Source organism: Impatiens glandulifera, chromosome 8 (genome assembly GCF_907164915.1).
Source record: "Impatiens glandulifera chromosome 8, dImpGla2.1, whole genome shotgun sequence".
Classification (NCBI taxonomy): Eukaryota; Viridiplantae; Streptophyta; class Magnoliopsida; order Ericales; family Balsaminaceae; genus Impatiens; species Impatiens glandulifera.
In genome coordinates this window covers 1,264,974-1,553,331 of record NC_061869.1, presented here as the reverse complement: position 1 = coordinate 1,553,331, position 288,358 = coordinate 1,264,974, and the positions used below count along the sequence as shown (strand labels likewise).

At 30.8% G+C, this 288,358-nt stretch overlaps 33 protein-coding genes, 1 long non-coding RNA gene and 1 pseudogene across 40 annotated transcripts; 14 read left to right on the top strand and 21 right to left on the bottom strand.

Moving 5' to 3' along the window:
* The first annotated feature begins 3,040 nt into the window (after positions 1–3,040).
* On the top strand, positions 3,041–5,391 carry LOC124912098 (annotated as a pseudogene).
* Positions 5,392–20,476: 15,085 nt separating this feature from the next.
* On the top strand, positions 20,477–25,098 carry LOC124912067 (potassium channel AKT1-like). The gene is made up of 9 exons (XM_047452624.1): positions 20,477–20,773; positions 21,777–22,200; positions 22,282–22,599; positions 22,706–22,951; positions 23,035–23,133; positions 23,213–23,431; positions 23,517–23,711; positions 23,789–23,864; positions 24,066–25,098. The coding sequence occupies exons 1-9, from the start codon at positions 20,532–20,534 to the stop codon at positions 24,989–24,991; spliced, it is 2,745 nt and encodes a 914-aa protein (XP_047308580.1). The 5' UTR covers positions 20,477–20,531; the 3' UTR covers positions 24,992–25,098.
* A 1,698-nt stretch (positions 25,099–26,796) lies between these two features.
* On the top strand, positions 26,797–29,203 carry LOC124911652 (potassium channel AKT1-like). Its single transcript, XM_047452156.1, has 8 exons — positions 26,797–26,999; positions 27,273–27,638; positions 27,751–27,808; positions 27,888–28,205; positions 28,283–28,528; positions 28,610–28,708; positions 28,782–29,000; positions 29,087–29,203. Exons 1-8 carry the CDS (start codon positions 26,797–26,799, stop codon positions 29,201–29,203), a joined length of 1,626 nt encoding a protein of 541 aa, XP_047308112.1.
* Positions 29,204–30,331: 1,128 nt separating this feature from the next.
* Positions 30,332–31,274, top strand: LOC124912161 (probable histone H2A variant 3). The gene is made up of 2 exons (XM_047452723.1): positions 30,332–30,615; positions 30,789–31,274. The coding sequence occupies exons 1-2, from the start codon at positions 30,520–30,522 to the stop codon at positions 31,083–31,085; spliced, it is 393 nt and encodes a 130-aa protein (XP_047308679.1). The 5' UTR covers positions 30,332–30,519; the 3' UTR covers positions 31,086–31,274.
* Positions 31,275–34,181: 2,907 nt separating this feature from the next.
* LOC124912221 (GDP-fucose transporter 1-like) lies at positions 34,182–35,394 on the top strand. The gene has a single exon (XM_047452787.1). The coding sequence runs from the start codon at positions 34,295–34,297 to the stop codon at positions 35,336–35,338; it is 1,044 nt and encodes a 347-aa protein (XP_047308743.1). The 5' UTR covers positions 34,182–34,294; the 3' UTR covers positions 35,339–35,394.
* An 8,156-nt stretch (positions 35,395–43,550) lies between these two features.
* LOC124912436 (DELLA protein GAI-like) lies at positions 43,551–45,382 on the top strand. The gene has a single exon (XM_047453056.1). It carries the CDS (start codon positions 43,738–43,740, stop codon positions 45,223–45,225), a length of 1,488 nt encoding a protein of 495 aa, XP_047309012.1. The 5' UTR covers positions 43,551–43,737; the 3' UTR covers positions 45,226–45,382.
* A 5,164-nt stretch (positions 45,383–50,546) lies between these two features.
* On the bottom strand, positions 50,547–53,294 carry LOC124912437 (myb family transcription factor EFM-like). Its single transcript, XM_047453057.1, has 4 exons — positions 52,796–53,294; positions 52,216–52,719; positions 52,051–52,127; positions 50,547–51,236 (listed from the first exon to the last, which is right to left on the bottom strand). The coding sequence occupies exons 1-4, from the start codon at positions 52,986–52,988 to the stop codon at positions 50,769–50,771; spliced, it is 1,242 nt and encodes a 413-aa protein (XP_047309013.1). The 5' UTR covers positions 52,989–53,294; the 3' UTR covers positions 50,547–50,768.
* A 6,850-nt stretch (positions 53,295–60,144) lies between these two features.
* LOC124911948 (probable inactive receptor kinase At2g26730) lies at positions 60,145–62,676 on the bottom strand. The gene is made up of 2 exons (XM_047452492.1): positions 61,231–62,676; positions 60,145–60,991 (listed from the first exon to the last, which is right to left on the bottom strand). The coding sequence occupies exons 1-2, from the start codon at positions 62,528–62,530 to the stop codon at positions 60,375–60,377; spliced, it is 1,917 nt and encodes a 638-aa protein (XP_047308448.1). The 5' UTR covers positions 62,531–62,676; the 3' UTR covers positions 60,145–60,374.
* A 3,970-nt stretch (positions 62,677–66,646) lies between these two features.
* Positions 66,647–69,891, top strand: LOC124911741 (tudor domain-containing protein 3). 4 transcript variants are annotated; one of them, XM_047452251.1, is made up of 7 exons: positions 66,647–66,924; positions 67,310–67,474; positions 67,579–67,813; positions 68,078–68,263; positions 68,753–69,033; positions 69,130–69,314; positions 69,705–69,891. In XM_047452251.1, exons 1-6 carry the CDS (start codon positions 66,667–66,669, stop codon positions 69,295–69,297), a joined length of 1,293 nt encoding a protein of 430 aa, XP_047308207.1. In that variant the 5' UTR covers positions 66,647–66,666; the 3' UTR covers positions 69,298–69,314; positions 69,705–69,891. The 4 variants fall into 4 exon arrangements, with proteins under 4 accessions (XP_047308207.1, XP_047308206.1, XP_047308208.1 ...); XM_047452250.1 differs by lacking the exon at positions 69,705–69,891 and having other exon boundaries at positions 69,130–69,498; XM_047452252.1 differs by lacking the exon at positions 69,705–69,891 and having other exon boundaries at positions 68,753–69,021; positions 69,121–69,495.
* A 201-nt stretch (positions 69,892–70,092) lies between these two features.
* On the bottom strand, positions 70,093–70,567 carry LOC124911651 (auxin-induced protein 22B-like). The gene is made up of 2 exons (XM_047452155.1): positions 70,294–70,567; positions 70,093–70,214 (listed from the first exon to the last, which is right to left on the bottom strand). The coding sequence occupies exons 1-2, from the start codon at positions 70,565–70,567 to the stop codon at positions 70,093–70,095; spliced, it is 396 nt and encodes a 131-aa protein (XP_047308111.1).
* Positions 70,568–75,329: 4,762 nt separating this feature from the next.
* LOC124912273 (palmitoyl-acyl carrier protein thioesterase, chloroplastic-like) lies at positions 75,330–78,795 on the bottom strand. The gene is made up of 7 exons (XM_047452863.1): positions 78,567–78,795; positions 77,439–78,030; positions 77,220–77,353; positions 76,577–76,690; positions 76,317–76,485; positions 76,171–76,239; positions 75,330–75,828 (listed from the first exon to the last, which is right to left on the bottom strand). Exons 2-7 carry the CDS (start codon positions 77,943–77,945, stop codon positions 75,559–75,561), a joined length of 1,263 nt encoding a protein of 420 aa, XP_047308819.1. The 5' UTR covers positions 77,946–78,030; positions 78,567–78,795; the 3' UTR covers positions 75,330–75,558.
* Positions 78,796–86,987: 8,192 nt separating this feature from the next.
* On the bottom strand, positions 86,988–104,268 carry LOC124912205 (dnaJ homolog subfamily C GRV2-like). Its single transcript, XM_047452769.1, has 23 exons — positions 104,056–104,268; positions 103,279–103,904; positions 102,295–102,528; positions 102,054–102,141; positions 101,732–101,940; positions 101,486–101,587; positions 101,299–101,361; positions 98,902–101,121; positions 97,403–97,765; positions 95,388–95,528; positions 94,277–94,669; positions 93,705–94,199; positions 92,621–92,844; positions 92,183–92,527; positions 91,215–91,509; positions 90,312–90,758; positions 89,875–90,223; positions 89,195–89,538; positions 88,663–89,127; positions 88,260–88,384; positions 87,913–88,036; positions 87,540–87,608; positions 86,988–87,401 (listed from the first exon to the last, which is right to left on the bottom strand). Exons 2-23 carry the CDS (start codon positions 103,768–103,770, stop codon positions 87,198–87,200), a joined length of 7,791 nt encoding a protein of 2,596 aa, XP_047308725.1. The 5' UTR covers positions 103,771–103,904; positions 104,056–104,268; the 3' UTR covers positions 86,988–87,197.
* Positions 104,269–108,312: 4,044 nt separating this feature from the next.
* LOC124911650 (glucan endo-1,3-beta-glucosidase 8-like) lies at positions 108,313–110,228 on the bottom strand. Its single transcript, XM_047452154.1, has 3 exons — positions 109,984–110,228; positions 109,414–109,534; positions 108,313–109,323 (listed from the first exon to the last, which is right to left on the bottom strand). The coding sequence occupies exons 1-3, from the start codon at positions 110,226–110,228 to the stop codon at positions 108,313–108,315; spliced, it is 1,377 nt and encodes a 458-aa protein (XP_047308110.1).
* Positions 110,229–111,468: 1,240 nt separating this feature from the next.
* Positions 111,469–116,662, bottom strand: LOC124912377 (tRNA (guanine(37)-N1)-methyltransferase 2). 2 transcript variants are annotated; one of them, XM_047452989.1, is made up of 13 exons: positions 116,551–116,662; positions 116,210–116,341; positions 115,698–115,795; positions 115,239–115,343; positions 115,045–115,107; positions 114,812–114,885; positions 113,459–113,978; positions 113,292–113,387; positions 112,913–113,035; positions 112,525–112,631; positions 112,367–112,441; positions 112,219–112,293; positions 111,469–111,867 (listed from the first exon to the last, which is right to left on the bottom strand). In XM_047452989.1, exons 2-12 carry the CDS (start codon positions 116,302–116,304, stop codon positions 112,219–112,221), a joined length of 1,431 nt encoding a protein of 476 aa, XP_047308945.1. In that variant the 5' UTR covers positions 116,305–116,341; positions 116,551–116,662; the 3' UTR covers positions 111,469–111,867. The 2 variants fall into 2 exon arrangements, with proteins under 2 accessions (XP_047308945.1, XP_047308944.1); XM_047452988.1 differs by lacking the exon at positions 111,469–111,867 and having other exon boundaries at positions 111,929–112,293.
* Positions 116,663–125,537: 8,875 nt separating this feature from the next.
* LOC124911649 (strigolactone esterase D14-like) lies at positions 125,538–126,670 on the bottom strand. Its single transcript, XM_047452153.1, has 3 exons — positions 126,601–126,670; positions 126,242–126,563; positions 125,538–125,970 (listed from the first exon to the last, which is right to left on the bottom strand). Exons 1-3 carry the CDS (start codon positions 126,668–126,670, stop codon positions 125,538–125,540), a joined length of 825 nt encoding a protein of 274 aa, XP_047308109.1.
* Positions 126,671–128,931: 2,261 nt separating this feature from the next.
* LOC124911400 (VIN3-like protein 1) lies at positions 128,932–131,707 on the bottom strand. Its single transcript, XM_047451876.1, has 3 exons — positions 131,139–131,707; positions 130,670–130,983; positions 128,932–130,404 (listed from the first exon to the last, which is right to left on the bottom strand). The coding sequence occupies exons 1-3, from the start codon at positions 131,600–131,602 to the stop codon at positions 129,329–129,331; spliced, it is 1,854 nt and encodes a 617-aa protein (XP_047307832.1). The 5' UTR covers positions 131,603–131,707; the 3' UTR covers positions 128,932–129,328.
* Positions 131,708–134,340: 2,633 nt separating this feature from the next.
* Positions 134,341–138,610, bottom strand: LOC124911598 (probable serine incorporator). The gene is made up of 13 exons (XM_047452102.1): positions 138,525–138,610; positions 137,183–137,460; positions 137,001–137,074; positions 136,703–136,862; positions 136,605–136,629; positions 136,397–136,486; positions 136,161–136,332; positions 136,012–136,085; positions 135,862–135,931; positions 135,712–135,783; positions 135,504–135,640; positions 135,331–135,404; positions 134,341–134,523 (listed from the first exon to the last, which is right to left on the bottom strand). The coding sequence occupies exons 2-13, from the start codon at positions 137,373–137,375 to the stop codon at positions 134,462–134,464; spliced, it is 1,203 nt and encodes a 400-aa protein (XP_047308058.1). The 5' UTR covers positions 137,376–137,460; positions 138,525–138,610; the 3' UTR covers positions 134,341–134,461.
* A 12,181-nt stretch (positions 138,611–150,791) lies between these two features.
* LOC124911179 (leucine-rich repeat extensin-like protein 4) lies at positions 150,792–153,834 on the bottom strand. 2 transcript variants are annotated; one of them, XM_047451630.1, is made up of 2 exons: positions 152,350–153,834; positions 150,792–152,286 (listed from the first exon to the last, which is right to left on the bottom strand). In XM_047451630.1, exons 1-2 carry the CDS (start codon positions 153,647–153,649, stop codon positions 151,337–151,339), a joined length of 2,250 nt encoding a protein of 749 aa, XP_047307586.1. In that variant the 5' UTR covers positions 153,650–153,834; the 3' UTR covers positions 150,792–151,336. The 2 variants fall into 2 exon arrangements, with proteins under 2 accessions (XP_047307586.1, XP_047307585.1); XM_047451629.1 differs by having other exon boundaries at positions 150,792–153,834.
* An 8,008-nt stretch (positions 153,835–161,842) lies between these two features.
* LOC124911217 (DDB1- and CUL4-associated factor 13) lies at positions 161,843–165,849 on the bottom strand. The gene is made up of 17 exons (XM_047451675.1): positions 165,633–165,849; positions 165,460–165,549; positions 165,274–165,385; positions 165,151–165,178; positions 164,532–164,630; positions 164,389–164,458; positions 164,265–164,299; positions 164,091–164,165; positions 163,909–164,004; positions 163,727–163,790; positions 163,428–163,481; positions 162,954–163,039; positions 162,793–162,853; positions 162,650–162,714; positions 162,443–162,548; positions 162,274–162,362; positions 161,843–162,180 (listed from the first exon to the last, which is right to left on the bottom strand). Exons 1-17 carry the CDS (start codon positions 165,696–165,698, stop codon positions 162,018–162,020), a joined length of 1,359 nt encoding a protein of 452 aa, XP_047307631.1. The 5' UTR covers positions 165,699–165,849; the 3' UTR covers positions 161,843–162,017.
* Positions 165,850–167,047: 1,198 nt separating this feature from the next.
* Positions 167,048–170,548, bottom strand: LOC124911648 (probable sulfate transporter 3.5). The gene is made up of 11 exons (XM_047452152.1): positions 170,538–170,548; positions 169,978–170,309; positions 169,509–169,888; positions 168,863–168,928; positions 168,681–168,794; positions 168,453–168,569; positions 168,213–168,339; positions 167,855–168,141; positions 167,497–167,770; positions 167,336–167,412; positions 167,048–167,252 (listed from the first exon to the last, which is right to left on the bottom strand). The coding sequence occupies exons 1-11, from the start codon at positions 170,546–170,548 to the stop codon at positions 167,094–167,096; spliced, it is 1,944 nt and encodes a 647-aa protein (XP_047308108.1). The 3' UTR covers positions 167,048–167,093.
* Positions 170,549–175,652: 5,104 nt separating this feature from the next.
* Positions 175,653–176,944, bottom strand: LOC124911647 (glycine-rich cell wall structural protein-like). The gene is made up of 2 exons (XM_047452150.1): positions 176,441–176,944; positions 175,653–176,395 (listed from the first exon to the last, which is right to left on the bottom strand). The coding sequence occupies exons 1-2, from the start codon at positions 176,922–176,924 to the stop codon at positions 175,653–175,655; spliced, it is 1,227 nt and encodes a 408-aa protein (XP_047308106.1). The 5' UTR covers positions 176,925–176,944.
* Positions 176,945–178,866: 1,922 nt separating this feature from the next.
* LOC124911219 lies at positions 178,867–179,625 on the bottom strand. Its single transcript, XM_047451677.1, has one exon. It carries the CDS (start codon positions 179,607–179,609, stop codon positions 178,884–178,886), a length of 726 nt encoding a protein of 241 aa, XP_047307633.1. The 5' UTR covers positions 179,610–179,625; the 3' UTR covers positions 178,867–178,883.
* Positions 179,626–182,453: 2,828 nt separating this feature from the next.
* On the top strand, positions 182,454–185,716 carry LOC124911646 (kinesin-like protein KIN-13B). Its single transcript, XM_047452149.1, has 12 exons — positions 182,454–182,600; positions 182,704–182,880; positions 182,959–183,096; positions 183,179–183,286; positions 183,388–183,465; positions 183,537–183,618; positions 183,705–183,864; positions 183,939–184,244; positions 184,311–184,529; positions 184,755–185,103; positions 185,189–185,254; positions 185,321–185,716. The coding sequence occupies exons 1-12, from the start codon at positions 182,454–182,456 to the stop codon at positions 185,480–185,482; spliced, it is 1,992 nt and encodes a 663-aa protein (XP_047308105.1). The 3' UTR covers positions 185,483–185,716.
* Positions 185,717–188,878: 3,162 nt separating this feature from the next.
* Positions 188,879–189,789, top strand: LOC124911645 (heat stress transcription factor C-1-like). Its single transcript, XM_047452148.1, has 2 exons — positions 188,879–189,112; positions 189,193–189,789. Exons 1-2 carry the CDS (start codon positions 188,879–188,881, stop codon positions 189,787–189,789), a joined length of 831 nt encoding a protein of 276 aa, XP_047308104.1.
* Positions 189,790–201,767: 11,978 nt separating this feature from the next.
* LOC124911641 (indole-3-pyruvate monooxygenase YUCCA2-like) lies at positions 201,768–203,488 on the top strand. Its single transcript, XM_047452145.1, has 4 exons — positions 201,768–202,463; positions 202,711–202,959; positions 203,063–203,188; positions 203,291–203,488. The coding sequence occupies exons 1-4, from the start codon at positions 201,768–201,770 to the stop codon at positions 203,486–203,488; spliced, it is 1,269 nt and encodes a 422-aa protein (XP_047308101.1).
* A 14,190-nt stretch (positions 203,489–217,678) lies between these two features.
* LOC124911640 (transcription repressor OFP8) lies at positions 217,679–218,457 on the bottom strand. Its single transcript, XM_047452144.1, has one exon. It carries the CDS (start codon positions 218,454–218,456, stop codon positions 217,716–217,718), a length of 741 nt encoding a protein of 246 aa, XP_047308100.1. The 5' UTR covers position 218,457; the 3' UTR covers positions 217,679–217,715.
* A 2,156-nt stretch (positions 218,458–220,613) lies between these two features.
* LOC124911215 (polyol transporter 5-like) lies at positions 220,614–222,189 on the bottom strand. The gene is made up of 2 exons (XM_047451673.1): positions 222,063–222,189; positions 220,614–221,971 (listed from the first exon to the last, which is right to left on the bottom strand). The coding sequence occupies exons 1-2, from the start codon at positions 222,187–222,189 to the stop codon at positions 220,614–220,616; spliced, it is 1,485 nt and encodes a 494-aa protein (XP_047307629.1).
* Positions 222,190–227,729: 5,540 nt separating this feature from the next.
* LOC124911216 (ESX-1 secretion system protein EccA1-like) lies at positions 227,730–230,052 on the bottom strand. Its single transcript, XM_047451674.1, has 7 exons — positions 229,783–230,052; positions 229,354–229,464; positions 229,190–229,288; positions 228,988–229,098; positions 228,619–228,922; positions 228,388–228,527; positions 227,730–228,298 (listed from the first exon to the last, which is right to left on the bottom strand). Exons 1-7 carry the CDS (start codon positions 229,918–229,920, stop codon positions 227,750–227,752), a joined length of 1,452 nt encoding a protein of 483 aa, XP_047307630.1. The 5' UTR covers positions 229,921–230,052; the 3' UTR covers positions 227,730–227,749.
* Positions 230,053–230,483: 431 nt separating this feature from the next.
* LOC124911220 (glucosamine 6-phosphate N-acetyltransferase) lies at positions 230,484–231,090 on the top strand. Its single transcript, XM_047451678.1, has one exon. The coding sequence runs from the start codon at positions 230,537–230,539 to the stop codon at positions 231,011–231,013; it is 477 nt and encodes a 158-aa protein (XP_047307634.1). The 5' UTR covers positions 230,484–230,536; the 3' UTR covers positions 231,014–231,090.
* Positions 231,091–231,095: 5 nt separating this feature from the next.
* On the bottom strand, positions 231,096–235,364 carry LOC124911214 (uncharacterized protein At5g03900, chloroplastic-like). The gene is made up of 13 exons (XM_047451672.1): positions 234,817–235,364; positions 234,084–234,191; positions 233,891–233,991; positions 233,678–233,758; positions 233,409–233,478; positions 233,234–233,299; positions 233,068–233,148; positions 232,365–232,430; positions 232,137–232,279; positions 231,976–232,062; positions 231,801–231,864; positions 231,555–231,698; positions 231,096–231,480 (listed from the first exon to the last, which is right to left on the bottom strand). Exons 1-13 carry the CDS (start codon positions 235,204–235,206, stop codon positions 231,337–231,339), a joined length of 1,545 nt encoding a protein of 514 aa, XP_047307628.1. The 5' UTR covers positions 235,207–235,364; the 3' UTR covers positions 231,096–231,336.
* Positions 235,365–260,690: 25,326 nt separating this feature from the next.
* Positions 260,691–263,341, top strand: LOC124911212 (proline-rich receptor-like protein kinase PERK1). Its single transcript, XM_047451670.1, has 7 exons — positions 260,691–261,393; positions 261,477–261,974; positions 262,069–262,155; positions 262,231–262,378; positions 262,459–262,606; positions 262,701–262,862; positions 262,932–263,341. Exons 1-7 carry the CDS (start codon positions 260,817–260,819, stop codon positions 263,238–263,240), a joined length of 1,929 nt encoding a protein of 642 aa, XP_047307626.1. The 5' UTR covers positions 260,691–260,816; the 3' UTR covers positions 263,241–263,341.
* Positions 263,342–264,229: 888 nt separating this feature from the next.
* LOC124911211 (pentatricopeptide repeat-containing protein At3g02330, mitochondrial-like) lies at positions 264,230–267,375 on the bottom strand. 2 transcript variants are annotated; one of them, XM_047451669.1, is made up of 2 exons: positions 264,702–267,375; positions 264,230–264,248 (listed from the first exon to the last, which is right to left on the bottom strand). In XM_047451669.1, the coding sequence occupies exon 1, from the start codon at positions 267,276–267,278 to the stop codon at positions 264,714–264,716; it is 2,565 nt and encodes an 854-aa protein (XP_047307625.1). In that variant the 5' UTR covers positions 267,279–267,375; the 3' UTR covers positions 264,230–264,248; positions 264,702–264,713. The 2 variants fall into 2 exon arrangements, with proteins under 2 accessions (XP_047307625.1, XP_047307624.1); XM_047451668.1 differs by lacking the exon at positions 264,230–264,248 and adding an exon at positions 264,302–264,379.
* Positions 267,376–268,666: 1,291 nt separating this feature from the next.
* LOC124911221 lies at positions 268,667–269,413 on the bottom strand. Its single transcript, XR_007096596.1, has 2 exons — positions 269,161–269,413; positions 268,667–269,013 (listed from the first exon to the last, which is right to left on the bottom strand). It is a non-coding gene; the product is annotated as an uncharacterized LOC124911221 (long non-coding RNA).
* A 6,228-nt stretch (positions 269,414–275,641) lies between these two features.
* Positions 275,642–278,098, top strand: LOC124911213 (proline-rich receptor-like protein kinase PERK1). The gene is made up of 7 exons (XM_047451671.1): positions 275,642–276,199; positions 276,283–276,777; positions 276,858–276,944; positions 277,020–277,167; positions 277,249–277,396; positions 277,487–277,648; positions 277,744–278,098. The coding sequence occupies exons 1-7, from the start codon at positions 275,680–275,682 to the stop codon at positions 278,053–278,055; spliced, it is 1,872 nt and encodes a 623-aa protein (XP_047307627.1). The 5' UTR covers positions 275,642–275,679; the 3' UTR covers positions 278,056–278,098.
* Positions 278,099–278,120: 22 nt separating this feature from the next.
* LOC124911218 (pentatricopeptide repeat-containing protein At5g21222-like) lies at positions 278,121–280,708 on the top strand. Its single transcript, XM_047451676.1, has 3 exons — positions 278,121–278,138; positions 278,212–278,236; positions 279,766–280,708. The coding sequence occupies exons 2-3, from the start codon at positions 278,224–278,226 to the stop codon at positions 280,560–280,562; spliced, it is 810 nt and encodes a 269-aa protein (XP_047307632.1). The 5' UTR covers positions 278,121–278,138; positions 278,212–278,223; the 3' UTR covers positions 280,563–280,708.
* The last annotated feature ends 7,650 nt before the right edge of the window (positions 280,709–288,358 follow it).

The following is a 288,358-nucleotide window of genomic DNA, read 5'->3' as shown; positions in this document are numbered from 1 at the left end:
TTTCGTGCCGCTGCCAACCGTTCCGCTGCCAACCGTTCCGCTTCCAACCGTTCCACCTCCGTACGCCGTTTTGTTCTTCTTTCAACCCGCTGTTCTAGTCGGTGTTTTGCCCAATATTTGACATGTCGGTCCTCCATCCAGTCAGTGTAAATTTCTGAAAAAGCTTGAATAACTATTGAATGGCAAAAATGAGGGGTGATGTAAATAATATCATTTTGAAGCTTACAATTATTTTTAGTTGCAAGCACAGAATTCTCTTGGACAGTGAATTCCACCACACCAGCTAGAAACTTGAGGACGACCGAAATCGGCGCAATTATTTTTGGTTGCAAACACACCACAATTCAAGAATTTTACAATAATTTATTATTTGATTTGTTTGAAGCTTTCTTTCATGTGATTCAATTTTATGACTTCAAGCTTGAGATTTATTTTTCTTATACTTACATGTTTTCCAGCACCACATTTTGCATATGTGCGAAATGTCAAACTTGGTATAACATTTTATATTTTATTTCTCAGGTTTCTAAAGTGTCTAATAATTCTTAATATAATTTTTTTTTTCTTTCTTCCAAAATTTTAGGCCTTATAAGCCTACTTAAGTTTTATCTGTCCTCTTCATATTATATTATACATATAGTAGGAATTCATGGGTTATTCAATAAAATATTATTAGTCTACTTAAGTGTTGTTTTTAACTGTTTTCATAGTTTTCATGTGGTGTAATTCCATCTCCAACATCAATTCTATTACTCTCTCACAGCCAAACCTTGCCCTTCTTCTCGTTTTGGATTCTTTCCTTTAACAACTATTGGGAAATTGTATTACGTACGAATGTTGAAATGTATAATCTGCAACCCTGTCAACGTAACAGAGCTGAAAATGAAAAAAGGAAATGTTAAGTGTATACTAAAAAAGAGAAATATTTATGATTGGTGCATGAATCAATTACGCATCAGTTGATCAAAATCACTTTTGCAGCTCATTTCAAAACAAATAAATCATTTACGTCTCCAATGACTTAATAAACCAAGCTTACAGTTTCTTTTTATTCAAACTTCTAGATATACAGCAAGTGAGCTGGACAACCCGATGAATTGATTGTAGAACTGATTTTGGGTGTTAACTGAGTTTTCATTGATTGATCAACATTTGTTCTTCTGTTTTTGCTGATTTTGTGTTGATTGTTTGTAAGGCTGTCTGCAGTTTACCGTTAATAATCAAAACCTAATTGATTAATTCATAAATTAAATATTTTTTAATATATATTTGAATAAAGATGGAGATGGTCAAAAGCGATATGAAGAAGATGATCGAGGGACGAATTGGTGGAGTGACACATTTTAGGATAGCTTAGAGGGGTGATAAATATAATAAATATATTAATTGATATCTTCTGGTTAGGTATGTAACAGTGAGTCACAAAAAAAACATATACACTACACTATTCAAATATACACTACATTATTCAAACTTCTAGAATTAATTTAACTTTTCAAATTTTTAAACCTAATTTCTTTTGAACTATATAGTTTTAAATTTATAATATATTTTTTTTAAATCGAGTGTTCTTATCTTTATTAGATTTTGTATATTTATTTTATTTTAGTATTCGTGAAACGGTTTGATTAATATTTTCACTTATTAGCAATAGTTTAATACCTATAATATTTTTAGCTCAATAAAATAAAAATGTCTGAATTAGATGTGGTGGACGGGTGGACTTTATATAAACAAACAAATTTGGAGACTCTTAAAATCAGTTTGAAGCTACATTACTAAACAATATAACCAACCCAGAAAGTGACAAAACAAATCAATCGACATTTTCAATCAACATGCATCCATTTTTATGTCTTTTTTTTTTCTTTACTTACGAGTATATTACGATATTCTTTGGATAGTTTTCCCTATTCATATTATCAAAACTATATATATGGAGGATTAATTAAATGATTTGTATCCTTCTAAAAAACAAAATATATACTATTTTTTATATTTTGTTGACAAATTAGCATGCACGACCTAGATAAGACTATCTCCGACCCATAAACTTATTCTCAAACCCAAAATTTAAATGCAGTAAACATCCCATCAAACAGTAATTCATCTTCAACCCAATATTTTTTTTACACTACTTTTTTAATCTTATTAATATTATCTATATATTTATCAACTTTACATATTTAACTCCAATCTTTTCTCTTTCATTTAATAAAATTAAAATAAAATTAATTATATATCAATAATTCATAAACAACAAAACAATTCTAATATATTTAAATAAACAAACATATTATATTAAAACAAACCTTGTTAACATATTATAAGATAATTTATAAAATTAAAATTATAAAATATAAGTTAAAAATATAAAGTAAACTATAAAATATAAAATAAATTAGATTAAATTTCAAATATAATAAATTTAATGATTTAATTATATATGTAGAAAATAATTTAACTTTTTATATTAAAAAAATATATAAGTTTAAGGATTAATTTAAATGTAAAAAAATTAAAAGTTAAAAAAATATATATATATAACGCCATTTTTTGAAAATGGCCAAAATGTAGTATGAACAGCATATGGTTGGAGGAAAGTTTGAGTTTTTTTAGTACGGTTGGAGAAAAAAGGGCGCACCCCAAACCCATAAGATAGTCTAAGAACATAAAAATTATTGTGGGAGAAAATTGTGCTATTTAAAAAAGTGTATAAAAGTATTGGAGAATATTGGACACTTATATTAAAATTTATAAAGGTTTTCTCTTTTCTTATAAGGAAGGAACCATTTGAAATTAAAAAAGGAATGAATTGAAACTGAGTACAACAAAAGAATCAGTAATTTAAAGTATATATATATATATATATATATATATATATATATATATATATATATATATATAATAATGCTTAATAAAATTATTTGACTGTGGCATTCACGCGCTCTCTAGAGATGTCCACGTTGGCCGGGTTTTATATAATTCTCGCGGCGGGTATCTTCCAGCTCTGTTTCTATCCCACTATAAAATAAAAAAAATTATTCGTTTCTTCTTCTGAATTACTATATTTTCTTAGATGTGGCTAGGGTTTCGGTATGAAAGAAGTTGGCAGCCGATGATGATGTTAATCCCTTGTCTGACTACGTCTGCCTGAAAGACGCTCGTTTTCCATTAATCTCTTTCCCCTGATCTCTGAGTCCCCAAAGCAAGAGAACTGTGGAAGCAACTACATCGCAACCACCCCAACGCCGACGCAAAAGACCGCCTCCATCATCAATCTCAAATACCAGCCCACCAGTATCTCCGAAGACCGGATTCAGCCCGGATAAAAGATTGCTATAATTATATCTCCAAGGTGTAACCTTAATCTCATGCAGCATTTATAAATGTATGTTGAGGGTCAGGTGTTGGGAGTATCGCCAACTCCCTTCAATCGTCCGTGTTAATCACCAACACAATCAAACAAAGCTCGTCGCCTTGGATACAAGGTTAAACAGGTAGTTGAATCAACCTCTTATATGTCGATCTGCTGTCTTAAAATATTGTAGTTGTTTCAGAGACTGTATTTTCATTCAAGAATCTGCGTATACTTTTTTCCATTATCTGCATCTGCTCCCTGTTTCTGTCATTCTCTATCATTTAGATTAGTATTTGTTGATTGATTGAGCAGGGAAATGTTGTTGTTTGTGATAAATTCTTAAAATGTCAGAAATATTTGATTTTTTCAACATGTATTTGGAGATTCATATGAAATGGTACACTTTGTTATTTGATACTTATATTGTGTTATGTTTGATGAAAAATTATATGATTTGTTGCTTTGAAAATCTTTTTTATATATGGATGAAATTGGTTGTATGTAGGGGATATGCTGTTTAATACTTGTATTAGGTTATGTCTGATGAAAATTTATATGATCTGTTGCTTTGGAAATCCTTTTTATATATGGATGAAATTGGTTGTATGCAGGGATATGTGGTGTATTGTGTGCGTGTTAGACGTGGTGGAAGGAAGAGGTCAGTGCCAAAGGGTATCTTTTACGATAAACTCATAAACCAGGGTATTACCCAGCTTGAATTTCAACGTATAGCAAGCGATCAATTGTTGAAGAACGTGCTGGAAGGAAACATCCTGGTTTTAGAGTCCTAAACTCTTACTGGGTCAATGAGGGTTGTGTAGTCGTTTGTTGTTTCAACTTTTTGATTGATTAGATTGAATTGAAATTGAAATGCTATATGAAATACTAAATTTGTTTACTAATCCAGGATAATACTTACAAGTATTTTGAGGTCATAATTGTTATCCAAGCTCATGCTGCTATCCGCAATGATCTTAGAATCAACTGGATTTGTAATCCTGTACATAAGCATAGAGAGCTTAGAAGACTTACATCTGCTGGAAAGAAGAACAGAGGTCTAAGGGGTAGAGGACACTTGAACCATAAGGCACGACTATCTAGGAGAACTATCTGGAAGAGAAACAATAAACTTTCTCTCCATCAATACCGTTGATTGCTGCCTGTTTTTTTTATTAATTAAAGATTTAGAGGAGCATGTGTTGATATTTGATAGCCTCCCTCCTACTCCTGGTGACGGAGGCGGCAACAGAAATTGTTGACAAGAGAACCGGCAGAGGAGTAAGGAAAGACAATTAGGCAAGTGGAGGATGTTGATTGGCATTGGCCACCCCAAATTTAGTGTAGCAGATTTTGGATTTTTGTATGTTTGTCTAATATCATGTCTCTAGGAAGAAGAGCTGCTAGCTTTATGATGCAGATTCCATTTCTGAACTTTGAAGAAGTCGACTGAGATGGCGATGGAGGAGGCGGTAGAGGAGTAAGGAAGACAATTAGGTCAGTGGAAGGAAGTTGGTTGGTATTGGCCACCCCAAATTCAGTGTAGCAGATTTTGGATTCAATTATTATTTTTTCCATTAATTAAAGATTTTCAGATGCTGGAGGAGCAAGTGGTGATAGCCTCCCTTCTACTCCTTGAAGAAGTCGGTTGACATGGCGACACAAATTGTTGGCGGGAGAACTGCTAGAGTCCAGTGGAGGAAGTTGGTTGACATTGACCACCCTCAAATTCAGTGTAACAGATTTTGAATTTTGTTTGTTTGTCTGTTCTATTTCTAGGAAGAAGAGTTGCTAGCTTGATGAAGCAAATTCCATTTCGGAACGAAAGAGCCGACATCTAGATGATGTTGGAAGCTGAAGTCCATCTCGGAACGATACATGTTCAAACACCGCAACGACGATAATTATCTTGAATACATAGTAGTTTAGGTCGTTGTTGAAAATCATCTCAATTTACATGTTAGCTCAGGTCTTTCTTTGTTGTTGATGATGCAGATTTCTTTATGTTTACAAGTCTAGATAGATATGTTAGTGGATCTCTACTTTATTGTTATATAACCTAAGATTATGAAAGTAGAAAATTGTCCATTTTTCTAAAGGAGTGTTGTTGTGGCTAACCTATTCAAATATGAACAAAATTATATTTGAATCAATACCGAGATGAGAAATTATGTTTTCCAAATGAAGTGGTTATTACGATCTAATGTTGCTTAGACTAATGTTTGATTATTACCATTTCATTCTTGAAGTGAAAGTTGGGGAGGGTTGAAATATCGAGATAAGAAATTATGTTTTCCAAATGAAGCAGTTATTATGATTTAATGTTGTTTAGACTAATGTTTGATTATTACTATTTCGTTCTTGAGGTGAAAGTTGGGGAGGGTTGAAAAGAGATATTGTTCCGACGATGTTGAGTGGCATCTTGTATTGGCCATTTTGCAACTTCTTACCTTCAAATCTATATATATATAATGATGCTTAATTTTTAAAGTGTCCGGATTGTCGGGTCAAGAGCTGTGGTTAATTTGGATACTTGGGTCAGATTGTGGGTTTACCCGTTTTTAAATTTAAAATGGTTAAAAATAAAATTAAAAATGTTAGAGGTATGTTTCGAACTTGCAACCTAACAAAAACAAGTACAACTCTTTAACCAACTATGTTACAAAGACTTTATGTTTTAAATTCAACACCAAATTTGATAAACGCGAGACATTTTAATATTAATATAAGTTTAACTTTTTAACTAACTAATATATAATGATGTTGAGTAAATGAATACTTTGGTCGGATTGTGGGTTGACCCACCCATAAACTTAAAACGGTTAAAAATAAAATTAAAAATATTATCCTTAATTTTTTTCACGGATTTTATATTATTACTTGTGTAAGTGCATAGGCTAAATGCTAGTTATTATAAGTTCACTTGCATGTAATTTTAATAATGTACAATACAAAATTACTCATTTGTTGATATTGTTCCGACGATGTTGAGTGGCGTCTTGTATTGGCCATTTTGCGACTTCCTTACCTTCAAATTATTCCCAGTTCAATTGCATATAATTATTATAATGTACAATATAAAATTACTCATTTGTACAGGTAGCATATCAAGCCATTATTATTTGCAGAACTGTATATCCATCTAGAGGTGAGATAATGTAGGAATTTACTTCCTCTATAAAGAAATTGCAAAATTAAGAAGGTATAGGAAAAAAAAATTGTCTTATTCAAATGAATCGTTCGTCTGGTCAGTTGAAGAGAAAATTTTTGCACCCTCATCAGTCTGATGAGGAACACTGGATGGTCAGGATTTAGAAAATCAGGCCACTCAAAAAAACATTAAGTTTGTGTGTTTGATAAGGAGATCTTTACTATGACAATAAGCTTATAGCATTTTGGTGGTTACTACTAATTTAATGTCTATTTAAGTTTATATTCTTTTAACAATAAAGTTATTCAACATTTTAGATGATTTGTTTTTCTATAATTTATTTTATGAAAAATAATTGATATTATGTTTTTTTTTCTTTTCTTTCTCTTGTTGGTTAAATTTTTGTTTCCTTTGGAATGTCTACATTTTTTATGTTTTATAATGACCTCCATATTTGTTATACAAATTTTTTGACAGTTGTTTGTGTTACTAGTTCAATTAATTTTCTACCAAACAGAAATATTTTATAAAAAATTAATTTATTTTATTATAGATAAATAAACTTTTTTTTGTCATTTAATATTAATATTTTAAAATAATTATCTATTTATATAAATATATAATAAATCTATAAAATATAATAAATGGGTAATATATATTAAACTAATAAAACAAAAAATATATTTATTAATATTTTGATATGTTTTATATAATTAATAAATATTTGTTATTTTAATTTATAATGTTATTGTAGAGGTATATTTTGTATTTATAATATTAAATAAAAAGACTGAAATAATTTATTTTTTATAGAAAAAAATCTTAAAGACGAATTAAAGAAAATATGAAATTTAAAAATATAGTTAACCAAATAATTTAAATTTTAAAATGACGTAGAAATATATTTAAATTTTATTTATAATTATAAAAAAAAACAAAATGATATATTAAAAATAATTATAGAATTGATGCAAGATTTAAAGAGAGCAATATAATTATAATTTAATTTTTTATTTAATTGTTTATTTATATATATTTTAAAATTTTCTAATATTTATCAAATTATCTATTATAATAATATTTTTTTTATATTTATTTTTTTATTATTATATTTAAGTTATTCATTTTTCTATTTTTGATAAATATCTATTTTTATTGAATTTAATTATTAAATCATCAAAATCAATGAACTTAATGAATGGGTTATATAATGTTTTAGTATTATATTTTTTTAAGAGAAATGATTAGGTGAGGGAATTTGGTAAAGGATTGATTTGCCGTAATCTTATTCGGCTGAAAAAAATCAAATAATTTCTCTATTTTTTTCTCTTTCCTCCCACTTTTAAATTTTCCAATAAATGAAGGTGATGCCAAGTCATTTTATCACCAAATTCCGTCTCTCTATCACTCCTCATTTTTTAAATAAACATTATCAACCGTTCTAATAGATCAAAACTTAATTTTTAAAGATATTTATTAAAATTTATTATTTTTCTTATCTAATAAATATTTTTCATTTAAATGATTAGTCAACCTAGAACTCATATTTTATACCATATATTTCATTTTAAATTTTTTAGATTAACAAACATTAAACTCATCAAATAAATCAACAAACTTTAAATACTTCTTGCATTTAAAAGGATGGATTAATTAAAAACTAAAATCAATTCAAAAATTAAATTTAAATAATGTTATTTTATTTAAAATATTTATTCATAAATAATATTTTAATTATATTTTTACCGTGCAAATTGTCACAGCCCAATCTTCCTGGCCCAGGAAGAGGAGGCTTAAGGAGAATGTCACGGCCCAATCCTCCTGGCCCAAGAAGAGAAGGAGGCTTGAGCCCTCTTAAGCCCAACCCAAGGAAGATTCTAGACTAGAAGGAAGCTAGAAGGAAGGTCCTTGATTAACGCACCTAATTGAGAGCTAAAAAGAATTCCTTGATTAATGCATCACTAATTGACATATAAAAGGAATGTCCTTAATTAGGAATGTCCTTGATTGATAATTATAAAGAATCCCTAAATTAGTGCAAAATCAATGTAACAGCTAGAATTAGTCCTATAAATACCTATGAAGTATTACATTGTAAATCACAAAAATATTCGAGTAATATACTATTCTTTGTAAGAGTTACTTTATCTCTCTAAAATTCTTGTGTCAATTTTATTAAACGCCGAGTGTTGCGTCGAGTAAGGCTGACTAGTTACTCGTTATTGTGAAGATCGTAACTAGTGCCGCACGGATCGTTAGTGAAAAGACTGAGCCCGTGACAATTGGTATCAGAGCTGAAATGACGAGGAGATCGGAAGAAACTTCAAAGGTCGTGGACGAAGTAGAGAATCTTCCCCACGGGACTAGAGAAGATGGTAGGAACTCTCGCAAAGTTCAGGCGGGAGGAACCAAAGCTACCAAAGAAAGAGAAAGATCAAGAGATATTATCGTTGACATTATCGCCAGGTTGGAGTGGCGTACGGACAAGATAATGACGGGGACCTAGAGGAACGCATTGCCGAGCTTGAGAAGGAAAGAGACGAGCTCCGAGGAGGAATGCAAGGTACCCTGAATGAAGGCTTGTCCAAATGTCAAGATCAAGCTCAGATCGTGGAGTAGGCCCTCCTTGGTGAAATCATGACCTTGACTGAGAAACTCGAGGTAATGATTTCTAAGTTACAAACTACCGAAGAGAATGTAGCGTTACTCAAGAAGGCGGTTGCGCAAGAGTGCGGACGCGCGCCTGTAGGAGTCCCCAATCCGATAAGGATAGACATTCCAAGGCCTAAAGCGTATTTAGGCGAAAGGAATGCGAAAGAGATCGACAACTTCCTATGGAGTCTGGATCAGTATTTCAATGCACTCGGCCTAGTAGAAGAGGCGAGAAAGATAGATATTGCCATGACATACCTGGAAGACACCGCGATGCTGTGGTGGTGGTGGAGGCGAAGGAGTGGCGACATTGAAAAAGGTACGTGTTCTATCAATACCTGGGGTGAATTCAAGGAGGAACTCAAGAGACAGTTCTATCCTGAAAACGTTATTCGAGAAGCAAGGGCCAAGTTGCGGCGGCTCTCACAAAGAGGGAGTATCAAAGAGTATGTCAAGGAGTTCATCACTACTCTCCTTGAGATCCTTAACTACTTAGACGACGAAGTCTTGTTTGCCATCACTGATGGTCTACAAATGTGGGCGAAGTTGGAATTGGAACGACGTAGTGTCCAAGATCTAAGCTCCGCAATTGCCGTGGCTGAATCTCTTGTCGAGATGAGAAGGCAAGAGAAACCAAAGTCGACCTATGAGAGGAATGACAATGAGGAAAATGGTGGAGACCATCTCCATAACAATGAAGACCCAGTTAAGTTTATCAAATCCAATGGTAAAGGAGATCGAGACGAGAAACGTGGAGAGAAACCCCGGATAAAGTGTTTCTTTTGTGAAGGGCCGCACAAAGCAAGAGAGTGTCCAATGAAGAACAAACTATCAGCATTGATGGAGGAGCAAGAACGCCTTCACGATGAAGCTCGATTGAGGTCGTTAAACCTACTTAGTGTCGTTACAACAAAGTTTGATAAGTCAAAGTCCGCGAAGACATGACGACTATTTGTGGAAACTAGAGTAAGAAATCACATGGTTAAAGCTTTGTTGGATACGGGAGCCAACAACAATTTTCTAGAGGTAAAGGAGGCGAGAAGACTGGGGATTAAGTACACTAAAGAGAAAAGGTGGCTTAAAGCAGTCAACTCGGCACCAAGTGCGACTTATGGAGTTGCTCGTAATGTAAAGATCAACTTGGGGGAGTGGACCGGCCTTCTGAATTTCTCCATTATCGACATGGATGACTACAAAATGATTCTCGGCATAGAGTTCCTAGACAAGGTAAATGTCATCCTACTCCCTTCTGCCAATATGATGTACATTCTAGAGCAAGGTAATACTCGCGCAATACCTTTAACAAGAGAGGGCAAGAGAGAAACTAGACACCTATCTGCCATGCAACTCTCAAAAGGTGCGGAGGACACCTACCCATCATCTTTTATCACTGTGAAAGAATATGAGAAAACTGCATCTAAAGAGAAGATACATCCAGAAGTTACAACTGTCCTAGAGAAAGGTCATGATGTAATACCCTCTAGATTATCAGAGAAATCCCACCATAAGAGAGAGGTGGATCACAGAGAAGAGTTAGTCAAATGTACTAAACCATCGGCGACAGTTCTTTATCGCATTAAACCTCCCAAATTGGAGGAATTGAAGAGGCAACCAGAGGAGTTTCCATTCAAGAAAGAGAAGTGCGAAATAGCCAAGACCGCCAAAAGAATGAAGAAATGGGAGGAAAAGAATAGAAGACACTTGGAGTTCGAAGGAAACCGAGTGATAGTAAAACTTCTCCTCCATCAAGAGAGACAATTTTCCAAAATTCATAAGGGGCTTGTGAGGCAATACGAAGGCCCTTTCTTAGAGAAGAAATGGGTTAGAAAACCAGCACGTCGCTCAAAACTTTTATCTCATGTGGAGACATCATCCAAGCCCACAAGGAGGAAGCGACTAGGACGTCGCCAGATTAAGTGGGGGAGAATGTCACAGCCCAATCTTCCTGGCCCAGGAAGAGGAGGCTTAAGGAGAATGTCACGGCCCAATCCTCATGGCCCAAGAAGAGGAGGAGGCTTGAGCCCTCTTAAGCTCAACCCAAGGAAGATTCTAGACTGGAAGGAAGCTAAAAGGAAGGTCCTTGATTAACGCACCTAATTGAGAGTTAAAAGGAATTCCTTGATTAATGCAAAATTGACATATAAAAGGAATGTCCTTAATTAGGAATGTCCTTTATTGATAATTATAAAGAATCCTTAAATTAGTGCAAAATCAATGTAACAGCTAGATATAATCCTATAAATACCTGTGAAGTATTACATTGTAAATCACCAAGTATTCGAGTAATATACTATTCTTTGTAAGAGTTACTCTCTCTCTCTAGAATTCTTGTGTCAATTTTATTAAACGCCGAGTGTTGCGTCGAGTAAGGCTGACTAGTTACTCGTTCTTATGAAGATCGTAACTAGTGCCGCACGGATCGTCAGTGAAAAGACTGAGCCCGTGACAAAATGTACGGAAATTATGTTAGTTTAACTAGAACTAGTAATATATTATTGAACATAATTTATTATATTTTAGAAACTTCTACAGTTGTTTTGAAAGGAACTTAGACCCACTATTACTGTAACCTTAACATGGGCTTGAAGCTTTAGATTAGTAAAAGTGATCACGGGCCTCATTACATAAAACGAGGAACTCAGTCAGACTTAGCCCAATATACCATCTAGGCTATAGAATCATTGTCCTTTCTCTTTCTATCTCAAATACAAATCCTGTTTCAGATTTATATTTCCATAAATTAATTAATGGGTCTTTCGAATAAGAGATGGCCCTAAAGTAAGTCCAACAAACCGAGATTCATCATTCATCCATGAAAACCCAATTTATAATAAAATTTATTAATAAAGTCCAAATTTAAGGGATTCATGAGGCTAAATTGATTTATGTTTCAATTTTTATTATAACTTCACTAATTTACAAATAAGAAAACTAATTGATTTTACATTTTATTATTTTGATTACCTTTACAAAATTGTATTGGGCCAACTTGGACTCAAGTAATATATTTTGGGATGGATAAGTATGTGATTTGGCAAAGTAATGGCCCACGAACAAAGCCTTTGTTAGTTTTGATTGAAGTAGTATAATACAATAAATATATTAATATTTTGTGGGCTTTCACAATTCTACATTTTTATGGTTGAAAAAATAATAAATTCTTTTATTATGAACTTTGTGAGTTGTGACTTGTGACAATGACTAAATTTTATGTTTAATTTTATTCAAGTTGGATCACTAAACTATATTTACAACCTCACGGATGATTCAATTATTGTTGAAATATATATATTTTTTTTTAAATTATTATTTTTAAAGACTATCCTTAATATTTAAAAACCTTGAGAAGAATTTCCCCCTTAAATAAAGTTAATCCTTTTTCACCAAAAACATAATCCTAATGTTTGTAAATAGTCTTAACTACGTGTCCATTTTAAACATTTTTTCAATCTTAATTAAGGTAAGAATACAAGTCTAATTAAGTTTTGTTTCTAAATTTCGCTACTTTTAAATATTGTTTCTAAATATTGTTTTAAGTAAATTTTTACGATTTTAAGTCAAATTTAAATTTTACGAAATTACATTTATTAAACGATTTTATGTAAACTCTCGATATTCATCGGATATCAGTTTGAAGTAAAGTGTGGACGAATGACTTTAATTGGGGTCAAGTCACCCATTGGATATTCTACACGATCAAAATTAAAAGATATTTGGATTGGGTCCGTGAGAAATAAAATATAAGTAGACACTTTGAAAAAAGCCCACAAACAAAGCCTTTGTTAGTTTGATTGATGAAAGAGTACAACAACTATATAATATTATTTTATGGGCTTTTCACAAGCATAAGAGACATTAGCTTATGAGTTCCATATTTTTGTGGTTGAGAAAAAAATAATTTTTTTTATTATGAATATGAGCTTGTGACAACTACTAAATTTGATGTTTAATTTATCAAAGTTGTTCCCTTAACCATTTATGAACTTGCAACTGGATCTTGAATGTATTGTGTGTGGATAATGATGATCCAATTTCAAACAATTTTTTTTAATGATTTTTAAAGACTATTCTCCATATTTTAAAATCTTAGAAAATGTTTTTTCCTACTAACAACTAATTCTTTGGTTTGGATTACGAAACTAATATTATTTGTTCTTCTTAAATATCTATAAATTTGATATCGGTTGGGTAACATTTTTGTATTGTTATTTTTATTTATTTTTTATTATTAATTTAAAAACCTTAAAAGAGAGATGTTTTCCTACAATAAAGATTTTCACCAAAAACATATCATAAGATAGTCTAAACTAGCTATTGTTCATTTGAAACATTTTTTCAATCTTAATGAAGAGTAAACCTAAGTCTAATCAAGTTCTATTTTTAAATATGTTTCACTTTCGAATGAAATACTTCATACTATGAAAGTTATTGATTTTGTCGTCTATATAGGTTTAGACCTATTTAGATAAGATGTTAAAATGGTCCATAATTTTAGGGTTCAAAGTTGAACAGCTTTAGATGCTATACCTTGGACCACTTTATGGATAGTCTAGATGATCAAAATTTAAAGATATTTGGATTTTGGGACCTTGAGAAATGAAATCCAAGTTGACACTTTGAAAAAGACTTCATTTTGAAGCAAGAAAAATTAACACTTATTCTTACTCCTCCATTCTCACTTACATCTACAAAATAAAGATATTTTTTTATGGTTCTAAAATGACTTGTGATTCTCCATATCCAAAAATGATTATTGTCATATGTTAAATTATTTGAAAATTAAACACCTACTATGGAAAAGAACATTTCAGCTAAGACATATCTAGTGTTTCTAGATAGATAGAAGACAATATCAAAATATGGTGTGGATAAAATAATAAATAATTGAGATTTGAAATAGATGTTTTTGTTGTAGTTTGTGGCATACTTAATTTTTAAATCAATATTTTGTATTTCAATAATCTTAATTTCCTTGAGCTGTCCCTTAAAGATATAAAAAATAAATAAATTACAAGTTGAATTTCAATTTCATTATGCGCCACACACAGAGTAGATTAAAGATTGATCGGAAAAAAAATGTGGATATCTCACGTCTTCAGCCTCAATAAGGTTTTTAGTTCGAGCGAGACAACAAGTTCCGTTTGTCCAGTTAAATTTGTTAAATAGATTTGCAGATTATATATATTTAACCCGCGGGATTAATCGTACTTCGAAATAAAAACAGAACTCGAGTCCTTAAAAATAAACAAATAAATGGGGACCCGGTCGGACCGCCCGGTCTAATTCGACACCTCTGTCTGTCGTGGGCGGCTTCTGGTTAACCGTTGAAGTCAAAGTCAATAAATTTGTACCTCAACTAGAAGATTCATAATTAAAAACTTGTTATAAATACTGTACATGCATGCATTAATGTCTTCATTGAAATTACTATAAATGATAACCCATTTCATTATTGACTTTTATTTATTTTTTCCTTTTAAATAATTATTTTTCAAATTAATTAATTTTATTCTATGAAAATAATAAGTCTACCGGTAAGTACATGCAAGATGAACATGGATTGATTAATCAAAGTCATTGAAAACAAGGGTCTTAATTTGAAAAGAAAATTGTTATAGTCAAATATACACGTTTTTAATTATTTGAAATATTTTAATAACTAAATACATAATTAATTATATTTTTATGCTAACTATATATATATAGCTACTTTTCTTTTTAATTGAGTTTCTACTTAATATTAATTAGAGAATTCTAATCAAACTTTTATATTAATTAGAAAAGTATTTATCTTTTAAGATAAATGGATGATTTCTTTATAATAAATTTTACGAAAGTTATTTATAATTTATTAAGTTTGTATTTTAGTTTGAGTTTGGCATATAATAGAGAGTTATTTTGATTTTATTAACTCTAAATATATATTAATTGTTGATAAAGTTTCTTAGGGTAAGACAAAATTTTAGAAAAAATAGTGTGACACAAAACTCTTTATTTATTTTTCTCAAAGTAAAAATAAGTGACAGCTGAAATGGACGTAACTCTTTTGATTGAATCACTATAAAGTTCTTATTCTTTTTACGTTTTTATAAATTATTTCAAGTCGGTCGAATTTCGACACCAAAATTCTAACACGTTTCTTCATATAAATAATTGAAGAAAATTAAGTATGGAGAAATAATTAATTAAGTACTCAACCTCCCTCTATCCACCCTCTTTCATTGAAATGTCATTCTTTTACACTATAATAAATTAATATTGTGCATTTATCACAAAACAGTCCATGCATATTCAACATTAGTTATTTTAACCTTTTCAATAAACAAATAATAATAATTAGATTTGGTTTGATTTCGTGCATTATTACTCGCATCATTATACAATTATTATTATATTTGTAGGGTTTTCTCGTGATTAAGGTCCTAATTACATTAAAATAAATATAAATTATGTTTACATTAGAAATGTCTATGTTTTGATTGAGTTTGTACTTAAGAATTTTAATATGTTATATTAGTTATAACTTGTTGAATAGGTAAAATAATTTTAGTTATAAAGTTATTTTTATTTATGTTATTATATTAATAGTTTAACAACTATTTTGTAAGATGTATGAAAGTATTGTATCAGTTAATAAGATCAAGAGATGACCCGTAATATTAATTACGTTTTTTTCAATTATTGTCTTTTTGATTCTGAAAATTAGCACCTAATCACTCCAAGCACTCCAAGCTAGAGCCTAGAGAACATGTTCAATATAAACTAATTATATTACAATCAAACCCTGTGTTCTACTTCTAGCTTGTATTGATTAGTGATCTGTGATAGATTCCTTCACATTTTCAAATATAAATATATGCATGAATGCAGGCCGGACCTTGGTGAGGCAAATTAACTTACAAAGATATGAAACTTAAAACCTAATAAAAAGTATTTATAATATTTAGCCAACTAAAGCTAGATTATTTAGGTTAATATAATACAAAACAATTAATATCTTTAATTTAACAAGAAATTCTGGGCTGGCCTTGCATGCATGTGATGATGTTACAATATATATTTTTTTTTAATTAAAAACACGGGATTTTATTAAATAGTCACTTAGATCTATCGGTTGCAACTTGCAGTATTTGAAAAATAATTTCGTTGAGTTATAATAGTTTTAAATAGGTTATTTTTAATTAATTTCAAATATATAATTCATTATTTAATTAATAATTTATACCATGTTAAATTAACCTCTATAAATAAATATTATTTATTATTCATTTATGCATACTTTTAATATTTTTTACCCAAACAATTCTAATTAACCGAAATTTTATATAACCCACATAAAAAAATTATTTTAAAATAACCACTTTACTAGTCATGAAATAACCTCAAATTGAAGAAAAAAAGAAGTCATGTTTTGAATTTGGTACCGGAAAATCTTTGTGTTTGACTTAGGAACATTTTATTTATTTTTACATCCTCGTTACTATTATTATTATTATTATTATTTATAAGAATAAATATATAAACAAGAATTAATATATATAATTTGAGGTTTTCATATATATATATATATACATTATCAATGTGATGGTGCCTTGCAATTTCCGAATAAGAAAGAGAGTTGAAAGAAGTTGGCTACAGTTCTCCGGCAGGTCCTGTTTGGTTTACAAAAATAGAGAGAATCAAATTATATGCATTGCAAATACCAACAATTAATCCTTAAATTCTGGTTCGATATGGATTTTGAAAAAAAAAATCATACAAAATCAAACAATATTTCACTTCTTTTTTATTCATTACATCAATCAAATCATTAACCAAAATACTCTTTATTTTAAATTATTAATTTTTATTTTATTTATATATATCAATACATTTTAAGTCTCTTTAGTCTTTATCAAAAAATAATCATTATCTCCACTAAAATAGTCTAAATGACAATTAATTTTATTGAAATATTTGAGAAACCCAAATCCGAACAGGCCTAAGAGAAAAATACAAAAAAATAATTAATAAAACGAGAAGGCGATAGCCTTTGACCTTCAAGTGTAGGTTCTGCCCCACATAACATTGGCTTGTCGCCCTCCTATTTTCCAATCGCAATCAATCACATTTAATATTAAATTTATCATTTTTAACATTTCTTTTAAGTTATAACTTTTTCAAAAATATTTTCCAAAAAACTAAATCTACTTAAAAAATAATAATTTATATTTAAAGAGCATCGGATAGAAACGAGTCCTAAGTTAAAAAAATAAATAAGTATAAAGTTATATATATTTTTTTAAAGAAAGACAAAATGGTAAAAGGAGAATCCTAAGATATTCTCTTTGGACGAAGTGGCATACATCCACCTACAATTCCATATATACAATCCAATGTTTCCGATTGAAACAAGAAGTGATAATTCAGAAAAATACTTTTTTAATTAACATTTTATTTACTTTATTGAAAGTCTAAAATAATATTAAAAAAATAAAAATAAAATAACTATAATATTATTTAAAAAATTAATAGTCTTTTATTTAATTTTAACTAAAACACTTTAAATGTCGGCAACAGGTTCATGGAATCTGAATTTTTATTTATTTATCAGATTCATGGGATTGGGATACATCCAAACACGGTTATGTGCACATTTTAGTCAAAACACACTCATAGTTATATTTTGCAAATTATAATTGTTGTATTAAATTATTATTATTATTATTATTTATTTCACATTTTTATTAACTTTAAGATTAAGGTATAATATGTGATATGCAGTATTTTTACTAATTAAATTAATTTGGTAATTTGGAGTTTAATTCTAATAATTAAGTTTGATTTATTATTTAAAATTAAAATTAAATTAATTGAATTTAAACTAATATAATTTTATAATTCTCCATTGCATTATTTTTATTTTAAAACTGTAATTTTAATATTTTTTTTTTATATTTTTAATCAAAAATACCTTATTATTTTATTATTTATAATACGGCTATAAACTTATATTTTTTATTTAAAAATCAAAATATTTATATTTTATTTTTTTCTTATTTAGTAATTTAAAATTTTGAACTTTTATAAATATATATATATATATATATTTAATTTATGGAGATAACATTAAGAACCAAAATTTTGTTTCTTAAATTTAAAACTTAACTTATTATATATGAATTTTGTTTTTATTTAATATATATATATATATGAACTTATTTTTTTTTATTGATGAGAATAAAAATTTATAGAAACTCTGACATCATATATCTTAATATGTTAGGTTAAATAAATATTTTCATAATATATATCTATCTATATATATATATATATATATAATTTATTTTTTTTTTCAAATATAGAAATTTGAATTAAATTATAATTTTATAATTTTTTTAAATATAAAAATTTAATTGTAATTCATTCTAATTCTTGTATAATCCAAACATAGCATAATTACAATGTAATTATGTTATGCTAAATTAATTAAAAATAAGATGTGTTCTAAAATATCAAAGATCACAATATCAATTATTACTTAGAAATAAAGTATGTCAAACTTTCAAATATTGAGATTAGATTCCGTGTTTTTCTTATCAATGCTCGCTATTAAAATTAGATTATGTGTTTTTCTTATCAATGCTCGCTATTAAGATTTGATTTCGTTTTTTTCTTATCAATGCTTGTCTTGAAACTTGAAAGTATGTTGTATTTTGGTCCCAAATTGCAACCACTTATCTCTTTCTCGTTGTCTCTAGGTAATTCTGATTATAGTAAATGAAAATTATGGTTGTAAATTCATAATAACATTTTCATTAAAAAATAATATAAAACTAAATTAGTTAAAAACAAACATATTTTGTTCTAATGTATGTTTTTTTTAATTAATACATCATAATTTCACATTACTTTTTTTGTTAATCAAGATAAAACAACAATAATTTTTAATTAATTAGTCAAGATGGTCTATTTATGAGATAATGATATTTAACTCTTATAAGTCATATGGCTATTGGTTTTTGAATTTATATCAATTTATATATATATATAATTTTATTTTTACAACTTTAACTGAATAGTTAGTCACAGGTTTTAATGTGTAAAATTGTGTGTGTTAAAAAAATGATGGTTGTGTGATGATGTATAATAGATTATATATATTTATATAAAACAGATTTAATAGTAATTAATTATTTATACAACAAATGAAGATAATTGTGAAATCATAATAGTTATAACTAATTATATTTTATTTGTTACTAATATTAATTAGAGAAATAATTGACACATTATAAGAAAAAATTCAAATTACACATTTAACTTAGCTAAGTGTTTAAATGGGGGCACATTGATAAAATTATGTGCAATTTTTTACTTTTAGCTTCTTAAATGTTTTAAGTAAATTTTGAACCAATCTTATTTCAAAATATAAGTTTATTGAGATATGACTCTTTAGGTAAAATTTATTTATATTTGTTCTAATATAATAATAATTGAAGAATCACTAATATAATATAATATAATATAATATAATGTTTCACATTAAACAAATCGATGAACTACAACATATTTTCATTTAGTTTTTAATATATATTTAATATTCAATATTTAAATTAATTTGTTTGTTATAAAATAAAAGTAATATAATATTTTAAAATTATAATAATTTTGTTGAATAAGATTAATAATTTTAATTTATATATATTATTTATAATTGTTAAATTTATGATAATTTAAATCAAACATTTTTATTTTAAAATTATTAATTTATATAAAATTCTATTTATAATACATTTTATTTGGATTAATTAATAAAATATTTACTATATAAATACTTAAATAGAAAATAAATAATAATAATTTAATTATTTTTTTAGACCATTTTTAATAAAAACTTAATATCGTAAATAATAATTATGAACTTTTAATATAGTGGACCATTTTAAAAAATATTATTAAAATATATAATAAATTTTTGTAATATTTTCAACATATTCCAAAAAATTAAAAATTTTATTAAAAAAAAGGATTTTCATAATATTAAAAATAACTCATTAATAATTTTAATAATATATTATAAATTCTTATTATTAATTTTAATAATATATTAACCATTTTAATATATATATATATATATATATATATAATTGTTTTTGTTATATATATAAATATGGTATTACTTATTATTACAATTTAGTATTAAAAAAAGGAAAAAAAAATTAATCATAGAGGGAGAAAATGGAGTCAAATTAAGACAATGATGTAATAGGAGGTAGCGCGTGACACCTATTATATGTAATATAGACATGTCAAGTAGAACATTAACAAGAGAGAGAAAGTTATTAGAAACGGAAACAACCGTCAAGAATCAAGAGAGAGAAAAAAATAATGGACGGAGGAAGCTACGGCGGTGGTTCAAGAAGAGCAAGGGGTAGAGTCGGGAGAATGTTTAAGGTTCCGGTTTTATGTGGGTCCGAGCTCCAAACGGCGGCGGAGCAGATTTCTCGTGACGGTGGTAGCAGCCATTATTCCTCCTTTTCAACCGGTATTCTCCCTTCTCTCGGCGCTAGAAGCAGCCGAGCCGTTAAACTCAGTCAATACGTCATTTCACCTTATGACCGTCGATTAAGGTTCTATCTTTTTCCTTTCTCAGTACCTTCGTGTTAAAACCCGAAAAATTTAATATTAGTAGTAAGAGTCGTTTTAAAAGACAATATCACGAAATTCGGGTTTGGATTCGATATCAACTAAAAACCTATTTTAATTATAGCTGTATTTTTGTAATAGTTTTCCTAATTTTTTTTAAAAGGATTTGCGAAGAACAAGATAGTCATTAATTTTGGTAAAACAAAATAATTATTTTTATTTTTTCTACCAGTTAAATTGGTCCACTGTCATATAATTAATATGTCTTTAACGTTTTTTAATAATAAAAAAATATATATTAAAAAAAATAGCTCAATTTACAGTATTAAGTATTAATACCATGAATGCAAACAGTCTTTGGCTTCTCTGAAAACAGATCGGGTTCAGATTACCTAAATATGATATTTCCAAAAAAAACAAATTTTAATTAATGTTATTAGAATTGAATTAAATGACCTCAGCATATTTCTTTCTTAAATATATAAAAATTAATTTTATTTGATGCCTCACCACTTGTTGATCATATCGGAAACAATCTTCTTTTAAGATTTTATTTTATTTCCTAAAACAACTTTTTTACTATAAAAACTGGTTTTCTTTCTTATTTGGTAGTGATTTTAGTGAATGAATTATTAAAGATAATTATTAGAATATAAATTCTATAGTCAAAGATAATTATTAATTTTTTCAATTTTCTTAAACATAAACAATACGTTATTATTTTCTTAATCTTAATTAGGAAGTGATAATAGATTAGATTAGCACGTGTCATGTTCATATTGCTTGAGAAATTAGGACATTAAGTATACGTTTAGCACCCATATTTATTTATAAACTAAAACGTATTAATTGGACATATATACACGTGTTAGATCTCTTTGATTTTCAATTTAGTGGTCATTGCGTTTGAAATTAAGTAATTTCTTAATATAAAATGTTTTTAATCTAATTTATAATATTGATTTATTTTCTTGTCAATTTTGTTAGGGCATGGGAAACATTTCTAGTGATTCTAGTTGTGTATACGGCTTGGGTTTCGCCTTTTGAATTTGGATTTCTAGACAAACCACAAGGACCGCTATCGATTGCAGACAATGTTGTTAATGGATTTTTCGCTATCGACATTCTTCTCACGTTTTTCGTGGCCTATCTCGACAAGAGTACTTACTTACTTGTCGATGATCGTAGGCAGATTGCATGGAAATACGCAACTTCTTGGTTACTACTTGATATAATATCTACTATCCCTTCTGAGCTAGCCATGAAGATGTCTCCTCCTTCGCTTAAGACATACGGTTTGTTCAACATGCTTCGGTTATGGCGTCTTCGAAGAGTTAGCTCCTTGTTTTCGAGATTGGAGAAAGATAGAAATTTCAATTATTTTTTGGTTCGATGTGCAAAGCTTATTTGTGTAAGTATATATGTCTTGAAAAATTTCAAAGAAAAAGAAATAACTATTGTTTCTAATAATTATATTTGTGTCATTTCATAGGTAACACTTTTCGCAGTTCATTGTGCTGGATGTTTTTATTACCGTTTAGCTGCCCATCACAAGAATCCTCAAGATACTTGGATTGGAGCTTCCATGCATGATTTCTTAACACGTAGCCTATGGATTCGATATGTTACGTCGATTTACTGGTCAATCACGACGCTTACCACGGTTGGATATGGTGATTTGCATGCTGAGAATACGCGGGAGATGGTGTTCGACATATTTTATATGCTTTTTAACCTCGGTTTGACGGCTTACCTTATCGGAAACATGACCAACTTAGTTGTTCATAGCACGAGCAAGACGAGAGACTTTGTAAGTTACTTAGTTACTTATATATGTTTTCAGGGAGGCTAGCACTAATGCACTATCGACATTGTCATGACTCAAAAATTCAATATCATTTTGTGTTTTCAAACAGAGAGATACGATACAAGCGGCTTCGAATTTTGCTCGAAGGAACCACTTGCCGAGGCGGTTGGAAGATCAAATGGTGGCGCATTTGTCTCTTAAGTTTAGAACCGATTCGGAAGGGCTGCAACAGAAGGAGACGCTTGATTCGCTTCCGAAGGCTATTCGATCGAGCATTTCCAACTTCCTTTTCTACTCTCTTGTTGATAAGGTGTACCTTTTTCGCGGGGTGTCCAATGATCTGCTCTTTCAATTGGTAAGAACTCTTGATTTTGTCTAGTTTGTCCAATTTTCATTCTCTTTTAATTTAAAGTGCTAATGATTCGATAAAATTGAAAGGTGTCGGAGATGAAAGCCGAGTATTTTCCTCCTAAAGAAGACGTGATATTGGAGAATGAAGCTCCTACTGATTTTTATATACTAGTAAACGGGGCTTTGGTAAGTGTTAAATGAAATGAAATAAAAACCACTTTTATATATGGTTGTTATTGACACGAGTTTTTATTTTATCGATCAGGAATTCGTAGTCTTTAAAAACGGGGTAGAACAGGTCGTGGGCGAGGCTAAGACCGGCGATGCGTGCGGTGAGATAGGGGTGTTATGTTACAAGCCACAACTCTTTACTGTTAGGACTAAACGGTTGAGCCAACTTCTGAGAATGAACCGAACCACGTTTCTTAACATAATTCAGGCTAATGTTGGCGACGGGACAATAATAATGAACAATCTCCTTCAGGTTGGTTTTAGTTTTGTTTATGTATGCAAATTAATTATTTTTGGTGATGAAATAATGAATTCTTATTTTATTTTTGTTACGGTAGCATTTGAAAGAACAAAAAGATCCGATTATGGAGCGTGTTCTCATTGAAACAGAGAACATGCTCGCACGCGGAAGGTTGGATCTGCCTCTCACCTTATGTTTCGCCGCAGTAAGAGGTGATGACCAATTGTTACAGCAACTGCTTAGACGAGGGCTCGATCCGAATGAATCCGATAACAATGGCAGGACAGCTTTGGTATGTTTCTCTATCGATCTTTATTTGTTTCTCTATACACGATCGCTGAATTGACTCGGTTTTATTTATCGCGACAGCACATTGCAGCGTCAAACGGAAATGAAAACTGTGTTAATATTTTGCTGGATTTTGGTGCAGATCCTAACAGCATAGGTAATTATAACTCCAATAATGTATACTTTAATGTTTTCGATATTGAGAAGTTTGCTCAATATTTAAGTAAGTTACACATTATTATTGTATTTATGTTTCGGTTGACTTTCTATGTATAGATAGATTGCCCCATAATTTAGTTACATTCATTTAATTTGGATAATATTAACAATTCTAACGGGCTATTTTATTAATGTATAGACACGGAAGGAAACGTGCCGATCTGGGAAGCGATCGCGGCCGACCATTTAGAACTAGCTCAGATACTATCAGACATCGGTTCGAAAATATCGATGGGCGATGTTGGTCAATATGCATGCAATGCTGTCGAGCAAAACAATTTGCGGTTGTTACAAGAGATTGTCGGGTTTGGAGGTGACGTAACACTCCCCAGCAGAACCGGATCGACGGCTCTACATGTCGCGGTTTGTGAAGGGAATTTGGAGATAGTCAAATATCTTTTGAAACAAGGGGCACTGATCGACGTTGAAGACAAAGACGGGTGGAGTCCTAGAGATCTAGCTGATCAACAAGGGCACGAAGAGATCAAGATTCTTTTCGAGGCAACCGAGTCAACCAAAGAAGACAAAAACATCAAAACCAATGCGAGTTCAACCAGATTCAAACCGAGACATGAGACTAAGTTTCTTGGTAGATTCACTAGCGAGCCTTTAATCAGGTCTGTTGCATCCCTACCTGCAATGGATCAAGAACCGTGGGGGCAATCTCAATCGCGTCCAAGACGTAGAGGTAGTAACTTTTCAAATTCTTTGTTTGGGATCATGTCGCAAGCAAGTGGTGTGGATACTAATGGTTTGATGCCCGTTGCCGAGAGTAAACATGTGAAGAATAGTTTTAGCGACGGTAAAGAATATCGAGCTAGAGTGACTATTAGTTGTCCCGAGAAACAAGATAAAAATGGAAAGCTTACACTTGTTCCAAGTAGTTTTGAAGAACTTCTTGAGATTGGAAGAAAAAGATATGGATTTTATCCATCTAAGGTTGTAAACAAAGAAGGAGCTGAAATAGATGAGATTGAACTTCTTCGAGATGGCGATCACATAGTTTTTAGTAATGGAGATGTCGATCACATAGTTTTTAGTAATGGAGATGTCGCTGAAATGTAAAGAAAATGGTGTAATTTCTCACATTTATTTTGTTCAATTTCTTCATTTAACTTATAATATATTATTGGTTGAGAAAAGGATAATGTAACTTAATTTTGAAGGCCTCATGAGAATATTTCAAATATTTTCTCGAATTGTAGATTTTTATATACTCTTAGTCATGAGTTAACAATTGTAGATATTTATATACAAAAATTCATGAGTTAAGTCTTTGCCTATACCATTTAAAAAAGAATGATTAACAATAAATTGATTGGATTTTCTGCCAGGTAGGGATTGGCTTCGTAACTTTTGCTTGAGACCGTCATATAGCGCGATTTTTGCATAGCATATTTGCTTATGTTTAAGGAATACAAGTATTTTTATACATTGTCTCTAGTATATAAAACCTGAATGACTAAAATCTCTTTTAGAAAGAAAAGATCTAATCCACCGTTTACACTTCAACATAACCGGAATGAGAACTTCATCGTCACTTGAGTACCCAATAAGTTCAGTCGTATCGTAACTTTATAAAGTGACTGTTTTAATAGAACCAGGAAGGTTAGGTTTGCAAATAAAAATAACATCAAACACATCGCTCCTTTCAAACAAAGGAAGAGGGCATGACCAAGAATTCGGATCTCTTTTATAATGTCACCTTCACAATAATAAGCTGGCAGCCTATCCGCTTTCCTTTCGGTCAAAACCCGTAACTTTCTTTTCTTGTTCAATGAAAGTAATGATAGAAAGGTAGAATTTGCTATAATGATGTCGGAAATAATGTGACAGCACGTGATTGAATTTGAAAAATATATTTGTTCTCTTCTATAAGTTGAATCACGTGTTGTCACACCATTCTCGTTACCATTCATAATATTAAATTTTCGCTCTATATCATTATATATATATATATATATATATATATATATATATATATATATATATATATTTATATTATATAAGTTAAATCAATATTAAATTTCCACTCTATATCATTATATATATATATATATATATATATATATATATATATATATATATATATATTATATTATATTATATTATGAAACATGATTGATTGATATTCACTAATGATTATGTATATTGTTACATTATAAAACAGTAAATTTGGTTGCTTTTATCCCAATTGTTTTTTAGTACACTATTTGGCATGAAATAAAGAGTAAAATATTTAGTAACTTTTTATGAAAATCAGAGAATGTTTTATTGGATAAATTGATTGAGGCTGTTGAATAACTCATTAAATAATTTTGTGTTATTTTTATTATGATTTTTTCTTATTTTGTTTGTAAATGTTTTTGTTAAAAATAAAAAATAAAAAGGAGAGATTAAAAAAATATTTGATTTTGAAAAAATGAAAATTTGCGAGAATATAGCTATGAACTTCTGTGGAGAGAAAATTGTGTATATATATATATATATATAATATTTAATATATATAGTAACGATAGTATTATAACATTTTTTTTATATATTTAAAAGCAATTTATTTTTACAAAGATCTTAAGGAATCTTCAAAAATATTATTTAATATTCACTCAATATTCTCACAAAGATAGTTTCAGAATATTTTTGAATGAAACTAAAATAGTTTTATTTTTTGAAAATGGTAGATGTAATATAATAATATTTATGAAGAATAAAATAATAGCACCCTTGTTACACCTTACATTGACATTACATGATAAGGAAATCTTAATTATATATTAGAAAAAAATATAACGATTTGATTTTCTCTCGAGTAGAAAAGATACATCAATAACGGATTTCTTTTTCTCCTCAAGAAGAAAGGTAGAGATAGCATGGACGGAGGAATAAGAGAATTGTTTAAGGTTCCGGTTATGTGCGAGATGGATTTTCAGGAGTCTGATCAAATATCTAGAGACGACGGTAACAACGACCACGACTCATATTCCACTAGTATTCTTCCTTCACTCAGTGTTAGAAACAATCGAGGTTTCAAACTCAATAAATATGTCATTCCACCTTACCACCGCGTTTACAGGTTTTCTCTCTATACATTATTTGTGCGATAATATTTTGTTCTTTAGTCATAGTTAATTACTTATTGTTGAAAAAAACATATTGGATTAGATTAAAAAAAATGGTTTATTTAAAATAAAAAATAAAAATCATGTTTTTGTATAAATGAATTGTATTTTAAGGTGTTATGTGGTGAAGATGTGCACACCTTGTTAAATATTATTGTAAAACACATTTTTTTCTGTTCTTTCTAATCAATATTAAATATTTATATATTATGGACATTTTTAATTAGGACATGGGAGATGTTTCTCGTGATTCTAGTTGGGTACACGGCTTGGGTTTCTCCTTTCGAGTTTGGATTTCTAGACAAACCAGAAGGACCACTATCGGTTATAAACAACATTGTCAATGGATTTTTCGTCATTGATATTGTTCTCACCTTCTTTGTGGCCTACCTCGACAAGTGTACTTACATACTTGTCGATGATCAAAGGCAAATTGCTTGGAAATATGTCACTTCTTGGTTCACATTTGATATTATATCGATAATTCCTTCCGAGCTAGTCATGAAGATGTTTCCTCCATCCCTTAGGATGTACGGCTTATTCAACATACTTCGATTATGGCGTCTTCGTAGAGTTAGCGCATTTTTCTCTAGGTAATATATGTTATTTATTCTCTAATTGAGTATTGCCTTGGTCATGTTTTGCTCAAAGTTTTTCTTGCAATTAATACTACAATTGACGGCTTGGCTTGGTTTGGTTTCACAGATTGGAACAAGATATAAATTTCAATTACTTTTGGGTTAGATGTGCAAAGCTTATTTTTGTAAGTAAATATGTCTCCAAGTTTGGTTAAGTCATGACTCATTATTGTTTCTAATAATTATATTTGTGACATTTCATAGGTAACCCTTTTTGCGGTTCATTGTGCTGGTTGTTTTTATTATCGTCTAGCTGCTGATAATAATGATCCCCAAAATACTTGGATTGGAGCTTACATGCATGATTTCCATGAACGTAGTCTTAGCGTTAGATATGTTACGTCAATTTATTGGTCAATAACGACACTTACTACTGTCGGATACGGAGATTTGCATGCCGAGAACACTAAGGAAATGATCTTCATCATATTTTACATGCTTTTTAACCTAGGTCTATTGGCTTACATTGTCGGAAACATGACAAACTTAGTGGTTCATAGCACGAACAAGACTAAAGATTTTGTAAGTTATAACTTCTTAAATTGCAATATTAGTTTATAACTCTCGCTAATATTTGCATGCATTTTGATATCTAACAGAGAGATACGATACAAGCGGCTGTAAATTTTGCTAGAAGGAACCACTTGCCGAGGCGATTGGAAGATCAGATGGTGGCACATTTATCTCTTAAGTTTAGAACCGATTCGGAATGGCTGCAACAAAAGGAGACACTTGATTCACTTCCTAAGGCCATTCAATCGAGCATTTCGAACTTTCTTTTCTACTCTCTTGTAGATAAGGTGTACCTTTTTCGTGGTGTGTCTAATGATTTACTCTTTCAATTGGTAAGACCTTAGAATTTTGTCTCAATATATAATTTGCATTTTATTTTAATTAAAAGTGTTGTTTTTCACTAAATTTTAAAGGTGTCGGAGATGAAAGTCGAGTATTTCCCCCCTAAAGAAGATGTGATATTACGTAACGAAGCTCCCAATGATTTTTATATACTAGTTAATGGTGCTTTGGTAAGTATATAATAAATTAAATGAAACAAAACCTCATTTTCATGCATGTTTTTTAAACTTTTTTCTTTACTAGGAACTTGTCTTTTTTAAAAACGGGGTTGAACATGTTGTGGGCGAGGCTAAGATTGGTGACATGTGCGGTGAGATTGGTGTCTTATGTTACAAGCCACAACTCTTCACATGGAGGACGAAACGGTTAAGCCAACTTCTTAGAATGAATCGCACCATGTTTATCAAGATAATTCAAGTTAATGTTGGCGATTGGACAATAATAAGGAACAATCTTCTCGAGGTTAGATTATTTTTTCTCTTTAATGTTGATTAAATCGGTCATATAATTAGTTAACCTAATTAATGTTTTGGTTACTATATGTATAGCATTTGAAAGAAAATAAGGATCCAATCATGGAAAATGTTCTTATTGAAACGGAGAGGATGCTTGCACGTGGACAATTGGATTTGCCTATAATCGAAGAACCAAGATGCAGCTATTAGTAGTCTCAAATTTTCTCAATTTATAGCTAGCCGCATTGTATAATCTTTTATATATCCAATGATGGAGCTGGAATAGAAAAGCTAAAACAATCATTTAGAATCGTGCAATTTATAACATTTGATTTTGTTAATTCTTCGTCATTGTATAAGTTATATATATTAGTTATGACATTTTGCTAAACATCTTGAATAACTTAACTTGGGACTTTTATTTGTAAGAAATATATAAACTTATTTTTTTTGAAAAGAATAGTAACTTGTCTAGTTTAAAACATTCGAAAATTTAAAGAATCGAAATTCGTAGCACTGTCACATTAATTTTAACTTAAGGTATCTTGAACTATTTTTGTATTGTGTGACAAAAAAAATATAATTTTTCTTTATTTATATTTTCTAACTAGATTGAAACGGGTGTTGTAATTTCTTAGTAGGGTTTGTTTTTTTGTTTTGTTTTTAAACGTAGAGTTAGGCCTTGTTTGATTATGGGTTTTTTTAAAAACTAAGAGAGAAAAATTGAATAATGAGTGATGATTTTGAGGAAGTAATGATTATTTTGGGTAAAAAGACTTAAAAGGGTATGATATATGTAAATAAAATATAAAATAATAATTTAAATTAAAAGGTATTTTAGTATTTTGAATAATGAAATAAGTGATGTAATTACTGAGAATGATTGATTAAAAAATTAATTTGATTTGAGTTTTTAAAATAACCTTAGTTTAGAATTGTATGTAATAGAAAGAGGAGAACCTCAATTTACAAAATAATAATTTCTCACCATAATTATAAGATCGTTAAAAGATTTTATTTTCTTATTAACAACAAATAAAGAAATTACGATTAGAGATTTATTTATAATTTTATACTAAAAATATGTATTATTCTTATATATTGAATAAATATACTAAAATAAATTTTATGTCAATCAAATCACAATTATATTACTAATTGTAATTTTTTTTTTTTATATATGGCAATGTAAAGATAAGGAAATCCTATCTATAATAGATCTTAATTGATTAATATTTTCTCAAGGGTGGGCTCAGGACAAGGCCTTTAGTTTTCAGCCCAAATATATGTAAGTCCAATTCAGGCCCAAATATAATAGTAAAAGAATGATCGATTTCCGTGCTTTCGTTCTCATCGAGTTAGATTTCCTCTGAAAGTTCTTAGGTTTTCTCTGCCGCTGCGATCGTATCTTCTTTCCTTGTGTGGAAATCCAAATCAAAATCAAAATCAAAATCTAACGCTTCGATTCGCTTGATATTTGGATTTCCATCCTTAAGAAGCTTCAATCAAATCATTCGAACCGGAAAATGTCCGGAAAAGGCGCCAAAGGTCTGATTACGGGGAAAACAAATGACAAGGACAAGAAGAAGTCCATCTCCCGCTCCTCTCGTGCTGGTCTCCAGGTTCTTCATCTCTTTATCCTTCACCGATCGATACTAATTTCATTGTTTCATCATAATCGGTGATTTTGATTTACAGATCTGAGTTCTTAACAAACGATTCATTGCCTGCATGATTTTGATTTTGATTTTCAGTATGTATGTCTGTATGTATGTATTATGAACTATGCGTGCAGTTTCCAGTTGGTAGAGTGCATCGGTTGTTGAAATCAAGGACATCATCAAGTGGAAGAGTTGGAGCAACAGCAGCTGTTTACACAGCAGCGATATTGGAATACCTAACAGCAGAAGTACTTGAATTAGCTGGAAATGCAAGTAAAGATCTGAAAGTGAAACGTATCTCGCCAAGACATTTGCAGCTTGCAATTCGTGGAGATGAAGAACTTGATACTCTTATCAAAGGAACTATAGCTGGTGGAGGTGTGATTCCTCACATTCACAAATCTCTCATCAACAAATCATCCAAAGAGTGATTGATTGATCGATTGATTGATTCTGATCGAAACTTCCACACTCCTGTAACTAAATAGGTACTTACTTACTTACTTACTATCAACATTATCTACTTTCTTTATATCTTGCAATAGATTTCTACTTTGGATTTGATGAGATAGATGAAGCTGTTACTATTTCTCTTAATAGTTCAATGATTCCTTTGCTTTTGTTAATGAAAATGAAGATCATAATCATGAGTAGCTTTCAATCACCATCTTGAATTGTATGATCATTTGCACACCTTTTGTTTTGTGTGTTCTTCCTGCAAATTTCTCGATTTGTTTAGTCATTCAAACAAAATTATCAATGTGCATGGGAATGACAACAAAGTGCCCTAGATGGATGGACATAATGGGATATTAAGGATCGATTAGGTTATTATATGTTTTGCCAAATTGCTAGAATTGAAGATGATGGCAATTGATGATGTTCATCCTAAGCCTTGCTATTAGTAATGGAATTGAAGAAAACCTTATTTTTGAATGTGTGAACACAATTAGTACTTGAAGTATGTTTTGAGCATGATTAAAGAACATAAACTAATTTGAATAAGAGACCGACTGATATGTCATTATTAGGGAGACAAATGAGTCGATTCGATTAAGTATTTATTAACTCGATTTGAGTTCGAACGAGTATATAAATTTGAGCTCGATTTGACTATTTATCAACTCGAAAAACTTGAAATAAAATTAAATTTTCAAATATTTGTTTAGAAAAAGTATTATTTTAGATTTTAAGTTTTAATATTAAAATAAATAAAATATATATTTATTTATTATCATGCTCGAAAAAAGTTATTGAACAAATATTATATGAATTCCACCCAAATATTAAACTAGTCACACAAACTTGATCAAATTAAATCGAGCTTTTTACCGAGTATCTCAAAAGAATAATAATACAACACAAATGAATTAATTTAATGAAAAAATGGATCCATCTAGAATATTTTTATAGATTTTGGTTTTACTAAAAATATTATGAACAAAGTTAAATAAAAAAAATCAACCATATAAGTAAGATTAATTTTTTAAAAAAAAAAATGAAATAACAAATTAAGTATATAATCTGAAAAACACACTTTTAACTATTTAAATAGGCGTTGAATCTTGGAACTTAAGAGGTTAATATTGCGGTTAGGCTAGAAGAATATTAAATAAATGTTGGATATTTTATTGAACATAAAAAGAAGCTAAGGATGTTATGTTTTAAAAAATTATAATTTTATTTTGAGGACAGGGAAATTTTATTACTGAAATTTATAGAAAAAAGTGAATTAAAAGCAGAAAACCAATTAAAAAATGTGAATATTCGTAAAATATAAAACAAGAAAATCGAGAATTGAATAAATTTTTTTTATTACTTTTAAAAACTGCATAAATTTCAGAGGTATACATTTTCTAAAAATTTCAATATTTTTTTTTGTTAAACTAGTAGGAAATTGTCTAAGAAAGATTCTAGACATTCCACAACTTGTTAGCATATTTTTAGGGTAATTGTTTAAATTCATTGAATGTTGCAATAGCCTCTTAAAAAATCAAAAATTATTTTACAAATTATAAAGCTTAACCATTTTATAAGAGTGATCTCTTAGAGAAGAAAAACAAAACCAATCAAGACCACTAGTGTTTCTTAACCTAACTTTCATTGGAAGCATCTTATAAGCTTTTCCATGAATAATGCTCAAGTTTTGTTTTGAATAATAATAATAACTTTTGACTTTTTCTTCTTTGTATTGAAAGTTATTCAATACAAGTTTATCATGTTAACTAAAATTGAAACTCACACTTCATCTTCATGTTCTACTTAATATAGTGTTGTGCAATCTTAACATTCTTTTATCACATCTCAATATGTTTTATTTATAACTCTTTTAAAGAATTTTCTAAGGTTTCATTACCACTACAAAAACAATTTAAATGAAAATCATTAGTGTGGACTTGCACTTATTTATTTCAATAATAAATTAATTATATTTGGGTTCAAATTTGGATTATTTTTATTAAACTAGACATTATGTCATTTAAGATTTCAACTTTCATAATTTTCCTAATTTTAAATTCTTTTACAAACAAATGAAGGATTCTTATTCTAATATAGTATTTTATATTTTTAATTAGTTTACCACAAATATATATAATAAAAAAATAACAATTGTCTTTTTTTGAATTTTTCCAATTATTCTCATTCAAAAAAATGCTATTTAAATCATATAATACATGCAAATTAGTATATCGTACATAAATCGTTATGAATTATTTATTAAATAATTTTAAAATATATTCTATTTAAATCTACTAAAAAAAATCATTCGTTAGATTACAAATTAAAATGTGTATATTTCTTTATTTCAAAACAATATGCCCAATACATATCTAAATATTATTTTATATAAAAATGACAAAACAAAAATAATACATTAAAATAAAATTACAGAAGTCTTGTCCATTTAGAAAAAACTATTAATTGCTAAAATTTCGATAACTTGATAACTAATAAAGAATCAAAATAAGAACTTTTTTATTTTCTCATTCTTATTTTTTTTTTAATTAAAGAGAGTTAGCAAGATACCTACGGTCATACTCACCGCTTCAACTCAAAGCAAAATAAAATCGAATCTGTAACATTTTTGTCTATTAAGTCGACTAAATATTAAATTCGTGACATTTTTGTCTCTTAACTAAAATAACTAACAAATAATCAAAACAAGAATAAAACAATCAAAATAAGAACTTCTTTATTTTTTCATTCTTATTTTTTTTTTTAATTAAAGAGAAGTAGGAAGACATTCATGGCCATGACCCACCGCTTCAACTCAAAACCGATAAAATTAAACACGTGACATTTTTGTCTATTAAACCGACTTTTACCATTTGTGACCTTTTGTCTAATAAAAAGAATTCACTACTATTAAATTTTATAAATCCGGTCTGTATGCCGACGCCGGTCTAAATAGGACGTAGTCATCACGTTAGAGAGTTTTGGACCACCTCCATAACCGGTCCTCGAGATCTCTAATAAATCAAAGAACCGCCCATATCAATTCCATTAACGTACTGCTTAAGCTTAGCCATTATCAATCTTCTTCATTCTATTTAAAACCCATCATCAACCCCTCTTCTTTACTAGGGTTTTCATTATCAAAATCCTTCTTTCTCTTCTTCATCAGATCAAGAACATATTAATGTCGATTTCCATCGATTCATCAAAACAAAATTATGCTACAACCAGCCTGGTTATTGGCTACGCACTCTGTTCAAGCTTACTCGCCGTCATAAACAAGTTCGCCATTACCAAATTCAACTATCCATCCTTATTAACCGCCTTACAATACCTAACCTCAGCATTATCTGTCTGGGTTTTAGGTAAATTAGGGTTCTTGAATCACGACAAATTCAAATTCGAAACAGCAAAGAAATTCCTACCACCCGCAATAGTCTTCTTTCTCGCCATTTTCACAAACACAAATCTTCTCCGACATGCAAATGTCGATACATTCATTGTTTTCCGATCATTAACTCCCTTATTAGTTGCCATAGCCGACACTTTTTTCAGAAACCAACCATGTCCATCTAGGTTAACATTTCTCTCACTTTTCATCATTTTAAGCGGCGCAATTGGATACGTCGCTACAGATTCATCTTTCAATCTGACTGCTTATTCATGGGCATTTGCTTATTTAATCACGATCACAACTGAAATGGTGTATATCAAACATATGGTGACAAATCTAGGTTTGAATACATGGGGGTTTGTTTTTTATAACAATTTACTCTCTTTAATGATGTCGCCTTTCTTTTGGTTCTTCACCGGAGAATACGCCGACGTTATGGTTGCGTTTGGATCGTCGGATTGGTTCGATTTGAGTTCGTTTATTGCGGTTTCTTTGTCTTGTGTGTTTGGTTTTCTTATAAGTTTTTTTGGGTTTGCGGCTAGGAGAGCTATATCGGCGACGGCGTTTACGGTCACCGGAGTTGTGAATAAGTTTTTGACGGTGGTGATTAATGTGTTGATTTGGGATAAACATGCAACTCCATATGGGTTGGTTTGTTTGCTTTTAACTATATTTGGAGGTATTTTTTATCAACAGTCGGTTACAGGAGCAGCGGCGCCTGCGCCGGCGACGGCGAAGATTGAGATGGATGAATGTGAACTGTTAGGGGAGGAGAGGAGTAAAAATGGTGATGATGATGATGAAGAGAATGGTAAAAAAATGATTTTTACTTAATTGGAATTGAATGGTCATAGATATAATTTATGAATTAAAGATGATTGATCTTGAAGAGAAAGTTAAAAAAATAAATTTTACTGTGTATTGTATACTTATGATATAAATTACAGATGATTGATCATGAAAAGGGAAGAGTAAATTTTATTTTTTTTAAATAATTGATGATGATGAAATAATTTTTACTGTCCATGTGATTGAGATTATGATTTCATATGTTTTTAAAATTTCGCTAATAAAGATGGAATTTTTAAGGATAATATTTGTATGAAAAAATATTGTATTATAATGAGTGGTTGATATATATATTACAAGAATATTGAATCATTAACTTTAACTTGTTTATTTTTGTATTGTCGATAGTGTATATAGAGTTATTTTTGTGAAGTATTACTGAGATGAATTAAATGATATTCTAGATTTCGGAATGTTTTGATTGATGTGGTTAATATGATAGCCTACACAACTGAGTTATCATCCCAAATTAATTTTATTGTAATATCTGGTTTTAGAGAAATCGTCAAATTTTCAATGATCGCAACAATACGATACGTATCATTCATAATGCTATAATTATTATTGACGTATTATGAGATATGTTCTGAAAAGCTGATAAAATCAGTTAGAGAGTTAATTGTTTTTCTCGAGAACCTACGAGAACTCAATAATTTATAGAATAATGTTATTTTTTTTTAATGTTATGATTTGTTGTTATTAAATGATTCTTATCATTTTTAATATATAAACTATTTAAAAATAAATTTAAAAAATTACTGTGCGTCGAAATACCCATGATTACTTACTGTGATTGATTGATTTATAATTAAAATATGTTTGATCATTAATCTTACCCAACCTTTAATCAATCCAAATAGTTTTTATGTTCATAAAATAACTCAAATGTTCAATTTAGGAAAAAATAAATAAGTAAAAGTTATTGTTTTATTTCAGTGTCCAATTAATTAATCTGCCAAACCTATTTCATATTCAAACTCTATTTTATCTTGATTGATTTAATGTGATGTTATTGTGCCAAACCTATTTTCATATCCAAATCCTATTTCATCTTCATTTATAGGAATTTGTTTTTATGAAATTGGTTTAAAAATTCTGAATTTTAAATACTCTGATTTATTGAGAAGTTATAATTAATTCTAATTCATTTAAAATGTGATACATCATTCAGTACATATTTTTACATTTTTTTTTCGTTACTCTATTTTAATATATATGTTTTTTTAATAGTAATATTAGATTATTATAATAATGTTTTATACATAATTTTGGTAAAATAGTTTTTAGTTTAAATAAAATAAGATATGTTGCGGCCCATAACATGGAAATGGGCTTAGAGTTCCAAACATTCAGGTTTTTGGAATTATATATATAAATTAATGTTTAATCGTTTTAAATTAGAATTGAACCGTAATTTGTTTATTAAAATCACTTCAATAACATGTAGCTATGTATGATATTTTGGCTGTAAAGTCTGGTTTGATTTCACCATTCATATTTCACATCATTACTGACAAATCTAAATTATTCTATTATTCTTATACAAAAAAAATCATAATTTAAAATATTATAAAAAATAATCTTATATCAATAGAAAAAAAAATAACAAAATTTTGACATACCTATGTGACAGAATACTTAGGTTACAAAAAAAAATAAAATAATAAATAGTGTGTCCCATGCCTAACTATTTAGTCCTCGATTAATATAATATTGGTCATTTGGGCTGGTATTTGATGGTCCCAGCCATTTAATATTGTTTTTTTTTTTTCGTTTTTTATATTTTTTTTATTTATTTTTAAAATAAATAATAATAATAAAACATGGGAATTCTGTTTATAAAATCAAGCAAGACACCAAAACGTACACTCCCTTCCGTTGAAGATTGAATCAATCTAGGTGATTATTTTTAATATCATTTTGTTACATGTTTTATTTAATATTTATTTTAGTTTACAATAATCAATACTCATATTCAATCCCCAATAGTAATTATATTAATTTTCAAACCTGTTAATTGCACATGTGATTGAGATTATCAATAATCAATAATCAATGTGAGATAATCCCAAGTTGCTTAATTTTAATAAGATAATTATTTATCTCAAATGATTAATTTGTGCTAATATATAGATAAATGTAAAATGAACAATAATTAAACTAAATATTTTCTGTTAGTAGTTATTGATAATTACTTATTAATTAATATTTATGCTTAAAATAATTCCATTCATTTTCATTATACAACAATTATTTAAAAAAATATATATTGCATTAATTGTCCATCTCTTCATGTATATTAAAAGTCAATGAGAATTGAAGGTTTCTGTTACTCATCACGGTTGATATATATATATATATATATAATGATACTTAATTTTTAAATTGTCCGGATTACCGGGTCGAGAGCTGTGGTTAATTTGGATATATGTGAGAGTAAATGGATACTTGGGTCGGATTGTGGGTTGATCCGCCCATAAACTTAAAACGGTTAAAAATAAAATTAAAAATGTTATAGATATGGTTCGAACTTGCAACCTAACAAAACAAGTACAAACTTTTAACTAACTAGGCTAATAACAATTTATATTTTAAATTCAACCCAAAATTTGATAAACGCGTGACATTTTAACAATATAAGTTCAATTTTTTAACTAACTAATATATATATAATGATGCTTAATTTTTAAAGTGTCCGGATTGTCGGGTCGAGAGCTGTGGTTAATTTGGATATATGTGAGAGTAAATGGATACTTGGGTCGGATTGTGGGTTGACCCGTCCATAAAATTTTTACCGTAATATTTTTTTCACGATTTTTTATATTATTACTCGTGCAAATGCACGGGATACATGCTAGTATATTTTATTTATTTATTTTAAACATTGTATTTTCTTTTTTTTTTTAAGTAATTTTGCAGTTGTAATTAAATCTCACCCAAAATTATTAATTTAAAGCTTATATATATTTTGGTAGAACAATGTGTTGTTTGGTATGTTATTATCTTTAATTTAAAAAACATAATAAAATTAACTTTTTTGATAGAAAAACAAAATGTGAAAATTAAAGTTCGATTATCATTATTTTGATTGTAATTAACCAGATTAATTATTAGGTTTTTATGTAGAGAGACATGAGAAAACAATGTTAAGTTGTTAACCACCTCCTTTATGTTTAAATATTTGACTTTTTGTGTTTTAAAAAAAAAATTGTAAAAAAAAATTCAAATTATTCAGGTCAAATCAATCTTGTCACATGATTTTTTAGAATAGTTTAAGGCTGCAATAATTGAGAAAATGTATTTAGTTGTGTGAGCTTAATTAATCAATTTTCTTAATTTCTTTCTCTAATGAATTATTGGTGGCAGGACATTTTCAATCAAAATAATCTTATTTTTGTCACTATCATGCATTTATTATAAAATAATTTATTTGTGATGTATTGACACAGTTTATTACTCAACTTAATTAATATTATTTTTTTATTTGTCAATTTTAGTCACTTATTGGACTTTAATTACTTTTACTTGTTAATATTTAGATAAAAAAAATACTATTTAAATTATTATTATAAAGTACTTTAATTATATACTAGATGATATCATTACACTGTAAATTATTTAATTGCTGATTTCAAGAAAGCATAAGATATTAGTTAATCCTAAATAGTTATTTTTAGAGTACAAAATTTCAACTTAAATTTTTTTTTTTAATTATTAAATATTTCATTTTTGCAGACATAAATTGAGATGGGAGTGTGGAACTGGGGGAGTAACTTTCTAAAATTAAAATTAAAAAATTATCTTATGGATAGAGTATTACTTACTCCATATATATATATATATATATATATATATATATATATATATATATATATATATATATATATATATATATATATATATAATTTTATTTAATTATTTATAATTAAACATGTAACTGGCATAATTGACTCCCGTAGTTGACTACTGTGAATAATGTACGAATTGATGGTTAATAATATATAATTGCTAATCATATATGAATTAATTAATATTAATAAATTAATGATTGCATGCAGGTTAATTAATTTAAAATTAGTTAATGAAAATCTCTCTTCTTATAGGTGATAAAACACACTTATCCTATTCACTATGACACGTGTTATTCATTATAATTTATAATATATATTTTTTTTAAATGAAAACAAATAGCCTTGGAACTTATTATTTTGTCATGTATTCCATTAGTTTACAGTACTACTTACTAGTCATTCACATAATTTAGAATTTTACATGGGGCTTAGTGTCCAATATACCTAAATTATTTAGTATTATTAAATCAATTAATAATTGTTTATGGGGTTACAAAATAAAGTCTATTAGATCTTATCACAAAAAATAGTGAAAATAATTAATTATAGGGTCACCTTTGACTATTAATTTAGGCATGTAATAAAAAATTTGAAATATGTAAATTTCAAACTTAAGTGTAAACACTATAAATTATGGTGAAATGATTTATGATTTATGATCACAAGGAAAAAGATTTAGACATGGGTTAGGAATTTTTAATACGAAAACAAAATTGTGGTTCAAAATTTAAAATTATTATTCTAGTTTAAGTTTTAAAATATTAAATTTAAAATTATATATAACAATTATATAAAATAATTTCATAATCGATATAAAAAATATTAATATAATAAGTGTTCAGAAAAAAATATAAAATTTTAGACATTTTTAGTAATAAATATATATGATCTATCTTGATCATTTGGGACACTTCTTTTAATTTTAATTTTTTTTTATCTAAGGTCTTAAGGAAAAAGTGAAAAACCTAAATCAAACAAGCTCCAAGGAGAAGAACTATTTAGGAATGGGACCTTAAATAATTTAATTTGAGGACTTGTTTGATATTGGTTCAAACTATTACATAATTTAATTTATCCATTATAATATTAAAATATTTTTATAAATTTGAAATATAGAATGATGGTCTAGAATCATGTTCTAGTATGGTATGAATTAAAATAAATCTTTATGGCCTACAACCTAAAATTAAAAATTAGGCTGTATTTGAGATAGAATGTGTAAAATATAATAAAATTAACATTCTGTTTATAATATATAAATGGAGAGAATTTCCGATTCAATTATTAAGTTTGGATAAATTATATAAATATAATTATTTTTTGAAAAGTTAAAAAAAATTGTTAGGGTCAACATGTGTATTATGGACCCACTACATTTTTCATATAATTGAATAAATTCTAAATTTTAAATAATGAAACTAAAACTTAAAAGATTCCATTCAAATTATAATTATATTTTCAGTTCTTTATTTTAGTCAACAAAAATATTTAAATTTAACCATCACATCCCAATTTTAATTGCGCATGAACCAAACACACATAGCATTCACACATAACATTTCTAAAGTGGAGCTATTTAAATTCAGAAAATTATTATTACATGAACAAAAAATTATTTAGAAAATATTAATATATAATATTTTTTTCAAATAAATAAAATATAATTTAATTATAATTCAAATATTAATAATTCAAACCTATTATTATACTACACATATAGGTTAGTTAGTTTTGTATCATATAATTATTTAGCATGACTAGGAGCATATCTAAGTTATGGTTGATGTGAACTCAAACACACTCCAAAATAACGTGAATTTAACTGTTTAATTAATAATTTTGCAAAACAATTTCATGTCCACACCAAGTTTTTTTCAAAATTTTGCATCCTTAATTAATGGATTCATTCTAGTGAGTTTATTCTTGTATGAACCACTCTAATCACTTTTCCTTCTCGAATAAAATAAATTAAATTAAAAACATAACCCTACCTATAAAAAAAAATTATAGCTACAAAAGAGGTTAAGATTATTAATGTCAAGAATAGATTGCAATCAATGACTAATTTCATCCCTCTTATTTTGAAATATTTTCCATTAACCTATTAATGATGTAGACAGCAATTAGTTAATTACTTAATTAGCCCTAAATAAAATACTTCATTCATTTGATTTTGATTGGTGTGGACATTAATTTTAAAGAGAGATATATCCTTTCACTTTCCAAGTCCATTTTAGACACTTTACTCAATATGAGTCAAATTCTTTAAATTTATAAATTAGTTATTTATAATACCATAATATATACACAAGTTTTTTTCTCTTACTTTTTAAAATATTTTACACTATTTGATTAATTTGTTCTTTTTTCTATTAGTAATTGTGATTATTATAAGTTTCCTTTCAAATTGTTGTTATTTAAACTTAAAATTTAAAATCGTTTCCAATGGTTGAAAGTTATTTATTATTAATTAATTATTTCAACTTTGTGTTAGTTGTCCATATAAAAACTCAAAAATGAATAAATAATTATCATTCTCCATTATTGGTATGTATTTGGGTCAAGCAACAACGGTTATTTTAATTTAAATTATAACTTTATAAATAATACCTTTTAAGTAACATTTACAAATTATTCTAATCGAAGCAACAATAGTTATTTTGATTTACAAGTTATCTAAGTTGTTATTTTGGATTTATTTTTTAATATTGAAAATTAAAATAACTCTTTCCATTTATGTTATTTGCATCCATCACAAATAATGTATTGAAATTATATCTACAAAAGATCCCATATAATTAAATAAATAAAAGATTATTTTATTGCAACTTTGCTTTTATATGATTTTGAATACCATAACTTAATTATTTGTTAATATGTGGTTAGTATAACTCTCATTTCGTTTTAAGTAAAATAGAGCGCGTCATATTTTGTCACTCGAGCAACCTTAGTTTAACCTTAACTTATTTATTTTAAAATCATAAACAAAATATTCCAATAAAATAGCTAGTGTTAATAGTGGTTTCTAAGATATTATTCGATTCTAATTTAAAACGCCTTAAAATTAGGCGAAAGTTGTGATTTTTTTAAAATGAGTCCATGTATATTAAAAAAATTGTTTAAACACACAACAACAAAAAACATGACAGGAAAAGAAAGAAAAAAGGTACTCGATAAGATATCGAGTTTGTAAATCTTTGAGAAAACGATTAACTCCTCGACAGATTCTACTAACTTTCTTTAACGAATCTCAGAAAGCGTCGTAATAATAACATTATGAATTATACGAATCGAACGACTATGATTATTGAATGTTCGACAATTTCTCTCCAACCAGATAGTGCACCAAAAAATATTTGAGATGATAACATAAATATGTAGGTTTGTCATATCAGTCGTATCAATTCAAACTTCTTAGCAACTACCTAAAGACTCGGGCTGGCATCACCCAATAAATCCTAGTAATACTATACAAAAGACTTAAAATATTAGACACCCATTGACAATTCAAAAATAAGTAAGGTACCGATTCAACTCTTCGTGATACGTACAACTAGGCATAATACAACTTTTTTCATTCATGCATCATCCGTTAAATTCCACCGTGAATAACGCTCAATTCTAAAAACGAGATCTTAGATGAAATTTTTGACATTCAAAGGCTTTTCAAACAAAGTTATATGGAATTATCTTAACGAACAATTTGAAATAATGCTCCACATAAAAATTATTCATATCTTGTCAACGTATAACGTCTGGTTCACAATTTTGTTTTTATTATTCTATCGCAAATTAGCTTTTACTTATATTATTATATGCCTTAAAATGTATCAACCTTTATTTATTATTTTAAATATATAAACAAAATACTTCATTAAAATAGTTCAAGAAAAAAATTAACTAGAAATCAAAAGTCACAAATAAAAATAACAACTTCCCCCATGATGTTTTTTTTTTTTTTCATTTGACTAATAGTTAACCAAAGATGATACTACGAGAATAGTATTTGTGTTTCATTCTCCTATCTCACCAACACAATTAAATATATATATATATATATATATTTTATAAGATTTTTTATAATATATATAATATAAAAATATATATATTTTAAAAAAAAATTATAGTAGGATTCCCACCATCAAACGGGTGCCAGTATAGTATTAAAAAACTTTCTAATAGAATATGATAGGAAATAGTAAACACATTCCTGACTCACTATTCAATTTCCTATTTAACGCTTTGAATGAAAAATTGAAATTCATTATAACGGGTATCACCCTAACTTCTTAATTATATTATAAAATAAAATATAACATTTAAAAAATCTAACACAATAAATTCATTAATTCCATGCCCTCGTTTCTCTCTCTAAAACTTCTTCATCTATATCCGCACGGCCGGCGCCCATTGCTTGTCTCCTTTAACCATCCCATACCTAAAAACTCAGATCCTTTGTCTCATTTTTTACCAGAATGATCATCACTCAAACCCACCACCGATTCTTTCCCATCAACTAATCAGATAATATATATGGGTCCATACGATTCTTACAGCAGCAGCAGCAGCAGTGGAAGTTCATCATCCGTCGCCGGAAAAATACCAGATCAGATCGACGGTCATCTAGAACGAGCAGGTTACAAGGTCCGATCATCAGACCTCCATCAAGTGGCTCACCGCATTGAACGACTCGAGACAGCCATGGTCTCTAATCTAGCAAACAATCCATCTCATCTCGGATCCTGGGTCGATTCCATCTTATCCGAACCCGACCCACCTATTCATTTCCCCCATCTTGGACCTGCACCGGATGCAAATCCATGGGCGGCGGCGGCGGCGGCGCATCATCCAGTTGTTATAGACGACGTCGAGGAAGATTCCGGCATCCGGTTAGTTCACTTGTTAATGAGCTGTGCAGAAACAATCCAACGTGGAGAATTCTCATTGGCCGCAACTATAATCGACGAGATGCAAGGGTTGTTGACACGTGTCAATACCTCATTCGGGATCGGAAAAGTCGCCGGATACTTCGTCGACGCTCTGAGCCGCCGTATCTTCTCGCCGCCTCAATCCGCCGGCGTCATTTCCGGCTCGAATTTCGATAACGAAATACTATATCGTAATTTCTACGAAGCTTCACCGTACTTGAAATTCGCGCATTTCACGGCGAATCAAGCTATACTGGAAGCATTCGACGGTCACGATTGCGTCCACGTCGTTGATTTTAATCTCATGGAGGGTTTACAATGGCCGGCCCTAATTCAGGCTTTAGCATTACGGCCAGGCGGGTCTCCAATCCTACGGCTGACAGGCGTTGGCCCCCCTTCCCCAGACGGTCGTGATTCTCTTAGAGAAATCGGTCTAAGATTAGCCGAGTTAGCCCGGTCGGTTAATGTCCGGTTTGCATTCAGAGGGGTGGCGGCTTTACGGCTCGAAGATGTCAAGCCGTGGATGTTGCAAGTGAATCCAAACGAAGTCTTAGCTGTCAACTCAATTATGCAATTACACACTCTTTTAGCAGCCGACCCGACCCGACCATCCCGAATGGACTCAGTCCTCGAATGGATAAAAAACTTGAACCCGAAAATAGTAACGGTTGTTGAACCGGAAGTGGACCATAACCAACCCGAGTTCTTGGAGCGGTTTATGGAAGCTTTGTATTACTACTCAACAATTTTTGATTCATTAGAGGTTTGTTCAAATCAACCCGACAAGGCTTTAGCCGAAATGTACATTCAGAAACAGATTTGTAACGTTGTGTGTTGTGAAGGGTCGGGTCGAATAGAGAGGCACGAGACCCTGGCCAAGTGGAGGGCACGATTCACTCGGGCAGGGTTTCGACCTGTTAATATCGGGTTCAATGCCTTTAAACAAGCGAGTATGCTTCTCACATTGTTCTCCGCCGAAGGGTATAATGTTGAAGAGAATGACGGGTGTTTAACCCTTGGTTGGCATAACCGGCCTCTCATTGCGGCTTCGGCTTGGTATGCATCACCCGGGTCGGATCCAATTTATCAATAAGGTGTTTGTACAAGAATATGGATCAATTGTCGGGTCTATGGAGTTCTTCTTTGTTAGAGTTTTGTTTCACTCTTTAATTTAAAACAAAATTGCTGTGTCGATAAAATTATATTATTTTGCAACTATCTTGAACTTTAATTATTATAATATTCATTTAGACCATTTTTTTTTTGTTATAACTACTTCAACTAATATATAAACTGGTTTTTAGAGTTTAGTTTAATAAAACTAAAACAAGTTTTTCTGTTTAATATTATAAGAAGATATCAAATATTTATTTCAAAATAAATAGATACAATAGAATGAGATATGAATATATAAAAATATAAGAACTTTCAAGAATGTCTCACACAATCTCAGAACCTTACAGGCACTTGTCTTTTATGAATATTTTTATTAATTATTTGTTTCTAGAATTAATTATTTGAATAAAATATTTTTATGTGCCGGGGACCTGTTTTGAATAATTCTTTAGATTCATGAATGAATGCAGAGAATATTAAATACAATTTGAAGTATATTAAATAAGGAATATCTCATAGATTTTCTTCCTTTTGATTATTGTTTGTTTGAATTTTGAAAACTATATACTCATTTCGATTTTAACTTATATATAACTATTTTTATTTGAACTCTCAAAATTATTTTTTTTATTTTTTTTTTTATTTTCATTTGAATATACAAGTAGTTCCAAGGTTTTATATTTGTTTTCCTTTAAATATACTATTTTTTCTTAATTAAACAGTCAAATTGATAAATTAGCAATATGTATAAATATTATCTATATATACTTTCTCCAATGAAAAAAAAGTATTATTAATTTTAAATATTTTTGTTTAGATTTGATAATAAAGCCATAAAATCTAATATATGGTATGCCGTATTTTAACTAACCAGTATATTCTAATGAAAAATATAAAATACTTTAGGTTGGTTATAGTACAAAATTTTGACATAATGAAAACTTAGAGAAGTTGCATTTCCTAGTTTTAATCTTTAGAAAAATAAATTCACAAAAAGTTAGAAAAGTTATTTCATTGGACTATAACTTAACTAGTATAAGAAGTTCTTTCCTATTTTGGGATATGGATAGGAAAATTAAGACTATTGTAATAGTTCATATGAAATATAGTGTTTCTATTTTCATTTTATAGTCTTGAGTTTTGTTTTATTCGGTTCGACATTCTATTTAAAAGAATCGGTTTTCGTCTCGAATTTTTATAATCCTAATAATATTTCTAGTCGTTGGTGGGTTCTTTGTTCCTCAAACCATTTGACTATATTGGTGATCATTTCTTGAGACCGTGTCCATACCATTTTCAATAGCTATGACGAAATAATCGAATATAAAGTTATTTTGTATTTTCTTCATAAATAGTTACTGAATTTGATTTTCATATAGAATACCTTTTATATATCCTCTCTTGATTGGTATAATTTTTTCATTAATTCGACTATATATGTGCATGATTCATTACACTCGGTATTATATTTTTCGGCGTTATTTATCAACTCTAAACTAAAAATAATTTTAATTTAAGCTCAAAATATTTGATAAAGATTTCTTCAACACCATTTGATCTATTTAAACCCTCTTCGTTTCAGAAACTTAAATAAATTCATATTTGGAGGAACTCTCAACCAATTGAATAATAATTTGATTTTTTATTAAATTATTTATATAATTTGATATATAAATCATCACTTATTTATTTTGTAGATTTTATTTTTTATTAATTACTTGTTAATTTTTTATATATAATTTTATTTGAATTTAATGAGAGTTAACTTTATACAAAAAAAAAAAAAAAAAAAAAAACTAACAAAATTGAAAACCTATAATTGAAGTAACTAAACCCATTGTGATTTGCAGCATTCATGACAAATTTATAAAAAAACAAATAATAAGCTTTAATCTTCTCAAAATATATAGGAAAATGAATATAAATTCTCGAAATGAATAAAAAATATTCATGTAAATCTTGTAACATGATAAAGGTCCAATCTTTATTATCATAAATAGGAAAATATATATATAGACTTCTGTGTCTCGGATTCTCTTATCATATGTATAGTAATAATACTGTCAATTAGTAATAAATAATAAAGATTCTTTACCACAAAATATAAATCCTTTTCCCCAAACTATCATGGGACATTTTTTCAATATTAAATCTTAACCTGCTCATTTTTTATATAAATTTCCAACCATGACCAAATATTATTTATCTTCTCTTAATATTATTTATTTATAAAAAAAATAAAATTTATTATAAATTAATATTTTTTACTTAAAAAAAACATATAATTTTCTTCAAAATCAATATCACCCAACATTCATGGACAAATCTATGTAAGGATAGAGATTTTTATTTTTTTTTATGGTTAAAATGTGACATCTACTTCCTATTTTTTTTAAAAAAAATTTCAATAAAATTCTTTATTTTGTTTATTTAATTATTAGAAAAAGGGTAAAACTTACATTTATTTATTCGTTTTATCCAAAAAAAAATTCTTAATATTTATATAAGCCCATCCTATATTTTTTTATGCCCACTCCACCACCGAATCCTGAGTTCATCCTGTCAACATTATTCCAATAATTAGAAGAGTCATATCTTGAATTCAAAAATTTTCTTAATGAGAATCGAACTCTACGAATGTCTAAGAACTCTAAACATTGAAATGAGTGTTGATCGATGTTTTTCTTCTTCTTCATTACAGGGAAATTGATGCTGACTTGAACTAGCAGGAAAATTAGGGACCCCATGCCCATAATGGTGATCAGACAGAAAAATAGGTCACATGAGAGGATTTCCAGCCCCATTTCCTGCAACTTTAACTGTCAATCTTTCATTTTCCATAGCTGTTGGGCCTCAAAATACAGGTCAGTAATTATAAATAAAATATAAAATAAAGTGTCTATTTCTTCATTTAATGATATAATTGATGTCAATTATCAAAACCCACAATCCCCCTTTTCAACATTATTGATCAATTATATACCATTCTTGTCCCAACTCTCCCATGAAAAATCATTGGTTTCTTAAAAACTGATTAATTAGTGATTTTGAAAAGATTGTTTAAATTCTCTTTTCAATCTATCAAGGGTTTTTTTGAATTGGGATTTATAAAAATAAAAATAAAAATTTATTTTTAAGGTTTTGAGTTGGGATTGTTAGTTGTTGAGGAGGCGGTGACAGTGGAGGAATAACATCACGTGTCATAAACCAATGACAAACTCTGGCCCACGTGCTTTAATTAATTCACGAGCAGGACAGTGTTTTCTCTATTTTGGGTCCACATTTAATGGGCCCAGACGTAGACGGCCCACTATCTCTTTCCTCTATCATGCAGACTTTTTATTTTTATTTATTTATTTTTATTTTTTAAGCCTTTTTACTAGACTACTACAATTCATGTCTCTTAAGATGAAGCTACTAATTATTGATTTTGTAAAGCAAAATTCTTAGTTTTTCTAATAATTATTATGTATTTTTTTACAATCAAATACAATTCAAATTATATTTATGTTTTAGATTCTTTATTTTAGAAAGTTATCAACACATTCATAGCTTTTATTTTGATTTAGAGAATTCTAATTTAAATTAGAGAAATGATTGGCCAAATTTGGGAGAGAAAATTTTAAAGGGAATGACGTGGCGCAATCTGATTGGCCGAAAAAATAATAAAATTTCTCTCTTCTCTCTTATCCCTTTATTATTTTTCCAACCAATGACATAGTCACATATCATTCTCTCTCCCCGTCACTTCTTTTTTAAAAAATATTAAGAAAAAGTTAATTTAAAAAAAGAACCATTGTATAATTATTATGTTTTAACTTTTAAGAGCTTTTTGTCTTATTTGTCGGTTGAAAGAAAATTGAGTATTTTGAGAACATCTATGATTTAATACAATAAATTATTGGGCCTTTAATTATTTACCTATAGGATCAAACGGGCCAAAACCCATTAAATAAAATATTGAAATTTTGAGTGTCGAGAATTCAGGCCTGGATTCATCATCATTCTTTAAAGTATTTAAAAAATCAACATGAAAAATTAGTTAGGCATTTATATATATATATATATATATATATATATATATATATATATATATATATATATATATATATATATATATATATATATATATATATATATATATATATATATATATATATATATATATTATTTTCCTACAAGCATCCAACAAGATAAAATGCTCGATTAAAATTTCTATAATTTTTTTTAACAAAATTATTTAATTGATTATAGGTCAAATATATATTAGAGATGTTGAGTTATTTGGGATTATTTACTTAAATAAAAATATTGATGAAATTTAATTTTTTATATTTTAATTGATTCAAAATCCATGATAATACAAAACAGTCAAGGTTGTTCGGATTAAGGTTTAACAAATATTATTGATGATTATTTTAAGAAAGCACATATATTTTTTGAGTTAAGAGACTTATATTATATTAATAGATAATGATTATATAAAAATAATAATTTAAAATAAAAAATATTTTAGTATTTTTAATTAATAAATTAAATTATTTAATAAATATAAGAGAGTTAAATGAAGTTTGATTAAGTTAAATTATTTAAATAACTCATACAAACAAATATGTGGTTAGTTGCTCTACACAAAACAAAGAGAAATTGAATATCTGCTTTTGGTCGACCTAGACGATGTTTATCTGTTCGGTTTTCAAGTTTTTCAAAAAAAAAATTAGTTAATTCGAAAATTGAACTGAATTCAAATAAATTATAATAAATTGAAATGATTTCGAATTTGATTTTCGGTTCGATTTTTAAATATATTATATTATAAGTTATATATAATTATTTAATTATATAATTAAAATATATAATAAAAAATGAATTCAGTTTTCAGTTTATTTTTTAGACAAAACTTTAACTCAAAAATCAAATAAAAATCATATTTAAATTCAAATTTATTTAAAATTCGATTCGTAAACAGAAAATAAAATTCGAATTCAGTTAGATATTGAGTTAAAAGTTCAGACCAAATATTTAATACCCCAAAGTATTATATGAAAAATTACATTAAAAAAAATACCAAACCAAACCATCGGAAAACGTAGCCAAAATAATAAGAACAGTTTAATGTTGTTTTCTTTTCTATTTTTTTTTTTTATAAGAAAAAAATTCACCTATTTTATATATCAAAATATTTTTACTTTTAATTTTTTTTAAAACAATAAAAAAAATTTAATAAAAAATTATAAAAGTACAATTTATTCCTTCTAAACTTTGTCTCTTTGTTAGAATAAAAGGAAAAGTAGTTTCTTCTTAGAAATTCGTGAAAAGATTTATTATTAGTAAATAATTATCTTCATAGGTTTTGGTGAAAAGACAAAGCAAGCCGATGGAAGAGGGTAAATCTGCCATTACACTATACGATAAAAAAAAAGAAAAAATAACCACATTTACCTTTTACCCCTCTGCCCTAACCAATAAATTTTTTTACTTTTACCAAAATCCTACAATCTTCTTAACCCTAATCAAACCCTAAAACTTCAACCTAATTTCACCGGTCCTCTCTTCACCCTCTCCTCTCATCGCCGCCACTCCTTTCCTCTCTCCGCCGTCATCTCCACCGCTGCTGCTCTCCGACTTACCGTCTTCAATACTCTCCGATCTGACGTCAGAATTCGGCGAGTTGTTTGTCGACGAAGCCTTGTAAATGGGAATCTGATGATGATGAAGCAACTGCTGGTGGTGGTTCTGGTGGTGGGATATTGCACCAACCGCCGGCGGCGGCATAGCGGCGGTTGAGTAAAATTCTTGCCCCACCGGAGGCCCACAATAGTGTGCTGATGGATGTGAACCGTATAGTGCATGGGGAGAGGCTCCGTGGGCGGCGGCGGCGGCGTACTCCGGTGGAACCCAGATACCTCCGAGCACCACTAGCTGTGTTGGTTGACCACTTGTTGTCTGTGGACTATGGCTTGGTCGCCTTGTGTGAAGTCTGTACTTCTGCATGTATATGTATATATATATATAAGTGTTTAATAAAATAATTATATCATTATATTATTGAGCTGGTTTTTATGTAGGATTTTGATTTTTTTTTAAAAATTACTGTATTTTTTATAAATTTTATTTTTATCACATCATTATTATTTTAATCATCAAACTATTAATTTTTATCGAGTAATATTGTCTTAAATATATTATAGTAATTTAACAAATTAAAAACTCAAATAACCTATTTTATAAAAAATATATTTTTAACAAAACCAAAAAAAACCTTGAAGAGTTAGAAAAAAACTGTTTTTTTTTTTAAATATATATTATTTAATAATAAAAATATTTAAATAAGGGATAATTTTATATTTGGTGTAATAAATATAATATATATAATCCATATGGAAAAGGTCTCAAATAAACCATATGGAACAAACCCTAATTATGTTTAAATAGTTTTAATTGTCTTAAATTATGAAAACTCTTGTATATATTAATTCTGATTTAGATTATCTCATCTTTATTTAACTATGTAGTTTCATAAAAAAAAAAATTTGTAAACCCCACCAACATACTTTCTAGTCAATGTTTCATAACACCATGATCAAGATCTAATCATTTTCAAATAATCCTTTAACATTAGAATTACAGAAATCCCATGCAAAACATGTGTTGATGAAAGCAGTCAATGTTTGTTTCAAAATCCCGTACAATTCAGAAAGAATATACAGACAGACAGGACATTGTAGAAATCATTCACTGTTTTCTGTTCTTGTTTTTTTGTGTGTGAATGAGTGTGTGAGAGAGAAGATATATACCATACCTGGAGATGGCTTTTTACTTCGTCATTGGTCAACCCGTCAACCTTCATCAATTCTCTGATCTGTTTCGGTGTAGCCACTGTTATCATTATATTATCATTAATTATTATTAATAATGATCAATTCTTAATCAAAAATCATTTTCAAATAATTTATTTATATATTACCTTGAGAACCACCCAACATTTGAAGAGCATTAACAAACCGGCGATGCAAATCCGGCGACCAACATCTCCTTGCTTTCCTATTAGTCTGATTGTTTGTAGACCCACCGCCGGAAACATTATTTCCACCGCCGGAAATAGCCCATTTCTGATCCTCCTCCATTTCTACAGAGGCAAGTGCCAGCTCCGGCAACGGCGGCGCCGCCGGTAAATTCGAACTCATCTCCTTAGAAAACGGAAGAAACCCACCTCCCCTGTCTCCCCCCTTCCTCTGTTTCGGACTAACGTTAAATCCAACATCATTCAAATCTTCCTTAAGAGTTGTTTGTTTAACATTTCCATTCCATAACTGAGCTGAAGTCATCCAGTTCTTCTTATCCAAGCTTAATTCAGACGAAGATTTATTAATATTATTATTCTTAATGGGTATGAATTCTTCAAGTACTGCAGGTTTTTGAACATGGGTAGCCTTGTAACTCTGTAATTGTTGCTTTGATGCTTCCATTGCTAATAAATAATTTGAATTAGGTTTAGAAAATATTGATAAACAAACACTAATAATAAACAAAAGGGATTGACCTACCATTAGTTAGGAGTTGCATGCAGAGTGGAAGTTCGCGTTTGAAAGCATCGATCTTTTGACGTTCTTCTTCGAGACGAGTAAGGAAATCTTCGATATTCTGACCGGTTTGATCTTCTCCGAATGATTTCAATAACATGGAGTAAGTGTAGGGTTTGAATTCTAGGGTTAGCTCTGATGAAGGTGATCCCATCATGTTTTTTTATTTGTGTTGAGAGAAGTAAGTAGCTAAGTAGCCAATAATATATGTTGTTTGTGAATGCAAAGGAGGATCAAATTCAAAGGGGGGGATGGTTTGCTTTTTAGGAAGGAGAATAAAGTAGATGATTCTAGGGAGAGAGAAAAAAAAAGGATTAAAGGAGATAAAGGAGAGGGGTGGATGTTTGCAAAGAAGGGGAAAGAACAAAGGTAAAAAGTTAAAAACCAAAAAAATGTGACCTAGTTAATAAAGATTATTCTTCATCTTCATCTTAACCCAAACAAATTAAATATTAACCATAGTTAAAGATGATTCTTCTTCATCATGCGCACACTTTTTTCATTTTAGCTTTTTGTTTTATTTCTTTATACAAAAGTCGATTAGAGTTAATTAGCTAAGACAAAAAACGGTAAATATTTGTTCATGACGAGTAAGAATTCAATGACAATGTATAGGGAGTCGGGATGGATCCATGAAATAGAGTTAAGGGTGAATTTGAAAAAAAAAAAGAATTTAATTACTTGAAAAAGTAAAGGAAAACTAAATTCATATTTCAAATTAGAGAATTAAGGTAAAAGTAATGGTGGGTTTAATCACATTTAAGCCTTTATGTAAATCCACCATGTTGACAGTGTGGAGAAAAAGGGTTAAAAAAAGATTGAAAGTTGTATTTGTTTCCTTGATTTAGGGCATAGTTATAATTACTAGCTAATAGAACTCAACCAACATTATGTTATTAATTTTAAGTTCAATAAAATAAATATTGCTATTTATTTCAATAGACATGGGACCCTTATTAGGATAAACAAGCTAAGAAGAATAGAATTAGATGCATTAATATATTATAATGGGATATTTGAAGTACACACAATCCTATTTTTTTTTGTAGCACCTATCAATATTGAAAAAATTCAAACCTACCATTTTCATGTGTTTCCACTTGTTTTCAGAGATACATATAATATAATTATAAGTCTTAATTAAATAAAGTAGCAGGGTGTTTTACTTTTTTTGTATAATTAACCGAGTTTAAATATAATAACAAATACATAATGTTGCAAATACAACTATACATTTATTTAAAGGAAATAAAAAACCAATAAGTTATAACCATATAACATCGGTTAGCTACACATAAACTTATTGATAATACCTACAAAAAGGCCTATATATTTATTTGAAAATGAAAATGAGCAATATATAAATTAATAGATGCCCGAAAAGCTTGAGTAGCATATACTATATACTATGCAATAATACTTTATTTATTTAATTATTCTTAAAAGAAAACTATTCATTCAATAATTAAGAGAAGATATTCTTATTTTTGTTCAATATTATGCTACGATCAATGTTCGGCTAGCATCGATTCATTTAGTGAAAATTCTTAAGGGAAGAACTTTATCATTTAATTAATTATCTAATGGTTTACTAGCACAAAGGTTGATACATGGTAATCAACAAGGTTAATCGATCCTAGCAAAAAAAAAAAACTGAAAAGCATATGTTTATACTAATCATATAATTAAATATATAGGTTAATATGAGAGATTTGGTTTTAGTCAATTCATGATTAACATATAATTAATTTTCCTCGGATGCCCCTAAACAAAGATGACAATTATAATTTATTTCAGGATTTTCAATCTAAATTATCCTGTTAGAGATTTGTTCAGATTTAACCGGTGATTTATTGAGAATGAGGGAGATGATATTCATATATTTATGTCTGATTATGTTCCGAACTCTAATAATAAACCAAATTAAATATTTAAAACCATCAATTTATGTATTCTTCATATTTATAAGGGTTTTAATTTTAATTTATAATAATATAAAGTTTTAATATATTATAATATATAATAAAAAAAATTATATAATTTTATCACAAATTTTTTTAGTAATCTTTTAAAAATATGGTATAACGGTAGCTCGCAAAAATTTTCGAAACTGAACGGGCGGATACAATAGAAAAATAATATTTTGAAGTAGAATGACTCAGGATGATAAACTTACCCTGCAGTCGAATTTGTCGAATTCGCTATATTTAAAATAGATGATATTTTAATAATTTGGTTAATAATTTGAGTGATTTGATGGAAAAAATAGAGTAAAATGATGTATGATTTTTGAGAAAGTAATTTAAAATATATGATATTTTAGTAATTTGAGTGATTTAATGAAAGAAGTAAAGTGAGATGATATTTAATACTAGAGGCGATAAAACAAACTTTTAAAAAAGACAAAAGTACTTCAATTTGAGATTTCAAACAATATTTTCCCTAAAAAAAAAATCACAAATAATCCAATTATAATATAAAAAGGTTTTAATTATTTTCTCACACAACACTAGCTTGGTCACTTTCTTTGAGGAGGGTTAGTCATAGTCTTCTTCTACAAGACTCCAACCCCCATCTTTTTTCTTTTCTTTTCTTTTACAGATTCTCTTCATAGAATATTTTCTGCACCTGAAGTCTGCAGACTGTCTTTTCTTTCTTTTTAAAAAAATAATAATAATTTTAAAAAAGATTAAAAATAAAAAAAAAAGATTCCATGGTGGCGACACGAGTGACCCATATTATTCCTCCATATCGTCCTTGTGAATATCCCTTTTGTCTCCGCTTGCAATATTTCTCCAATCTCAATAATGAATCTCATCCCTTCGTTACCCGATGACCGAAGGAGGGAACGGGAGAAAACCACTCAAATTCGAAGACGGAAATATGCAAAACTTAAACTCGAGACCTAACTATATTAATATTAAAAATAAATTTATTTTTGTAAAACTTAAACAAACATTACATTAGAATAAATATGTAACATTTATTTTATCTTAGATACTTCACTACAAATTATTATTTTAATAATAAAAAGATATTTATCTCTTTTTTTAACTCTTTGTATTTTTTTATTTCCTTCTAATAACTTATATTTTTCAACATTAGTATTGATTTCATTTGTGTTTTTCAAATTATTTATATTTAATAAAAATATGTTAAAAATTTTAATCGAGTAATGGGTACATGTCAGGAATCGGGTACCTGTCGAATCGGAAATAGTTATAAAAATAGAGAAAAACGACGGGTCATAAAATAAAATTTGTGTTCGGACGGGTGCCATCCTATCCCAAGGATTTGATATTTTCCTATATATGACCAGATATTTTATCAATTAATAATTTTTAATTATATACACACACAAATAATTGTTTTAGAAATTAGTCCACTTTAATGTATAACTAATTATCTAGATAAAAAAAAATAAAGATAAAGACAATATACCCATTTTACAAGCAGGTTTAATAAAGTGACAAGTTGACATGGATACATAAATAAATAAATAAATAAAACTGAAAAGAGTATCACTTTGAGGAAACAACAGCTATGTAGCTGGCATTTAGCTAAGAATATTAATTTATAAAGTAAGTGAATATTTGGGTTATTAATTAATTAATAAATTAATTAATTATATGCTTTTGAGAAAGAAAGGCTAAAACATCCATGAATAAATAATAGGTTATACATACAGAGAATAATTTGTAAAGTTGCTGCTAACATGGGATAAGCAATACAAGATTCTATTCCATCTCCACTTCATTATCAATTTGGATAATTTGAAATTAAATTAATAATTAAATCTAGAAGAATTCAAACTCATCTAGATAAGCTATGCACAAATTATTTTCATGTTTTTTTTTTGTTTTTTTTTTAATTTATGTTTGTGTAATTGTGCTTAAACATCGATTGGAGTTGTTTATATGGTGTTTTGTTTGAATTTTTTTAATCAAATTGTATCATTTTATATTTTATAAGAGGAGAAATTAATGGGATAAATAGTATTATTATTATTGTGGAAAGTGAATGATGGGTACATCTACGGGCTGTAAGGCTTCTTTTTAAGTTTGAGAATCATCAATTAATTAATTTTTATGTTTTGCTTTTGAACAAATAATTCCCTAATTCACTAACAATGGATGATTCCTTTATTAATATTTTGATTGATTGCTTACTTTAGGGTTTGAATTGTTGAGTGCTTATCCCTATTCAAAAGCCTCTTTTTGTTTTGTTGGAGATTTTTCATATTGTTCTCTTCCTTAATAGACCGATCAAGAGTTATCGTAATTTAAATACATATATTCTGAAATAATTGTTGTATATTCTTCATCTTTATTTCTTTTTTCTTTGAGATGACCTAATCCGGCCATTTACATACCAAATCCAACTTGATTTGTTCATGCATATAGAATATAAAAACAATGGTGTAGCTTGAACATATATATAGTCACCTCAAACGATTAAATATTAGTCGTTTAAGGATAATTAGAGGGTTTAAATCTTCATCATTAACAAATAAACAGATTTGATTGTGCGAGTTTAAATTCACTGTGAATTTAAGTATTTGGTAACAAATAATCAAGTGGTTAATTATGATTCTTTATATATCATGCACAATTCTTTTATAATAAGGTATGATTAATTAAGAGGATGTAGTAATATTTCCATTATTTTTCATCTCATATTTTAAGTCTTACTCTTTATCATTTTTTTTAAAACTTGATGTTATACGCATGATGTGACAACTAGTATAGATTATTTTTTCTTTTCTAATTTTGTTTGAGTTTCTTTCGGTGTTTTCATAAACTAACTCAATTAGATGAAATGGCCATTAGAGAAATAATACTATATATCAAATGGGTTTTTAATCTATTATGTAATTCTCCATATAATTCAAAATCATGGCCATTAATTACATGTAATTTGTGCTATAAATTAGAAAAGGCATGACAAACTTGGTTGGAGATCCAATGGTAGTAGGGAGAGACAACATAATCATTCTTTCTTTCATGTGTCACAACTTATATAGATCATTGAATTGAAGAAAAAAGAAAATATCATGTCATAGATAGTGCAACAATACAATTAAAGATATTTTGACCATGAAGAATATAGTATCATCAGCTAGCTAGCTAGCATGCAAGCAAGAGGAGGATGAGAAATTAATTAAGTGGGGATGGAATTAGGATCACTTTTGGTGATCTTCCTGCCTTTGCCCTTATAGTGTTGGTGAAGAGTGGAATATGCTTTCATAAAGAAAAGCTTTAAGAAAGTGGAAAGAAATATATATGCTGAGGTAGCTGCATTAACTAGCTAGTTGTGAAAGTTAGGTTTTAGAAGTGTCAACTAAAAGCTTAGAATCAAAAATAAAAATCATCGGTCTACAAGTCATATGCGTACGTGGAAAATATTCTACACAAATCGATACGCATATTTTAATCTCATTATTATGATCTTTCAGGTGCAAAGAGTTTTTTTTTTTAAAAAGGTAAGGACCTCAAGTTCAATTTTCAAAATTCGAATGCAGTTTTCTGAATGTTAAATACCATTGAATGAGTTACTTTTGACACTTGACCGAAAATCGTACTAGATTCTTTGATATGATTTTCAAAAATGAAATACTTTGGGTCGAATTTGAAAAATATTAATATGTGGATATTTAACAAGTATTTTGTTACATAATTTAATTTAATTTTTTAAGCACTTTTTCTTTTATCCCTATAATATTTGGAAAATTGCAATGCATTTGGTTATAATTATTCTTTTTGTAGACGCATTCTTGTTTGTATTTACTATGGGGGTAATTAATAAATAAATAAATAAATAAACTCTAAATATATATAATTATAAATAAGTTGAGAGGTTTATATGATTCTTGTAAAGATATAAGGTCTCATTTGATCATTGACTATAATAGTCTATATTATCTTCAGCCCAAATTTAAAAGGCCTAAGAATTACAAAGTATATCTAGCATTCTTGTGAGATTGTTAGCAGCCCAAATGTAAAAAGGCCTAAGGCCCACCATAACATTCCTAAAATTAAATACTTCATAAATACACGGTTAAAAGCCCAAAATAAATAATAATATTACAATTTTTGGAATATAGTACAAACATGCAAGAATCCTAAGTAGGAACTCAAAATCATAATAATCCAAAAGTTCCCAACAATAAAAAATAAATTAAAAATCCCAATGTTTAATTTGCAAAAGAACCCCATGAGCCATGACCCATTATACAAAACAAATGAATCAGGTAACAAGTAATATATAACATCATTTTAAAATTTATGATTCTTTAAACGTGATTTTTTGTTTTCTTATAAACCATTTCTGTCACGCGCAATATCTTATTCGATTAAATAATTTATTTTATTAATTATTAGACCACTGATATAAAATATTTATTACTTTAAAAAAGTAAGATATATATAAATATTTTATAGATAATAAAAAAGTTACATGAAAGCTTATCTATTCCTAATTAATTATTACAATTTTAAACTTGAAAGCAAAGAAAGGCAGGCAGGCCATACCAATTAACTTAAACTTTACTCCTTACCTTGTTAATATATAGGTTTTCTGTCTTAATTTTTCCACTTACATCAGCTTTTAGCTTTTGATTATTTTTAAATGTCTAATTTTGTTTTTAAAATTGAAGGTACTTTAATATTTTAATTAATAAAATGAGTGATGTAATTGTTGAGAAAAGAAATGAGTGATGTAATTGTTGAGAAGTGATTGATTAAAAAGATAATTTTGGATGATTTTTAAAAAATTCAAAGAAAAGAAAGTCATAGAATATTGAAGTAAAAAGAAAGTTAAATATATGAAAATTTATAATTTAGTGGTCAACCTTAGAAATTAATATTCTCATAATAATGTTATCATTTTTTCATATTTGGATCATTAAAAAAATTTAAAAATTGTTAATATAATAGATATTTCATAGTATATATATAAAAACTTAAAAGATATGGTTTAAGCATTTTTAATTTGTGATAAAATATACCTTGTTAAGTCAAATTTGTTTTCCTTTTTTAGTTTTCTAACTCATATTTTGCATTTATTAATAATATTATATATACAAAAAGAAAATAAAAGTAAACATTAAAAACTAAATACATACAATTCTAACAACATTTTAAAAATGTAAATAATTCATTAAATAAAGTTAACCATTTTATTCTTAAATTTAACCAATATTTTTTTAACCAATTTAAAATGTACTTTCATTGCATAAACTTAACTTAATTCTAAACATGTCCACTAACTTAAGCTTGTTTATAATTTTCTTATTTAAAAAAAAATAAATATACATACCTTTACAATAATAACTAAAAATCAATCCAAATCCAATAGTCAAATTACAACATCCCCAACCCCCTATTTAATAATATTTATAATAATAGAAACCACCAACCCAGGAATAAATAAACAATTACATCCAAACACTCCCTAAAAGAATATCTCCCAATTTTTTCTCACATTAAAAAAATATCTAAAAGAAGAATTATTTTCCCTTGTCCTATTACATGGTCCCCAATTCTCACGGCGGCTCATCGGAAGATTGCCGTATTCCGTCGTCGGTTTCCCCGACCACCGCCCTATTCATCGGCATCTCCTCAATCATACGAACAACATCCTCCATTGTCGGTCTTTCATCCGGCACATGCGAAACACATGTCATCGCAATCTGCAACAACTGAACCATCTCTTCTTCAATATTCTGATATCTCATCAATTCAACATCAAACACTTCCGCCGTCCATTCTTCCCTCACAACCGATTGAACCCATCGAGGAAGATCAACACCTTCATCCCCAAACGAAGCTTGATTAGGAGATTTCCCTGTCAAAAGCTCTAACAATAACACTCCAAAACTATAAACATCCGATTTAAAACTCGCTTTCCTTGTCTCCACCATCTCCGGCGCTCGATACCCAGCCACTCTGTTCGGCGGCGTACCTGTTCCGAATAGTGAGTTGAGCCCGAAATCTGAAACGGCGGCGGTATGATCTTCCCGGAGGAGAATGTTTGAAGCTTTTATGTTTCCATGGACAACTTTTCCTGATATGTGTAGATTGGCTAATCCTCTACCAGCCCCAATTGCTATCTTTACTCTCTTTTCCCAATCCAACGGCGTCCGGCCGGATCCTCTGCTACCTGTAAATTTTCAATTGGAAAAATGATTAAAGATTGGTAAAGGCGATGCCTTTTTTCTTTATGATGGGGACAGACCAAGCATGTCACTAAGTGAATCATGGTGTTCCGCACATGGCTGCGAACTAACTTATTTATTAATAATATTTAATTCAATTATGAACCCGCCCGGCGGTGTAGTTTTGCCGACGGTTATGTTTTTTTTTAAGGTAAATAAAGAATTAGAGAATGAGAAAAGGTACCGTGAAGAAGAGAAGATAAGCTGCCGGCGGGCATGTAATCATAGACGAGTAATTTTTCATCTCTTGAATAATAATAAGCACGGATTGATACAACATTATCGTGTCTAATATTTCCGATGATATCCATTTGTGTTTCGAAATCTTTCTTAGAAACAACAACATCTTTAAGCCTTTTCACGACAACTGTCGTGCCTTCTTCTAGAACTGCTTTATACGCTGTTCCGACAGTGCCTTTTCCAAGAACTTCCGCCGACGCACGAAGTAGATCTTCTAAATCGAAGTTGTAATTCCCTCCGTTAAAGAACACTAGTTTCGTTTTCTCTCCTCCTTCAACTGAATCAGTTGTAACATACGATGGACCTGCTTGATCAGGATTTGAAGTTGTACCCGTCGTCGCACCGACTGATCTGACAGCCGTCGATGGCTTCGTTTTCTCACCGACCCGACGCTTTTTCCGGCGTATACAAATGATACAGAGTAGTAGAAGTAGGAAGAAAAGAAACCCAGCTCCAATTGATATACCCACAATAGCTCCAGTCGATAGCTTCTTCGATTTCTTTGATATGGGTTTCTCCGGCGAGGATGGTGTCGGGGATGGGGAGGGGAAGAACGGGCCACAGGAAACCAACGGACCGCCGCAAAGCCCGATGTTTCCGGCGAATGCAGATGCTGGGAATCTAGAAAGGGTTTCGGGAATCGATCCATTTATTTGGTTATTCGAGATATTGAATTCTGTAAGACTTGATATGTTAATGGTTGGTAAGTTACCGGAAAAGCCATTGTTTTCCAGGAAAAGACCAGTCAGGCTAGTGAGATTATTGATAGAGAAAGGTATTGACCCATTAAAGTTATTACTAGAGAGATCTAATCGATTCAAGCCAGATAATTCAGGAATAGTAACCGGAAATTCGCCGGATAATTGATTACCCTGAAGGTATAAACTTCGGAGAAGCTTTAAATTAGAGAAATCAGATGGAATCTGACCAGAAAGACGATTAAGACGGAGACTAAGAACTCTTAATTGAGAAAGTTTTCCAATTGTATTAGGAGGAATTGAACCTACAAGACCAGCCGCCGGAAGTCGGAGGTTGAAAACCGACGATTGATCGGCGTTGCAGCTGACGCCAACCCAATTGCAGACGGATTGATTGGAGTTCCATTGAATACGATTCGAGTGAGGAACATGAGAAATGAAATCGAGTAAGGCTTGTTTGTCCTGAATCGGTTCGGAGTCAACAAGATGATGAAATAGAAGAAGGAAGAAACAGAGTAGAATACCTGGAAATTGAAATTGCGCCATGGATACAAAAAGAAAAGAGAGGATGCCAAGAATTGGCTTTATCTATAAGGCTGCCATTTTTGTGCTCTGTCTTTGCAGAGTTTTGGAGAGAGAATTTGGGTTCAGTCTAGAGAGAGAGAATTTGTAGAGAAAATCACGAGAGCACAAAAAGTGTGATTAAAAAGATGACAAAGAAAATAATTTTAAAGTTTTGTTTGACAAATAATTTTTATTATTTTGTTACATATTCACAATAATTTATTTATTTTATTTTCTTATATTTTTATTACTGAATCAATAATGTAGTCTAATAGTAAGAATTGGTTTAAGAGACTAAAATATCACGAATTTGATTTCAGAAATGCTTTAAATTGAAACGGGAAATCATGATTCTGATATTTTATGTTAGTTCTCCTTAATTACAAAATAAATTTTTAATTTTTTTCATTATTTAAAATAATATTTAAATTAACAAAGTGTTTTGATCATTTAAAAAGAAAAGGAAAATTACATGAATTAAATTGTGTAATCTAATAAGATTGTTTGAATAGTCTAAATTAAACTTCTCCATTTGAAGGAATAAAGTAGGAAGATAATAAAATTTATTATATTATATTGTTTTAGAGATAATAGATATTAGACTCTTTTCTACCATTTTTTTTATTTTTTTTCTTTTCTTGTAAGACTGAGACAAAGAGTTGGAATGGGTTTTAAAAAAAAATTAAGCTTAAAATAATAAAGAAAAAATTATGAATAAAATGATAAGGGATAAATGTAATTTTTTTTAATTGGATAAAAAATAATGTATTAAATTAAAAAAAATAAGAAATTAAAAATAATGTAAAGTTAAATCCGCACACGCTTAAGACTAATACTAATTATAAGAAATTTGTAAATTTTGGTATATATATTTTTATATTAGTCTACCTGTCATATAAGTCAAGACAGCTCATACATAGATTAATTTGTCTAAAAAGAATATTTTGTTTAGTCAAGACAAATTAGTATGGTTACTGAATTTAATAAAATATATTAGGCATGATTATTGCTTAAAATATTCATTATTTTCCTAATAAATGTTTTAATAATTAATTATTTGTTTTATAAGTGCAATTTAATATATACTAGTTACACATCATATGTTCAGATTATGATTAAATTTATTCCCATTGATCATATGCTTAATTTGAAACTAAATTTGATTTGAATGATATTAATATATAATTTTCTTAAAAGTTGAGATCATTGTCCAATTATAACTTAGTTAACCATATTTGTACATTTATACACATAAGTCATAACAATTAAAATCTTACAAGGAATTAATCGATTTTTAAATTTATTTATATTTGACTACTTTCGATAATTTTAAATACTTTTTATTCTCGTTCTTACTTGGTTCATCAGTTTTTGTTAAGAGTTTAATACTTTTTTTTTTATATATAAAGATGATTTTAAAATATGTGTATACAATATTTAACTAGATTTAGAATACTTTATAATGGATTATGTATAATTTATGCATAAACAAATCTAACCAATATTACATAAAATTTATCTTATGGACAATTTTTTTTTTATTAAAAATCTAACAATAATAATCATAGAGAAAAATAGTATGGTATCCCGATAAATTTATTGTAATTTTGATTTCACCTTAAAATCTCAACATAATTTCATTTTCCCCTCCTCAACTTATTTTGATTGATGATAAAAAATAGAGTTATTTAATAATTAATTTTAGACTAAAACAAATTAAATCTGTTGGAACTTTATACTAATAGTTATTTTATTTTTTAAATAAAAATGTATAGATATGAATTCCTACCTTATATAATATGAGTTCTTTTACAAAATGTATTCAAAATATGAATTTAATGAAAAAGAGATTTATTTTATTTTAGTTCAACTATCATTGTCTCAATTATAAAGTTTTAACCTAACCTATAATGTATTAGTTAGAATAACTTCCATAATAATTTAAAATTATTGAGTTAGATAAGATAAAGAAATATTATCTTAATTTTTTTAGACAAATAATTGTTTGTTGACACCATTTTTATCAAAATTCCTGTATCTTGTCTCTACAAAGTTAAGTTTGATTTGACATATACTTACTAATAAGTTGCTTAAATAAATTTTCTAAATAAATTATGATGTGTCAATCAAATTAAACATACATGAACATTTGGTGAATAAGTTGAATAATTTTTTAAAAAAAATAGCTGATAGTATGAAACTATTAAGATAAGCTAAATAAATATTATCAAAAGATATGTGAAAGTTCAACTAAGAAGATATGAGCAAATAAGGAAATCAAACTAGTCCTGAGTTTACATCAAGATATAGACTTTTCATTTTTTTCAATAGATATTTATTTATTGTTTTAAATAAAAATGATTTTTTTTTAATTCTTTAAATGCAATAAAAATTCCAACTAACAAAGTGCAGAAAAGTATTGTAGTCAATTTATATGATTTTTTTTTTCTTTTTTCTCTCTTCTGGAATTAAATGCTAGAGATTGCATAGACAAAGATGATCACTTACATGTAGGCTAAAGTCAACATACAATTTGACTTTGCGTTTAATTCTGTCACCTCAATTTCAGTTGTATTTTGTCGAGTTCTAAAAAATGATAATATTTTAATTTAAAAAAAAAACTTTTGCATTCTTAAATGAAATTAACCTTAATTTCATGGTTCCGTACCATTTTGACTTAAAATTTAAATATCAAACTATCTACTAATATTAGTCTATGAGATATCTTAACTCTATCCATCCAACCTGATAAATGGTTCTACTACTTTACGACTCTTAATAAAATATTTTTTTATCTGAATTTTATTTTTGAGGATTTTTGAGGTAACTAACATGATCTTCCATAATTATCATGAGTGACAACTCAAGTCGGGTTCAAGTTTGGATTGAGGGTTCGAATTAACAGTCCGTTGAGTTAAAAGATATTAACCTGAATTTGATTTTATTCGTATGGAGTTGATCCAACCCAACATTTGATCTGATTGATCATCTTATTCAACTAGAATATGACCCGATTTAACTTGATATCGTATCTCTATTTCAGACTTGACATAATCATAAAGGACAATGATGTTAAATCACAAATTCGTTTGTAGAAAATCTTAAAAAAATATGTAAGTGAGTAGAAAATTATAAATGGATTGACAGGTATATTTTGGATAATTTTAAGTCGACCAAATTTTGACACGGGTCAACTTGATTTCGGTCCAAACCCAAAAATACATTTATACTAAGACGGTTAAAATCTCGAGTTAACTCTTAAAGTTTTACCATTTCACACAATGTTAACGAGTCTCATTTTAAATAACTCTTAAATAGGTAAACTCTCACGATTTTAAATTTACGATAATAAGATTTTACGAGTTTATACATATTTTTGATTTTACAATTTTATATTATGTTTAAAAAAATAAATTTATCTTTAAAAATAAAAAAATAAAGTTATTATTTATTCAAATAAATATATTAATATAATTATTTTTTTAAGTATAATTATTTTTTTAGTTTTTTTATTTATTATTATTTTTAGTTAATTTTATATTTAAATATATACAATTTTAAAATTGACTAAGTATAAAATACTTAATTATATATATAAATAATAATATAACTATTATTTTTTTAAATTAAACTTGTACGATTTTAAGTAAACTCTAAATTTTATGAGTTTATAACTAATCAAATTTCATGTAAATTCTCAATTTTAACGGCCTTAATTTATACCAAAGATTTTCTAATCTGCTAGTGATTAATAAAATACCTTTAGCATCATCATAAAACATAATTATCAAGTTTGTGTTTTTATTATGATTTTATATAGATATTCCAAAATAAAAAGTTATTTATCAATTAATACGAAAAATCTTGTAACCACTTGTGCTCGTTTGAATAAGTTTATTCGTAGTGAATAAGTTTTACCAAAATTGAAAAAATAGGTTAGAACGATTAAACATATCAAACACGCAAAAGAATAATAAGTATAAAAAAATTTCAAATAAGCCTATCCAATATTTGGGCCCGTTCATAGTCCAATCATTAAGCCCATAATATATAAGTTGTCTCAAAGTTTCAATATTTATTATCTCTCTCCCTGGATTTGAAAAGGCAAGAAAACTACAATGGAGAACTTGTTTTCTTCATCTTCATCAGAAGCTCTGATAGAAACCCTAATTCAAAGAGGCTGGAGCTTCATAGATCTCGAACATGTCAGGGCTCTAATCATTATTCAGTCAGCTTTACAAGAAGATCCATGCACCGTCGATTTGATTGAATCGCACCTCGTAAACATGGACTTTCGATCCATCGGTGGAAAATCGCTTCCAGAACCTCCGGTTCTTCGAAAATCTTCTCATATTCAAGGTCCCAAAGTCCTTCAGGCAAGAACTCCCTTTCTTATCGAAATTTTGTAATCGATTAACAGTTATCATCATCAGCAGATATTATAGTAGTTAAGGATGATGCTCATAAGGAAATGTTTCAATATTAGATGAGATTATAGGTTATACAGTAGCAGATTATACAGAAGAGGTTGTACTTTACATATTATCAAATGAACGAAAGTTGTGCTTTGTAATAGATGATTTTGATAAACATTGGTAGAACTGATAAATGCCTCAGAGAGATTTAATCATTTGAAATTGGTTGAGTTGAGATTTGAATTATAATCAGATTTGAAAAGAAATTGGAATGATCTGTTATGTTGTTTATCTTCATCAATTGGTTACTCTCGCTAGCGTTAACTCTTTCCTGCTTTGTGCGTAGGTCTCTTCATTGAAAGATATTTCGCGGAACAGTGTGACTGATAGTGCAGGAAATGTACATGATCATCGTTTGTTGCGATTAAGTTTAACTGACGGGCATTCTCAGATGACTGCTATAGAATACTCTCACATACCTTCACTTGATGATGTTGTACCTGGTACCAAGGTCTTTATCTCTGTTTTTGTTTTCCCACTTTGTTTGGTAGTTTGTTTTAATGGATTTGGATTTCGTCATACACAATTGTTTTTGTTTATGATCATGGTTTGCAGGTTCGTTTGGAAAATAAAGCTCCAGTTAACAATGGAATTGTGTGTTTGAGTCCGAAATTGATAACTGTATTAGGAGGTGTTGTTCAGTCACTTTACGAGGAATGGCAGATGAATAAAAAGTACTCTGAGATTTCACGCTCTTTTTTGAGGGCGTCAAAGATTGGTGAAACTGATGGTCCTCCACCATTTGAGAAGCTGCAAACTAGGCCACCCCAGCAGCATAGTAGACAAGACAGTTAGTCCTCTATATCTTTTCGTTTCAATTTTTTCTCTTTTCTTTTCCATGTCTGATTTCTTTAATTTCTCAAAGGCTGTTCTTTTACACAAGGTTGGTGATTAGTAATCAACAAATGCATTCATTTAATTAAAACAAAGACTTGTACACTTTCATAAGAGCCCATTATGGAATCTTTGTTTCTTCTTAAAAAATCTTCAGCTGCCCCACATCAAATTGTAATTGTCTGTTTATACTGAGTTTGTGATATATGTTGAATGGCAGAATATCCTTTATCAACTTCAAGACCCTATCAGAAAACATCTGCCCCAGAAAAATGGGCAAAACCCGATTCTAGGCATATACCTCCTGCAATTCATAGCACCGAGCATATTGATGATGGAAAATCAGCTTTCAATGCTGGCAGACTTGAAGAAAAGCCAAGCAGCTCAGACACTAGACAAAAAGAAGGTAAGTTGCAATGTTATATCTTTTTCTTTGGGAAAATGACGAACCATTTTATTAATAATCCAAAAAATGAGTTTATACATCTTGCACTCGAATGATTCTTCTGTTGCTTTTTTATTTTCTTGCTTTGTTTCTCCATCCCCTTTGTAACACTTGAACGTATCTTGCATTCTTTTCAATAAAAATGAGACCTTTTAAAAAAAAAACTTGAACTTGAATGAAGAGCAAAATAGGCTTTGCCCTCCAACTCAACAAAAACTACAGAAAAATTCAACTACAATTGAAACAAAAGCTTGAACACCACAACTTGAAACAAACACTAAACAACACAAAGCATTTATCTTCTCACATGATCAATATTCTAATGACTTGCTCACTATCAATGCTCCACTATTTGCAAATGAGCCAATTCTGAAAATGATATTTTTTTTTTATTCTCTGTAGAAAATGTACATGTAAAGATAATCTATCTATCTATATGTTATATTGCAGTGGTTGAATCTATTCCTGTTCAAAACCAAGCTGCTGCACAAAAGCTACTACAGAAAATGAATCAGTCGAGCCATGAGAATCGCAATTATAGAGGCCGGAGACGTGGAGGGAGAGAAAGACACGATGACTTGCCAGTTTTTACTTTAGATGAATGGGAACGAAAAAAAGATGTAGGGCAAACTTCAAGAAGAGAAGACTTTCCTAGTGCCAGTATAGATGAAGATTTTGCAAGGCAGCTTCAAATGCAATATGATTTGGAAGATAGTCATGTTAGTATTCCTGTGATTTATTATTTTTTTAAGAAAGGTTAACTTTTTATATTACTTGAAGCAGGAAATAACCATATCACTGATGAGTCAATTGTTCAGAATTTTCAGGAACAACGGGGTCCTCCTATCGTCAACTCTCAGGCAGACAATATAAAATTGATGATGTTTAACTATGACAGAAACGATAGAGCCTATGAAGGAGAAGGGTTTAGAGGTCGAGGAAGGGGCCGAGGAAGAGGAGGAAGGGGAAGAGGAGGAAGGGGGCGAGGAAGATGAAGATTGAATTTTGCTAGGTAAAACATTTTCTATATTGCAGTTATTTAGCAGAATGTCAAATTTTAATTGGATTACTTCCGAAAGCTGTAAGAAAGGTTGAGATATGATTATACACGTGTTCTTTACAAGCGAACTTTGTAGGTGAAAAAGTGGATTATTGAAGTTATTTAGGTAAATGACTGATAGATTCTTTGGTGTTTAATATTTAAAATGTTATAAGAAAGAAAGGAAGAGTAATTTAGTATTTTGGTCAATAATTTCCCGAATCTTCTTTCTCTTTATGTTGGGATAAGTGGTTTATTTGTATCATCAAACAAAGACCATTGTTTTGACTGCTTGTTTGTTCTTAACCAACCTGTTATTGTGTTAGTGCTATAATATTATTTAGTAGTGTTTTCTATGAACAGGACCTTTCGATGCTTACGAGATTGAATTATTTTCTCAACAGTTGGACAACATAGTTTGGCGGTTTCGCCCAACATACATATACCTCGATTTCTTTACTTTGGAACTTGTAATGTTGGCTTGTATTTGTTCATTTTTGTACTATTGAGTAACTATTGTTTTAGTGAAAAAACATTGGTTAATTAAGGAAAATGATTTAGAATAAATAAATACTCTTATATACATTGATTTTTTACACTTCTCCACTAGATGAAGAACTAACTCTTGACAAGGCGAATACGTTTGCATGATTCCTTGAACATCCTGCATTATTTTTTTTTTGTATAGAATATTATTTATATATGTTAAAAAATGATTTAATTATTAAGAAACAAATTAGGAAATGAAATCTTACTCCCAAGGAACATCACCAAGTAACATCCAATCACCATCTTTGTCTTCATATGTGGGTATGTACTCTATACCCTTCACCACAACCCTACTTATCATCATCATAATCGCTTCTTCACCGCCTAAAAATGAGAGATTTAGGTGACGAGAATAATATGATAAGAAAGTTGACAGAAATAATGGGATATCCGAGAAACTTACGAGGTGGGATGTCGAACATTTCCAATAATGTCCTCAATAACTCTTGATAAGTAGAGAAAGATTCCAAATCCACCTTTCTCAAAAACGGAGCTCCGTCCACTGCCACCTTCACCAATGTACAGTATTGATCTCCTTCTTCTTCGCCGCCCTTCTTTCTAATTCTTCGCCCCCTCACCGGCGGCCACCCATTACTACTACTAACCGGAGGAGGGTCTCCCGGAAAACGCAATGTGAGTTCTGTGTCGGCGAGATTAATCCAGTCGTGCGAATCCATATGTTTTGAAATGAATTGAATAGATATATTGAAGAGATGGTAACCTAGCTAAGTTATGCCCTCATATATAAATAGCTAGAAAGATGAGATGAGAAGAAGGGACACGTGGGGGGAGAGGGTTTCGATGATTTGAAGATATTTATATATAAATCTTGTTCCCCGGTCGGTCGGTTCTTAGAACCCCAACATAATATTTATATAAACCCTAGTTTTCGTGTACGTGGTTGGTCAGAGAATACCATGCATGAATCTACATTTTATATAAAAAAATTGTAACGTTTCATCAAATTCCACACACATGTACATATATATAATATATATATATATATAATATAATTATATAGATATATGAATACATGCAGCTGCCCCTCGTACTGATCGATCTCACTCCATTATCAGTTCATGAACCTAATAAAGCTCGCAACCATTATTGTTGTTCTATTATAATATTAATAATAATAATAATAAACCAGACACAAGAAACAAAATATAGTTGATTGTTTTTGTCACAAGTTAATCAAACCAACTTCAAATATAAAACTAGAACCTTATAATTAAACACCAAAATTCAAAATACACTAAACAGATACTACACATTCGATTTTAAGGGGATATAATATATGATACACGTTTATCTAGTAACGGCTCACTAGGTACGTAATTTTTTTTTGAAAGACAATGTAGCCTCAAATAAATAAAAGCCACGAAAGGGCAGATGAGTTACATGAGTTCAAAGGAAATTAGAGTAAAAACAAACTGAATGAAGTACAAAAAAAAAAAAAAAGATAAAAGAAAAATTGAGAATTAAAGTGCAATGAAATCAGTGGTTATTGTGACTTTCTCGTAAACGATGTTCCAGTTTTTACAGATTAACCAATTCTTCTCGCCTGTGAAAATACGCCTCCACATTCGGATGAGAAAGTTGTCGTCGGTGATAATATTGTTTCAGACTGTATCTGTATTATTGCGGACTCCTGAGAAGGCTCTAGCGTTTCTCTTCATCTTAATGTGATAAACAATGTTGGCGAAAAAACACTCAAAGGTATTGGAGCTGAAGTCGTTGCCCTTGGTCCATTCGTTTGGGAAGCTGAGGAGGCTCATTGATTCGGAGAATCTACGCCAAAGTAAGGAGACAAAAGGGAAGTTCCCAAGGAGGTGTTCAATGAACTCCTCATTTCCCAAGCAAAGGAGACAATTAGGATTCGGGATGCTCATGTACTTCTTGATCCGATCACTGGGATTCGGGATGCTCATGTACTTCTTGATCCGATCACTGGTATTGAGTTTCTCACGAAAGGCGAGCCATAAAATGAATTGGTGTTTGGGGATTTCTTTGGTAGACCACACTAAGTGGGACCATGGACAACGTCCCCATAACCACGAACACAATCCCAAGCAGACCCCGAGTCGAACCTACCATTGTTCTCGACACTCCAAACACGAGAATCCTCGTGATTATTCAGATGATAGTATGAAAGTGTGTTAAGGATTCTCGCACCTTCTGGAATAGTTCTCAGAAGGCTGTTCCAATCGCCGCTTTTGACTTGTTGAACTGTGGTCAATTGACATTCTCACATAATTTGAGTGATGAAGAATAATTGACATTCTCACATGATTTGAGTGATGAAGAAGACACTGTAAATTTTATGTTATATTAAATAAGTATAATAGTTTTGTATTATTATTAACATAAAAAAAATACTTAATTTAGTTATGTTAACACATATTGTAGCCTATGATTTAAATCTTGTTATTGTATTTATTTATTTATTTTGAGTGCTGGTAGAAGAGTGTTCCTAGACGGCAGTCGAACTGGTCTTATTAGGTATGTAATGATCGAGTTTATCCATATTAAACTTTAGGGTCGGACCCATTAAGGAGAATGGACCAACTGCCAAGGATCAATGACGACAAGAAAAGAAAAATGTATAAAGTTTGATTGAACATTAATTGATTGAATAAAAAGTTGTCTAACAAAACATGTGCAATCTCATGTGGTTGTTGTAATTTGTAAGCCTCCATGTGCAATTAAGTAATACTTGTTTATAATAATTATCTAAAACCTCTTAATAATCTTTTACTTTATATATGAATTAAACACTAATTCAGCGCTTAATTCAATATATATATATATACAGTCTTCTAATTTGTTCATTCGATATATCAGTAGACTAATTCGATCTTCTCTCAATGAACTCGATGAAGACCTAATTAATTTAATTACTTCAATGAAATCAGACAATATCTCGACATAAGTTTCGATATTTGTTTGATTGAAATCGATGTCTTATATAATTATTAATTTGAATGGGGTCAGCTGATAGAATAAGGAAACAAATTAAAGAACAGTCCTACAAGAATTGACAATCATGGAACTTGACTGATCATTATAAAGTATTCTTGCAAACATATTATTAATCTAGAGGAATCCAAAAGAACATAAATGTCTGGAAAAAAGGGTTTCATTTTCAACAATTATGTTGTCAAAGATGCATTGAACTAACTCTTAACATCTTTTTTCGTGCTTCCTTTTCTTCTTCATCTTCTCCTTCTCTCAATAATAAATTAATTAATATCTTTTGATTCTAATGAAAAGGTTACTATTGAGATTTTATTATAGTTATATAATTTGGAGGATTCATTTTTATTAAAAATATAATAAAACCCATGAATTGTATGTGTAACAGGTCAAACTCTTAGACTTACAAAAGTAGATAAATGACTATGAAATTATGAACCTAAAAATAGTTGGTCACAACCTAGTATAATTGAGCAACTTTCATTAGGGATACAACACAAATAAATTAAAATAACAATTATCGATTAATTTTAGGATGCTAACATATGAAAGATTTGAAAATACATATATCTCATAATTTGAGATCACAATTACAAACAAAATTTAGTAAAACAATTAATGAAAATCCATTGAAAACTTCTTATTCGGATTCGAACTTATATCCAAATAAAGAAGTGTTTCTCGTTCTTATTGAGTAAGAAGGCAAGAAAGAAGGCTCGTGTAGGGCTCTTTTTACTCCACTAGTCATGATTGGCGGATGAAATTCATCTTGAAAGACTAGAATGCACTAGAGTCTTTATAAAAACACTATCATGACCCAATATATCACGTAACATATTTCCGGCACTTATGCAAGCGTCGGTAAAATGTACCGACATATATAAATGTTTTATTGTTGTATAAATGCGTTAAAAAACATTTAACCTAAACAAGATTTATTGGCGGTATAGTCACGAAACACTTTATCGACCTTTACGATACTTTCTTCGGATCTCTTCCTTGATCGTAGTGATCCACAGGTTTAGGATCTGAGCTGTTATCAGAAAGAGTTCGTTCGATCTGCCCCATACCCACAAAATATTACTGACACTTATTTTATGTGTCAGTACTCAGTATACGTTACCGACGTATATATAAGTCACTAACACCTTACTGCATCAATTTATATGTCGGTAAAAGAGAAACTTGTAAATATATGCCGACATATTAATTTGTGCCGGTAATGTGTAACATGCGCCAGTAAGAAAATTGTCGGCCACACATATTTGTACCGATAAGAAGTAAATATGCGACAGTAAAGTATATTTATGCTGTGACTGAAATTTATCCCCACACATAAATTTACACCGATAAAAAATAACAATGTGCCAGAAATATCTACAAGCCTCGGGATTTCTTAGAATTGAAAAACCAGAGTATCATTTGTGAGAGACCAAACATTCATAATCCTTTCTCGAATGTTGTTTCAGCCTTTTCCAAGCATCTCGAGATCATCTCTCAAAAGGCATCCCAGGTCGTGCCATGCTTCAATATACCTTCACAAAACATGGATCCAGTCATGTGACCACATGAAATGCAAACACCCTACAAAATGAAGTGAAATGTGTATCTTCTATTGTTGGTGAAGATAAATCAACAAGGCCTATATCAATTGAAAGATAGTGAATAGGTCCATATCTATGACAACTTGTTCAATCGACCAGTACAGATGGAATTGAAGTTCCAGCCATAAACTCGATGGGGGTATTATGGGCATGTTTAGACGACGAGGGATTGTTGCTTGTGCTAGGTTCCTCAATCTCCCACCCGTTACTGATTTTTGAAGAAGGATTTGTTGAAGTATCCCAACCATTGTAACTATTACTAGAAGATGATGCATTGGAGTTATTGGTATGAGCTGATCCCACTTCTATTACCTGCAAATTTTCAGACCATTCCTCCAATATTACTATGCGATCATGGTCACTTCCAACATTTCCATGTATAGCGGTTTTCATTTACATCTTGGAGCACAAAGCCAACCTTCTATTTGGTCAAGAATGATCTGCCCCACCACTTAGGCTAATATTGTTTCTAGGTTGTGTCTCTTTTGGTTTCTATGAGAAATATTGCATAGAATTTTCCTTCTACATCTTGCACTATATCATTTAGATCAAATATCAAATAAATATTTGTGAAGAATATGAAACCCTTTAGCCATCTATTTGTTTGTAAATGAATTCACCTATTGATACTAATGTTCTGTATTAAGTATTAGAGGATGCTTTGTGCTGTGCCATAAATTTATACTGCTTTTAAATAATAATAAATAATTTAATGAAATTGATTATGAATAAAACAATTATAAAAACCAGCAAGTGTTGAAGATTGGATTTTAATAAATTTTAATATTTACATGATATTACTAAAAATAATGATAAATCATCATAAAGAATAATTTAGTCAAGAAATAGATATAAAGAATTGAAAACAGCTAACATTTTTAATAAATAATAAAAACTAGCACTCTTACAATTATAAGAGTAATATTGATGATATGATATATATACTCAAGACCGATAAACTCCAGAACTTTTTTTTTCTTTTCCGAGAGATAAACTCCAGAACATTTTTTTTTCTTTTTTCCGAGAGATAAACTCCAGAAGGAATTTTACACGAGCAATTCACGAAATAGAAAGAGTAGTGGTCGTCATTAGACAGCAGGTCCATTTGGGAGATGATTGATGATTTTGGTGAATTTAGGCCTCCACTCAGTTCGTGCCTTGAGAATCTCTGCACCATTATCCTCGAGACGAAGAGCATGTTTGCACTCGATAAAGCCAGAATCCAGTAAACCTCCCACACCGATGCCCTTAACCACATCGGTTAGGGACTGCAAGACACTGTCCCTTCCACATTCCCTCCTGTACTCAATTGTCACCCCATACAGCTCATGGCTCTCCAGAATGGCAGCCGGAGCACCCTGCAGTTTAAATAAACACATGCTAAAGACACTTTTGTATTCAACTCGTCAAATTTATGAGGTAACCTTTTGCTTTTGAAAATGAGATGCAAATATTTGAAAAGATGTGATTGTATAATTGATGGTGGATTATTTGAATGATTTTTTCTTTTGCTGAAAGATTTGATTGATAATGAGATATCAAATAACCCATTATAAATCAAATTATCAATCAATTTTATTATATATCAATATCCTTTTGAGTTTTTTCACCAAATATATAATCTAACTTTTCATAATTTCAATCAAAACAAACCATGCCTTATAAACTGTTTCCAAAAAAGGGAGAACAAAATAGATTACCTCAAGAATCCAACCAATGTACTTGACATTGTTAACGTGCTGATTGACATCTAGATCACTCCATTTAGGCTGATAAAATGCAAAAAAAAAAATAGAGTACATGATAAAGGAAATATAGGAAGGAAACGAAAGGATGAGTGACTTACAGTTAAACCTGATAGAACATAATCTACAGAGGTTTCATCAAGCTTAGGTAGTTTTCTGTTGTCGTCTATAACAGGAGGAGAATCAACAAAATAAGGCTTGATTTCGTCTCTCACTTCATCTGGAAGTTTGGACAGTCTACGAGTCTCTTTATTCATCATAACCCATGAACTAAAAAACAAAAATTCTTCAGATAAAAATCATTACTTTGAAGAAATTGAGGCAATTCAATGAAATATTAAGTAAGAGACTATTTTCCAACCTGGAAGCTCTTGTTAAAATCTCTCCTGTATTGAAATTGCGAATAAGCCAATCTCGCCGCATGCCATTTTTACCACATTGAGCCACCCATGTGTCTACTTCCACAACATCACCCCTGCGCAGAAAAAAAAAATTATGATTCAAACGAAGGCTACATAGTGGGGATTAGGCAATTAACAGACTTGTGTTTGGCACTGATTCTATCTTTTCATAATTTTATAACTCATGACAGTAGTGGTAATGAAAAGTTTTTTTAGTCTTTTTTATAATAAAATAAGATTGATCATTTGTGACATAGTATTTATCATATAACTACTTTCAATAATAATAAGAAAATTTACTTTTTTAAACCCACAAAGGTGACCTGTAAAACAAAAAATTAATGACATTTGCCTTGTTTGATATGGGGTTATATGAATAACCAAGTGGTTATTTGCGAATAACATTGTAGGTTATAGAAAATCAAGTTCTTTTGGTAAATCTACATTAGGGGTATGTTGTGATTTTTTAGTGGATTGTTGATTGGATTGGATGATGGGTTCTCTAGGCGCAATAATCTCAAGTAAATTTGGCCAGGCGGAAACTACATTTAAGACCCAATTAACATTCAATTAGAACCAGAACAACAAGATTTACAAACTTACCAAGTAGGGTATTGATCTACCAAAACCTGCATTTTCGTAACCACCCAAATTAAGTTCCTTTTGCACATCTCTGGAGTTGAACCAAACCCATCACCAAGAAGTCCAGCAGTCTTCACATGGTTAAGGGCTGTTTCCTGCATAAAGAACCATTTTCTGATTATAAAACTTTTCAATGTTTCTTTGGTTCTGACATGCATTGTAAGTTTTAACTCTTTATACCTGCAAATGATTCATTAGTGTCTCTATAGAAGCTGTTCGATCAGCCCCTATTTCATATGATCTGATAGAGAAATTTTGACGGAACACAAGACCATCCTGAACAATTCTTCCCAAGCCAAACGGATCAATAAGCATATCAGAACGTCTTGGCTTCCAGTCAAGCATCATCCACTGCTTCTCAGCAGCCAAGAAGATCGTTGTAATGGCAGCTAGAAGCATGCTCCAGTCTGGCAATTGATTGATGAATGTTCTTGGATGTGACGATAGAGTTTCATCCTCACACTTGAGCCCTTCCAAAACACCAACTTTACTACCATTTACCTTGTGAGGAATTTGGGCATTCGCCTTAACCTGCAACCCAGACTTGGTAATAGATTTCGATTTGATTCCATTAACAGTTACATTTGTAGGAACTCCTCCAATTTTGCCCGAAGTTTTGGCACCACCAGAATCTGGTGGAGAAGAAGCAACAGCGAAAAACGCAGAAGTTGCAGCAGTAGCAACCATAGTGAAAATTGAATTCAATTCAGCTGATGAAAAAGTGGTGAAAACACCAATATAATATCTTGAGTCTCTTCAAATTGTGTTAACCCTGCATGGCATTTAAAAATGGATCAGATGAAATTACTCAAGAAAGTTAAAGCAACTGAAAGAATTGATTATTTGCATCCTACCAAGTAAATGAAAAACTGTAAGAAACCCAAAAAGCTTTCATCTTTCTTGTAAAATTGGATTCACCAGAGATATGAACATTGAGTTTCAAATGAAGAAACATAATTACATTCAGATATCTTCAAATAAACATGGATGAAATGAGTTAGAACCAAAGAAAACCCACAAAATCATTACCGAACCAAAAAGATAACAGAAACCCAAAGAAATCTGAAATCACTTAAGCAAGATGCAAAGAAAAATGGAAAAAATAACGTGGAGTGTAAATTCGGCATGCAATTAAAACCCAGGTCAGATCTGACTCATTTGAACAGTAAGCAACAAAAGGAAAATAAATGTCTGGTCATATTACAAGTATACAGACATATCACCGAAATTATCAATCTCCATATTCAAATCAGATCAACATAAGCAAACTCCAAGTATGCAAAATTAAGATATCGATGTTCTTCGTACCTTATTTCCAAGCTCCGAATACTGTTTAAACACAAAATAAGCAAAATTTCTGCAAAGTCTCCATTTTTATCAGCGATTTCACCGTCTTCTTAGCTGTAATCAGTTGTTCTAAGATTCGTGATCCTTCTGCAGCCGGACTATTCTTCAATATTGTGGTTTTTGCGGGGCGAAAGAGTTTCGGGTCAAGTAATTATCCGGATTGTGGTATTAGAGAAAGAAGGAATTTGGATTTTGGCCTCCAACTAGCGCCCTCTTCTCTTGTATTATATATCGACTTGCATAACTTTTTTTTGTTCCGATATTGCCCCTCGTCTTTCTCTTATTTACGATTATATATTAGGGTTACTATTCAATACCACCATCTAAATCTATTATAGAATAATATATAAAAAAATTAATATAAAATTTATTCAAATAATTAACCTAACTAGATTAACCGTCAGATAATTTTTTTTTAACCTGAATTTTAAGTTTGTGTTTAATAAATGAACTGAGTTATAAGTAATATCTTATTTAAATTTCAATAAATGAATACAGTTATAAGTAATGTCTTATTTAAATTTCAATAAATGAATACAATATTAGATCAAATTTTGTATTTAATTTGATTTTTTTGTTTAAATTAATAAACAAATAAAAAAATATCAAAACGAACTGTTTTTCAAGATAGATCGTGTAGTGTCGGTTGTTTGTTCAGTTTTAAGCATGATATATGGTCGTGTTAACCTACTAAATAATTTAAATTTTAATATTTTCAAATAAGCTTATATATAAATGATACTTGATAAATAAAATAAAGTTAAAAATGTTTAATACAAACTTTTTTTATATATCTTTTTATAATTTAATATTATTTAATATTTATTAAAAATAAAAAAAAAATTGATTAAGCAAACCGACAAACATGATATTAAAAAAAATACTCAATAAGTTATGGAGATTGTTTTATTCTGGTAAACAAATAATGTGTAGATTTCTATTGTTTATAAATAACAAAAACATTTGTGTGTATTAGAGCAATTTTTCAAATATATATATATATATATTATTTGATTAAAATGTTTGATAGTTCTTTAATATTTTTAAAATGTTATGAAGCAAATAAAAAGTAAATAAATTAATAAATAATTGATATGATTTAATAAAGATGTATGATTTACAATGAATATAACCCACACCAAACAGTGTATAAAAATGAGTGTTTTTTCAAATACAAATTCACATATAATAAAATAAACAGTATTAGAATCCACTGGTTTTTAAATACTGCTTCACGTAACAAAAGAAAACTGTGTATTCAAATCTATTGGCGTTTTTTAAATACAACTTTATACTGTTCTACTGTTGTATTCCTGCATGCATGCACTGTCAATTATTTTGGGTGTATTTTAAAAGTTACAGACAGATGTCATCCAAAATTATTTGAAAAAATTATTTTTGCGTAGAAGAGCTGACCAATTCGAAACAAAAAGAAAAAGAAACATAGTTCCAATGAGGGAATCCAATGACTATGCTCATTTGAATGACCGAATCTCTTTGATTTATAAAAAAAAAATACTATTTTCATTATTATTCAAACGGTGAATGATTTGATATTGGGGTTAAAGTAATTTTTAATTTTTTGAGACTTTATTCCAAAGGAACTATATCTCTTCAACATAATTTTTTAAAAAACTATTTTATTATATTTGTAAAAAAAAAATATAATTAACTTTCTTTTAAATTTTTTATAACTATTCTCACCTATTTTACATTTTAAAACTATTTAAAGACGGTTTAAAACGTGTATATCTCGGGAAAAAAATCAATTTAAAAAACAATTAAGTTCAATTTTATAGACCATAAAATTATGTTCATATATTCTTGAATTTTTCTCTCATCGCTCAAATCAATTTAGACATTTGAAGACCTTGAAAAATTATTCAATTTTAAAAAATTCATTCAAAACTTTTATAAATGAGCATTTCATTTAATGTGACCAAGTAATTAAAAAACAAAAAAATAATTTGTTATCATAAAAAGACAATTATATTCATTTGAAAAATACGTTAAAATTGTCAATTTTCCTATGACAAAATTGATACCCATTTAATAAAAAAAATTATTCAAGTTTGAACTTCAAATAAATAAAAAATTATATATATATATTATAAATAGATAAATAAAAGTAGCCAGAAACCTAGAAGAGGAGGAATGTTGTCAAAATCCATTTTTTAGATATATATATTTTTTAAACTATTTTTAATTAACTATATTTTTTTTTATATTACCATTTAAATAGATGATATTCACCTTAATATTTGATCATCATTAAACTTTTTAAATAACTAATACTTAATATATTGTTTATTCTGAAGATTTTTTCAAACATAATATATCTAATAATTAATTTATTAACAACTTATTTATATTAATAATATATATTATATTATATATATACATATACAGTTTGCATGTATATAAAAAGTTTCAAAGAAAAACTTGATTTTTTTAGTTTAAAATGATGAAATTAATTAATTTTTTTTTTATATATATATATATATATATATATATATATATATATATATATATATATATATATATATATTCAGATTTAAAACAATAAATTTTATTTAATTAGTTGAGAAACTCATAAATTAAGTTAAATATTTTGATATAAAAAACAAAATAATATCTGAAGATGATGCCATAATGCGCAGTAGTCAACAGTATTATTGGATTTACTTCTAATGACTTCAACTTTACGTAACTAATTACATTTATTTAATTCGGTTTTGCCTCAATTCTTCTTATTTCATGACCTTATCATCTAAATAATTTAACTATTGAAATGATATTAGTATACTAATTAATATTTTTATTATATTTAAATAAATTTATATTCAATAATATAGTTATATTACTGAGTAATGATAGAACAAAAATTTAGTGCACGAATTAATATTGAAATATGATAGGGAGAAATTTCAATTTTTCACTAATATGCTCTCAAGTGACAACATTATTTTCGACATAATTTATGACATTAAATTTTTATTCTTTATCATTACTCGATATTATTATCATAGTGGGATTGAGATGAGATTATTTGAGAGAGAAATGAAAATGTTGAATTAATAATTTTGATATTAAAAATGTTAATATGTTTTAGAATTTATACAATTCACATCAAACATGCCCATTATAATTGTTTATATGAGAAAATATTAAGGAATCAATAGTTTTATTGGATTTACTTCTATTGACTTCATCTTTATGTTTCATGTAACTAATTACATTTATTTATTTAATTCAATCGGTTTGCCTTCTTCTTATTTCATGGCCTTATAAACTAAATAATTTAACTATTAAAATGATATTAGTATACTAATTAATATTTTTATTATACTTAAATAAATTTATATTCAACAACACAAATATATTATAAACAGATATATTATAAAGTAATGATAAAGCGAAAATTTGGTGCATGATTAATGTCGGAAATGACGTGACAACACATGAATGAACTTAAAATCTAATAAGGAGAAATTTCAAGTCCACTAATATGGACCCACTGACCACATTATTTTCAACATAATTCATGACACTAAATTTTCACTCTTTATTCTTACTCTATATTATTATCATAATCTGATGTGTGATCGAGATGAGATTATTTAAGAGAAAAATTAAAATGCTGAATTAATAATTTTCATATTAAAAATGTTAATATGTTTTAGAATTTATAAAATCCACATCAAACAAGCCCAATTTATAATTGTTTATATGAGAAAATATTAAAGAATCAATTATTTTATAAAGTTATTGGGCATGCTCCACGTGGATAATAGCCAGGTGGCTTTTATTGATTTTTTTTCTCATTCGTCAAACATTATTTTCAATATGGACCAAATATGTGGGCAATATTTATGGCCCACAACATTAATTTTGGCAACTATTATTTCTTTCTTTAGCCACTATTTATGAAAATTCTATTTTTAGATCTATTAATTCAAAGCTTAATAATGTTTATTTGTAATCTCAATATCACCTATAATTTTCTCTTTTCATAAACAAAAGATGGTATGTTGAGAAATCCTATATACCTTATAGCTAACATATTCGAACTTCAAAATATCTTAAATCAAAAATTAAGTGATATAAAGTTATCTAGTTATATGGGAAAATAAATTAAAATTTCTTAAAAATATAATGAATATACTTATGTTTGATATATGCCCATAATTTTTTTTTTATAAAAAATAAATAAAAATAATGGTTAATTATCCATATACATAAATGCTCTAAGGAGCTTTCAACTTCCTCGTCTAGCCGTTTTATCATTAATTTAAGCCTAATTCAAATTAATATGGAAAAACATATAAATAAACTCTTTAACTTTTCCCCCCTTAATTTTCATATTCACTTTATAATTTACCTTTTCTTTATTTAGGCACTTAACTTTCCAAAATCCAAACAACCATCATTTATGTGATTCATTATGCATAATTATTTTATTTTTTGTTTCAATTTTATTAAATATTTTTAATTAATATTAAAAGGAAACAAGGCAAATAATTTGCTTATGTCTATACATTTCTTGAAATGAAAATGAGACCCCACATATTAATTAATCCACTAAATTAAGTTGATATTATATGGAAACTGCTTAATGGATGGCTGGCTGCATTATTATTTTGTTTTAAATACTCAATAAATTTTCTATTTAAAATTTATCAATGATTTAAGAGCTAGTCAAGCATAGCATAAGAGACTTAAAGTTTTTGAATCTAATTTAATTTTCCAATTTGAGTTTATGAGAGGATGTAGTTTAGGGTTTTGATGGCTCACACCCTGAAAAAAACAAAATAATAATAATTATTAACCTCTTAATTTTCTATTTGTTTTTAATTTAATTTATTCTTTTTATCGATAATTTTCCAAATATTTTATTTAAGTTTACCATTTTTTTTCAAACCCACTCAAACTCTATTTTTCATTCTCATTTTATTAATCAATTTCACTTTATTTTAGAACTCTTCCAATTGTTCCAAAATAACATCCATATCCTAATATTTGTTTATCACATTTTATACGTTTTTAATTAAAACCGAATTTACATTTAATATCTTGGACTAAAAGTAAATACATTTGAACTACTAATTATTGTGTTGAAATCAATATTCTTTTCATAAATGGCTATAGATAAGCCAAGATAAAAAAGAAAAAAAAAAAAGTGGTTGAAGTTTTGTAATGGGAATTTAATTAAAAGCCATCATAAGTTGAATATATTATTATATATAGGAGGTAGGAGTTAGGAGTTAGGACCGCATGAATGCATGATGATCATGATCCATGTTTGTTTCATTGTGAAGTGATGGTGATCGATTAAATTCAAACTTCTCAACGGAACCTAACCCTAATAAATTGAGTGGTTGAATGTCAAGATTATGGGTTTACATACACTCTTAGTACCCATAATGACAACTAATATCTAATCATGGCTTTAAGCCAAACTTTAAACAAGCTTTAACAAAAATGAAAATGTTTTGTTGTTGATAAAAATTGTTTGTGTTCTTATATATACTAATTCAGTATAATCTAATGATTTATGAAAATTCATGTCAAACATTAACTTATTTGAAAATGTTCATTTTAAAAATTATTTTGTAGCGGAAAAATAAAATATTTAAATATGTCAATTAAATTAGTAAAAATGTGGGGGGAAATTATCGATATTTTCGGTATATTAAAAATATCGCAACGCAAAATATTGAAAATTCGATTTTTTGAGTATATAAGGTAGGGTACCGATATCGAAATTATCGGTACGGTACCAATATTTTTGGTTTAGACTCCAAACCCTATTTTTGTTCGTTTTTCCGATTTCGTCGTCTTTATCTAGCCATTATATTTTTTAACTTTTCATAAACAAAACAAACTTACTAGAATTGTTCTAGTCAGCGTTAATTGCAAAAAGTAAGTTATTTCTATATTTTTACTGTTTTTACTATAGATTTAGTTGTTAGAATCTTGTTAAATTATAGTAGAGGTTACTGATGATGTTGGCGATAGTTAGATTAATATGTATTTGAAGGTTATGTTCTTGTAAAAACACAATAACTATATTTTATCAAAAGAATTTATTTTTCAGCGTCTATGAACGTGATGTTCAACGCATTTTTAAATTAAAAAACTTAGTTTTAAAAAAAAAATCATGTTCAGAGTCTATGAATGTTATGTTCAGCGCCTATAAACGTATATTCAGCGTCTTTTTCATTTAAAAAAATTTAGTTCTTTTTCTAAAGAATTTGATGTTCAGCGCTTATGAACATCAAGTTCATCGCCGTTTTTCAGTTAACATAAATTTTTTCAAAAGAATTTAATGTTTAGCGCATATTAACGTCATGTTCAACGCATTTTTCAATTAAAATACACAATTTTTTTTAAAGAATTTAATGTTTCAGCGCCTATAAAACATGTTCAATGCCTTTTCCAGTTAAAAAAACTTAATTTTTTTTTCAAAATAATTTTACATTCAGCGCCTTTCTGGTTTGAAAAATATTCAAGTTTTTTTGAAATTGAAATGTTAAAACAACTTGAGATTTTAAAACATGATCAATTATTCAAATACATATTAATCTAACTATCATCAACATCAGCAATATCACTTCATATTGTGTATTTTGATGTTAATTAACTTCACTTTCCAAACATGAAATTGTTTAAAAAAAAATTACCATTTTTTAAAATGAAAAGAAAATAAAAGAACATGGCCTTGTTCTTGTTTTTACAAGGACATATTCTCCAGCTAAAACATGGCCTTGTTCTGTACCTTTCGAGTTCAACGGACGATTTGTTCAATGATTCATCTTATCTGACGTTGACTCGGTTAATCCTGAACATTAAAATCGAAAAAGTTAGGCATTATCTATACAAAATAAAATGTTTTTGTATAATTAAAGCTGAAAAACCTTCCATTACGACAGAAAATTTTGTAGTGTTTGAGTTCACGCAATAAATAGATCTAGGGTTTTTGGTTTGACGATTTTCGTCGGAGAGAGTTGAGAAAGAGATGAAATGACGTAAACGTGCAAGAAATGAATTTAGATTTTTTTTTTATTTTTTTATCTTTTATTTTTTTCTCTCCCCTACGCATGTGACAAGACACGAAGAATGATGCTTTCGATACACTTCGTTGCCCGTATTATTTTTATAAAAAATTAATTATGTCAAAATTTAATAAAAATATTAAAACCTAATATTTAGACCTAATATCTCTAAAACCTTTGCACTATGTCTATGTTACCAGATTTTTCTAGAAGAATTCTTAACCTATCATCAATGATTTTTTGTTTAGAATTATAATTAAAAATTCATTAGTTAAACATAAATAATATAGGATAAAATTCTTTACAACATTATATATTAATAGGACCAAATAAACTACAAATTAATCATATTTATACCTTAAATATAAAATTATATTTAATAGCACATATTATAAGATAATAATAGTTCCATTAAAATATTTCATATTTAACTTATAATTTTTTTCGAATAAATTTTTTATATAAAATTATTATTATTTCCCTTTTTCTTTTACTTTTAAGGTTTTATATTTTAATTAATTTTATTATTAATATATAATATTAAAATTATTAATAATAATATTTTCTTTAAAATAACCACTTGATATTATTTTTAAATAATTAAAATAATATTTTTAATAAATAAATTAAAATTATTATTATTATTTTAATTATAAATAAATAAATAATATAATTATAACATTATATATATAATATAAATATAATTAAGAGAAAGAAAAATAAAGAATCTCATTATTTTTTTTTAAAGAGGAATGGAGAATTATTGAATAATCAAACTATTCTTGTGAAATGGCATCCACTAACCAAGAACCAACAACCCTAATTAATGTTTTTTCCATTCCAAGGTAGAAAACCCTCCAACAAAGCACCCTTAAGATTTTATTTTTTCCATTCCAAGGTAAAAAATCATTCAACCAACCACCTTTAGGTCAGACAATCATAATAAATTCATTTCATTATCCAAATATAGCATATTTATTCTTTTTCGTTTTTTCAAACAAATTTAGAACTCTCAAAGTATCTATTATGTAACTTTCATAATCTTATATATATATGATTTTTCATATATATTTTCAATAATGTATGGATAAAAATATACCCACCCTAGTAAAAACTATGGTACATATTAACAATGTGACATTTTTTACATCATAATCTTCATCTCTTTTTTAACCAATAAGTAAATATCAGATGAGTCAGTTACTTGTATAAAAAAAACTCAGTAAAAAAAGGATTAAATCTCTTGAAAAATCATGAGGGCACAAATAGGTTTGATATGAAATGAAATTACATATACATGACAGAAAGATGAAGATCATCACAATGGAGCAAAAGCACATGCGGCGGCAAAAGAAATAAATAAAATGAAGGGAGAAAATACTCACTGTACAACATCGATCTCTATACAGATGTATCATATATATATATATATATAGATATCGGTTTTCTGATCTCGTTAGTTAGTATGATCCAACAACACTTTCTTTTGTGCATTCAAGCGTGGTCAAATAAGCGTTAATATTCTTGTCTATTATTGTCACAGATCCGACTTTCCATTAAAATCATATCCAATCGCTGCTGGTGGTGACCTCGATACATTAGGTGCTGATGGTGGAGCTGTAAGGGCATAGGTAAGCCTGGATGATGAACTCTCTATTAAACCCGCAACTCCAGCAGCTGATAATTGTGCATTTGAAGGAAGGAAAAGGTCGTGCTTTTGGTCTTTGTAAGCACCCCATACCTGCACATTTTTCCATATGAGATTGCGTTTGGAAATGAAACTTAATTAGTCAAACACAAATTAATAAATTTATTGGCGGTTTCCACATCCAACAAACAGAGAGGGTTTCCAAATGGGATATCTGGTTTTTGAACTTACATCAGAAGCGTTTAATATTTCTCGCACTTTAGCACAGTGGGCTCCTTCTGTTGCAAAAGCATGCAAAACCTGTAGAAGCATTGATAGACCCTATATGTTAAGTAATAGTGTCCAACAAACCATATTTATTTCTATTAATCCAGGAAATGTCAAGAACCATAACAGATTTTTTTTCTTTCTTTTAATCATTAAAAGGCAAACACAGAAAAACAAATGGGGATTGAAATGAGTATAAATCAGATTATTTAGTTGTTCAGCGTCTCATTAAAAACTCTCTAAATCTTTTTCATCATAAATACAAGGAATTTTTCTTTTTTGCAAAAAAGTAAAAGAGATATATATAGCATTCACGATGGAATAAATGTTAACCAACCTCAATAGCTAGCACCCGGCCAATGGATGCTTCAGATTCACTCCACTTCATCTGTGAGCAAAGTCCACTTCTTCCTCCAGCCCTCCAATCAAGAAGAGCAAGAAGCACCTCAACAAGACCAGCTCTGCATCAATCCGATCAACCCATTTAATAAATTCCATTTTCAATAGCAAAATGTGCAGAATTATGAAGATTCCTCACATGAAAAGCATCAAATTGTGTAAGAATTGCAGTAAACTAACCCACGTTACAATCAATAGAAACTATATTACTACTACTCAGAACCTTATTAGCATGATCAAGCCAAGAATATGAGGTGTTAAATGTTTTGAATAATTTAAACTCACTTAAGTCCTTGTGCGACAAGGGCATCCCTAGCTCGGTTTCCAGCAACTACAACACGCTTTAGTGTCTCCAGAGCCAGTATGCTTCCACCAGGCCAGCCAATAGCTTTCATTAGAAGAGGAACAACCTGCAAACAAGAGGAAGACGAGTAAAAACAGAGTAAAGGGACAATTTTTTTTTAAAACAATATATAATTTTTACGCCGGCTAGGCCTCCTTGACACTTCAAAATTCCATTTTTTGATCAAGAACCAAGAATAGTTACATATTTACCATACAAGAAGACAATAAAGCGTGTCAAATCAGCAAACCAAGATAATATTAATATCTAATACCAATATTTATAAAAAGCATTCAAATTATTCTGGAATAACTCTGTTTCTTAAAAAAAAAACACTACACATACCTGAGGTGTTCCTACACTAGTAGTGGCCATAGCTTCAGCGCATGTTGTACTTGCTGCAAGTTGATGCAGGACACGTAAGCAACTCAGACGAACACGTTCTTGAGGAGTTGGTGAGCTTGGCTGAGTAGGATTATCGTCAGTTTGACACATTTCATCTGCATAATGTCCATTATTCATCTCTTCTGTGGACATTGTTTCCCGCTTTCCTTCATAGGCTACTGCAGACACAAGCTTTGGCACATACCCAAGGTACCCAACATGATCTGCAAGAGTTGGATGTACCCGCAATAGTGACACCAGTGCAGCCGAAAGAAGTAGGGGCAGCTCAGGATCAACTGCCTGGTCATAATGCGTGGCAGCAATTGAAGAAAGGTACTGATCTAACAGGCCTTCCAGAAACTTTTTTGGATTTCTAAGAGGAAATTTCGGATCTTTCAAGAAAAGTCTGACGTAAATTCCACCCACCTAAATTGAAGAAACTAGATAAGAAACTAGTTTCAAATGCATTCACATAAGAAGATTTGATTCATACCTGAGGTTCATCTCTCATTTCCTGCTGGCCAGATGCTTGTTCTGGTACATCCCAATCAACCACACGACCTTTCATCTGCTCACGGTATAGGTCTGACGCCATCGTAGCAATTTGTGCAGACAAAGAAGCTGCCATTGCTGGTGTCCACACAAGCTCCGGAGTCTCTGTAGTTTGATCAAGTGCAATTACAACAGCTTCACCAGGCCCATCCCTAATAATAGAAACCAGACCATCCGGCAAAAACCTTGCAAGCGTTATTGCCACTCTGGGTCCATGCATTGGTTGTCCAACAAGTTTCCCCATCAAAGATGCAGCTGCAGCTCTTTGTTGTAGAGGGATTTCTTCTGCAAGAAGTTCATTTACATATTCAGCATTGTTTGAATAGCATCTAAACCAGAAGAAAATAAAAATAGTGTGGAATTTTTTGAATGGAGAGAGAAAGAGATGTTTTTGATGTATTGTTCTCACAATAGGTTATACCTATTTATACAAGTGTAGGAGCTGATTTCTTTAATTAGAATACATCAGAATCCCTAAAATATCACAATTAATATAATTCTAATTTCCTCAATTAAGGTAAATCAGAATCCTTAGAATATCTCAACTATTTTATTCTAATATATATAAAAATAACTAAGAGAATAAAATATATCTAGTTTGACTATTTCCACAGTATATACCTTGCATGGGAAGGAGAAGTTCAAGAATGTACACCACTCCACCATGCTTGGCTGCCGCCCATGCTAGTTCTGGTGTGCTTGCTAAGGCGTAGAGAATATGAAGTGCCCCTTCACGGCAGTCAGGGGAAGAGTGGAGCATTTGTAACAAAAGCAAAAGACCAGATCCATCAGAAACCATGGCTTCCAAACAAGGAGCATGTGCAGTCAACAGAGAGAACACTGTCAAAGTAAGCTGAGGAATGTTGCACTTTGTTGTAGTAGCAGTTACTGACAAGCATTGAAAGAGAGGTAATAACTTTTCTCTAATAGAGAATACAGATGCCAACGGTGGATTGCTAGTCAGCAAGTTCTGCAGAAACAAAACAGGAATGTTAGGAAAGTAATGCTTCAAAATTTTCTACAGGAAACAGTTGACCAGAATTCAATAGCTTCTGAACCTGAAGTGATGTCAATCCAAATTCCAGTTTCTTAATCAGTTTTGGATCCTCCTTGTTCATTACTCTATCATCAAATTGTTCCAGAGAATCATCAGAAACATGCTGCCCATTACTTGCGATATCAGTGTCAGTGGACTGAAGTTGAGATGTATCGGAGGATGATCCATCCATCTGAACATCTGAAGTGGTAGTCAAGTGGTTGTGGACCAAACATGAAATAAAATCAACAAGAGCAAAGCAGAAAGCTTCTGGCTCGCTAATTTCTGAATCTGGTTGATCATTGTAGACCCTCAAATAAACATTACCAACAAACAGTTCTTTTGATAATGCTTCGTATGCAAAAGATTCTGCATCTTTTAGATCATATGAACCATCTGGGCCTTGGCTTCCTTGCTGCTGGTCCACAAATTTTAATAAATCTGCTCGCGTTGAAGAGTTCCATATAATCTGCAAAAACAGACGAGCTTGCTTGAAAACATATAATTAAATAGAAAACTTGACTGAGGAAACTTGGACAGCTCAACAAAATATTACTTAGAGAAGATCTACCAAGAATAATTTATTTTTTCATTCAATATTGGTAAAAAAAAATTAGGTAGCCATACAATTAAAAATAATCAGAAAGATTAAAACTAGAAGGCACCTATATCATATGTTAGTAAAGTACAGAGTTTCTCTTAAAAGAAATGATGTAGAGAGCAAAAGGAGAAATAGACTAGAATAGCCACAATGAAACGATATAACCTAACATCCAAATAGTAACTCATCTCTGACATTTCTAGGCATTAAATATCATTTAACTCTGCTGATGATATTTAGGGCATAGTAATCCATCTATGGTCCAGAAAGGACATTTATCTATCCCAGAAGAAGGCAAAAAGAAATAATAAAATTAATATCTACCTCTGGTGTCTCCAGATTTGAATTCAATTTTGCGAGGAGTTCTTTTGGCATAGGATCTTTCAGCATGCTGGCAAGTTTAGGGGTCAGCAAATTTCTCAGAACATCAGCAGCAGACTGATTATAGGGTGTTAGATTCTCCTCTGTGGCCAAACCACTAAGCTTTGACAATGCTTGAGATGCCAGAACAGCATGCAGATTCTTGGCAACTTGAACACTAGCACCCACACTGTGTGTCTTCTTTACGTCAGATTCCTCAGCAGTAGAATCAAATTGAAACAATAACGGCACAAGGTACCTGAAACATGACCAAATATTCAATTAATGCCAGAAATCAAGAAACTGAGGATAATGTCATGATGAAGCATAGTATCCCTGATTTCTATCTCCTATATGCATACTCCATTTGACAAAATTATTAGGTCTTAGATCATTCGTGCAGATGGGGAAACACACTCCATCATACAATCAGTAGCAATAATATGCCATAAAACGACATGCCTGCCTTGCTCAAATTGATGAGAGTTCTAAACAAATAAATAATGGGTGGAGAATGGAAGAGAATAAGTCATACCCAATGACCCAAAGGATTTATATTTGTTGCTGCCAGTGTGAAAAGATAAATTATTATGTCTGTGAAAGGGAATAATCAGTTCAGGCAACATGTTTTGACAGATGAAGCTTATCTATTGGTTAAATTTATTTTGCATTCATGCTGCTCTAGCTGGAACGAAGTGTTTCAAACAAAACACACGCCATCCTAATGATCATTTGTATTGAATAGGAGGACAAGTGATATGGTTATATGGAGCTACCCAAAATAAACATGAAAAGGACAGAAAAGACTTACAATTAGATTTTTTTTAAAGAAAAGACTTACAATTATAATTGGCACATAAATGATATCTAAACTTAGAGCCTCACTATGACAGTATAAATAGTAGGTTTAGAAGAAAATGCATTGAACCAACCATAGAACACCAGCCTTTAGTAAGGCTGTCTGTAGCTCTGAGGAGATAGAAACTTTTGCAATAGTCTCAAGTGCGGCATCAACAGCGGGAGCTACAAGCTCAAGTTCAGTGCAGTGTACAATATCCTCCACCAGTCCAGAAAATCTGAGTATTTCATTTCTGGCACTTTCAAACTGACTCAGAACAGAAAATGTTCGCATCACATTTGTGACAATAATAGCTGACGGTTCGGTAGGAGGAGTCATTGGCTGAACCACACACATGCATCGGGAAAGAAGAATAGCAAGCAGCTGTATTCCACCATCTCTTACAAACTCTTCGCCATTTAGTGAAGAACATGCACACCTGAACATCCATGGTTATAAAAACTGAACAAAGAAAAATTTGACAAGATAAGAAATTAACAATTAAAACAGGAGAGGCAGCAAAGGAACTTACGTCAACCAAAGCAGCTCGGAAGCAGCAACTAGAAGAGGTGCCCTATCAGTTGAAAGGAAAATATTATCATCTTTGTCCACAGTGACTGCATTCAATAGCATTGGATACCCAGCATATTTAAATGGCTCCAATACATCTCCATATCGCCTGTACAAGATGCATTGTCCCTTCAGTAGAAGAAGTAATCTCCAAGGCTGAGGACCTTGTAACCCCTGCATGGTAGCCTATACCAACCAACAAGAATAAGATTAACAAACATTAGCAAACTGCACAAGCAACCCTGTATAACGGCCTTGGGACAATCAGTGAACATGGTATTTAGGAATACTTGAATTGAATTTTTAACTACTGTATTAGTCACATGTCAATAAAAAATGTAAGTGGTCCAATTGTTCTCTATAACTACAGTTCAGACAGAAGAAGGATTGCAAGAAGATGAAACAAAGTAACAACAATCTGCATAATATACCTTTTCCACTAAGCAATGTCCAAACTGTCCTCAATAACCATATTTTATTCCTAGATCTTTATGTCTTTAACTATTTACATACAACTCAACCATCAAAAAAGCAAAAATAAAGGTTTAAAAGTATGCCTTTAAAAGCAAAATATCACCAGCCTAGCCTACACACAACTCAACCATCTTTATTAGCATGTCTAGAGTATGTGATCCATGCATTAAAAAAGTTGCATGATGAATAGTCATAATTATAATTAGCACACTATATCACGCACAAAACAAAAACCTGAGCAGAAAGAATAGTGAGATAGACCTATATGCAGACTCTTTTCAGAAAACCAAGGATCCCCAGTGAGTCAGTTTAGGTTATTGTTTTTTAGTTATTGAGGATGCTGACAAGAACAGTGTGTCATTCATGATTAAGAAACCTTTAAACAAATGTCCTTAAAGATTGGGAAAACAAACCCACAGTTTTGTTGGAATAATAGTCAGCTCCACCGGTAAAGAAAATATGATATTAACCAAAGGCACATATTTTTTTTTTCTATTTTGCACAATGTTCATGGCCAAGAAAATAAGCTCACTGAGTTCTTTAAAAAAGTTAGCAAGCAATTTGCAATTTACCTGCAGACGTTCATAAGCTTTCTGCACTGCAAGAAACTTCTCTCTTCCTTGGGGGTTTTTATCAGGATGGTATTTCATTGCAAGTTTCCTATATTGCCTTTTAAGTTTTTCTTCATCTATATTCTCAATCTGCTTTGATATGCCAGGAGTCTCCTCAGACAGTTCTACAGCATGTGTAGCCTTAAAGTCATCTTTGGACACATCATCTAAGGATATTTCCAAGATTTTGCAGGCTTCTTCCTCAGATAGATCCATAGGTCTTCGTGTCAATTCTTCACGCCACATTACCAACAAAGACTGTAGCAGCTCAACATGTTCCACTATAGGCCAATTTGGAAATCGAATTTCATCACATAAGTTTCGAAGGTAATAACGGTGACACCACATTTCATCCCTCAACTCAGGATATGTTACTGGTGGCATTGGAGCATAATCATACAGACAATGACAATGTTGGGATAGTTTCTGAGGGAAGTCCCCAAGGTGTTGCAAAACCTGAAATGAGACTATATGTTAGAACTAAATTTCAGATTCAGAGTTAGATATGACACTAATGAATACACCCCCTTCACCTGGCGAATCAAATTTTCTGCCCTCATTTTGTAAGTCCATATGATTTCTGGAGTATCAGAATCAGCAACCATAGCTGCAGCAAAGGCAGCTGGACCACTTCGATCCAATACATAAAGCAGAGACTCGGGAAGAAGACCTCCCAACACACTACGTTTGGCCAATGGCAAAGAAGAAGAAACTGCGGCTTCTTCGCCACCATGAAATGCTTGATGGACATGTGTAACAGAGAACAATTGTGCAATCGAGAGGAGATTTGATCCAGGGTATGCCAATGCGAAATAAAATGCTCCTGTACCATACAGCTTTATCATTGCCTTAGGATTTCTTGTGACAACGGACTTCAATAATGCTGCAGCATTCTCTACAATAGTTGGTTCTCCGGTAAGCATGGCCTGATTCCATAAATTAAGAAATGAGAGAAATAATTCATTTGAGTATCAGATACATAATTCTTATAGTTATAGCCAGGAGATCATACATATTTGTAATGTTCTAAAAATAAAGGTAGTGGACACATATATCCTCATTCCAAAAACAAATTAACTACACAAGAAGATGATGCATTAAAAGAAGTAATTTGCACAAATCCACATTCACATAAAAAGATATAAATCACTCTTGTCCTTAAAGTAGTACAAAATATCCTCACAAAATTTGTAGCACATCTAAATGGGGTTTCATAGAATTGATGTTCACAAAACAAAAATCTTCTAAATAAATTCACCCTTCAAATGATAGATATCTTCACAAAACGCAAGAACAAAAATCATCCACCCTTCCATGCAGATACATTTCTGTACATACTAAGAAGAAACTCATAAAATTGTGACCCTTGTCAAGATCAAATTCTATAACACACAAAAACAACCTCCATACAGGGTAAACATGTAGAAACCACTACTCCCTAAAAAAATGCTTGACTTTCTAAGACAGATTAAGAAATTCTAGTCACCTCTTCATAAAAACCTTTATCTTCAGCAGTTACCTAAAATCTTGTGGTTCAAATATAGCATCTATATGTGATATTCACTCAACCCTGTCTGTGTATCTAAACAATCTCAGCACATAGAACTGAAACCAACAAACATGAAACTAAAACTCAAGGTTTACCTGTGCAATGTGTGGAAGACAGCGAGGACTTGACAGGATCCTTTTTACTCTTGGTGTTGGTGTAACTAGTTCTCCAGCATCATCTAAATCTGAATGTGCTGATACCATGCTGTGTAATATAGACAATGCTGCATCCCCAACCTACAAAGTAAGCAAATCTTAGGGAGCAACTGGAACAGACCAAGCAATATGTTTAAAAGTTCACTTCACATAAATGGATAACAATCGAGCAACAAGGACGCCTCCTACAAATCTTCTAAAGTGAGCTGCATAAACTTGTGTGTCAGATCATGGTCATGTGAGGTACCATAATGCCCAGACCTACACGCTAATGGTGCATGTGAGAATGTAGGCGTTGGGAATATTAGATATTAGAATATCAATTTAATATGATATGATCGAGAGTAATTATATTTGATCAGGATATTATTACCCAGTATTAGAGGTAATGTATCCTATAAATGGATGAACTCTATTATAAGTTAAATAACAAGTTCTCAATAATACAATCTGTCATTTTTCTAGACTATATACAGCTTAAACAAAAGAAAACAAAACAAAACAATCCAAGCCCATAAAGTAACCCGAAAAGATAATAATCTTCGGCATACAAAGAACTACACAACCCCTATATTTTTTTTTATTTAGGAAGATAGTATGATCCCCACAGTCATGACCCCTACTTCAACTTAAGACATTCTAAGTGGGAATCGAACCCATAACCTTTGGTCTCTTAGGCATCAACTCTTGCCACTTGAGCTCTATCCTAGTGGGTTAACTACATAACTCTTATATGTATCCCATGTAAGATGATCAGTCTCCCACTTTTAGATAATCGGCCTCAACGAAATCTATCAATAAGCCAGTCTTAGACCAAGTGATACACATATCTGCTATATCCTACCATCTGCTATATCCTACCATCTGCTATCTATTGGGTAACACCTACATGTCAACTCATTTTGCATGTAACAGGTAAGAAAAGTCCCATCAGATTACTAAAAATGTGTACATACATAACTCATGCAAATGCATGGGAAAAGCTTTCTACCCCTAATCTCACCCCAAACAAAAAGAACACCTCGCTGTCTCTTGATGGATGGTCCTAGACAAGTATTTAAGAGAATTTTTAGGAGAGTTTCACATTAATTAAACAATACTAATCCTTTTATTTAATATGAAATTAATAGTCCCATGACACTAATTATCTAAATATTTCTAAAATCACTTATATTCTAATTCTTCAAATTCAGCTAACCCCACAGGCATGACTTTCACTTCAATTAAGGCGTTCTAAGTGAGAATCGAACCGTGACCTTTGGTCTCTTAGAAAGCACCCTTGTCACTTGAGCACTAAGAAAACTAATGAAACCAAATCCACTATGCAGTACCCTGTTCTAATAATGCCTAGAATAATAAGAGAACTATTTCCACAAAACTAGTGAATATATACATGAAAAATGATTACAGCATTCAAATTCAGCATTTATTTATATGTAAGGAATATCTATAAAAACATTCAGAAAAAGAATTTTGGAAACAACTTCAACATGCCATAAAAGCAATTATTTGCTTCAAACAACAAATTACTTTGTTTTCAGTAAACTAGATTAACTATTAAATTGAGTTGACACTTCTAAACAACACACACTGCAATTATAGATTGTGAAATCTATTGATTCGGGTTGTTATATTTCCATATGCCAACATCATTATTTCTATAATCAACAAACAAAATCATTGTTCCTCATCCTTTTCTTTGTACCATTCCACCTGGCATGCAACACTATATTCATCAAAGCACCAAATCATGGCTTTTTAGGGGGGAAAACAGATCATGGAATTTTAAACCAACTAGGTATGTTGTAGAATGCCAACAAACTTCTGAGCATCCATGTTGACACATCTTTCATGGCAAGGAGGTCATACTTTGCTCAATAAAGGTATACTTGGGTTTAAGGGATGTAAGCAATAATCACATGAACTTAGTGTACATTAAAGCTAACTAACAGCACCTGAGTAGGAGTGAGGACAGGAACCCTAAGAGCCAGTGCCCACCGAAGTTCGCGTATATCTCTTAACCTCTTCCAGTCAGACATCCCAGAAGCCCAACACCTTGTTGTCCAATCAATAACCTGCTTTGACCAGGATCTCCTTATAGCATCCTTTTCCACTGGTCCAACTTGTGTGCCTTCCTTGTCTATAAACATCCATTCCTTGAGGGGCTCCATGAAAGCAGTTGCCGCTAACAAATTAGTTTGCAATGGAATAGCAGTTCTTTCTGAAGTTTCATGAGCGGATGTCAGAAGATCAACAGCCAGGACACATCCTCCAACTAAGACTGAAGCCTCTACATTTGTCAAAACTTTCATTAAAACCTGCATAAATATTAAATAGTTCAGAAAATTGCTGATAGATTTATAGCAATGATGCACAGCAGGTCAAGTGCTTTAATATACAATGATAACAAACATGTCAGATACTTCTATGGGATGCAAAGATAAGTTATTATAGGCTTCCAGAAATATTATGAGCAGCTCAGTGATGAACTGATAGGCTGGCAGCTTGATCAGTTCCAATTATGAATTCCCAAGAACTTACCAAACTAACCTGACAATTTCCAAACACCAGCTAAGTAACCTACTCAACATGAAAAGAGAATACCTCATGTTGCTAAGCCTGGTATGTACTGAAACACCTACAATTACTCTTCACATTTCTTTTGTTTCTCTCTACCAATCATATCTCTCCTATAACTAGCATAGAAAATTCCATAGAAACAGCAAATTTTACTTATCATGCAAACCATATTTGAAGAAAAATATTAAAAGGACTGAGAGAAGCTAACGTTGCTAACTTTGAGTAACAAGGTATCAAGCAAGAGTAATTCAAACTGTATTTTCTTTGGTAAAGTATAAATAAAAAATGATTCCATCATGCAGAAGAAAGAGATGCAACTGAAAAATTCAACTGTTTTCACAATTTTGGTAAAAAGAGAAGTTGTTGTAAAAATATAATTAGCTAAAACAATGTTTTTCTTCTATATTTGTGAAAATGTACAAACAAAAACATCAAATGGAAACAGTTAGCAAATGACCCGTTAGCCTTGAAAGAAGATTCAACACTAAGAACGTCATTGGAGATACATGATGAAGAACCTTTATTAATACAACTTCAACTTTTCGAAAAATAAAATAAATAAAATACTCCCTTTTGTCATTCTTTTTTTCCCCTTTGTGAATCAGAACAAGATAATACTCGGTAAGAAAAACAAAACAAACAAAATATCAGATTCATATACATAATTTTCAAGTGAAGATGGATTAGTACACTCTAAGACATGAGAATATTCTACTGATCTAACTTTTCCAATTCAAGGCATGCATTCCTTGATGAGATTACTGGACACGAGTACGACAAGTTGATAAACATAAATTGTGCAACAAGCAAAAGGAAACCAAATTTTGACCAAGAAAAGAGGAACATGAAGGACATGAGATCTAAGTTCAAATACCTTCAATAGTAGAAGAAGTCGGTGCCTTAAAGCCCTATCATCTGTCCTATCCAACAGGACAGCAATATGTGCAGTGCCCTCAAAAGGGCCAATTGTTTTGTAGTGCTGCTCATAAACTATAGCCATTGCCCTCGCACAGAGCTCCCTAACTGAAGATCCTCCTCCTCCACCGAAACCATCTAATCTTCCCATATCACACCAATCATCAGATGCACCCATTTCATCAGGAACTGCACCATCTACAGTCAGTCCAGTGTCTGCATCACATAGGAAGCGATGATACAAGGCTCTAAAGAAAGCAACGGGATCACGAAGTGGAAAATCCTGAACCCTCCCACTGCTGCCACTCTCAAGAAGCAAACGCAGATAATATTGGCCAACACAAACTTCCTTGGATAGGCTGGAATAGTTAACAAGGAATTCTGAGTAATTCCAAGATATAGAAGGTGCACAATCTTCCCCTGCCACAGACTTTATAGTTGATCTACCAGGAACAATATCTTCTGTTCTCTCCTTCTCAACATCTAAGTTATGAACCTCAGCCTGCAATGCCTGCCTCAATTCCTGCCTGGTCCGCTCATTCCAGATCAAGTCTGCACGATTATGATCCAGGCTAAATGCTCGCCAAAATTCAGGCCAATTACAAAGAAGTCTACCAGAACCCACAGGTGTGCTCTCTATAACAACCTGTGCAGGACCAGGTATCCCTGTGTTTAATACGCCAGACATATTTTGATCAACAGAATCTACAGGATTTAGAGCATTTGTTTCACTTAACTCCTGTAAACTTGTTGAGGGAGCATTCACGAAGTTACCAGTTTGTGGAGCTCCTGAATCTGTCAAACCATCATCTGTATTAGCAATTTGAGATATAGCACCTGGAACCACTACTGAACTTGGATCAGTTGCAGGCGTCTGCTGCCCATCTGGCCATCTTAAGGCCCCAGCATTGCTCTGCCTTGCCAAGTCAGCTTCAACAGTCTTAACTGATGATGTCAGATGTGCTGCACGACCCTTCCTCTGCTGAAGTAATCGCCTTTGTCGACTACTCAATGAAGATCCTTCTTGATCTAATGCATTTTGTGTACCATCAAGTGGAACCCCATCAAAACGGGTATGTAGATAAGCAACCAGGCCTGGAGGAAGCACTCTGGAGAGCAAATCGAGAGCAGGTTGATAAGAATCTGCCCACAGCGCCACAAGTTGACGGCTGATATCACAGCGTTCGCCAGAAGGAAGGAAAAAAGCATGCAACAAATGACGGAGCAAAGCACCATCACGCAAAGCAGCATCACGCATGAATTCTGCAGCAATTGCATCTTCTTCTGCAATTGTGCGCATAATCACAGCAACTGTCTCTCTTACAGTCCCAGCAGGATGTCCAAATAATGCAAATAAGCGACGACGTAAACCAGCTACTTGTCGCAACAACTCAACAAATACCGTATATTGAGTAGTATCCCCATGTGGTTCACAAATCATTGCCTCTAGAACTTCAACAATAGACATTGATAATAGCTGTGAAACAGACATAGGCCTTAATCTGTTGACAAGGATAATAACATTGCTATTACTAGCAAATAAAACAGATTTAGTGTGCATAACTGTAGCATGCCATTCTCCTTTGGTGTCAGTTACTAAATTCATATTTCCAGGCCCACCCCCGATAAGTACAGCAATAAGCCCTGCAGCTTCAGCAGCTACTCCTTCAGAACCATTTCTAAGCAATCCCATTATCCTCCCAACAGCAGCAGGAAAAGACATGACATGTGAGGCAGCACTTCTAGATGCAAGCAATCTACGCAAACATGCGATGAAACCTATAACAGTTGCAGCTGCCTTAGGTGAATGAGGAGGCAAAGGAGGGGAATCTGGAGGGAGGTTTGGAGCAGCAGGAAGCATTGTGATCAAGGCCATCAAGGTCACTTCTGGCACTTCTATGTTAGGAAGCACACCACCATAGCTAATACATGCATTAAATTCCCTAATTCTACGCCAAAACTTAGCCCTTGATCCGGGAATAGAGCCTCCTTCACTGACAGCATCCTTAGCAGCAGCAGCCAGGTGTTTTAAATGCATGGTCATGCTTTCGATGTCAGCAACATTACGTTGTTGTCCAATAGTAAGTTGCCCAAGTTGTAAGTGGACTCTCCCACAAGGTGGATCAATTCTATGTCCAGGCATTGTTAGCCTTGGTAGTACAGGTACTGGGCATTGACCCTGCATAAATCATTTCATTATTCTAAGCCCAAAAAAAGAATCTTTAGGATTATCTAGCCAGCAAAGATGAGGTTGTGAGGTAAATAACACCTATAATCCTCATGACAATATGTGTTCATTGTCAACCCAGAAGGTGAAAACTCAGTCATTTATCCAAGAATAATCACATATACCTACCTCTGATTGTAATGCGTCCCGAACTGCAGCAAGCAAGCTATCCCTCGATGTGCTAGAATATACCTGAAAAGCAGACTAGATATTATGACCAAATCTTATTGCTTTTATGTCTAAGTTACCAGATAAAGAATGTGAAAATCAATATTTATTTTAATCGACCAAAATTATGAGAATAAGAACTACTCACATGAATAGGGCAACCGTCATTAAATTCAACAGCAAACATTTGAGGCTCTTCTGCAAATCGCACGAGAGCACTCACGGAAGATAATGGACGGACAATAACCACCTGGATGACATAAAAATCAAGAAGATGTAACACTGTAAATGTTGTAGCTGATATAAAGACAGGAAACTTAAGATGTAATGTTTGGTTCTCCAGTTTTTTTTCCATCCACTACCAAAGGCCTTAACTAATGACAACAGTTGTTACCTCATAATTATCATGTCGTCTTTCAACAAGTGAAACCTTAGTGAGAATGAGCTGACGTGATACTGAATCGCCCTGTTCCCCAAGTCCTCCTTTTGGCCCGATTCCCAAACTAGATCCAGGAACATTTAAAGTTCCGTGAGCAGCAGATCTCAGCTTTGTAACTGACCACCCCCCAGAAGGAGTTTCTTCTGCTCGAATAGCTTCCTTGGCTTCGATTTTTATGTGGAGACAATTAATAAATATAAGAAATTGTAAACATGAATACCAAAGAATGAAATTAAGTGGATAGAAAAAATCAAATTGCATTAGGATAGTTAGTTACCCCTCATCTTAAGATACTCAGAGGGTGTGAGAGTTTGAGAATTGTCCACAGCCAGAGATAATCCAACAACAGACTTGGCAGTTTTTGTCTATCAAAATTCAAAAGGTTGTCATAATTTCACAATTCAAACATGAAAAGTTCTATGAATGAAAGGACATCCATACAAAATAGCGTGCACAAGCAGAAGTAGGCAAAAGTAGTTCAACAATTATGAGCAGACTAATCATAGAGAATTCCTTACCAAATGTGAAATAATAGCAGTATTTAAAGTCCCCGAGGTAGCTTGGAAAGCTTTTGATTTTCTTCCATATAATGGGCACAAAACAAAACCTCCAGGCTCATTGTTCTTCTTTCCATAAGCATCTGAAAGTAGTATAATTGCTGGAGAACTCATATCTCTAAAATCCAAGCACCAGCGAAGATCTCCAGATCTCACGTCAATAATTTCAACCCCAACATAAGTGATCTTCAATTTCTGTGAAAACAATCAATCAACAAACTGCTAACACCAAATGTGCTGTAGCATGGAAAAGAAAGATTGAGTAGGAAAGATACTATATATATATATATATATATCAACCAAAACCAGTACAAGATTATTATCATGGAAATATATCCATCAAGTGCTACTAAGCTAAAGAATGTGCCTGGAATCGCTAAGCTTCAACCCATGATTTTCTAACTGCTGAATGGATACATGAAGGCAAAAATTCTGAACTCCTTAACAATAGAAAGGAATCTGGAAATTGCACACCTAATAAGCAGGGTTGAGATATGAAGACAAATAAAGTTTCCACCAGAAAATAAAAGCTGATGGATGTGTACCAAGTAGTATGTCACCTGCTGTACAAGCGCATCTAACACATAAACTTCCAAGTACTATAAAATATCTAACTCACACTCTAAAGTTATCTTCAATATTCATGTCAGTGCTTCCTCATAAGGTAGAAATTAGACGACTATGCATGGTAAATCAATCTCTTTTCCTATTCTCATCAGTTGTAACTTTTTTATTATTATTAAATTTGTCATTCTTAGTCATGTAGGACTTTGTATTGATTAAAATTACATACCTTTCCAACCCATATTTATCCTTACTTAAAACAAATATCAAAGCTTGTCAATTTACCATCCTAAATGATAATTGAGTTTATATTGACCATATGTCATGAGATAATTCTCTAAGTAAAGATTTTCATTCAAATATCAAGATGAGAATACTTACAAAAGGAATCCATTCTGAAGTCCTCCTCCGTAGATGAAGTACAGGAAACTCAGCAACAGTACTGATCCTATTCCATCTTATCCTATGAAGCTCAGTCAAAATACTAGCCTTATACTTGGATGAAAACTTCATTCCCTTAAACTTCCCACGACCATCAGTCCTTACACTGATATTAAATTCCTGTGAATTATCATCCCTTCCTAAAATCGGAATCGCTCCTTCGAAATCGTTTCCGACATCATAAGAATTCGTGACAGAAAGCGTGGAAGGATCCAAAGTAATAATTGAATTATTCGATATACATAAAATTCTCTTATACCGTCCTCTCCACGAATGCTTAATAACCAGATACCTTGCCAAATACTCCTGCTCTTCGAGAGAATGTGGAGACGGAGCAGCAGCAGCAGATGAAGAAGAAGAGGAAGTAGTAGTTGAAGCCTCAGGGGGAGGGGGAGGATTATCGGATGCAGGATGACGGTTAACGTATTCCATTTGAGGTAGATAAGCAAGAGTATGCGATCGTGGCGGACTAGGGCGTAGAAAGAACCATAGTCCCGCACCGGCCGCCGCCGAGGGGGTCTCCCTGGACTGATTCGCCCCCAGTTCTTCCGGTTTTCTCGCTAAACCTACAGTAACAAAGACTGATCACACTAAACCCTACCTAATAATAGAAACACAATCAATCTTTCATAGAGTAAAAGTCAATTGATCGAATCCACAACAGAATACAAACTCAGAAGGAAAACAATAAAATGCGGATAATCCAAGAGGTCTAACCTTAGTGTATATGTGTAGTCGTGATATGCATCTGTTTGCTGTGAAATTGGAAGATGATCGTCGTCGTCGTCGTAAAAGTAGGAATTGAATCAAGGCAAAGTTGAAGAAGGTTATAGATAGAGATTGATGACGTGATATGGATGAAGAAGATCACAGCTATGAAGGGGGGCTCGGTCTCGGTCAGTACATTTTGTTCATGGCCGGGCTTAGCTTACCTTAGCTTAGCTGTTTTCTTTACCCGCGAAAGTGACAATAAAACTCACCTTATTTGCTAAACTTTACTAATTTCTGAAATAATTTAATTCATTGTTGTCCTCGAACTACTACTATTTGTTCACTTTTTACCCTGTACTTTAATAAAAACAGCGTCTAACTTTCTGGAAAATAAAATTATAGTAACAACGCATACTTTGATGGCAAAATCGAGCTTTATTACTTTGAGAAATGTGTGTTATATATCTTGTATATAATCTAATTATTAATATTTATTTAATGTATAAGAAGAAAAGCTAAATAAATGTCATTTAGTGGGGAAACCAAGGGGGTTTCCTTGAAATTTGTCATATTATCTAGAAAATAATTTTTACAATTGATATTTTGTCCCTAAATTTTCTTCTTATTTTAATTTTGACCAAGAAACATAATTTTGTCATTTTTCTTTTATAAATAAAATGCCGTGAGATAGGGGCAAATAAATTGGGAACTTAAGTAAAACATGAATTTAATGGGAAATTTGATGAAATGGCCCTACTAATAGCCTTAATTTCAGAAAAGGTTCGCGCCTGATAATGTTTGCAAAATAGGCCTTTTTATCTTGCGAAAAGTCTGTAATACCCCTCGAGTGTCTGATTTACCGCTCAATTACGAGAAATGTCATTCACGCATTTTCATCTAAAATGCGTGAGTTGATTAACGCGTTTTAGATAAAAATGCGTGAATGACATTTCTCGTAATTGGTTTATTTCTCGCATTTTATCTATTTCGCGTATTTGGTCTATTTCTCGCATATTGTCTATTTCTCGCATATGGTTTAATTCAATGATTTATTTGTAGGGTGGGCTAGTGAAGGATAAGAAGGTGCAGAAGAACCCAAAAACAAGACTCAAAGCAAGACCTATTGTACTTAAAGAACTCATCAATTAATTATTATAAACAACAACGAGATTCTTTGGTGGTTCAAAGATTTTGTCAAACACCTGGTGTGCAGGAGGACATACCCATATAAAAACACCACTAGCCCATATAAAAACAAAGATACGGTCCCCGCTCACTTTTTGCTGAAATTCACGTTCGTAATCCTTAAAATGATGATTCATTATTACCTTATGCCTCACATGTCTCTCTCCATTTTACTTTTATTTAACGGTACTCTGTTATTTCAAATATTACTGAAACACGGTGATTACTTCATATAAAATTGAACTACTGTAATTATGATCTAATAAAAAGTCAACACTTTCAATTTGGAATATCCAACTTCTAATTGTTACCCACAATAAACAAAGAATTTCAATTCATCTAATTAAATTTTGTTAATAAGTTTTTAACAATGTCTATCCAACAGATAACAGAGAGAAGAAAGAACACTAAACAAATATCAAACTATACAAAAGTATTACCTAGGATGAATGAAATAAAAAAGAAACATATTGTATTTTATCTAGTTACTAATTATCAAACTGTCCATCCGAGTTAAATTGCCCTAAGTTTCCACTTGGTAATCTTAAGTTCCTTCACGAGCTCTGCTTATGCTGTTTCTCTCCCCCCCCCCCCCCCCCCCCCCCCCCTTCACAAGGCTAAATAAACAGTAGACAAAAATGAGCAAAATAACACAAAAGTCAAAACCCTTCTTTCTCGAAGATGGTCTGTTTTGGCTTTGTGGTTTTAGTTGTCAACCGCTTCAATTAGGGTAATTTCATAGTCATTAGGTGCCTCAAATCCATGGAAATTGATAATTGTGGCAGCCACATTTGCAAGTTCTCCAGTTGGAACATCCTTCCTGTACCTCACACCAGCCGTCAAACCTGGCCCTTCAATTGCAATAGGCACTTGTACAAATACAACCAAACCCATGAATTATTTCTCGGTTTTTCACCTTTATATAGTAATAATAATAATGCAAATTTGTTCTTACGGGTTCAAGAGTGTGAGAGGTCAAAATTTGAACATTTCCATTTTTATCAAGATCTGGCTCTCCCTTCTTGTTCCTCTTTACCATATCTTTTGCGTTTCCATGATCTGCAGTAACCACATATATTCCTCCCACTTGCTCAATTGCATCAAATATAATCTGTCAACATCCAAATACACAAAAACTGAATTCAATCAACAACAACAGCTGAATTCAAAAGTATCTGAATCTATATATCCCATAAATGATTGGTGGATTCCTAGGCATTACTTGATCTTGTTTATTTAAGAATAATTTCAAACAACTCATTACTAATCTTGTCCTTTAAATCATCATTAGACAAAATACTCTCTAAAAGAAATTTAGTAATAGAATCCAGATACAAACTTGTTGTCAATAAAATGATCAAGATTTAAGAATAGAAGTTAGACCTTGACAGCTTTATCAGCAGGTTTGCAAGCAACAATGGTGGCATCAATATCACCAGTGTGTCCCACCATGTCACCATTAGGAATGTTGACACGAAACTAGAACAAAAAAGAAGGCCACCACATTTGTCAAAAATAAAAGTTTAACTTATGCTTCCATAGATCAATGAAGTACAAACCCATGTGTTGTTGATTGTCATCATCTTTACATAGATAAAATTTTAAGATTTCCTTAAAACCCTAGATCCTGCATCCAACATAATATCACTTGGATAATATTCAAAACCCTAGAATACATAAGAATGCATTGAGACGAGAATGTCTTACCTTAGCGGAGCAACGAGATCGAAGGGATAGGGTTTGAGAGAGAGTCGGAACCCTAAAAATTTGAGATTTAAAATGATGGTCAAGATTAGGCGTTTTATATAGTATGAAATACACATATTACATAATGTATTACATAATGCGCGTATATGTAATATGCGTCTTTCAACGTATTACATATTATGCGTAAGTGTAATTCGCGTAAGTATAATTCGCGTGAGTGTAATTCGCGTAAGTGTAATTCGCGTAAGTGTAATTCGAGTAAGTGCAGTCACAAGGGCAAGACAAACATTTCGCAGGACGAAAATACCCATTTTGCAAACATTATCAGACGCATGCCTTTTTTGGAATTAAAGCTATTAGTAGGGTCATTTCATCAAATTTCCCTTTCTTACGTAGTTTTCCACTTTTGTATGAAAAAAAAACCATATTAAAAAAATAATATTAATAAATTTGAAAACAAATGATAACGTTCAAAAACGAAAATTACCATGTTATGGACAAAAATATTAAAATAAACTTGATTTATAGTCTACGTTCCAGTTAAATGTCTCGAACGTAACCATATCGAGATAAATATTTATCGAATATTATTATTTTCCTGAATGGTCATTTTTCCTAACATGGTCATTTTTTAATTAATTATTAATATTTTTATACATGAATTTTTTTCTCTCATTCATGTGACAGATCACTTCAAATTTGTGATCTTTCTTTCGTTATATTTTAGTTGTCAAAATCATTTCTCTATAAAAAAAAATGAATTTTTAATTAAATCTATTTAAAGTTATATTTATAAAGTAATAACTAAATAATACAAAATAATATTTACATCATCAAAATAAACAATTAAATTAATGATTTAAATATCAAATTATTATATAATTTTAAAAAAATTAAAATTATCAATGGAAAACAATTAACCATGCAATTTGATAATGATTACTCCAATTTAGTTGAGTTTATTAACAAAGATGGTTGAAATAGAGCAAATAAAAAATGAACAGTGTCAAAAGAGTAAATTTTCAGAACGGCAGCTAAAATAATAATTAATTGATAGTGTCATGTGAAATTAGAATGAATCATCTACCTATTTAATAGAAATAATAAGAAATTCATGAGGAATTAATTGTCACAAGTTCTCCATATAAAATATGGATAGATTAATTCTTTATTTAAAAATAATTTAGAAGAAAATGAATCGAAAAAATTCCAACACCAAATTAAATATCAAATATAAAATAACCTTGAATGCTAAAAAAAACATTGAATAAATGAATTTTCAACTTCTCATGAATTTATTTTTTCTATAAATATTTTAGTTTTTGTTAACCAAATGGAAAATAATGCAATATATATATATATATATATATATTAAGACACAAGAAGCAAAAAGACTAAAGAGAGCTCAACAATAAGAACAAGAACACCAAGCAGAGTCTTATGCACCACCACCATCGGCATACCGCCGTCCCGCGGCGGCTTAATCATGACCGGAAACCTACAAGTATTAACAGAAGGATCATGATGAGTAACGACACCCAATCCAGAGAAATCACAGTTCCAAATATTCTGATCATTCATCTGATAATACATATTAAAAGCATACGAAGCATTCCCCTGCGCAGTAAGATTATTGCAAGAAGATCCATAACCTAAACTCGTACAATCAGACATACTACAAGCATAATCAACACTTTCCGCCAACAACCCTTCATACAAACGAACCGCACGCGGATTCAATACGCACCATCTTCGACCCAAATAACCCACGTCTCGAACAGACACCAAAGGTTTCTGATCGAGTAAAGATTCGTACTTTGCTTTTCCATCGAATTCGAAAATCCCCCAATGTCTCTCGAAGCAACCAGGAGCGATACTCTTTGCGTTTTCATCTATTAAACTAAATAGATAGAAATCGATCACGCCTTTTCTCGCTGGAGTTCCGTTTCCGCTAAGTGCGTGACGAACAAACCCTTGATTGAATCTCTTTGCGTTTTCTGTATTCGCGTTCTTATCTCCGTCTGTCGGCCATCCGACTTCACCCACTATGATTTTCATATCGGGATAGCCTGCTTTCGTTAACGACCAAACTAATGTATCGAAGTTGGCGTCGAACACGTTTGTGTAGAGCTTATCCCCGTCTCTCATGGGTATGTTTGAGGCTACGTCGAAGAAGGCGTAATCTAATGGGAAGTATGAATTTCCGTAGAGACTGAGAAATGGGTATATGTTGATTGTGAATGGGGCGTTGTTTGAGTATAGATATTGTATGATTTGAACTGTGAGGTCCTTTGTATCTAGCCGGAAATCGCCTGCTGATGGAACTTGGTTTGATTCAGGGGAGAAGTAGACGTCGGCATTGAAAGGGACAGTTGCCTTTACCTGTATTGAAGATAGAGATATATATACAAGTTGTCAAGTTTTAATCAACAATTAAGTGATTAACAGTGGAAAGTGTGTTCTTTCTTCTACCTTTGAAGACAGGCCAGCGTGATTGAGAGCTTCTTGAATGTTCTTCAGGGCTGGAAGTGTGAGCAATTGGTAAGTTCCATTGTAGGTCTTTAGAAATGGCTCGTTTCCTACAGCAACATATCTGCAGGCGGGCATGAAGCATGATGAAAGAATGATAAGAAAGAATGTAGCTTTCTTTGTTTTAGGATATGTCAGTGACGTAGTACATTAACATTATGCAAGCAAGCAGAAAGATTGGGACTGTGAATTGAGTTAAAAAATGAAAGAGACGTGCTAACAGATAATTGGGAAGTGAAATCACATGATCGAAAAAGGAAGATAAGAACCCACAAGGAGGAAAAAAGTTGAGATCTTGAATATACAAGTGGAAAATGATTCAAGATCCTAGTTGGAGACGTGTAAAGTGTGATATTGAATGTATAAAAAAAAGAATCTCATCTGTCATCATCGTGTAAAAGAGATTGCATGAATTGGGTGGCTTCTTTCTCGGATTCAACTTAACACGTTTTTAGTGAGAATTCAAATTGAAACATTTGATGAAGAATATGCATGTCAAGAACAGAGGATTACTTGATATTGACACCGCCGGAATAGCAAAAACGGGTGACATTGGCTTTAACCCAAGCAGAAGCGAAATGATGATCCAAACTAACTTGCTGCAACATATAATTGGGAAGGGCTAGCATTACTTCAATTTCAGATCCAATTAATGCCTGCAAAATCTTCTCGTTAGGTTCAAAAAGCTTCACCTTTGTAAACCCATTCTCCTTCAACATCTTCACCACCATTTCTGGACGAAGAGAATGCGTCGCCATTGTTCCCCAGTTCACTCCCATGCTTTCTACTTCAGTCAAAATTGTAACCAAGAACAATAACATAATCAAGGAGTACTGTGCAAATTCCATCATCATATATTGAAAGAGAAGAAGAAGAAGAAGAAGAAAAGGGGATTAAGTCTTTGTTATGATATGGGTTTTATAGAATATGGTGGAATGACGATTGCAGAATGATATCTCTGTCTGTCACTCAAGCACTCACAAATAATTTTAAATGACTGGTTTTATTGTTAAAGAGAAAAAATTTAATAGTTTATTGGAGGGAGAAAAAGAGGTGATGAATTGGAGAAAAATGGTAGATTCCTTTCTTTAGACAGTTCTTAGTTTTGCTATTTATCCTCTGAAATTTATGTCAAGCTCCAAATTTATAGGAGATGTCACTTTTCCTCTTTAATTTTCTGATGAATTCCAAGAGCTTGATAGATCTTTTGATTATTTGAGGGATTTTGTTGTTTTTGTAAAATATGTATTTAAATTATAATTTTTTATTATATATTAATACATTTTAAGTTTTTTTATCAAAAATATACCGACGCCTAGATGACATTCTCATATTTTTTTACATAATTCTGGATATAATTTCATATTTTTTATCACCACATAATACCATGTTGCTATCAGAAGCGTAACCCTTGTTTCTTTTAGAGAAATTCCTAATTGTTTCAGAACAACTAGAAAGAGATTTTTTAACCATAAAGAATTCGGTTTAGATGTAGGATATTTATCCTGAAGTTTTCGCAATTCATCACCAAAGATTTGACATTTTCGAACTCTATCTGTAACCCACTAAAGGTCCGGAAAACAAAGAGAAGATGTGTACAAACGAAATATCTAGCAACAAGAAGTAAAAGAATTAAATAATAATTTTTTCCATTCTACTAATGACTAATCCATAATAATTCGTAAATCTAGATCGGCTAATTGTTCACGAATAACATCCGCTCCAGTAGAGATCTCTTGTATTAAAGTCCAAGCTTCTCATTACAAGTAGTCATTCGAGCATAACCTCAAAATCATCAATAAGTTAAATAACCCGAATCCGAATAAGGCATAAAGGAACAAACTTTCTTACAGATTTAGATTAAATTTTGTTTAATGTTAAATCTCATCTTGCATTAATTTTAATAAAAATTTAGAGATAAAGTGAGTGATTCTACTATACACACATGTGCTGATACAAAATAAGACAAAAAAAAAGATGAACATAAATATTAGTGTAAGATTAACATAATCCTCCTAAAAAGATTTGACTAGAAAGAAGATTGACTTGATGGGGATGAGTATCTCTCTGTCTATGAAAGCAAACTTTACAGCCTGAGCTGGCGTGTATCATCCCCAATTCAATCTTTCCCTTCTTTCTTGCTGATCTTCTTTTTACCCCCAAAAACAACACCCTTTTCCCAAAGTTAAAACCTTTTCTTTAAAGTTTCTAATCCCATACAAAATTCAATTATAAATTATAGCAGCAGCAGCTCCTCAAAGGATCTTTCTTGTTTATTGTGCCATTCTCAATAAGATGGATAAAATATGTCTACTCTTTCTCTTTTACATAATAATGCCTTTTGCCCCCTCATTCTTATCCTTTTGCTACCTCCTGTCTCTTGCTAATAGCAAAAACCTAACATTTAAACCAAAACCCAAATAATAAACATAATAATATCACTGAAAAATGATTTCTTTCTCACCAAAAATATAATTTCAATAACAAACAGGGGAGGGGAAAAAGTAAAGTAGTAGCACCAACATACAAATAGAAAAATCAGGTGACAGTCAGTCGAGTTTATCTATTGAATAATTAAAATAAATGAAAGTATTAATAAGCACTTGATGACTAAGTAAGTAAGTGGCTTTTCCTCTTTATTTCCTTCTTTTCCTTAATAATAGCTTTCTTGCCAAGTAAAGATGGGAAAAACAAGGGCCACCCAAAGTCGGCTTATATATAAATAGGAGGGGAACACTATTTGCTGACCTATTGTGTGCTTTTGGAAATTTCTTCGTTCAAGCATGTCTCGTCTGGCAATCTAAAGCTTAAACAATACATTGCCTGCATGATAGAGAAATGTTATAGAAAATATTGTGAGAAAATAAGAACATTTCATTATTAATCATATATATACCTTGTTCGGAGCAACATCTCTGACTTTATGGAACACTGGTTCTTTTATGCTAGCACCTAAGGTAGACTCGGCCTCCTACAAAAAATAAGTTGATAAAAAAACTTGTATCTAGTTTACAACGCACCTTGTTGGTTGGACAAGTTTTTATTGGAACTTACAGAAAACATAAACTCTTTGGTTTCATTGGACCGCATAAAGCAATAGCAGTGAATCAAGGGTAAAGGACCCTTCCAGTGTTTCCTTTGGATAAGGCCCCTAAATGCATCTGCAAGAGCATTTCCATCCCATTCATATATTCATCGCTTTACCAAATAAAAAATAAAAATTCATGATAAAATCACAAACATGTAAAGCAACAGAAGAAGTGTATTATTGAAAAATAAGCATTTCATTTTCTAGTAGGAATTTAGCAACCAACTTCAAATGTTACAAAGCGAAAAGAAGAAAAGATGCTTTAGTTATCGTCTGAAAGAATTAACAGATTATTATTTGGGTAATAGAAACTTTGTATATCCGTTTTGAGGGGATTTATGTTCGGACACTTACCAAGAAACTGTAGAGCAGAAGCGGGTAAATTCATCACAATATGGTCAACATGCTCCCATGGCTTAGTACTTGGTATCTGCAAGCTTTTTATTCTTTTGCTTTTCCTATGTTCCGGCTTACTATCTGTACAAACACCCCATGTCAAAAGTTATAAAAAAATTACAAATTTGTGCAAAATGTTTCATTTTGTTTTGCTGTTCTTGGTTTGTGTGAAAACGACACTTGTATTCACTTTCTTTGCAAAACTTGTTTGTAAAGACACTTTTTGGACTTCATTTTAATAATTAAAATGGCACTAAACCGTTTTTAAAAATAAAATTAATACTTTCTATCCATGCAGTACAAGTTAGCAATGGTGATCTGGTGGGGTCCACCTCACCTTCTTGAACAGAGCACCTCTTAACCGCAGTGACACTTGCAACAGGATCTGAGCATGTTCTTTCTGCTGCCTCCATCTCGCGAGCTCCAAGTTTACCTAGACCCCATAGATACTAAGTTTAGAAGAAAAGGATATAAATACCATATATCTTTGTAGGCTAAAAATACCTTCAGGATTTATAGAATCCACTTCAACAGTAGCCTGCTTGATGCACGTCTCCCCTGTGCTAGGGTGAGAACAAGACTCAAGAATGCTATCATGAGCAGAAGCTGATGACATCAATTCGCGAACAAATTTCCTCGCATCCAAGTTGTAGGTGCGGACCAGTTCTCCGACTTTGTTTAAATTAGAGTTAATCTTCAAATAATGCACACTATCTGGATTCAAATCATTCGCATAAACCAGACATCCTTTCTGTGCTGCTGGGATGGCAAATGGGCCAATACCAGAAAACATATCGCAAATTGTGTCTCCTGATTGGAACTGAGAGACGAGCCTTATGTGTTCATGTTCCAATCTTGAGTTCCAATAAACCGAGCGGTAATCCAGTTTAAATATTGCACCATATTGCTTAACTTCTGTAACCATGTCATCATCTCCAGCCAGAACTTCAAACTTTGGCACACGGAACTCATTGGTTATACTTCCAACTTTATTAACAATGGTTCTGATCCTTGGGTGATTTTTCTGATTAAAAACGTACAAAGAGAACCCAATATAAGTATAAAAAGTTGTAGGAAATATATATATAGGAAAAAGCTGGTTTCCATATTTGAATAAATAAGGTAAGCCGGACTTGATGCAATTCTGACCAGCTGTCAATCAAATCTTTTTGCCCAATGATAAAGAAGGAAAAACTAGAAAAATTAACATGCAATTTTTTTTGCTAAATGGGGAAAAATACTCCCTTCTGTTTCCAAGAATGCGTGACATGAATGCAATACAAAAAGACAGCCATCTACTTACATTAAACTTTTAAAGTATTAAACATGAGAATATTCATGCAAGAGAGTTCTGATACGTGTTAGGGTAAAATTGGTTTATTAGTGGGCCTTTGCTAGTGGATCTTTGTTAGCAGGTTTTGGATTAATATTGCTTAGTTTATTTAGTAATACTATATGTAGTTAAGCTAGGGCTAGGGGTCATGTAAGAGGTATGCTTGAATACTAATGTAATGTCTCTATCTCTCTCCTAGCCCTAGGGCATTCAAGTTCTCATTGTAATGCAGTATATTTTATCTCCTTTATTCTTGACCTAATATCTCATTACTTACCTATTATACCTAAGCCTAGTACTTCACTTTGTATCAACTTCATTCTGAAAAAAAGGTAAAAGCATATAAAGGAGATCCTCAACATTATATTTAAAAATATATGGCTTGGAGGTGACAGAACATAATCGTCTTCAAAATTCTAGGTTGCTTTCCCTCAAGTAATACTGAAGAAGTAAATATAGAAGTTGTTTCATTTAATGAATGCTTAGTAAGAAAGAACATAAAAGGCCAAAGAAAATGAACATACATCGTATATGACCTTTGCAATAACATTTTTATAAGGAAGTGTATCATCTGTGAGATTCAGATGGGCAATGTGACCTGCAAAAAAATAGTTAATATAATTAGACTTTTCCAAATAAATGTGAATGGCCTTGCCATGGGTGAAATATTTGAAAGTCTTCGAAAGGAAATTGAAGGAAAGAAATAAGTGATGACAGAAAGCAGAATAGAAAGAAAAAGAACAATAAGAATACTTAACTACAGTCTCAAAAGATGAAGGTACCTCAACTCCGGGAGGTAGAATCTGCTTCAGCACATGATCTAGAAGCAAGGTTCATATTCATAAATCATCATAAAACAGAGAAAATTAAATCTCAAAATTGAAAGGACTTTCTACAGCCATAGGCCACGATAGGTCCAAATAATTGCGATTTTTTAAACAGAATCTTTACCTGCGCCCCAGTAAGAATATCCTAATGTCAGAGAATAGGGAACCACTTCAACCTCAAAAAGCAACTTCAGTTCATCTATTTTTTCACTTGGAATATCTGATAAATCTGTTTACAGTAAAAAAAGATTGAATAAGCAATTGTGTGTCATTAGCTGGCACATCCCTAGAAACAGGCATGTTCTACATAAACAAAACAAACAAATAATTGTGACAAGATACATCATAGCATAAATGTAGGATTTAATCATTTATAACAGCAAACAGAATACTCTGACAAGATACCAAAAAGGTATTGGTCATAATCCAAATATACATCACAATTATTGCAATATTCTTCCACCGATTTTATCTATTGAGCCTATGTTAGATGATATAAGGTGTATAAATTCCCACAATGATACGTTAGACACATTAAGAATTTTCATTTGTGACTGTAAACACCAAAGTTCAATATAGTTACCAGAATGTTGAACCTTCTCAGATAGTACAAGGTAACGGGTCTTTTCACTTGTTGGGTCTTCATTTATTGGCTTTACGCGGGGCTTGTCCAATAAATAACTGCAGAAAAAGCAAAAAATAGTAATTTTCAGAAAAGTAAAAAAAATGTTTAGGCTCCTTCCTAAGAATGCATTCTATTGTCATACTTCATGGATAAAGTATCAGATTTTGAATATATAAGTCATAACTGAAAGCCAATCGATTATAACACCAGGGAGTGATAACTGTGATAATAGTGATATGACAAATTCCCAGCAGCATGTAGTAAGTAACATGTGAAGTTAGACTGATTCAACAGCTTTGACTACAAATAGGATATAATCATAGAAAGAAATTAGCTTCAGAATATGAAATGTGATACCATCCTCCTGCTGGTTTAAGAATTTAGGGTTTGGGTTAAATATGTTCAATTGAAGTGAATCCAAGATAAACCAACTACTAACTAAACAAATTAAATAAAAAATCGGATTATACCCATTCAAGATGCGGCTGACAACCTTGCAAAGCTCACGAGGGACCCGAAGTGCCCACAATTTCAGATGCGTTTCAAATTTGCTCTCGTCCAACATGTTAATTCTATTATACAGATATCCCCAATGGAAAGCTCTACAACCAGAAAAAGAGTAGGTTAGTGAAATGATAATGAAGGAATAATATCAGCGTAATGTATAAATATGAATTCAATTGCAGAAAATCCATTCACTTAATAGAATTTCAAAATTAAAATCAAGAGTTTACTATACCTCTCAATTAAACTGAAGTAAAGAGAGAGAGAGAGAGAGAGAGAGAGAGAGAGATCTAGGGTTTAACTAAACCTGGATCTCCGGCGACTGTGGCTGGTTAGGGCGAACGACGGCGAGGGGTTATGGTGAAGAAGAAAGGGTTCCAAGAGAAGGGTTTATGATTTTTATTTTTTTTATTTTTTTCAGTTTTTTTTTAGGCTGGAATAATAACGATTGTAGCCTCGGAGTTAGGTCACTATTGTAATTTTGGGCTCTAACTTTCAAATTAAGGCTGGAATAACGATTGAGGACTCGGAGTTAGGTCACTATTGTAATTTTGGTCTCTAACTTTCAAAATCACTATTTAGGCTCCAATTTACAAAATTTAACCTAGTGGACTTGTTTTTAATAATATTGGGCTATAACCAAATCCTTTATTTTCCTTTTATGGAGGAATTATTAAATTGGGATTTGGATAATTCAAATTTTAGACCCCTTTTTAAATAATAATTCTAGTTCAATATTATAAATGTTATAAAAAAAATGAAGTTTTGTCTTTAACTGTTTCAAATAATGTTAATTTACAAAATTTCATCCAAGTGAGAATTTTGGCTATCGATTATCTAAAATTCGATAGTTAAACTAGTGACATGTATTTTTATTTATTAATTTATTTATAAATACCGCGTAAATAATAAGTTAACCGCATTTGAAACCGTTAAGATAAAACAAAGCATAATTTAATAATGAAGATAATCAAATTTTAAGGTTCAAACACGATTAATTTATTATCTATGTAGTATTTATAAATAAAATGTTTATGTCACTAATTTAACTACCGAATTTCATAAAAATTAGAGTTTTAACTATCAATTCTCTAAAAATCGAAAGTTTAAACTCAACGTTCGCTGAAATTTGATAGTTAAAATAGTGACATTTATTTATTTATTTATTTGTAAATACCGCGTAGATAATAAGTTAATCGTGTTTGAAATCGTTTTTTTTTTTTTTTTTTTTTGTATAATTTTAATAATAAAAAATTCAAATTTTATAGAAAATATTTGAAATCTTAATTTTTGGAATAAGGAGATCTAATTTGAGAATTTGGTTGTTAATCAAATATTGACAAAATGGTGCAATATCCAAATATTCAAACTTTGTGTTTTTTACAATAAATAACACTAAAAATTACCCATTTCCCTAACGGGAAGCTTTCTATCAACTTAGTTAACCTGAAATCAAATTTCATCACCCTTAATAGATGTATCATGGTCATATTCAAACTTTAATTTTTTTTATTATATGTTATCATCATTTTGAATTTTTAGCTTCCCTATTAAATTTTGTCTTCAATTTATTTTTCTTAAAAAGTGATGTAAGTTGAGTTTATTTAAAATGGAGACTTGAACTCAATTTAATTATAAATGGGGTGGATTTCTTTATTAAATAATTTTATATACATTTTTCAATCTAGTTGACTATGATTCCAAATCACCTACTTTCATGTATACCACACTATATAACAAAAAAGATTGTACATGTTGTGAAAAATAAATTAAAATGATATTTATAAGTTTATAACTATAGAAGAAAGAAACAAATTAATAGTTGTTGAACCGTTGTTTTCAAATGGAAAATATATAATATTTTAATAAACCCTAACAAATCAAATAATCATTGGGATTGATTACATAAGAAAAAAAACTTATTAAAATGCATTTATATTATTGTATTTGTGCCTACCCCGTCTGAACGAAAGAAAGAAGCCGTATGGAGAAAAAGACGAAATAAATAAGAAGGGTATGACGATTTTAGGATTAGTTTGATTTAACTTAATTTTTCTACTATATATTATTCAGTTTATTCGCAGTTGTTTTAATCGCTATATATATAAATGGTCTGAAAACCTTGAATTACCGGAATCAAATTAATATTTATTGAAAATAAGATGTTTATTTAACATTATGTACTCATTTGATTGTTTACTTTTTTTTTGTGTTTGTAAGTGTTTTCTGTAAAAATCAAGAGTTAATTTGATTCAACTTCTTCGTTCAATATTTTTATTATATTTTGTTACATTTAATTGTTTTAGTTTATATTTTATATTTATTTTAGAATTCAGTTGATTGATTAAACATTTGTGTTTGTTTATTTGTAATATATATGTTAAAATTACAGTATCATTTTAAAATTATAAAACACATTTATTTTATTCAATAAATTACAAATGTAGCAACCTAAAAGTGAAAGTTCATATAAAAAATGGTTAAGGATGATTATTATGATATGAATTGTTATAAATTCCTCATAGATTGATCAATAAAAAAATTTAAAAAAAAATATATATATATATATATATGTATATATATAAATCATCTTTTAACACATAAAACGAGATGATCGGATAAATGAGTGAAACGGAAAAGTACATTATGATTTATTTACACTTCCATTTTTTTATATTTGTTATTTGAGAATTTTTTGAGATTTTGTTCAAAAAATATTGTTTTGCATTAAAAAGTAGGTTATTTGTGTTTTAATTTGTTAAATTATTATAATTTTATTTTTTATTTAATTTTTATTTTTTAAAAATAAATTAAAATTATTTTTGTACTTTAAATGATAAAAAAAGTGGTTTGATTGTTAGAATAATATCAAAATAGAATTAATATTTTTTATAAATAATTGGGTAAAATCCAAAAATAAAATCTAAAAATACACATCAAAAACTTCTAAAATTAATGAATGAAACTACCCTTTAAAATGTAAAATCTGTGTATAGATTAGATAACAAAAACTTGAAGAAGTAAACTGATTTTATGAAGTAATTAGAACAATCTTTAGAAATCCATCAATCAAAATTCATCAATTTCATGACAATGAAGTAAAATAAATTTCTAATAAAAGTTCCATTTTAAATTCCATTGTATATAGATAATCAAAGCTCTGCAAATTTTAATATTTACATTTCGAAACTTCTCAAAGTTCTTCATCAATCTCTCCACATACAAAACTCTAAAGACTAAATTACCAATTACTAGCAACTGGTACTATTTCTGAAAACTATTCTAATTTCTTTCTATGTTATCCATGAAATGAATCCCTTCATCATCATCTTCATCATCAGATCACCATAAAGCTTCAATCTTTCTTCAATCAATCGGATATATCATGATCATGCCAACACATAAGCATTGAAACACATCGGCTAATGATGTATAACCTGGCTCTCTGTTGCCGATAGTAATAAGAACACTTCTTCAAGAACCCAGCTTTAGATGATCTCCGGCTCGATTTTGCTTCCCTCCTTACATGGGTTGTCTCCATTTTCATGGCCGAGGATTTCTCACTGTTGCGGCGGCGGCAGCGACGACGGCGACGGCGGCTGTGTGATGAGAGAGAGAGAGGAGAGAGAGAAATAAGAGTGAGGAAATGGATGCGAAATTGGTTCGGTTAATAAGGGGGAAAGAAGGCGGCGGACAGCAGCTTTGTTGAGAGTGGGGACACGGCGGACCCGCGGCTAGGAATTTTGTCACGTCATACACATTATTATTATTATTACTTCATTTTATGGTTTTCTAAATCTTATCCCTTTTTATTATTTTATTTATTACACTATTTGTTAAAATCTATATATGACTGTTATTTGTAATTATCAATTACATTTCTACCATTTTAATAATTTCATGTAATTAATATATATATCATAGGATAAGGTCAACTATGAACCTACATCCATAGTAATCTGAGTTTAGTGATCTTGAAAAATTGAGTAGGCATACAAAAACGAAAAAATTATTGATAAAATCAGTAAATAAAGATAATATTTATAAGAATTATATGAGCAAATAATGAATTAAATTAAAAAAAATTAAAAAGGTAATATCACATTTTTATCGTAAAAAGTTAATTAATTGTCCCTGACCACATGAACACCCAAATCAGAAAAATAAAAAAATAATAATACTAACAAGGTTTGATTCTGAATCCGATTCAGAACACATGCATATGTTGTTAACCTATAGTTTAACATACATTAGTTTGATTATAAATAATAGAAGAGGAGTGTAATTATCAATAAAATGTCGAAAAAACTTAAATAAGACGGAATTTTCAAGTTGCTACATGAAATCGAAGATAGAGAATGTTATACCTTAAGAGGTGAATCCCATAATGTATGAGAATCCTTGAATCTATTCAAGTCTCATAATTTAATGATAGTAGGGATTGTCATTCTTGGACAGTTGAATATGATGGAATGTTTGTTTCAAGTTTGATTTGGGATACTATTTGGAACAATAGAAACATTGTTGGATGGTCTCATATTTTTTGGTTTCCAAAGATCATTCTTAGGCACCAATTCATTCTGTGGTTGGCCTTTCTTCCTACTCGTGATAGGCTTAAGTGTTTTATGAACATTCCAAATTCAAAGTGCGTTTTATTATGTGATGACAATGAATAAAGTTTGAGTCATTTACTTGGGTGCTGCCCTTTTTCTTTGGATTTGTGAGGGTAAGTTTGCTAAGTCAATGGCTTTCCTCAACTTTCCTAAGGAGTGGATGGATATGAAGGAAGTTGCTATTATAAAAGCGAAGGATAATCAATTCTATACAAATGTTTTCAAATGTTGTTTTGTGTCTATTATTTACCATGTTTGGGCAGAACGAAACTCAATGACGTATTCTAGGGTGAGATGTGATGATAAAATTTGGAAAAACATTATTTTTTATTGCAATTTTATCATCTGTACCTAGAAGCGAGTACCCAAGAATGAGCAAAATTGGACTTTATGTCAAAATTAGAGCATCGATTATAATGAAGTCACTCATCTTTGCGATTTCAATGCGAGATGAAAACTCATGGTTACTTGGTAATTTGGTTGTTTGATTTTTGATTGTTGTATTCATGTTCATTTATTCCGTGTACGGGATTTCTATTTTTGTCAATTTCGTTTGTTAAGGTTAATGTTTGTTTTGCCTTAATACTACACTTATGTAAGTTTTTTCTTGAGATTTTTTTTATAAAACGACGTTAGTTACGTCGTTTTCCAAAAAAAAAAAATAATAAAATAATTATTTTAACTTAAAAAATATATATTTTTTTAGGGCACCCTGGTCCGTGTGCTCAAAGTTTTGTTAAATAGATTTAAAAAAAAAATGATGTTTTGATTGATATTAGTTTTATTATTATTATTATTATTATTATTTTAAAATTAAAAACTGATAAAAATGAAGTTATTTGAGTTTTTTATAAGATGAATTATTAAATATATATATTTAAAATTTTAATTTAATAAAATAAATTTAAAATATTTTGATAAATTAAATTATATTGATAATAGTTTAACAATTTTGTATTTTGTTTTTAAGAAAACAACTTGTTTTATTAATAATTTTGTAGGTTAGATTTCTAGAATATTTCAACACTATGACGCTGTAGAAGGTTTATATAATAAACTATTATTGTTGCCAAAAATATATCCACACTTAAAATAGGTTTCTAGGTTATTATTAAATTTTAAAACAAATTTATTAAATCACTTAATTTATAATTAAATTATTTTTATTAAATTTAAGTTTAAAATATGAAAGAACATTTTGATAATTTATCATACAAAAATCTTTATTAAATAAGATATAAAAACACATAAAAACAAAAGATCAAACAAGGTTTTAAAGTCCCTATGCAAAGTGGCACGAGGGAAATAATTTTAATTTAGTATCATCCGATTTAGTCAATGAACTTCCCAAAATGTCACAATTCCAACAAAATAGTATTCATAGCTTGATAGTGAAATTTGGAGGAAAAAATTAATTTTCTATTGATAAAGATATTCTAGTAACAATTATTCAATGAATAATGTGATGAAATTCCATATTAAGGTTCTCCTCATCAAGACACAAAGATGAATTTGATTAAAAAACTATCATGTTTTATTTTGTTTATAAAACAGATTACAACTTATTTATATATATATATATATAAATAAATAATTTGGACAACGAAATTATATCCAAATAAAAATTCATATGGGTAGAAAAGAGGAAAAAAAAATTATTCTGAAAAATGGCAGAAAGAAGAGATAAAAAAAAAATTCAAGAAAAATGAGCATGTTTAAGAAATTTTTGTCCCAGGGATTTTTTTTTTTTTTTTTTTTTTGAGATTTTTTTTTTACAAATATAACCCCTAATTTTTTAATTTACATAGAAATTGATACCAGTACAAATATTAAATTCAATTAATGAAACAAAAAATATTTTAAGTATCAATATTTAAAGTGATAACTTTATAAACTAATTTCTAAGGCGGATCTATATTAGGCTCCAGCTGGCTAAAGCCATTAAAATAAATAAATAATAATATAACTCCCTATTTTTTAAATATTTTTACATAATTCACTATTTTTTTTTTGTAATTCATACAAAAATGGATAATTTATTCATTCGTTTTATTTATAATATTTTTGTTACCATTTTAAATTTATCCTAATTTTTTTTCAAGTTTACCTAACTCGAATTAATGAATTACACCTACTAATTTTTACAATTTTTGTATTTTTTTATATTTGGCTATTAATTAGTCTTGAACAAAAAATGTGAAGATTAATTTACTTCTTAGATCTTGAAGTAGAAGGTTTCATTTTGCTTCTTATAAAACTTTAGGGACCACTTTTGGTCATTTTTTTCGTTTTAATACAGCTCTTAGTGGGCCAATTCAGAAAACTGTAAAAATAAAGGCCCATTCTATGAAGCTTCGTCAGTTTAGTAAGAAACGTGCGAGGAAGCCCAACCTGGACTAGTGGGCCCTATTGGTCACTGTAAAGTCAAAGTAGAGCTTGTTTGTTTGATGTTGATTTACTCAAAACACATCTATCATGTTTTATTTTATTTTATTTTTGAAAATAAATAACTTTTTAAATATATATATTAAAATAATTTAACCAATTAAAACTTAATTACTGAACTAATATTTTTTTAGATAATTCATTTATATTAAAAATGATAAAAAAAAATTTAAACACTACAACATAACCTGACATAAAAAAAACGATTAACTCCACGGTTTCGACCTTCTGGAATGATCTAAAAAAAACGTCATAATAATAGTCTAACAAATGATACGCATCGATCTACTATCATTAAAAATAAAACGATTTATGATAACTAAATTATATATGTTTATCAGCAACTACCTAAAATTCGGATATTACCTTAAAAAAATCTCGATAATATTTCACAAAAAACTCAAAATTACTAGTCATTTCAAATAATCAATCATTTTATCAAACCATTTAAAAAAAACGATAATCAAACAAGCTTGAAATGTTTATTGGCTTTATATGTGATGAGAAATTGGACTTTTTGTCTATTTGACCGCCACGTTTTCACTTAAATTTATTTTAATAAATGAATACTTTATAGAAATATATACTTTTATTTTTTTCTCATATATTATATTATAAAAATAGGAATAAAATATTAGAAATGACACGTGATAATTTTTGTTCTTCACTGGCCGGCCCAGCCGACTGAAGAAAACCGACAGCAGATCCATACTGAAAGTGGGTCCAATCTTATCTCTTAAATGATAAGAAAATTCGTGTTCATGACTCACACATAAATTATTAATTATTATTATATTACTCCACTCAATAATATGTTATTAAATATATTTATTATATAAAAAATATTATATTGGAGATTATTTTAATACCATATTACATGGAAGATATTATGGAATTGTAGTTCGAGTAACTTAAGCTTTTTTTTATTTGAGTGTATTTAGCTAGGATTTTTATTTTTTTCGAAATGAGTTTCAGTTCACCCCGAACCTCTCTATATAGATTCCACCTGAGTATATTTAACTTTGGTATAAGTTCATATAAAAAGTTATATTATTAAGAAAAAATTTAAAATAAATAAAAATTATTTTAATTAATAAATTAATTTATAAAGAAATGAATGAATTAATAATAAATTATTTAACTAACAAATATAATTAAGTTCAAAATTTCTAAATATTAAATAATATAATAAGTTCTTCGTTGTATCCAAGTCTTTTCATTCTCACAAAAGAAAAAGTTCAAATTTTTAAGGAATAAAATTAAATGACTTTTGGATTTTTTAAATTAATTTTAAATCTTAATTATTTAAAAAATAATGATAGTAAATAATTTTAAGTTAATAATTTTTTTTTGTTTGTTTTTAAAAAAATTTAAAATATTATTAAGATATAATAATAAAATAAAAATAAATAAATAAATGGTATTTTATATTTAATGAATTTAATAATGTGATATATGAGTTAAATATTGTTTAATGAGGGTGAGTCATTTAATTCGAAGATAATTTGATATAATTTTTTAAATTTCAGTCTACTTTTATTATTTTTTATAAGAAAATTTTATCAAATAGTTCTATTTTAAGAATCATTTCGTTCATTTTATTAATTAAAATATTAAATATGTTTTATTAATGTTATTTTATCAAATAGTTTTTTATAAACTCCACTCAAAAACCAAGATCAAGCATGATATTGGAGTATCTTCTTTTTAACTTTATAAATTTATACACCAATTTTTTATATATTTTTTTGCAGTGGAAATCAAATATAAACTTATTTTTTTAGCATTTTAGATAATATTATTAACATTTAAATTACCTTATTAGGTTATGTATGTTTGTACTGATTAGATTTATATTATAATATTTTCATTTAATAATTTTTAATCATAAATATAAACATAAAAATTATAATAAAGGAAATTAATCCTTAATGGGCTTTTCGTACTATCAAAGGAAATGTCCTAAAAACAAAAGAACAGACAAACCATAATGTTTCATGCAGGCCTTGGCCTTGCAACAATTTTTATCAGGCTTTTATTTTATTATGATTCATAATTAAAGTTTATAAAGAAGAGATTATTATTCATTGTAGGTTTATTTTTTATGGTAAACAAGCAAACATGATCCTAATTATTTTCATGCCATAATTTAACACACAATAAAAGCACTAAATAAGACCTAATTAATTCAACTATATATTATTAGGTCTACACACATATGCTCTAAAATAAAATATTAAGATGTCACAAGAGCTCTTTCTATGACCTCGACAAATTGAACGTGTGCAGTAAGGTGCGGAAAATGGCCATTGGTGTGAATCATCTCGACCGTCGATTTAGCCTTGATCTTCTTCTGCATGTAGTCGACAACCGACATGGGGACAACAATATCATTTAGCGTTTGGACTATTAGACATGGTGTAGTGACATTATCGAGAATGTGAGTGTAATCGCCATAGAAAACAAGTTTAGCTGTCGATAGAGCAACCTCGGGACTCATTCTTTTGAGTGATTTCTCAAAGTTTTGTATGGAGAGAGGGTCATTTTGGTCAATTACTAGTGGAGGAAAGTTTGATGCCCATGTTTGGAAGTTTGTTTCTATGGTTGAGATTAATTGGTCCACGTCAGATCTCTTGAATCCAAATTCATAATCCTCACTATTAATATACCTTCAAAATAGTTCAAATTCATTTAAAATAATCAATTAATGAAAATTAAACGAACTAGACTCAATGTTTTTCTTCATGCCATCTTATAATTAATTGTTGCAAATCAAATTGGTCTCTTAGATAAATATTTATTTATTTATTTTTGCTTATAGCATAGTGATTTAAATTCATGTTATTTATTTTTTCTAAAGAATAAACTACATTATTAATAACATATAAAAAGACGAATATATATGTTTTTTCAAAAATAAATAATTATGAGTATATATACCTAGGTGAAGCTGAAACGAGCACGAGTTTCTTGAAGAGTTGAGGCCGTTTAATGGAAGCAATGCATCCGATCATGGCGGACATAGAGTGTCCAGCCAAAGTGGCCGATTTAACATCCAACTCTTCAAGAAGTACAATAAGGTCATCGGCGAAGGCATCATAAGAGGAGTACTTGATCGGGTCAAAAAGGGTAATTTCGTCTTTAACAGAACCGGAGAAGCCCCAATCGAATAGAACCACTCGATGGTGTATAGACAATAAAGGCAGCACCTTGTCCCATGCAGACTGGTCTGTCCCGAAACCGTGAGCCAAGACCACGGTTTGTTTCTATACTGTCTGGCCCGACGGCTCCTGAGATATTGGAGCTCGGGCCGATTATTCTGGCGTTCAAGACCGATGAAATAAGAACTTGGTTTGCGAGCACCACCATTTTAATATGTGTATGTTGATATTTGCTTTAATGTGTTTCTAGGGGGAGGGAAATAAGTACTAATTTATAGGCATTCAAGAGTGGTTGATTAGTTTTTATTTTAATGTTAGGGATAATTATTATGATCAAGGGTTGATTAGAAATTTAATTATAGGCAGGTAGCATTTCATTGTATAATTTTGTTAATAAAATTAACTATGAGTATATTAATTAATTAACTTTATAGTCTTCTTAACAATGAAGAGCTAGCCTAATTTATTATCACAAAATAAGGTACACAAATAATTATATTTATTATTATTTGTTATTTAATGATATCTACTCTTTTAAAACAAACTAATCTTTTTGACAATCCTACAAAAGTATGTTTATATTGTCTCTATTTGTATTTATTATTTTGCTGTGCTCTCTAATATTTAAGGCGTGGCATATTTTCTTAATGGTTATATATTTTTATTATAATATATTTATTTACATAAATACACTCTTATTTAAACACATAAATTATTAAAAGGAGAAAAAAAACATATATATGCTTTTGATTTTGGAAATTTAAATAAGTTAAAAAGTCAAAAAAATATGCTATTAGAAAAGAAGACTAAAATTATTTAAAATAGAGGTAATATAAATAATTTAATGCATGTGTCTTAGAAAAATGTACAAGTGGATATTAAATAAGGCAATTGATGGACCTGGTCATCACATCAGTTTATTTTATTTTATTTTATTTTTAAAGCTGAAAATTATTATATACATAAGATAAAAAACAATGATCATATAATCATGTACTCAAATAATTAACTTTTTTTTTTCATAATTTTTCATTTATTAAATTATAAACTAAAATTAAATTATATATATATAATAAATTACATACTAATATACCTTTATGTAACGAAAAACTTGATTAGCAAAGTAATAAAATTGTAAATAAAAGTTTTATAAATATAATACATTTTGAAATATTCTAGCAACAAACCTCACGAATCTTGGTGGGCCCAGAGAAAGAGACGTAAAAGTAGGCTTTTGTCGTGTTGTGCTGACAATCAAAAAGAAAAGTCCATTGACTAACCTTTTTTATATTTAACCATGGCCCATAACTTTATTTTTAATTATTTACATTTATATTTATTTAATCATGAATTATTTTTTTTTAGATTAAAAATTTATTTTCTCCCTATAGATATATATAAAAATTATGAAAATGTAAGATTAACTAAAAACAATAGTTAAAATACACCTAGATTGAAAAATTTGACGAAATGATCCAAAAAAGGCCATTAAATGCGTCGGTGATATAAATTTAATTGAGCAAATGATAATTTTAAAATATTCTAACGAAATTATCCCGCCGCGTAACACGAAAGTCAGGATTATCTCGCGAAGGAAAAATCTGTGAAAAATCTAAAATAATTGTACCCTTTGCGTGACAATCGTGCCTTACGCGACGGGGTAATTTCACAGGCTTTCCCGTCGCGTGACAATCCTACACTTCGCGTTATGCGACAGGGTAATTTCGTCATAATATTTTGAAGTACTCATTTACGCAATTAAATTTATGTGCTTAGAACATTTGATTTCTATAGTTTATAAGCTCAACGGTTTTTTAACTCATTTCAAATTCTCTATTCCCATTTATTTTCTTATACTCTCTCAAAGGAGGGCAAAAAATAGTAATTATTATTTTTTAATGACTGTTTTGCCCTCTTATAAAGAGGGGAGAATAAACATGAGTTGAATATTTGGTACTATTCTTTTAAAAAAAATTCTAGTTAAATATCCTCCTATTAGGAGTCCTATTTATAATGATCTTATTACTCAATTAAACCATACAAATATATTAATAAAATTTAAATATAAAAAATATTATACAATTTAACAAATTGTACAACAAATGAATGTTACAAAAATTTTAAGATAATAAATAGAATCAAATGCCCTCATGTGTATAACACTATATATATTAAATTGAATACTATATAAGAAAAAATGTACTCAAATGATTAATAAAATAATTGAATCAAACTAACCATTATTTTATTAGGGCAGTTAAGCCACCAACCACATTTATTAAATGCAAATAGATTAATCCAATCTATTTCAATCCAAATCATATAATATATTTTAAATAACTCATTAAGCAAGTCAAAAATATGAATTGTTTTCTCATTTTCAACCAAAATAAAAAAATGTATATATTCTTTTTATCTAGCCTAGTGGATGATTTCACAAACAAATAGAATGATGGTAAGAACAAGAGCTGAAAATAAATAATGTGATATTTTCTTCATTTTCTAAGTTAACAGAAATGAATTAAAACAGAAAGAAACTGGTAATCATAATTCCACTTGAATATCTTAGGATAATAGGTTTTGGATTCGCTTCCAAATCAGATCGAATAGAAAGAAAAGAAAAAAAAAAAAAGCAATTCTCGAGTCTCGAGTCTGGCTGAATAAACTTACTTCCATGGATTAAGATCAGAAGTGGAGTGGCTGGATGCGAATCGCGCCACTCGTATCTTCTCCACGAGGAAGAGAATACTCTTTTTCGCAATTGAACTTAATGCCTGCAGACAGATGATTAAGAAATGCCTGTACAAAATAAAGAACAGGCAAAAAAAAGAAAAGAATCAGCAGCAATTCTGAGCTAACCAATTAATCAATGCCAAAGTTTGCTACAGAAGCCGTTCCTCGGCCTCTTGTTCGACACAATATCCGTAAACGAATCAACCAGTTGTGCAGCTAAGCTGTTAGGATCGTCGATCAGTGTTTGAATGAATGTGTTAACAACCCTACGCCCCTGCTCAGTTGATCTCAAACTAAACCATGTTAATAATTTCAGCCTAAATTCCTGCTTTATATGACCTTCACATTCTAGCCATCTAATAATCTTGACACAGTATTCGAAATTCTCGTCCAAAGATCCCAACTCGTTCTTGATACTAAACGGAGATCCATGTATAAGTGTGCTATCGGAATCATGTATGTCCTCGTTCGTCCTTTTCCCACAAACTTCAGATCGAGAATTAACAGCAGGGACTTCCCTGTTTGGGATGTGAGTCCAATTATCTTCATCCCTAGACGATTCAAACGGAGGAGCAGCCTCTTCGTTCAGATCAGGAACAGAAGCCACGTTTAAATCAAGCCTGCGCGAAACCGAAGGAGACTGATCTTTCAATGTTTCAGGCAGCTTATTATTATTATTATTACTATTGCAAATTCCACAACATTCTTCTGGTTCAAAACTAGGAAGCCCGTCAAAGCAAACTTGTTCTTGTGCCCAAGCCCTGTTTAGGATCTTCCCGAGGTCACGGACCTTGAATCCAGTTGATTCTTTCTGGGTATCAGAATCTGTTTCCATTTTGCAGCTACTATCCTTCTTGTTCGGTTCAGAATCAGAATTAGGGTTAGGGTTCTTAAGAATTATCTCAACGCTCTTGGTAAAATACTTTGCCTCCGAATGGCCCAAGTCGCCTACATCCGTATATGAAATAATGCGGAAGGAATACTCAGTGCACGGTTGCAGATTCGATATTAAGATTTTTCTCTGAGATCTAGGGAAAATGGAAATGGGCTCTTCTGCATGAATCTCGTCCCTGCTCTTGCAATACCAAAGCTTGTATCCTTTGATTTCTTCTTCGCTTGTTCCATTACAAAGTTCTAACAAAACAATCACAACCGAGGTCGATGTTACCTCTTCAAAGAGAAATTTGCAAGCTGCTGGAAGTGAACCCTCTGCAGGAAAACAACAAGAGCAATTTGAAGTCATTTAAATTGTTTTTTTTTTCTCACAAGTATAGTATTTTCTTTTTTGCCTAATAGACCAAATTATCAGATTTGATTCACACTAAGAACAGCATTGTTGGAAAGGTCCATACACCATTTCAATCAAGTGTTCTTAGTTCAATAGCTTTATCACTTGAGCCACCCTAAATGGAAAGTCGGAACAGTATTTTGTAATTGAGCTAAAATAGTTGCAAGTTAAGAATTAGTGACTAACCTCTGCAGCTGGGTTTAATTTCAGATAAGTTGGAGTTAAACCATTCTTCCGCTTTCTCAAGAGCCAGAGAGCAAAGTTTCTGCACTTCAGCACCAACGGAAAGCCTGCTAACAATACCTCGTGCCATTTTGGACGAAACTCCATCAACTGGACCGACCTCTGTCTCTAATTTGGCCTTGGCATCATTAACAATTTCATGCATCTCTTTAAACTTAGATGTCCCAACCAGAAGCCTGTAACTCAATAATATCCTGTAACAGAGGATATCAACCCGACGAGCATCTTTCGCTACATTCAGCTGCTTCTTCCAACATCTGCATAAAATGTTGAGAAAATTGATATCTTTACATAAGTTCAAGACTTTTACCAGTTCAGCTACATTACGTGGGTGTATTGAATATCACTCTTAATCAAGACAGATGTATAACAATGTAAAGATATCAATTGAATATAAAAAAACTTCACTTACCCAATTATCCCCGAAACTTTACCGCATGAAGCACAACAATAACTGCCATCGAGTTGCATCAGTTGTCCGAGATTAACCACCCCAACCTTTTTGCACTGGAATGCACACTCAATGTGACAAGACAAACCGCAAGAATCTTTCTTATCATATTCTGACGAGCATTCCAACCAAAGACTAGGATCCTTGTTATCATCAAATAAATGACAGATACAGCAAGAACACCTCTTGCAAAATGTGTCTTCTATGGATAAAGTAGCTCTACAGGCAGAGTTTTTACAGACCCATGAATTTTGATGTCCAGTGTCTGGAGACAGCTCATTAGGGATTGGGATTGGAATTCGAACAGGGTTTCCTCCCTTCCTTTGATGTTTCCTAGAAAGATGTTCCTTCGGGCTTGAAGACAACTTCTTTGGCTCTGTACTTTTTGTATTCTTCTTGCTTGTTTTTTGGGACAGTTCTGTCATTTCGTTCAAATGAAAAAGAAAGCTTCCTACTCTTGACCTGATTTTAAAAGCTATGCGATAAGCTATCGTTTTCCAGAAGTTCCATCAGCAGATACTGCATTGAACAAGTACAGAACCAAAGTTGAGTTTACGAATTAATGAAATCAAAGAAAAGAAAAGAATATACAACATGTTGAATCAGAACAGATATGGGTAAGACCATGTTACAGACAGTTTCAGTATTTAAATTGGCAATGTCAGGATAAAAATTTAATTAATACCTAACTGTACACTCCAAACCAAAATCAGTTTAAAAATTCAATTTGAAACTCTTGTTCTTCCCAACCAGAGAATACAAATTAGTAGGAAATGATCAAATTCAGCTTGCTGGTGACTGATAACCACAATAGACCTTCATTTTCACTCAATGTGAGCAACAAGCAACAGCATAATACCAAATTAAAAGGCAATACACAAGAATAGTTCTTTAACACATTCTGTCTTTGTGGCACTAATACCTCCAAAACCCACATTATCCAGACATGATCTTGTTTCATTAACATTACAAATAAGACACCTCTGAAGACATCTGATATATTCTAAAAGCAAAACTTCCACAAAGGGTTCACTAAAATGCATGAAAAGTGAAAAGCCATAATGATGATAAATCTTAAAGATTAAAGATTTAGTCCAGTAAAGATTTACCCAAATGAAATGAAAGAACAAAAACACATTTCTATATCTCTACATAGATCCACATTGCAAGATAATAAAAGAACACATTTTCAGCAACTATATATCCTCAACTAAAGATAACCCAAATGAAAGAAGACATTTTTATATTCATACAAACGCTGCATCAACATGGATCCACACACAACTGGACAAACAAAGAAAAATACCCAAATAATGGAAACAGAAACGATGTCGCACAGAATTGAAACCTACAGATCTGGGCATCCAAGGCTTCGTTAAAAGTAGATAGATCGAGAAATATACAAGTATGTTTACCTGGGGAAGAAATCTAGGGTTTTGATAAGAGAGAAGAGGAGGAGGAGGGGGGGAAGTGGGGTTTGATTATGGAGCGTAAAACAAGAATCCCATCGTCATCATCATCATCCCCTCATCCTCATCCGGAGCAAAGACACTTGCGTCGTTGTTAGTTGTGGTTGTTGTTGTTGGGGTTAATACTTAATAAGGGCCAATTCCTATATAAATTATTTCTTCAACTACTCTCTCACTGGATTCTTATCAATGCCTTCTTTCTATCTCTGTTTATTCAAGAAATAGAGAGAGAAAGAGAATCCCAGCACGCGGCCATTTAAGAACGTGAGATGTATCGGTTCAGACTTATTCGTTTTGGGTTATTTGAAATTTTGCTTTTAAATTTACTTAATAATAATAATAACATTTTTATATTTTAATAATATAATTGATAAAAGTAAAAATACTTTTATTACTTATTGATATTGTATAAAAAAATTATATCTTTAAAATTAATTAAAAAATATATATTTGATAAGTAAAAAAATCAATAATAAGGTTTTACATTTTAAGCTTTATTAAATTAAATAAAAAAAAATTTATATAAACATATTTCTTTGACTAATCATATTATATTAATAAAAATAATTATAATATTAAAATATGTTTTACTTTTTTTCTTTAAATTATTTTATCATTAAATATTTGTATTTTTTTATTCAAATATTTTTAAATAATTCATTTTTTTTATATTTTAAATAATAAAATTTTATGCTAACTAATAACTATTGATTATTCTAATAAATCACTTTTTAATAATTTGAATAAATATTTTAAAGTAATAAAATTATTTAAATAAATTAATAAAAAATAACTTTGTGAATAATATTTTTTTTAAATATTAATTTATATTAAAAATGAAAGCATAACTATAAAACATAACATAAAAAATAAAAAATTATTCTAATAAATTTAAAAAAAAATGAATCTCAAAGATAATACATTAAAAAATAATTATGATTGTAATCCAAAATAAAATAAATTATTAATTAATAAAAATAAGATTATAAATATAGAATAATTATCGCAAATCAAATAACAGAGTACATCACAGGAGGGAAACACTTCAACATTTTTATTGGTACGTGTACTACACCGCCTATGAGAGCGTCTAACATTCTTTAACATTATTCATTTTTTATTTTATTTTTGGTATTAAATGTCCCCACTTATCTTTTACGCATCTGCTTCATTTCATTTATTTTTAATTCATCCAATTTCATTTTCAATTATTTATTTGTTTATGAATTTACTTAAGGTCAAAACTAAAAACTAACTTAAAAAGGAACAGTATAATTAAAGAATCCATGTAACTAATGGAAAAGCAACCTCCATATTAAAATAATTAAAACAATTAATAAAAAAAAAGGAATCTCTTTGGTCCCCACATATGTCAGTAAGCAGCAATTACGAGACTTTTCCACCATTAATCATCCGACTATACTCTATTGGTTCTTATTTTTTACTTCTTTTAAATAGTAATCAGCAAAAACATAAATCAATAATAATTAAGTTGAAAGGAGGTATTTATTTGAAAAAACTTCTATTCATTTTTAAACAAAAGGTTTTAGAAAAAGGAATTGAATTTGTTTACTTAATGAATAATATGCATGATTACATTAGATATGTTTAAATAAGAGAACTAAAAATAATATAGAATAAAGAATGATTCGAAGAGAAGGTGTATAACCAATATATATATAGAAAAGGTTTGAGATTCTCAATCTTTGATTTTAACCTTTGCTTTTTTATTCAGTTAAACGGAGGAGGAGGGCATCCATATAATAAAAAGGTTTTGTTTTTCTTCTTTTGTCTGTCTGAATCCTTGTTTTGCTATTATACTGATAATTCACCAGTTTGTCTGCTCTTCCATATAACTGGAGCCACTAGCATCCATACTGCATAAGACAAGTAATAATATATATCATTTTAATCCATACTCGTATATAATTATATTCATTAATTAGAGCTTAAACTAATTAAAATTCTTTCAATCAATTCATTAAATAAAATATTATTTATTTTAAATTATTCTTTTGTGTCCTCTTCACACGGAAGGACAAAATCGTAAAAAATATTTTCTTCAAAATATTACGGTTTTGCCCTTCCCATAAGTTGAACATGGAAAATCCGTAACAAATGATCTTATTAATAATTATAAAGTGTCATGCTAGTTTTCTTTAATTAAAATAAATAATTTTATTTAATGAAAGATGTTAGTATGACCCGAAATCTTTTATAAATTACTCTCGTGACTACATGGCACAATTTGATTTACTTAAAAAAAAAAAAATATCTAATTTTATGTCATTCCTTTTCTTTTCCCAATTTCTCTCATAAAATTTTATTAATACCTTTAATTTTATTTTATCAAAATTCTCACTTCCTTAAAAAACAAACAATTATTCAAATTTTTTGAAAAACTCAAATCCAAATAAGGCTAAGGACGTGTTTAATGGATCAAGTTTTAATCCCAAAACACAATAATCACATTATTTATACCAAAATTATTCATTACTTTTTTTAATATAAATTAATTATTAAATAAAAATCTAAAGAAATAAAGAATAATTTGGTCAAAAATAAATAAAAACCAATTTTCTCATATTTTTAATAAATTGGGTATTTTTTTTTAAAAAACCTAAACAAAACCTAAAAAACCACTTTCTCAAATAAACTTTAAGGTTTAGTAAATGGATACTTACAATAGAGGCAGACGGCTAACCATTCATTCACTATTCTGACCCAAGTACTGGTCCAACCAATATCAATTGTAAATCTGCAAATTAAAAGGCCGGTCAGGCGGTCACCAGTTATTACCTAATTTTTATTATTCACCAAATTTCAATAAATTAAATAAATAAACAAACAAACCTACTTTTGCATGGTATGGACGTGAGTGTTCCAACCAATCAATAGCATTGCAAAGTACATAGCTCCAGTTGCAAATACAAGATGAAAGAATCCAAATCCATATGGAACATCATCTTCTGATTCCGTCTCCTTCTTCTTGAACTGCATGCCCAAAATTCTTCTTCTTATATCATAAATACATACCCAATTATGTTTTAATTAAGATATCAAACCTGAAAACATTTTGAATCAATGCCGGTTGAAAATGTCGCTATCACCATCGCAAGCACCCCAACAACAAAGCTCTGTAATTAACATATTATAATTAGTGTATCAAAGATGAAAATGAAGAGAATTATTTTTGGAAAGTATATATATATTACTATGACAGTCAGCCAATCACTTTTATTTGCATCTTCTGTCTTTTGCATGCATTTTCCTTCTGGAGGTTCACTGAGAACACCAAATATAAAATTTATGTCAAAAAAAACATATTTTTTTTTATAATGATGTAATCAGATATATATACATGCCTTCTGATAGCAGACCAACATAGGAAGACGACATAAAGACCCATAAACCCTGGAGTTAAGAAACCAGCATTGACCTGTTTGAGGCAAATTCTTACTAGAAGTTTCATAATATGGAGAAAATAGAGAATTTAAAGAAGATAAATTCTTACTTTTTCATGGAGAGAAACACTGGTCATTAGTTGGAGAAGTACCAATGTCCAGGTAATGAAGAATATGTTAAGAAGACAAGACGCGTCAGGTGCATACCATATATACATCATTATGATCCCCAATATGCATACAACATATGCAGTAGTTGCTAATAACATCATCTGGATATGGCTGTAATACATATTTTAATTAATTAGTTATCAGATATTGAAATTGCATCTTTTAAAAGGCATACCATTTCTCGGCATATTTGTCTGATTGACAACATTCGTTGAGCCATGTAATGAAGCTGATTATGCTAATGAGTTGAATTAGTAAAAATACCCTGTAGAATATGGATGAGAGGTAACTTATAACATTGTTAAACTGCAATAAAATTGAATATTATTTTCAAAGCATCAACAAAGAGGAAATAAATAAAGGAAGAGATGAGTAATACGTACCCCGCACCAAAATGTGAGATCTCCCCTGAAAACAGAGTAGAAAATGTTTGATCAAAATCGATACAAATACAGATTTCTCATGATTAAAAGATACTAACCATAGATTTGGACAACGTAGGAAGGAACAAGAAAAGGCAGCACTGTGAGTACAATCATAAGGAGCATTTTGGCGAACCACCATCCCGAATGCCAAGATTCTCTTGCATCATGCAACTTTGAGGTCCCCACTGTAGAAATGAACATTACGAAATAGAATAGCTGAAGATATGTCAAGGGTCAAACTTGTGATCGAATTGTAGTCAATCAAACATACTAACTATGAAAAGTTTATAGTCAAGATTTCTAGCTACAGCAATTTAAGAATTATACTTCATCTCGAGCTCAGTTTAAGGATACAAAACATCCTAGGCTCACTCGTAGAACTCCTTCAGTACCCATACAATCTTCTCCACCTTTGCAATCTTTTAGTTCTGGAATAGATATAACAAACTTATGTTATACATCTATCAGTCGAAAAAGACTTTTGTCCATGTCCCAGACAGCTTTAAAAGTTTAGAGTACTATTAACCACAACTTACTCTTAAATTCGATCAAAGCAAAACGGCCATAATCCCGAACTGCCCATGCCAACAAAGTTGCAAGGAGAAACAATAAACCATAGACGTATCTGGCCATCCATGGATTGGAGCCACATCTAAACTGACCGAACCAAGAGTCCTTATTGAGCTTGGAATACCGTTCCATCCTGCTGTTTGACGTGCCTTCCTCCATCTTTAACTTCCACTAATGTAACTGACACGCAGCAATAATCATGAAGCAGGGTCTACTGGATTCAGCTCCAGTAACTACTCTCCAACTGCAATGGAATGAATCTTACTAAATAGATGCAACTCATTGAACTTTTCCAAGCATGAAGCTTAAGCTTTTTTATTGAGGGTTTAAACAAGCATGACTCAAGCATGCATGACTCAAGAATGTACTGAATATTGGCTGTTGTAAGAAAATTATTGAACCTGTAAGGCTAGTACCAATTGCAGAGTAAAATATGACTCTAGTCTAGTGATAGACAACAAAAATATGTAAAATAAAAATTAATGTTTGAGCTACTAAGTAGGGTCTTTGACTGAAGGCACATGGATTACATTGATCATATTGTACTAGGTTGTTACACCTTTATTGAATATAACCTGAAACGGTGCATTCCTATACTTATTGCACTGGGTCTATATTCTATAACCTAAATGCAATAAAACTAATTAACTGTCTAGAGTATCTAGTCTTGTATTTGTAGAAATAAGTAGTTTACCAATAGTTTGGTGTAGATTTTGACAAGTAATTTAAAAAATTCTAAAAAGTTAAAGCATCTATAGATAATGATCAAAAAAAGGAAACTTAAAATATCTATATAAAATATTTACATTATTATTTTTATAATTTAAATTTTAAATATTATTATTTTATCTCCACCCCAAGTAAAACCTCATAGTTGGTTTATTTGGTTAGCCATTACTTTTGGAAAATAGGATTATCCATAGCATTCATTCAGAAGGGCAGAAATGTTTAAACATGAAGTTTTTCAAAAAACCCATAGATCCCTTATATCACAATTTAAGCGTAAACACAAACAATAAGGCCATAAGTGATCTATGGTTATGAAAAAAGTTTCCAAAAGTAATGGGTTTTTAAATTGCTATTACAATTTAACTCAATAAGAAGATCAATGAGTTAATTTCTAGGTCATATTACACTTTACTGAGATGATGTTAGTACTGCTGCTACAATAATTTTCTTGATAATTTGCTACAGAAACGATGTACTGAAAATTTATGAGTGTAGTCCCATTTTGTGATCAAATAGTACAAATCATAGCAATTATGAGCAAAAATGGAAAAACAGAATGAAAACGTAATTAGTACTGACCTATTCTGAAGACGTATGACATCAACTATGTACTTCCACGATGGCGAATAGTTGAATCTCTGTCGTTTCGTTTGCAACTTTATATTATTGACGATACCAGAATTTGACATTCAAATACAATAAAAGAACTCGAATGCTTGATCACGTTGGAATTCTCTAGTACGTATTCTTTCCGTTTATTTTCAGATAGATCGATGTAAGAGTTTTTGAATTCACACATACATCACAGTTCTTCACTGTATGTGGCTTTTGTTCGTAGATCATTTTTGGAAGCTACTTTAGATTCAGAATCTCTCACAATTTTAGGAGGTTTAATTTCAAGAGACAGATCTGACATTCCTAAGCTGAAGATAAACTGTTTCTTTTGTCAATTGTCAAGATCACTATATATGCTGCTAAATCTTGACATATTATGTAGAGATTGAGCTAACGATCTAAAATATGCAGCAGCGTGAATATATAAACTATGTGTATGTATGGATGAGAAAGAGAGATAGATAGGATGATTCATCAGTGTAGTCGTTGCTAGATTTCAACTTAGAATCACTATGCAATTCAAAATTCTGATCCTATCAAATGAGTACTTGAATTGAACTATAACCGCAAAGCTAGATGATCGAAACAACACGGAAACTAAACTAAACTAAACTAAACTAAACAGAGTTCTGATCAGATTCATTTCAATCACAGTGAATTCCGTATGTAAAGTAATGAAACAAGTAAGCAATACCTGAGATCGAAAATCTGATGAAGCGCGGCTAGATCTGATACAGAGTTTGCGTACAATCAAAGAATCCGACGGTTTCTATCCCTTCCTCTCCAAAAAAGCAACTGACCTGGTGATGAAAATGACAAACAAGAGACGGATTGAATGATTTTCTCAGCTTTTCTTCATCATCTATCTTGCTGATTGATCATATTTCTTTATCATTGTTCTTTGATCTGTTATATAATAGAGGTTTGAATATACGCATGCCTTCAAAGATCGTACCATGCGTTCATCTGGTTAGTTATAGAGAGAGAAAGAGATTGCTTTTTTATCTTTGTTGCGTGCCTTCTTTTTTCCCGCCGAAGCCTTTTTAGACTTTATGTTTCCGCATTATACCTTATAATTTAAATTTAGTAAAAATATTTTAATTATTAAAATAAATCATTTCAATATTAAAATTATAAATAATGTGAAAAAAAAAAATTGTCTATAGTTGAAGTGTTTTTATTATAATTAATTATCATAATTTTTCGAACTAAATTAGCTTTATTATAAAATATTATTTGTTTCACTATAATTAATCTATTTTAAAATCCAAATCCAAATTTTAGTTTGATTCTTTAAAAGTATTATCTCACACTAAATGGACTGGACCACACAAAAATAATTAATCTTGTGTGTTTAGTTAAGAAAAGTATTTACTTTTTACCAACAATATAAATACGTAATTCCGTATACTCTTTCCCTTAGTAAATCTCTAAGAAATCAAAACCAAAACAATTTATAATTAGTGGTTTGATATAGGGTAATTTATTAAAAAGAAGTATATTTGAGTATTTTAATTAATAAATTGAACGATTTTTTAGAATGAGTAATATAATATTTTTTGGTTCAATTATTTAAATAACATAACCAATTAAATCTAACACAATTTTATCGAGCATTCGTTTATAAATTACGCATAGAAAAACGTGATCTTAATCAAATATTCAATATTAATCAAACTCTAATATTATATATAAAGTAAAAGACCGTACTTTACTAATATTATATACCCGGCTTAAAGTGGTAACTTTACAAAGAGAATAAATTATTCCAATAATTTAAATGCCATTTTATCCAGAATATGTATAGATCGTATTTTATATTCTTAGATAATGGTATGATGGAATATATATATATATATGGAAGTCTTGTTTTTATCTGTAAAATACTTTTAATAAATATTTTTGGGTCACGGCTTTTTTTAGGTTTGTTCCAATTTTATTTAGTCTAATGGTAAGTTATATATGATTTCTTATGTTTATTTGGGTAAAAAACAATAACAATAAATTGGTAAAATTTATGGTAGTGAATCCAAGTTTTATATTTTTTTTGTTGTACAAACAATATAATTAATGTTTTTGTTTTTGGGTTTTAATGACACTTTATTTTCTTGTACCATATAATATATAAAATGTGATATTGTGTTCAAGAGTATTATGTTTGGCGTGCACATGACACTAATGATAAAAGGCATGCATGCTTTTATATATATGTTAATAATTCATTATTACAATAGCATGGTATAAGTTAATTATTATAAATTTTAATTAATGTCATAACGAATAGAATCCTTTGGCAAATCTAGAATAATAAAATGACAAAAGTATCATATAATATTTTTAATATAAGAAATTATTGTGACCCTTCCACACACACACATTTTAAATGAATTTTGGCTTCTTAAACACCAACTTTTATTAATATCAAATTAATAATAACTAATCAATATTAATAATAATATTTACAATTTTGAACTTATTTAGAGTAGCAAAATTTTTATGGAAGAAATAAACTTTTGATGGCATACAAATTTGTTTAGTTCATTAATGTTACACCGTTTTAAAAAAAATGACCAAAACATTTTCTTTTAAAACAAATCATAATTTAAGTATATTGGTATCAATTTTAATGATCAATTTTGTTTTTAAATAAGTATTTTAATACAAATGAACCCACATTTTGTGTATGTGAATGCTAACTCTCCCCGATCAAAGATGAGTGATGTCTTGAAATTGTCGTCTATCTTTTCGTGTAGACAATTGTAATAGTTTTATTCAATATAATTTTTTTGTGCTTCAACACATTTTCTTTTTGTTGAACCATTTAAACATAATAGAATTTGAAGCTCAAATTGCATTTTTATTGTTAATCCACCTTTCCTAATATAATCTGGACAAATTCAAAGGAGTCTATAGTTTATTTTAATTCTTCTTATAAGCACAAATAAGTTAAAATTATGTAACAAGTTGTTACAATAGTTTTAGTTAATATGTTATAGTATATAAATAAAATTAACCTATATTAACGTTTAACGAAGAAATCATATAATCTGAAACAATTTATAAAGAAGTATAAATTATAGCGATTAAACATCTAGAATACAATCAAACCTTAACTATTGGAATTTTTAACTGATTCTATAAATTCTATTAATGAATGAAAATAAGAACATGGGTAATAAAAGTTAATGAGTTCGAATATTCACAATGATTAACGCGTTAACGGGTTGCGATCTTAAACTCTAACTTTTTATTGATTAGGGAATTTGTTTTAAAATTGAAAAGAAACAAAAAAAAGAGAAAAAAGGAAAGATTGGTTTTGAATGGTTGCTTTGAAGTTTATATAACCAGTTGGTGTGTGTTTTTTTGTGTGAAGATATCTATTTGCTCTTTTAAGACACTATAGACATGTTGTCTTTTTGCATCTTTTTTACCCTTTTTTTTATCTCTAAGATAGAAAGTAAAAAAAGTGAAATAAGATGATGACGATTGAGAATTCTTTATTATTGTTTTAAATAAAGCTAAACCGACTAGATATTTGACAGAAATTAATGGCAATAGTATAAAGTCAAATCAAATCAATCCCCACAATTTAGGTGTGGCTTGTGACCATAAAATTGAAAAAAAAAAAAAATGGTTCCATAAGCAGTCTAGTGGTCCTCATCCTATTCTATTCTGGGCTTTCATTATACAAAAAAAGAAAATAAATAAAAAGAGCATTTGTGCACCAATTACCTACCCATCAAAGAATATGTACTCTTTTGATTTAATACCATTCTCATAAATCCCACTATAATGAGTTGACATTGCTACTTGTAGAAATTGATATATATATATATATGCCAATAATTTTTCTAATTTAATTTTATGTGTATATATATATAATATTCCAAGCATAATATTGTCTATATGTTTCAATTTTTTATTTAGTTTTAATTGTAATGTAAACCAACTCAATCTATCACTAATCACTTCTTTGTTTATATGTATTTGATCTTTGATTTTCTTTTCATAGCAAATCAAATTGTTTCATTAATCATGATTGCACACCAAAATCGAAGAGGATCATCGTTCTTTGTTATGTGAAAATATATTTAATTTTGACTTTTTGCTGTATTTGTTTTTGTTAGGTATTTAGATAATTTACTTATTTTATTTTTATATTTCATGATTTATGGCATATTTATGGAATAATTTGATATCTCTGAACCTTATTTTTACTTTATTATTTGACCCCGAACTTGTCGAATATCTCTATTATTATCATCATCTCCAATTTGTTGGGAACCCGATCCCCGACAGGTATTCTATTAGCCGATTAAATATATATAAAATTGTAAAGGTTGAAAAAAAAAAGAAATATAACTTTATTAAATTTTAAATAACTTTAAAACTATAATAATATCATAAAAATTGACATGTGATTTTAATAGAACGGTTCTTTAAAAAGAGTTTTAACCTTTTCAAACAAAAAGTTGAAAAAAATATAGTGATTTTTTTTTAAAGGAAATTAGTCATTAGAGAATCTAGAACAACTCCTACTATAACGACCTCATTTCATGACTCTAATATCCGCGAAATAATATTCTCTTAGTTTTTTTTACTCGATGATTTTGGGATCATTTGAGTTTTAGGTTAAGTTTGATTGAAAAAAAAGTAGAGTAATTTAAGGGAATAAGTGGTAATTTCCAAAAACAACATCAATTCAAAATGGGTATATGTGGTAGGTTGTATAATGTAATTCCAAATTAAGCTTAGAGAATAAAATATAATGATTAAAGCCAAATTTGGTGGGATTAAGAGTATTCCACTCAAAGCCCAAAGTCATAATCATCAATATCAATAAGGTTGTGAAGTTTCTCTAAATTATTTTCTTCTAATTTTATACGGTTTCAATCTTTCCTTTAATTGCTTTGTTTACTTTTCCAAAAGATATATTGTCACTATTATCACTTTTATCAAATAATTTGTGTATTTTATATGCTCTCTTTAAATAAAATATTTTAATTTATAAAGAAATGATTCATAAGAGCAATATATCAAGTTGTATTCCCAACAAAAAAAAAAACGTTTTAAATTAGTATAAAGATATAATATTTTTAAAAAAAATATGTGCTTTGAATATTACATTTCTAACAAGCCAATTAATTTCAAAGACGTGTCCATTAGTCATGACTCATTCATGAGTCACGACTCAGGAGTCAGGTTATATGGGCTTTATCACAATTGGGCCGAGAGGATTTCACAACATCAATTCAGACATAATTTCTGGTTTTGTTCTTGGCCCAACTATCATAACTGGGCCTGTAAAATGTGAAAAGCAAGAATTCTCACTTAATTGGGCATGTATCTAAATTGCAATTCTGTTTTTATTTAATTAATAAATATAGCTAGGTAAAATAATGATTTTATTTATTGATTATTGAATTCAAGTAGTGGGATCATACCATTTAATTTGAAACATGCATTTTTTTTCTTTCTTTTTTTACAAAACCAATGTAAAAAAATGGATTGTAGTATTAAAAGATTGAAAAAATATTAATATATATTTTTAAATATAAATTAAAAAATATTTAATATTTTGATTAATAATTTAAAATGAGAAAATAAGTAAAATTTGGTGAATTATTTAATCATTATTCTAAAGAAGATCAAAAATTATTTTATTTATTTATTTACTTTTTAATATTATTTTGATATATTTTTGTTAAAACAATGAGTTTCGATTCTTTTTTAAAGCTTACGAGTACTAACCCGCAAACACTCAAGCGAACGAAATTTATACACAGTGAGACCAAAGCCGGTCCCGTGTTTTGGGCTGCCCCAGCCCCGTTAAAAAAAAAGTTCGATATTTTTTGTTGCCCTAGGTCGAGTTAACAAATTTAATAAAAAAATGGTTTTTGGTGAGGTTTAAACTCATAACAGAAAAAAAAAGGTTTAAATTTTTTTATTCAAAACTACTATACTACAATATATTATGTTCAAAATTACAATATATTTAATTAAAACCTTATAATTTTTAATAAATGGGTTGCCCCGGGGAGTGGGCTGCCCTAGCCCGAGGGTTTGCCGGACTTACCCCAGGACCGGCCCTCAATGAGACTTGGAATATCCAGATTTTAAAATAACCATTACAATTGTGACTACATTTTTTGATATTTTTTTTTATCATTTGAACTATCCTATAAATTTATTTTTAATCTCATTTTATAAGTAAGAAAACAATAAATTTAATTATGATTTGGTCTCACCAAGACACAATTTTATCAACCATTTCTTCCCCTAATATCAATAATGACAACTACTTTGGAATTCAATTCAAGGGATTAGGTTTGTGACTAATTCCCAATATTTGGTTACTTATTATTTTCATAGTTGAATAAACTATATGATTTTAGTGTGCTTCTAACTAAAATGATTCCACTTAATTATTTGAAAAAATATATATATTCATTGAAGTCTAACCACATTTATTTTATTTTTACTTCCCATCTAACAACCGTTGTCTTTTATATTTCGTCAACGGTATTTATTTCCCTATAAATTCAATCCAACAAACAAAAAATTGAGCTTCTCATATTAATAAAATAATTAACAATAATAACAATATAATCATGTGCAAAGTATCATAATAATTTATTTTTTGACATCATATAAAAGAATAACCCATTACCAATTACAATATCTACATCATTTAACACAATTCTTTTTAAATTTAAATTGGATATATTAATTATCTCAATGATTGATTGGTAGATACATATATATTTATTTATATATTTATGAAATACGAACATCCCATGTGAGTAGTATGTAGGTTAGGGACCCATGCATTGACTAGACCAAATTAAGATTTTTATTTTTTCTAAAATTAATTAATTATTAAATTGGAAAACTATAACTACTATACGAACTACCACTATTCTAATTAACTTTCTAACTACCTAATTATTATTCTTTATTTTATTAAATAATTGTATCATTCAACTTACTTAATGATAGGTGGTAGTATGTCATCTCACAAGATTTTTATTTCATTATTAAGTAAGTTTTCATTAATAATATATATATGTAGATATTTGTTTAAAATATATTATTTTTTTAATCAAACTAACATATATATCCAATTAAATTTGTAGCATGTTGTTTTATTGAGGGCATAATGGTCATTGATCACTAACTATATAGTTCTCGTGATTCATTTCATATTCAAGAAACAGTGCAATGTTTTTTTTGGATAAAAATAATTTTCATTTATACATATTCATCATACAAATGCAAGACAGTAAAAACAATATTTAATAAAAATTATAATATAATTTAACACGAATTAACTAAATAATGTAAAAAAATTAATAAAAGAAGAGAACATTAATTTATGTTTTATTCTTTTCATTTTGTTTTTAGTTTTTAAAGATTTGTTTTATAAAAATATTAAAATTTGTGACCCAAATCAGCATCACTATCTACTTTTAAGACATAAAGTAAACAAAATATTTTGATTGAATTTTAAATCATTACTTTGTTCTTAGACAATTTAATATTTGTTTATCTTTTTTTTTCTTCTAAAGGTCATTTCATTGGTTTTTCTTCTTCTTAATAATGGAAATAAAATAATTACCTAATAAAATAAAAAAATTGAAAATGTTTTGGATTTTACCTAATAATTAACATAAGATATTTGTTCGTACGATTTTACTATTTACTATCAATGGAACGTATGCATGTCTACAAGCAAGCAAAATGATATGACTAATGTTACCCCAATAGATATTTTTCTAATTATTATTTTAATTGTTTTACGGTTTAGTTTGATTAGAGCTTAAATGCCCTCATCTTAGCTTTGGATTAAGGGTTAGCTTAGGATTAGTTGAATAAAAATACTTAAAAACATTAATATATAATGAAAACTTTACACACTTAATTCGTTGTCCCCTTTTTATCATCTCTTCTAGCCTAAGCAATAAGAGGGGCTATCAACCCTAAGTTCTTGGGTTCGAGCCCGTTAGGTGACAAGTTCTGCATCTGGTTAATGGTTAAGTGCATTTGCGGGCTACATACTTAATCCGTTGTCTCATTTTTTTTATAATGAATTTTTTTTTTCGTAAAAGAGAAATAGAAAAATAAAATAATTTGATTGTAGAAAAAAATAATTAAAGATAAGTATCATTTCTAATACTATATTATTATTATGACACTTTCTGAAATTAGTTTAAGAAAGTACAAAGTTAATAGTTAGGATTTACGAGTTCGATAATTTATTAGTACCGTTTTTTTCTTATTTTTTGTTTATTTATATATTTTTTATGTCATTTTTTTTTATTGTGATTAAACGATTTTTTAAAAAAAATATATATATATATATATATATATTTTTAATAAAAAATTAATAATTAATTAAATAACATAACTAAACAAATTCTCCTAGTTAAAGCTTAATGAAACTATCTCAAATTAGGGTTCTTCTAAAATATACCCAATACATCCATCGGGATAATCCAAATGAATGTCATTTTGAATTTCGATAAGTATTTTTTTTTAAAAAGGTTCATGTATATTAATATTTCGAAAAATATTTCGAAAAATAGTAACAATAAAACCTTACAATTGTAAAACTTTGACAAAATTCATTCAACATTCAACCACACTACACGATACATGATCTATTAACTAATACATTTTTAATAAAAGGCTCATGATTAATTCACACCTAACAAATACACAATATGATGATCTATTAATTAATTAGAGTGAATACGTACAATTTTTTTAAACCTAACCTTGCTAGGTGTGGGGACTAATGTTGAGGGTCTGCCAAACAGGACCATAATGACAAGAAGCATCTTAATTTGTAGGGAAAGTCTTTGATATTTTTGTGCATTGTGGGTTTATGGCTAAAGAGAATGACCTTTTACTTGCAAAGATCACAAAAAAAAAATATGGGTCCATTTTACATTAATGTTTAAGGTTCCACATGCATGCATAATTGTATTTGTGGGAAGGCCAACAATAATTTGAGTTGTTCTTCTTATTCTATTATTAGTACTAGTGAATCTTGGAATGCCCGAGTTTGTTCGCGGTTCGCTATCCCGATAATTATGAATGAATATTTGTTGTAAGATTTTGAACATATAATATCTAGTGAATTATTCTCTATTAATTGTCCGTTATTTTAAATTTTCAATCATTCATTTACATGTTTCAAAGACCATGACTACTAATAAAAATGAACACAATGACAACAAAAGTAAATTACTCATTACAAAACTCATCGGTTTCGTATGAACTCATCTACGTTTGAAAATCGAATCGTGTTTGTGGTGGTTACTTGACATTGATACGTCTCTTTCGATGATCTTGGATATCCCTTTCATTATTTCATAATTAATTTTCAATTTATATAAATTTAAAAAAAGTTGGCATTATGTCTCATTCGAAAGACTGCAATAAAACTAGCTAGCTAGCCCCGTGTCACTGAATCTAATATTTTTATTTAGATTCATATGTGATATTAAATTGATTAATTTAATCTAAGATAAAATATTATTAATTAATAAAAATAAGTAAAATCTAATTCATCTTTTTCACTAGCCGTTGGCATCATGATCTCCACTACTCTCTCATATAGTTTATATTGCCGCCTGCAACATTAATATAATACATAAATTTATTTATTTATTTATTTTATTTTTTTGAGAAATAAGTAAAAATTGAGTGGACGGCCATAATGGGGGATGAATGAGAATATATATATATATATTTAAAGGGATGTTTGAATTAGTAATCATGGAATAATGGAATATTATTATTGTCGTGAATTGATTTTTAGTTGTTGGATTTTTGTTAATATATATATTTAATTAGGTAATTTAAAAGAAGGATAAGTTTGTTTATATGTTTATTGTCAAAGCATAACTCAATTGTTACACTAAAAACAAATTATATTAATATATATATATATATATATATATATATATGGGCTGTCTTAATCTAGAAATCTTATAATCTAAACCCAAAACCTTAATTTCAAGCAATGATCATGATAAAATAACCACTTTGTTCAATTATTATTAATATATTATTTATGAAAGAATATATAATAGAAAATTATTAAAAATATCATAATCACATCCGTCGGTAGCTATATATGCTGTTATAATCATTTAAACTTAATTACTTTCATAAATATAAGAAACATTAGTTTGTCGTTTTATTTTGTAACAAAAATAAATATATATATATAAAACACTATAAAATAAATAATTAGTTAAAGATAATTCATAATTATTTGTAACAAAAGTAAATCTTGGAACCTATCAATTTTTTTTTTAACTTTGATATAATAAAATTTATATATTATGGCTGGCTAACGGTAAGACCGGATATATACAGTTTTTTAGGGTACCCTTCCACTAGCACCCAAAACAAGAAAAATAAATACAGTTTTTTAGGGCTCCTTTGATTTTGATGTAATGAATTTTATTTAAAAAATTTTATAATTTTATCTTAAATTTTTCATCCATCATTTTAACTATCTAATCATGCATTTTTAATATATATATATATTTAAATATTAAAATTATTCTTTATTTAATTATATAAAATTAATTTATCTTTAAAAACTAAATGATAGCTTTTACATTTAACTATAAAAAGACTGATTTTTTAAAAATTTAATAAAACATAATATTTTTTTAAAAAAAAAACTAAGAAAACTCCCATAACAACTAACATCAAGCCCTGTTTCTTAACATTATATAACCAGCTAAATTATTATTTTTTAAAATAATAAAAAAATTAAAATTCCACTTAGAGCATCATAAAATTCAGAGCAAGGTCTCAAAATTATTTAAAATTCATTGTTTTTTCAAGTAGACAAAGTTAACTTACAAATTCAGTTTTTTTTTTTTTTAAATAAATAAAATATTTTATATTATATATATTGAAATTAGTATTTTATAAATTTAATTATTTATATTTTAATATATCTATTTAAATTATTATTATTTTTATAAATTTAATTATTTATATTTAAGTTAATATTTTAAAAATTAAGTCATGTCACAATTTGATAACCTTTTCTGAAATGTAACGGTTTCATAAGTAACAAATCATATTGGACGTTTTCAATAATACACAATTGAGAGAAATTTGGTAATCTCATTCTTAATAAAAAAATTAAGAAATAAGCAAAATTAACGAGTTCAAAGTTAACCATAACCCACCAAATACTATAGGTGTAGTCAAGAAGAACATACAAGAAGTAGTCAATGATGTTAATAATTAAAAAAGAGATTTGTAATAATTTTTTAGTATAATTAAATTATTCTTATGTTAAGATGTTTTAAATTTGTTAGTATTTATTATTTATTTATAATTATTTAAATAAATAATTTAAATGAAAAATATAAATAATTAAATTAATAAAAAAAATCAAGGAGTATGGCATTGATGCAGGCAGGCATAAGGCATTATAAGAAGAATTTGATAAGAATAAAAAGTGGGCCAAAACAATATTCAAAGCTGACAGCCTGCCTATTTATTCAAAGGAAAAAAGGTAAAGACTGATTTTATTTTATTTTGTTTGAAAGTGAAACTCCACATTCCAATGGAAAAAAGACGGTAATTGCGCCATGGAAAATACCCAGAACTCAAAAATTCAATGCCATTTTTTTAAAGAAGAAATTGATTGAGTGACTTTTTTGAAAAAGAAGAAGAAGTTTAAATGTATGATGATAATGGGTCCTTCCATGGCCATACCATAATTTTAAGGACCACCCGAATATTTATACAACTTGTTCATCATGCCATACCATGCCATGCATCAATCATCCATCATCATCTTCATCTTCCTTCCTTCTTAAGTCCCCATCAATAAAATGTCTGTTTCTCTTTTAATAATCAGCCAAATTATAATGATTCGTACCTAGCTTGCTAGAGTAATAATTCAATGATTTATCAAATGTTAATTTATATGGATAAGATAAGAAATAACCAATCTCTCCTCCCTTTCATTGTCATATGTAAGTAATATGGAAGAAACACTTAATTAGAACAAACATTAACTCTAACTCTTTTCATATCCACTTATAATATCATAAACCTAGATCCCCTATCAAAAGTAGAAATCTTTGCAAGTGAAAGAAATAGTAATAATAATAATAATAATAATAATAATAGTAATAATAATGTTTATGATTAACAATCTATTGCAAAACCAAAATGAAAAAAATGAAGAAAAAAAAGTATGATAGTAATAACAAGAAGAAACCCACAAACCAGAAGCCCCAACACTTTTTATGGTCTTTTCTCTATACATCATGCATAAAACAATAATAATAATAATAATAATAGTAATAATAAACTTCCTACTAAAATCTCTCATTTCTTTTTAAAAAAGACCAATTTATTTTCACAACTAAGAGTTTTTAACCATAACAAATTCAAATAAATATTCAGACTTGAGACTTCCTCCTTCCTTTTCCTTTGCTGGCTTGTTGATGCTTCTTCATATTATAACTTGGATGATGAACCTCTAATAAAAAACAATACCTTTTGTTTTTTTTATGCACTAATGTTCTCAAAAATCTTCATTCAATTTGGTAACTGAGATTACCATAAGGGGGGAAGAAGAATTTATGCAAACAGACAATAGAAACAGGGGATGATGATGATGATTATGATCTTGATTCAATGGGGATTTGACTTTGTACTTGGTTTTGTTTTTGATCATGATGATTGTAAGGAAGAAAGGTTAGAGGAATTTCTCAAAAAAAGAATCAATAGAAAGGTGGTGGGGGAGGTGAAGCATATGAAACACTGTAGATAGGTGGTAATGGACCCTCGTATACTGGTGATGGAGGTGGAGGAGATGATTGATGAACCGGTGGTGGTGATAAGTATTGAATTGTGGGTGGAGGTGATAGTAGTGGTGGGGGCGGTGGTGGAGAGTAGTCTATACATAATGGAGGATGTGGTGGCGGTGGCGGTGGGGGTGGGGGTGGAGGTGGTGGTGGTGGTTCTATACAAGGAGGTGGTGATGGTGGAGGAGGTGAAAAGATTGGGGGTGGAGGTGATGAGTATACGGGTGGAGGAGGTGAAAAGATAGGGGGTGGGGGTGATGAGTATACGGGTGGAGGAGGAGGAGGAGATTGGTGTGGAGGCGGCGGCGAATAAATGGGTGGAGGAGGCGGTGAATAAATAGGCTGTGGTGGTGGTGGAGATGAGTAAACATAGACAGGCGGTGGAGGAGATTGATATTGTGGTGGGGGAGGTGAGTGAGGTGGCGGTGGTGGGGGAGAGTTATGGTGGACGGGAGGTGGAGGAGGTGGTGATGATGGCGGAGGTAGAGGAGGTGGGCGAACGCAATAAGGAGGGTTTGGTGATGGTGGTGGTGGAGATGGCGGAGGTGGTGGCGGTGAGTAAACTGGTGGTGGTGGTGAGTAAACTGGTGGCGGTGGAGATGGTGGAGGAGGTGGGGGTGAGTAAATTGGTGGCGGCGGTGGTGGTGGTGATGGAGGAGGTGGAGGCGGTGAGTAAACTGGTGGTGGCGGTGATGGGGGAGGAGGTGGTGGTGAGTAAACTGGTGGTGGCGGTGATGGTGGAGGTGGAGGCGGTGAGTATACTGGCGGTGGAGGAGACGGCGGAGGAGGTGGTGGAGAGTATACTGGCGGTGGAGGAGACGGCGGCGGAGGAGGGGGCGAGTAAACTGGTGGTGGCGGTGAGTAAACTGGCGGTGGAGGAGAGGGCGGTGGAGGTGGTGGCGAGTAAACTGGTGGAGGCGGTAAGTTAACTGGCGGTGGAGGAGACGGCGGTGGAGGTGGTGGCGAGTAAACTGGTGGTGGAGGAGACGGTGGAGGAGGTGGCGGCAATATAGGAACAAAAGGCTTACATTTAAAAGCACTACAATGAATAGGCCGAGATGAAAACGTCTTACACTGAGCAATAGACCTCTGAGCAGGACGATCCACTAAGCAATTCTTACTATCCTCCGATTCAGCTAATCCCAAACACGCCGGAGGCTCGCCGGAGAAGAAGTTATAAGAAAATGTAAAATTCAAAAGCCTCGGAAGCTTACATATACTTTCCGGTATGCTTCCAGACAGCATATTATGCGCTACGTTCAACTGCTCCAAACTCATCATACCTCCAATCGAATCCGGCAATGGTCCCATCAGCTCATTGAAACTTACATCCAAAACTGTCAACTCTTTCAACAATCCAATCTCCGGCGGCATGCAAGACCGTAATCCATTATTCATAAGAATAATCTCATTCAACGTATCCGCCATTTTCCCCAAACTTGCAGGAACACAACCATGGAACTTATTATTAGCCAAAACAATGACGGAAACAGGAGAATTACCGAAATTATCCGGCAATTCAAACTGGAATCTGTTATGGTTAATGAAAATAGCATCCAAATCCTTATCAAACAGCTCTGAAGGTACTTTTCCTTCAAACTCGTTAAATCGTAGATCTAGAAATTTAAGACTCGGCAACTTGAGAACGACGCGTGGAAACTTTCCAGCGAAGCGGTTGTTACTGATATCAAGTTCAAAGAGTAATTTCAGATGCTCGAATTTATGAGGTAGAGTACCGCAGAAGCGGTTAGAGTTGATATGAAACAATGCAAGGTCCGTAAGTAGGCCAAGTTCTTCCGGTATGTAACCGGCGATATCACCGTGGTTGAGATCGATACCAGCGACTGTACGGATAGATGAATTATCCGGCGCATTAGCGCAGAATATACCGGTATAGTTACAGACATCAGATCCGATCCAATCTGCGGTTAGATTGAGTGGATCTGAGAGTATCGCTTGTTTCCAAGCTTGAAGAGCAATGTATGCATCTTTTAAGCGAGGATTTTCGAAAATGAGTGAAGGATCGACACTTACATTCTCGCCTCTGTCGCCGAACTCGTCGCGATAGTAGAGAAGCTGTCGCTGACGAATGAAATGAGCATCGGCGTCGGTAAGTCTTCCATTGGTGAAAGTCAAGTCGTCGTCGGCATGAACGGAGAGGAATAATAAGACGGAGATGGAAAGAAGAAGAAGAAGAAGATGACTGGTAATGGATGTCCTTTGCTTCATTACAAATTAGACATCTGATGATTATCCAAATGTGTTCTTCTTCTTCTTCAACCTTCTTGTGTTCTATATATCTTCTTATATAGTTTCTGTATATGAAGATTTAGGGTTTAGATTGAGAATGTGAATGTAATTTGTAGAGAGAGAAAGTTGAGAATATAGAAAGAGGAAATGAGAAAGAAGAAGAAGGAAGGATATTAAGAAGAAGAAGAAAAGGGGGGAGAGAGAAAAGGCCAGCTATTACACAGCTAAAGCCCACTAGATTTTCTCTCTCCTATTTCTTAAAGTCAAGCTTTTTACTCTCTCTCTTTCTTTCTAATATTCACGCTCCAAAATAATTAAATAAATAAAATCACACTATTATAATAGTTTTCAAATAATTTATTATCTATTAGTTAGTTTGAGGCCTCTTAGAATTACTTATATGGAATTAGGTTAGGTGAATGGTCTTAACATTAGGGTTTAACTTGTTGGATTCATTTTATGTGTTATACACTAAAACTGCATAACTTGATTATTTAAATTAATTTTAAAATACACTCTAGAAAGAGTCGACTTAAGAGAAAACTCAGTGGTTGAATTCTTATCGGAAACTATTTGAATGAAAACAGGAACATAATTATTGGTGTCATATTAGTTCTCCATAATTAAAAAAAATAAATTTTATAATATTTTAAATAGTCAATTTCGAAGAAATTTAAATTGTGATTTATTTAAAAAAATATATATAAATAAAAAGAGTGAAAAAATATAAATTGAAAATAAAAAATTATAAATAAATGTTAGAAAGCTGAGAATAATCAAATTTTATTATAACTAGATTAGAAGAGGGGATAATATATATTATTTTTCGGCTCACCCGAGTCCGACGATATAAATGTTTTTTAAATAATACAAATATATCTAAAATTTGTTTTAAAAACAAATATTAAAAGTTATATTTTTTTAAAAATTTGATTGAAGATAGATATTTTGGTGTGTCAAAATAGTTCAAAACAGTTCGATGAATGGTTTCATATAATGTTGTTTATTTCAGTTTGGTCAATTAGAATTAAATGTTTCAATTATGTTAATTTTAGATGATTTGATAGATTATAATTACAATCTTATGAAATTATTATTATTTTTTAATTAATATGGTATCACACGTGACATAGTAACACTATTCTATAGTGATATTTATTCAAAGATAACTTTTGCCCATTTACATAATCCATGGGGTGGATATAGCAAATCTTTGTTGACTTTCTAGATTATATTTTCAATTTTACAATTCACATTTCAATTTTAAGCATAACCTAAATTTGTATTCATATATTAGATTTTCTTTTACTCAAAATTTGAATTATATTATTATATAAACATATTACAATAATGTTTCTATTAAACATAAATTAAAATAAAAAGTTATGTCAAATATAATATGAGAAAACAACTTTTAAAATAAAAAGTTATGTCAAATATAATATGAGAAAACAACTTTTATGTCAATTTACATAATTCATTCTATAGATTCACATACTCTACATTGAAACTTTTGGGATTGTAATTTCATCTATGTGTTATCTCCATATCTTTATTTGCCTAATTATTTTTTTATAGATATTACAATTTATAATTTTATTTTTTTTAATATTAATCCACTAAGTTATAAAATTGTTCTATTTTGTTTAATACTTTAATATTTGGTTTATTACTTTAGGGTAAAAGTTAGAAGTTAAATTTTTTAAATGTTTATAATTTTGTAACATTTTTTTGCAAAAATAATAAGACAAGTAATTTTCATGACAATTAATTTCATTTATAAAAATAAATTTATTCTTCTACTTGAATAACTTATATAAATAATTTATCACTTAACAAGATTATTTAAAAATAACTCTTATAAATTATAAAAAATAAGTCAAAGTTAGAATAAGTCCCAAGATAAATTTGGAAAATAAATATGATATATTTTTCACTTAGACAAATAAAAGAAAATGATAGCTTAAGTTTGAAAATATTATATATTTAGGTGTATCTCCAAAAGCATGTACGCGTTTGTGAAATATAAAATTAATATATTTTTTTAAAGGTGTACCAAACGCTTAAAGCTTAAGTGTTAGAAAAAGAGGCTGCAATATAAAAATAATAAGAATCATTGGTTACAATATGCACCAATTTAATAATTCTATTATTTAATTTATTTGTAATTATTTGTGAGGAGTTGCTAATCTAACTGCCCCGATTGTGAGAGTGGGATATGAAAAAGTAAACTTGTTTGTAATTTTTATAATATATATATATATATATATATATATATATATATATATATATATATATATATATATATATATATATATATATATATATATATATATATAATTGATAATTTCTTACTTTGATGGATTTTAATTTTTGACTTTTATATATATATATATATATATATATATAATACTTAATTTTGTTGGACACAACTCTCCTCTTTAATAATAAATAGATTATTTAAAAAAAATGAGATTAATTTATATATAAATACCCACCTATGACATATGTCAAAATATTATGGATTCGATTATTATTGAAAATGATTTAAATAAAAACGGAGGAGCATAGTGGTAGGTATTATGTTAGTTTTTCTTAATTTAAACAAAAATTATATATATATATTTAATTTTTTTAAATCACTTATCTTCTCACTATATATCATATTACGCAATTCAATTAAAAAATAATATTAAAAATATCAACCTAATTACATAAATATAACATCATAATCAACTAAATTGATATTACTTTATATTTAAAAAGCTAACATACAATCCGATAAAAGTGTAACCTTGCATTTATATAAATTTTTTTTATTAATTTATTATAATATATATATATATATATATATATTTAAATTATGGTTCATTGCATCAAAACATATTTGGTTGTTAATTTTTTTAGTTAATCGGTTCACAAACTTGAAAAGTTTAAATTTAAAATTAAAAATAAATTTTAATTTTAATTTATATTTATCATATAAATATTATTATCATTTTAAATGATGTTAAATATAATTTTCACATTATTTGTGCTATTAAATATAAATTAATAATTAAATGTAGAGAATTGACTCATAATATTTATTTTTTTATATAGGTATAATTTTTTCAAACTCTCTTGACTAATATATTATTATAGACCTTAACAATGTTGAAAAATATTAGTTTTATTATTAATATGTTTATTAGTTTAACTATTTATACAACTTTATATATTAATATACATAAATATAATATAATGTATAAGATTATTTTATATTTGTCAATCGCTCGAAATATATATATATATATATATATATAAATATAAATTATAATCTAAAAACTAATATAAAAAATTGATTGAAGTAATGGTGTATTGTTATTAAGTTATGATTTAAAAAAAATCTATATTTTTATTATTTAATGTCTTTTCCCCAAGTGTTTGACAGGATGATTCTCAAGTATAATTATGTAATGGCAACATTCCACTAATTTGCAAATAAATAAGAATAAGAATAATTGAACTAAAAGTAAAAGTATACATAAATTATAATAATTTGGTTGGTGAGAACAATTATTTTTAATACAAAATAGTGATATTTATTTTTATAATTAAATATTTAAATGAGATAATAGTTATTATTAAGGTAGTCATTATGAAATTTTTATGTAGTAATAATGAAGGTTGACTCCTTCTATACTATTTACATTGAGATTGAGAATGATAGAGTTTTTACTTCTTGTTATTGGATCAATATTTCAAATTTAATATTTAAAAATTGTTCTATTAAAAGTAATTATTTGACTATTATATTTTCTCAAAAAATAATAATATGAAATGCTCACTATAATACAAGAATATAATAATATAAGACTAAAAGTAGTTACAAATAACTTAAAATGTACTACATTGTCACTTTAAATATTTCCTAAATAATTATATTTTTCCAAATTGTAAAGTTTTAATTAAATTAATTTTGATATTTTAAAAGTATAGAGATGACGCGGATATTGAGAATTTGAGACACGCGTGGACCCCCCTTATGTTTTGATGCTTAGTCCTTAAGCTTTGTTTGGGTTTGTTAAATTGTTCTATTTTCAAAGAGAAAAAATAAGTCATCATAATACTTTTACTTTTCTTTTTATATCTATTTATATAATTTATTCTTTCATATTTAAGATAAATATGTCATAATAACAATGACTACAAAAAGTCAAATTATATTTTAGAATCCAATAGTGAATTCTTCAACTTTGTGTGATTCTTGTAATGTTTACTTTATAATATTTCATTATATTATATAAAGTTCATTTTATTGATAATAAATATATATATACAAGAGAAAAAAATAATAAATAAAATTCAAAACTGGGTTGTCAAAATATTTAATATTTTTGTAAAAAAAAGAAATCCAAACATGGTCTAGACCATTGTAATCTAGATGGTCCCACACGTGTCATGTCCTACACGGTTAGATCGTCGGCGCCCCTGCCCGCTGCTGCGTCCCTTATTTTTTATTTCATTTTTTTTAAGTACAAAAAACAATTTTTTTCTTCTAAAAATATCTCTTATTTTTTTACCCAATGAAATATCAACCTTTTTCTTTATGTATGTATAGATTTATTATGTAATTGTAATTGTGCTTTTATTTTATAATAAAAAAATATTTAAGAGAAAAAGGCTTGATGATCACAAATTTATTGTTTTTATTATTTTTTAAAACTATTTTTAGTGACCAAAGTCTATATTTAACCTATAAAGTTTTCAATTAAAGTAGAGAATTTAAAGGCTTTATTTAGGGGTTCAATAAGTAGGTTCTGATTTTTTATCTCCTATTAACCGATTAGTATTAGTTTTACTGGTTTTAATTCTACTGGTTTCGGCGGTTAATTAAGTTTAATCGAAAACCGATAATTCAACTTTTTAAATTAAGTATTAAATTTATTAATTTTTTTTTTCAAAATCTTTTACTATTATTATGCTATTATCTGTCTTTTTTTTAAATGTTATAACAATAATATAATATATTATATTATTGTAACAATATGATTTCTAAATTAATTTTTAAACTATTATTTATATAAATTAGAATATTTAAAAAAAAACAATAATACTATAAAAATTATGATTTAAAATTTTAAAATAACTAATATATATTATTAAATATTATTTATATTATATATAATATTTAGAAACTAACTAATATAAATTATAAAATACAAATATATATAATTAAATTATTACATGTTAAACCGGTAAAAAAATAATTTAACCGTAAAGTATAAACTGAAATCATTTAACTAGTAAAAAACGGTTAACCAAAATGATTCGAATCAATTTTTACACCGCCCTAACTTTGCTGAATTAATGTCCGTCTCAAAAAATAATAATACATTTTAAATGAAATGATGGATAGGTCATGATCTAATTATTTTTTGTTTATTTATTTTAAAGTTTAGAACCATAATTATGAAATTTTTTATAATCATAATGTGAAATAATTATATAAATGAAAATGCTGGAGAGAGATGCAAAATGCATAAGTTTATGGGATAGATAAAAAAATAAAATTGACATTGCATAATTCATGATGGGTTTCTAAAAATGTAGAATTTAAAACTAGAAGTTATCATGATGGTTTCTAAAAATAGTCTTAGTTGATTTGGCTAGAAGATATATGTAGTTTATATATGTTGAATGATGATCATACATCCACTTTTAGGGTAAAAATGAAGCATGCTTCAATGGGATATGCAATTGCTCATGAATGATCTAATAGTACCAATTAATATGGGTATTATTTGTTTTACAAAACAAAATTAAATTTTTAATTAATTATTTATTTCATTATCTAAAATATTAAAATACTATCTTTTTTAAATTATTAATTTTTATATTATTTATATTAATACTTTTTAAATTTTTTTACCAAAAAAAAAATTATCACTTTCTCAAAATTATAAACAATAATTATTTTTTTTTCTCCATTTTTTTTATTTTTAAATTCCAATCCAAATAAGGCCTTTGAAAAAATATTTTTATTTAATTGGATCATCACAAATTATAATCTAAAGTATAGATGTGACTGATCAAACAACAGCCTTATTATAAAAATGTAAACTTTAAAATTCAAAACTTCTTAGAAATGAAAAAGAATACCCACGGATTTCTTGCTTTTCTTTTTTCGATTGTTCTTTAATTAATTTGTTAAAGAAGATATAGGCTCGGCTAGCGGCTCGGACACGGCTTTCTTGTTCTCTTTCTTATATTGAAGATTCAAGAGAGCCCTATGAATTAATGGCATTTTATTTAAAGATTAAGGGCAGACCAATAAGGGAACGTTTGTAGGTCCGTCTTACCGTTGGAAAGTCAGACACCGACAACACTATTACAGTTTTAGGTCTTGTTCAGTTAAACATTATTTCAAATAATAATTTACATATTATGGAATTTAACCTATCACATCAATTCTCTATAGCTATTCTTTTAATATTTTAAATAAAGGTCTCCAATATGAATAAAAAAGTAAAGCAAAGTAGAAAAAAACACACATGAAAGTGAAACCATATAGTAGGTAGGCCTTTAACTAGAAAATATCATAGTCAATGTTCATACGTATAAATTATTCAAAAATAAATTAATAGTTACATTAGTGTATTATTAATTTCTGTTTTCCATTACTATTTATCTCTCTTATTCTAGATGAGAAGGGGTCAAAATTGTATTTATGTATACATGCATGAATTTGCATAATAGAGGTGGTTTGATATTGAATTATTTTAAAGATTATTATTTTATAATTATGATAAAATTATATATATATATATATTTTTGAAATTATAAAATGAGATAACGGATTAAATATGTAGCCCGTAAAAAAAAAAAAAAAAGATTAAGTATGTAACACAAACACACTTAACCATTTAACCAGGCGCAGAACTTTGTCGCCTGACGGACTCGAATATAGAAATATAGGGTTAATATTAATTCACTTTTTATTGAGAGGTTAGATTATTTAATTAACTTAAACGATGAATTAAGAAATTTAGCTTATAATTTACGCATGTTCCAGGCTGGTTGAGATTGAAAGGTGGCTATGGAGAGAAGTTGAAGCACATTCACAAAATACCAAGAAAAGGGTCTAAGGTTATGTCAAACTGATAGTTATTTTTTTGGAATTTGTCACTATTTTTGAAATTATATTATTAGACTTTAAATATGTCTTTTTCCTTATCCTGGATGTATATATTAGGTACATGCAATAAACAGCTGGAAAATAAAATAATGTGTATTTTATATATATTATAGTCTATATACAAAGAGAGTTAGTTGTTCATTCACAATATCCATAGATTACTTTTAGGAAGATAAACCATGCATGGTTTAAAATACTCGGCTATAATTTAATAAAATAAATAATATAAACAGAATAAACAATTACGATCATTTTTCCAACATATGTCAGTTTTTTTTTTTTTGATTATTTATCAAATATATTTTTTTTTGTTATTTTTATGGTTACTGAATTATTAGACACTATCTTGTTGAGTTGTCAGGCTGACTGTATTCCACATAATCCACAAAGCCTTTGAAGTCATTATTGATTTTGATTTTTTATAATTTTTTTTTTTTTTTTTTTTTTTGTATGATACCCGCACTTCAAGCTTAATCAATTAAGATTAATCGCACTTTAAAGAAAAAAGAAACGTTAACCACTTAAACTTAAATTACCGCAGAACAACTTAAGACCTCAATTTTGTAAACTATTTGATTTAAGCTCTCAATTTTAACATATTTTAATTATATAGCCTAATTTTAATAGTCTAATTTTAAGAAATAAAGTATGAGAAATAAAAAAAATTGAGGAACATGTAAAAATCTATATCCACGTGAGAACAATTGGGAAGCTTGTAAAATTCTATATCCACATTTTTTGAACGCGTTGACAGCAAACATCTTTAATACAATTATTATATATTTTCTTCATACATTTGTTTTAAAACTAAATCTAACCAATCCATAATATACACGCAGAGATATAAAATAAGGATAATATGCCAACTACCCAGCTATAATAATTAATTAAGAATCGATTAATATTATTGCTAATCATCAAATACCAAATAATAATTATCTACCTCTTATAATGATTAGTACTAATCTTATATGTAATCAAATGATTAAGCATGACAGGGATCAATGTTCTTAATCATTAGCATATAATTGAAAATACAAATATTTATATTCTCTTTTTTAATCAATAGAACCAATCATTAATCTCAAATATATCAAAATCAGGTTTTGCCATTTAACCAAAAACAAAACATACACATCCTCCTTTTTCATTTTATTTTTAATACAACTACTCGAGCTCTTTAACGATTCTTCTTTTACGTAAAGGCTTGTTAACAACCGTACCTGGGGCACTGTGAGCTCTTCTTCTATCGTCTTTTTTCCTTTGTGCATCACTCATCATTCTTCTTAGAGCAGATGCCTTGTATATTGGTTTTGGCAAGTGTCTATGCCTGTAGTAGAAAGTAATAGTAGTGTAAATACATACAATCGGAAACCCTTGTTTTTACTTCTCTTTATTAGCGAATAAAGAACAGTAACATTACCTGACAATACGCTTAACCTCTGGAAGGTGCTTGTATCGGCTCTTCACAGCTTCCATGTATTCATGCTTCCTGCGTTCTCTTGGAAGAAGCTGTTGCAACAAAAATTAATAATCAAGATAATTTTTTTATCAATTCCAATACAGAAAAGTAAAATCAGATTCTTTCTTACCACTCCCAATTGCTCGGATGCTTTAGCTTTCCAAAGACGGATGTTAGTATCGTCACTCCCCGACAGAACATAACTTCCATCACAGGTAAACTTCACACAAAACACTCTGTAATAGAAGAAGAAGAAGAAGACAGAAAGATTTTCAAGTCAAATTCTATGACAATCGAGGTTGTGAGTTATGAAAAAATAATATAATAAATCGCGAACCTTTGCATTCGCTTGGTATGGTAGACTTCTTTGCTATGACCAGCATTATAGTTGAATAGCCTTATCTGCAAACCAACAAGAATCAATCGTCAAAGGGAGGGGACTCGCAATAATTTATCAAATAGTCGTAGTAGAGTACTTACAGTTCTATCGTAAGATCCAGTAATGAATTCACGACCAGTAGGAGAGTAATCAATGTCCATCCTGTTAATGTGAAGAGAAAAATAAAACATTAAATCCAATAAAAAAAGAAAAAGCAGCCCTTGCTCAAGCATAAAAATTAAGATCTTCAATCCAATCTTACACTGCAGAAACATGATCTTTGTGCACGCACTTAGCTTCATTCAACTTTCTAGCATCGTAACTGTAACAACTGCAGTCTTCATTTGCCTTTAATACCAACCAAACAAGGATGTATTATTATTACTATTAAGATAAACAAAAGTTTACATAGTAAGCCATGTGATGAATACTAATAATACATTAAGTCACAGATTGACCCATGTTAATTAGCAAGCTATGGAAATAGTTATATGTTGGACCAGTTTAATTCTTAGCTTAGTAAATATCACAATTTCACATGAGTGTGAAAAGACAAGTTCTTTAATTATACAAAGAATAATGTCTTCAAAGATAATATATATTCACAATCCAACTATAATCTCATAAACCAACAGGAAATAGTCTTAATTTAATCGTAAGTTAGATCAGTACCAAAATTCCCAAAAAATACAAATAGTAACAAGTTCAAATAAATCTTTCTAAATACTGCACTTACAGCTGTGAAGTTCATAGGCTCCATTGGGTTCCATGCAATAGAATTTGTTTTAGTCTGCAACAGAAATATTCAAGTCATATTTATCTGAGATAAGGACAAGAAGCTTAAGAGTCTAGAAAATACACATGACTATAAGTAATGTAGATACAAAGAATGCGGGAATTAGGCGTATCTCTAACCATAGAGAAATCATCTCTCCAGAAATAAATAATAAAATATGTTAAGAGCAACAAAGAACTGTGCTTTGTGATTTAAAAAAATAAATAAATAGCTATTGGAAAACAACTTTTGAGAATTACCTGCATGATGAGCTTCCTAGCTGGTGATGACATCCGCAAGTCATATAACACAATGCTACGGTCACTGACGCGAAAGAAAAGAAAAATTATGAAGCAACAATTCTATTTGACCAACATAAACTTTAAGACTATCTAAGGTTCAATCAATACACATTTTAAACCATTCATCTAAAAATACCTACCTTCCTGATGTTGCCAAAACATTTGGTTCTCCAGGGTTAAATCGAACAGATATAACTGTGTCTTTACCCCACTCAAAACTGTTTACTGGCTGAGACCTGTTTACAAGAAATAACAGGCAATTCAAACTTCACATCGTTCAAATGCTCGATGAAAGGAAAAAAAGAAGAAGAGAGATTAATACCTATTGGGGTCCCAAATGTCTAGTTGAGCACCAGCAGTGGCGAAGAGTGAGCCTTCACATTGGTAATCAACAGCCCTAACAAATCACCCCAAATCAACAACTTGTTCAGAAAATACTAAAATAATATAAACCATCTTTGAAACAAGGCATTCATTATTTATGATATAAACATACCAGAATGCATGCTTCCACACATAAACGGCTTGAGGCTGAGTAAAAAATATACACCTCTTAAATAACAAAGAAGTTGCTATTTCATTTCAGTAAAGCATATAATAACACGGTCTGAAAACACTACCTCAGCAGAATCACTAGACAAATTATCTGAAACCGCATCAGTAGAAACAGGAACATCCCAGAGTCTGACACTGAAGAGAGGAACAAATTTAAAACACAATACGTGGGACAAAACAAAGCACATTGTTTAAGATCTACCCTTACGTTGCGTCAGTTCCACATGAAACAAGAAGACGGCCATCTGTTGACACTGTCAAGCCACGTACAGCACCTCGATGACCAGGAAACTGACAAACTGTCCGCCTTTGTTTCATGATCAAACAGAAGTAAAGATTACTCTACATGCATCAGTAGGTTTCTTAATCACTTCTAATCAATAAACAAGAACCCTAGCCGTTCAATCCACCTTCTTGGACAACAAAGCAAATTGTATATTTGCAAATTATTTATATAATAGAGATCATATATTTATAAGACACCCTAAAGTAATGTTATCCTATTCAAATACATAACATTATACCTAATAGTATCAAAATAATACTACATATGATGTCAATCTAATCTCATAAGCAAGCCATGGGTTTAAGAGGTATAACTGGACAACCTTATGAAGCATGAGATAGCATTTAATGAAGCACATTCATAAATCCAGTTATTATGATCATAAATATGAAGTGGCAAGGAATATGAAGATTAATTGACTACAAATTAGTAGAAAGACCAAATGTCTCTAACTATGATGGATTTTCTAGTGAAATAGTGGAATATGCCTACGGTTAACAGTAAATCATCAGAAGAAACACAGGAATGCATAAAGAAATACCTGGATGCTATATCCCAAAGGCGGATATCTGCAACAAGACAGATTAATATTAAGGAAATCATCTTATTTATCATCCAACGATCAATTCAAACAAAAAGACCACTAAGGAAACAAAAGAAGTACCTCCATCCATGGAACCAGAAAAAATTCCTTTTAAATGATTTGGATTCTTCGCCATACATGAAATAGCATCTATATGTCCATCCATTGCTCCAATAAAAGGTCTCGCAAATATCTAAAGAAACAGATAGCAGTTCTACTGTGTGAATATCATCTCGAAAACAGAGTGACTTCAACCTACAAGAATACCTTGTCAAGTTTAGCTGCATTAAGAGCGCGAACATATTCAGTTGCCTTCTCCTGAGTTCGCAAGTTTGGATCGAAATTCCGGAAAACTCTCTAATGCAATTCAAAGCCGAGAGTGAGATACGAAGAATCGAAAATGTAGATATCTTATTCCATTCAACGACTAGAACACTTACCTGGAGATCCTGACTTCTTTCACGAGTGAAATCGTCGGAAGAACGTGAAATTACTTTGATCTTCATCTGCGTCGATGCAGGATTCGCTAGTTTATTTGATGAAAAAGTGATTTCTGTTGATTAGTAACTTTGTTTGAAGAGAGATCTCCGGCGATTCGACGAGCTATGGTGTTTTATTGATGGAGAAAAGGAAACTATAATTCTGAGAAAGGGTTTTGCGGCTGGTAGAAGGACGGTTTTAGGCTAGGGTTTTAAAAAAATAAATAAATAAAATAAATAAAAGAAAGACCGTTGCTTGTATAGTTTAAGAAATTATTCCTGAATAAAATAAAAATATTATATTATATATTTATATACAGCGCCGGACCAGGCTGAGCCCAGATCAGCCCATAGGATAACAGGCACGGCCCAATAATCAAACTATATTTTTTTTTCTTTTTGGTGTTTTTTCTTACACAAAAATATATATAATTTAGGGCAGCCAATCAATATCAATAAATATATATATATTTTTTTTTTCAAAATGACAAACTGAAATTTTGGTCAATTTAAATTTTAAATATTTTTTTTCTAACATCATAATTTTAGAGTTGTTGGGTAACAAAGTTATACAAAAATAAGATTTTATCTTATTCAAAAAATTGTTAACTTATTATTTAAATGACATTTATAAATAAATAAAATATAATATCACTAATTTAATTATCCAAATTCAAATTGAGAGTTTGACTAATAAATTTAAATAATTTATATTTAAAACCCTATTTTCTTGAAATTTGGTAGTTAAATTAATTATATAACTATTTAGCCTATTTTATTTATAAATATCAAGTAAATAATAAATTATTAATGTTTCAAGACGTTCAAACAAAACCTCGTACTTTTATAGTTTAAACAATAAGAAACTCTCAATTTTAAGATTAAAAAAAATCAAAATTTCAAATAACGCCAATAAAAAAAAAATCTTCTTTTTGACAATTGAACAAATATTTTTTATAGAATTTACATAAAAACACCTTTTTTATATATAAGTTTGAAACCTTGCAAGATAAAGTAATTCTTATAACCCCTGAATCACAATTTATTTAGTTTGTTTTGCAAATTTTGTTTTGACCAAGAAGGAATGGAGATAAAACATGGCCCATCTACTAATATTGATTTTTTTAACCCAATGTTTTATGATTTTGTCTAAATTATTAATTATGTATTAATCTATTAAAATGACTATTATATTATTTAAGTGATAAAAGTGTCTAATTTAATTTTACTAAAAATATATTTAATTTAAGTAGGAGTATTAATAAAAATAAAACATAATGACAACAAATATGAAACTAGCTTTGTTAACCAATTTTCAATAAACTATGTTAAGAGCCCCATACATTTTTATGCCTCAATCAATCAAATACAACATTATTAGCTTATTTCAAATCTTTTCATTACAATTTATTGTCATCAATCTCATACATCATTGAGTTCTTTTACACTCCTCAAAGCAAATTTATATGACTCAACCGCATCTTCAACAGACAAAAATACATTTTCTCTTCCAAATTCTTGAATGAAGTTGGCCACAATCAATTTCTCAAGAACCTCAAGCCTAGGGTTCACCAAGCCCAGCTGAAAAATAAGAAAAATAAATAAATAAAATATATTAATAGTACCAAAATGCAATCCTCTTTTTATAAATCAAATCCACCCACCTTAATCCCTTTTGCTTTCAAAGTATTGTTGATTTCTACCATGGTCTCAACTCCAGTTATATCAATAGATGTCACTCCTGTCAAATATAATTATTTTTTTATTTCAATAGGAATTAAAAAACATTTCATATAAACAAACAAATTGAAATTTAATTAATCACCTCCCAAATCCAGCAATATATGCTCAAGATGGCCTTCATGAGTGTTACTAATAGCTTGCTCATCTCTAATCCATCTCAATATCCTTTCCCTTATGTAACCGCAATTGGCAAAGTAAATAGGCGAACCGATTTGAAGGATTAGGAATCCCGGGATTCCTTTTGCCTCTGGATATTGTTCCACGTCTCGATACAATGTTGAGTTCGGAACATTTCCGAGTTTACATGCGGCTGGTCGAGCCACGTATAAAAGTGACCTAACTATAGCAAGTCCCACCTAAAATTTATATCAAACATAGTTATATATTGCACAATAAAACTCATTTATTTAGTATTTTTAAATTTAATAACAATTCATTACCGAAAGCATTAGACCGATGTCCATAGTAATAAAGGAAACACCGAAAAAGCCAACCATACAAATTAGGAAATCGAATTTGTCCGTCTTAAAGAGATGATACGCCTTGTCATATTCAATGAGACCTAGCATAGCCGAGATAATGATGGCCGATAGAGCCACTAAAGGCGTGTAACCGAAGAGAGGAGCCAATACTAGAAGTGTCAACAACATGCAAACCGACATTACTACGTTTGACATTGCAGTTTTACACCCCGCATTGAAATTCACAGCAGTCTTCGAAAACGGGCCTGAAAATTTCAATTGATTAAAAATAACTCGATTACTACGACGACACGAGAAATGAAATGACGAAATTAACCTGTGGTTAAGTAACATGAAGTAAGGGATCCAACAATGTTCATAAAACCAAAAGCAACCATCTCTTTATTTCCATCAACTTGTTCATTCTTCATTATGGCAAAACTTCTACCAATGGATATCCCTTCCTGTAAATTAACGATAACGACACTAAGTTTATTTGTATTGTGTTATGCTCAAACGATATTTATCATTTTTAATATACGTGAACAATTAAAAAAAAAAAGTTAGATTAGCTTACGGCTAGAGACACCATTGCCGTGATCATTCCAGCTTTTATTGGAGCTGAAATATATTTGGAGTCGAAATTCAAACGTTTAAAAGAGGGAGGGTTTATTCCTCTTTGTAAATGACCTACCTACAACAATATATTATTATAAATTAATTGTTGTAAATTAGGTTACCTAATTAAATGTGTGAATTAATAATTGGATCAAAGGGTAAGATGTTAAATATATAAGCAATTAACCGTTTGAATGCCATGTTTCTCAGCATGAGCAAAATACGCGAAAAGACAGCCAATAACGACGACAACCATCGGCGCCACAGCCGACACCCAAAACAACTTCGGTCTCTTTAGTTTCTGCATACAAAAACCATCGAATTATACATATACTGAGAGAAAACAGATAAAAAAATAGAAGAACTAACCACATATTTCGTAAATTGGAGAAAAGCAAGGAAAATTATTCCCACAACGGCACTCTCCCATCGCCACTGTATATATAGTTCAAACATTCATTCAAGTGTTACCTTTTATTTCATATAATCACAATTTACCAAGTATAAATTACAATTGTCACTTATATTAGATAATGATCCTTATAAAATATTAGCTTGCCACTTTGTTATAGAATTTAATATAAAAATTTGTTCAGATATATAAGTTTAAAGTTATATATAGATAACTCATTAAAATAACCATTACTCAATATTATTTAAATAAATTAAAATTTATTTTAAATAAGTTGTAACCCAACAAATTCTTATAGGTAATTTATCATAAAATAAAAAAATCAAAATCACATCCAAAGAGGTCCACCTATCAAGGTTGGATATTAAAATGATTTTGTAATTCTTTTTAACACTTTTGTAAAATAAATAATAATTTTCATAAATTTATTGATTATTTTACTTTTAAGATGTGCCTAACAAATAGATCATTCAATTCATTAAATTTACTTTAAATTATTATTTTTTTATTTATACTTCCAAATCCAAGAAAGCCCAAATATGTTTCTTAAAAAAAACAAATGAATAAAATTTGACCTACAGAAATGAAAGGAATTATTATTACCTCATCTCGGTGATTGATAAGTGAACGAAGAACCGAAACAACATCAGTTTGAGTAGTGAAATGTGTGACTCCAAACACGCCCTTAAGCTGTTGAAGGATGATAATAGTAGCCGTTCCTCCCATGAATCCAATAATGGTAGAATGAGACAAGAAATCCACCAAAATCCCCAACCTTAAAAAACCCATGGCGGTCTGAAACAAACCGGCAATGAAAGTAGCCGTGAAGACCAAATTAAGGTACATAGTTGGATCATCAATTGGCGACACTTTCTCTCCAATAATCGAAGATATCAACAACGAACAAGCCGCCACCGTTCCCACCGCCAAGTATTTTGAACTTCCAAATATTGCATATACCAAAGGAGGTATAAAGCTCGAATCTTTATCATCAAATTAAACAGACGAAGATCGTTAAATTAATACAAATACTAATTAAATTAATAATGAATTGATTGATTTGATTGATTACATAGGCCGTTGATAGGGGGAATGTTGGCGAGTTTGGCATAGCTGATTCCTTGTGGAATGGCGAGGCTAGCAATGGTGATTCCGGCGAGAAGATCGTATTTGAATAAGTTGAAGTTGTAATTTGGAAACCAATCGAAGATGGGTATGAAATATTTCAATGCTTTTTTGGATTTGATTCCTGAAGAAGATGAAGATGTTTTGAATTGGTGGAATGGATCGTCTGGGAATAGGGTTTCTTTTAGATGGTGTTTTAGTATTGTTGTGAAGCTTCTTGGTTGGGGGAATTTCACTTCATTTTTCATTTTTATGGGTAAGTTTAAATTTATGAGTGTTCTTGGTGATTATATATAGACAGAAGGTGACCGAGGCTGGTTATGAATGATGACACAATTGATGACATTCAATGATCAATGTACAGTCAAATTAGCTTTCTTCAAATAAGGACTATTTTTCTATTTTAAGATGAAAGTAAAACTTGATTTCTCTTTTTCTTTTCTTTATAAGGAAATTTACAAATTATTATTATTTTTTTTAAAGATTTTATTCCAAAACTTAACTGACCTTTCCTCCATCGTTTAAACGTCTACTCTATATTTAATGTAAAAGTCGTGATAGGGACAACGAAGTTACAAAATTGAGAACGAAAATAAGATCATGAATTCTGTCATTTGGGCATTTTGCAATTTTTCGAATTAACACATCAGTCACTTTTAATAAAGATGGATTCTCGGAAAGTAAGTCTTGAAGATAGGACTTTAACTCTTTAAGAAAATACCCATTTGTTCATCTAAAAGATAATAAGACATTATTTGATATGCACTTGCGGAAGCATCTTTTGTAAAAAGAGAAATATAAATAAATTCTTCAAAAATATTTTTTCTCTCGACTATGTTCAATAATGTTCGTCCCTGTAAGTTCGGGACAAAAAATCTCTTAAACATGCCCATGTTGGAAAACAAAAATCTCCCGAACATAATCATTTTTCTGTAAAAACAAAATATATTAAAAAATATATTATTTTTTCTTTCTTTACTGTAAATTGCTATTTTCAGGACAAAAATATCTTTCCCAAAAGAAAAAAAATATTTTTTCCTCTAAAAATATCTTGTTTTCATTATAACATTGTTATTCATATTATTGTTATTCATATTATTTCTCATATTAAAATATCAAATTATTTTTTTAGTTAATTATATAAAATTAATTTATATTTAAAAAATTAAGAATATTTTTGTTTTTAAACCATAAAAAATTGATTTTTTAAAAATTTAGTTAAACATGAAAAAACCCTCGATAATCACAATATCAAACGCACCAGAGCATCTACAACTCTACCTATTTAGTTACTTAAATTATTATTATTTTGATTTTTTTTAAAAGACAAACATATTAACTACTAACTCAAGTCAACAAGTTATTTCTATTAGACCAAATTTTAAATAATTTAATTCTCTTGAAAAATAATAATAAATAAAGAGCAAAAGTGGAAGTTTGAAAATAAATGATTGAGGGTGTGGTTATGTTGGATTTGTTATGAAGAGGAAAAATAGAATACGATAGTATACTTGCTCATGCTATTTTTTTAAATTTGAACTTCTTATATAAATATTTAATTAGTATCATAATAATTAAAATTTGTAAAATAAGTCCAGAATATATATATATATATAGAGTAATAGTATATATAGCACTCTTATACAGCATTTTTGCTTGAAAAGAAAGAAAAAATATATCTTAAATAATATATTTATATTACTATATAGCAAAACTGGATTATGAGTTAAATAAGATTAAATTAGTCCATAATTATTTATTTATTTCCGATATAATTCATTATTCGATAAAATATTATTTAGTTTTATTTCTTTATTTTTTAAATACATCCCAAAAATTTGTAAGTATGTACTAACTCCAAATTCTGGATTCATCCGTATAAGTAAAATTGATTTTGAAAATATAACTAGAAACAAAATGAATAATAATTTAATTTGCTATGTTATGATAAATTATATAATTACATTTCTTAAAAATTTAGTTGGTTTCCTTGTAAAAAAAAATAGGCAGCTTTTTATTTTATTGCATTTACAATTTTATTCTTTAAAAATAAAATTTGGTCGGTGTCTCAAGCATGACTTGGTGGACCGAAGTCGAATATTTATGTAAAAGGATTAAAATGATTCATTCTTATCATTAATAATATATAATAATAAAATTTAAAAAGTATATTAAAGGTTAATATCTACCTTAACACTTATCATCTATAAATTCCCTTATATCACCTCGAATGTGCTTAGGGAATATTTTAATTAACAAATCTTTTTATTCTATATCTTGTGCTACCAAAGATTAAATTTATTATTTATTCTTGGTCAAGATATAGCACCTTAATTTATTTGATTTTGAAATGATATGATTTGTATTTTATATAAAAACATGTATATGCCCCCACGTGACACTGCTAGGAGTTTGTTAGATTTGGAGTTTTTTGAAATAGATTTTTAATTTTAAATAATGTTAATTAATATGATTAAATAATATATATATATATATATATATATATATATATATATATATATATATATTGAATTAAGAGAGCTAAAAGACAATTAAAGTCATCCATTTTCAGAAATTAAATTTGTAACATTTTTTTTTTATCAACTCTTCAACGGACCATCTATTGAAAATATAATAAGACAATTGTATGAATTAACTTAAAAACATAATTTAAGACATTAAAAAAAGTACAAATAAAGAAAAATGCTAAAAAGAAAAAATAAATCTCCATATTTTTACATATAAGAATTAACTATGATTAACTCTTCCCTGGCCCCATCTTGTTAAACTTATTAATAATAATAATAAAACTAGCATGTAATCTGTTTAAAAAAAATATAAAAAATAATGAAAAAATTAGGGTAAAACTAATAGCATTTTTAATTCGATAGATACATATAATATTTTTAATTTTATTTTAAACAGTATTAAATTTATAGGTGGGTCAACCCACAATTCGACCCAAGTATCCATTTACTCTCACATATATATTCAAATTAACCACAGTTCTCGACCCGACAATTCGAACATTTTAAAAATTAAGCATCATTAATTATATATATATTAGTTAGTTAAAAAGTTGAACTTATATTGTTAAAATGTTCTGCGTTTATCTAATTTGGTGTTGAATTCTAAATATAAAATGTTATTAGCCTAGTTGATTAAAGGGTGTACTTGTTTTTGTTAGGTTGCGAGTTTGAAACATACATATAACATTTTTAATTTTATTTTAAACCGTATTAAATTTATGGGTGGGTCAGCCCACAATCCGACCCAAGTATCCATTTACTCTCACATATATATTCAAATTAACCACAGCTCTCGACCCAACAATCCGGACACTTTAAAAATTAAGCATCATTATATATATTAGTTAATTAAAAAGTTGAATTTATATTGTTAAAATGTCACGCGTTCATCTAATTTGGTGTTGAATTCTAAATATAAAGTGTTATTAACCTAGTTAGTTAAAGACGTGTACTTGTTTTGTTATGTTGCAAATTCGAAACATACATATAACATTTTAAATTTTATTTTAAACGTATTAAGTTTATGGGCGGGTTAACCCACAATCCGATCCAAATATCCATTTACTATTATATATATATATATATACAAATTACCACAATTCTCGACCCGACAATCCGGACACTTTAAAAATTAAGCATCATATTATATTATATATATATATTTGTTTTTGTTGAATAATCGTTACTTATGTAAATGTCATTCTTAATATACTTCTTCTTATTATCAGAATCAATAAAACGGCTTCTAATTCCATTTAATTAGAAATGTGATCATAACATGGATTTCACATTGATTTAACTAATAATTAAAGCTTAACTATTTAGCCATAAATTAATAAAATAGTTTAATGATAAACAAATATAGACATTAAACTTTTTCTTTAGCTGCCCACAAATTCTCTTACACTTAATTAGTAATTCCAAGATATATGCCAATATTGCCCTTTGGAAACTCCCAAGAATCAGATTTGTTCTAACAATGTACTTAGAGCCGTTCCCGAGTTTTGGGTTGCCTCAGCTTTCGATTGAAGAAAAAAATTGTTTTTTTGTTATTGTCCTATGTTTAGTTTTAAATTTTTTTAGTGATATTTAAACTTATAACTAAATAAAAGTTATAAGTTTATATTTTGAACTACTAAACTACAACATTTTATATTTCAAAAGGCATAAATTTATCTAAATATTTTATATGTTTTATTAAATATGTTGTTCTGAGTGGACTGCTCTAATACAAGGACTTGTTGGGCTTACCCAAGGGATCTACCCTGAATTATATACTTTTGAAAACCCTAATCGATCTTGAATTTACTGTTTCCTTTTCCTGTTAATGTCTATTCACATTAATTTTGCATAAAATTTGGTAATTACTATATATATGGAGTAAGCTTTATCAACTAGGTTTGTTTTGCAAATAATTCTTAAAAAAAATGTTACTCTTTTTCATTGATACACGACAAATATATCTATATATTTCAATAAGTTTATGTTTGGTATGATAGTAGGCTATTTTAATTTGGCTTCTGGCAATTGGAGAAGTCAAATAAGTTGAGCCTAGCTAGTTAATTAGATGAGATTTTGGATTGGATAGGATAGGATAGGGTTAAAGATTACAAAGAGTCAAAACTGTAGATCTTGAGTGATAGATGATCGATGATCACTATACCACTTAAATCATCATTTAAATTCAATTCTTTTTCAGAAATTAATTATTAATTTGTTGTTTAATTCACTTTATCATCCTTTAATTTAATTAGTGCATTTCCTTATGTTTGCAATTAATGCGAGTACATACATGAATACTACAGGCTTGTTTGATTATTCTACATAAAATCCTTTTTTTTTTTTGTGATTTCTTAAAGTTGGTTAATTGATGGTTAGATCTTAAAATGTTTGTTAATATATATAATGATTATAATCATATTTAAGTTATTTAATGATTGTTGTAAAGAAGATGGTATAAATTGTGAGATACTCATTAGAATAGTGAGATTATTTTTCTTATTCTTATTATTAGATTTTGTGATACTAGAAAATGTAATTGAATACATTAAAGAAGGATTTAATTCCTAATTTGAGACTCTTCAATTAAATATACTTAAAATACATGTCAGAATTCTAGCAATTTACACCACCACAATATTGGATAAGTTACATAATCTTGTTTTTATATACTTGTAGTGATTATTGTACTAACATAAGTATATAATCCATTATTTCTATTAGTTTATGATTATGATTGTTTTAGACTTAAATATATGATGATTTTTTTATTAAGTAATTAAAGTTTTTGTTTTGTTTTTTTGTAAATAGTAATGTTATATGTAAAATTGTGAGGATGGAGTCAAATATATGTGTAAAAGAATATTAGAGGCAAATTAACTCTGTCATAACATATATAAGTGAAGCAATGTTATAAGAATACATTAATTGACAACTAACATAAAATTTAATTAGGTGCATGCACATAGATATTGAAGAAGGAAAGAACAATATTGTGATAAAATAAAGACATTGGTTATCAAACACAAGTATTAATTTAATTTTATTCTAGCATTAGCATGCATGCATGATTCGCCACCACTTAGCCAGCTAGTCACTCCTTACCGCCGCCACCTCCACCGAAACCGCCACCTCCTCCTCCTATTCCTCCACCAAAACCACCACCTCCGCCTCCTCCTATTCCACCACCAGCACCACCACCGCCTCCAAATCCTCCACCAACACCACCTCCGCCTCCAAATCCTCCACCAACACCACCTCCGCCTCCTATTCCACCACCAGTACCACCACCTCCTCCAAATCCTCCACCAACACCACCTCCGCCTCCTATTCCTCCACCAGCACCTCCTCCAATTCCTCCACCAGCACCCCCTCCGATTCCTCCACCAGCACCCCCTCCAACTCCTCCACCAACTCCACCGCCTCCTCCGACTCCTCCACCAGCACCACCACCAATTCCTCCACCAGCACCGCCTCCAACTCCTCCTCCAGCACCGCCTCCAATTCCTCCACCAGCACCGCCTCCAACTCCTCCTCCAGCACCGCCTCCAATTCCTCCACCAGCACCGCCTCCAATGCCTCCACCAGCACCGCCTCCAACTCCTCCTCCAGCACCGCCTCCAATGCCTCCACCAGCACCGCCTCCAATTCCTCCACCAGCACCACCGCCACCTCCAAGCCCACCAGCACCACCGCCACCTCCAAGCCCACCACCACCACCGCCTCCAATTCCTCCACCAACACCACCTCCTATTCCACCACCAATACCTTTTCCAATGCCTCCCTTTGATCCTCCTCCTAAACCACCTCCTTTTCCAATGCCTCCTCCTAAACCACCTCCTTTTCCAATGCCTCCTCCCTTTGATCCTCCTCCTAAACCACCTCCTTTTCCAATGCCTCCTCCCTTTGATCCTCCCCCTAAACCACCTCCTTTTCCTTTTCCAATTCCTTTCCCAACCCCTCCTCCATGACCAATTACGATAGGACCATCATGATGATGTTTTTTCCCGGTTTTAGGGTTAACTCCACCGCCCGGAGTACTACCTCCAATGCCACTTCCTGCGCCACCACCTTTTCCTATACAATCAGGCTTTGCTGTAATAGGCTTACCATAGCCAAAGCTATATCCAAACCCTTTTCCAAAACTAAAAGAATGCCCAAAACTACCACCGCCAAAACCTCCTCCTCCTCCACCACCGCCGTTCCAACCCGGATGGCCATCAAAAAACCACTCCGGTTTCTTCACTTGTCTATTGACATGATTTGTATCCTCAAGGTCCTTACGAGCTTCTACCCACCCCAAAGTTAAAAAACACCAAAATGCCAAGGAAAGGCACTTGAGAATTAATATTATTGGCGTCCCCATTCTTATAGTTCAAGATATATAATAGTAGATGAGACTGTTTATTTGTCTCTCTATATATATAGGTTATAAAAGAATATGAACATTTATTGCAAAATACCTACTTGTCACAAGTTTATCTTGATCATTTACTCTCTTTACATTTTACAGCCCACAATAGTTTGTGAAGTATGTTGCTTTTAATTAATTATTAACAATACCCTATAGTAGTTTGTCGACTAAGTATATATATATATATGTAGCTGCCAATGCATGCATCTTGTGATCAGTTCATGTGTAATTGACAGCCAATTTAGGACCTGTATACTTATTTGTATAAGCAAGAATTTCGTTGAAACATTTTGGAGATTGATATATGGATGGGAAAATTGTAGTTGAGAATGAAATCATTACGGTTATGATAGGGAATTAATTAAGAGAGTTCATGAACTCTATATTGACAACTATATATTAATTATATTAATTGGTATTTGAAAACATCATTATTGTTGAATCAACAACATCAACTATGATTATAGATAAGAATTAGCAACTTTACAAATATGGTTACTATAGACAGTTATGGATGATACTGAAATGTTTGTGAAGAAAATTTATTTAAATAACCACCAATAGTAGTTTATTTGTTTTTAAAACCAATGAAATTTTGAAATAACCCCAAATAACTTGATCATGTCCTGAATGTTGCGTGCATATCTTTTAGATGATTATGAATTTTATTATTATTTTTTAAATGGTGGATAAAGAAACTGAAAGCTTTAACAAACATATTCAAGAATTTTAATCAAATATTGCTAATTTAACAAAACTTTGGGACATGTCGTCCTCTTTTAGTATGTGTTGTCAGTTTTTTTGGGGGCAATGGATTGATTCATTTTAGTGTTCATATTATGTTTGTTGTGGGCAATTATTGATTTATTCAGTTTCGTGTTGGAACTGTGTGAATTCGGCCATTTAGTGAAAGAATTTTCATAATTATTATATATATATATATAGTGTCATGTCATTTCGAAGATTGTTTTTATATATGTGATTATTTATAAAAAAAAAAAAAGTTATTTTAATGTTTCAAGAATAAATTTATTTTCATAAAAGTTTGAAAATTATTTAAATATTTTTTTATAAAGAGTTAATTAGTTAAAGTTATTTGGGTTAAATAATTATAATATTTTGTATTAAATACTGTAAAATAATTAAAAATGAAGAAAGAAAAAAGAAGAGTAGGAGCATGGAGAGATGAGAGATGGGTTGTGTTGAGGTGAGTGGTTGTACAAGTAAAGTTATTTATGTAAATCAATTTTTATAAAGTAATATAAAAAATAGTATTTTTCATAATAATAATAAAAAAAAAAACTCAACATCAAAGGATCTAAGATATTTCATTTTAAGAAATGTGTGTGATAAATTAAATTACTCCTTTTGATAAATTAAATTACTCCTCTTTTGAATAACTTAAACAAAACATGATGATTTGTAATATATTATTTTACTTTATAAAAGCATATACAGAGAATAGACTGACTGACAAACAGACTGTAGCCTATTGTACACTTTAGGAGGTAGATAAGTCGTTATCGATATATACAAATTAAAAAAAATCAAAATGTACTATTATTTAAATAATATTTACATATATTTTCGAACAAAACAAAAAAGAAAATTTTATTATATGAAAAAAGGCGGGAGAGTACTGAGTACACGCGTGGGTTTTGGATAGCGAGCCTTAGCTTGCCTTTCTTTACTAACTTAAATATTTTTGAATTTCTTATAACAAAATTGGAGACTAATGAAATTAAAATGTGAAATATGTATTGTTTTTATTTTTATTTCTATATTTATTGATTTTTATATTTTTAAACCACTGATAAACCATTTAAAAAAGAAACAAATATATTAAGAATAATATTAATTAATCCTAAATTAAACTAAAACTTGAATATTAAAAAGATTGATTTAATCAATCTACCATGAAGGAGAAGTACATGGAGTTCCCGTTGAGGAAGAAGAAGACATAGATTCACTACCAGAGCTCACCATAAACCGTCCTTCTTTCATTGAAACAGAACACGCCTTCTCCGGCACCTTTATTGCCGTCAACGGCGGAGTATTATTACCATCTTCTTCCCCTGAAATATTACCTAAATTCGACGGCGACGTTTCCGGCGTCTCGAACGGAGTATCCACCGCCGCCGCCTCACTTTCCGCCGCCGCCGCTCCACCGTTATCATACATTGGATTCGATATGTAAACTAAATCTTCCAATTCACGAGCTTCGTCTACTTCCTCGTTAGATCTAGAAACAGGAACCTCATCATCATTTTGAATTGGTTTTAAGAAATGAACAAGTTGGAAATGCCGACTCTCTATATCAGATCCACCGGCTCCGGCGAGGTTTCCGGCGGGAATGGAAGGGAATAATAGGTTTCTTGGAGGTTGAAGGACGCCTTGAGAGTAGAAATGGGTTCTGAGAGGCTGTGGAGGTGAGAATAAGCCTTGGAGAGGAGAAGAAGAAATGGATTGGCGGTTGACGGAGGTGGAGAGGTGGCGGCGGTGGCGTTGACGGCGGCGGTTAAGTAAGAGAGAACAGTAGAGATCGGCGAGTAAGAGTAGTAAGAGGGATATTATAACGGCGAGGCTGATAACCATAACGACGGTTGCAACCATAATCAGTTTGGAAGCGGACGCCATAACTAATTATCTCTCTAGATCTCTCTTTTCTCTCCGGTGGTTGCAGAGATAAATATGGAGGGAAAATATATTGGCGGGAAAATAATGGTTATTTGTTAGCATTGCCAAAAGCAATGCATTGGAAAGGGAATTTTTTATTATTATTATTTTATTACTAATCTTCTTTTATATTTATTTATTAAATAAATGACTACTTGAAACATGAGTTTATTTAATGAAGAGTTAGATATATAAGGATGACAATTTTAAACCGATAAGTAAAAACCGAATTTAATTGTTCCGTTTGGGGTGATTTTTTTCCACAACTTTCAATCCGACAATTTGGACATTTCAAAATTAAGCATCATTATATATATATATATATATTAGTTAGTTAAAAACGTTCCGCGTTCATCAAATTTGGTGTATAATTTAAAATATAAAGTCTTCTTAGTCTAGTTGGTTAAAAAATTTTACTTGTTTTTTTTTTTGTTAGATTGCAAATTCGAAACATACTCATAACATTTTCAATTTCATTTTTAACCGTTTTAAATTTTGGGCGGGTCAATTCACAATCCGACCCAAATATCAATTTATTCTCACGTATATATCCAAATTAATCACAGTTTTCGACTCGGCAATCCGGACACTTTAAAAACATCATTATATATATATATATATTTCTTATATTATTTTTAATATAATATAATTATTAAATAAAAATTTAGAGAAATAAAGGTTAATTTAATAAAAAAATAAATAAATACTTAATTTTTCATACTTTTAATCAAACAAAGGAGTTTTGAAAAAATCTAAACAAAACTTATCAAATCACTTTCTCAAACAGTCTTAAATAATAATTTGGTTAAGAGAGAATAATAAACTCAACGAAAGTAAATTCACAAATTCGACGTGGAAGAATTTTTTTTTCGAAATGAGCGTTTTTTGACCCGAAATGACCATTTCGGGATATTTTGAAAATTTTTATCTTCTACCTATATGCATTCGTGGACTTACTTTTGCTGATTTTTTCGTTGAAATTATCATTTTTTCTTTAATTAATTGTCATAGATAATTTTGAACCTATCATAATTTTAGTTATTTTAATTTTATTTTTTAAATAAAAAAGTTTGTGTATTCTTAATTTAACATAATATTTTTTCTTTAACTAACTTAATACATTTCTATAAAAAATAACAATTCTGTTAATTTGATAATTTCAAACTCATATATCTGGAAAAAGAAATACAAATTTAAAACACAAATATATCAAATTGACAGACAATTCACAAATTTAGGTTGTTTCAAAGTTCTCTAAAAAATAAATACTAAAAAATATAGCATAATGTCAAAAAGTTGTGAGTATTCTCTGCCTCCCTGAGGTTCTGGATTCGAATTCGTAAAACGACAAGTTTCGCTCATCTGATTAATTGTGTTTGTAGGGTATATTTTTAACATCCAGTGATTAGTCACACGATAAGTAAAACCTGACAATTTTAAAAAGTAAAATACCAAAATTGTTTTTCAAAATTTTAATTAGATAACATATTTTTAGTCACTCAAACAATTTTCAATAAATTATAAGGTGTAGAACTTGAAAAAATAATCAATTTAAAATATGTAACGTTTTTTAAAAATATCATTTTATTTACAAAATGAAAAATTAATTAAAAAAATTAAAGATGATGAGTTAGAATAAAAAGATATATATTTTGTGATTTTAAAGTGTCAAGTTAAAATTGTGATAATTCAAACCTATAGTAAAATTTAAAATTTGAGACTTATTTTATAATAATAACCAAGTTGGAGCTCAAATAAACACAAATAAACAATAGGGCATGTATTTATTAATAAAGTTTGGCAAATGCAATCTATTATATAATGAATGTTTAGTTAATATTTCGTTAGTTGATAAAATCTTAATATTTTATGTACCAAATTTCAAATATTAAAATATAAATTTTGATAACCTTTCATCTGTTCATGACCTCCAAATATAAAAAACAATCTGTCCCTTAATTTAGGAACTAAGAGCCTGAACGTGAAGACCTCTCAGACTCACAGTCAGACCGGTCCACTTTTTATAAAACCACGTCTTTTAATTTAAATAATATATTGAACAGTAAACTAAAATTAAATATGAATTAAAATATTTTAATATTCATTTTTTTAATTTATTTAAAAGATCATCATTGAAAATAAAAATAAAAAACGTTTAAATATAACAACAAAACATAACATGAATTTATTTTTTTTGAAAAAAGTTGAAAAAACAAAAATTAATAAGTTATCGAAATCGTAAATTAATGAGAAGAACAATTGACTATCCGATAGACTTTACTGACTTTCTGAACAAATCTAAAAAAACGTAATAATTATAACATTATAAATAATATTCATTAAACGACTACTATCAATCAAAATTCGACTTACTCTTCCTTTTTTCTATTTGAAATGAAATCGAGAGTTTTGTTTTTATAAAATTTATTATACAAAAAAGAAAAGAAAAAAGAAACAACTATTTTCTTTTTTTATGTGAATACATTGATGTATTTAAAAAATATTAAATGAAAATATTATATAAAAAATGTATTTAAATATTATGAAAATACAAATTTATATATATTTCAAATAAGCTCATTAATAATACACTGCTGTCATGTCTCCTGTCGGCAGACTTCTTCTGCAGGCAAAGCGACGCCGGCGCCGGTCCCGTTTGGTTTCAGTTTTTCAAAAGTTTCAAAATCATTTTTCATTCAAAAGGCTCCAAAAGAACCAATATTTTCTCTATCACACACAAGAGTGAACCTCTCGAAGGTGACGATTCAACAGTAGAAAACAGGGTTGAATCTCCGGTAAGGGAAGATGAATGCGGTCGGAAGGCAACATCAGAAATCTAGTTCAAGTAATCAACGTCAGTTCTCCTCCGACAACTTCATCGATTCATCTTTCAACAACAAATGGCTTCAATCAGCCGGCCGCCATCATAATCCTACGATCCCCTCTTTGCAGGTTCATCTTATTCTTATCTTATATGAACATTGGTGAAATTCAAATGTTAAAAGACATCTGGTTTTTTCATTTTGAATTGGTCTCAACTCAAATCTCAATGCAGGATAATAATGGGGTAGGATTGTATTCAAGATTTAGCAATGGAAGAGACAACGAATTGTTTTCTGATCCTTCTTCTCCATCTGTTGGTTCAAGATCATCCAGCATGAGGAAGAATCCAGGTGATTTCATCCCTGGATTGCTCGATCTCCATTCCTTTGATTCAGAGCTTTTAACCGAGGTTTGTGTTTAAAGTATGAATTGAATTATGCATTCCAATTTGTTGTTTGTTATATTCATATTCATATTCCAATTGCAGGTTCCTCAATATTATAATGAATCTTCCCTTTACCAGTCTGTTCATGGTGTAACTTTTGATTATTCCGAGCCACATGTTTCCAAAAGCTTCTCATCTGAAAAAGAGAAACCCAACAATGTTGCTAAGATCAAAGTTGTGGTATGTACCTTTGTTGCTGCTGAAGTTTCAGTTTTTTTTAATGATTTCAAATTTTGAAAGTTGTGGTTCAATGAAATGGTAGGTTCGTAAAAGACCATTGAACAGAAAGGAATCAGCGAGGAAGGAGGAAGACATTATAACCATACATTCAGACACTAATTCACTCAATGTGCATGAAACTAAACTCAAGGTGATGATAGCACAAAAAGGATTTTATTTTTCTTGGTTATGGATTGATGGATACTGTTACATTTTACATAGATATGAACTGAGTGACTGAAATAATTGCAGGTTGATTTAACCGAGTACATTGAGAAACATGGATTTGTTTTCGATGCTGTTCTTAGTGAGGATGTTTCAAATGACAAAGTGATTACATAACATTTCTCATTTTTCACTTTTCATATACTTTATCATCATCATGTGTGTTTTCAATACAGCTCTATGCAGAAACTGTACAACCTATAGTTCCGATTATATTCAACCGAACTAAAGCTACTTGCTTTGCATATGGACAAACAGGTAATGCTCATTGCTCGAGTTATTCAAACGTTAATTTCGTAGTTTCAATATTATTGTGAATTTTCTATTGGTTTTGCAACTGTCAGGGAGTGGAAAGACATATACTATGCAACCATTGCCACTAAAAGCATCCCAAGATATTTTAAGATTGATGCACTATACTTACTGGAACCAAGGGTTTCAGTTGTTTGTCAGTTTTTTTGAAATTTATGGAGGAAAGTTGTTTGATCTTCTTAATGATCGGAAGTAAGCATATTAAAACATATTGTTCTGTGACAAGCTGCCTTTTCTTTTTAGGATTTAATTATTCGTTTTTGTAGAAAGTTATGCATGAGGGAGGATGGGAAACAACAAGTTTGCATTGTCGGATTGCAAGAATACATTGTATCGAATGTTGAAGAAATCAAGGAGCTTATTGAGCGAGGAAATGCCACGAGAAGTACAGGCACAACTGGTGCGAACGAGGAATCCTCACGATCACATGCCATACTTCAACTTGTTATCAAGAAACATGTTGATGGAAGTGATTCTAAAAAACCTCCTAGAGTTGTTGGCAAGTTGTCGTTTATTGATCTTGCTGGAAGTGAACGAGGTGCAGACACTACAGATAATGATAAACAAACAAGGTAGAACTCTCTTTTTTTTCTTTTCAAAGATAAATTGATTTGACAATTGACGTTGGCATATGACAGGATGGAGGGTGCTGAAATAAACAAAAGCTTACTTGCTCTAAAAGAATGCATTAGAGCTCTGGACAATGATCAAGGACATATTCCATTTCGGGGGAGCAAACTAACCGAGGTTCTTAGAGATTCGTTTGTTGGCAATTCACGTACAGTTATGATATCCTGCATTTCTCCCAGTTCTGGATCATGTGAACACACTTTAAACACTCTAAGATATGCTGATAGGTAATTGCCCTGTTTAACTATATAAATGTTTCAAAAATGACAACCCCAATGCTGATAAGTATGAAACCCTGTTTCATTAATCCATTCTTTTGTGAAGTGCACAAAAAGATGGTGAAAAACGATCTAATTTACTAAACAATTAGCCTTCCAAAAGGAGAAAAAACTGCAAATTACTATGCAGAGGAGTTGAGATTTAGATTCTTTTTGATTGTTTTGTTGTTTCAGAGTCAAAAGTCTATCAAAAGGGAACAACTCCAAGAAAGATTTATCCTCAGTAAATGTTAGAAGCTCTGTCACATTGCCGTTATCTTCAGCCTCAGAGGATAATACAAGTACCACGTTTGGATGGTCAAGACAGATGGAACCGTCTTTAAATGTTGATCGTGCTCATAGTGGAATGACTCGTAGTAATTTTTCCTCGTCTTTAATAAGAAGCGATAATGTGGAAGTAAATGAGGATGATTATCGTTACTCGGAGCATGATTTTCCAAAACGGAGAGATTTGGCCGAGAGTAATAAATTTGATAACTTACCGGCAGCTGGTGATGATGATGATCTCAATGCGTTGCTAAAGGTGGTGTATGTGATTTAAATCATTTTAACTACAAATGTTGGTAAATTTGGGAAAGATAACTTGAGAAATTCATTCATATTGTTAGGAAGAAGAAGATTTGGTGTCTGCTCATAGAAAACAAGTAGAGGAGACGATGGACAGTGTTAAGGAGGTAAAAATCGACACTTAAAACCTGCGTAGCCATTAGTTTGCATGTAATGTTTTATTAATAATGCAGGAGATGAACCTACTGGTTAATGTCGACCAACCGGGCAATCACTTAGAAGATTACATGTCTAAATTGAACACCATTCTTTCCCAGAAGCTTGCAACAATTTTTCAGCTACAAACCCGTTTGTATCAGTTTCAGCGACATCTGAAAGAGTACAATGTTGTCTGACAAGTTCTTCAGGTCAGTGAGTTTTATTATTTTTTCCATCACAAATCTATTAATGTTTGTATCATGTTTTTGTGCTATTTTTATGTTGTTGTACTAATTAATTTGATCTTTATGGTCATTGTAAGTTTCAAGCCTATTGATTTTGTATCATAATCCTATGTTGTATTACCTAGGAATGAACTGTAATCTGTTTTGAGTTATAATGGGAGAAATAAAAAAATACCCATTTCTTAATTGGTTCAGCATATGGCAACATTTTCCTAATCGCATATTTGTGATTATAGTTCTAGTGAACCAAATAACCTATTAACTAACGCTAGTTCAAGTGACAAAAGTGGTTCTTAAGAGACTAAGATTTACGGGTTCGATTCTCATTTAAAACACCTTAAATGAAAGTGAACCCAAATTAATTTTTCCGAAAACTTGAATTTTTGCAGAATACTGTCCTTTCACTAGGGTATCTTTGTTTTTCTCTAATCTCCAATTGTAACCTAATTTTTACATATAGTTAAAGTCTTCTTCTCTTTACTTGTTTTTTTTTACCTGTGATCATGGATTTAAAAGAGATAATTAAGCAAGTAGCAAGGCATATTGATCATGTGTGGTTGGTCCCAACATCTCAGTGCAATGCCGACAAGGAGTCACCATAAAGGGATGTTGTTTTCTTCCTATTCTTTTGTTTTGTTTTGATTTGTTTGATGATTTTGACTATTTTTAAAATCATTTGTGGATAAAACACTTGTGAACTTATCATAGGTTCTTTTCAATCTCAAAATTTGTTAATTTCCTTATTCTGTCCTTTCCAATCTCAAAATTTGAAAGTTTCACCCTTTTGAAAACCAGATGTATCTTAATTACTACATTAGGTTAGCCCACCTTTTTCTTGATAATTATTTATTTAATGATATTTTATATTTTCAAGATGCTTCCTTTTGTCTTAACATCACATGCATGTTAATTTTGTTGGCAGAATGTTATTGGAGGAATATCTAATCCATATTTTATTAAATTTGTTAATACAACCTTAGACCTTAAGGAAAAGCTACCAGAATCAATCTCTAGATCTTGTGTTTATAAATAGTGAGTTCATTCATTATGCTTGAAATTAAGACAAATTTGTGGCCGTTAGATTTCAATAATATTTATAATATGATTTGGAGTTGGTGTAGCAGGTAGAGATCATATAAGTTTCCTAATAAACATCCAATTAAAAAAAAGTATTATTAAGACCACATTTGATTTCTGTAAAAAAAAAAAAAAAAATCATTATTTCAAATTCAATATTTTAAAAAATATATATGTTTTTGTAAATGGGACACTATATGTCTCTTTCTTATACTTTCCCTCAAATATTGGTTGTTTATTTTAATAATGAATTTGGTCATAATTATTATGGTTGACTTATTGTCTTGTCCTACATCTTATTTGCATTATTAAGATTTTTACTATTTAAGAATAGTGCTGACTATTTATATATATATTTTTTTATAGAAAAAAAGTGACATTGTACATCATATATATTTCTATTTATTTTAATTATTGTGTTTATTTTAAATCTGTTTGTTTATTTGAAAACAAACCATTAAAATTTGATATTCACCTTAAAATGGTTGTTTAATACGTAAATATTTTGGTTTCAAACCCATTAAAGTAATCATGTGGTAAGAGTCATTTTAAGAGATTAAATGTTACGAGTTTGATTTTATTTAAAAGCGTTTAAGTTAAAGCGTGGGCCATGATTATGGAGTCTTATGTTAGTTAAGATTAAAAACAAATGTTTTGGCTTCATAATGTGAAGAACAGTAAAACTGTTTTGATTCATTGAATCAAGCAGATGAATTTAGTAGATTGTATTAGGAGGTTCGAATGACTATTGATCAAACCTATTTAATTTTTACACGGTTATGGTAGGTAGGGAAGATATTGTATTTTAATGCTATGAATGTGAATATTAATGATAATATAAGAAAAGGGCATGCCTAGGTCGGTTATCTTTGAATTTTGTAATGGGTCAAAAACATAGAATAAATAAAAATGAGTTTCTTTAGAAAATTTAAAAATATAAGGTACAAAAATTGAATATATATAAGTTTGAGGACTTATTTTATCATTTTCTTTTAATATAAACATGCATATATTAAGTGAATAATAGAGGAGAGAGAGTGAGAGCACTGGTGTCCATGCAAAATAATATATTTTATGAATTAAGTGATGCATTGGTGAACCCAGCCAATGATAGTGTAGCTTCTTTTATTTTTATACTTATAGATTTCATAATTTTAATATATATATTTCGTTCATTTTACTTATAAAATTTAATTAATTTATTTAATTGGATGGACATGGACTCTTGGACAAAAATCTATAAAAATTAATATTTTTAGTTTTTTATAAAGAATTAATTATCTTTAAATAAAATAATAAAATAGAATGGATATTAAATAATACAGATTTATAAAAATTAAAATTCTTACAATTTTTTCAAGATGATTATAAAACGAACTAACTTGAGAATCATTGTACGAACTAATTTGAGTTTCATAACAATGAGTGATGAATGAGAGCAAGTCGAATAAATCAATTAAGTCGTGTTAGAAGAATCTCTAAAATAATTTCAGCCACATTTTAATTTGTCTTTACCCGATGGTTGATGAGGAACGTGAAAATAATTTCAACAAAATGATAACTAATTATCTATAAATATAATCAGAAAAACGAAAATTTCATAAAAATTATTAGAAAATACATTTAAAAGTGCCTAGATAAAAAAAACAAAGTAAAAACTTTTATTAGAAAATAAAAGTAATTCAAAATTTTATAATATTATTTATTTAGAAAGCTGATTCCACCTTTTTTTTTTTAAATGTGACTAATCCCCGCGAACACATTTAATGAGATAATTGAGCGAAACTTACCCTTGATGAACTTGAACCTATAACCTGTAAGGAGACCAGAGATATTCACATCTTCTCACTATTAAACTATAATTCGATATCATCGTCTTCTTTATTGTAAATAAAAGAGACAAACATGATCCCGATTCATGATCACTATTCACCAATACCTATAAACACTAGACAATTTACAAAAATTGAAAATATTGTCCAAATTACAAAAATTTAAAACGATAAATTCTTTTCAGCTGAATATAATAAAATACAACATCAACTTAAATGCAAAAATCAATGGTAGGGTACATGAGATATGAATTTTCAATTTATTTAATTTAATAAAATAAGTACTTCAGCAGTGATGTATCCCACTCATGCTTCTTGTTATATATATATATATAAATCCCAACTAACAGAGTGATAATAATAAGAAGAAACGATTGAACTGAATTCGTCGTTTCAATTCAATCGAACAAGAATCGGCGTCGGCGACGGCATGCATGCGATGGAAGCTCCGGCGACGGCGAGTACAGTTAATAATAATAATAATAATATAGCTCCTTTCGTGATGAAGATTTACCAGATAGTTACCGATCCGGCCACCGACGAGTTCATCGCTTGGGGGAAATCAAACAACACCTTCCTCGTCTTCAACCTTCTCCATTTCTCTAATCAAATCCTTCCTTCTTACTTCAAACACAACAATTTCTCCAGTTTCATTCGCCAACTCAACACCTACGTAAGTAATTATTAATCGATTCAAACTCCTTTATTAATCTGATTCATGCTCTTTATAATGATGTAATTCGTCCAATTTAGGGTTTCAAAAAGGTAGATCCAGATCGATGGGAGTTTGCCAACAAGTGGTTCTTAAAAGGCCAGATGCATTTACTGAAGAACATCGTCAGGAAGAGGCGACAGGGAAAGGAAGACGGCGATGATGATGATCTCCAATTCCATCATCACCACGATCAGATAACAGGTGAGATTTTGAGAATGAAACAGGAACAGATGATTCTGGAGGAGGAACTCAAGCGGATTAACAAACGATTGGAGATCACGGAGAAGAGACCAGATCAGATCATGAAGTTTCTCTGTAAAGTCGTGCAGGATCCAGAAATTATTCCTAGGATTATGATAGAGAAGGATATAGGAGATAGATTGATGCGATTGGGAGGAGGCCAGAGAAAGAAGATCCGTGTAGAGATTTCTTCTTCTTCTTCTTCAAATCCGTTGTCTGGTTCGGCTAATTATCCTGCCGGAGACAATGGTTCGGGGATGATCATGGCTCAACCTACGATCGGAGCTGGTTATGGAGGCGGCGATGGCGGCGGCGGAAACTGGGAGCTGGTGGTGGAGGAGGATCAAAAAGTGCCGCCATATCCTTTCTCGTTATTAGGAGGTGGTGGCTTTTAGTTTCTTTTTTTTTAATTAGGTGATTCAATGTTTTTTCTTCCTAGAATATTAATATTTAATATTTAACACCTCTATCATTATAATTATGAAAAACAATAATATTTAGGTGAGGATATTAATGAAGATATTTGTTTTTATATAAACTTGTTAAAAGTTGATTATAATTTATTAATATCATATATCTCTTTATTTGGATAAAGCTTTGTTAGTACTTATCTATTTTTATCTCATCCCTAATTTTGATTTGTTGGTTACTGGTTACTTAATTTTCGAGGATTAAAATATAAATATAAATTTATTATTTTTTAAATATATTAAATATTAAAAATATAAATTAAATATTACTTATTTACTTTGCATAATTATGGTGTAGAAGATAAAATATAACAACTTTGTTGTTATTATATATTGTTCAACCAAAATTTAAAAGAAAGTTTAAAAAAACTGAAATATTGTTATACTTAAAAATAAAAAAGTGAAGAGGAGATAAAGAGATAAAATATTTTGTTATTAAACAAAATAAAAATTAAGTGATATGAAGAAGTGGATATGTGTAATATAAATAATATATTTATTTTAAATTTGTAATGATTATAATAATGAGTAATTAAAAAAATTATTTTAAACTTTAATATATATATATATATATCTATATTTAATATTAATATTAATATTTTAGGTATCGGATATCGAGTTTGGGTTTAGTACACTCCCCATTTACGACTTTAAACCCGATCGGTTAATCATTTTCACTCCCCATTCCCAACCTCGATCCCAAACCCAATTTTAAAATACGAACCAGACCATCGATTATCTGCGGATAGAGCCGTCAATTTGGGTTAGGCCCGTTGGGTTGGCTCGTCCCGCTAAACAATATATTTAGATGGGTTGGGTTGAAATATTAGCAACCCATTTGGAAGTAGGCCTACACGGGCCAGTCCCCTCGGATCGCGGGCCTAGGCGGGTCGGGCTTGGGTTGGCAAAAAAAATCTAATCTAATTTATAGCTTTATAGGCATATGCCGCATAGCCCTAGTTTTTTTCTCTCCCAGACAGTACAAAATCAGTCAATACTCAATACTTCGCCATCGGCTGCCGACTACTTATTTGTTCCGCCTTTCTTCTCTTCGTTCTCGCCTTCAAGTGTTCGTGGATTCAAACTTGGTTCCAGCCTGCAGCAGTCGATACTCAATACTTTGTCCATTGACCGCCGACTACTTATTTGTTCCGCATTTTTTCTCTTCGTTCTCGCTTTCAAGGGTTCGTGGATTCAAACTTGGTTCCAGTTTTAGAAGCTTCACACTAAAAGTCTGAAACTTAATATTTTGTTAAATAACATATTCATTTTCGAAATGACTCCTCTCAAAATCAAGGTATTAATTTAGATGTTGATGAATTTGAAAGTGCTAAGCAGGATAAAGAATCATCTAAAAAGTTTAGGGAATCTCTATTTGGAGGAGCCAAAACTTGAATTTGTATATTATCAAGATTTGGATGTTTTGGAGCATTGGTAGAATCAAAAGAATCGGTACCCAATCCTTTCACTTATGTCATGTGATGTTTAGGCTATTCTTATAACGACTATTGCATCAGAATCAGCTTTTTCCATTGGTGCTCGGGTGCTTACCAAGTATAGAAGTTCACTATTTCTGAAAATGTGCAAACTCTTATTTGTACTCACAATTGGTTACATGGATATGCTATCGGCAATTTTATTTACAAATTTTTAATTATGTTTTTAACTTATTTGTGACTTATGACTTCATATATTAGTTTATTTTGACTTGATTTTTTAACTGTCTTCATTTTTGTGTATTTCATATGTAGATAAAAATTAAGAAGACAACGTAATAGTTACATCAATATTGTCCAAACTGTTGGGCCTTTGGGTCCAGCCCAATTAGGCATCTAATAAAACAAACAAAACCCTAAGAATGCTGCTTATTCTGTCACTTCTAGAGAGAGAAGCTATTCTGCAAAGAAGAGAAGAAACAGAGAAGAAGAAACAGAGGAAGAAGAAGAGAAGGAGGCAGTAGATCTCTTACATTTTCAACTTCAGGTTTCAATCTCTTGTTATCTTATATCTAGACTAGCTTAAGTCTGGATGAATCTGGTTTTCTCTGTTTGTATGCCTCAACTTTGGGTTTAAAGTTGAGAAGAACATTTGTATCTGTTTCTTGCTTATAGTGAAATTTGCTAGTTGGCCCCGTGGTTTTTTACCCTCCAAGTTGAGAGGGTTTTCCACGTAAATCTGGTGTTGTTTTGTTCTGTATTTGATCTTCTGTTTTAGACTTGGATAACCTGTGCATTTACCCATCTCACATTGCTAGATTACAGTATAAAAGTAATCTTCATTTCAAAATTCCCAACAAGTGGTATCAGAGCTGTTATGTTTATTTTGAAGAGTGCTTTTGTAGGTTGAGATGGAAGGCAATAGCACAATGATCAGGTTGACAAACAATAACTGGCAGATTTGGAAATCCAAAATGGAGGACATCCTTTATTGTAAGGATCTGTATGAGCCAGTTGAAGGAGATAGTGCAAAGCCAAAAGAGATGGCTGAAGCTGATTGGATAAAACTGAACCGGAAAGCAGTCGGCACAATCAGACAATGGCTTGATGATAGTGTTTATCACCATGTAGCAAGTGAGAAAAGTGCTCATGAGCTATGGAAGAAGCTAGAGTCATTGTATGAGCAGAAAACCGCAGGTAACAAAGCGTTTCTGATCCGAAAGTTGGTAAATCTGAAATTCAGAGAAGGCACAGGTGTTGCTGAGCATTTAAACGAGTTCCAGAGCTTGATTAATCAATTATCAGTGATGGAGATGACCTTAGAAGATGAGCTACAAGCCTTATTGCTATTGGGATCATTGCCTGACAGTTGGGAGACATTGGTTGTGACAGTTAGTAATGCAGCTCCGAATGGTGTGCTTACTATGAGTATAGTTACTAGCAGCTTGTTCAATGAGGAGACAAGAAGGAAGTCAACTAATACAAATAGTGCACAGGCCCTAGTCACAGAGAACAGGGGAAGAGCTGAACACCGACAACAATCAAGAGGCCATAGCAAGTCAAGAGGCAGATCAAAATCTAAGGGAAGAGAATGTTATCATTGTGGTAAAGAAGGTCACATGAAGAAAAATTGTAGAGCCTGGAAAAAACTACAGAATGAAGGCAAAAATCAGAAGAAAGATGATGAAAACAGAAATACCACAGCCACAGTAACTGCAGAGGATGTAGTTATTCTTTCTTGTGAAAAGGAACAATATCTACATGTAGAAGATCACCAAGGAGTTGAGTGGATAGTTGATACAGGTGCTTGCTATCATGCTACACCGAATAAAGAGTTCTTCACCACGTACAAGGCTGGAGATCTTGGTACAGTGAAGATGGGTAATACTAGTCACTCAAGCATTGTGGGTATTGGTGACATTTATTTGCAGACAGAACAGGGGCATCGGTTAACACTGAAAGATGTGCGGCATATTCCTGATTTGCGTCTAAATTTGATATCAGGTGATGCATTGGACAAAGATGGATTCAAGCATTATCTTGGTGGTGGTGAATGGAAACTCAGCAAAGGATCAATGATTGTAGCAAAAGGGAAGTCGTGGCACTCATTGTACAGAACACATGTGAAGGTACTCAAATATGATCTGAATGCAGTACAAGCTGAAAGCTCTCTAAATCTGTGGCATCAACGCCTTGGCCACATGAGTGAGAAAGGTCTGCGAATTCTGGTGAGGAAGCTGCACATCCCCTCAACCAAAGATGAGGTTCTAGATCTATGCGACTACTGCCCTTTTGGTAAGCAACACAAAGTCTCTTTTAGTCAAACATCAGAAAGGAAACATAATGTGCTGGACTTGGTTTATTCTGATGTGTGTGGTCCTTTTGAAGTGGAGTCATTAGGTGGCAATCGATATTTTTTAACATTTATTGATGATGCGTCTAGAAAGGTGTGGGTTTATTTTATGAGAACAAAAGACCATGTATTCAATTATTTTCAAGAGTTCCATGTCATGGTAGAAAGAGAGACAGACAGTAAGCTGAAATGTCTTCGCTCTGATAACGGGGGAGAGTATACCTCCAAGGAATTTAAAGCATACTGTACCAAATATGGTATTCGACATGAGAAGACAGTGCCTGGAACTCCGTAGCACAATGGTGTGGCTGAGAGAATGAATCGCACCATTTTAGAAAAGGTGAGATGCATGCTGAAGATGGCAAAGTTGCCAAAACAGTTTTGGGGAGAAGCAGTTCGCACAGCCTACTATCTCATAAACAGGTCACCCTCTGTTCCTTTGAAGTTTGAAATACCAGAAAGTGTATGGTCTAAGAAAAATATTTCATACTCGCATCTAAGGGTGTTTGGATGCAAAACATATGTGCATATTTCAAAGGAGCAAAGATCCAAGTTGGATGATAAAGCAATTCCATGTATTTTCCTTGGGTATGGAAATGAGGAATTTGGGTACAGATTATGGGACCCAGAAAAGAAGAGAATTGTTAGATGCAGAGATGTTGTGTTCTTCGAGGGTCAGAATGGGATAAATCCAGAAATCACTGAGAAGTCAAAGAGGGTTGATGAGTCCATAGAACTCATACCAATTCCTTTACATGTACAGTCAACAGTAACAGATGAAGATGAACAAAATGAAGAAGCCACTGAGGAAACCTCTAACATGAATGGTAGTAATGATGATGATATTGTTAATGATGCTTCTATGCAGGGGGAGCAACATCATCAAGTGGAGCCAGAAGAGCCCCAAGTAAGAAGATCAGAAAGAGAGTACAAACCTTCTAAAAGATACCCTTCTTCAGAGTATATACTGTTGACAGAAGAAGGAGAGCCAGAAAGTTTCAAGAGGCACAAGCTCATAAAGACAAAGTTAAGTGGCAGGATGCAATGAAAGACGAGATGAAGTCATTGCAAGAAAATGACACATATGAGCTTGTGGAGCTTCCTAAGGGCAGAAAGGCCTTGAGAAATAAATGGGTGTTCAAGCTAAAGAGAGATGAAAATGGAGAAATTATGAAGTACAAAGCCCGATTGGTTGTAAAGGGTTTTGGACAGAAACAGGTCATCGACTTTGAGGAAATTTTCTCACCAGTGGTAAAGATGACTTCCATTCGTGCAGTGTTAGGTCTAATATCTGGCCTAGATCTTGAACTTGAACAACTTGATGTAAAAACTGCATTCCTTCATGGTAACCTTGAAGAAGAGATCTATATGGGGCAACCAGAGGGATTTGAAGTGAAAGAAAAAGAGAACATGGTTTGCAAATTGAAGAAGAGTCTATATGGTTTGAAACAAGCCCCGAGACAGTGGTACAAGAAATTTGACTCCTTTATGATGAGTCATGGGTACCAGAAAACCAAGGCAGATCCATGTGTTTTCTTCAAAAGATTTCCTAATGGAAAATTTATAATCCTTTTACTTTATGTTGATGATATGTTGATTGCAGGACAGGATGCTCTGTTTATAGCTATGTTGAAGAAAGAGATGTCCAAGACATTTGAAATGAAAGACATGGGTCAAACACGCCAGATATTGGGCATGAAGATTACTCGTGACAGAAAGGCTAAGAGACTTTGGTTGTCACAAGAGAAGTACATTGAAAGGGTGCTTGAAAGATTCAACATGCAAGGAGCAAAGAAAGTAAGTTGTCCACTTCCTAGCCATTTGAAATTGAGCAAGAAGTTGTGTCCATCAACAGAAAAAGAAAAGGATGAAATGTCAAGTGTGCCATACTCCTCAGCTGTAGGGAGTTTGATGTATGCAATGGTTTGCACTAGGCCAGATATAGCTTATGCAGTCGGTGTGGTAAGCAGATTCCTTTCTAATCCAGGAAAACAACATTGGGAAGCAGTGAAATGGATTCTTAGATATCTAAGAGGCACTTCCAATTTGTGTTTGAGTTTTGGAAATGGTGAACATGTGCTAGAAGGTTACACTGATTCTGATATGGCTGGAGATCTGGATCACAGAAAATCCACTTCAGGTTATGTGTTTACTTTTGCAGGGGGAGCCGTGTCATGACAATCCAAATTGCAGAAATGTGTGGCTTTGTCAACCATAGAAGCAGAATACATTGCAGCCACTGAAGTTGGTAAAGAGTTATTGTGGTTGATTAGATTTCTCTTGGAGCTTGGTATGCAACAAGAAGATGCAGTTGTTTTCTGTGATAGCCAGAGTGCTATAGATTTGAGCAAGAATGCTACATATCATTCCAGAACTAAGCATATTGATGTGAGATTTCATTGGTTAAGAGATGCAATAGAAAGCCATCAGATGAAGCTGAAGAAAATTCACACTGATAAGAATCCATCAGACATGTTTACGAAGATAGTTCCAAAAGACAAGTTTGAGCTTTATTGTCGGCTTGTCGGCATGAATACCAAGTGATGACTTGAAGATCGGTGTACCTCTCTCCGTGGGCTGGAGGGGGAGATTGTTGGGCCTTTGAGTCCAGCCCAATTAGGCATCTAATAAAACAAACAAAACCCTAAGAATGCTGCTTATTCTGTCACTTCTAGAGAGAGAAGCTATTCTGCAAAGAAGAGAAGAAACAGAGAAGAAGAAACAGAGGAAGAAGAAGAGAAGGAGGCGGTGGATCTCTTACATTTTCACCTTCAGGTTTCAATCTCTTGTTATCTTATATCTAGACTATCTTAAGTCTAGATGAATCTGGTTTTCTCTGTTTGTATGCCTCAACTTTGGGTTTAAAGTTGAGAAGAACATTTGTATCTGTTTCTTGCTTATAGTGAAATTTGCTAGTTGGCCCCGTGGTTTTTTACCCTCCAGGTTGAGAGGGTTTTCCACGTAAATCTGGTGTTGTTTTGTTCTGTGTTTGATCTTCTGTTTTAGACTTGGATAACCTGTGCATTTACCCATCTCACATTGCTAGATTACAGTATAAAAGTAATCTTCATTTCAAAATTCCCAACACAAACAAGGATCAAATGTTCTAGAGGATGCTGATGCAGACATTGAAGAGAAAGACGATGAAGGAGAATGATTTGACATGTATTATATCTCGATTGATGATATTTAAATAATGTTGACTTTACTGAAATTTTTATTCTATGAAAGTTTCAAATTTTAGTTACTTTGTTGAACTATTTAGTCAATTAATGTGTAACAATAAACAAGACTCTTGTTTGGTGTATTATGACTATTTGATAATATTCTTAAGCTCTTGTTTTCTAAAAGTATTAATGATTTTTATTTGTAGTGAGACAACCAGCGGGCTGACCTGCCTAACTTGCAACCTACCTTGGGTTGAGAATTTTCAGCCCGTCGGGATGGAGGGCTAGCCCACTATCGACCCGTCAAACGATGGGTTTTGGTGGGTAGACCCGTATCGTCATGGGTTGGCCCATCTGGCCGCTTTATTTGTGGGTACCCATTGTCATCTTTAAACGTTATTCATTGTGAAATTTTTAGTGAATTTAAAATTATATTATGGTTAGTCGTATATGTCACGAAAATATTGAATTGACAACTCACTTACTTTTGCATTATTGATGAGTGATTAATATATGAAGTCTTTTGTGAAGTATTATTGAGATTAATTTGGTGATACCTGAGTTTTTGAGTAATTGTTGAGAAGTTTAAATTGATGCGACTAATATAATAGACTTGTATATTTTAGTTACCATCCCAACTATTTTTTGGTGGACTACTTGGTTAGAGAAAAAGTGTCAAACTTTTAAACTTTTAATGATTGTAGTCGTTTTATGTGTATCATTTATAATGATATTATTACGTTTTTTGAGATTCGTTCTGGAAAGCCTGTAGAGTCCGTAGCGGAGGAATTCGTTTAGTCACATAAGTTGTTAGGGAGTTAATCATTTTCTCGAGAACTTACGAGCTCGATAACTTATTTAGTACCATTTTTTATTTTAATTTTCTTTTAATGTAATGTTTTATCGTTCTATTTAAACAATTTTTTTTTTCTTTAGTATATACATTGATTTAAAAAAATATATATATATTGAATTGAATGAAAGTAACAAATATAGAAGTTTTATTTTTTTTATACTCATTTACATATTTTTCTCATATTTGAAAGAAATAAACAATTATAATAATTAAAATTAAAAATAAAATATACAAACTTCAATACTTTACATTGATGGTTTATATTTATAAATTATTTATGTCCATCACAATATAAGTGCCCAATATTTAACTATAAAATATTAATTTTATTATATTAAAATCTTAAATAAGAACAATATTCAAATATTTTGTTTGGTACATATACTCCAATCCACTACATCGATTGTAACCATGAGATTGAATTATTTGGTAAAAAAAATAGTGTTATTTAAAAAAAATATATGTTACTCAAAATGTTCTGTATAATTTAGAATTCACTGCTATAATCTTTTTTAAATTGTTCGCATATATATTAAAAATTATAATAAGAACAAAAAAAACTTGATACGTGTAATATTGTATTATATGAAAATAAAAATAAATTGTGCATTCAATTTGCAACACCTGTCTCTTGTAATAGTATAATGATATCACAATCTATGAAACATGGACAGTGTGTATAATGTTATTTAGCAAATAAATAAATAAATGTGGGTCCATTTTTTTTAGAATATTTTGCTATTCTTAAGGAAAGAAAAGTATAACACTTTTTATTTATTTAAATTTTAGAGCCATATATAACATGCCACTCAACTATGCAAACATTTACAAATGCTCAAAAGTGGTTGGATATTAGGATTCTTTAATGCTTAATCATAATAAATTAATAATAAAGGTCATGATTTGACCACACTATAAATTAAAATTGTTTTTAATATGTTTTCCGACTCATATTATGCGAATCAAAGCTACATTTCGAATAATAATAATAATAATAATAATAATAATAATAATAATAATAATAATAATAATAATAATAATAATTTATTATTATTATTATTATTATTATTATTATTATTATTACAGTTAAAGTGTGACATTAATTATAATTTTTTTATATTTTTATAATTAAATTATTTATTTATCTAATTATTAAAAAATAAAAAAATTTATATTTATTATTAATTTTATATATAATTTTCTCGTTATTTTCTTAAGTTTACCTTCCTATATGTCGGCCCCATTTCAAATTTTTGAATTCGTCCTACACGCTGAATGAGTAATTAATTTAGCTTATTTCAAAAATATTAGTATTTTATTTTTATAAAAAAAATAATGTATCTGATTTTATGTATATGTAATAGTGTAATTAAGAAAAAAATGATATACAAAAATTAAGAAAAGAAAAAATATGCATTATTTCAAACAATTAGCTAAATCATTTAGAAAATAAAAACAATTCCAAAGTATTCATTAAAATCAACTAGATGTTTGTAAAAGCTTGGCCCAGTATATTTGGGCTTTTGTTTTTGTTCACATGGGCTAGAGTTTATTTTTATCTTGAGAAGTTACTATAAGTGTATGAACGAATGGAATTAAAATATTATAAATTTCATATTTAAATGAAAATTGATTATGATTTTATTTTTTTAATTTGAATTGATTTTTAAAATCATATAATTTTAGAGTAAGAATAAATTTTAAATTTTAAAAGAAATTTAAAAAAATTCATAATCCAAATTTCATTTAAATATGGAATTTACAATATTTTGTTGTAAATAAACTATTTTAATTTACTCCAAAAAAAAATATAATATATATTTGTTTAATTATATTAATTATTTATAAGAAATTTAAAATCATAATAATTTGACTAGTTTAAAATTTTAACTAAATTATTCTACTCTAAAAAAAGAAATAAGATTTTACAAACAAATTCAAATTAAAAAAAAATTAAAAAAATCAATGATAAAGTTTCATTTAAATATGAAATTTATAATATTTTAATTCAATACGGTCGTAAATTTATATTAACTTTTAATATAAAATAATTTATTGAAATTTACTCCAACAATTATACTGTAGTTGGACCCATTAGTTAGTTATTACTCTCACCCTTGATAATGATGGGATTATATCTTTCACACTTCACATTCAGCACCGACTATGACAATGAAAAACATAAAATAAATTGTGGTCACAAAAATTAAAATTTTATACTAAACTATAGGAATAAAAATAAATTATGTTAACAAAGTTAAAAATTGATACTAAACTATAAACTACAGGGATAAATATTCTGATGATACTAAATTATAGTGTATAATATTTCAAATTATCAAAAATATTAATTTTATTTTGTTTACTAATGAGGGATTACAAAATAATTTTAATTCATTTTACAAAAATTTCAATATATATTGTTAGTGTACATATTTTAAAATTTTCTCTAAATAAATATCTAGTTACTATGATAATAATAGAAATTAAATTAATTTTTTTTTTCAATATTCCTTTTCAAAACATAATAATATTTTATTTGATTGATTCATTATTACTTTAATTACTCTAAAAAAGTATAATATATTTTTAAAAAATATATATTTAATTTTTTTTACTATTACTCTCAAATATATATAAATAAATAAGTTAACTAATAAAATATATATTTATAAATTAATAGATAGAAAGAGAAAAATTATTAATTAATGAAGATTAAGGAGAATTTATCACATTATTTGCTTCAAATTCATTGTTATTACTTTTAAAATATATGTATAAATTAAATATCCCCTATAAAAATTTATTATAATATATAAAAAAATATTAATTTAATTGAGATTTTTTTAGGGTTGTAAAAAAAACCGGAAACCGATAACCCAACTGAACCGATAGTTTACCGGTTTCATTTTACTGGTTTATTCGGTTCTAACGGTTCCGATTAATCGGTTGTTTTACCGGTTAAAAGTTTTGATTTTCGATTGAACTATTTTTCTAGCGGTTTAACTAGTAACCGGTAATAATTTAATCATATCTATTTATATTAGTTATTTTTGTACATATTAGATATATTATAAATAATATATATATTAATTATTTTTAAATTTTAAATTATAATTTATATAAAATTGTTTTAAAAAAATCTCATCTATGGCTATTAATTAAAAAATTAAATCTTTTGAAATATATTATATTATTAAAATAATAAAATATATTATAATATAATTTTAAATATATTTATGAAATATTGTTATAATATATTTTATTATAACAATAATTATAATATATTATATTATAACATAAATTAAAAAATAAAAAAAAATAAAAGTACAACCCAAACAAAGTTTTTAAAAAGAAAAAAATTATTTAATAACTTTAATACTTAATTTAAAATTTGAATTATCGGTTCACGGTTTTAACCAGTACCGATCCGAACCAGTATAATCAAAATCGATAAAAATGATATCAATGCTGATTGGTTAATCAATTTGTAAAATAAGTAATAAAATCTGACTTAACCGGAACCGATTTAATCGGTTAATCGACCGGTTGAACACCCATAAATTTTTTAAATAAATGATAACATTATATCAATTGCATAGGATCCCTTATCCTCTTCACATCTCAAACAAACCTTTAATTATTTTTAATTAGCATTTCTCTCACATTTTATTTTTTTAATATATATATATTTTTTTTTTCTAAGATATTATTCTAATATTATAAAAAATAATAATATTATTGTATTTATTTCCTATTAATACTAAAATGACTATAATATTCCAGATAAGATATAAGAATGGTAACTCAATATATAAGTTAATAAATATATTTAGTAAGTATATATATGAAACATTTATATATGTATATTTTATTTTTTGAAAAAATGACTTAGTGTAATTTTATTAAAAATAAAATAAAATAAAATAAAATAAAATAAAGGAGGGAAACAAACAAGGAAAAAAATATATTAAGCTATGTGTGTATATATATATATATTCTTGTTAACCAAATTAGAACATACATTTGCCTTCTTTCTTCTTCTTCTTCAACTATACATCTTCATTAAGTTGTTTCATACATATTTTGTGATGGAATTCTCTTATCACCTAAAGGAGATTGAAGGAAAGAGTGTTCATGATTATGTCGATTTCCTCGGTTCAAAAATGGTCAAGAGTGTCCGGGTTAACGGTCCCTTGATAGTTGGGGCAGGTCCATCAGGTTTAGCCACAGCCGCATGTCTAAAGGAGAAAGGCATTTCAAGCTTGATTCTCGAAAGAAGCAATTGTTTAGCTTCTCTATGGAAACACAAATCCTATGACCGTCTTCATCTTCATATTCCTAAACAATATTGTGAGCTTCCACTAATGCCTTTCCCTTCTACTTATCCAACTTACCCAACAAAGCAACACTTCATATCATATCTAGAGGATTATGCACGGCATTTTGGGTTGGTTCCATCGTTTGGGGAGACTGTCGTTAATGCAGAGTTCGATAAGGTAAGTGGTTATTGGAGGGTGAGGAGCCAGACCAAGGGAGGGGAGATCAAAGAGTATGTCTCTTCGGAGTTGATTGTCGCCACGGGTGAGAATGCTGATGACTTTGTGCCGGAGATTGAAGGAGTCGACGAGTTCTTGGGGACGGTTGTTCATAGTAGTTGTTATAGGAATGGTGAATGTTATAGAGGAAAGAAGGTTTTGGTTGTTGGATGTGGGAATTCAGGAATGGAGATATCTTTGGACCTTAGCGATCATGATGCTATGACATCTCTCGTTGTTAGAGATTCAGTAAGTTATATTACTCACACAAAATATTTCGAGCTTAAATGAAAACATCTTTTTAAAGATAAATAAGTTTTTTTGTTGAGGGTTTTAAATTAGGGTTTCTATCAACTTGATAATTATTTATATTTTTAAAATAAGGGTTGGGACTTGGAGTTCTAACATAACACAATCTATACACAAACCAATTATTTAATTTAGTTCTTAATACATTATTATATATTTACATAAGTCAAATTTCTTTTTCTTTAAGGTGCATGTCTTGCCTCAGAAGATGTTTGGAAGATCAACTTTCGGCATATCTATGAATTTGCTCAAGTGGTTCCCCGTGAAGATCGTAGATTATTATTTGCTCGTAATGTCATGGATCATACTTGGGAATACAGCTCGTTATGGTCTAAACCGACCAAAGATTGGTCCCCTCGAACTCAAGGGCATTTCTGGAAAGACGCCTATCTTGGATCTTGGTACACTAGGGAAGATTAAAGCTGGGGACATTAAGGTAGTTATATTCTCTATTATTCTAAAAATATTTTTCTAATTGTTACGAAAATAAATAAAGATTGATAAAGGGCGATGTTGATTCACGTTTATGATAATTAAAGGTACGACCCGGAATAAAGAAGGTAGGCCGTGACTCAGTCGAATTCGTAGATGGAAGCATGGAGGAGAATTTGGATGCTATCATTTTGGCGACAGGTTACAAAAGTAATGTTCCAACTTGGTTAAAGGTACATGATCTTATTTTTCTTTCCAATTTATTATTAGAATTAATTAATCAAAGTATCAAGTTAATTTGTTAACCTTAATTTGTTGGTGAAACATTTCATCAGGAGACATGTTTCTTTTCCAAAAAGAACGGGCTTCCTCAAAATCCTTTTCCAAGAGGATGGAAAGGCGATAATGGTTTGTATGCTGTCGGATTCACGAAACGTGGCCTGCTCGGTACTTCCATGGAGGCAAGATGGATAGCGGAAGATCTTTTTATTGCTAGGAAAAAATCTATTTTGAATTATGTCTCATTAATATAAATTGTCATTAGGGTTTGTGCATGGTTTCTTGTTGATGAACCTAGCTATATTTGTTTAGGGTTATCTCTACTTTGAGTGGTTTTTGTTTTTATTAATGTTATTTTGACAAGGAAATTAAATGATGATCATATATGAGAAAAATTGTGATTAGTTAATCTTACTAGATCATTTTATTATATACATATATTTTCTTTTTTTGAAACTAACTATTTGTACTATTAAGTAACATCATAGAGGAAAAATAAAAGTATATAAGGAAAACATGACAATCAAAGAGGAAAATCGATCCAAATACAAAAAATAAATCAAATTAACAAAAATTAGATTACATTTTATTTTCTATCATTTCACAACTCATCCTTAGTTAATTTCTCCCTACAAAACCTCTTAACTCAATCCAAAAGAAAAAAGAAAAATTAGTTGATAATGAAAGAATGCATGATTTCCTCAATAAGCCAACTATCATATTCCAAACCTTATTTGAAAAATTGCTCAATTGAAATATGAATAGCTAGTGATTTTTTAAATCGGACTAGATATAAAAGATGACTTAATGGTGTTGAAAACCTTGTCCATGTCAAGTATTTGATGATCTCGGTGAGTTATAAATGGTCAACCCAAATAATCGTGATATAATATCTTAGCAAGATCTATAAAATTTTCACGTTGGTCACTATTATACTTTGTTGAAAAAGGTCATGGGAATCTTATGGTTTTCTAACAAATAGTAAATATGTGATTAAGGAAATTGTCGTTTCTCACCGTTATTAATTGTACGGTGAAATCACACTCCATCTTTCGTTAATATTTGGAGTCAATGTATAATTTTGCTATGGTAGAATGAGTTTTGTCGAAAAACATTTGGTTGTAACTTGTAACCTTATTTATTTTTGAGTTGATTAAAATATTTTTTTTTGTAAACAAAAAGAATGTACGTACCTAGTTAGAATATAACTAATTAGTTAAATAGATAATAAGAATTTGTAGGGAAAAGAGTAGACAGTGATCTTATGGTCGGGGAGGAGGAAGGAGACGACAATCATGGTCCATTCACACGTGATTGCCATAACTGGAAAGCATGCAAAATTTACATGCAAATAATATTATTATATATATATATGCAATATATATCATTTTCAAATAAATGATCAATATCGATTACTCTCTAATATGAATGGATGATGAACAGTATATTACACAGTACGTACGTAGTACATTAATTAATCAAATTAAAGTGATTCATGGATCATGGTCGGTTGAACATGTTATATCACATTTCCATTTTTAGCTCATGATTTTCTTCACCCAATTGGTCCACCCCGAAGACCCATCTTAATTTCAAACATCTCACGCGCACAAATCATACTTTAGGTATGGGGTATCACTGCAAACTTCATGTATGTGCCCTCTAATTCAAAATATCTCATTTTTAGTTAATTTCAAATGGTTCATTTTTAGTCAACGGTAGATTTTATCGTATTAGGTTAATTGAGTTGTATCCCGGGCTGTCCACTGACCTAAAATGTGACAAGCCTCTAACACAGTTTTAAGACATAGGGTCGGATCGTAGATTTGGTGCAGTACCTTGCACCCCTCGTTATCTCTTAAATCATCTAAAGTTCTCGATTCTCTTGTTCATTTCTTTCTACGTGAGTTTAGATGTTTCTTAGAACTTGTTCGAATCTATAAGGAAACAAACTTTATTATATGTTTGGTTTTTTTATATAATTAACTTGGTATATTACATAAGAAATTATAGGGTGGGAAAAATATTAATAAGCAAATGTAGGGGAATAATGTGTCACATTTAAGTGAATTGAAATTTTGAAAAAAATATTCTCCTATTAAAAATTTCAAACCACTCAAAATGTGACACATTATTCCTTGCCCTTTATCAATATTTCTCTCGCTCTTTAGCATTACTCATATTATATATATCTATCACATATAATTAGTTTTTTTTTTTAAGAATCCTTTTAAAAAAATATCTCAAATCTTTTTTAATTAGCTTTTTGGACTATGTATGGTCATTAATCAATAAACTTTGATATAGCCTTAGATTACCAAGTTAGCATATGGCATAAATTTCAAAACTTTAATGAAAATAATGATATTCCATACTACATAAAAAAAATTAGATTCAAAATATACCAACGGAATATTAATGTATCTTATGTTGTGTATGAATAGTTGACTTGGTTTGTAACAAATGAATGGTCCCTAGCTCCTTAAATTCACATTTTGGTTATAAATGAATTATATGTAAAATTAATGAAAACCTGTTTTTACTATTTCATTCATCATGTTCCCATTAATGTCGGTATGAACTCAATATTATATATATGCATTGACCCTACTCAAAACTCTCCTTTAGTATGCCATCAATTGAAAGGGATGGATCCTTTCTTACTTAGTCAACATATATAATATTATATATATATATATATATATATATATATATATATATATATATATATATATATATTGAAAATATTATATACAATGATATTATAAAACTAATAGTAGTTAAGAACAACAAAATCATAACATCATTGTAGAGAATTCAAATAAATAAATAAGAATTTATTTAAATATATATATACATACATTTAAAACTATCAAAATAAATTATTAAATATTTAGATTTCAGGTAATCAAATGTCTCAATCTCATTAGATATATAAAAAACATTAATGTATAAACATAACAAAATATGAGTAGAAAATCTAAACAATCAATTAATCAAACTAAAATTTAAATATTCCCACCACATTAATGTACAGTATATGTGTTCTTTAAGTGGTTTAATAAAAAAAAATATTCATTAATAAGAATTCGTACTAACTCCAAACTTGAAATATCTTAATTACAACCAGATTTGGTGGATCAAAATCACATATTAAGAAATAACCCCTATCCTTAAGATAGGGGCATGCATTACAAATTGATTATAATCAACTTGTAAAATATTCTTTTAAATTGATCATTTACCTTTGTATGGGTAAAATGAGGAGAATTAATACAAAATCTAAAAAAGGCAAACTAGGGTTGATCACCTATTGAAATAGGTTTATTTTTGAAAAAAATTAAGTACTTTCATATTTAGTTGATTATACTTTATAAAAACCATATATTAAAGTCAAGATATTATCTGAATTTTAGATTTCTTACCATATACATACAATATTCAATGATTTATATTAATATGCAGATTTATAAATTAATTTTAATCAATTTTATTATTAATCAAATAAAATTAATTACACCATACTAATATATATAATAACAAATTCAATCAAAATTTTGTTTTAAATAAAGATGAAAAGATAAAATATATATAAACTTTGGTTCAAATTGATTTGGTTCGGTTATTTTAATATATCAATTTTTATTATCATATATATATATATCATATTGAATTGAGTCGTTATAATAGTTGAGTGATAATTCATTAGGTTGTTTAAATAGCAAGAGTCGGTGCCTAAAAGGATAAATCACAAATTCGGTTTATAATTTTTATAAAGTCGTGCTAACCTTCTAAAAATAAAAATAAAATAAAAAGTTCAACAACAATTCGAATTAATTTATAAAATCAAAACTTCAACATCTTAAAAAAAAAAAATCATATACAACCTTAAATTGGCTGCCAAATATTTATTTCCGGACATGACACAAAATACTCAATAGTAAGAGAAATGAAAAACAAATGGATTATGTTAAATCTAAATGGGCCTAAAACCCATATGGTGGACTATATTCTAAAGCCTTCCATCTCATTGGATCTCTTAATTGGGCCTTGTTCCATTATAATATGTCAGCTAAGACCCAATTAATAAAACTTATTAATTACAAAATAATATTAGTCATTTTTTTATCAACCAATACTCTTTTTTCTATAAAATATAACATTTCATGAAAATTCTACATCAAACAAGCCCTTGATGTTAAGAACAAATATTTAAAAACATATTACATATAATAAATTGTTTGGATCCAACAATAATATCATTAATTTTGATTGTGATTGTGAACAACTATGTGCTCTGTCATTAGTTTTATTCAAACACAACAAACAAAAAAACATAATATATTGGCCATTGTTTTAATCTGTCAAACTTATCAATCAACTTTATGATACGTTTGGCAGCTGTGTATATCAGTTCTAACGCTCTAGCATGACCAGCACAGTTCTGATAAGGAATCAAACTAGCCCGAAAATGTATAGAGACAAAAAACATATAGGAGACAGAAAAAACAGAGAAGAAGGAAAGGACCAATAACTAGAGTCTGACTCTTTTGTTCTGTCCAATTTCAGTTTGTTTTATTAAGAAGGGAATGACTGGTCTTATTCTATGTCAGTTGTATTACAGTGTGCCACTCCACACCAAATCCCAGCCCAACCCACAAAAAAAAATGTTAGAAAATGTGCAAGCAAGCATACATGTGCATAACATTCTTTAATTACTTTTTCCTTCTTTAGACTATATTATATATATATGATATATCATTCTCATATCCTTTTGACAATCACTATCTCATCATTAATTCAATCTAATCCGACAATTTTTTTGTAATGATTTGTAGTTTGTTATAAATATAATACAAAGATTTAATAATGTTTTTATTTATATTTTTTTCATTTTTCTAAACCTAAACTCGGGATTAGTTTGCTTTAGAAAATTTAAAAATTAATAAAATGTATGATATGAGAGCTTTAGATAAAAAAAATCAATAATCAAAGCTCTTAGTTGATAAAAAAAATAACAATTTTTTTTTCTTTTTAAGTGATTATATTTATGTACAAAGGATTTAGTAAGATGGAAGTAAAGACAGATTCAAAAATTCGAGTTTGAGTAAGTTTAAAAATTATGAATAAAACGAATAAATAAATGTAAATTTTTCAAAATTTTATATGAATTAATGAAAAAAATAGTGAAATAATTTTATTTTTAAATTAATAAATTATGTAAAAAAATGGGGTTGGACTTCAGAATTCGGTCCACCTAAACCCTAATAGATCATTATGTAATTAATTGTATATTTTAAATATATTGTCAAATAATGAATCAATGAGGATTGGGGAATAAGAGCTGATATCATGTACTTTACACACTTGATTTTGTGGTTAGTTAAGATTCTCCATAATTGAGGCCTTGTGTAATCCTAAAAAAAATTGTTTGATTTAAAGTTTATTGAGACATTTTTACAAAATATTCTTAGTTTTAAATATTTTAAAAGTTCAAATTATTGTTTGTATGGTTTAAAAGAAATAAGTAATATGAAGGTTTCATTTTCATAAAAATAAATTCTAATTAAAAAATAAAATAAACCCTATCCTAAGTTGTGAGAAAGAGAAACACAAAAAAGCACATAATTACAAACTTTTATTCACATGATCTCCCTTGTACTTCTAAATACACCCAAAAAAAACAAAACAAAATAATATTATAATAGCTTTGTCAACTTAAGACTGTTTTGATATATGAATAAATTGAGATTATTGGGGTAATTAAATTCAATTATTTAACAAATCCGATTACATCACATTCTTATTGAATTAAGTCATTTTCAGTCATTTATTTTAAAATAAAAATAAAAATTATTCAAACAGGGTCTCAAGAAGTACTCTATCTAATAAATATATATAATTTAAATCATAAAATCACTTCATTTTTGAATTAAAATATTCTTATTTTTATTTTATTAAATTAAAATTTTTAATATAAAAATATATTTGGATCATTTATCCTACAAAAAAAAATCTCAAATAACTTATTTCTTGTATCCAATTATGTTTTTTTTTTTCAAAAAACTACATATTCTAAAAGTGCCAAAGATCAAACAAGCCTTTATATATATTTGTTATTTTATTTATATTTACATTTTAAAAATTATAAAAAATGAAACTTATTTTTATAATTTAAATAATTTAATTCATTAATTATAATATTAAAATGGTTAATTTGTTTTTTCATATTAAAAAACATTTGAATAATTTATAAAAATCTCACATCACTTACTTCTTCTTTTTTCAAATAATATATTTAAAAAATTGTCAAACAAACTCAAACCTTTTTGTCTGTATTTATTTTCTCCATTGAAATTTGAAACTATCAACATTGCATCTTTATTTATTTGAAAAAGAAGCTTTCCCCTTCCTTTCCGCTTATATGCTCTTCAAAAAGTTCCCTATAATTATATATTTTATTTGAAAAAAATTCAAATAAAACAATCATATTTAGCCTAACAAACATCACAATTTTATTTAAATATTTTTCTTATAGAAAAATAATATATTTGATTAAATCAACTTATATATCAATCATTTCAAATTTAAATACTTTTATTCAAATTATTTCATTTATTTTTAATCAATTCAATCATTCACTGTATATAATATTTCAAATTCACTTGGAGTCTCATTTCATTTTCAAACACATTATAATTTTTTTATTAAATTACATCTTAATAGAGTATCTTAGTAATTTATTTATTAAATACATAACAAGTGACATGTTTTGATCCTCCTCCCCTATTACTTAGAAAAAATAGTCATAGGTGGTTCAGGTACAAAATACTATCATTACTTCTGGATAATCTATATATAACTAATGACGCTTAATTTAAAATGTTAAAAGTGAAAAACACGCTCTCTTCACAGTCATCCACAAATCAAGTCATTTTTCTTTCCTAATTTAATTATATTAATTATTTTCTCTCTCTTAATATATATACATTTATTTCATAATATATATATATATATATATATATTTCTCTTCCTTAATATAATTATTAGTTTCCTCATTTTATATGAGTTTCTATTTCCTATCATAATTATATTTCCATAACTACTAATTTATCTATAATATATTTTCTAATTAATTTCAGTTTTTATTTTTCTCTCATTATATATATATATAATTAATTAATTTGTATAACTAATAATTAATTTATTTTTTATTTTATACAAGTTATTTAGACAACACTTATAAAATTTTTTAAAAAAATATATCTTAAAAAGTTTGGTAATCATTGTTTATGAATAAAATTGAAATATCAAAATAATATTATAATCCATTTTGCAAAATTTTGAATGAATCTATTTAAGGTAAAATTGAAACTTCTCCTTATTGAGCTTATTTTAAAATAATCTATATATAACTAATGACGCTTAATTTAAAATGTTGGAGGTGAAAAACACGCTCTCTCCACAATCATCTACAAATCAAGTTATTTTTTCTTTCCTAATTTAATTATATTAATTATTTTCTCTCTCTTAATATATATACATTTATTTCATAATATACATATATATATTTCTCTTCCTTAATATAATTATTAGTTTCCTCATTTTATATGAGTTTCTCTCTCCTATCATAATTATATTTCCATAACTACTAATTTATTTATAATATATTTTCTAATTAATTTTAGTTTATATTTTCTCTCTCATTATATATATTAATTAATTATATATATTAAGTTTCCTTTATTAAGTAATGAAAAGTCTTTTTTCTAAATTATTAGTCTTCATATTTATTAAATAAATTTTTAATAAAATAGTTAAAATATATATATTTATTTTCTCCTCATATTTATTATATATATATATATATAATTTATCTCTCATAATTAATTTGTGTATTTTATCTCTTTTTTATATATATAATATATTATGACAAAAATAAATATAGGGTGACATCTACGCTCTCACTACAGCTCACATAGACTTATTATATTTTTTTAACATTTTATAATTGTTTCTCTCTTATCATAATTATTAATTTATTTTTACTAATTCATTTTTATTTTATTTTACTAATTTCTCTTTCTTAATTATTATTTTTATTATTTTATCTTAATATAAAAAACGTTCAATTTAATAAATGAAAGATTAGAAATAAATAAGATAATATATAACTAATGACGCTTAATTTAAAATGTTGGAGGTGAAAAACACGCTCTCTCCACAATCATCTACAAATCAAGTTATTTTTTCTTTCCTAATTTAATTATATTAATTATTTTCTCTCTCTTAATATATATACATTTATTTCATAATATACATATATATATTTCTCTTCCTTAATATAATTATTAGTTTCCTCATTTTATATGAGTTTCTCTCTCCTATCATAATTATATTTCCATAACTACTAATTTATTTATAATATATTTTCTAATTAATTTTAGTTTATATTTTCTCTCTCATTATATATATTAATTAATTATATATATTAAGTTTCCTTTATTAAGTAATGAAAAGTCTTTTTTCTAAATTATTAGTCTTCATATTTATTAAATAAATTTTTAATAAAATAGTTAAAATATATATATTTATTTTCTCCTCATATTTATTATATATATATATATATAATTTATCTCTCATAATTAATTTGTGTATTTTATCTCTTTTTTATATATATAATATATTATGACAAAAATAAATATAGGGTGACATCTACGCTCTCACTACAGCTCACATAGACTTATTATATTTTTTTAACATTTTATAATTGTTTCTCTCTTATCATAATTATTAATTTATTTTTACTAATTCATTTTTATTTTATTTTACTAATTTCTCTTTCTTAATTATTATTTTTATTATTTTATCTTAATATAAAAAACGTTCAATTTAATAAATGAAAGATTAGAAATAAATAAGATAAAAACGTTAAATTTTATAAATGATAAATTAATGAGAATTAAACATAAATAAGAAAAAAATAATATAAATAGTTGTGAACTTTTCTTTCTCTTACATGTTCTTTTTTTACTTTTCCGTTTCTCACTTATTTATTTATTTTTACTTAGGATTTTGGTGCGGGACACTATCATGCACTAGATGAGCGATGAAGCTGAATGACAGCTTCAACGTTGAGGATTTCGAAGTGTAGCGGATGAATTTTAAAGACAATTTCACTCTCTAAAGACAATTTCACTCTCTCCTCGACCTGTAGTAAGCTTTCTATTCTTTTTCTTTTTCAAAAAAAATAAACAGCATATATCTAACGAACCCTAAACTATTTATCTTTTACGGTTAAAGGGATGCAATATTAACTGGATGATGATCTCATTGGCCTTTTGTGTTAATTCTAACCTATGATCATTGCCAATTTCGAAAAGCTGATGGATTTCGAAGGCGATTTCACTCCCTCTTTAGACCACGTTATATATATAGATTTTAAAAGAAGATTTGAAGAGTGAGAACAATTTAATATTATTTTTTTAAATAAATTAAAATATTTATAATTTTTTATTTTATTAAAAAATATAAAAATTATGTGCAAAAATATATGAAATATATATAAAAAATGAGAAAGATAATAAATATATATATATATATTTATATATATATAAAAATGAGGGAAAAGAAAATAAAAAAATTAATTAATTATTAGAGTTATAATATATATATATAGGATGAGAAAGAAAATAAAAAAGAAAATTAATTAAGAAATATATATTATTAATATGAAAGATCAATGAATATTTAATATTTAAGATGGAGAAATTTGTAATTTTAGTGTAAGTTTAACCAATCCTATTAAACGTCATTATATATATATATTATTATTATATATATTATTATTATTATATCATAAATATTTATATAAAAAAATAAATAAATATTTAATATTAAATATAAGTTTATATAAAATTAATGAATAAAAATAATATATATAATACATATAATAATAAAAAAATATAATTAAGAAACAAAAATTAATAAAATAAAATAAAATTTAATTAGGAAAGTTAAACTAATAATTAAAATAATTAAAGTAAGAGAAATAAATTAGTAATTATGTATAAGTAATTTTGATTGAAGAGAGAAATTCTTATAAACTGGGGTAATGTTTAATATTGGTTTTTAAAATTTTATTTGTAAAATAATATAATTTTTTTTGTATTATTATAAAATTAATGATAAAATATAATATATATATAATGAAATAGAAAATAAAATATAAATTAATTATTAGGGTTACAAAATTTATATATATATATATAAATATTAGTTAAGAAGAAGAAAATAATATATATAAATTTAGGAGAGACGCACTTAATATTATGTTATATTATGTTTGTATTTCTAATAATTATTTTTTTTTTATTTTTTCTCTTCTCATTTATATATATATTTTTCACATTGTCTTATCAAAAAAAATTGATAAAAAAAGAAATTAATAATTACAAAATGAGAGATAAATTAATAATTATTATATATTTTTTCAAAAATTTGATTCTTTTACTTATTTATTTATTTTCATAAAATTTACTTATATTATCAAACCATTATTAATAATTAATTATACATTTATATTATATATTTTCTCTACATATAAATATATTCTCTTATTAAATTAAATATTTTATAAAAAAATTATTTATATTTTTCCTATATTATTTTGCAAGTATATACCTACTAATAATAATTTTCAAATTCTCTTTTATAATAATTACTAATTTAACTCTTATTTTATAATTACTAATTTATCTTTTTTTTTCGTTAATATATATACTAATTTATTTCTCTTACCATAATTATTAATTTATTTTTCTTATTTTATTTTTATTTTATTTTCTCTTACAATAATTACTAATTTAACTCTCATTTCATAATTACTGATTTCTCTTTCTTTCCATTTTTATATATTTTAATTTTTTCTTCATAATTAATATTTTTTTTAAATTTCTTTTATAACTTTAATAATTAATTTATATTTTATTTTCTCTTTATATTATTTGATAGATTTCGCGATGCTCCAATTATTTTTAATGTTTAATTCAATCCAGAATTTTTTAGATAAAGAAATAATGCAGAAGCCGGTTGTGCGAGAAGATGAGATTGACGCACAAGAAGATGTGGCGTTCATCGCGTCGTCTTCTACTAACATTCACGCTGTAACTACAGGTATCCTTAAGGTACACATTGATTTTTCTGAGTTTCGATTGATCTTGTATTCTGTTACACTTTTTGGTAGACGACCGACCTACTAGAAAATTGTTCTGTTGCAGGACATCGTAGATGGTGACTGCATCGTCTTCTTCCCCCGATGAGACGACGGTGGCGATGAAGACGACGAGGAAGAGGAGAGATGAGAAGAATCGGAGGAGTCATGTGATAGTTGTAGGATATCAAGTGTTCGACGAAATGACAAAGAGAGGTTCTTACTTTCTAATCTTTTTTAATAAATAAAACTTTTATATAATTTTCAGATGAGAGTGCACCCTTCACCATTTTCTCAACTTTTGATTCTAAAAGTTGTCTAAATAAATTTTATTCTTCCTAATTGCTTAAAGTTTGAGCCAATTTTAAACTTTTTTTATAATTGAATCTAGGGTTAATTATGAGATTATATAAAAATTCACCACTTTACTTCAAACTCTAGGCATTGTTTAATTCGATTATGACATAACAATGGTTGTCACAGATTTGCCTGGTTTACTCGAGGGCGCTCACCGAGGTTTTGGTTTAATCCATGAATTTCTTAGTCACACAGAAAGATGTTTTGTTTTGGTAAAATGAAACTATATATTCATTAATGTCATCATACTGTGCTACTGCTTCTTTATAACCATTATGAAAACCAGGTACAAGTTATTGATGGTTCATCTAAACAGCCAGAATACGAATATGATTCAGTTCAGCTTGAAATATAATTGTTTATTCCAGAACTTTCTGAAAAACCATGTTGGGTTGATTATAAATAAATTGATCTTCCAAAAGCATATGAGAAATGGGCATCATTCAAGGAAAATATTAAAGGACGTGACATTATATGTTTTTTGTATTAGTGCTACCACTAGAAAGGGTACCCACAATACCTGCAGCTTATGAACTCATACTGGCTCAAAGAGAAGACAATATAAATAAAGTTCTTACCCTTTATTTAAAAGAAATCTTAATATCTCTAGAATATTTAAAATCTTATATTAATGTTTAGATACAAAATTGTTTCCAAATATTGCTCTCTTTTAGAGTAGGATGTCTCAATTTTCATTGTATCTCAACTAGGGACATCTTTCTGTATCTATAAATTTATTAGCAGTTTTTCAGAAGTATATTGCACACGTGTTTATGAATGAACCTATAAACATATTTTTGATTATGATGATGATACAAAGCATAAATTCTTTATTTTTTATGTTAGATTCTCTTTTCATTACTAAACATGAATTGATAATTATATAACTGACAATTTTTCATTTCAGTTACATAGATTCAGAAACATGTTTGGTAGTTTATAACAAAATGGATCATCCAGAAGCACATGAAAAATGGGTATCATTCAAGGAAATTTTGAAGGATGGGGTATTAAATGTTTTTGTATGAGTGTTGTCACGGGAAATGGTACCTTAGAAGTGATATATGCAGCTTATAAACTCATATTGGCTCAAAGAGAAACAATATAAATCAAGGTCTTACCTTTTTTAAAAGAAATCTTAATGTCTTTAGAATATTTGAAGTATCATATTAATGTTTAGATACAAATTTGTTTTCAAATATTACTCTCTTTTAGAGTGGGAGGTTTCTATTTTCATTGTATTTCAGCCAAATACATATTTTTGTATCCATAAATTTATTAACGTTTTTTCAGAAGTATAATGCAAAAGTGTTTATGAATGAACCTATAAACTTATTTTTGGTTGTGATGATGATACAAAACATAAACCTTTTATTTTTTTTTTATGTTGGATTCTCTTTTCATTACTAAACTTGAATTGATAATTGTATAACTGACCACTTTTCATTACAGTTGCATAGATTCAAAAAGAAGATTTTGATACAAGAGAGAAAGGTATTAGAGTTAAATATAGTAACGAGAATAAAGTGACAGTTATAATGTAGTTAATTGTGAAGAGTGTGTAATGAAATGATTTTAATTGTATCAAATTTCAGCACGTATTGAAAGTATGTGGAGTATATAAGTCTCTATCTAAATTTTGGTGTAAAGGAGGTGACACCGTTTTTGTTGGAGATGTTAAATTTAGGTTTTTCTTCTTCCAACGATTTTGTATCTTCTTAATGATTGAGTTATGAAAACACATTTTGCAGATGGAGATGACATGGAATGACTCTAATGGACCAGATTGCTTAAATGGAATTAAAATCTTAACTTTCATCTACACAACATGTAAACATAACTGATCACTTTTCATTACAATTACATAGATTTAAAAAGAAGATTTCAGCACATCTTAGAAGCAGGTGGGTATAGAAGTATTTGTCTAAACTTGCTGTAAAGGAGGGTGACACCGTTTTTGTTGAAGATGTTAAATTTAGCTTATTCCAATGATTTAGTATCTCTTAATGATTGTTATGAACACATTTTGCAGAACACCACTAAATTTACATTAAAAAATTTCATTCTTTAACATTAAAAAGAATTAAACTTATAAAATTAATAAAAAAAATTAAAATAGTGTAAGTTCATGTTTATGTTTATGTTTATGTTTATATTTATATAAGAATATTTAGTTCATATAAGTTCGTTTATAAAAAATTTAAATATTGTAAGTTCATATATGTATATATATTTTCTTTTAATATAAATATATATTGTTTTATTATTAATTTTATATAAATATTTTATTTCATTATATATAAACATATTGAATTAAATATCATATAAAAACTTTATTTATATTTTTTCCCGTACAACGTAGGGTATTTTACTAGTTAGACATAAAACCCGTAATCGCAACTACCCAATAGCAAGACGCGAAACTCTACCCAATGAGTTATATTCCCGAGCCCAAGTGAGCATGCATCAAAAGTCAAATGTTTTTCTTGACATAGCTCTACCAATTGAGTTATACCTTAATGTGATGTAAATCATTGCACCTATAGTCCAACTAATTGGAAGACTTAGTAATCTCTTTTGGCACATAAGTATCTTAGTGGTTTCTAAATCATTATGGATATATCTATTTTGAATAAAGTATATGAAATTAGTTTAATCATTATTCTTGCTTTTAAGTAAAGGGTAATTTTCATGTTGACATGGAGTAATGAAAAGTTATTGACTTTAAACAAATAAAAAAGTTGAAAAGAATGAGAATTAGAAAGAGATGCATGATAATAGAAAGCTATACAACTTCCCAATATGCTAATTATTGAATTAAAAAACTTCCTTCTTCATTGAGAAAGCATTAATGAAGGAACATGCAATTAATTAAACCCACAATCAAATTAAGAAAATCTCTCCTCCATTAATCAAGAACAGTTGGAAAACAGAGTTTCCCAGATCTCGGTGTAAACCTCAATGATAACTTTATGATGATGACTCGAATTTAGAGACAGAAATGTCTGCAGAAGATTCTCCAAATCCCTACCAGCAAATATCTGTTTCTCTACTATCATCTCCACCATCGAGTTTCTGAAATCATTATACGGATCTTTCGATTTCTTCACCACCACCAAACTGTTCTTCACTTTATTATCACCTTTCCTTCTCATCATCTGAAAAGACTCTGATGAATCAGATGACAGAGATCTTGAAGAGAAGAGTGTCGTCTTCCCGTCCTCTTCTTCTTCTTCTTCTTCCCTGTGATCATCATCTTCTTCGCTGCTTAAGAACTCATAGTATTTGTCCAAGTTCATATACGATGATGGTCTTTTCTTTCTCTGATTTCTTTGTCTTCTCTTTCTCTGTTTGATCTCCGGCGGTGAAATGGGCGAGATGGGTCGGCGATTTGAGACTTTTTTGTTGAGAAAGATTCGATCTTTCGCTAGTGAACAGTTCTGATCAACGGTTTCTACAACTTTCGACCATTTTTTCCGGCGACAAGGTTTGATCTTTGGAGAGAAGAGCTCTATCAGGGGTTTGTTAGCGGCTGATGGCGCCGACGCCGGCGGACGTTCAATGACGTCGGTAACGGATTTGCATGAACGGAATGAGGAACGGAACATACGAGAGATTCGATGTTTTAGTTTGGTTTGATTTGGGTTCTCCATGGTTAAAGGACGAAGCTTGAAAGAAGAGAGAAAATGGAGTATTTTCAGATGACCTAAATTTGGAGAAGACGGACTGATCATATATATATATATAAATGTGACAAATTTGTAACCGTTTTAGACCTTGTTTGATTAGGGTTTTAAGAGGAGCCAAACGGGTTTGGCCTATAAAACACAATTAATTAAAGAAATCAAACTAACCCTTGTTGTTTTAAGAGGAGAGAGGGTGGACTAAGCTGTCTTGGGCTCTGTTTGATTTGGTTTGGTTGGAAAAATTAATTGTGTTTTAAATTTTGAAAATGAAGCAATATTGGCATTTTCTGATTTGAAGTTGAGAAGAGTATTATTAATGGTTTAAAGACTCCACAGGTAAGTAACAAAACATAAGGCCTACATAGAAAAGGACCTTCCAATTTAAATATGTCTGATTTTAAAAGTAAATTAAATATAATCTTAGTTTATTTTATTTAAAATAAGTATATGTCTTACTTTTTAATACATGAGTAAAAATTTAATCAATCTTTGGTGATGCTAGCATATACCATATATCTTATATTTTTAATATAAGAGAGTAAAAATACTTTAAATTAAAGTATATATATATATACAATAGATTCATAATTTAGAGTTGTGGTGAGCTTAAAAAAATAATAAGAAATTTTTGAATAAAATAAATAGATAAAAGTAAATTTACTATTTCTTTTATAAATAAACCATGAAATTTTGTAAAAAATTAGGAAATGTCACGTCTCTATTGTAAATATATATATATATATATTATCTCGGTCTTTTGTTACATTAATAAATCTGTTGGTAAACATTTGGAGTTAAAGTGTATTTGGAATTGAACTAATCAAATTTATTATTTATTTGTTAATATATAAATAACTAAGAAAATTGAAGAACGTTATTTCACAAAAAAAAAAAAAAAAAAAAAAAAAAAAAAAAAAAAAAATTGTCCAAACTTATTGATTTATAAATGCGTAGTCATTGTCATGAAATGTTAAATGTAAGAGGGTAAAAATAATAATAATATTTTAGATTAAAGTGTTGGTTAGACTTCAAGAGATTATGCTAAATTTTATCAAAAGAATAAACTTTGAGTTTTTAAAAAAAGTGAGAATGTGAAGAAATTTTAAATATTATTTAAATAAGTCATTTGACATTTATGTTTATAAAAAATGTATTTGAGTGAGTGCATTATCAATTGTCAAAAGAATATATATATATGTTAATTTTTTTGAATTAAATTGAATAATTGAAATATGTTAAAATAATTGTCAAAACATAATAGTTCAACTAAGAATATATTTTTAGCAAAAAAAAAAAAAAAAACTTCCATTTCAACTTAAAAACTTTTTTTTTTTATCTCTTAAGTGATTTTTTCAACCGGACCCTAGTAGTAGAAGACTAGTAGTTATGATTTATAAATTAATTAAATTAAAATTTATAATAACAAATAAGACCTTAAAATCTCCATTAATTTATAAATTACATAGACATATTTGAAAAAAGATAAGGTTTGTATTTGGAAATATATCCTTGCTGGGATCAGATAGATAAATTTTAAATTATATAGAGAATTTTGAATTCATATATATTTTTTTTTCCTTTTTCTTTCTCAGAGAATTCAATGTTCAATTAAGAATGCTAAAGAGATTAGATATTACTTTAAATATGTAATCTGACTTTAACTTATTTGGTATTGAGATTTGAGTCAGACTCTAATCAAATTCATTTTTTTATATCAAATTTAAATTAGTTTCCAAACAAGCCAAGAAATAGAAAATAATAAAAATTGAATAATAAAGTAGAGTGATCATTTAATGATGAGGTCTTTTTAGGTAGTGACATTCTCTTCAATCTATGTTATTCCCACTGGATCAGAGAATTCCCACCGCTCGAAAAATCAATCCTTATTTAATTATACTTTAAAATAATTTAATATAATTTTTAAAATTCAATATTTATGTTTGACTAATTTTTTTTATTTACCTTATTACCACCCATAAATAAAAACAAAATTAATAATAGAGTTTGTTACTCAATTCTCCAATAGTAACACTAATATTCATCCATTACAATCCATTACAATTTAGAAAGATACGTTACTAACCAGATGATTCATTCATAATACAATTAATTGTTCATATGAATTTATTTATCCTCAAAAATCGACTCGATTTCTTCCAATGTCTTGCCTTTGGTTTCTGGCAGCCAATAGTAAAAGAAAACCGTCGCAATTACCATTATACCCGACAGTATAAAGAACATCCCACCAAACGTGATCTTCCCGGTAATCGTCAAGAACGTCATCGACACAACCCCGCTCACCACCCGATTAACCGAAACCGCTAAACTCGACCCTTGTGCCCTTAGTCGCGACGGGAATATTTCCGACGAGTAAACCCAAGTAATGGGCCCAAGCCCAATAGAAAAGAAAGACACGTCAGCACACAATGCAATTACACATAACACAATAGCCCATGTTGGTTTTTGATCCGAGTGTTGTAAATATCTTGAGCCCAAGCCCAATAAAGCAAGTGAAATAGCCATACCAGATGAGCCCAATAATAAAAGAGGCCTTCTACCATATTTGTCCAAATGTAGGGCTGAGATTAACACACAAGATGTCTTCGCTAACCCCATTATAATAGTAACGCCGACGAGCTGCTTCCGTTTATGGATTCCGGCGGCTTTGAATACTTCCGGCGTGTAATATACGACGGCGTCGTTGCCGGAAGCTTGCATGAAGAAGTTTATTCCGATCGCAGCGATAAGCATTCGTCGAATCGGTTTTGTTGGGTGAAGAAGAAGCTCTTTCCAAACTCCCTGTCCCTTCCAATTGCTCTGTGAAATTTCTGAGCCGCCGCCGCCGTCGGCGGTGGTGTGCATAATATCTTCCGCCGCCTTTGTAATCTGGTGAAGTCTTTCGTTAGCTTCGTCTTCATCTACAGATGTTTTAATTAGAATCTCTCTGGCTTCTTCCAATCTGCCTTTCATAACCAACCATCTAGGAGATTCCGGCATCATCGCTACACCTCCGGCGATCGCGATTGCAGGAAAACCGGCGATACCCAGCATTAATCTCCAGTTTATATGTTCAGGTAAACCGGAAAGGGCGTAATTGAAGATGTACCCGATTAATATTCCGATATTGATGAAGACTTCCGGCAGAGAGGATAGGAAACCACGTGACATCGCCGGAGCAAGTTCGGCGGTGTAGACAGGAGCGATCATGAGGGAATATCCGACGCCGATTCCGGCGATGACTCTTCCGGCCATTAGGTAACTGAAGGATGGGGCGAGACCCATTAAAACTGCGCCTATTAAGAATGTGGCAGCGGAGAGTACTATTGTGTATCGCCGACCGATCATGTCGGAGGTTTTGCCGGAGGCTAAAGATCCGATTAGAGAACAGACATTCAATGAACCGACTAAGATTTCAACTTGGGTTCTTGAGATTTTGAGATTATCCTTAATGTATAACACAGCTCCACTCATTACACCGATATCTGATTACAGATTCATAGATCACAATACATGCATGTAAATAAAGCTTGAGATTATTTGAAAATGGTGGAAATCAGGAAATGAAGAACTTACCATAACCCAAGAGGATTGAATTGGTGGAAGCTAGCATTGCGCAGGCAAGTGCATACTTGTTGAGACGTCCTTTGTTTGCTGTTCTTGAAGAAGGATTGGATCTGGGTCTCTGGTTTTCGATCTCCATTTTTGTTTTGTGTATTCTCTTTCTTGTTTGCTGGTTTTATTAGACAGTAAAAAGTTGTTTTTGGCGTGATGACGATGAAAAGCAGAAATGCAGATCGAAGCAGTGTATAAGGGCAGGCATTTATCGCATGCGTTAAAGGCGTGTTTGTTTGGCTTATCAACTATAATATTTAAAACCAGTCTTTCTGTATTTTGGATTTGAAACAATTGTCAAATGTAATCTTTTCTGTCTTTTAGAATTTGTTTGGTTTGATTTGATTAAGTTGGTTATTCTAATAAACAATGAAATAAGATATTTAAATGCTTAGTAATTAAGTAATTGCTAAAGATAAAACACCAATTTATAATCTGCCTTGGAATTCAACTTACATATATTATTTTTTTGGTATAAAAATTATGGGAAAGATACATTTGTAATTTAATATTATTATTTTCTTTTGAAATATACCATTTACTTTCACATGTTTATGTAAATAATATAATTTAAATAAAATTTTGAATTCAATTCTGTTAAGTATTTATTATGATGAGATTGTGAGAATGGTAAATTTTGAATTTGAAAAGAAGACAAATATTTTTTTATAACGGCTACATTTTAAAACGGGTAACAAACTTGGTTTTGAACCAGATTGGATTTAGTTTGGAAAACCAAATGCTAATTGATGGTTGGGGTTGGGCCAAACACTATATTTTTTTATTAAAAAATCATGTTTGATTAAATTTCTAAAAAACAAGTTTTATAAAGTTAAAAGTCAAAAATATCTTTTAATTTTTAAAGATAAATTAATTTTTTATAATTAAATTAAAAGTTTTTTTTTTATAAATCTAAAAATAGTTTTATTTTTAGGTAAAAAGTTAATAATATTTAATGTCATTTTATCCCCTATCTTGTATGACATCATTTCATTAGTTTAATTAATTAATTAAAATATTATTTATTTTAAAATATAAAAAAAATATTATTATATTCTCAATATCTAATATAAGAATAGATAAAATAAGAGAAATTTGACAAAATGACCCTGAAAATTATATGCTTGATAATGTTTATAAAAATAATATTTTTGGCATGTTTAAAAACAAAAATAACCTATTGCGTCACACGACAGAAATGTCCAGGATGCCCTTATTATTATATATATTCTATATTTCTTTTTCATTTATTTTTTTCTCGTTCTCTCTTCTCGGTCTTCTCTGCATTCTCTCTCAACCTTAAGCGGCGAACTCAACAACAAATTAGGGCTGCAAATGAGCCGAACTTGTTGAAGCTCGAGCTCGAACGAGTTTATAAATTTGAGCTCGAGTTCGACTCGATTATATTACCTACAAGTTCGACTCGACTCGAAAGCTTGAATAAAAATTGGATTATAATAATAAATTAACTTTTTTTTTTTTATATTTTCAATATTATATATATTATATACTTTTATTATATATAATATATTACGTTTTTTTTATCTCTTTCAATATTATATACAATATACTCATTATTACCTCCTTAGCATTTACTTTTATTACATATAATATATTAATATTTTTATTTATTAATATTATATATAATATATTAGTTATTATATCCCTAATATTTATTTTTATTATATATAATATATTAATATTTATTTATCTTTTTCATTATTATTTATAATATTTTTTATTATATATATATATATATATAAAATATATTAACCTTTTTTTTATCATAAATCCCTAATATTGTTTGTGGACTTTTTTTCTATCCTCAGTCAATTGAAAATCAGTGTTTTTTATATTTATTCAACTCTATTTATCTATATAAACATAAGTTTCTCCTAATATATAAATTAATCATAAAGAAAAGAATGAAGAAGACTAACTTACCGATGTTAACCAATAAAATAATTGTTTCCTTCTTTTCTATAACGCTAGATTTACTTATAACAAAAATAAATCAAAATTATCTAAAAGCAAAAAAAGATAACTATAAAAGAAGTTAAAACAAATTTAATTACTAATAGGATTTTGTGAATTAATGAGATGTGAATATTGAAGAAAGAAGAAGAAAAAGAAGAGTAAAAGAAATTATTAAAACTGAATAAAAAGTATATAAAAACTAAAGAAGAAGAGATAAAAGTAATTGAAGAAGAATAATAACTAAAGAAGAAGATATAAGAGTTATTGAAAAAGGAGAATAACGGAAGAAGAAGAGTAACTAATAAAGAAGAAGATGAAGATGAAGATGAAGAGTAACTAATGAATAAAAAGAGACGAAGAGTGACGGTTGGGCTCAAAAAAGCTCGACAAGCCATCGAACAAGCTTTATATGAGCTCGAGTTCGACTTGAATAATAAACGAGTTGGCTCGAGCTCGACTCGAACTCGGTCAAAGTCAAGCTCAAGTCGAGCTTTGACCGAGCAGATTACGAGCGGCTCACGAGCGACTTGACTCATTTGCAGCCCTACAGCAAACTTAACGACGAACAAAATGACACAAAACGACTTGTACACAAGAAAGGCAAAGATGCTCGTCACTCCTGCTGCCTCGACTATACTCATCCGGATTTGGGAAACAAGTTATAAATCCTAATTCTAACAATATTCTTCTACAGGTTGAAGTTACAAGTGAATCATATCATGTGCAGACAATAGAGTCTCTCTGGCCACCACTGAGCAGACCGAAAGCTGCCAATTTAGAACGAAACTCATTGACATCCATTTCTTGGAACCATCACGCGGTCAGTCGCGACTCACGGTCGGTCAAGGCACGCAGTTGCATAAAGGCATTGGAAGTGAGAGGTCATGGGCAGTTAACTGAAGTCGATATGAATACTATTTTGATTTGACTTGCTTGTGCTCAGATCTTGACTGAAGCTGTGGTTGAAAAGCCCGGTTTCAAATTGCTAAACCTAGATGGTAATTTCATATCAGATGAAGGGATCGACGAACTGAATAAGATATTTAAGAATTGTTCAGCTATACCAGGTAAGGATGACAATTTGAAATTTTCCTGCAAAACCAAACCAAATTACCCTATTTGGGATGAATTTTCAACGAAATCGAACGGGGATGGGGAGGGAATGGTATTTGTCTCCACTGCCCGCCCCGATCTCACCTCGTTAATGCCCCGAACACTATAAAATATAATTAAATATATTAAATCATCAATATATTTATTTATTCACTATATTTTATGAGAGTGGTAAGTTTATTTATTTATAATAATATAAAATTTCAATATATAATAATATATATTATATTAAAAAATCCGTTTATATAATATTATTTTATAACTTTTTTATTTTTTAAAATATATTTTATTAACGATTCCCCGCAGGGATTTCCCGAAACCGAACAAAACATTACGGGGCGGTGATGGTATTAAAAAAATCCCCAAAATAAAAATGGGGTGGGAATGGTAAATGCATTCCCTACCTCGAACCACTCCATTGACATCCCTAATACTAGGGGAGTTCTCGCATCCACCCGTTCTCGAGGAAATCCACGTTTGTTATAGGAGAATGAGCCTAAAGGGCAAGAAGATCTGGAGGAAGAAACCGAAGATAGACTTGAATCCAGCCTCAAGGGTCTTAAGATTGAGCAAAACAACGACTAAGAGTCGTTAGTTTCTTAATTCTTTTGCAATTTCCCTTGAATATGTTTTGTTAGTTTATATTGAACAATGAGTTTGGTTGACCATTTTAGAAACATACTGAAGATTATATAAACTGCAATACAAAATATTTTCAAATCGCTTATACACACTCTATTTTGAATATAATTTTTTCTACAACTATTGTTTGCTCACAGAAATATTGTTCACTACAATTGACAATCTCATATTGTTTATCAAACTAACAACTTCAAATCGACGACGATGGAGAGCCTCATCTCATAATCATATCATCTTCAAGAGTAATGGATTATGAATAAAAGAATACTACATCAATCATAATCAGCATGAACATCCCCTGATTGGTTTTGTCCCTGTGATGCACTAGCGCTGGTGGACTTGATATTCACATCGACCATATCTTCTTGTTTTGTCGATGAAAGTGTTTCCATTCCGGGCAATGCAGCAATGATTTTCCAAAAAATGACTTGTATAGTGTCTTTGTTTTGTGAAAAGAAATGTGAAAAAGAAAGGTGTGGCTGCCCCCAAAACATTGTGATTGTAATCATTTGAACAAGTCAAAGCTACATTCAAGTCATAATTGGGATCCTAATCAAATTATTGGCAATACAAAAAAATCCTAGATATATGAGAGCATAAATTAGAATACCAAGTAAATTACACATTATACCCTAAAGATTAGAAACAAAATAGCAATTAAGCAAACTATGAGTTGCAATAATAACTCTAAAACCCCCAATACATCATGAATAAGGATGCTGCAGTGAATGAACGATCCACTCCTTGATTTCAATCAAACACTAAAGTTTATTAGGACAAAACAAAGACTTGTAAATCAATGCAGAAAAACAAAAACTTAAACATCACTTATATGGAAAATGACTTCAAAAAAGGTTAAAACATCATCTTTCTTTTGAAGGTTAACACCATCACCTATGTGAAGCCTAGCAATCATTAGAAAATTCAATCAATTCAGAAGCAAATGTTTCTCAATTATAATCAAATCTAATAAATAAATCAATAAAAAAAAGACATTAAACATCTATCTTTCAAGTTAAAAAAAAACACTAAAATTACTCATCCTTAAAACACTACAAAATATCTACCAAAGATATAACAATAAACTTATCAAATGTACAAGGGCAAAAATAAACCAACCGCCACATCCTTATCGATAATACTGCTGCGTAGCACTTGTGCAAGAGTATTGTTTCTAGAAAGTTGGGCGTGCGCGACCACCTTTAGGAAACAATATTTTCAAGACACAACATGAACATACTCTGATATTGCTAGTGTGTCCGAAATGAGCACCAAAGACTCCATCGCCTCCATCGAATGCTCACCGTTGTGTGTCGTTTTGTCCATCATTGTGTCGACGCTTAAGTTTAGAGAGAAGAGGGAGAAGACCGAGGGAAAGAAGAGGAAAAAAAATATAGAAAAAAATATAATAAATATTAAGGACATTACACATGCTTTTGCGTGACGCGGTGTAAGTATTATTATGGTTGAAATAAAAGAAAACAGTAACTCTTAAATCTTGTTTGATCAGTTTTGAATTAAATCTTTTGTTCGATTTAATTTATTATTATTTTTTCAAAGTTTGATGATCATTATACTTTTTAAATAGATGAGAAAAAATAAAAAACATTAAATAGAGTGTTTTGATAAATCAAGTGAAAAAGAATGAGGTTAAATATTAAATTTTGGGTAAAATTTCAAAAATACTAATTGACAAGCTCTTATATTGTTCTCAAATTAGCCATAAGAAATACATATGATTACACAAAATTGAATAAATAATGGGTATTCTTCTTTAGTGGACAATAGCTGCATTTTCCAGACAAAGAATATAAAAAACAATTATTTTCACAGAATTGAATTTTAATTCACAAATGGAATATACTAATTGTGTAGTCTCTTTCTTTTCTTTCTTTATCTGAATCTCAACTCTCATACTAAGAAGAAGACGATGACAACAATTGGAGCCCAGCTTCTAAATCTTCAAGCTTGATGCTAAGCAATTCATTAGTATCAATACAATCAAAATCGAGCCTCAAATCCAAATTCTCTCGAGCATTTACAAGCATAGGATCCAATAAACCGCCATTCATCTCCCTTCTCTGCCTTTCACTTGTTACTCTCGCTATCACATCTTCAACAGCGTCAACAGTGCACAAAGGATCCAACTTGAATCCGCACAATAAACTCGAATCCGTCTGATTTTTGCTCATCTTCAAAACAACAATCTTGGCTAAATCCTTGCAACTGAAATCCTCAAAATGGAAGAATTTCGTAACTCTCCTGCAGAATCCTTCGTTGGAAGATATTACCCTTTTCATTGGCTCGCTGTAACCTGCGAAAATGACCACGATTTTCCCACTGTCCATAACAGACATGATCTCTTCCAATGCTTCTAGTCCATAGTCCTTATCGTCTGCCTTTTGCATTGGGATTAACCTATAAGCTTCGTCCACGAATAAGATACCACCTTCTGCCTCTTTGATCTGCAGTTAAACAAATCAATTCAATTCAATTCAAAACAGACATTTAAAGAGTCTTGCTTTTTCAAGATGGTCTTTTTCTTTTGTTTTACCTTCTTCCTCGTCTTTGGCCCTGTGTGACCAACAAATTCACCAACCAAATCTGTTCTCTGAACCTCTGTTACCTTGTCTGTTGGTAAAATTCCTACCATATACAGCAATTTTCCAAGGATTCGCGCCACCATCGTTTTACCTGTTATAGCAAGTCAGATTTTGTTTATACACCGTCTATAATAAACTGTAAAATTATCATCCATGTTTTTTGTCAAGTTTTGAAGATGTACCTGTCCCGGGATTACCAAGGAATGCCATATGGGGTGGTCTTCTAGGACCGACTTTAAGACCAAGGGCACGACGCCTTTCATCTAAGAACATACCCTTAGCCCACTTTCGAAGTTGAACCTTAAGCTCATGAAGCCCCACAATATTTGAAAGTTCAATCTCGAGCTCATCCATCTTTGCTTTTGTCTCACTGCAAGCCTCAATAGCCTTTCGTTTTCTCTGTTCATCAAGGTGCCACATTAGAAGCTTCTTCAGTTTCTCATTTCCCGGCCCTTGGGAGAGATGATTTAAAGGCGTCATTTCATCCTGTAAATAAAATCAAACATTCTCAAAGGAGTTCTTGAACTATGTATATATATATATAAATTTACATTATCTTGAGCGCTGCAATCAGCTTTATATTCTAGTAATGTCTCGACGGTTGAGTGATCTTCCACACGAAGTGAGTGCCAAACAGCCAAGTGTAATGGAGTCATTCCATTCTATAAACAAAAACATGGCAAAAGGAACAACTTATCAACCAAAATTGACATTTTCAGAATTGACAATCAAGAAATAAAAAAAAATGCGTACATTTGCTTTCGATTCAATTAAAGCTCCACGAGCAAGGAGCAACTTTGCAGCTTCATTACACCCATTTTTAGCCGCCATGTGCAAAGGGGTTTCGCCATACTGAACAAACAGTCAGCTTTAAAATCGAAACACAGAATTCGGAAAAACAAACAAACAGTACCTACCATGTTCTTGGCTTCTAGATGAACTTGATCAGGTCCATTCCAGTTAAGTAAAAGCTTAACTATTTCCACATTGTTATAACCAGCAGAAACATGAAGTGGTGTCTGACACATCTGCATCCAAAAGCCAAGATAATAAGAAAGAAATCTTGCCCCCATTGCAATTCTATCTTGAACAACATTAGATCAAACTAAAGACAAGCTGTGGAAACAAATTAAACACTTAGCAATGCAAACTTATAGAATTTCATTTCTATTAAACAGGAAGACAAAAGATGGATCTGATCTTCAGCAGTAAGCAACAAATTGAGTAATCACAATCACAATCACAATCATAAACCTAACTACCCACCTACAAAACTAAAATCTTTCCATTCAAACTGCAAAGAACAATGAGAAATAGAGAATAAGGAGAGATGGGATTTGGCTTACGATGGGATTTGGGTCGTTGAGAAGAGAAGGGTTATCTCGAAGCAATTTGAGGAAGGCCTCGTAATCCCCAGATTGGGCGAATCCATGAATGGTGATCGGTCGAGTAGATCTCGTCCGATGATCATGAATCCGCTGCATTCTAGATAGAGAGACACAAAGAGAGAGAGATTTAGGGGAATGGATTCCCCCCTTGATGTCAAATGATTTTCTTGGGAGTCTTTCAAGGGTCAGCAGAAAGAGAAAAATGAGAGGGAGGAGAAAAAGATCTCCGATTCAGGCGGCGGTGGCGTTTGCGTTTGCGTTCGGAATGTTCACACCCGCCGCAATTTTTGAAGGCATTTTTTATATTTGTCTTTTTATATTTTTTTTAATTTATTCATTTTATATTTGCCAGCTACACTCCACTCTTGATTTCTCACATTATTTATTAGACTATTTTTTATTATTAAAATAATGACTAAAAAATAATTTTATCAAGAAATTCTAAATTTATGTCTTTTTAAGTTTTGTCTTTAAACTAAAATATATTTAAATAAATGTATTAATAATTTCTTATATTTATAAATTAGCAAAAAAAAAATTGATTATAAAATTTGGGTTTAATAATGAACAATTGATAATAATTAGAGGGCAAATTTGTATTTCTTCTTAAAACTAATAAAACCTATTCAACACTGCAAAACCAGAGAAAGAAGATTACCAGATCTGCAAAACACGAGAAATCCTTTCCAGTTCTTGATTTCCTTTTGTTTTAATGGAGAACAAAACTTCATGTCAAGAAGATGATCCAGTTCGAGTTCGAAAATTAGAGATTACAGACAAAGATAAGGGTTTCGTTGAGCTCTTACAGCAATTGACTGAATGCAACTCCATTTCTGATCATAATTTCGAAGAGCGATTCCGAGAGTTGAGTTTATACGGTGACGATCATGTAATTTGTGTAATTGAGGATCCAATTAAGAAGAATAAGATCATTGCAACGGGGAGTGTGTTCATCGAGAGAAAGTTCATACGAAATTGTGGAAAAGTTGCTCATATTGAAGATATCGTTGTCGATTCCGCCGCTCGAGGGATGAATCTGGGGAAGAAGATCGTAGGTTTCCTCACCGATCATGCTCAATCGACTGGCTGTTATAAGGTGATTCTCGATTGTAGCTTGGAGAACAAAACGTTTTATGAAAAGTGTGGTTTCAAGCAGAAGGAAATTCAGATGGTTAGATATTTCATTTGATTTCATTTTTCAAATAATGTTCAATTTAAGATGATATTATTTAGGGTTTATACATTCCTTTGCATCATATGTTATTTCTGATTACAAGCTTTTATATAACTTGGCTCTAAAAATGCAAATTCTCTTAAAATATCAATAAATCCTACTGTACAAGAAGAACCTGAAAATATATATTATCAATTGGTTTTACAACAAAAAGAACTAGAATGCGGTGTGTTGTCGATCTTCTTCGGGTAATAATTCTCATTTTCTGCTGTTGTTGGTGTTGGCAATCCTATATCTACTATGGAGGAATGAATACGCATCGAGGCCCTTAACCTCTGTCATTCCAACTTCTCGAGTTCATTTAGCTTTCGTTCCCACTCTTGAGCATCGAATTCTTGTTCGAACAAGTCTTTGTCGGTACTGTAAACTATTCTATCTTGTCCAATGAAAGTTCGCTGAGCCATATCTCGGGCACTCAGAAGCTAACCGTGCAAGAAAAAGAACATGTGTTTTAATTGTTTTGTATTATTGATAAAATTGAGTAAAATTTTTTTACCTTTCGCCTAAGAGTGTAATCTGGTGAGTTAAGTGCTTGGGCAAATTTCTCCCTAGCCGAATTTCTGTTCTCTATTTGGGCGTTCTTGTTGCGAATCAGGAGCCATCGGGCCAATGGAATCAGAAAAAATGAAGCAGCATAAACCTAACAAATTAACCTAGACTTATTAGACACATATATATATATATATATATAGGCAAAACCATTAAGCTAAAATAGCAAGGAAGTTGTATTATTTATTCACACCTGAAGCCAAGGGAAAATGGTACCCACAAACGAGATGAATCCAGTTGGTGCAACTGCAACAGTTCTTCAAATGAAACAAGATCAATGATTATCGTTAAATGTGAGAAAAGTTGGATCATACTTCTTTGCCAAACTCGAATAAACCAAAAGAATGATTATCGTGCTTAAGACATACTTTAGCATGCCATCGAGTACAATTACGCCAAAGAGATTGAGGGCACCGAGACCAATGACCATTGCTTTCTCAGACGAGCTGGTTTTACTGCAAAGCCAAAATATGTTTTACTTGAGAAACTTTTGGGGCAATAGAAAAACTGTTTTAAAATGAAACCCTACCTGAATTGCCATTTTTTCTCCTCGAAAAACTTCTGAACCCCTCCTACCCAATCGGCCCATTTCCTCCCAACATATTCTTTTCTATTGCTCCTCTGGGGAGAAGCTGTACGCTGTAACGACGGGAATCTGTATAATATATTTCCCTGTATAAAATAAACCACACAAACAGATTGAAACAACTAGTGCTTTAACATATACATTTTTTAGAAAAGTAACATCCAAACATACCTCATCGTCCACCTCTGGCTGCCCATCAAACCGCAAAAGCACAGGTAGGATGTATGAATCATCCTCCTGGAACAAATCACGAAAAAGAAATCTAGAATCAATAGGAAACGTCACTTTGGATTTATTCGGCCTCATAACAAGGATATCATGCAAAATCAAGAACTTGCAAATTGGGGAAGAGAACAAACAGTTTGAATCCACAAAGAGCATGCAAATAGTAGTTTTTTTTAGACCAGAGTATTTTATGGTGAGGAGGCTAGCACTACATCCCACCCCCACTTGATTCAAGGTGCTTTAAGTGAGAACTGAACATAATACATTACTAATTTAAGGACAAACCTCTAAATTCCGAAAAAAATAAAATAGCTCAAAACCTTATAGAAATGGTAAAAATGTTCAATCTCCATGGAGTCTCTGTGTAATCCCCTTAAGTTGTTGCCACCTTGCCTTAGAATTCGTAAGTAGTACACGAGTGAATTTTTTACTAAGACTGAAGTAGTCCGATTAAAACTATAACTGAATGTTGCCCCATGGTGACAGTTGTTTAACTGAACGACGGTTTTTTTTTTCAATTTTGTACTTTTTTTCAAAGTTTAGAGGCTTAATGCTTTTCAGAGTAAGATATGAGGCATTTTTTTTGTCCTTTTTTCCAATATCCTATTATCATAGAGATTGACAACTTCAGGAATGAGAATACACTTACCGTTGTGGTCTTAGGATCAAGATATGGAGCAAGTTCTTCAGCTGTGACCACTCCGCCATTTGATGATATGTACTCCCCAATCTGTACGTTTATGTGCATTGATCAGGAATGATTGTATGCACACTAGTCAGATGATTGAAGATAGACTTGAGAAGTAGTCAATTACCAATTTCCAACGCTCCTCTTCTATACCTTGATTTGGATCACCATCCCCAAAAACAAATGAGAAAATCTACAAAAAAAAGGAAAATCCAAGGTGCCAAGTTAGCTTTTGTTATCAAATCCCCAGGGAAAAGAGGAAGCAAACAATTATATATAATATTTTGGCAATCCTGACAGACAGATTCAACAAAGTTCATCCCATTATCTGCTCGCTTCCGTTGCCTCCTGTAGTAATATGGATCCCAGTACCTAAAGAGAACCTTGTATGAGTTAGGCTTCAAATTCATTCCAAGTAATAAATTCAAACAAGATATAATTTAACTAGTACAATGATGTAACATAAAAATTAGGGCTTCGAAAGGCCAACAGTTTAGAAGAGTTACAATAGGATAATTATGTATTCTTTTTAGTGAATAATTAATACAATAGGATAGTTCTGGCACATTACCAAAACAAATCAGTGGGACTGAAGAAAAATGTGAACCCTGAATCATATGATCTGCCACGCCTTCCACGATTATCTTCATCACTATAAACAAGATGTTTGAAAAACAACTCAACTGTGAGAGTCTGACAGTTTAAAATAAGATGATGAAGTGGGTATTCTATATAAATGGAGGTAAGTTGCATATAGCTTAATAAGAATAATGTCAATAGATACCTTCTACTTGAAAGCAAAGCAATAATGGTTGTGTAAACAATTACAATTGAAGCAATTAGTGCCGTTCCAAAGGAGACCCTTACTACATACTCAGCTGCTGACTGTATAGTAACAAATATTTAGTAGAGTTAAGCTAGGAACAAGCTTCTTGAGAAGGATAACTAAATAAATCAAAAAGGGATAATGGTCACACCTTAGTCTTCTCAAACAAAGGTTCTATCTTCATCCTGAATGACTTGGCAGCAAGCTTTGTACGATAATCTTTAGGAAACACATAGAGGACATCACCTTCATCAGATACCTATTTAGACCGTTTTGAAGGCATTACAAGATTCATATACAGAGAAATGCATAAAAGAACAGTAGTAACAGGAAAAAGACAGCAAAGAAAAAAAATCAAAGTAATTGTAAGCCAGAGATATTGTCTTTTCTTTTTTTGAGACAATATCCCAATTCAATCGAAGTGTTTTATGTGGGAATCAAACCTAAGACTTCAGCCTCTAAGTTCAAGCTTCTTACCACTTGACCTACCCTGGATGTACGAGATATTGTATTCTCATTGATTACTGAATCAAGGTTTACATAAAACACAAAACTAGTGACATCACTGATATTGACATGGTCGAAAGAAGGGTGCAAGATATTATACCAACTATCATCCAAGTGTGATAAGTTGTTTTTTCTTTATATATGGAGAGCTTGATGATAGATGGTTATCATTTTTACCTACTATCAAATTCTTAATCTCTGGTTTGTTGGACATTTTCATTCTATTTCTCAGCTAACTAAAGAATAAAGGGGCTCTCAGTCAATTGATCGTCCATTCTTAATTTCAATCCAAATCCAAACCCTATTGTATCCAGTTACCAACTAATACTCAAGGAATGAACATGAACGCAATTCTAAAGTAATTAAGACAAGAATACCTCAAGAAAGCCATTAGTATCAGCAGCTAGGGCTTGCAAAGCTTTCTGAGCTTCATTCAGCTTTAACCCAGCCTTACTAGCAACATCTCCAATAGTGACTCTACCTCCACAATCATCGATAGCGTTTATCGCTCGCTTCCTGACCTCCGTCGACAACTTATCACTCTCGATTGTGCCGCCAAGTCTCACGGTTGAAGTGGTATCGATACTCGCCCTAACAATTAAAGGAACTAAACGCTTTCTGCATCCAAATCTTAGACCGTTGGTGAAAAGAAACGAGCTGTGTGGATTGACCTGCAACGGCTTCAAAGGGAGACATGGCTTCCGATAGAAGACTGTGGAGTGAGATTTTGCTGATACAGTGAAACATGCTGCTGATGAGGCTGCCATTTCACTGATTTGTGAAGAGAATGATTCGATTTCAGAATTCAGAACATGAGATTAAGTCTTTGAGTTCTTCTCTTCTGGTTCAGATGGATGGATGGATGGATCGATTGAATATGAGAAATCCGACGCCAAGCTAATCAAGAGGAGGAGATAGATGAAAGATGAATGGGAGGAATTTTTCCTTTTTTCATATATTTATTTATTTAGCACAAAATAAATACTCATTTAATTTAGTGAACTTTATTATTATGATAAAAATGATATTGTGTTGAAGATTCAATTTCAAAGTTTGGATGTCTAAAATTCATTTAATAAATAATAACTATTTAAAAAGTTTTGAATTGAATTGGGGCAGTTAATCTATTACTAATTAATTAATTGTATATTTTGTTTACACGTAGTTGCATGATTGTTCACATATCCAACTTTTTAATCATGCCTAGTGAGATTATCCCCCTTTATATCTCAATTTCCTTCCTTTCTTAAAAAGTAAATAAGTTCAATCATTTTAATTTAGAAATGCACATTGAATATTTTCGTTAATTGTGTGGTTGATTATATTTTGAGTTTTGATATAAACAAATGAGATTAAATATATATTTCAATGAAGAATACGGATGATAATGAGACTCATAAGTGTGAATGCGTCTATCATATCTATTTTATTTTAGATATTGTTCGGTTTAATGGACGAAAATGTTCACGCGGAACCATTTATATAATATTCTCCATAAAAAAATATTATAACAAAATTATATAAATATTTTTAATATAATATGGTAAGCACTCAAAATCTATTTATCTAATTTATAAAATTAAAATAATCAATTAATTAATTAAATTAATTATTGTAATAAATAAAATCTAATTAATTAGGAACAATATGATCAAATAATTAAATAAAATTATTTGGGATAAATATTATACTCATTTTATTTCAGAATAATTTTAGAAAAATCAAAAATTAAAATAAATAATTTATAATAAAATGTGATACTCATTTCATTTCTAAAAATTATTTATTTAACTAAAATATATAATAAAATAAAATAAAATAAATTGAAAACTAAACACGAAGGTTGCACTCGTTGCGGGACTTAACACAACACCTTAAAGGGGCTCACGAACATGTTCGTTTAGAATCTCGTTTACAACCTTGTTCAGTATTTATTAAGAAATTAATATTTAATAAAAAATAAGATATTCACCAGAGTTGTAAACGAGCCGAGCTCGAGCAGATCGTGAGCCCAACTAAACACATAGCCAAGCTTGAGCCCGAATATATGCTAAACGAGCTGAGATCAAACCTGGAACTATTTGGCTTGACTCGAATCGTTTCCAACACTAAGAATCTGTAATCACTCATCACTCACAAAGTCAATTGGATTCCAAACGAGGCCTTAAGTTTAAATTTAGAGAACATTACCAATCAAATCATCAACTAAAACACAAAATACCATTCTTATTGTTTTTCTCTTTTCATAAATGAATTCAAACAGGGTTTTCTTTTCTTGTAAAAAAAAATCGATTATCTCATATCCTTATCAAGCGGATTTTAGTTAATTCAAATGGTTCATCACAACTAACTCATAGTCAACATGAGACTTATTGTACGTATTAGGCATGTGATAGAGATTAATCCCATGGTTATTATTGATAAACAATGTTACAATATATACTAGTCAAAAGACTCTTAATAAGGTAAACCACTAATCTAGGAATCTAAACAAGGTAACCCACTAATCTAGGAATCTAAACAAGGTAACAAGATATATACAATATACTAATACACCCCCGCAGTCGAAACGGGAGATTCTCGGACGCTGAGACTGTCTCTGAAATCTTCAAATAGTATGCGCGGAAGTCCTTTGGTGAATATGTCAGCGATTTGAAAACGAGAAGGCATATGAAGAATGCGAACTTTACCTCTATCTACTTTTTCCCTTACAAAGTGTATGTCCATTTCGATGTGTTTGGTACGTTGATGTTGGACCGGATTTTGGGAGAGATAAATCGCACTTATGTTGTCGCAGTAGACCAGTGTGGCTTTGTCCAATGAGATACGAAGTTCTAACAATAAATTGCGAAGCCAACAGGATTCGGAGACAACATTGGCAACTCCTCTATATTCAGCTTCAGCACTAGAACGAGAAAGTGTGGATTGCCGTTTTGACGACCAAGACAGAAGATTATCGCCTAGGAAGACGCAATAGCCAGATGTAGAGCGACGGGTATCTGGACATCCTCCCCAGTCTGCATCAGTATATGAAACGAGTGTAGACAGTGAGGATTTGTAAAGATGAAGGCCATAGTGCTTTGTACCCTGTAAGTATCGAATGATTCTGTGTAAGGCAGCCAAGTGAGCCTCTTTCGGATCATGCATGTGGAGGCAAATTTGCTGGACTGCATATGAAATATCAGGACGTGTGAAAGTAAGATACTGTAGTGCTCCGGCTAAACTTCTGTAATGAGTGGGGTCAGAGACTGGTGGACTAGTTGATTTTCCAAGTTTGCCATTTGTATCGACCGGCGTTTGTGTTGATTTGCAAGTAGACATTCCAGCACGATCAATAATTTCTTCAGCATATTTCTTCTGACTAAGACAAAGTCCATCCTTAGTATACGATACAGCAACTCCCAAGAAATAGCTTAATTTACCTAAATCCTTCATAGCAAATTCTGCGCCTAAGCTTTTCATGAGAGTCTGACGTAACTGATCAGACGAAGCCGTAATGATAATGTCATCAACATACAAGAGTAGATAGGCAATTTCGGACCCATGTTGATAGATAAAAAGCGAATGATCAGTCGTGCTGTGTGTAAAACCGATTGTAGAGACAAAATCTGCAAACCTTTGATACCAAGCACGAGGAGCTTGTTTTAAGCCGTATAAAGATTTGCGCAATAAACAAACATGGTCGGGAAAGATTTTGTCTCTAAAACCGAAAGGCTGATGCATGTAAACTGTTTCGTTGAGATTACCATGTAAAAATGCATTCTTGACGTCCATTTGGTGAATGGACCAAGACTTCGATAAAGCAATGCTCAGAACAGTTCGTATGGTGGCTGGTTTGACAACAGGACTAAAGGTTTCTTCACAATTGATTCCAATCTGCTGAGACCTGCCATCACCAACAAGACGGGCTTTATGCCTCTCAAAAGAGCCGTCAGAGTTAGTTTTATGCTTAAAAATCCACATGCATCGTATAATATCAACACCCTGAGGACGCGGAACCAAGTCCCAAGTCTTATTACTAATTAAAGCGTTAAACTCATCGTCCATGGCGGCTTTCCAATTCGGGTCTGATAAAGCTAACTTTGGGTTTTTGGGAATAGGCGATGGAGATGTGAGTGTGTTTAGATTGAAAATGCGTTTTGGACAGACAATCCCATCCATTGCGCGGGTTCGTATTGTCCGTGTTGGATTGATGATGGTTGGTGAATGATTTGGACGGTTTGGTCTTGTGGACGGGCTGGTCGTGTTTGGGTTTGGGCCTGGTGAAGTGGTGATGGGTGATGGTGGGTTTGGTGGAGTGTGTTGAGTTGATAATGGGCTCGGTAATGGAGTGTTGTTTGGTGGGGAAATGGACTCGGTGATGGGCGGGGTTTGGATGTGTATTGGGATGGTTATTGGTTCGGATTGAGATGGGTGAGTTGAGTTTGGGTTTTGGACAAGAGAAAAGGGAAATTTTGTTTCGTCAAAAATGACGTGACGAGAGATGATAAATCTTTTTGAGGCTGGGTCGTAGCATTTGTAGCCGCGATGATTAGAGGGGTATCCTAAAAAGACACAAGGGGTAGAGCGTTTATGAAGTTTGTGAATAGTGGTTGGAGGAAGAAGAGGATAGCAAAGACAACCGAAAATTTTTAGGTGAGAGTAAGAAGGAGTTCGGTTATATAGAAGTTGAGTGGGTGAGAAATTTCGAATTTGTTTATTTGGAAGAATATTTAGGAGATAAGTGGTCATTTCGAGGGCGTGATGCCAAAAATTTAACGGGAGAGAAGCATGAGTAAGCAATGTTCGAATCATGTTATTTATGGTGCGTATTTTTCTTTCTGCTTTACCATTTTGAGGAGAAGTATAGGGGCAAGAGAGGCGAAATTGTAGACCATTTTTGTCACAAAATGTACGAAATTGACTGTTGTTATATTCAGTTCCGTTGTCACATTGGATTGTTTTAATGGGCTTTTGAAATTGTGTTTGAATTTGATTTTGAAGTGTAGAGAAGACGGAGAATACTTGGGATTTGTTTCCAATTGGAAAAGTCCAAAGGAAATTTGTGTAATCATCAAGAAACAGAATATAGTATTTATGTCCATTTGTACTTAGCACAGGCGACGTCCACAAATCACTATGAATAATATCGAATGGGGAAGTAGTATAAGAGACAGAATTGGTAAATGGTAACTTAACTTGTTTACCAAAGATGCAAGACTCACAGAGTTTAGACCCTAAAACGGGCTTACAAGAAATAGAATTTGATTTATTGAGAGAATGCAAAATATCGACACCGGGGTGTCCTAATCTATTATGCCATAAATTTGACGAAATTGCAGTAAACGAAGAATTAGTTGGGGGTTTTTGGCTTTGGCTCGACAGAGAGAGTGGGTAGAGATCCCCCGAGCTATTGTTCCTCATGATAACCTTCCCCGTCTGGAAATCCTTTACAGAAAAACCAAGTGAGTCAAATTCTACAGAGACGTTGTTATCACGAGTAAACCGACGAATAGATATAAGATTTTTAATGAGTTTGGGAGCATGTAGAACATTGTTCAGAAGTAAGGGTGGTAAGGGTGGTTTTAAGTTAGTTTTACCAATACCGCGAATCGGGATTTCCTGTCCACTCCCAACAATGATATTTTTAACACAATTTAAATTAGAATAAGGCGAGAGACTACCTGAGTTGGGTGTCATGTGTGAAGTTGCTCCCGAATCCATGTACCAAGTATCGTCAGGCGGAGTAAGGGATAAAGTGTGCATCGCCTGATTGATATCGGTTGCAACGTAACTTTGGGGCTGCTGCTGGCTCGTCTCAGCCATGTAGGCCTGCTGTGGCCGAGAACCGAGTACGCCTGCTCCTGCTGTCCGAGTGTGTTGCTGCTGATAGCCAGAACCGCGCCAGGAGGCGCCTTGTTGCTGTTGACCAGATGCGTGCCAGGGGGCGCTTTGCTGCTGCGGCCAGATCTGTTGTGTCGGGTAGGGACAAGGGGGTGCTGTCCAGCCCGCAGGCGCCCACTGTGCCCATTGCTGTTGGCCAGGAGGTGCCCAGAATTGCTGCTGCTGGTGGTATGTGCGGCTGGTGTTGCGACCGCGTCCTCTGCCGCGCTGGCTGCGTCCTCGGCCCTGGCCGGCCTGTTCCTGCGCGCTAGAGGTGCCCTGCTGCTGCTGCTGGCCGGTAGCACGGGCTGATTGGCTAGAGTTGTTTCCGCGGCCTTGGCTACGATCGTCCGAGGCAATAAAAGAGGTGTTTGTGTGGACGAATTCATCCTTCCTTGTTTCAACAAGGAGCAAATCAGATCTAGCATCGTAGAAAGATGGGAGAGGCTTCTTTTGACCTATTATGGTGGCGATTGTTTCGTAGTTTTCATTCAAACCCCCAAGTAGACGCAACACCAGTCGATTTTCAGAAACGGGGCAATCAACATTAGCAAGTTGATCCGCAATCATCTTCAATTCAGTGCAATAAGCACTCATGTTTGGGAAATCATTGAGACGAATTTGAGAAAACCTATTTTCAAGATACATAGCGCGAGAACCTGTGTTATCTTGAAATATATTCGCTAAACGTTCCCAAGCCTGAGCAGCCGTCATACCAGGTTTTTGGATCGTGTTTAGTAGATCCTTGGATATTGTTCCAAATATCCATTGCTTGACAAGGGCGTCAAGGCGTTTCCACAGAAGAGAGTCGGTCTCGGAAGATGTTGAAGGTGTTTCGGAGGCGTTGGGAGTTTTTGGTTTGAGATGTTCGTAAACATTGTGAATCAAGCAGTGGTTTTCGAGAAGGTCTGCCCAAGAGAGATATTCCTCGCTACCCATCTCTAGGGTGATAGGAATTATGGAGCGGAGATTGTTAACAGAGAAAGCAGAGTGGTATTGAGAAACAGACATGGTGGTGGGCGTCTGACTTTGATTGGAGGAGGAGTCTGAATTAGTAGGTGGGACAGACATTAGAAGTTTGTGCGTGAGGCAGCAAGGTGGGAGGAAGAGAAAAAAAAATTCGATTGATGATCTTGAGAGGATCTTTACTCTGATACCATGATAGAGATTAATCCCATGGTTATTATTGATAAACAATGTTACAATATATACTAGTCAAAAGACTCTTAATAAGGTAAACCACTAATCTAGGAATCTAAACAAGGTAACCCACTAATCTAGGAATCTAAACAAGGTAACAAGATATATACAATATACTAATAGCATGGGTTGTAGCTCCCGTTGTCCACTTACCTAAAATGTGATAAACCTCTAAAACAGTTTTAAGACATAGGGTCGGATTGTAGATTTGTTGTAGTACTTTGCATCCCTGGTTATCTTCAACATATCACTCGAATCATCTAAAGTTCTTGATTCTTTTGTTCATTTCTTTCTATGTGAGTTTTGATGTTTCTTAGAACTTGTAAGAAAACAAACTTTATTATAGGTTTTTTTTCTCTCCATATAACGGGTATATTACATAAACAATTATAGAGAGCAAATGTAGGGAATGATGTGTCACATTTAAGTAGATTGAAATTTTGAAATGTGACACATCATTCCTTACACTTTGTTATCAATATTTTTTTCGCTCTCTATTATTACTCATATTATATATCTATCATATATAATTATTATTTTTTTAAGAATTCTTTTAGAAAAAATATCTGTTAATTAGCTTTTTGGACTATGTACGTTTATTGATCAATAAACTTTGATATAGCCTTAGATTACCAAGTTAGCATATGGCATAAATTTCAAAACTTTCATAAAAATAATGATCCAAGAAAAAAATTAAGATTCAAAATATACCAACGGAATATTAATGTTGTCGTATGAATAGTTGACTTGGTTTGTAACAAATGAATGGTCCCTAGCTCCTTTAATTCACATTTTACATATTTTGGTTATAAATGAATTATATATTGTAAAATTAATTAATTAAAAATACTATTTCATTTATCATGTTCCCATTAATGTCGGCATTGACTCAAAATATTATATGCATTGACCCAACCCAAAACTCTCCTTTAGTATGCGATCAATTGAAAGGGATGGATCTTTTTTACTTAGCTAGTCAACATATATAATATATAATATATAAAAATAAAAATAAAAATAAAATTATATATATACAATGATATTATAAAAATATTAGTTGTTAAAGCTAAACAACAAAACTATAACATCATTGTAGAGAATTCAAATAAATAATATGAAGGTTTCATTTTCATAAAAATAAACTCTAATTTAAAAATAAAATACACCCTATCATTCAAGTTAAGCTGTGAAAAAAGAGAAACAAAAAAAAAGGCACATAATTACAAACTTTTATTGACATGATCTCCCTTGTAGTTAGTTGTAACTACACCATAAAAAAAAAAATATAAGCTTTGTCAACTTAAGACTTGTTTTAATAATAAATGCAATAATGATTATGTTCTTGTTAATAATTTTGGAATATATATATAAGTTGAAAAATGTTATATTATGTATTGGAAGAAATCTAACTAAAAAATCACTTATATTTCTAATTTATTATATATTAATAAATTGAGATTATTTGGGTAATTAAATTCAATTATTCAACTAATCTGATAACATCAAATTCTTATTGAATTAAGTCATTTTCAATCACTAATTTAAAAAAAAAATGTTTTAAAACTTAATTAAATCAATAAAATATATTATTAATTAATTATTTATACACCGACAACCCATGTGCAAGCTGCTAGCCTGCTGCTACCGCCTACCGGCTTTCTAAAAGCTTAAAGTTTTGTTTGTTTATATTTTCAAACCAAAGAAGTCTTATCTTCTCTTTTTCTCTTCTTCTTCCGACGACAAGCTTCTTCCGGCGACTTTATGGATTCCTCACTCCTCTCTCTCTCTTCAGTTTCCCAAACAAGATACTGTGAAATTCTTGTACTTTCCATGATTCTTTTGAGGTTTTTTTGGGTTTTTTGGATTGTTGGGCGGCTCTGCGCCAACGGGCAGAGGGACAACATTCAATATCCATGTTTTTCATTTGAAATTGGTTTATATATATGTATCCCTCATTCTCTCCCTCCTTCACACTTCATAATTCATCATGCTGAATCTTATAAAATTCACAGCAGCAGCTGCTTCCCGACAACCACTTTCAAGAGGTTTTAAACAAAAAAATGTTTCAAAACATAATTAAATCAATAAAATATATTATTAATTAATTATTTATACACCGACAACCCATGTGCAAGCTGCTAGCCTGCTGCTACCGGTAAGGATGGCAACTTGAAACCGCCCCGCGAAAACCGAACCGAATTGCCCCGTTTGGGACGGTTTTTCCCCGAAACCGAACAAGAATGGGCGGGGATGGTATTTGTGCCCCCACCCCGACCCGCCCCGATTTCACTCCGTTTCACCCCGATTCTTCCCCGAATACCATAAACATAATTAAATATATTAAATCACCAATATATTTATTTACTTACTATATTTTATAAGAGTATTAAAATTATTTCTTTACAATAATATAAAATTTTAATATATTACAATATATATTATATTAAAAAAATCGTTTATATATTTTTATTGTATAATTTTTATTTATTTTTTTAAAATAAAAATTATTAACGGTGCTCCGCGGGATTCCCCGAAACCGAAAAAAACCGAACGGGGCGGGGATGGTATTAAAAAAATCCCCGAAATTAAAATGGGGCGGGGATGGTAATTGCATTCCCCGCCCCGAACCGCCCCATTGCCATCCCTAGCTACCGGCTTTCTAAAAGCTTAAAGCTTTGTTTGTTTATATTTTCAAACCAAAAAAGTTTTATCTTCTCTTTCTCTCTTCTTCTTCTTCCGGCGACTTTATGGATTCCTCACTCCTCTCTCTCTCTTCAGTTTCCCAAACTAGATACTGTGAAATTCTTGTACTTTCCATGATTCTTTTGAGGGTTTTTTTGGGTATTTTGGATTGTTGGGCGGCTCTGCGCCAACGGGCAGAGGGACAACATTCAATATCCATGTTTTTCATTTGAAATTGGTTTTATATATATGTATCCCTCATTCTCTCCCTCATTCACACTTCACAATTCATCATGTTGAATCTTATAAAATTCACAGCAGCAACTGTTTCCCGACAACCACTTTCAAAAGGTTTTAAACAAAAAAAAATGTTTCAAAACTTAATTAAATCAATAAAATATATTATTAATTAATTATTTATACACCGACAACCCATGTGAAAGCTGCTAGCCTGCTGCTACCGGTAAGGATGGCAATTTGAAACCGCCCCGCGAAAACCGAACCGAATTGCCCCGTTTGGGACGGTTTTTCCCCGAAACCGAACGAGAATGGGGTGGGGATGGTATTTGTGCCCCCCACCCCGACCCGCCCCGATTTCACACCGATTCTTCCCCAAATACCATAAACATAATTAAATATATTAAATCACCAATATATTTATTTACTTACTATATTTTATAAGAGTATTAAAATTATTTCTTTACAATAATATAAAATTTTAATATATTACAATATATATTATATTAAAAAAATCGTTTATATAACTTTATTGTATAATTTTTATTTATTTTTTTAAAATAAAAATTATTAACGGTGCCCCGCGGGATTCCCCGAAACCGAAAAAAACCGAACGGGGCGGGGATGGTATTAAAAAAATCCCCGAAATTAAAATGGGGCGGGGATGGTAATTGCATTCCCCGCCCCGAACCATCCCATTGTCATCCCCAGCTACCGGCTTTCTAAAAGCTTAAAGCTTTGTTTGTTTATATTTTCAAACCAAAGAAGTCTTATCTTCTCTTTCTCTCTTCTTCTTTTTCTTCCGGCGACAAGCTTCTTCCGGCGACTTTATGGATTTCTCACTCCTCTCTCTCTTTTCAGTTTCCCAAACAAGATACTGTGAAATTCTTGTACTTTCCAAGATTCTTTTGAGGTTTTTTTGGGTTTTTTGGATTGTTGGGCGGCTCTGCGCCATCGGGCAGAGGGACAACATTCAATATCCATGTTTTTCATTTGAAATTGGTTTTATATATATGTATCCCTCATTCTCTCCCTCCTTCACACTTCACAATTCATCATGTTGAATCTTATAAAATTCACAGCAGCAGCTGCTTCCCGACAACCACTTTCAAGAGGTTTTAAACAAAAAAAATGTTTCAAAACTTAATTAAATCAATAAAATATATTATTAATTACTTATTTATACACCGACAACCCATGTGCAAGCTGCTAGCCTGCTGCTACCGGTGAGGATGGCAATTTGAAACCGCCCCGCGAAAACCGAACCGAATTGCCCCGTTTGGGACGGTTTTTCCCCGAAACCGAACGAGAATGGGGCGGGGATGGTATTTGTGCCCCCCACCCCGACCCGCCCCGATTTCACCCCGTTTTCACCCCGATTCTTCCCCAAATACCATAAACATAATTAAATATATTAAATCACCAATATATTTATTTACTTACTATATTTTATAAGAGTATTAAAATTATTTCTTTACAATAATATAAAATTTTAATATATTACAATATATATTATATTAAAAAAACCGTTTATATAATTTTATTGTATAATTTTTTTTTATTTTTTTAAAATAAAAATTATTAACGGTGCCCCGCGGGATTCCCCGAAACCGAAAAAAACCGAACGGGGCGGGGATGGTATTAAAAAAATCCCCGAAATTAAAATGGGGCGGGGATGGTAATTGCATTCCCCGCCCCGAACCGCCCCATTGCCATCCCTAGCTACCGGCTTTCTAAAAGCTTAAAGCTTTGTTTGTTTATATTTTCAAACCAAAGAAGTCTTATCTTCTCTTTCTCTCTTCTTCTTCTTCTTCCGGCGACAAGCTTCTTCCGGCGACTTTATGGATTCCTCACTCCTCTCTCTCTCTTCAGTTTCCCAAACAAGATACTGTGAAATTCTTGTACTTTCCATGATTCTTTTGAGGTTTTTTTGGGTTTTTTGGATTGTTGGGCGGCTCTGCGCCAACTGGCAGAGGGACAACATTCAATATCCATGTTTTTCATTTGAAATTGGTTTTATATATATGTATCCCTCATTCTCTCCCTCCTTCACACTTCACAATTCATCATGTTAAATCTTATAAAATTCACAGCAGCAGCTGCTTTCCGACAACCACTTTCAAGAGGTTTTAAACAAAAAAAAATGTTTCAAAACTTAATTAAATCAATAAAATATATTATTAATTAATTATTTATACACCGACAACCCATGTGCAAGCTGCTAGACTCCTGCTACCGGTAAGGATGGCAATTTGAAACCGCCCCGCGAAAACCGAACCGAATTGCCCCGTTTGGGACGGTTTTTCCCCGAAACCGAACGAGAATGGGGCGGGGATGGTATTTGTGCCTCCCACCCCGACCCGCCCCGATTTCACCCCGTTTTCACCCCGATTCTTCCCCGAATACCATAAACATAATTAAATATATTAAATCACCAATATATTTATTTACTTACTATATTTTATAAGAGTATTAAAATTATTTCTTTACAATAATATAAATTTTTAATATATTACAATATATATTATATTAAAAAAATCGTTTATATAATTTTATTGTATAATTTTTATTTATTTTTTTAAAATAAAAAAACGGTGCCCCGCAGGATTCCCCGAAACCGAAAAAAATCGAACGGGGCGGGGATGGTATTAAAAAAATCCCTGAAATTAAAATGGGGCGGGGATGGTAATTGCATTCCCCGCCCTGAACCGCCCATTGCCATCCCTAGCTACCGGCTTTCTAAAAGCTTAAAGTTTTGTTTGTTTATATTTTCAAACCAAAGAAGTCTTATCTTCTCTTTCTCTCTTCTTCTTCTTCTTCCGGCGACAAGCTTCTTCCGGCGACTTTATGGATTCCTCACTCCTCTCTCTCTCTTCAGTTTCCCAAACAAGATACTGTGAAATTCTTGTACTTTTCAAGATTCTTTTGAAGTTTTTTTGGGTTTTTTGGATTGTTGGGCGGCTCTGCGCCAACGGGCAGAGGGACAACATTCAATATCCATGTTTTTCATTTGAAATTGGTTTATATATATGTATCCCTCATTCTCTCCCTCCTTCACACTTCACAATTCATCATGTTGAATCTTATAAAATTCACAGCAGCAGCTGCTTCCCGACAACCACTTTCAAGAGGTTTTAAACAAAAAAAATGTTTCAAAACTTAATTAAATCAATAAAATATATTATTAATTAATTATTTATACACCGACAACCCATGTGCAAGCTGCTAGCCTGCTGCTACCGGTAAGGATGGCAATTTGAAACCGCCCGGCGAAAACCGAACCGAATTGCCCCGTCTGGGACGGTTTTTCCCCGAAACCGAACGAGAATGGGGCGGGGATGGTATTTGTGCCCCCCACCCCGACCCGCCCCGATTTCACCCCGTTTTCACCCCGATTCTTCCCAAAATACCATAAACATAATTAAATATATTAAATCACCAATATATTTATTTACTTACTATATTTTATAAGAGTATTAAAATTATTTCTTTACAATAATATAAAATTTTAATATATTACAATATATATTATATTAAAAAAATCGTTTATATAACTTTATTGTATAATTTTTATTTATTTTTTTAAAATAAAAATTATTAACGGTATCCGCGGGATTCCCCGAAACCGAAAAAAACCGAACGGGGCGGGGATGGTATTAAAAAAATCCCCGAAATTAAAATGGGGCGGGGATGGTAATTGCATTCCCCGCCCCGAACCATCCCATTGCCATCCCTAGCTACCGGCTTTCTAAAAGCTTAAAGCTTTGTTTGTTTATATTTTCAAACCAAAGAAGTCTTATCTTCTCTTTCTCTCTTTTTCTTTTTTTTCCGGCGACAAGCTTCTTCCGGCGACTTTATGGATTCCTCACTCCTCTCTCTCTCTCTCTTCAGTTTCCCAAACAAGATACTGTGAAATTCTTGTACTTTCCATGATTCTTTTGAGGTTTTTTTGGGTTTTTTGGATTGTTGGGCGGCTCTACGCCTACGGGCAGAGGGACAACATTCAATATCCATGTTTTTCATTTGAAATTGGTTTTATATATATGTATCCCTCATTCTCTCCCTCCTTCACACTTCACAATTCATCATGTTAAATCTTATAAAATTCACAGCAGCAGCTGCTTCCCGACAACCACTTTCAAGAGGTTTTAAACAAAAAAAAATGTTTCAAAACTTAATTAAATCAATAAAATATATTATTAATTAATTATTTATACACCGACAACCCATGTGCAAGCTGCTAGACTGCTGCTACCGGTAAGGATGGAAATTTGAAACCGCCCCGCGAAAACCGAACCGAATTGCCCCGTTTGGGACTGTTTTTCCCCGAAACCGAACGAGAATGGGGCGGGGATGGTATTTGTGCCTCCCACCCCGACCCGACCCGATTTCATCCCGTTTTCACTCCGATTCTTCCCCGAATACCATAAACATAATTAAATATATTAAATCACCAATATATTTATTTACTTACTATATTTTATAAGAGTATTAAAATTATTTCTTTACAATAATATAAAATTTTAATATATTACAATATATATTATATTAAAAAATCGTTTATATAATTTTATTGTATAATTTTTATTTATTTTTTTAAAATAAAAATTATTAACGGTGCCCCGCGGGATTCTCCGAAACCAAAAAAACCGAACGGGGCGGGGATGGTATTAAAAAATCCCCGAAATTAAAATGGGGCGGAGATGGTAATTGCATTCCCCGCCCCGAACCGCCCATTGCCATCCCTAGCTACCGGCTTTCTAAAAGCTTAAAGTTTTGTTTGTTTATATTTTCAAACCAAAGAAGTCTTATCTTCTCTTTCTCTCTTCTTCTTCTTCTTCCGGCGACAAGCTTCTTCCGACGACTTTATGCATTCCTCACTCCTCTCTCTCTCTTCAGTTTCCCAAACAAGATACTGTGAAATTCTTGTACTTTCCAAGATTCTTTTGAGGTTTTTTTGGGTTTTTGGATTGTTGGGCGGCTCTGCGCCAACGGGCAGAGGGACAACATTCAATATCCATGTTTTTCATTTGAAATTGGTTTATATATATGTATCCCTCATTCTCTCCCTCCTTCACACTTCACAATTCATCATGTTGAATCTTATAAAATTCACAGCAGCAGCTTCCCGACAACCACTTTCAAGAGGTTTTAAACAAAAAAAATGTTTCAAAACTTAATTAAATCAATAAAATATATTATTAATTAATTATTTATACACCGACAACCCATGTGCAAGCTGCTAGCCTGCTGCTACCGGTAAGGATGGCAATTTGAAACCGCCCCGCGAAAACCGAACCGAATTGCCCCGTTTGGGACGGTTTTTCTCCGAAATCGAACGAGAATGGGGCGGGGATGGTATTTGTGCCCCCCACCCCGACCCGCCCCGATTTCACCCCGATTATTCCCCGAACACCATAAACATAATTAAATATGTTAAATCACCAATATATTTATTTACTTACTATATTTTATAAGAGTATTAAAATTATTTCTTTACAATAATATAAAATTTTAATATATTACAATATATATTATATTAAAAAAATCGTTTATATAATTTTATTGTATAATTTTTATTTATTTTTTTAAAATAAAAATTATTAACGGTGCCCCGCGGGATTCCCCGAAACCGAAAAAAACCGAACGGGGCGGGGATGGTATTAAAAAAATCCCCGAAATTAAAATGGGACGGGGATGGTAATTGCATTCCCCGCCCCGAACCGCCCCATTGTCATCCCTAGCTACCGGCTTTCTAAAAGCTTAAAGCTTTGTTTGTTTATATTTTCAAACCAAAGAAGTCTTATCTTCTTTTTCTCTCTTCTTCTTCTTCTTCCGGCGACAAGCTTCTTCCGGCGACTTTATGGATTCCTCACTCCTCTCTCTCTCTTCAGTTTCCCAAACAAGATACTGTGAAATTCTTGTACTTTCCATGATTCTTTTGAGGTTTTTTTGGGTTTTTTGGATTGTTGGGCGGCTCTGTGCCAACGGGCAGAGGGACAACATTCAATATCCATGTTTTTCATTTGAAATTGGTTTTATATATATGTATCCCTCATTCTCTCCCTCCTTCACACTTCACAATTCATCATGTTAAATCTTATAAAATTCACAGCAGCAGCTGCTTCCCGACAACCACTTTCAAGAGGTTTTAAACAAAAAAAAATGTTTCAAAACTTAATTAAATCAATAAAATATATTATTAATTAATTATTTATACACCGACAACCCATGTGCAAGCTGCTAGACTGCTGCTACCGGTAAGGATGGCAATTTGAAATCGCCCCGCGAAAACCGAACCGAATTGCCCCGTTTGGGACAGTTTTTCCCCGAAACCGAACGAGAATGGGGCGGGAATGGTATTTGTGCCTCCCACCCCGACCCGCCCAGATTTCATCCCGTTTTCACCCCGATTCTTCCCCGAATACCATAAACATAATTAAATATATTAAAACACCAATATATTTATTTACTTACTATATTTTATAAGAGTATTAAAAATTATTTCTTTACAATAATATAAAATTTTAATATATTACAATATATATTATATTAAAAAAATCGTTTATATAATTTTATTGTATAATTTTTATTTATTTTTTTAAAATAAAAAAACGGTGCCCCGCAGGATTCCCCGAAACCGAAAAAAACCGAACGGGGCGGGGATGTTATTAAAAAAATCCCCGAAATTAAAATGGGGCGGGGATGGTAATTGCATTCCCCGCCCCGAACCGCCCATTGCCATCCCTAGCTACCGGCTTTCTAAAAGCTTAAAGTTTTGTTTGTTTATATTTTCAAACCAAAGAAGTCTTATCTTCTCTTTCTCTCTTCTTCTTCTTCTTCCGGCGACAAGCTTCTTCCGGCGACTTTATGGATTCCTCACTCCTCTCTCTCTCTTCAGTTTCCCAAACAAGATACTGTGAAATTCTTGTACTTTCCATGATTCTTTTGAGGTTTTTTTGGGTTTTTTGGATTGTTGGGCGGCTCTGTGCCAACGGGCAGAGGGACAACATTCAATATCCATGTTTTTCATTTGAAATTGGTTTTATATATATGTATCCCTCATTCTCTCCCTCCTTCACACTTCACAATTCATCATGTTGAATCTTATAAAATTCACAGCAGCAGCAGCTTCCCGACAACCACTTTCAAGAGGTTTTAAACAAAAAAAAATGTTTCAAAACTTAATTAAATCAATAAAATATATTATTAATTAATTATTTATACACCGACAACCCATGTGCAAGCTGCTAGCCTGCTGCTACCGGTAAGGATGACAATTTGAAACTGCCCCGCGAAACCGAACCGAATTGCCCCGTTTGGGACGGTTTTTCCCCGAAACCGAACGAGAATGGGGCGGGGATGGTATTTGTGCCCCCACCCCGACCCGCCCTGATTTCACCCCGTTTTCACCCCGATTCTTCCCCGAATACCATAAACATAATTAAATATATTAAATCACCAATATATTTATTTACTTACTATATTTTATAAGAGTATTAAAATTATTTCTTTACAATAATATAAAATTTTAATATATTACAATATATATTATATTAAAAAAATCGTTTATATAACTTTATTGTATAATTTTTATTTATTTTTTTAAAATAAAAATTATTAACGGTGCCCCGCGGGATTCCCCGAAACCGAAAAAAACCGAACGGGGCGGGGATGGTATTAAAAAAATCCCCGAAATTAAAATGGGGCGGGGATGGTAATTGCATTCCCCGCCCCGAACCATCCCATTGTCATCCCCAGCTACCGGCTTTCTAAAAGCTTAAAGCTTTGTTTGTTTATATTTTCAAACCAAAGAAGTCTTATCTTCTCTTTCTCTCTTCTTCTTTTTCTTCCGGCGACAAGCTTCTTCCGGCGACTTTATGGATTCCTCACTCCTCTCTCTCTCTCTCTTCAGTTTCCCAAACAAGATACTGTGAAATTCTTGTACTTTCCATGATTCTTTTGAGGTTTTTTTGGGTTTTTTGGATTGTTGGGCGGCTCTGCGCTTACGGGCAGAGGGACAACATTCAATATCCATGTTTTTCATTTGAAATTGGTTTTATATATATGTATCCCTCATTCTCTCCCTCCTTCACACTTCACAATTCATCATGTTAAATCTTATAAAATTCACAGCAGCAGCTGCTTCCCGACAACCACTTTCAAGAGGTTTTAAACAAAAAAAAATGTTTCAAAACTTAATTAAATCAATAAAATATATTATTAATTAATTATTTATACACCGACAACCCATGTGCAAGCTGCTAGACTGCTGCTACCGGTAAAGATGGCAATTTGAAACCGCCCCGCGAAAACCGAATTGAATTGCCCCGTTTGGGACGGTTTTTCCCCGAAACCGAACGAGAATGGGGCGGGGATGGTATTTGTGCCTCCCACCCCGACCCGCCCCGATTTCATTCCGTTTTCACCCCGATTCTTCCCCGAATACCATAAACATAATTAAATATATTAAATCACCAATATATTTATTTACTTACTATATTTTATAAGAGTATTAAAATTATTTCTTTACAATAATATAAAATTTTAATATATTACAATATATATTATATTAAAAAAATTGTTTATATAATTTTATTGTATAATTTTTATTTATTTTTTTAAAATATAAAAACGGTGCCCCGCAGGATTTCCCGAAACCGAAAAAAACCGAACGGGGCGGGGATGGTATTAAAAAAATCCCCGAAATTAAAATGGGGCGGGGATGGTAATTGCATTCCCCGCCCCGAACCATCCCATTGCCATCCCTAGCTACCGGCTTTCTAAAAGCTTAAAGCTTTGTTTGTTTATATTTTCAAACCAAAGAAGTCTTATCTTCTCTTTCTCTCTTCTTCTTCTTCTTCCGGCGACAAGCTTCTTCCGGCGACTTTATGGATTCCTCACTCCTCTCTCTCTCTTCAGTTTCCCAAACAAGATACTGTGAAATTCTTGTACTTTCCATGATTCTTTTGAGGTTTTTTTGGGTTTTTTGGATTGTTGGGCGGCTCTGCGCCAACGGGCAGAGGGACAACATTCAATATCCATGTTTTTCATTTGAAATTGGTTTTATATATATGTATCCCTCATTCTCTCCCTCCTTCACACTTCACAATTCATCATGTTAAATCTTATAAAATTCACAGCAGCAGCTGCTTCCCGACAACCACTTTTAAGAGGTTTTAAACAAAAAAAAATGTTTCAAAACTTAATTAAATCAATAAACAAATGAGATTAAATATAAATATTTCAATGTAGAATACGGATGATAACGAGACTTATAAGTGTGAATGCGTTTATCATATCTATTTTATTTTAGATATTGTTCGGTTTGATGGATGAAAATGTTCAAGCGAAACCATTTATATAATATTCTCCATAAAAAAAAATATTATAACAAAATTATATAAATATTTTTAATATAATAAGGTAAGCACTCAAAATCTATTTATCTAATTTATAAAATTAAAATAATCAATTAATTAATTAAATTAATTATTATAATAAATAAAACCTAATTAATTAAGAAGGTCAAATAATTAAATAAAATTATTTGGGATAAATGTTATACTCATTTTATTTCAGAAAATTTTTTAAAAAATCAAGAAATTAAAATAAATAATTTATGATAAAATGTGATACTCATTTCATTTCCAAAAATTATTTATTTAACTAAAATATATAAAATAATAAAATAAAATAAATTGAAAACTAAACACAAGGGTTGCACTCGTTGCGGGACTTAACCCAACACCTTAGAGGGGCTCATTTATGGGCTCACGAACATGTTCGTTTAGAATCTCGTTTACAACCTTGTTCAGTATTTATTAAGAAATTAATATTTAATAAAAAATAAGATATTCATCTGAGTTGTAAACGAGCCGAGCTCGAGCAGATCGTGAGCCCAACTAAATACATAGCCAAGCTTGAGCCCGAATATATGCTAAACGAGCTGAGATCAAACCTGGAACTATTTGGCTTGACTCGAATCGTTTCCAACACTAAGAATCTGTAATCACTCATCACTCACAAAGTCAATTGGATTCCAAACGAGGCCTTAAGTTTAAATTTGGAGAACATTACCAATCAAATCATCAACTAAAACACAAAATACCATTCTTATTGTTTTTCTCTTTTCATAAATGAATTCAAACAGGGTTTTCTTTTCTTGTAAAAAAAAATCGATTATCTCATATCCTTATCAAGCGGATTTTAGTTAATTCAAATGGTTTATCACAACTAACTCATAGTCAACATGAGACTTATCGTACGTATTAGGCATGGGTTGTAGCTCGCGTTGTCCACTTACCTAAAATGTGATAAACCTCTAAAACAGTTTTAAGACATAGGGTCGGATTGTAGATTTGTTGTAGTACTTTGCATCCCTAGTTATCTTCAACATATCACTCAAATCATCTAAAGTTCTTGATTCTTTTGTTCATTTCTTTTTATGTGAGTTTTGATGTTTCTTAGAACTTGTAAGAAAACAAACTTTATTATAGGTTTTTTTTTCTCCATATAACGGGGTATATTACATAAACAATTATAGAGAACAAATGTAGGGAATGATGTGTCACATTTAAGTGGATTGAAATTTTGAAATGTGACACATCATTCCTTACACTTTGTTATCAATATTTTTTTCGCTCTATTATTACTCATATTATATATCTATCATATATAATTATTATTTTTTTAAGAATTCTTTTAGAAAAAATATCTGTTAATTAGCTTTTTGTACTATGTACGTTTATTGATCAATAAACTTTGATATAGCCTTAGATTACCAAGTTAGCATATGGCATAAATTTCAAAACTTTCATGAAAATAATGATCCAAGAAAAAAATTAAAAGATTCAAAATATACCAACGGAATATTAATGTTGTCGTATGAATAGTTGACTTGGTTTGTAACAAATGAATGGTTCCTAGCTCCTTTAATTCACATTTTACATATTTTGGTTATAAATGAATTATATGTAAAATTAATTAAAAGTTGTTTTTACTATTTCATTTATCAATTTCCCATTAATGTCGGCATGGACTCAAAATATTATATGCATTGACCCAACCCAAAACTCTCCTTTAGTATGCCATAATGCGATATTGAAAGGGATGGATCTTTTTTACTTAGTCAACATATATAATATATAAAAATAAAAATAAAATTATATATATATATATAATGATATTATAAAAATATTAGTTGTTAAAGTTAAACAACAAAACCATAACATCATTGTAGAGAATTCAAATAAATAATATGAAGGTTTCATTTTCATAAAAATAAACTCTAATTTAAAAATAAAATACACCCTATCATCATTCAAGTTAAGCTGTGAAAAAGAGAAACAAAAAAAAGTCACATAATTACAAACTTTTATTGACATGATCTCCCTTGTTGTAGTTAGTTGTAACTACACCATAAAAAAAAAATATAAGCTTTGTCAACTTAAGACTTGTTTGATATTAATAAATTGAGATTATTTGGGTAATTAAATTCAATTATTCAACTAATCCGATAATATCAAATTCTTATTGAATTAAGTCATTTTCAATCACTAATTTAAAAACAAACAAAAAATGTTTAAATTGTTTTTTTTATTCCAACAGGGTCTCAAGAAGTACACCATTTAATTAATATATATTATATATATAATTTAAATCATAAAATCACTTAAAATATTCTTATTTTGATTTTATTAAATTAAAAATTTTAATATAAAAATATATTTGGATAATTTATCCTACAAAAAAAAAATCTCAAATAACTTATTTCTTTTATCCAACTAAAATTATATACATATTCTAAAAATGCCCAACATCAAACAAACCTTAAATATATATTTTTTTTTTGTTATTTTATTTATTTTTATATTTTAAAATTATTGCAAACAATATTTTTTACTATCAAATCAATTAATTCATCAATTATAATATTAAAATAATTTATTTATTTTTTATATTAAAAAACATTTTATTCATTTATAAAAATCTTTATTTTTTTTTTCTTTTTTTTTTGTCCAAATAATATATTTAAAATAGAACAAGGTCAAACAATTTTCTGTTTTTTTTTTCTCTGACTTAATTCTCAAATATTCTATCACAAAAAACATGCATTGAAATTTGAAACTATCAACATTGCACTTTAAAAAGTAGAAGAATTATATATATATTTGAAAAAGAAGCTTTCCTCCTCCTTTCCGCTTATATGCTCTTCAAAAAGTTCTCATATAGTTATATATTTTATTTTGAAAAAAAATCAAATAAAACAGTCATATTTAGCTAACAAACATCACAATTTTGTTTAAATATTTGTGTTATAGAAAAATAATCCATTTGATTAAATCAACTTATATATCAATCATTTCAAATTTAAATATATTTTTTTTTCAGATTACCTAAATTTGGAGAAGACGGACTGATCATATGTATATATAAATGTCGCCGGAAAAAGCTCGTAGCCGGAAGAAGGATAGAGAAAGAGAATAAAATTAAAATAAGACTTCGTTTGGTTTTATTTAATTGAAAATATAAACAAACAAAACCTCACGGAAAGCCGGTAGCAGGGTAGCAGGCTAGCCGCTTGTGGGAATGTGAGCTACTCTCTCTCACATGGGTTGTGAGATTTAAGAAAATTTGCATTTTTAGAGCCAAGTTATATAAGCTTGTATAGAATTGTTTAACCTAAATTGAATCAGAAATAACAAATCAATCAAGCAAAGGAATGAAGTCAAACATAAACAATCTCAAAATCCATTCAACAATATTTCAACATCATTACGTAATATCATCAAAACAATAAAAGCCCATCATAATGGGGATGATGAGACACACTATGTAAGAACATATTTTCTTTCTTTAGTTTCATAATCATCAGTATCATCCCATCAAAACAAAACAAAAGTCCATCATAATCATAATGGGAATGGGGAATATAATCCACTAACTAATAATAATAATAATAAATAGTTCATCAATCAGACAGAACCATATTTCATATCATTGGCGGGAGGGGGGAGAAACAGCCTTAATAACGGCGACGGGATATTCAGGCTTTGGCAAGGGAATGGAGGAAAGGTTACCTATGATATCGATAAATCCTAAATCTTTGGCCTGTTGAGGGGACATGATGTTCTCCCTCTCAATAGATTTCCTGATATATTCGATTGAACTTTCGGTGTCTCTTGGCAAAACAAGAACAATTTTGTCCTCCTCTGCCTGCAGTTGATCAAAACTAATTTTTACATCTTTTGAGCTTCCTTGATATCCCTTATGACAGTGTGGATAATTACGGAACTGTTCTCTGAAGCATACCTAAATCCCTTCTCCCCTCCTGCCAATAACACTACAGCCATGGATGTTGCATTCTCGATACAACAAGTGTGTACCGGATATTTGACCGCCTTCACCCGATCATAAATAGCTAGTTCTAACATAAAAAAATCAATAAATAACCAATTAGGTAATGTAAGAAGAAGAAAAAGAGAAAAGAAAGAAACCTTCCTAAGGTGATTAATCCTCCCTAGAGTTAATTATGATTTCAATAGGCAACTTTGGATTCTTAAACTCTAAATAGATTAGTTGAGAAATAATGGATTCAGAATTTTCGTCTTCGATCATTCCAGTTATGTAGATCCTTCTCTTTTCCAAAAGGAATGATGAAATAAATTGGGGAGTCCTAAAACTTCTTGAAAGTAGTTGTCGGAAAGCACATGCTGCCATGAATTTTCTAAGTTGATGCAAGAACAGCCAAAATGTCATTAATGACTTTTGGATGATTCAAACCACTTGGATGTATCAACTGATCAATCGATCTTAAAAAAATTGAATTTGAATTTGAAAAATCCAAAAATTGGGTTTTTTTTTCATAGACTAATCATAAAAAACATCAGCTTAAAAAGTTTTCCAACATGTTTCTATTAATGTTGGGCAACTATTTGAATCATATTTAATACATCCTTATAATGTTTGATCAAATCAAAATTTCCAAAATGATTGAAAATTTAGAGTTTTTGAATTGCTCCAAATGAACAACCAATGCTCATGTTTTGGTATCAAACAAGTTTATAAAGTATAAGGAAGCTATTGGCAAGCTCTTTACACTTCAAAATCAAAAACCCGGTTTTCTGCCATAAACTATTTTAAATGAATTGATCATCACCCAGGTCGATTGATACATTGAATGATATTCTAAATGTTCCTAGGAATTTTGTGAAGCTACTTAGACTTTTGGATCAAAGAATCCAAGCCTCCATCAAAACCTACAATGTTGATATTCTTGAGGACCGAGAGGTCCGACCATGACTGAGAGGTCCGATCCCGAGAATTTAACATAGGACCAATAGGTCCGATCGAGGCTTTTCAGCTAGGACCGAGAGGTCCGATCGATGTTCTTCATTTAGGACAGAGAGGTTCAACCGAGATTTTTTACATCTAGCGAAAAGTCTTACACCCGACCGAGAACTCATGAACATAAGACTGATGACTTCCACCTAAGACCAAGAAGTCAAACCTAGGACTAAGGAGTCTGACACCCGACCGAAAACTCCCGAACTTAGGACTAATGACTTCCACCAAGGACCGAGGCGTCCGACCAAGAATTCTGGCTAGACAAGGACCGAGAGGTCTTAGCACCTCGATCGAGGATCCTGAACCTAGATAGAGGGGTCTTCGACCGGACCGAGGTCTTTTTAGCCCCGACCGATAAAATGAACTTAGGACCTAAGACATCGGTCCTAAGACCTGTTTGATTTCCATTTTCAAACTCTCAAATTATTTTATAATATACATTTTCAAATATATATTGAAAACTTATAAAATATGTAGAATAGATAAATATATTAATGGTTTTATATATTTAGTTGTGTTTATAGTGTTTAATGCAGAATTATGGTGAGATCGGAGCGGGTACACAAATACAATCTCGTCCATCTTTAGTTAATTATAGATCAAACCGAAAAAAACTGCCCCCAACAGGATAGTTCGGATTGAAAACTGACAAACTAAATATAATTGTTATCCTTAATTAATAGCCGTTAAATTTAATTTTTTAAAAAAAAAACTTTTGTTACATTATTTCTGATGTATTATTTGTTGATTTATACAAAATTTATTAATTTTCATAAGAAACAAAATTCACAAATATAATTTCTACCAAAAATAACTTAAGCGTGTGAGAACAATTAATAATAATAATTCTCACTATTATGGTCATAATAGCTAATATATCACTTCTAAACATTTGAGTATAAATCATTTTTATAATCACTTAAAATACTACAAATTTTATTTTTTTTCTAATATTATGTTTGGTTATTTATATTTTTTAATTACTATTTTGTACCATTTTGAATAAATTAAGAAGTAAAACCTTTTATAGAAAATAGTAATAATACTTTTGCTGAAAAATATCTCTCCCTTGTTATTTTTACTCATATTTTGCTTCAAGAAACAATATGATATTGCTTACCCATATAGTAGTTTTTTATATTTGAGAATGAACATTATTAAACATCAAATAATAAATTTATTTTACCATAAACAAGTTTAATATCCAATTAGAGGGAATTGTAATAACTTTCAAAAATTCAAAAAAACAAAACAAAATAATAATAATATAATTGTTTCTCCAAAATAAAAGCATGTTTAAAACAGCACACAACTGATAAATGTATTAAAAATGTAGTTTTCTTCTAATAGCCTAAAAAATATATAAAAAAATAGATAACCCAAATCATCATCCATGAGTTGTGAAAATTCATATCCACCAAAAAAGTCTCTTATGGAGGGTGGGGCCAATAAAAATAACATTATAATTGTTACCATGAACAAATAATATTTTATTATTATTAGTGGAATATATTCATATCCTATCATTATGGATAATATTTAATTAATTTATTTTAAAAAGGATGAGATTCAAAATTAGTAAAATCCCCCCTGAGTAAATTGTGTGTGAATGGGCCATGGCCGGTTGCCAGAAAGACGTTGAAAAAGACAAAATTAAAATAATTATAATTTCAAAACTTAATTAAATAAACAAGAATATATTATTAATTAATTATTTATAAAACTTGACTTGCACCCACAACCCATGTGAGAGAGTAGCCTATCACATTCCCACCAGCTGCCAGCACAGAGTAATTACCGGCTTTCTAAAACGCTATTCTTTAAGCTTTGTTTGTTTTTATCTTCAATTTATATACATTATCTCTGTTCTCCATTACCTTCATTTAAATATAACCAAACTAGACCTTATCTTAGTTTTATTCTCTTCCTCTCTCTTTCTTTTCATTCCTTCTTCTTTAGAGATTGAGAGAGAAAAATATCACCATTTTCAACGATAGAACTCGCCGGAGAATTCAGTTAGCTTCTCGCCGGAGAATTCAGTTTCAATATGTCAACGTCGCCGGCGCCGACATCGCCTCCAACCAACACCACTTCTCCGCCTCCTCCGGCTACATCTCCTCCTCCAACCAGCTCACCTCCACCTCCGGTTGTTACTCCACCTCCGCCTACAGCTCCGGCACCGTCTCCTCCGCCTCCTGTCACACCTACTACATCTCCGCCTCCGCCGGTAACAACTTCTCCACCGCCGGCTTCGTCAGCAACTCCATCGTCTCCTCCTCCGCCTGCTTCGTCAACAACTCCATCTCCCCCTCCTCCTTCGTCAACAACTCCATCGTCTCCCTCTCCTCCTTCGTCAACAACTCCATCGTCTCCTCCTCCGCCGGCGACCGCCGGATCAACTCCTGGCGGCACTACTTCCTCGCCTCCTCCTCCTTCTTCGTCTACAAACTCATCTACGAGCTCCAATTCATCGACTATATCGACAGGACTTGTTGTTGGAATCGCTATTGGCGGCATTGCAATTATTGCACTTTTGACTCTTCTATTGATTTGTTTTTGCAAGAAGAAGAGAAGGAGAGAAGACGATTACTACGTTCCGCCTCCTCATGTTCATGGTCCTAAAGGTCTAGATCTGGTTCAAAATCCATATAAATTTCACCAATTCTCTGTTTTCTTCACTGATTTCTGTTAATTTACTTGTTCTCAGATGGCGGCAGGATCATCCAAGGGCAGCAAAACGTTCCTCCACCAGCCAGCTATGCAGTCTCAATGTTACCGCCAACCTCTCCCTACCGTCCTCCTCCTCCTCCAGCACCACAAGCGCAACACCATATAAGCAGCGGCGGAGGATCGGGAGAATCATCGTCACTGCCACCACCTTCTCCAGGGATGTTCTCAAAGAGCACTTTCACTTACGAGGAATTATCAATTGCTACTAATGGCTTTTCAGAGGCTAACCTTCTTGGACAAGGTGGATTTGGATATGTTCACAAAGGTGTTCTTCCTAATGGAAAAGAAGTGGCGATTAAGCAGCTTAAAGCTGGAAGTGGACAAGGAGATCGCGAATTTCATGCTGAGGTTGACACTATTAGTCGTGTCCATCATAAACATCTCGTCTCTTTGGTTGGATATTGCACCACTGGTTCACAAAGATTGCTCGTTTACGAGTTTCTTCCTAACGATACATTAGAATTCCATTTACATGGTATGTATATCAACTTAACTTCTAAGAATCTAAGAGGAAGATGAGAAGATATGATCGATCTAATATTGGTTTTGCATTGATTTGCTTGGTGCAGGAAAGGGAAGACCTCCAATGGACTGGTCAACAAGACTCAAAATTGCTCTAGGGGCTGCAAAAGGATTTGCATATCTACACGAAGACTGTAATGAAGTTCTCTCGATAATTATAAACAACTTTTTGTTTAGAATTCGAATGTAAATCGTCTTTCTTCTTGCAGGCCATCCGAAAATCATCCATCGCGATATTAAGGCATCCAACATTCTCCTGGATTTCAACTTCGAGGCCATGGTTGCTGATTTTGGACTTGCAAAGTTTACTTCTGAAGTTGAAACTCATGTCTCAACTCGAGTCATGGGTACCTTCGGGTATGATAGATATCCTTTGTTGCAAGTTTTTTCATGAAAGTTTGAGTGTTTGACATCCTCACTGTCTTGTCCTTTTACAGATACCTAGCTCCAGAATATGCTTCGTCGGGGAAACTGACAGACAAGTCCGATGTTTTCTCATTTGGTGTTGTGCTTTTAGAATTGATTACTGGGCGTCGTCCTGTTGATTCTAGTTTTGCTTACACAGATGATAGTTTGGTTGATTGGGTCAGCAATCTATTCCATCCATCAATCCATATATACATCCAATTTTCATTAAATTTGTGAAAGCTAACAGAGAAAATGTGCAAAATTGTTACAGGCTAGGCCTTTGTTGACACGAGCTTTAGACGATGGGAATTTTGATTCTCTAGTCGACCCACGATTGCAGAAGGATTACAATCACAGCGAGATGTCTCGCATGGTTGCTTGTGCTGCAGCTTGTGTTCGCCACTCAGCACGACGTAGACCTAGAATGAGTCAGGTAAGAACAGATTGACTGTAATTCATTCACCAGGGTAAAAACATATTTACTGACATTATTCATGTATAGGTTGTGAGGGCATTAGAAGGAGATGTATCGTTGGCTGATCTAAACGAAGGAATCAAGCCTGGACACAGTACAGTATACAGTTCTCATGAAAGTTCTGATTACGATACAAGCCAATACAATGAAGATATGAAGAAATTTAGGAAGATGGCTTTCGAAACACAGGAACAGGGAAGTAGTGAGTACAGTGGAGGAAAAACTACGAGCGAATATGGTTTGAATCCATCCGGTTCAAGCAGTGAAGTTAACACGAGAGAAATGGAAATGGGGAAGTTGAAGAAAGACAGTTCAGGGTTCGGTATTGGAAGTTAATTGTAAAACCTTAAATTCTTATACAAAGCAATTTGTTTGTGTATTTTATTGCCAGATATATAAGTTTCAATTCTTTATTTTAAATTTATTGGTTGAGAATATAGTTTAGGTCTCATTTGACTTGGCTTGTGTATTCATTCTCTATCAGCAATCGTTGCAAATACGACATCCAGCATATCTTGGTGTTTTCCTACCTTATTGTCAACTATTTCATGGATCTTGAAGCATGCTTTAGGCCTTGTTTGTTTTTTCTAACAGCTTCTAACAAAAAAAAAAACACTAGCCATCATTCAAATCTTGACTAAAATACCTTGTCTAGTTGGTCAAACATTTGACAGATTTGTTCTAACCAAATATATATTAAGAATGTGTTAGGAACCTTGTCTAGTTGGTCAAACATTTGATGATTTGTTCTAACCAAATATATATTAACAATGCTAAATGAATTTAAAAACTGAAAATTTAACCGAGCCAAAAAACTTAAAATTTTAAACAATCCAAGTTAGAACACAAACATGTTTGTTTAGAGACTCATAAATAGATAAATATGAAAAAACCAACACAATAAGGGCGTAACCACCAATGGAAGGTTGGTTTTCACCCTGTCCTCGACATTGTTCTCCGACGATGTCCCCTCGGCTCAAGGGGCCTTCTATTTCTTTCTTCAATCGTGGAGATCAGGACAAGTGGGTTGCTTTGTTTCGTCCTCATGCAGCCTGTTGCAGCCTGCAATCCGAACTGAGGTCGGGTTTTGGGGGTTAGCTCACCCTCACGGGATCACGACCCTTTGTCCCGGTCATTGTAGCACGTGTGTCGCCCAGGACATAAGGGGCATGATGACTTGACGTCATCCTCACCTTCCTCCGGCTTATCACCGGCAGTCTGTCCATGGTTCCAACCTCAACGATGGCAACTAAACACGAGGGTTGCGCTCCTTGCGGGACTTACCCAACACCTTAGAAGGCTCATTTATGGGCTCGTGAACATGTTTAGAGTCTCGTTTACAACCTTGTTCCTTGTTTAGTATTTATTAATAAATTAATATTTAATAACAAAGAAAAGGGGAAGATATTCACCTAAGTTGTAAACGAGCCGAACTTGAGCCCGAATATATAAACGAGCTGAGATGAAACCTGAAACTGTTTGGCTTGGCTCATTTACAATGCTACGAATCTATAATCACTAATCACTCACAAAGTCACAATTGGATTCCAAACAAGGCCAAAAGTTTAAATTCGGGGACATTACCAATCAAATCATCACTAAAACACAAAAATACCATTCTTATTGTTTTTCTCTTTTCATAAATGCATTCAAACAGGGTTTTCTTTTCTTGTAAAAAAAATTCGATAATCTCATATCCTTATCAAGCGGATTTTTCCTTTTCAAAAAAACCCTTCTCCAAACAAGTCTATAACATAAACAATATTAATTAAGAACTATAAAGACAGCAAAACTTACTTGGTTGTCTTCTTAATCCATAAGAATATCCTCAAACCAAGTCATTTCAACCATTAGCAAATGAAGTTGTTGATAAATTTCTTGGCCTCTCGGATGAGCCTTGTCCGCAACTAAAAACATATGTAATTCATTCTTAACTTCAATCCAGCTGCAACCCGGTTCCTTCTTCAATCGACCAGACCTCATCATCTTCCTAACCTCTTTAACTTCATCCCACATTCCGGCATCAGCATAAACATTTGACAATTGAATTAAGGCAGCCGAATCTTCATTATCCATCTTCATAATAGCCTTTGCTGCTATTTCAGCTATCTCAACATTCCCTTTCAATTTACAAAGATTCAGCAATGTTTTCCAAGTAACATCATCAGCTTCATACGGCATCTCTTGAATAACCTCCAAAGCTTTTCTAATTTGACCAGACCTTCCGAAAATATCAACCAGACAAGTGTAATGCTCGAGCTGAGGATCCAACCCGTATTCTTTCTTCATCGAGTTGAAGTAATTCACCCCTTTCTCCACCAGCCCCATGTGGGCACATGCACGGAGGATAGCAACTATAGTGGCGTGAATCGGCTTCAATCCCTCGTGCTGAAGGCGATCGAAGGTTCTCAATGCCTCGTCAGCAAGACCGTGATGAGCATAGGCGGTTATCATCGCGTTCCACGTCACTATATCGCGTTTTAAAGATCTCTCGAAAATCAGTTTACTGTCGTCCAAGATTCCACATTTCGAGTACATGTCCACGAGCGTGCTGGATATGAACACGTCTTGTTGGAGATTGTGTTTCGTAATTTGAGCGTGGATTTGTTTTCCGAGTTCGACTGTTGCTAGATTAGAACATGTATCAAGAACAGTGGTGTACGTGTAAATGTCGGGTTCGGCTTGTTCTTTCAACATCTTGAAGAAGAATTTTTGGGATTCTTCGCTTTGATTGTGTAAAGAGAAGCCTGAGATTATAGCGTTCCATGATATTATCGTTCGTTCTTCGAGCCGGTAATGAATCTTTTCTGCCTCGTCAATCTTCGCGCATTTGCAGTACATATCGACAAGTGAACTCCCGACAAACCAGTCGAAACCCATGCCAGATTTCACTATTCTCGTATGAATTTCCAATCCTTTGTTAAGAGATTGTTGACTCGAACAAGCTTTCAGTACGCTACCATAAGTGAAGTCATCGGGTTCCATCCTGGATCGCAGCATCAAGACAAATATCGAAAGAGTTTCGTCTTCTTCTCCGTTTTGAACATAGGCTGCAATCACAGCATTCCAAGAGACAGCATCCCTTATTGGCATCTCATCAAACACTCTGCGTGCAATAAAGGAATCACCGCACTTTCCATACATGTCAAGAACTGCATTTGCCACGCAAACTTGAGACCAAAGACTACTCTTTAAGGCCAATCCGTGAATTTGGATTCCCTGTAAACGACCCTGGATCAATGAACAAGCACTTACTGCTCCTGATAGAGTTATTTCATCAAATGGAAGACCACACTGAAGCAAACGTTTGAATATCTGCAAAGCATCGAATCCTTGACTACTTCGAACGCAGCCAACAATCATAGCATTGTAGGATTGCACACTATGATTTCTCAACGAGTTAAATAGCTTTCTAGCATCAGATAATCTGCCAGATTTTGCATACATATCTAAAATTGAAGTTCCTACTAACATATCAGATCCGAAGTTAGTCTTTAAAGCATGAGCGTGTAACTGAGAACCAAACCCTACTTCACATAAAGCAGCACATGATCTAAAAACGCTAGCATAAGCAGATTGACTCACCCCAACTCCATCTCTCTGCATTTTCTTGAAGAGTTCCAATCCACCGTAAAGCTGTTCATTTTGAATACAACCTGCAATGGCAGCACTCCAAGAAACCAAATTCCTTTCAGGCATTTCATCAAAGAACTTCAACGATTCCTCCAATTTCCTACATTTCGCATACATGTCTATCAATGCACTGCCAGTTACCACATCACAATCAAAACCCATGAAGACTGCAAGTGCATGAACCTGTATCCCCATCTCATAGTTATCCGAAGAAGAACAAGCTTTTAAAACAATGGCAAAGGTTGCTCTATCCAACACCAAGCTCTCCATCTGCATCATCAGTAGGAACATCTCTAAGGACTTCCTGTACTTACCAATCTGTGAATACCCAGAAATTAATGTATTCCACGAAACAACATCCTTCACAGGCATTAAATCAAACATGGAGTGTGCAACCTCCAGGTTTCTAGATCCAACATAACCAAAAATCATGGCATTCCATGAAATCATATCCCTGTCAGGCATTCTGTCGAATACTTTACGTGCATAATCTAAAGTTGAACATTTTATATACATCTGCATTAAGCAATTCGTTACAAAAACAGTGGGTGTGAAATGAGTCAATACCATCCGGGCATGAGCTTGTTTCCCTGGAAATATCGCCGCTCGCTCCGAACATTGTTGGAATATGTGAGAGAAGGTTCTCTTTCCTTCTGCTGCAACGGTAGTCACTGAACGGATATGACGAAAAGAATGAAAATGGAGTCGAGGAGACAGACAGAAGAGGAATCGCTTGAACATAGGTGAGGTAATTTATGAATGGCTGCGGCGCCATGCTCTACACCGACGGCGACGGCGATTCCTTCCTCCCAAGAAGAGAGAAAGATCGCTTCACAAAGGCACCGAGATTTTAAGAAGAATGAAATTATTGCGGCGGAGGAAGAATGAAGAAGAAACTGCCGTCTCTTCCAAATCAATGGCTGTCCAGTGCAGGGCAAGGCGGGAGAGAAAAGAGATTTGTTTTTCTATTTAGTAGGGCATTTTGGATTATGAAAAATAAACATACAAATACAAATTTCAATGAAATGTTTTATTTCATTCATAACCAACTTTTTTTACCAAAACATTTTGGATAAAATAATTTAAGCCAAAAAAATTTAATTTTTTCTTCATTAAATTATTATATTTCATTCATAACCTAATATATTTATTTATACTGGATTTTTAATTAGGGATTACAATTATAGTCCGTCAAACTGTTTCTGATCAAAATTATTCCGTTACAAACAGTTTTTTTCGATTTGACAGGGATAGTATCTCTGGGCCGGCTCGGCCCTAGGATAAGGCGGTAAAGACTCGAGAGATCTATGTTTGATTCATAAATCTACATATGTTTTGGCATGTCATCTAACTACCTAAGCTATATTATTTTCATCTAACTACCTAAGCTATATTATTTTTGTTTTAAATAATACAAACTTATTATATTTATTTAATAGTATATAAAATATAATTATTTAAACTAAAAATAAAAAATAAAAATATTTTTTTTTTCGATTTAGGCATCCCAATTCTCTTGCCGGCGGTAATAGAGGGTATTTATGTTCTCGTCAGGTTATTATAAACACAATTAGATATACAAAATCAATAATATATATATATATATTATAAAAGTTTTAAGTTTATTTTTAATGAAAATATAAATTTTCAATATATTAAAATATATATCACTATAACAAAATTAAATATGAATATTTTTCGAAACCAAATGAAACAGTATGATAATAAAAAAATCTTCAAAACAGGGCGGAATGGTATATATTGCCCACCCATTGTCATCCATATTTAGGGTGGGTTGTCATCCATATTTGGAACCGCATTAAAAAGAATAGTTTGTCATCCCATTTAGCATAAATATAGAATAATCACGAGCCACATAAATTGTATTTGCTAGAGTTCTTTCCCATTTGAAATTGTCAACTAAATGACTTCCATCAATTGAAAATTTTGATGATTTTGGGTGCTCAATTTCCTTTATCATGAAAGCATGAGAATAAACTTTGTGTGCTCAATCTTTAGCACTAGTAACAGTTTTCTATTTGTTTGACATAATAACATAAACTGATAAAGAAATGATCATTTGAATCCGAATCTAGATTAAAAAATATATAGAAAAATGAAAGCTGTGATAAGAAATGGCAAAAGATATAAGCTTATGTTCTTCTGTACTGTGTAATGGGTGCTTGCTAGTATACACTATTTAAGTACCAGAGTCTACATAATAATAAAAATCGCCTACAAGAAGAAACTGAACATAATCATAAGTCGAAATTATAGTTAATTCTACAAAACTTACCATCATCATCATGAAATTCCTAATCATGTCAAAGCCATTTTTATGATGATTGTGATGATATCTATTGCATAAGAACTACTTAAGGCTATAGGTTGGTGAATCGGGTGGCCGAATTCGATCCTTTCCTCCTCCTCCTTCGCTTTTGACGAATCCTCCATAAGCTCAAGAAAAGCAGCAAACCTACCAAAATATTTCAAAAAGATGAATTCTACTCCAATGTTATATCATCTAAGGTCTTGTTCGGTTGGTTTGGGTTATTTCGGTCTTTTTAACTGGATAACCCAAACCGAACAATGGCCGAGTAAAGTATACCACCAAAATACTAACCACAAACAGCGACAATGGCAGGAAGGAGCCAGCGACTGGCAGCTAGCACGGACATGTCGAGCTGCATGAATAAAAAAAATGAAGTACACGATGAAAATGCAAAAAAAATTAAAAAAAAATAAGAGAGTTTCTTACATCATCTGCACTGAGTATACCCAAGTACTTATTCCCGGTAGACACATCTTTTATCTTTGTTGAACCGGGACTTCTCAAATTGTAAGTCTCAGACGCAAAAGAAGAAGAGTTCAAACCTATCCCCTGTTGAGTTATGGAGCCTACACTTATAATAAACTTACATTGTTAATTAGAGTTTATTGGGTTTATCTTTTTTTGGTTTTGGGTTTTGGCCTGACCAAAGTTATTTAGGTTTATTACCTGAAAGTTTACCCTATAAATATGTAATTATTAAGGGTTTACATAGTGAGAGATAGAATTCTAGAGAGATAAAGTGTGAGGCAAAAACTCTGTATTTCTTCTTCTTCTTCTTCATAGTAAATCTAGTGGTGGCTGAAGTGGATGTAGCTCAATTTGAGTGAACCACTATAAATCTGTGTGTTCTTGTGTTCTTCTTTATTGTGTTTTTACAGATTGTTTTCAAGCTGGTAGGATTTGGTAGATACAAATCCTAACAACTGGTATCAGAGCAGCTATGCTAGATCTGAGTATTGGAAACAATGGCAAGTGAGAACAATATAAGACATGGAATTGGAAGATTTGATGGGACAGATTATGCCTTCTGGAGAATGCAGATTGAAGATTATCTCTATGGAAAGAAGCTTCATGTTCCTTTGAGTGAGAAACCAGAGAAGATGGATGAAGCTGAATGGAAACTCCTTGATAGACAGGTTTTGGGAGTTGTCCGATTGACGCTAGCCAAGACAGTTGCTCACAATGTAGCAAAGGAGAAGACCACCATGGGTCTGATGAAAACTCTTTCTGATATGTATGAGAAACCATCTGCTAACAACAAGGTACACTTAATGAAAAGACTCTTTTACTTAAGAATGGTTGATGGTACTTCTGTCACTACTCATTTGAATGAATTCAATACAATTGTGAATCAATTGCTATCTGTTGAGATTGATTTTGGGGATGAAGTTAGTGCCCTGATTTTGTTAGCATCTCTACCAAATAGTTGGGAACCTATGAGGGCAGCAATTAGTAATTCAGTTGGAAATGCTAAACTGAAATTTGTTGAAGTTAGAGATCGTATTCTTGCTGAAGAGGTTCGTAAAATTGATTCTGGTGAAACATTCAAAGGTTCTACTCTGAATGTGGAAAACAAGGGAAGAGGTAATGATAGAAATTTCAACCGAGGTAAGAGCAGATCTATGTCAAGGAGCAGGAGGAGTCAGTCCAAGTCTGGACGGACATTTGAGTGCTGGAATCGTGGTAAACAGGGTCATCTGAAGAGGAACTGCAAAGCACCGAAGAAAAACGGTGATGATAAAAATGATGCAGCCAACGTTGTTACAGAATCTGTCACTGATGCGTTACTTCTGTCTGTTGATAGCCCGATAGATTCATGGGTTTTGGACTCAGGAGCGTCTTTCCACACCACTGCTCACAAAGAATTAATGGAGAATTATGTGGCTGAAAACTGTGGGAAAGTTTATCTTGCAGATGGTGAGCCACTGGATATTGTTGGCATTGGTGACATCAAATTGAAGATGACAAATGGTTCTGTTTGGAAGATTAATAAGGTGAGACACATTCCAGGTTTAATGCGCAATTTGATCTCTGTTACACAACTTGATGAAGAAGGTCACAATTTCAGTTGTGGAAATGGTGCGTGGAAGGTGACTAAAGGAGCAATAGTTGTTGCTCGAGGTCACAAAACTGGAACGTTATATACGACTTCAACTTGCAGAGAATCAGTTGCTGCTGTAGTTGATGAGTCGAAGAACAGTGAGCTATGGCATTGCAGGTTGGGCCATATGAGCGAAAAAGGGATGAAAATTCTTTTGAAGAATGGACAGATTCCAGAACTGAAGTCTGTTGAACATCAGTTATGTGAAAACTGCATTCTTGGAAAACAAAAACGGGTGAGTTTCTTAAAAACTAGGAAGGAGCTCAAGAAAGAAAGACTAGAGTTGGTACACACTAATGTGTGGGGACCTGCACATGTTTCTTCTATTGGCGGATCATATTACTATGTGACTTTTATAGATGATTCAACAAGAAAAGTATGGGTTTACTTTATGAAGCACAAGTCTGAAGTATTTGCTATTTTCAAGAAGTGGAAGGCTTTGGTTGAAAATGAAACAAATCAGAAAGTTAAGTGCTTGAGATCCGGCAACGGAGGTGAATATATCAATTCAGATTTCAACGAGTATTGTGCTGAGAATGGGATCAGTATGGTGAAGACTGTTCCCCAAACGCCTCAAGAGAATGGAGTAGCTGAAAGAATGAATCGAACATTGAACGAGCGTTCTAGAAGCATGAGATTGCATGCAGGGCTGCCTAAAACCTTATGGGCAGAAGCTATTAATACTGCTGCATATTTGATAAACAGGGGACCCTCTGTTCCTCTTGAATTCAGAATTCCTGAAGAAGCTTGGAGCAATAAAAAGGTAAACCTTTCTTATTTGAAAGTGTTTGGATGTTTATCATATGTTCATATTAATGAATGTGATAGGAGCAAGCTTGATCCAAAGTCTAATAAATGTTTTTTCATTGGTTATGGTGATATCGAGTTTGGTTATCGTTTCTGGGATAATCAAAATCGGAAGATCATTCGTAGCAGAAATGTTATCTTCAATGAACAGGTTCTCTACAAAGATTGTGTTGGGAAGACATCAGGTGGTGATTCCAAGTTGGAAGAGACTGGTATAGTCGATTTGAGAGAATTTTCAGCTGAATATATACCGGTTGTCGAAGAAGAACAATGTGTTGTTGAAGATGAAATCGTTGAGAACGTGGCCCCAGAGGTAAATCAGCAAACACCGGTTATACAGTTGAGAATATCATCAAGGAATCGAAAACCAGTTGAGAGGTGGTCTCCATCTCTAAACTATATTTTGTTGACAGATAGAGGTGAACCTGAATGCTATGAGGAAACAATACAATCTGATGAATCGATTAAGTGGGAGTCTGCGATGAAAGATGAGATGGACTCTTTGATGTTGAATCAGACTTGGGAGCTCACTGAGCTACCAAAGGGAAAGAAAGCACTTCACAACAAATGGATCTTCAGGATTAAAGAAGAACATGATAAAACAATGAGGTACAAGGCAAGGTTGGTTGTGAAAGGATTTCAACAGAAAGAAGGTATTGACTACAATGAAATCTTCTCTCCAGTAGTTAAATTGATGACAATTAGAACTATTTTGAGTTTGGTTGTGAAAGAAGACCTTCATCTTCAACAAATGGATGTCAAAACTGCTTTTCTTCATGGTGATCTAGATGAAGAAATTTATATGCGACAACCAGAAGGATTTGAAATCAAAGGAAAAGATGAGCTTGTGTGTAAGCTTCAGAAGAGTCTGTATGGTTTGAAACAGGCTCCAAGGCAATGGTACAAGAAGTTTGATAGCTTCATGAAAAGTAACAATTTTTTGAGGTGTGAAGCTGATCATTGCTGCTATATCAAGAGGTTTGATAAATCGTACATTATTCTTCTTCTCTACGTTGATGACATGTTGATTGCTGGAGCAAGCTTGTATGAGATTAACAAGCTCAAGAAAGAGTTGTCTAAAAAGTTTGCAATGAAGGATTTGGGTGCTGCTAAACAAATCCTTGGGATGAGAATTTTCAGGAATGAAGAAGTTCTCAAGCTTTCACAAGAAGAATATGTGAATAAAGTTCTTAGCAGGTTCAACTTGTATGATGCAAAACCAGTTACTACCCCCTTAGCTAGTCACTTCAGACTATCTAAAGATCAGTCGCCTTCAACAGAGGAGGAGAAAAATTACATGGCAACTGTTCCGTATGCCTCTGTCATTGGTTGTATTATGTATGCGATGGTTTGCACAAGACCAGACATAGCACATGCAGTGGGAGTTGTTAGCAGATTCATGAGCAATCCGGGTAGACAACATTGGGAAGCAGTAAAGTGGATACTACGATACTTAAGAGGAAGTACGGGTCTTGCTTTGTGTTTTCGAAAGTCTAATATGGGTTTGGAAGGATATGTTGATGCTGACAATGGTGGTGATGTTGATAGTAGGAAGAGCACAACAGGGTACATTTATACTCTGGGAGGTACTGCAATCAGTTGGGTTTCAAAATTGCAGAAGATTCTTGCTCTTTTTAGTTGTGAGGCAGAGTATGTTGCTGTGACAGAAGCTGCTAAGGAGATAATGTGGTTACAACCCTTTTTGCGAGAATTGGGTCAAGACTACGAGGGAAGTGTGTTGCGATGCGACAGTTAGAGTGCCATTCATTTGGCAAAGAATCCTGTTTATCATGGCAGGACGAAGCATATACAGGTTCGTTATCATTTCATCCGGTCAGCTTTAGAAGATGGAGTATTAGCTCTTGAGAAGATTTCCGGGAGTGAGAATCCAGTTGATATGTTGACGAAAACTGTGACAAATGAGAAACTGAAGTTGTGTGCAACTTCAGTTGGTTTTCTTCGTTAAGAAACCGAATGGAAAGCCACTACCGATCGAGAGATGATGAAGTTAGTCTCCAAGTGGGAGATTGTTGAGTTATGGAGCTTACACTTATAATAAACTCTACATTGTTAATTAGAGTTTATTGGGTTTATCTTTTTTTGGTTTTGGGCTTGGGCCTGACCAAAGTTATTTAGGTTTATTACCTGAATGTTTACCCTATAAATATAAATATGTAATTATTAAGGGTTTACATAATGAGAGATAGAATTCTAGAGAGATAAAGTGTGAGGCAAAAACTCTGTATTCCTTCTTCTTCTTCATAGTAAATCTGGTGGTGGTGGATTAAGTGGATGTAGCTTAATTTGAGTGAATCACTATAAATCTGTGTGTTTTTGTGTTCTTCTTTCTTGTGTTTTTACAGATTTTTTCAAGCTGGTAGGATTTGGGAGATACAAATCCTAACATCCCCAAGTCTAGGACTGGATAGCCTGGCAATCTAAGGTTTTTACCCGTGACATGTAAGTTATATCCCTTTGTACCCCATACTTCAAACCTGGAATCACTTCCACATACCAAGGGCTTTCCAACAACAGCAGAATAAGCAGAAAAGTTAATATCTGTTCTTCGAGAAGGTAATTGGTTGTCATTTTGGTAGATGGGTTTGTCTATCCTCACTTTCCCTGAGAAAAGCACAGGATCTTTAACATTTTTGCTGGTGAAATCCAGCATTTTCCTCAATAGCAAGTAGCAATTCGTAACCATGTGGCTGCTGTCTAGACAGTTGGAATCTCCGTATACTGCGATTCGACCACTGCCCGCATCAAGAAAACCAAGAATAGGATAGTCTGCCTGCATCATTCACATTCAAAGTCTTAAACATTAGCAAGCCCCAACATAAGACTCCCTTTTATGTGTAACTATTTGTGTGTAAAAAATCTATCTTCTTTTCTTTCTTTTTTTCAACCAACTGTAAGAGGATAGCACAACATCAATTGAACCTTATACCTCAGCCTCTTAGGTTAAGACTCTTTCGAATGAAGGTATCATGGGCGGATAAAAACCTAACTTGTGGTCTAATCCAACCACAAAATGAAACTGGTGACATGTTTAACCAAACGAAAAAGTATGTGTTTCTCAAAAATGTTTGGGCCATAACCAAACCATAGTTTTTTCTTAGTCCAGAACCTTTTAATCCAGAGGAGGCTCACGCCATAACCTCCCTTAATCAAAGTGTTCTAAATGGTTATAGAAACCCATGTATGTTTGGTTCATAATATTTTACTTAATAATATTATATTTTAATAATTAGTCAAACATTATAAAAAAAATTGATTTTTATAAATATTTAAAAAATATATATATAATTAATATAATAAAATATTAAATATTTATATTTGATTAAATTAGTAAACATTTAAATATTTAATATATTTTAAATAATTATAGTATAAAAATAATAATATTTTATATTTTTAATTAAATAAATAAAGTTAAAAAAAATACTAAAAATTAATTATATTTAATAAAAAAAATTAATAATTAAATAAAAAAAATAAAAAAAATAAAATAATAAATATAAATATATAAAGGTGGTAGGGATAAATAAGTCATTTTGGAGTTAATTAAAGAGTGATGGAGGGTGTGGAATATGGGAGTATGGAGTACCGGAGAGGGTGGAAAAAACACATTCCTTTCTAAAACGCTATTCTTTAAGCTTGTTTTTATAAGGAGTGATGGAAGGTGTGGAATATAGGAGTATGGAGTATTGGAGGGGTGGAAAAAGCACCTTCCCTTTCTAAAACACTATTCTTTAAGCTTTGTTTGTTTTTATCTTCAATTTATAAATATTATCTCTGTTCTCCATTACCTTCATTTAAATATAACCAAACTAGACCTTATCACCATTTTATAACTCGCCGGAGAATTCAGTTAGCTTCTTGCCGGAGAATTCAGTTTCACTATGTCAACGTCGCCGGCGCCGACATCGCCTCCAACCGACACCACTTCTCCACCTCCTCCGGCTACATCTCCTCCTCCAACCAGCTCACCTCCACCTCCGGTTGTTTCTCCACCTGCGCCAACAGCTCCGGCACCGTCTCCTCCGCCAACAGCTCCGGCACCGTCTCCTCCGCCTCCTGTCACACCTACTACATCTCCGCCGGCGCCGGTAACAACTTCTCCACCGCCGGCTTCGTCAACAACTCCATCGTCTCCACCTCCGCCGGAAACCTCCGGATCAACTCCTAGGGGAACCACTTCCCCGCCGCCGCCTCCTCCTTCTTCGTCTACAAACTCACCTACGAGCACGAGCTCGAGCTCCAATTCATCGACTATATCGACAGGACTTGTTGTTGGAATCGCTATTGGCGGCATTGCAATTATTGCACTTTTGACTCTTCTCTTGATTTGCTTTTGCAAGAAGAAGAGAAGGAGAGAAGACGATTACTACGTTCCGCCTCCTCATGTTCATGGTCCTAAAGGTCTAGATCTGGTTCAAAATCCATATGAATTTCACCAATTCTCTGTTTTCTTCACTGATTTCTGTTAATTTATTTCTTCTCAGATGGCGGCAGGATCATCCAAGGGCAGCAAAACGTTCCACCACCAGCCAGCTATGCAGTCTCAATGTTACCGCCAACCTCTCCCTACCGTCCTCCTCCTCCACCAGCACAAGCGCAACACCATATAAGCAGCGGCGGAGGATCGAGAGAATCATCGTCACTGCCACCACCTTCTCCAGGGATGTTCTCAAAGAGCACTTTCACTTACGAGGAATTATCAATTGCTACTAATGGCTTTTCAGAGGCTAACCTTCTTGGACAAGGTGGATTTGGATATGTTCACAAAGGTGTTCTTCCTAATGGAAAAGAAGTGGCCATTAAGCAGCTTAAAGCTGGAAGTGGACAAGGAGATCGTGAATTTCATGCTGAGGTTGATACTATTAGTCGTGTCCATCATAAACATCTCGTCTCTTTGGTTGGATATTGCACCACTGGTTCACAAAGATTGCTCGTTTACGAGTTTCTTCCTAACGATACATTAGAGTTCCATTTACATGGTATATATATAACTACTAAGAATCTAAGAGGAGTCTATGATATGATTGATCTAATATTGGTTTGGCTTTGCTTGGTGCAGGAAAGGGAAGACCTCCAATGGACTGGTCAACAAGACTCAAAATTGCTCTAGGGGCTGCAAAAGGATTTGCATATCTACACGAAGACTGTAATGAAGTTCTCTCGATAATTATAAACAACTTTTTGTTTAGAATTCGAATGTAAATCGTCTTTCTTCTTGCAGGCCATCCGAAAATCATCCATCGCGATATTAAGGCATCCAACATTCTCCTGGATTTCAACTTCGAGGCAATGGTTGCAGATTTTGGACTTGCAAAGTTTACTTCTGAAGTTGAAACTCATGTCTCAACTCGAGTCATGGGTACCTTCGGGTATGATAGGATATCCTTTGTTGCAAGTTTTTTCATGAAAGTTTTGACATTTGACATCCTCACTGTCGTGTCTTTTTACAGATACCTAGCTCCAGAATATGCATCATCGGGGAAACTGACAGACAAGTCCGATGTTTTCTCATTTGGTGTTGTGCTTTTAGAATTGATTACTGGGCGTCGTCCTTTTGATTCTAGTTTTGCTTATACAGATGATAGTTTGGTTGATTGGGTCAGCAATCTATTCCATCCATCAATCCATACATTCAATTTTCATTAAATTTGTGAAAGCTAACAGAGAAAATGTGCGAAATTGTTACAGGCTAGGCCTTTGCTGACACGAGCTTTGGACGATGGGAATTTTGATTCTCTAGTCGACCCACGATTGCAGAAGGATTACAATCACAACGAGATGTCTCGCATGGTTGCTTGTGCTGCAGCTTGTGTTCGCCACTCAGCACGACGTAGACCTAGAATGAGTCAGGTAAGGACAGATTGACTGTAATTCATTCACCAGGGTAAAAACTGTAATTCATTCACCGGGGTAAAAACTGATTTACTGACATTATTCATGTATAGGTTGTGAGGGCATTAGAAGGAGATGTATCGTTGGCTGATCTAAACGAAGGAATCAAGCCTGGACACAGTACAGTATACAGTTCTCATGAAAGTTCTGATTACGACACAAGCCAATACAATGAAGATATGAAGAAATTTAGGAAGATGGCTTTCGAAACACAGGAACAGGGAAGTAGCGAGTACAGTGGAGGAAAAACTACGAGCGAATATGGTTTGAATCCATCCGGTTCAAGCAGTGAAGGAGTTAACACGAGAGAAATGGAAATGGGGAGGTTGAAGAAAGACAGTTCAGGGTTCGGTATTGGAAGCTAATTGTAAAATCTTAAATTCTTATACAAAGCAATTTGTTTGTGTATTTTATTGCCATATATATATATACAGATGGAGTCGACGAGGTATTAATTACCCATATTCATATTCTAATCAAATTCAATTATTCATATCATATGATCTTCATGATTCTGACAGACATTGACATTGATGGAAGAATATGGTCAGTGGCGGATCCAGAAATATTTTCTCGGGGGGGCCAAATACCTAATGACGTAGCATTTTTTGGCTATCAAATAAATGTATTTTTTATTTAAAATTTTACTCGATAATTACATAAAAATACTAATAAGCACAATTACTAAATTATTCGTGTCCATGAGTCGGTACAAAAGAAGACAAATATCTTCATTACGTTGACTATATCAATCAATTCAAGAAAATTTCCTTTATTTGATGAACTACTTGACTCATCATGTCCTCGAAAAGGTAATCCTTGTCTCAATAGAAAGCGTGTAACATCAAATATTGTCGTTAAACATGTGTGATAATTTATTTTTATATCACGACCATGTGTACGTAAAACGTTTCTCACGTTATGTTTTTGATCTTAAAATGATTCAAATTGAATTCTAGCTTCATTATGACAACTATTTGAAGTTCTCATATGACGATTGAATCTTTCTAATGCTCTTTTCCAATTTTTGTACTCATCTCATATAAATGTATCATCTACGTTTTCTCTATTTAAAGGTTTGAAAAGATAACATCAAAAACAAAATGATGCATCTTTTGATATGCTATATTCTAACCATGTATATTTGATCAGTAACATTAGACTCATTAGTAGGCTCATTAATTGATTGAGAAGACTCATGCTGGTCATGTGATGTAGAACATCTTCATTATTCTATATCCTACATAAAATAAATGATTAAAAATAAATATGTGTCACAACCCCTAAATGAAATCTAACAAATACATTTATTTATTGAAATAATTTAAAATTAAGAAATATAAAATAATATTTTACCCTTATATTTATATAAATGGTTATTTTACCCTTATATTTATAAGTAATTTGTATTATTAATTATATTAAAATTAATAAAATATATATATATATAAATAAATTATAATATAAATGTAGTTTTAAAATAAATAATAATATTATATGATTTTCATTATTTTATTATAAATAGTGTTGAGGCAGGGTTTGATCACCTGACCTCTACTATACATTTCAGCTTCAAAATCACTAAGGCAAAGCCTTATTTAATAAACATATATAATTCTTTATATATAATTCTTTATATTTTAACTTATATAAATAAATGTTATTTATATATTAACTAAAATTTATGTATTATTATAAATATTGTATTTTAGAAAGAAAAAAAAATTGTATAAAATAAAATATTAATTATTAATAATAATTACTTTAATAAAATTATATTTGAAATTAGAATACTATAATTATGAATTAGTTTTTATAAAAGGAAGGGTTAGTTTATTATAAATAGTGTTGAGGCAGGGTTTGATCACCTGACCTCTACTATACATTTCAGCTTCAAAACCACGGAAGCAAAAACCTTATTTAATAAACATATATATATAATATCTAAAAGGTTTTACCCTGGTTGGGGGAGGCCCGGACCCAAGGCCCCCCTTGTAGGTCCGCCCGGACCCAAGGCCCCCCTTGTAGGTCCGCCCGGACCCAAGGCCCCCCTTGTAGGTCCGCCACTAAATATGGTGTAAAACCAGACGTGGTAACATTCAGCACAATCATGAACGCTTGGAGTTCACAAGGACAGATGGAGAAATGTCAAGAAATTTTCCAAGACATGGTGAAGACTCGAATAGAACCCGACATTCATGTTTTCAGCATTCTGGCAAAAGGATACGTTCGATCAGGATCACCAGCTGAAGCAGAAGCTGTTCTCAAGACAATGAAACAATACTCTGTTCGACCAAACGTTGTCATCTTCACAACAATCATCAGTGGATGTTGCAGTGCAGGGGAAATGGAATACGCTATGAGAATCTACGAAAGAATGTGCCTACTTGACATCTCCCCGAATTTGAAAACATTTGAAACTCTTATATGGGGATTTGGAGAAGCTAAACAGCCATGGAAGGCGGAAGAGTTGATTCAGGTTATGGAAGAAAAGGGTTTTAAGCCTGAGAAGAAAACAATTCAGTTAGTTGTTGATGCGTGGCGTTCTATCGGGTTAGTTGACGAAGCCAAGAGGATTTCACAAGATGAAGAAGAGGATAATATAGAAGCTTCTTATTCAAATGTCTTGCAAATACCAACAACTATGTCTTCAAGTAATAATGGGAGGAGCCATATGGTGATAAATTATTATGGAATCCAATCTGAAAGTGTTAGCATCAAAATGAAGCTTCGAAATCATAACCTCAGCTGGGGGCGAAGATCGATAACTACACAACCGCAGCCCAAAACTTGCAAATTGCAGTCTTGTGTTATTTACAGGCCTCATGTAAATTCTTCATCTTCTTCTTCTGGAGTGGTGATCTGGAACTGATATGGATCGAATCCGATAAATGTTTTTAAGGTAAGGTGTACATATATATCATGGGGATATCTTGTTGTAATATAAACTTTGTTGGATTTGGTTATGTTATGGTTCGATCATTTATAATACAATTATTGTAAAAACCCCGAATTCTCAAAATTAAGTAGCCTAACATAAACCTTAAATAATTTAACACCTCTGTTTTCATGTTTCATTTGGGCTATATAAAAAATTGGATAGATTGGTTCAACTTTAAGGTGAGAATGACCTATAGCAACAGTTATCAACCTTTAACGACGGAATTTTCATTGTGGTTATTGCTCAATATTTATTTAATTTCACAAGTAAACCATAAAAAAAAAGATATTGGTTATTGTTCAATATATATATATATAAGATATTATCACAATATTATAAATTGTGATAATATCATTAATTAATTATATTATATTATATTATTATTATATTATATTAGTTTCCTTATAAGCTCAATTTAATGTCTATATAATAGACATAACCTATGTAATTCAATATACTATTCAATACAATTTTTCTTTCTTTATTTTAACATGGTATCAGAGCCTTCTTATCGTTCTTGAGTCAATCAAGTGATAGTCTTCCGCTGCCTCCATCAATGGTTACTTTAGCCATTGATGGAGGGCTCTAATAATGCTTTATTAATTATTATTACTATCTCTTAATAATATTTTCTTCTTTCAAATAATTATGCTGATGTTCTTACTTTCTTCGTCAATCATATTCTCTGAGTTTATTTTCAGTTGTTGCTTTATTCTAGTAGTTAATGCCATATTTTTATTGGTGTTAATCCAATCATATGTGCTCTTTTACTGGTTATTTAGTCAACACACTGCCATTCTCTCGTTAGAATGGGTTTTACAGGTGTTGTTTCACCCCAACATTCTATTCTCATGGGATTCTACATACCTTCTTCGCTGGTTTTCTTTAATGCAACACACTGCCATCTCGTCGTTGGATGGATTTTGAGACTCGCGAATAACTTCGGAGTTCATTCGGTTGTTGTTTCACCCCAGCATTCTATTCCCATGGGATTCTACCTCTTCGTTGGTTTATCCGTCAACACACTGCCATCCTGTAACTGGATGGAGCTCACGAGTTTCTGAAGTTTGAAGAATACAACATCAACATTTCATCATCTCGTCTTCAACCTCAAGTTGTTCAAATGTTTTCCATCTTGAGTTTGAGGAGGGATGTTAGAATATTATATAATATATATATGTAAGATATTATCACAATATTATAAATTGTGATAATATCATTAGTTAATTATATTATATTATATTATTATTATTATATTATATTATATTAGTTTCCTTATAAGCTCAATTTAATGTCTATATAATAGACATAACCTATGTAATTCAATATACCATTCAAATACAATCTTTCTCTTTATTCTAACATTGGATTTGGTTATGTTATGTTCGATCATTTATAATACAATTATTGTAAAAACCCCGAATTCTCAAAATTAAGTAGCCTAACATAAACCTTAAATAATTTAACACCTCTGTTTTCATGTTTCATTTGGGCTATATAAAAATTTGGATAGATTGGTTCAACTTTAAGGTGAGAATGACCTATAGCAACAGTTATCAACCTTTAACGACGGAATTTTCATTGTGGTTATTGCTCAATATTTATTTAATTTCACAAGTAAACCATAAAAAAAAAGTGAATGCCAAATCTAACTAACATTCCTATATCTTTGTACAAGACTGTTGTCTGAATTTGATTGTTCTAATGTTATTGTCCGGGTCAATGGATAAGGAACAAGAGATGTGCAATTTGTGTTGTGTCTTGACCAACTTCCCCATAATGTGTCCTATCGAATGAATGTCCAACTCCAGCTTTATCGGTATTTTTTTATTGTTTCTTGAAACGGGCAAATCTCCTATAGCACCATATAACGGGACTTTATCGCCTTGAAGCCTAGCATATACCAAACGATGACTATTTTTCGGCTGATAGTACCTCTCCAACTGCAACAGACAAGTAAAGTAGTTTTAAAAATGAAGTTATATTATTAACGACGGTGTCATAGAGCCGTCACTAATTTTAGGTTTCCGATGTTAATGATTGTTATTTACTTGACCGGTGGCAACAATAGAAAAGATGTAGAGGATAAACGTTGAGTTGAATGTCAAAGAAAGTGGCTGGATTGTGTATGAACAAATTCAATGTGGAGTTTATTGTTATCATAATTGTCGGAACACCCGAATAATCTGATCCTTGTCCCAGATGGAAGTTATGTACAGTTAGACTCTGCAGTTAATTATCATAAATATTTAAGGTATGAGATATTATTATTGACCATTTTGGTGAACAATTCAAGCTAGGGTTTTTTTGTTGTAGAAAAATAAATAAATACCTCGACCAGGATTTGAGGTTTTAGTGGCGTACTGACTCCCCATAAGATGAAGCATAAGAGAAAGAAGATCGAAAATAACCCAAACAGGGCGATCAAACATTGGCATCTCCAAATCATCAACTCATCATCATCATCCACGTGGTGTTCTTCATCTATCTTGTTGAATGCATGCCAACTTTTTTCATTCTTTTTCCTGCCAAGCCACGAAAATCGGTGAATCCTGCCGGAAATCCGACTGGCGGAGTATCCGAACGAAGAAGAACGATGCGACGGTGAATCAGTGATCGATGGATGTGATTTGTCGCCGTCATTTGATTCAGTGGGACTATGCACGTAGTACACCACCGATTTCGGGAATAGAGGAGACGATGGCGCTATACTCGTCGCGTCTGATTCCGATTTTGTTTGAGCCATTTCCTCTATTTCTTGCCCGAATACTTGAATAAATTGAAAGGATTTGTTTGCATATCTATCTTAAATTACTTAGATAAGTAGAAACGTGTAAACAATTGAGAGTGGGAAAAGTAACGGCCGGTTTTGGGAATGAAAACCGGAAAAGATTCTCTATCTTTGCATGTTACCGACGCTAAAACGTTGTTTGGCAACATTTCCATGTTTGTCGCTAAAAGAATTAATGTTGCCATATTTTATTTTTATATTTATTTATTGTGTGTGATGAACCGGAATCTATGCATGAGAAGCCGGTCGAATGATTCAGATTACATACGCCATCATCTTCAAAAGGATAGAACCGCTAGATTCAAGCCTCTAAACTTTCTCAACTTGAACAATTTGTCCCCTCAAATTTTTTTATGTTGTGCATGACCCTTGAACTTTTAGGATTTGGAAAATATTAGTGGGGGATAAATACATCACCTTTGACTTGACAAGAATATTAAATTTATCCAAGATATCCATAACGATAAATATATAATATTTTATATGTATATCCATAACTTTACTAATGATGTCACATTTATTCAAATGGATAAAAAATATATAAAATGTTAACTTTTAGTCAAGTTAAGTAATTAAGATCACCCTTTTCAAGAGATCAAAAGATTGGGATGGATAATGTGTTTTCATGTATTATTATTATTATTTTACTAAGAAATTAAAAGTTTTTTCATGTCAATTATGATAACTGTTAAAGATAATTTAATACAATAAAAAATAAATAATAATAATAAATTGTACACGGAAGATCCTGATTGCATATCTAATTAATTAAATAATAACTATTTAAAATATAATATTTTCACATTAATTATATTTAACTTTTTAAATAATTTATTAATATATTTAAATTATAAATTAAAATATTTATAATATGTTATTTTAAGTAAATTTTAAATAAATTATTATATATTACTTTTAAAAATTATAATATTTGAAAATTAATTGGAAAATTAAATAAATTGATGAAATTTAAAAAAATCTTAACACTCCATTGACCCCAATAATCACTATTATCACTTAAGCTACCTTACAGAGTTATCACGTCTTAATTTTAAATAGACTAAATTTAAAATAATATTAAATTATTCTTAATCTTAATATATAATAATATAATTTTACCCCAATTATTATTTTTTTATTTCAATTTTTATAACTCTTTAATATAATTTTTTTTGTTATATAAAAAGAATTGCAATTAAGTTATTAGAAATTATATATAAATTTTAATTAAGTAATTTTATAATTATGATTCATAATATGACAAGATTAATAAAAATAGTGTAAATTGTAAAAAGCTAAATAAAAAGCAACTAAATAAAATATTAATAAATTGAAATTATAAAGTAACTGAAATACAATATTTTAAATAACAGGTTCATGCACTATTTAAATAATATATTTTTTAAACTTTTAAATCTATATTTAAATAATATTTATAAAATAATTAGTATGTAAGATAATATTTTTTAAAACTAAATATCCATAAAATACAAAACTTTGGTTATTTATTAAAAGTGGTAAACTAATATATATTTATTAAAAAGTGTAAAATAACATATTACAAATATTTTATTTTAAATTATTTATAGATCATGGATAATCTTGCCTAAAATAACCCAAAATTGTTTAAAAGAGAGCCGCATGCATGTCTAAAGGAGAAAGGCATTTCAAGCTTGATTCTCGAAAGAAGCAATTGTTTAGCTTCTCTATGGAAGAAACACAAATCATACGAACGTCTTCATCTTCATATTCCTAAACAATATTGCGAGCTTCCACTAATATTGCCTTTCCCTTCTACTTATCCAACTTACCCAACAAAACAACACTTCATATCATATCTAGAGGATTATGCACGACATTTTGGGTTGGTTCCATCGTTTGGGGAGACTGTCGTTCATGCAGAGTTCGATAATGTAAGTGGTTATTGGCGGGTGAGGAGCCAGACCAAGGGAGGGGAGATCAAAGAGTATGTCTCTTCGGAGTTGATTGTCGCCACGGGCCGGTGAGAATGCTGATGACTTTGTGCCGGAGATTGAAGGAGTCGACGAGTTCTTGGGGACGGTTGTTCATAGTAGTTGTTATAGGATTAATGGTGAATGTTATAGAGGAAAGAAGGTTTTGGTCGTTGGATGTGGGAATTCAGGAATGGAGATATCTTTGGACTTTAGCGATCATGATGCTATGACATCTCTGGTTGTTCACTAGTAAAAAAATGACTATTAAAGACGGCGAAAACCGTCGTTAAAAGCCTTAATACCGACGTTAATAATTATTAACGTCGGCGAACAAAGCCGTCGTTCGTGGACACTATAAATCTCGACGTTAAATTTTTTTGATTATTAACCACGGCTTTAGAGGGAGGAAACTGTGGTTAATAATACTGTATTATTAACCACGGCGTTACCCAAAGCCGTGGTTAATAATACAGTATTATTAACCACGGCGTTACCCAAAGCCGTAGTTAATAATACAATATTATTAACCACGACGTTACCCAAAACCGTGGTTAATACTACTGTATTATTAACCACGACTTTGGGTAACGCCGTGGTTAATAATACAGTAATATTAACCACGACTTTGGGTAACGCCGTGGTTAATTATTTAAAAAAAATAAAAACCACGGTTATTTTTTGATTTTCACAAAACCTGTTTTAAATATTTTTACGAAAAAAAAGACAATACAAAAAAAAAACAATTCATAAATCTAAATCCAAATTTGACAAAATACTAAAATAGTAATACAAAAATTTGAAATTAAATTGTAATGTGAATCACTGATTGGGGGGAGGAAGGGGAATCTTAGACATGAACGCCTCAAAAGCCTCTTGTTGTGCGCGTACCTGCGCCTGAATATCGTTCATTTGTGCTTCATGTGCCTCCTTTTGTGCTTTTTGTGCCTCCTTTTGTGCTTCCTATTCTGCGCGTATCATATTCAACTCTTCTCGCAGAATCCTATTCTCCTCCATCAGCGTTTGTTGTGACACACGCGAGTTGACGCTTGAAGAAGAACTTCCCCTTTGATCAGGTCTGAAGTGAGTGAGACGTATTCTCGATCCCATCCATGTCACCCTCCCGTGTCCCTGTCGTCCTAAAGTAGACTCAAACACCTCGAGCGACGATAGATTATGATATGTTTCTAGCCGCTCACGCATCACATTCTACAATCATTTACAACATTAATGTTAGTAATTTTAAACTTAGACATTCAAACTAAAATGATAGAAATGATAATAACTTACGACAGCCTGTTGAACAAGCGAAGAAGGCGCGGGAGTCGGATCATCGGCAGTCGCTCTCCTAGTGTGTGTTTGTAGAAAGAAATCTGCTTGACTAGGGGGTGTCCCATCTCCCTCTCATATACAAACAACATACATGTTAGATAATACGTAAATTGAATACTTTAACTAAAAATTACCATATTTCGTTCTTTCTACGAAAATGGTTTGCTGCCGGTGTGGTGGGGGTACATCAATTTCTTTCTGTTGTCAGCGTTGGTCTTACTTTTTTTCTACAATTATAAGATATTAGTTGTTAGTTAATAGTCGAAAAACACATATAATGATATATATATATACGACTATGTACTACACCTTAAATTCAGACGTGAAGTAGTGATTGTCAAGCAAATAATTCAATCTTCGCGATAAAAATCTGGAGGAGGGTTTGTTCTGATTTTGTCCTCGTCATCAATATACGGGTCGATGTAAGTCTTCTTGTTCGCATATCTCCACACATCCCATGCCTTCTTTGCTTGTGACATCCTCTTATCTCTATAAGCTTCAATGAGAATGTCTGTTGAACTCTCGAAAGGATCCTAAAAAATAACAACATATTTTAGGATTTAAAAGTTTCAAATTATAAGATAACACGTTAAAAAATATAAAACTCACGGAGATAGACTGCCATATATGGTTCAATTGGGATTGGAAGAGATCAGACCAATTTTTTAGACGATGTGGTACCAACTCGCCTTTCCGCACAACGCTGCCAATATGGCGAGACCAATAACATGCGTTATCACATATAGGTCTTCCATCCAAGTCCCTGAAATCCAACCTCATCTTCTCTCCAGTTCCCATTCTTGCAAGAACCGTGTTTTTATTCCTCCCTCGTTCCCTCCTCGATAAGGATTATAATTAGTTTGTATAATATTCTCGTGGTTAATATTACTGTATGTCTAGGTGAAATAAGAATTATAATTAGTTTGTATAATGATAGTAAGGAGTAATGTAAAAAAGGAAGAAGCTAAAACAGGAACAAACCTCCTTTAACATCAGGCATTCCAAAAGGATAATTGATGTACATGTTGATGGGCTTGGACGGGTTCTCGGACTCCAGGAACAAAAGTTCTTTTATAACAATATTGGCCGAATAATGGTCCATACTCTCAGTGATGTAAATCTTTCTTTCTTTTAAATGGATACCAGAGACCATGGAATAAGATCTTTTTGTCACTGACGAAGACACCATTAATCGTCTGATCATGTTGTTAGATGTTTTTGCCATTGATGAAGACAGTACCAGTCGGCCAGCATTTACAACAAATTTACCACTAAGACCCTTAGTTAAGACATCAGCTAGTTGATCGCCAGTGTTTACATACAGGGTACAGAGGAGACCGTTGTAAATCTTCTCCTTGATGAAGTGTCGGTCAATCTCAATATGCTTGTTTCGATCGTGTTGAACCGGATCATGAGGAATAGAGATAGCAGCCTTGTTATCACAAATTAGCTTCATAGGACAAGTTGGTGTGAAACCAAGTTCTACAAGAAGGGACCGAGTCCACAAGAGCTCACTAACGCCAAGAGCCATAACTCTGTACTCTGCCTCGGCACTAGACCTTGCTACCACCGCTTATTTCTTGCTGCGCCAAGTTACTAGGTTACCTCCAACAAAGACATAATAACCTGAGGTGGAACGTCTATCATCCAAG

What these genes read in the sequence shown, in the direction of transcription:
- LOC124912067 (XM_047452624.1), top strand. Translation starts at nt 20,532, where the DNA reads ATGGACGGAGGAAGCTACGGCGGTGGTTCAAGAAGAGCAAGGGGTAGA. An exon ending in CCTTATGACCGTCGATTAAG is followed by an intron (nt 20,774 to 21,776) that starts GTTCTATCTTTT and finishes CAATTTTGTTAG; the next exon opens with GGCATGGGAAACATTTCTAG. An exon ending in ACAATGGCAGGACAGCTTTG is followed by an intron (nt 23,712 to 23,788) that starts GTATGTTTCTCT and finishes TTATCGCGACAG; the next exon opens with CACATTGCAGCGTCAAACGG.
- LOC124911652 (XM_047452156.1), top strand. Translation starts at nt 26,797, where the DNA reads ATGGACGGAGGAATAAGAGAATTGTTTAAGGTTCCGGTTATGTGCGAG. An exon ending in CCTTACCACCGCGTTTACAG is followed by an intron (nt 27,000 to 27,272) that starts GTTTTCTCTCTA and finishes ATTTTTAATTAG; the next exon opens with GACATGGGAGATGTTTCTCG. An exon ending in ATGATTTACTCTTTCAATTG is followed by an intron (nt 28,529 to 28,609) that starts GTAAGACCTTAG and finishes TAAATTTTAAAG; the next exon opens with GTGTCGGAGATGAAAGTCGA.
- LOC124912161 (XM_047452723.1), top strand. Translation starts at nt 30,520, where the DNA reads ATGTCCGGAAAAGGCGCCAAAGGTCTGATTACGGGGAAAACAAATGAC. An exon ending in CCTCTCGTGCTGGTCTCCAG is followed by an intron (nt 30,616 to 30,788) that starts GTTCTTCATCTC and finishes CTATGCGTGCAG; the next exon opens with TTTCCAGTTGGTAGAGTGCA.
- LOC124912221 (XM_047452787.1), top strand. Translation starts at nt 34,295, where the DNA reads ATGTCGATTTCCATCGATTCATCAAAACAAAATTATGCTACAACCAGC.
- LOC124912436 (XM_047453056.1), top strand. Translation starts at nt 43,738, where the DNA reads ATGGGTCCATACGATTCTTACAGCAGCAGCAGCAGCAGTGGAAGTTCA.
- LOC124912437 (XM_047453057.1), bottom strand. Translation starts at nt 52,988, where the DNA reads ATGATGGGATCACCTTCATCAGAGCTAACCCTAGAATTCAAACCCTAC. An exon ending in CATGCAACTCCTAACTAATG is followed by an intron (nt 52,720 to 52,795) that starts GTAGGTCAATCC and finishes ATTATTTATTAG; the next exon opens with CAATGGAAGCATCAAAGCAA. An exon ending in AATGTTGGGTGGTTCTCAAG is followed by an intron (nt 52,128 to 52,215) that starts GTAATATATAAA and finishes TAATGATAACAG; the next exon opens with TGGCTACACCGAAACAGATC.
- LOC124911948 (XM_047452492.1), bottom strand. Translation starts at nt 62,530, where the DNA reads ATGGCGCAATTTCAATTTCCAGGTATTCTACTCTGTTTCTTCCTTCTT. An exon ending in CTTATCTTCTCTTCTTCACG is followed by an intron (nt 60,992 to 61,230) that starts GTACCTTTTCTC and finishes GAAAATTTACAG; the next exon opens with GTAGCAGAGGATCCGGCCGG.
- LOC124911741 (XM_047452251.1), top strand. Translation starts at nt 66,667, where the DNA reads ATGGAGAACTTGTTTTCTTCATCTTCATCAGAAGCTCTGATAGAAACC. An exon ending in GCAGCATAGTAGACAAGACA is followed by an intron (nt 67,814 to 68,077) that starts GTTAGTCCTCTA and finishes GTTGAATGGCAG; the next exon opens with AATATCCTTTATCAACTTCA. An exon ending in ATAGTCATGTTAGTATTCCT is followed by an intron (nt 69,034 to 69,129) that starts GTGATTTATTAT and finishes CAGAATTTTCAG; the next exon opens with GAACAACGGGGTCCTCCTAT.
- LOC124911651 (XM_047452155.1), bottom strand. Translation starts at nt 70,567, where the DNA reads ATGGATTCGCACGACTGGATTAATCTCGCCGACACAGAACTCACATTG. An exon ending in AATGTTCGACATCCCACCTC is followed by an intron (nt 70,215 to 70,293) that starts GTAAGTTTCTCG and finishes TCTCATTTTTAG; the next exon opens with GCGGTGAAGAAGCGATTATG.
- LOC124912273 (XM_047452863.1), bottom strand. Translation starts at nt 77,945, where the DNA reads ATGGTTGCTACTGCTGCAACTTCTGCGTTTTTCGCTGTTGCTTCTTCT. An exon ending in CACTAATGAATCATTTGCAG is followed by an intron (nt 77,354 to 77,438) that starts GTATAAAGAGTT and finishes TTCTTTATGCAG; the next exon opens with GAAACAGCCCTTAACCATGT. An exon ending in ATTTTAACAAGAGCTTCCAG is followed by an intron (nt 76,486 to 76,576) that starts GTTGGAAAATAG and finishes TTTGTTTTTTAG; the next exon opens with TTCATGGGTTATGATGAATA.
- LOC124912205 (XM_047452769.1), bottom strand. Translation starts at nt 103,770, where the DNA reads ATGGAATACGTTAACCGTCATCCTGCATCCGATAATCCTCCCCCTCCC. An exon ending in GACGACATGATAATTATGAG is followed by an intron (nt 101,588 to 101,731) that starts GTAACAACTGTT and finishes TATGTCATCCAG; the next exon opens with GTGGTTATTGTCCGTCCATT. An exon ending in CTAAAGGCTGGTGTTCTATG is followed by an intron (nt 91,510 to 92,182) that starts GTTGGTTCAATG and finishes GTCATGTTTCAG; the next exon opens with GTACCTTGTGCCGTTATTGT.
- LOC124911650 (XM_047452154.1), bottom strand. Translation starts at nt 110,228, where the DNA reads ATGGCGACGCATTCTCTTCGTCCAGAAATGGTGGTGAAGATGTTGAAG. An exon ending in TCCGGCGGTGTCAATATCAA is followed by an intron (nt 109,535 to 109,983) that starts GTAATCCTCTGT and finishes GCCCGCCTGCAG; the next exon opens with ATATGTTGCTGTAGGAAACG. An exon ending in ACGCTGGCCTGTCTTCAAAG is followed by an intron (nt 109,324 to 109,413) that starts GTAGAAGAAAGA and finishes TCTTCAATACAG; the next exon opens with GTAAAGGCAACTGTCCCTTT.
- LOC124912377 (XM_047452989.1), bottom strand. Translation starts at nt 116,304, where the DNA reads ATGTTGGACGAGAGCAAATTTGAAACGCATCTGAAATTGTGGGCACTT. An exon ending in TTCATCTTTTGAGACTGTAG is followed by an intron (nt 114,886 to 115,044) that starts TTAAGTATTCTT and finishes ATTTTTTTGCAG; the next exon opens with GTCACATTGCCCATCTGAAT. An exon ending in GGATTCTATAAATCCTGAAG is followed by an intron (nt 113,388 to 113,458) that starts GTATTTTTAGCC and finishes TATGGGGTCTAG; the next exon opens with GTAAACTTGGAGCTCGCGAG.
- LOC124911649 (XM_047452153.1), bottom strand. Translation starts at nt 126,670, where the DNA reads ATGGTGGTGCTCGCAAACCAAGTTCTTATTTCATCGGTCTTGAACGCC. An exon ending in AATAATCGGCCCGAGCTCCA is followed by an intron (nt 126,564 to 126,600) that starts ATATCTCAGGAG and finishes CAGTATAGAAAC; the next exon opens with AAACCGTGGTCTTGGCTCAC. An exon ending in CTCGTTTCAGCTTCACCTAG is followed by an intron (nt 125,971 to 126,241) that starts GTATATATACTC and finishes ACTATTTTGAAG; the next exon opens with GTATATTAATAGTGAGGATT.
- LOC124911400 (XM_047451876.1), bottom strand. Translation starts at nt 131,602, where the DNA reads ATGACAGAACTGTCCCAAAAAACAAGCAAGAAGAATACAAAAAGTACA. An exon ending in AAAGTTTCGGGGATAATTGG is followed by an intron (nt 130,984 to 131,138) that starts GTAAGTGAAGTT and finishes CATTTTATGCAG; the next exon opens with ATGTTGGAAGAAGCAGCTGA. An exon ending in AATTAAACCCAGCTGCAGAG is followed by an intron (nt 130,405 to 130,669) that starts GTTAGTCACTAA and finishes GTTTTCCTGCAG; the next exon opens with AGGGTTCACTTCCAGCAGCT.
- LOC124911598 (XM_047452102.1), bottom strand. Translation starts at nt 137,375, where the DNA reads ATGGAGGAAGGCACGTCAAACAGCAGGATGGAACGGTATTCCAAGCTC. An exon ending in GACAAATATGCCGAGAAATG is followed by an intron (nt 136,333 to 136,396) that starts GTATGCCTTTTA and finishes TATGTATTACAG; the next exon opens with CCATATCCAGATGATGTTAT. An exon ending in GTGTTTCTCTCCATGAAAAA is followed by an intron (nt 136,086 to 136,160) that starts GTAAGAATTTAT and finishes TGCCTCAAACAG; the next exon opens with GTCAATGCTGGTTTCTTAAC.
- LOC124911179 (XM_047451629.1), bottom strand. Translation starts at nt 153,649, where the DNA reads ATGAAGCAAAGGACATCCATTACCAGTCATCTTCTTCTTCTTCTTCTT.
- LOC124911217 (XM_047451675.1), bottom strand. Translation starts at nt 165,698, where the DNA reads ATGAAGATCAAAGTAATTTCACGTTCTTCCGACGATTTCACTCGTGAA. An exon ending in CATCCGAGCAATTGGGAGTG is followed by an intron (nt 162,363 to 162,442) that starts GTAAGAAAGAAT and finishes TTGTTGCAACAG; the next exon opens with CTTCTTCCAAGAGAACGCAG. An exon ending in GAGGTTAAGCGTATTGTCAG is followed by an intron (nt 162,181 to 162,273) that starts GTAATGTTACTG and finishes TTTCTACTACAG; the next exon opens with GCATAGACACTTGCCAAAAC.
- LOC124911648 (XM_047452152.1), bottom strand. An exon ending in TATATTGCTGGATTTGGGAG is followed by an intron (nt 167,413 to 167,496) that starts GTGATTAATTAA and finishes TATATTTGACAG; the next exon opens with GAGTGACATCTATTGATATA. An exon ending in TGAAAGCAAAAGGGATTAAG is followed by an intron (nt 167,253 to 167,335) that starts GTGGGTGGATTT and finishes CTTATTTTTCAG; the next exon opens with CTGGGCTTGGTGAACCCTAG.
- LOC124911647 (XM_047452150.1), bottom strand. Translation starts at nt 176,924, where the DNA reads ATGGGGACGCCAATAATATTAATTCTCAAGTGCCTTTCCTTGGCATTT. An exon ending in AGGAGGCATTGGAAAAGGAG is followed by an intron (nt 176,396 to 176,440) that starts GTGGTTTAGGAG and finishes TTGGAAAAGGAG; the next exon opens with GTGGTTTAGGAGGAGGCATT.
- LOC124911219 (XM_047451677.1), bottom strand. Translation starts at nt 179,609, where the DNA reads ATGGCGTCCGCTTCCAAACTGATTATGGTTGCAACCGTCGTTATGGTT.
- LOC124911646 (XM_047452149.1), top strand. Translation starts at nt 182,454, where the DNA reads ATGAATGCGGTCGGAAGGCAACATCAGAAATCTAGTTCAAGTAATCAA. An exon ending in TGCATGAAACTAAACTCAAG is followed by an intron (nt 183,287 to 183,387) that starts GTGATGATAGCA and finishes AAATAATTGCAG; the next exon opens with GTTGATTTAACCGAGTACAT. An exon ending in CTTTGCATATGGACAAACAG is followed by an intron (nt 183,619 to 183,704) that starts GTAATGCTCATT and finishes TGCAACTGTCAG; the next exon opens with GGAGTGGAAAGACATATACT.
- LOC124911645 (XM_047452148.1), top strand. Translation starts at nt 188,879, where the DNA reads ATGGAAGCTCCGGCGACGGCGAGTACAGTTAATAATAATAATAATAAT. An exon ending in TTCGCCAACTCAACACCTAC is followed by an intron (nt 189,113 to 189,192) that starts GTAAGTAATTAT and finishes CGTCCAATTTAG; the next exon opens with GGTTTCAAAAAGGTAGATCC.
- LOC124911641 (XM_047452145.1), top strand. Translation starts at nt 201,768, where the DNA reads ATGGAATTCTCTTATCACCTAAAGGAGATTGAAGGAAAGAGTGTTCAT. An exon ending in TTAAAGCTGGGGACATTAAG is followed by an intron (nt 202,960 to 203,062) that starts GTAGTTATATTC and finishes TGATAATTAAAG; the next exon opens with GTACGACCCGGAATAAAGAA. An exon ending in ATGTTCCAACTTGGTTAAAG is followed by an intron (nt 203,189 to 203,290) that starts GTACATGATCTT and finishes ACATTTCATCAG; the next exon opens with GAGACATGTTTCTTTTCCAA.
- LOC124911640 (XM_047452144.1), bottom strand. Translation starts at nt 218,456, where the DNA reads ATGGAGAACCCAAATCAAACCAAACTAAAACATCGAATCTCTCGTATG.
- LOC124911215 (XM_047451673.1), bottom strand. Translation starts at nt 222,189, where the DNA reads ATGGAGATCGAAAACCAGAGACCCAGATCCAATCCTTCTTCAAGAACA. An exon ending in TTCAATCCTCTTGGGTTATG is followed by an intron (nt 221,972 to 222,062) that starts GTAAGTTCTTCA and finishes ATCTGTAATCAG; the next exon opens with ATATCGGTGTAATGAGTGGA.
- LOC124911216 (XM_047451674.1), bottom strand. Translation starts at nt 229,920, where the DNA reads ATGCAGCGGATTCATGATCATCGGACGAGATCTACTCGACCGATCACC. An exon ending in ATCTAGAAGCCAAGAACATG is followed by an intron (nt 229,289 to 229,353) that starts GTAGGTACTGTT and finishes CTGTTTGTTCAG; the next exon opens with TATGGCGAAACCCCTTTGCA. An exon ending in ATTGCAGCGCTCAAGATAAT is followed by an intron (nt 228,923 to 228,987) that starts GTAAATTTATAT and finishes TTTTATTTACAG; the next exon opens with GATGAAATGACGCCTTTAAA.
- LOC124911220 (XM_047451678.1), top strand. Translation starts at nt 230,537, where the DNA reads ATGGAGAACAAAACTTCATGTCAAGAAGATGATCCAGTTCGAGTTCGA.
- LOC124911214 (XM_047451672.1), bottom strand. Translation starts at nt 235,206, where the DNA reads ATGGCAGCCTCATCAGCAGCATGTTTCACTGTATCAGCAAAATCTCAC. An exon ending in AAGAGGAGCGTTGGAAATTG is followed by an intron (nt 233,149 to 233,233) that starts GTAATTGACTAC and finishes ATAAACGTACAG; the next exon opens with ATTGGGGAGTACATATCATC. An exon ending in GAGAAAAAATGGCAATTCAG is followed by an intron (nt 232,063 to 232,136) that starts GTAGGGTTTCAT and finishes TTGGCTTTGCAG; the next exon opens with TAAAACCAGCTCGTCTGAGA.
- LOC124911212 (XM_047451670.1), top strand. Translation starts at nt 260,817, where the DNA reads ATGTCAACGTCGCCGGCGCCGACATCGCCTCCAACCAACACCACTTCT. An exon ending in ATTAGAATTCCATTTACATG is followed by an intron (nt 261,975 to 262,068) that starts GTATGTATATCA and finishes TGCTTGGTGCAG; the next exon opens with GAAAGGGAAGACCTCCAATG. An exon ending in CGAGTCATGGGTACCTTCGG is followed by an intron (nt 262,379 to 262,458) that starts GTATGATAGATA and finishes GTCCTTTTACAG; the next exon opens with ATACCTAGCTCCAGAATATG.
- LOC124911211 (XM_047451669.1), bottom strand. Translation starts at nt 267,278, where the DNA reads ATGTTCAAGCGATTCCTCTTCTGTCTGTCTCCTCGACTCCATTTTCAT.
- LOC124911213 (XM_047451671.1), top strand. Translation starts at nt 275,680, where the DNA reads ATGTCAACGTCGCCGGCGCCGACATCGCCTCCAACCGACACCACTTCT. An exon ending in TCATGTTCATGGTCCTAAAG is followed by an intron (nt 276,200 to 276,282) that starts GTCTAGATCTGG and finishes ATTTCTTCTCAG; the next exon opens with ATGGCGGCAGGATCATCCAA. An exon ending in GTAGACCTAGAATGAGTCAG is followed by an intron (nt 277,649 to 277,743) that starts GTAAGGACAGAT and finishes ATTCATGTATAG; the next exon opens with GTTGTGAGGGCATTAGAAGG.